General features: G+C 48.0%; 7 protein-coding genes and 2 long non-coding RNA genes across 43 annotated transcripts; 6 read left to right on the top strand and 3 right to left on the bottom strand.

Moving 5' to 3' along the window:
* Positions 1-22,116: 22,116 nt before the first annotated feature.
* RND1 (Rho family GTPase 1) lies at positions 22,117-29,504 on the top strand. Its single transcript, XM_003481567.5, has 5 exons — positions 22,117-22,340; positions 23,119-23,206; positions 25,836-25,945; positions 26,830-26,964; positions 28,399-29,504. Exons 1-5 carry the CDS (start codon positions 22,221-22,223, stop codon positions 28,642-28,644), a joined length of 699 nt encoding a protein of 232 aa, XP_003481615.1. The 5' UTR covers positions 22,117-22,220; the 3' UTR covers positions 28,645-29,504.
* Positions 29,505-34,469: 4,965 nt separating this feature from the next.
* On the top strand, positions 34,470-55,205 carry DDX23 (DEAD-box helicase 23). Its single transcript, XM_021091587.2, has 17 exons — positions 34,470-34,554; positions 44,985-45,193; positions 45,833-45,943; positions 47,497-47,590; positions 47,703-47,768; positions 48,312-48,450; positions 48,720-48,853; positions 48,974-49,086; positions 49,319-49,462; positions 49,558-49,783; positions 50,017-50,162; positions 50,983-51,160; positions 51,876-52,118; positions 52,550-52,701; positions 52,890-52,998; positions 53,681-53,855; positions 54,288-55,205. Exons 2-17 carry the CDS (start codon positions 44,985-44,987, stop codon positions 54,509-54,511), a joined length of 2,463 nt encoding a protein of 820 aa, XP_020947246.1. The 5' UTR covers positions 34,470-34,554; the 3' UTR covers positions 54,512-55,205.
* A 728-nt stretch (positions 55,206-55,933) lies between these two features.
* On the bottom strand, positions 55,934-69,667 carry CACNB3 (calcium voltage-gated channel auxiliary subunit beta 3). 10 transcript variants are annotated; one of them, XM_084955519.1, is made up of 13 exons: positions 69,647-69,667; positions 61,039-61,161; positions 60,732-60,854; positions 60,135-60,250; positions 59,791-59,855; positions 59,573-59,592; positions 59,296-59,376; positions 59,088-59,146; positions 58,821-58,930; positions 58,352-58,503; positions 58,042-58,137; positions 57,750-57,899; positions 55,934-57,299 (listed from the first exon to the last, which is right to left on the bottom strand). In XM_084955519.1, exons 1-13 carry the CDS (start codon positions 69,650-69,652, stop codon positions 56,985-56,987), a joined length of 1,416 nt encoding a protein of 471 aa, XP_084811645.1. In that variant the 5' UTR covers positions 69,653-69,667; the 3' UTR covers positions 55,934-56,984. The 10 variants fall into 10 exon arrangements, with proteins under 10 accessions (XP_084811645.1, XP_084811646.1, XP_084811650.1 ...); XM_084955520.1 differs by lacking the exons at positions 59,573-59,592; positions 69,647-69,667 and adding exons at positions 64,998-66,178; positions 68,420-68,604 and having other exon boundaries at positions 59,296-59,389; XM_084955524.1 differs by lacking the exons at positions 59,573-59,592; positions 69,647-69,667 and adding exons at positions 66,044-66,178; positions 68,420-68,604 and having other exon boundaries at positions 59,296-59,389.
* Positions 69,668-88,316: 18,649 nt separating this feature from the next.
* Positions 88,317-109,804, top strand: ADCY6 (adenylate cyclase 6). Of its 19 annotated transcripts, none has more exons than XM_084955506.1 (23): positions 88,317-88,347; positions 93,038-93,124; positions 93,487-94,345; positions 98,254-98,403; positions 98,797-98,918; positions 99,026-99,137; positions 99,307-99,434; positions 99,907-100,065; positions 100,162-100,303; positions 100,405-100,533; positions 100,810-100,835; positions 101,065-101,212; positions 101,434-101,531; positions 101,715-101,802; positions 101,942-102,058; positions 102,325-102,483; positions 102,780-102,958; positions 104,088-104,123; positions 104,206-104,335; positions 104,650-104,913; positions 105,708-105,912; positions 106,957-107,081; positions 107,303-109,804. In XM_084955506.1, exons 3-23 carry the CDS (start codon positions 93,488-93,490, stop codon positions 107,426-107,428), a joined length of 3,501 nt encoding a protein of 1,166 aa, XP_084811632.1. In that variant the 5' UTR covers positions 88,317-88,347; positions 93,038-93,124; position 93,487; the 3' UTR covers positions 107,429-109,804. The 19 variants fall into 19 exon arrangements, 14 of the variants coding, with proteins under 14 accessions (XP_084811632.1, XP_084811630.1, XP_084811628.1 ...); XM_084955504.1 differs by lacking the exon at positions 88,317-88,347 and adding an exon at positions 88,350-88,478; XM_084955508.1 differs by lacking the exon at positions 88,317-88,347 and adding an exon at positions 88,854-89,036.
* A 444-nt stretch (positions 109,805-110,248) lies between these two features.
* On the bottom strand, positions 110,249-131,984 carry SPMIP11 (sperm microtubule inner protein 11). 3 transcript variants are annotated; one of them, XM_084955530.1, is made up of 5 exons: positions 123,865-123,933; position 123,789; positions 114,704-114,826; positions 111,279-111,423; positions 110,256-110,426 (listed from the first exon to the last, which is right to left on the bottom strand). In XM_084955530.1, exons 1-5 carry the CDS (start codon positions 123,916-123,918, stop codon positions 110,378-110,380), a joined length of 372 nt encoding a protein of 123 aa, XP_084811656.1. In that variant the 5' UTR covers positions 123,919-123,933; the 3' UTR covers positions 110,256-110,377. The 3 variants fall into 3 exon arrangements, with proteins under 3 accessions (XP_084811654.1, XP_084811655.1, XP_084811656.1); XM_084955528.1 differs by lacking the exons at position 123,789; positions 123,865-123,933 and adding an exon at positions 131,859-131,984 and having other exon boundaries at positions 110,249-110,426; XM_084955529.1 differs by lacking the exons at position 123,789; positions 123,865-123,933 and adding an exon at positions 121,214-121,317 and having other exon boundaries at positions 110,249-110,426.
* On the top strand, positions 127,687-135,729 carry LOC146403166 (uncharacterized). Its single transcript, XR_014803167.1, has 2 exons — positions 127,687-127,824; positions 135,219-135,729. It is a non-coding gene; the product is annotated as an uncharacterized LOC146403166 (long non-coding RNA).
* A 1,650-nt stretch (positions 135,730-137,379) lies between these two features.
* CCNT1 (cyclin T1) lies at positions 137,380-175,760 on the top strand. 5 transcript variants are annotated; one of them, XM_084955515.1, is made up of 10 exons: positions 137,380-137,583; positions 141,715-141,796; positions 145,417-145,553; positions 149,298-149,426; positions 152,784-152,844; positions 155,015-155,077; positions 156,268-156,313; positions 158,065-158,228; positions 158,391-158,461; positions 169,740-175,760. In XM_084955515.1, exons 7-10 carry the CDS (start codon positions 156,300-156,302, stop codon positions 171,147-171,149), a joined length of 1,659 nt encoding a protein of 552 aa, XP_084811641.1. In that variant the 5' UTR covers positions 137,380-137,583; positions 141,715-141,796; positions 145,417-145,553; positions 149,298-149,426; positions 152,784-152,844; positions 155,015-155,077; positions 156,268-156,299; the 3' UTR covers positions 171,150-175,760. The 5 variants fall into 5 exon arrangements, with proteins under 5 accessions (XP_084811641.1, XP_084811643.1, XP_003481609.3 ...); XM_084955517.1 differs by having other exon boundaries at positions 137,380-137,777; XM_003481561.5 differs by lacking the exon at positions 145,417-145,553.
* A 12,222-nt stretch (positions 175,761-187,982) lies between these two features.
* Positions 187,983-226,174, top strand: C5H12orf75 (chromosome 5 C12orf75 homolog). Of its 2 annotated transcripts, XM_084955527.1 has the most exons (7): positions 188,270-188,479; positions 188,723-188,817; positions 202,588-202,612; positions 219,757-219,792; positions 220,585-220,664; positions 221,538-221,572; positions 225,361-226,174. In XM_084955527.1, exons 1-6 carry the CDS (start codon positions 188,415-188,417, stop codon positions 221,540-221,542), a joined length of 306 nt encoding a protein of 101 aa, XP_084811653.1. In that variant the 5' UTR covers positions 188,270-188,414; the 3' UTR covers positions 221,543-221,572; positions 225,361-226,174. The 2 variants fall into 2 exon arrangements, with proteins under 2 accessions (XP_084811652.1, XP_084811653.1); XM_084955526.1 differs by lacking the exon at positions 202,588-202,612 and having other exon boundaries at positions 187,983-188,472.
* LOC110260654 (uncharacterized) lies at positions 226,100-248,551 on the bottom strand. The gene is made up of 5 exons (XR_014803168.1): positions 245,011-248,551; positions 243,975-244,043; positions 241,848-242,036; positions 234,181-234,232; positions 226,100-226,709 (listed from the first exon to the last, which is right to left on the bottom strand). It is a non-coding gene; the product is annotated as an uncharacterized LOC110260654 (long non-coding RNA).
* Between the last annotated feature and the right edge of the window lie 20,713 nt (positions 248,552-269,264).

Here is a 269,264-nt window from a genome sequence, read left to right as displayed (position 1 = left end):
AAGTTCCTGTTGTGGCTCAGCAGATTACAAACCCAACTAGTATCCATGAGGATGCAGGTTCCATCCCTGGCTTGCTCAGTGGGTTAAGGATCCCACATTGCTGTGAGCTGTGGTGTAGGTCACAGATGCTGCTCAGCTCTGGCCTTGCTGTGGCTGTAGTGTAGGCCAGTAGCTGTAGCTCCGATTTGACCCCTAACCTGGGATTGTCCATATGCCACAGGTGGGGCCCTAAAAAAGACAAAAACAAAATAAAATAAGAACTTCATTGAGATATAATTCACACACCAGACATTTATCCACTTAAAATATACAATTCAGTGGTGTTTGTTACATTCACAGAGTTGTGCAACCATCACTGCAATCAGTTTTAGAACACGGAGTTCCCGTTGTGGTGCAAGGGGATTGGTGGAGTCTCTGGGGTGCTGGGACACAGGTTCAATCCCCCATCCCATCCTAGCACAGCGGGTTAGGAATCCAGCATTAATGTGGCTTAGGTCACAACTGTGGCTCAGATCTGATCCCTGGCCTGGAACCCCATATGCGGAGGGGTGGCCAAAAAAGAAAAAAAAAAAAATTTGTTGGGAGGAAACACTTTCATCACTTCAAAAAGAAACCCCAGGAGTTCTCTCGTGGCACAGCAGGATAAGAATCCGGCTTGGGTCTACTGTTGTAGTGAAGGTTTGATTCTCGGCCCAAAGGGAAAAAAAAAAAAAAAAGAAAAAGAAAAAGAAACCCAAACCATTAGCAGTCACTTCCCTTTTGTGGCAATGTGTTAAATTACAAATTCAATTAAGAGTTTAATGCTTCCTTCCTGTTTAAACCCAATGCCCACACTTCAAGACTAGCTTTTCCTGGAGACTCCTACTCCAGGATCAATGTCAGCAAACAATGAGGCATTGACCATCCGTGGCACTGTGTCGGAATGCAAAAAGGAGATGAGCAAACAGGGCAATGAACCCAGGCTCTACAGAGGCCTGAACCAGGTTAGCGCTGAGCCTGAACAAGCTTAAATCCTGAATCTAAATCTTTGTCTGTCAAGTGGGGAGAGTAATCCCCTCTCGTTTTTTCAGGATTGTGGTGGGACAAATATGTGTAAAAGCACTTTTAAAATTGTAAAGTAGGAATTCCTGTTGTGGCTCAGAGGTAACGAACCCAACTAGTATCCATGAGGATGCGGGTTCAATTGCTGTGAGCTTCGGTGTAGGTTGCAGACACAGCTTGGATCCTGCACTGCTCTGGCTGTGGCGTAGGCCGGCAGCTACAGCTCTGATTCAGCCCCTAGCCTGGGAACCTACCTATGCCAGAGGTGCAGCCCTAAAAAAAATAAAAGACCAAAAAAAAAAAAAAAAAAGAAAAGAAAGTTGTAAAGTCTTCAAATATTACTGAAGGGCTGGCAATTTAGCTAAGGAGACACAAATACTAAGTATGTAAGCATGTGCAACAATACATTTTGGAGCACTCACTGTGTGCTAAGCACTATATTAAGTGCCACATGTGCATTACCTCACTGGAGTCTTACAATAACCCTGTGAAGTAAGTGCTGCTATTATTTTTATTTTACAGGTGAGAAAAGTGATGCTTAGAGCTATTAAATAACTCACTCAAGGTTATGCGGCTACAAAGGACAGCCTGTAGGGGGCGGTTGGTCTGTTTGAACTGACCTGTAGCCCAGGAGAGGACTGCCCTTATGATCTGTCAAGGAAGAGGCCCCTCTTCACAGGGTACGAGTTATTCCAGTAACCCTTATAAAACAGCCCCTCCTCTACCCTAACGTCTCTCTTCCCCTCTCCCCATCACTTGTGTGAACGTTTTCTCTTTGCCCTTCCTATGCACCCCACCCGGAAATTCAGATTCTTCTCATAGCTTCACAAATCAGTTCTGGGATGGATGCAGAGGCTCCTGTTTCCATGGTGATGTGGGGAGGCTGGTACACCACACGCCAAGTGTAGGCGATGCAGAGAATTGGCTCAGGATCCAAAGGTGTCGGCAGTAGCCAAGCTCCAGGAAAAGAGATCGATGAGAAAGCCAAGTCTGAGTGACTGGACCTCCCTTAAATTCCAGAAGGACTTCCACCCCCACCACACCCCCTGCCCTCCTCAAACTCCTAATTCGGGAATACACCGTAGGAGCCCTGGAAAGGGAAGCGGTGGGGGCTTCAAAGCAGAGTTATAGCCGCTCTCTGGTTTGAAGACAAAGCCTAATCTTGATGGGAGAGACTACCCCGTTGCGAGAGCCGCCCCCTGCCCTGGACCCTCTGCCTCGTCCCGCTGTCTTCTTCCCTGTTCTGACCTCATTCTTTGAGCCATGGCTGGGTCGCTGAAGGGGAGCAGGGCAGCCAGCAGGGGGCAGAGTCTCCCTCCGTCAAAGCTTCTGTAGGACTCCTGCCTCTCCACTGCTGCCACCCCTGTTCTCACCAAGATTATTTTCAGCTGACAGGCTGCAAATGCACAGTAGGTGGATTTCAGGACAGGAGATGGGATCTGGCAGGGGCTGTGAGCCTCTAAAGCTTTGAGTCTCAGGCTCTGAGCTCCCTTGGGGAGAGAGGTATTTAGGGCCACAGAGTCAGGGGCTGAAGCAAGGGCATTTTAACTTTTACCTGCAAAGGTTTCTGCGGTTTTTCTTAATCTGTTGAAAACATTAAAAAACACCCTAACCCTGAGGAGGAAGCTTAGTCATCCATTCGATAACCGTTTTCTGAGTATCAATGAGTATATTCAAGGATAGACGCACCCAATCAGAAACAAATGTTTACAGAATGCCTGCATGGTGGTTCTTAACCTTTTTGAGAGGGGAGGGCTGTTACATATTCTTGGAGATTATGATTATATTTATAGTGCATTCTTTCTCTCTCCCAGAAAGAATCTACTGTAAATCTATAAACATTGTTATGATTTGGGGAACCTCCTGAACACTTGGGAGCTCCTCCATGGGTCCCAAGTCTTCAATTCCCAGTCTCTTATGGGTCCTAGGCCACTGAGGATACAATACAAATTAGATAAACATGGAGTTCCCTCGTGGCCTAGCAAGGTAAGAATCTGCCATGTCACTGCTGTGGCTCGGGTTGCTGCTGTAGCTTGCGTTTGATCCTTGGCCCTGGGAAATTCCATATGCCACGGACATGGCCCAAAAAAAGCCACAACATCAACAAACAAATTAGATAAACATGGCCTCCACCCTGCCTGGGCTTTATAGGCTAGTGGGAGACACATGATAAAATAAATTTTCACATGTTGAGGTATGAGGAAGTCATTCTGGCCTATGTATAAGTTGACTTGAATGTTATGCTAATTAGAACAGTCGGTTTATAGTGATCAAACATACATTGTACATCTGCTTTAATTATTAAGGAAAAGGGCACATTGACCAGAAGTAAAGAATGTCCATGTTAAAAATAAAGATTAAATGCCTCCCTTTCTGGGACGCCAGTGCTGCTGCTCTTTCTATTCTATGATAAGACTCTTCCCAGGTGCCAAGGCCAGACTGACTTACTGAGTACATGCTAATCTTTTTTTTTTTTTTTTAATTTTAATCTAGAAGGAATGTATCCCTGACATGTTTGATGTTCTTTGTTCTGATAAGACATAAAATGGGGTGCTGAAAACCATAATAGTCCCTCAATAATCTAAGAGGCTGTCTTCTGGGTTATAGTCCTCACTCTGGTTCAAATAAAACTTTTTTCTATTGTTATTATAGATTGTTTATTGGTTATTCTTGTCAACACAGGTAAGTAAAGAAATGCTCAGCATTCCCGCTGTGGCACACAGGATCAGTGGCATCTCTGCAGTGCCAGAACATGGGTTCGATTCCCCCGCCCAGCACAGCAGGTTAAAGGATCTGGCACAGCAGCAGCAGCAACATAGGTCACAACCGCAGCTTGGATATGATCCCTGGCATGGGAATTCCATATGCCACAGGATAGCCAAGAAAGAAAGAGAGAGGGAGTTCCCATTTTGGCTCAGTGGTTAACGACCCCAACTAGTAGCCATAAGGACTCAGGTTCCATCTCTGGCCCACTCAGTGGGTTAAGGATCCTGCATTGCTGGGAGCTGTGGAGTAGGGCCCAGATGTGGCTCGGATCCCACATTGCTGTGGCTGTGGCATAGGCTGGTGGCTACAGCTCCGATTAGACCCCGAGCCTGGGAATGTCCATTTGCCAGGGATGCAGTCCTAAAAAGACAATAAATAAATAAATAAATAAATAAATAAAGAGGGGGAGAGAGAGCAAGAAAGAAATGCCTAAAATACAGTGAAGAGAAATTCAGGTGCTGGGAGTCCCACCAGGATCTAGACCAAGGCCTTTACAGAAAGCTTCCTGGAGGAAGCGACAGGTAAGCTGAGAGCTGAAGAAGTATCTGGAGCTGGCCAGGCAAAGACCTGAGGAACAACTTTTTTTTTTGCTTTTTAGGGCAGCACCCACAGCATATGGAAGTTCCCAGGCTAGGGGTCGAATTGGAACTGTAGCCACTGGCCTACACCACAGCCACAAAAATGCCCGATCCGAGCCGCGTCTATGACCTACACCACAGCTGATGGCAATGCCAGATCCTTAACCCACTGATCGAGGCCAGGGGTCGCACCTGCGTCCTCATGGGTACTAGTCAGATTCGTTTCCGCTGCGCCATGATGGGAACTCCGGAAGAACATATCAGCAGGGTGAAAAGTCCATATAAAGGCCCTGAGGAGAGAAAACAGCAAACCTGAGACGCAGACAGGCCTGTGGTTGGCTCGGAAATGCCAGGCAGAGAACTCATGAGAAATGGGGCTAGAGGCATAAGTGCCACATATAGGCCCTGGGGTGCAACAGAAAGCAGCGAGACAGCTGCTGCCCTCAAGGACACAGACAAGAAAGCTGGTGGTTGTGATGTGACGTGTAAGTTCAACACGGGAGTGGGCGGTGTGGGAGCATATGGGAGGAGCTTTAGTCTCAGTCTCGGGGATCAGGCCCAGGGCCCAAGCTGTGAGGCTCGGTGATACATTCAGTGTAAAGCAGGATACCCTCTGCTTCTGAAAACAGCTGGAGGACAAAAGGAAAGCGAGGAATCACAAGTGTCCCTTGGTTTGGAGTTCCCATCGTGGCGCAGGGGAAACGAATCTGACTAGGAACCATGAGGTTGCGGGTTCGATTCCTGGCCTTCCTCAGTGGGTTAAGGATCCAAGGCATTGCCGTGAGCTGTGGTGTAGGTCACAGGCGTGGCTCAGATCTGGCGTTGCTATGGCTGTAGCAAAGGCCAGCAGCTGTAGCTCTGATTCGACCCCTACCTAGCCTGGGAACCACCATATGCCTCGGGGGTGGGTGTAAAAAGACAAAAAGACAAGAAAAGAAAAGCAGGTGAGCAGCGACAGTGGAAAGCTTGGCCCCTGGCTCCCTGCTGCAGGCTTAGGTGCTGAACTGGAAGAACGGGGGGATGAGACAAGGACGCAGATGTTGTAATGATTTATTGCCAGTAACTTATTTTATTCAACAAACACTCATAGAGTACTTAGTACATGCCAGGTCCTGTCCTAAACACTTTTAACAAATTTTAGGGAGTTCCCATTGTGGCGCAGCAGAAATGAATCTGACTAGGAACCATGAGGTTGCAGGTTTGATCCCTAGCCTTGCTCAGTGGGTTAAGGATCCTGAGTTGCTGTGGCTGTGGTGTAGGACGGCGGCTACAACTCCAATCAGACCCCTAGCCTGGGAACCTCCATATGCCACAGATGTGGCCCTAAAAAGCAAAAAAAAAAAAAAAAAAAAGAATTGAACCTGGGCCTCCCACATAAGACAGGCAAGGATTCTCCCATTCCAGTTCCTGGGACACTGTTAGAGCACAAGAAAGCCTGCTCCCTGGGAGGTTCCAGGATAATGGGAGGAGCCAGTCACTCACAACATTTTAGTCAAACTCTTCTTTCTTTTCTTTTCTTTTCATTTCATTTTGTTTTTTAGGGCCATACTCATGTCATATGGAAGTCCCCAGGCTAGGGGTTGAATCAGAGCTACAGCCATCCTGCCCAGACCTGCCAGTCTCAAACCTTCTTTCAGCTTTGGAAGGCTTGGTTTCTTTCTTTCTTTCTTTCTTTCTTTCTTCCTTTTTTTTTTTTTTTTTTTTGTCTTTTTGCTATTTCTTGGGCCACTCCCGCGGCATATGGAGGTTCCCAGGCTAGGGGTCGAATCGGAGCTGTAGCCACCGGCCTACGCCAGAGCCACAGCAACGCGGGATCTGAGCCGCGTCTGCAACCTACACCACAGCTCACGGCAACGCCAGATCATTAACCCACTGAGCAAGGGCAGGGATGGAACCCGCAACCTCATGGTTCCTAGTCGGATTCCTTAACCACTGCGCCATGACGGGAACTCCAAGGTTTGGTTTCTTAATGCTTCTTCACCCTGGGCCCCTTTCTCCAGAAACATCCCCTTTGGTCAGCACTCAGAATGTAGCCTGATTTATGAATTATCACCTCCCCTCCTCAGCCACTTCAGTGACTAGGATATGGGTCCCGCAGGATGATGGAGGAGAAAGTGAGAAAAGAACGCTACTTCTTTCCCCCCAGTATAACTGGGGATATGTTTCTCCAGGAACAACACTTTAAATGACAGCTGGGGCCTCAGGCTAGTCCTGAACCAGTTGTACCATTGTCAGCTGCATTCTGGGTCAAGTGGCCTTTCTAGAGCCATTTAATACCTTTTCTCTGGGGAAAAAAAAAATGTTTGGGTTCCAAACAACCAAGTTATATATAAACTCTTTAGAAAACTAGCTTGCAGATTGGGAGCTGCTTCTAAGAAGTATTTAGGTAACACCGAGTGGGAGAGTGAAGGGACAAGAACAGAGTGGGCTTGTTCAGAAAAGTTTCCAAGAGTTTTTTTTTTTTTTTTTTTTTCAGAGCCGTATCCGCAGCATATGCAAGTTCCCAGGCTAGGGGAGCTACAGCTGCTGGCCTACACCACAGCCACAGCAACGCGGGATCGAGCCAGGTCTATGACCTGCGCCACAGCTCACGGCAGCACAACACAACTCTAGATGATCCCTAACCCACTGAGCAAGGCCAGGGATCGAGGCCTTGTCTTCAGAGATACTAGTTGGATTCGTTTCCGCTGCGCAACATCAGGAACTCCTCCAGGAGGTTTTTGAAGCAAAGGCGTCTAAAGTGGGAAGCCAGGAGTTTCCGCTGTGGCTCAGTGGTAAAGAACCCGATTAGTGTCCATGAGGATGTAGGTTCCATCCCAGGCCTCACTCGGTGGGTCGGGCATCCACTGCTCAGATCTGGCGTGGCTGTGGCTGTGACATAGGGCAGTAGCTGCAGCTCCGATTTGACCCCTAGCCTGGGAACTTCCATATGCCATGGGTGCGGCCCTAAAACAAAGACAAAAACAAAAATGAAGAAGTAAATAAATAAAATAAAATGGGAAGGCACACAGGCTTTAGAACCAGACAAACATGGGTTCAGATCCCAGTCTGGGAGTTCCCCTCGTGGCTCAGTGGTTAATGAACCCGACTAGGAACAATGAGGTTGTGGATTCCATCCCTGGCCTTGCTCAGTGGGTTAAGGATCCGACGTTGCTGTGAGCTGGGTGTAGATCGCAGATGCGGCTTGGATCCCGCGTTGCTGCGGCTGTGGTGTAGGCCAGCAGCTGTAGCTTGAATTCAACCCCTAGCCTGGGAACCTCCGTATGCTGCAGGTGCAGCCCTAAAAAGACAAAAAATAAAATAAAATTCCCAGCCTGGCCACTTCCTGACTGTGAAGCTTCTGGCTTTTCCTAACTTCCCCTCAGGTTCATCTCTCTGGGAAAGGAAGACAGTCACTTCTCCCTGCAGAGCTGCCTGGCACCATGAGCAGTGAGGAAGGTAGGGATTGTAACGTTTTCAAAATGTGGGTCTTTCCCCTGGGCCAGATTCACGACCTTTGAAGCTCCTGACCCCAATATGCAGCTCCCCACCCATGCGGGAGCCCGAGCAGATTCCAGAGCCCGGTCCCCTACCTTCCCTGAAGACACAGCCCAAAGGCTGGAGGTGAAAAGGTGGCTCCAGAGGGGAGCTAGGGGACCATGGCTTGGCGGGGCTGAGTGTCCCCAAAGACAGGTGCCCCAGTGCATACTTTTCTGTAGAGGGGAGTGTCTGTGGCTCTGCTGACTGTGACAATATATGCCCCCGTTCTGCCTGTCAGTGAGACACAGGAGATCCCCCTCGGTCTCTCAGGCTCCATTACTCAGCTCTGCGCAGTCCCTTATCGCTTCGCTGTCTGCCCTCTGGCCTCTTCTCTTTGTTTACCAACTTGGCTGGCTTTCTCCTCTGGGAACAAAGGAGGTGTTCAGTTCTGGGCCGTGCCTGGCTCCAGCTACCCGCCCCCACTCCCTTCCTCTCTCCGGGAGCGATGCCCCCCTGTCTTGGGCAAGACCCCTTGGTTCTGAGAGGCCCCTTCCCACAGTTCCAGGGAGAGGGGAGGCTGAACTTCTTGATTGGCACCCCCTTTTTCTCACCCTCTGGCCCCCACTCCAGCCCCTGCGAGGCCCCTGAAGCTTCACTGGTCTAGGCTGGAGGCTGCTCCTCTCCCCATTGTCTGGCCAGGATTTGGAAGCTCTGGTTTCCATAGCAACCCCTGGGCATTTAATTAAGGGAGGAGGCCTTCATCTCTTCTAGTCTGGGCAGTTCCAAATCTCTCCCCGAAAAAGGATACCCTGAGGGGGTGAGGGAAAAGCATTGTCCTTTAATAGAGCACAATTCGGGCTTCTCCACAGAGCCCATTATAGCTTTCCCGGCCCATCCCCTCACACCTGCCAGCCCTCTCCCCACCTCACACCCGAGCAGGCTGGGGAGACCTCTCAAACCAGCCAGGACAAAGCTCAGGTCCCAGAATAGCAGGGGTTCGGGGTGGGGAACAGGCAATCCGTGGAAACCATCTCCTTCCCCATATATTCTTTGCTTTGCTTACTGGACTGTTGGATTGGAGGTGGGGGAGGGGGGACGTAATTCAACACTGGCCCTACTATCCAATTGCTTTATCAAGAATGGGACTAGGGGCTCTTCAACCCCCCTGAAATTGAGTGTAAGATGTATATAAGCTCATTACAAGCCTTTTTCCTGGCCGCTTGGCTTTCACCAGATCTGCAAAAAGGCTTTGCGAGCTCAAAAAAAGGTCCCTAGATCTGCCACTTGCCAGCTGTAGAATTTAGGCAAATTCCTTAACCTCTCTGTGCAGAAGTCCTCATCTGTAAAGCAAGGATTATAATTTTTTTTTTTTTTTTTTTTGTCTTTTTAGGGCCGCACCCACGGCATATGGAAGTTCCCAGGCTAAGGGTCGAATTGGAGCTACAGCTGCCGTCCTACGCCACAGCCACAGCAATGCCAGATCCGAGCTGTGTCTGTGACCTACACCACAGCTCACGGCAACGCCGGATCCTTGACCCACTGAGCGAGGCCAGGGATCGAATCCTCAACCTCATGGTTCCCAGTCAGATTCATTTCCGCTGCACCACAACGGGAACTCCGCAAGGATTATAATTCTTATTTTGCAAGATTGTTGCTATCTGCTGAGCACTTGGTGAGGGCTTATTTTTACTCTGAGAGGGGGCTGACTGGAGGACCCTACCGCTTTTTCATTCCACACCCACAGCCTCTCAAGGTGACAGGTCCGCCCTCTCGGTAGGAGGCTTTCCCCGCCTCCTCCCTCCTTCCCCTCCGCCCCACCCCAGGCTGCTGGAAAGCGCTCCAGACTCTGATCGGAAGCCGGCAGCTTTCAAGAACCTCGTCATGAGGTGGAATTTCCAAGCTCCGGTCACCGAGTTATCCCAGTTCCTGAAATTCCTGACTCGGATTTCTCAACTGTTGCCATGACCACTTTTTCCCATTTCTGGTTAGGCTGGTTTGTGTGTGTGTATGTTTCCTTTTCACTGTATTTTTAGACTTCGGAAAAAATAAACACAGTTCACACACCGGCACCTTCCTGATCTTGCGGTTCTTCCCAGGAATGGGGGTGGCGCATTTCTTTCCGTGACCTTTCTTCTGCCCCCCACCCCCCATCCTAGACTTATCCCACCCGTCTCTCATCACTGCCTCTCCTGGTCCCCCTGCCCGGAGATACTGTGATGCAATTTTGAATTGCATGCGTCTCAGGGTCTTTCATCCTTTTAATACTTTTTTCTTGTTTCCCTCCTGGAAACTTCCCCTACTGTGGCATTTTTTCCCCCTCCCGTCGGAAGAGGCTACTCTAGAAGTTCCCATCGTGGCTCAGTGGTACTAGTCAGATACTAGTCTGATACTAGTCAGAACCCCACTAGTATCCATGAGGATGTGGGTTTGATCCCTGGCCTCGCTCTGTGTGTTTAGGATCCAACGTTGCCTGGAGCTGTGGTGTAGGTCCCAGACTCGGCTTGGATCCTGCATTGCTGTGGCTGTGGTGTAGGCCAGCAGCTCTAGCTTGGATTCAACCCCTAGCTTGGGAACTTCCAAAGGCTGTGGGTGCAGCCCTAAAGAGACAAGAGAAAAAAAAAAGTCACTCTATGTCTGCAGTTCTTGGCTTGTCCCACTGTGAGAGCACCCTGACCCAAAGGAGGATCTGGAAAGTCAGATAAACCTAGGAACCTGCACCAATTATGTTTAGGCTTCATCATCAATAAAATAGCATTTACCTAATAGAGTTGTAGAGAGGCTAAATGACATCATGCAGGGGAAGCACTGGGCACAGGGCCTTGCAGGTGGTAAGGGCCTGGGTAATGGAGCTGTTAGTCACTGGACCTGAGGGTCCTCCCGGACATAGGGCTATTTCTCAGCCCTCTTCCGTTCAGCTCCATCTACATACCAGAGTCCTGGAGCTGGACTTGGACTGCCAGTGTCTAAAGACACAAGTGATAAAGGGAGCCAGCAAAGGAGAGATGTGGGAAGGGCTGAGAAATAGAAATTTTTTTTTTTTTTGTCTTTTTAGGGCCACACCTGCAGCATATGGAAGTTTCCAGGCTAGGGGTCAAATCAGAGCTGCAAATGCCAACCTACACCAGAGCTACAGCTGCGCCAGATCTGAGCTATGTCTGTGACCTACACCACAGCTCACGGCAACACCGGATCTGCAACCCACTGAGCGAGGCCAGGGATCAAACCCGCAACCTCATGGTTCCTAGTCAGATTTGTTTCTAATGTTTCTAATGTGCCATGGTGGGAGCTCCACCCTCTTGCCCTTCTTGATTGTACCCACTGGCACCTTTTCATCCCTTAGTGTCATCTGCCTGGAGAGATCACCTCGAATGAAGTAGCCACTTGACTGCTCCCTTTCGTGTTCTCTGACATTTGTCAGTATGATATTTTTCTGGCTAATTTTTTTTTGGGGGGGGTCTTTTTAGGGCCACATCCGCAGCCTATGGAGGTTCCCAGGCTAGGGGTCAAATCAGAGCTGTGGCTGCTGACTACACCACAGCCACAGCCACAGCAGCACTAGATCTGAGTGGCATCTGTGAACTACACCACTGTTCACTGCAATGCCGGATCCTTTACCCACTGAGCCAGGCGAGGGATCGAACCTGCCTCCTCATGGATGCTAGTCAGATTTGTTTCCTCTGAGCCACGGTGGGAACTCCTGGCTAGTGTTTTTTTGTTTACCTGTTGGTTGTTGTTGTTGTTGATGGCCTTTCTCTTCCACTCTGATAAGGTGGACTCGGGGTCTTTTAGGTACTGTTCCCTGCCTTATCCTCAGTACCTAGAATGGTGCCTGGAGCGTGGGAAGCGCTCAGTAAATGTTGACAGACCACAGAAACAACCCCAATCCAGAACCCCCTCTCTCTCTCTTTGGGCCCCAGCATCCTCTTCTACAAGATGTGAGAGCCCTTCCTGCTTACCTCCAGTCCAATCTCCCAGGGCGTGCCAGAGGATGCCAGAGTCTGGCAGGGGGTGGGACAAAGACGGCCAGGCAGTCACCTGCTTACTTGTAGTCCTGTCTACCCGCTGAGGACAGAAACTGAGGAAGGACCTTGCTTCCAGGTTGCCGAAGGTTAAGGGTATACACCCAGGCACAGAGCAAATAACGGAAAGACAGATGTAATGAGAACAAGCCTATTGGCGCACTTCCTACGTGCTGGGCCCTACCTGCATGGCCACACTGAGCTCTCCCCGCATCGCCACACCCCCGAGGGCGGATGAGGTGATACAGAACTTCACTGGCATTCCCGCCCAGGAGTCAGCCCCACCAAACCTGCCAAGGCTGCCCAGGTGGAGAGCCCAGGCTCAAGCCACATGGCCCAGGATTGAATCCTGGTTCTGGCAGCTACTAGGTACATGACCCTGAGTAAAATGACTAAATCTTTCAACGAGCTTTCTTAGGTTTCCAGTGGGGATGGCAGTCATTGCAGTACCTTGTGATCTTCCCAGCCCTTCCTGGGAATTGTGAATCTTAAGCAAACCCGGAGTCCCCACCGGGCTTGCCATCCCATCTGACCCCCTTGGGGTCCTGGCCGCTGGCTACAACCTGCTGGAGGAAAGCCTTGGCTCCACGCCCAGCACTAACTACCTTGTGACCTTTAGACGTCCTCTGTGAGCCTCTGTTTCCGTGGCAGGATTGTGGATTTCCAGAGCCAGGGTTTCACCACAGCTGGAACATTCTTCTGATTACCAGCCTTAGCCTCTCCAACCCCGACACTTCCTCTTCCCTGAGGGAGAGAAAACAGAAATTGGCCCCGAAAGCCCTGAAGTCTGTTACGATTAAGAGTTTGACCTTCTCTCTTCCGGTTTGCTCCCGATTGAATAATCAACATCCCTTTTTCGTGCCTTCACGAATCTCATTTTCAGGAGCTTCTATTGTGGCTCAGCAGTCATGAACCCAACTAGTACCCATGAGGATGCAGGTTCGATCCCCGGCCACGCTCAGTGGGTTAAGGGTCTGGCATTGCTGTGGCGTAGGCTGGCAGCTGCAGCTCTGATTTGACCCCTAGCTTGGGAACCTCCATATGCCTCGGGTGCAGCCCTAAAAAAAAAAAAAGATGGGCAAGAGGGAAAGCAGCAAAAGGCCCCCAGGGTACAGCCAGAGTATGTTACACTTAGGTGAATGTTTTGGGAAACTGATTTCCCTATGAATGTGTGTGTGCTATAAATAAATATATATGTAAACATATATGGATGTAAGGTTCGAGGGGGTGTATATTTTGGGTTGTGATGTGACATGGATTATTACTATGCTTGGTGACAGAAAAGCCTGATAGCCATGACTGGAGGAAGTAGAGGTTGGGCAGGGCCGGAGCACAGTGGGAGAGAGAGGATGGAGGCGGTAAGCACTGCTGGGGCCGGGCAGATCGTGTAGCGCTTTAAAAGGCATTGGATTTTATTCAAAGTGGACTTGATCCCACAGGAAGACCTAAGGAGAGGATGAATATGATCTGCGTAGTGTGTTGGGTTTTTTTCTGGGGGGGGTTGTTGTTTTTTTTTTGTTTTTACAGCCCTACCTGCAGCAAATAGAAGTTCCCAGGCTATGGGTGGAAGTGGAGCTGCAGCTGCTGGCCTACACCACAGCCACAGCATCCCTGGATCCGAGCCACATCTTCGACCTACACTGCGGCTATGCCAGGTTCTTAACCTGCTGGGCCACAAAGGGAACTCCCATCTTGGTTTTGTTTTTAATCTAGCCATTTTTTTTTTTTTTTTTTTTGGTCACAGCCACAGCATGTGGAAGTTCCAGGGCCAGGAACCCCCATCACTGCAGTGACAATGCTGGACTCTTAAGCTGCTGAGCCACTAGGGAACTCCTAATCTAGCCATTGAAAGGTAAAGGAATTGAGTCTCCTTACAGTCATTTTCTCACTAAAAGAGGTTTGCTTCGCTTTTGCAAGGCAAGAAAGTTGAGGGCAGGCAGAGGAAAGGTATATTTCTGTCCATCTTTGCAGATCAAGAAGGACCTCCTGAAGGGGGCCAGGAGGGTGGACACACAAGGCCCCCCAGGGGGGCTGTCAGGAAGGGTGAGCAGAGGAGGCCCAGAGCGGGGAGGGAAGGGTGAGGGAGCTGCTACTCGAAGGGGGAGGATGAGGAAGTGTCTGGACCTGGGAAACTGGAGAGGGCGGCTGTCTAGCTCAGGGACTGCATCATTTCCCAGCTCACTCGCATGGTCCTAAGGTCCTCCCCTCCCTAGAATTCCCTCTAGCGGGAGGGGCTTCCTACCTCTCATCCCGCAGGTGGCCACCTTGGTCTTGACCAAGCCCTGCTGGTGGCAATAGAAGGCAGGAAGCCCTACATGCTGTGGTCTCCCCAGGGTTCTGTGCCCCAAGTGCCTGTACCGTGGATGGCAGCTGCACTCTGGCCACATTCTGATCCTCTGTTCCCCACCCCCACCCAACTCTGCACAAATAGCACAGAACACAGGCTTCTTCAGGATCGCTGTCTTTTTTTTTGCTTTTTAGGGCCGCACCCGCAGCATATGGAAGTTCCCAGGCTGGGGGTCGAATTGGAGCTGCAGCTGCCGGGGATCGAACGTGCATCCTCGTGGATACTAGTTGTATTCATTTCCCCTGTACCACAACGGGAACTCCAGGATCACTGTCTTTACCACGGCCCTGTTTCCCCTCCTGCCCCATCCTCAGCCATCTTTTTCCTCCTAATTCTTAGTCTAGTTCAGAGAGCTTTTTTTTTTCTTTCTTCTTCTTCTTCTTCTTTTTTTTTTTTTTTTTTTAATGTATGCCCCCCTTTTAAAATTTCATGGCCATACCTGTGGCATATGGAAGTTCCCTGGGCCAGGGATTGAATCCAAGCCACAGATGCAACCTGTGCCATAGCTGCAGCAACACTGGATCCTTTAACCCACTGTGCCAGGACAAGAATCAAACCTACACCTCTGAAGCAACCCAAGCCACTGTAGTCGGCGTCTTAATCCACTGCGCCACAGTGGAAGCTCTTATATATGCCTTTGTAAACACACACACAGATTCACTAGTCTTTTTCCTATGCCTCCATCTCTTGCTTCCATCCCATCCCATTCCTCTAGAACATTCCCTATACCTTGGTCCACCTCTCTATCCCCCCCTTTTTTTTTTTTTTTGGTTTGCTGCATATGGAAGTTCCCGGGTCAGGGAACAAACCCACACCACAGCAGCAACCCGAGTCGTGCAGTGACAAGGCTGGATCATTAAGCCAGTGCGTCACAAGAGAACTCAGCATCCTATTCTCGTTTGACATTACAGCTCATTGCTATTTCCTCCAGGAAGTTTTCCTGGAAAACTCTCCTCTTTTCTTTCGTTTCTCCTTCTGGTCTCTCACCAGACTCATATCACAACACCCAACACCCAGGAAGAGGAGTAGAAAAGCCCAAGAAAGAGAAAAGCCCCAGGAATGGGCCTGGCCCTTATAGCTTAGGCTTTGGTTTTCTGCTATGGAACATAACTTCATGGAACACCAACATCAGGCAAGGCAACCCTATGACCATGCTAGGTCAAGGACAAGGCCACTCTGTAGTCACATGCAAACACAGACAAAAACATGAACATTGTCCAAGCCACAAAAATGAACAAAACATCCCCCTGTCCTCGCGAATACGAGTGGCTGCTGCTTCTCTACCAGGCACAGTGTTAGCCCTGCTTCATTCTTTCCACCTTCTGGAAAAGATTTATTAAGGCACTCGATTGTAGAACCCTCTAGCTTCCTGCGAGCCTATAACCCAGAGCAACCTTGCTCCTCTGACCTCTCCCCAAATCTGCAAAGATAAGTCCAGATCCCAAGTCCTTGTCCTGGATGCCTCACAGTTCCACCTCTGTGTGTTTGTGCTCTTTGCTGAAATGAACTCTATTTTGTTTGGCTACAGGGGTCTGCTGGTGGACTTTTTTTTCTTGTTATGCTGCACCTGCGGCATATGGAGGTTCCTAGGCTAGGGGTCTAAATCGGAGCTGCAGCTGCCAGCCTACGCCACAGCTCACAGGAACGCTGGATCCTTAACTCACTGAGTGAGGTCAGGGATTGAACCCACATCTTCATGGATACTAGTCGGGTTCTTAATCCACTCTGCCACACCGGGAGCCCCCTGTTAGAGGTTTTTGTCTGGAGGGCGTTGACAATCAAGAACAATATATAGGGGGATTTCCTCTTGTGGTTCAGGGGTAATGAATCTGACTAGTATCCATGAGAATGTGGTTTGATCTCTGGCCCCGCTCAGTGGTGTAGGTTGCAGATGAGCCTCGGATCCTGTAGTGCTGTGGCTGTGGCTGTGGCTGTAGCCGGCAGCTGCAGCTCTGATTCGACCCCTAGTCTGGGAACTTCTATATGCCGCAGGTATGGCCATTAAAAAAAAAAAAAAGAATCCCCCTGCAGTGGCTCAGCTTGCTGTGGAGGCTTGGGTTTGATCCCTGGCCTGGTGCAGTGGTTAAAGGATTGGTATTTCTTGCTGCAGCTGTGGCATAGTTCGCTCCAGCTCAGATTCCATCCCTGGCCCAGGAGTTTACATATACTGTGGATTTGGCCATAAAAATCTTTTTCTTTTTCTTTTTTTTTTTTTTTTTTTTGGTCTTTTTGCCATTTCTAGGGCCGCTCCTGAGGCATATGGAGGTTCCCAGGCTAGGGGTCCCATCGGAGCTGTAGCCGCTGGCCTACGCCAGAGCCACAGCAACTTGGGATCCGAGCCGCCTCTGCAACCTACACCACAGCTCACGGCAACAATGGGTCCTTAACCCACTGAGCAAGGCCAGGGATCGAACCTGCAGCCTCATGGTTCCTAGTCGGATTCGTTAACCACTGCACCATAAAAATCTTAAGAAAGGAAGGAAGGAGGGAGGGAGGAAAGGAAGGAAGAAAGAAAGAAGAAAAGAAAAAAATCCCAGTCAAAAGGTTAGGTGTTCCCAAGACCAGGGGGCCAGAGAACCTTGCTGTCATGAGAAGTTATGGTCTAGAACTGAGAAATGGAGCACCTGAGTCATATGAGGGGTGGGTGCGTGGGGGAGGAGAATGGGCCCTGCCCTGCTAAATTCCTGGGGGGACGCATGTGGCAGGGTGCCCGGAAGCTCTTTGTAAGGCTCTCTAGAGAGGAGAAAGTACTGGGTTTCTGTACCTTCTGGTAAAAGTCAGAGTGAGTTTGAATTTGCTCTCATTCTCACCACCTTTGTGTATTACGTCACTGTCTCAGACAAGGACCTTATCAGAGTAATCAGAGCCAAAAAAAGATAGATAGGGCAGCCCTGAGCTTTGGACATGTGGCGCACGCACACACGCACACTCACACTCTCACACACACACACACACACACACACGCTGTCCAGGCTGGTAGTTTTTAAACTGTGTTCCCTGGAGTTTTGTCCCTTAGAGTTACCCCAGGAGGGGAGAGGAGGCTGAGTGAGCCCCACCCCAAGTCCCCTATTGGGACTCAACCAGAGCAGTTTTTTTGGTTTTCATCGCTTTAGCATTTGGGGGATTCTGCATAAGATTTAATTTGTGAAGGAGTTTACTACATGTTAACAACACCCTGGAGATGCAATCAACAAAATCCAGAATATGAAAGACACTGTAGACTAAACAGTCTGGTTTCTTCATCAAATATATCGTAAGAAAAAAAAAAAAAACAAGGTGAGACCTGTGAAATAAAGGACACTTAAGAGTCCTATCAACCAAATTCAGTGAGTGGACCTTGTTTAGATTCTGATTCGACTAAATCAATATATGATGCAATTGGGGAAATGTTAACACTGGATATCTCGTGATATTAAGGAGTCATTTATTTTTAGTTGTAATAATGGTATTTTGACTTTTTTTTTGTATTTTCTAGGGCCACATTGTGGCATATGGAGGTTCCCAAGCTAGGGGTCGAATCAGAGCTGTAGCTGCCGGCCTTTGCCACAGCTACAGCAACACGGGATCCAAGCCATGTCTGCAACTTATACCACAGCTCGTGGCAACGCCAGATCCTTAACCCACTGAGCGAGGCCAGGGAACGAACCCAAAACCTTAAGGTTCCTAGTTGGATTCGTTAACCACTGAGCCACACTGGGAACTCCAATAATGGTATTTTGATTATATCAACAAAGAATTCTTTTCTTTTACAGGTGAGTACTGAAATCTCTATGGATTAAATGATGATGCCTTAAATTTGTTTTAAAATCAGAAAAAAATTTTTGGAATTATAAATTTTTTTTAAAGTAAAAGCTTTGGAGTTCCCTGGTGGCTCAGTGGGTTAAGGATCAGCATTGTCACTGCTGTGGCACGGGTTTGAGCTCTGGCCTGGGGAATTCTACATGCTATGGGCATAGCCAAAATAAATAAAGAAGGAAAGAAAGAGAAAAGAAAGAAACAGCTTTGGAGTTCCCGTTGTGGCTCAGTGGTTAACGAATCCAACTAGGAACCATGAGGTTTCGGGTTCGATCCCCGGCCTCGCTCAGTGGGTTAAGGATCCAGCATTGCCGTGAGCTGCAGTGTAAGTTGAAGACATAGCTCAGATCCCGAGTTGCTGTGGCTCTGGCTTAGGCCGGTGGCTACAGCTCTGATTAGACCCCTAGCCTGGGAACCTCCATATGCCGCAGGAGTGGCCCTAAAAAAGACAAAAAAAAAAAAAAAAAGAAAAGAAAGAAAGAAAGGAAGAAACAGCTTTATCAAAATATAATTCACATACCATTTACCAATTTAAACTGTACAATTTAGTGGTTTTTAGTATATTCACAGAATTGTACAACCATCACCACACATTTAGAAGAGTTTCATCACCCCAAAAAGAAACCCCACATCCATTAGCAGTCACTCTCTGTTCCTCCAACCCCTGCAGCCCTATACAACCACTAATGTACTTTCTGTTTCTTTGGATTTGTTCTGGACATTTCATACAAATGAAATCATATAGTATGTGTTTTTTTGGTGACTAACTTCTTTCACCTTAGGATAACTTTTTCAAATATAACCTTGTTTTAAACTTTCCTGATCTTGACAGGAAATTTTGTAACTTTGTACATGTATTACTCTGGCTATGGAGTTAAAAAAAAAAAAAAAAAGACACTGGGAAGAGGTTTACACAGACTTGCTGGAGGGAGTCTAACTGCTAAAAAACAAAAGGTTAAAAACCCCTTTAGTCCAACCCCTCACATTACATTCAAGGAAACGGGGGAGTTCCCATCGTGGCGCAGTGGTTAACGAATCCGACTAGGAACCATGAGGTTGTGGGTTTGGTCCCTGGCCTTGCTCAGTGGGTTAAGGATCTGGCGTTGCTGTGAGCTGTGGTGTAGGTTGCAGACGCGGCTTGGACCCCTCATTGCTGTGGCTCTGGCGTAGACCGGTGGCTACAGCTCTGATTCGACCCCTAGCCTGGGAACCTCCACATGCTGCGGGAGCGGCCCAAGAAATAGCAAAAAAAAAAAAAAGGAAACAGGGGCCCAGAGGGAGAAGTTACTCTCCTAAGTGTACATAGGTTGTTAAGGGCAGAGCTGGTCCAACATCCAGACCTCTTGAGTTTTGGTTCCATCCTTCTTTCTTTTCTTTTTTTTTCCTGTTTACGGCCGCACATGCTGGATATGGAAGTTCCCAGGCTAGGGGCTGAATCAAAGATGTAGCTGCCAATTTAGGCCATAGCCACAGCAAAGGGGGATCCAAGCTGTGTGTCTGTGACCTAAGCTGCAGCTTGTGGCAATACAGGGTCTTTAACCCTTTGAGCGAGGCCAGGGATCCAACACTCATCCTCATGGAAATTATGTCGGGGTGGGGGTTGTTTTTTTTTTGTTTGTTTGGCCTTTTTAGATTCCTAGGCTAGGGGTCAAATTGGACCTGTAGCTGCTGGCCTACACCACAGGCATAGCAACGCCGGATCTGAGCCACATCTGTGACCTACACCACAGCTCATGGCAACTCCAGATCCTTAACCCACTGAGCAAGGCCAGGGATTAAACCTGCATCCTCCTGGATACTAGTCAGATTTGTTTCTGCTGAGCCATTCAGGATTCCCTATGTCAGATTCTTAACCCACTGAGCCACAGCGGGAACTCCCCATCCTCCTTTCATGTTTCCACACTTCCTTCCAGCCTCTTTCTCTGTCTCTCTGTCTCTCTCTCTCATACACACAACGCATAAGCATGTGACCCACAAAATATCTTCAGAGACAAGCTTGAAACTCAGTCATGATGGGGGCTGCTCCATCTCCTGGCTCAGGCTTCAGGCTGCCCTCCCCTGGAATTCAGCCACAAGGAAGAATCAGTGATAGCCTAGTTCCCAGAATTTCTATCTGGGTGGAGCTCAGGAACGGCAGTCTTACTAGAAGCCAGAAGAAGCTGTTTGCCTAGCAAGAACAGTTTTTACTTATTTGAATATTTATTTGGGGTGGCTCAGGGAGGGGGCGTGTGTAGGGGGAGGCTGGTAGAGAACGTGGGGGAGAGAGAGGGCTAAACCCTTTGGGGCTGGATTGGAGGGAACCCTGTAAAGGGTTAAGAGGATGTATGGGAACCCCACTGATGCCTCCAGACCTGAGTCCAGATGGGACTGAGGGTGGGAGACAAGAGGAAGAGCTCAGGCTGAGGGAGAGGACTCCAGGTTGAGGCAGGCTGTGATCTTATCGCTGTTCCTGGAACTCTCCCAAACCATACTTACGGGCAGCTCAGAGAGGTTGCCAGGCTGCTGGAAAAGGGTAAGCAGAGGACAAATTTTATAGACAGAACATGATCCGAGGGCTGAGGATGAGGCCTTGGGAAAGGTAGCAGGAAGAAACTTCCAGAGAGCCTGAGAGAAGAGGGTAACCAGCCAGGGGTAGCGCCCAGATAACTGTCTTTCTACCCTGGAGTTTCCCTGGGGTGATTTCTGATTCCTAGAGGGGGAGCCTTAGGAGATGGGCAGAGGGCAGTGCAGACCTTAGCCCCAGAGACCTCAGCCAAGCAGCTTGGACTTGGATGCCACAGGCTTTGACGGGAACACACTGGTTAGGTTACAATCTCCAAATACCCTCCATTCCCTTGTCTGTAGTGGGCATCGGCCATCTTACCCTTAGAGATCTGTCCCTTTGGGTCCAGGGAAGACTTTTAAGCATCTTTATACCAGGGAAGATACCCCTGGGTGGGGCAGTGATGAAGGTGAATAAAGCTCAGTTGGAAGGGGACTCTGTGCTCCAGAGGTGCTGGGCTTGACAAGGTGAAGGGACCCAAAGATGAAGCCCTCAGGGCTCTCACTTTTGCCCAAGGTCAGTCTTACTTCAACCCCTGGTCCCCAGGAGGCCTCCTTGCAGGCTGTCTTGGTTCCTGAATAATCAATGTGTTACCCAAGCTGCCTACATACATCCCATGGTTCTGGCCAGTGGTGGTGAGATGAAGGGCTGTGAGGGCCTCATCTTGCCCTCTAGCTTCCTAGTCCCAAAGTCCCAGGCCCTGGACTTCCAGTCTGGACTTCAACCAGGTGACACACTCAGTTCATTAGAATCAGTAGTTGTCAACCTGAAACTGGACCTGTGCCTGATTCATTCAGGAAGCTGAACCCAAGCAGCAGAACAAATACCCCTAAAGCAGATCCTGCCAGGCCTGAGGTGAGAGGTTGTCTGGCCAAACAGACAGTGACTTTGTTTTCTGTGTATTCTTCTCTCTTAACCCCCCTTGCCAGACTCTCTCATTGCTTTCTTTTTGCCCATCTCTGGGTCAGGAGCTCTGTGGGTTTTTTCCAGGTGACGCAAGAAGGCGTTTTTATTTTTTGGTGAAGGTGATTTCTGAGGAAGAGACTTGGGCATTGAAAGGGGTCCAGCAGGAGCTGAAAAAGGGGTCCCTGCGCAGGAACTTCTGTGAAGGGAAGCCAGAAGTGAGAACTGGTTTGGGTGGGCATTGGATGGAACAAAGGGGTCAGAGATTTCTGGGACCACCCGTTCCCCAAGGGGTGCCACATGTCCACAGTTTAGCGAAGTCTTTCTCTTCTGGGACGACTCCACTTGACCTCACTTTCTGCATTCTTGGCTTGTTTACTGTTTTTGGCACTCATTGGCGGACACTCAAGACCATTCAGTTTTACTTTGTGTCCCTTCCCCCCCCAATACAAATGCAAAACAACGTGGGAATCCCCTTTCAGAAAGATGAAGCAATGGTGCAGCTTTAAGAAAAAGGAAAGGGAGGACGGGGGCTCTGACTCAGATCCTCCTGCCATTGGCTGCTGGAGGGGATCCCACCTCAGGGATTGGCTGTGACAGAGTCCGCCTCTTCTTATGATTGGCTCATCCAGGGAGATATAAACTGGCTGTGCCGGCCTCTTTCTCAGTTGGAGAGAGGCAGGGAATCGGACTGGGTGGTGTGCGGAGACGCACCTGGCGCAACCCTCTCCTCTCTGAATCCGAGTCCAGATCCCGCGGAGGCTGCAGCCATGAAGGAGAGACGGACCCCTCAGCCAGTAGTGGCCAGATGTAAGCTCGTTCTGGTGGGGGACGTGCAGTGTGGGAAGACAGCAATGTTACAGGTGTTGGCGAAGGATTGCTATCCCGAGGTGAGTGGCTCGCCCGCCCGCTGGCCAGCTTTTCTCCTTGCCTGCCTGCCTTCCTGCCTGCGAGGGGTAGGTTCCCACCTGCCCAGAGGAGCTGTCTCACCCCACCCCACCCCACTCCATCTTCAGCCGCGTTCTGGCTGGAGAACAGCCCTGCTTTAGCCTCCCCTGAGACCTGTTCCACTTCTGCCGCCCCGCTGGCTCCTCCTCACCCCTTCACCCATAGGTCCCCGATCAAATACCCTCCTACCTCCCTTCATCCTGGAGTTTTCTCTTGGGAGAGGAAACTGGAGGCTTTTGAGAGTCTGGGGTTTCTTTTTGATGAATTACCTGCGCGGGTGCCTCCACCCACCCTCAAAGGGTCCATGCGCTTGTCCCCAGACAGGCTTCTGCTGTTCTTTTCTGCTGCCCTGATGGTCCAAGGGGCTTGTGAGGAGATGATAAAGAACTAGAATTGCCTTGTGGCTCTGAAATTGGGAGACAGACCAATCTGGGGACAAAAGGAATCTGAGCATGTGTCGCCCTGACCATCTAGGATATGAGGGCTTGTCACTGGCAGGAAGTCATTCACATTTCTTTCCTCGATGGAGCAAGTGCCTCTGTATCTACACTCCTCTCCCTCCTGCTCCATGTGGTCCTGCTCCAGGTATCCCCTCCTCTCCCCATCCCCTGCCACTTGAGTGGCTCACTAGGGTGAGTGGCTTCTTAGGGAGCCAGCACTCACTGGAGGGTTACCAGGGTAGGGGCACCTAAGGTGTGACGAGTTTCCCTCTTTTCACAGACGTATGTGCCCACTGTGTTTGAGAATTACACAGCCTGCCTAGAAACAGAGGACCAGAGGGTGGAGCTCAGTCTCTGGGACACCTCAGGTAAGACTGCTGGCCTCACATGCCCCCTTCCCACCTGCACTGCTCTGCCGCAGCCGCTGCCTCTTAGAAATTGTTTCCCTCTTGGATGGGAAGGAGTGTGGTGCTCACCAGGAAACGGAAAGAAGGGGACCTGAAAATTCTTGGGTTGGTGTCGGGGAGGGTTTGGCCAACTCAGGTGGTGGGTTCAGGGGTGCAGAGTGGATGAACCCCAGAAGCTCCTCACTTCTCTGGGTCTAGCTCCATCCTTCAGAGGGCTGGGATGATGAGGTGAGCGGACCCCAGAATGCTACTGGGGAGGCAGTCAGGGCTTCTCCGTTTCTACTCCCTGCCACCCATCACACGCACACACAGCCTTCACCGCCCCGGAGCAAAGCTAAATAAGAGGCAGGATGCCGTGCCGCTGGAGGCAGTTGTGGTTGAGGCAGGGAGACACGTCTGCTTTGGGGAAAATATTGCTCCCAACTCAGTTTTCTCTCCCGCATTCCATCTCGGGCCACTGCTGCCTGCAGGCCTGCCGCAGCTCAGCCCCACTGTCATACCTCTGCGGCTTAGGGATGAAGCCATGCATCATCCATGCCTTGGAGGGTGGGGGCTTGATATGGGGCACGGTCACATCGTAGGTAGAGGGAGGGCAATGTTGGCTCTGACCATCCCCCCTCCCCAGGGCCGGGCTCCGTCTTTCTGGGACATAGAAAGCAATATGTTTGAAGCTTCTCATCCCTCAATCTTCAGTGCTAGGCTCGCCTTGGCTTTGATTCTGACTCCTTCCCATTATCTCTTTACGCCAGTGCTTTTTTAATAGACTGAGCTCAGAGTCATAATTAAGGAATAAAAGCCAGGAATAGGAGAAAGGAAATAAAATCCTCTCCTCTCCAAAAATGCATATTCAGGCTGAGTTTTAAGAGGAACTATAAATCACTAGGGGTTTCCAGTTACATACAAATATGCCATCCTACTCCTCCCAAGAGCTGTTGTTCCCATGATCCAATTTTGAGGTCTCCAAAGATTGGAGATAGGCAGGGGTAATCATTCCCCTTACTCTCCACTCCCCCAAACAAACCAGAAATTCCTCAACCTGGTGTGCTCTGCTCCGTGGCAGTTCCAGGGCTTGGAACTGGTTATCCCGGGCTGTGCTATGCTGGCTGGGCTGGACCGGAATGCAGCTTGGCTGCATGATGTATGGCTTTTCGTCTGCTCGTACTCTGTCCACCTCTCCGTCTTCCCAAGATCTTACCGCAGCTCATCTCTTTTCACTACCAAGGCCCCAAAGAGCCCCTCCCCCCTCCTCCCACAGTCAGACGGCAGCCCTTGAATCCCAATCCAGATAACCGAAAATCAGCAAGGTGGTCTCTGTTCCCTGTGTTGCATCCCCACACCGCCCAAGTTCCAAAAGGATGCAGCCTATCAGTCAGCCTCAAACTCCCTTTTTCCCCTTTTCAAACGAGGTGCCCACAAGGAAGGAAGCGTGGCAGGGGTGTGTGGGACGGGGCCCCCCAGCACTGGGGCCAGGGTTGAAGCAGTCCCCATTATTCACTTGCTGGTCCCAGGGGAGGGGGATCGCTTGGAGCCAGAATGGAGGCCTCCTCCCCTCCCCCTTCCCTGGTGCTGCAGTGCTCCTTTCGCTCAGTGCTGCCTGCTGGGGTAAGACCCCACCTCAGAGACGGATGGGGAATGGCTGCTGAAGGAGTGGGCAGCGCTCCCGACTCCCCTTTACTCCTTTTTTTTTTTTTTTTTTTTTTTTTAACAACCAACCCCCTGCCTCAGCTTGGATTCCCCCCAGTTTCCATGGCGATTGCGGTGCAGGGAGAGGGGCTGCTTGCTATTCTGAGCACGGATTGTCTGTTCCAAATCTGCTACTGTTCCTTCCCCAGGGTGGAGGGGGGCAGGCTCGAGCCCTAGCTTTCTCCCATCTCGGACCCCCTGGGTCTGCCCTGCCTTCTCCCCTCCCCGCAAAGGACCCTTGTTTCAAGACTCTAAATCCTAGCTATTGGTGCTGTTGTCTCTGAGGCTGTCTCCTTGAGATCCTGGGATGGGGGCTACTGCTTTCCTTGTGCCCTTTGCAGTGTAAGCCGATTTGGGTGGGAGGAAGAGTGGGACTGAATTCTTCATGCCCTCCCTCCCCGGCCAGCCTCCTGGAGTTCTGATCCCATGGCAAAGACACAGGGCGGCCAGTTATATAACAGGCGGATTTCTTTCTTCACTGGGGGGGACCCTGGAGCAGAAGAAATGAGCAGAGGTCGTGCAGCAGGCAGACTCTAGAAAAGAGACTTTAGGCAAGCCCTGGTCTCTCTGCAGGGCTGGGGGCGGCTCCCTCGGGGACTCAGAAAACTGTGGACTTTTAATTAAGCCCACTGTGGGAGACCCAGACAGGGCCAAATTCGATGCCACCCCCCTTTTCGTTTGCCCCTTCCGCTTGTTCAGGAGCAAGGAAGGTGATATTCTTGCATTGGCTTCTGGCAGGTGGTCAGGTCCCAAGCTTCCCGCTGCAGCACGTTCCCCTGGGGAGCTGGGTGGGGCCATCTAACCTCAGGGACCAAGCATGGTGTGTTCCCTGGGCTCTTTGGGTTTCGGCCTGTAGGGGCCGGGACATGGCCTTGGCTCACCGTCAGCGCTTTCTCCCCTCTCCCAGGATCTCCCTACTACGACAACGTCCGTCCACTCTGCTATAGTGACTCGGATGCAGTGTTGCTATGCTTTGACATCAGCCGTCCCGAGACAGTGGACAGTGCCCTTAAGAAGGTGAGGCGGGATAAACTCTACCATCGCTAGCTCAGCCTGAGATCACAGGGGAGGCTTGGGCACCTTGTCATCTACTCCCCTTCCTGCATAAGGGGAAGAAACTGAGGCCGGGGGAAGAAGGGATGTGCCCGAGGCCACACCATTAGCTGTAGCTCTGGGACTGGAACCCAGTTCTCCCATCCCCTCTGCATCCTGCCTTTGCTCCAGTCCTACCCTGCTCTGCCAGAGGCCCAGCAAGGGCAGGTGGTGGGGGAGACTCAGGAAGCAAGGGACTGAGGGTAGAGAACCTTTCTGTGATGTGATGTGAGGCTCAGGGAAGGGACCTTTTAGTGGCACCTTTTATAGACCTCAATCCCAGGCCTACTAGGACTAGGCAAGCCAGGCAGGCCTGAGTGGCACTGCTGGTAGCACATGCCTTGGTCTGGGCGGCAAGGTCTGCCCATACCGAGGATCTAGGATACCCTGTGGAACCAGCCTAGTTTCCCAGAAGACTCAGGGATTCTCTCCTTCCCTCGGAAAGAGACGGGGTTGGCTTCTTCCTGACTTTCTGGACTTGTGAAGCCCTTTGACTGGGTTGAGCAGGAAGACCCCTGCCCCTTATGCTTGGCAGAGAGGGAGAGATCAGGCCCTGTGCTCTCTCTCTGGTGGCTGGGGTGTTGAACTGGGGGACAGGCTATCAGGTCAACACTCCTGCGGCCCCAAAGGCCTCACGGGCAGGAAGGTGATGTCATTAGTGCAGTGGTGATGCTGTGACTCAGAAGGAGGGCTGGGCTAGAGGGAAGCTGGACAGCGTGTGTGATGCGGCCAGCTGGGCTTGTCTGGGTGGCCATCAGCCACTGACTCTTCTTCCTTCCTCCTTCGCATCTTCTTATGCGGCTCTTCAGTGGAGGACAGAAATTCTGGATTATTGTCCCAGCACCCGTGTCTTGCTTATTGGCTGTAAAACAGACCTGCGAACAGATCTGAGCACTCTGATGGAGCTGTCCCACCAGAAGCAGGCACCCATCTCTTATGAGCAGGTGTGTGTGTGTATGTGTGTGTGTGTGTGTGTCTTGGAGGTACAATGGGGAAGGCTGCAGGAGAGGGCTTGAAACATGGCCCTTGCTCAAACTCTCTCACTACGGCAAGAGGGAACTGGTATTCTGGGGAGCCTGTAGTCAGCAAACTGGTCACCTGGATAGAGGTGGTGGGTAACCAGTTTACTCAGATTTATGCTGTAGTTTGGCAGGAGAGCCATTCCTGGGTGTGCCAGCGTTTCACAGGTGGTTTTCTTTTTGTGGACCACCTGCGTTAGAATCCCTAGAGGTGCTTGTTAGAATTCCTGACTCCTTACCTCCAGAGTCACTCTGGGAGAAAGTTTTGGGAATTGCATTTTAATGAAATTAAATTAAATCCCTAGGGAGTTCCCATCGTGGCTCAGTGGTGGTGAACCCAGCTAGTGTCCATGAGGGCTCGAGTTCAATCCCTGGGCTCGTTCAGTAGGTTAAGGATCCGGTGTTGCTATGGCTTCGGTGTAGGCCAGCAGCTATAGCTCTCATTTGACCCCTAGCCTGGGGACCTCCATGTGCTGCGGGTGTGGCCCTACAGAGAGAAAAGAAAAAACAAACAAACAAACAAACAAAAACCCCAAATAAATTAAATCCCTGGATAATTCCTTATGCACATGGGAGTGTAAGGATCATTTGTTTTATTATTATTATTTTAAAAAAATTTTTTTTATTTTTGTCTTTTTAGGGCTGCACCCACAGCATATGGAGGTTCCCAGGCTAGTTGTCTAATCGGAGCTGTAGTTGCTTGCCTACACCACAGCCACAGCAACACCAGATCTGAGCCGTCTCTGTGACCTACATCACAGCTCATGGCCATGCCGGATCCTTGACCCACTAAGCAAGGTCAAGGATTGAACCCGCAACCTCATGGTCCCTAGTCAGATTTGTTTCCACTGCGCCACGATGGGAACTCCAGGATCATTTGTTTTAAAACAATGTTCACATTACAGTTGCCTGGAGAGCTCTTAAAAATACTATTGTCTAGACCTACCCACAGAAATTCCAATTTATTTGGTTTGGCAACAGTGTGGTTTTAAAAGTATTCCCAATGACTCTATCACTTTCAGAAAATAATCAGCAGAGGAGTTCCCTGGTGGCTCAGTGGGTTAAGGATCCAGCGTTGTTACTGCTGTGGCTTGGGTCACTGCTGAGGTTCAGGTTGCTGATGTGGCTCGAGTTTAATCCCTGTCCTGGGAACTTCATATGCTGTGGGTGCTGTGGCCAAAAAATAAGACAGAATTTTAAAAAGAAAAAAGGAAAATAATCAGCAGAGGGGGGTGGTGGGAGACTGGCAGTTGGGCCCATCAGCATAGCTGCGGGGAGGACCGCTAACCTCGGAAGGCAGAAGGTGGTGTTTCAGAGCCGTCTTGGATCCCTGCCCTGATGACCTCACTTCCCCTCCAGGGCTGTGCAATAGCCAAACAGCTGGGTGCGGAAATCTACTTGGAAGGCTCGGCTTTCACCTCCGAGAAGAGCATCCATAGCATCTTCCGGACGGCGTCCATGGTGTGTCTGAACAAGCCCAGCCCCGTGCCCCCGAAGAGCCCTGTCCGAAGCCTCTCCAAGCGGCTGCTCCACCTCCCCAGTCGTTCCGAACTCATCTCTTCCACCTTCAAGAAGGAAAAGGCCAAAAGCTGTTCCATTATGTGAAGTTGGGGGTTCGAGAGGGGAGCCAACCTCCCACTTCCTCCCTGGGGTTGCAGAGGCACGGGGAGAGGGAGGAGGAGACATTTTAGGACACTGGACACGAGTTTTTCAGACGGCCACGGTGAGGGCTTGGAAGGAGACAGGAACGGGACAAGGAAAGAGCCAGGCCCGGCTTGAGGACCTGACACTGAGAAAGAACCATCACACCCCAAGCCAGGCACTAGGTGGTAGAGGGGGCGGCTGTCCCCGTGCCCTCCGCTCCAGAGGAAGGACAGGTGTGGGGGCCTGGGGGGCATGCTGGCCTCATGGCTTCGGTTGGGGGCCTCCGGGAGCCTCACCTTCAGCATCATGCCTCTTCCACACAGCGTTTCCATGCGGGCCAGGGGATGGGAGGGGTGCCTGAGCCCTTCCCTTCCCCTCCAAGGAGGCTGCGGATGAGTGGAGAGCGGGGGGAAGCCAAGAGGCAGCTCCTCTGGGAGCCGAGCCCGGGTGCTTCATAACTGAAATCAGAAGGGCAGGAGCTGGTCAGAGCCAATGCGAAGGAAACCTCATCTTTGCGTAGCCCATGCCTCCTGGAGAGGTGACATCATGCATTCTCATGCTTCTCACCTAAGTCCCCAGGGTCCAAGGGAGAAGCCCCAGACCCCCTTCTCTTGCAGTGTGGGGGTGGTGGTGCTGCAGGGGGCAGGGCTGGGTGGGGGTCACCAGACTTTCTCTGCCCTTGGGGCAGTATAGCTGGCATTTGTTTTATAGACTCTCGTCTTTGGAATTGGGGGGAGGGGGGAGTGTTTCAATCTGTTATATGTTCTGTGTTTAAAGAAGAAAACCTATTTATTAATGAAAAATATAACACATATAAAGAAGCTGGCTCCAGTGTTCTTAGTTTCTTTGTTTCCTTTGGGTGTTTTGTTTTGTTTTGGCCACACCCTTGGCAGGTGGAAACTCCCAGGCTGAGCAAACTGCAGTTGCAGCCCGCACCACGGCTGCAGCAGCGCTGGAGCCTTAACCTGCTGCGCCACAACGGAACCTCCTCCTTTGGTCTTTGATAATGAGGAAAAGCTGTCCTGAGGTCCTTTCTGTGGGTTGCACAGTGGCTGCCAGCCCCGTTCCCTGGCACCTCTAACAAGGATCCCCTCCCCCCGCATCGCCCCGACCCCCACCTCCCACCTCATCTCCTTCCCCGCCCCAGTCCTGCCGAGGCAAATGAGATCTCTTTAGCACTAGAGCAGGATTTCCCAACCTCAGACCAAATGACATCTTGGATTAGATAATGCTTTGTTGTGAGGTTGTCTTGTGCACTCGAGGATGCTTAGCCTTCCTGGCCTCTGCGTGCTGGGTATGAGTAGCACCCCTGAGTTGTCAAAACCAAAAATGTCTCCAGATATTGTTAAGTGTCCCGTGGGGCAAAATCACTCATGGTTGAGAATCTTGTTGCCCTAGAGACCTACAGAGACAAGGTTCAGTGAGATCATCAGAAGGGGATCCAAGCCGCTGAGATCCCAACCCCTGCAGAGGGTGGACAGACAGAAGCCAAGGTTGGGATGCTGCAGGGGTTTTGATCTCTGAGTTCAAGGAGAGGTGATGCCCACCGCTCTGTTGACCTTCGATTCCATGGCCTGTCGATGGCAGCTCAGGAGCCTTAACACCCCTTCTCTTCAGCTGCTTATAGCTCTTTGTTTTCTTTCTTTTTTTTTTTTTTTTTTTTTTTTGCTTTTTAGGGCCACTCCCCTCGGCATATGGAGATTCCCAGGCTAGGGGTCAAATCAGAGCTGTAGCTGCCGGCCTACACCACAGGCACAGCAATGCCAGATCCTTAACCCACTGAGCAAGGCCAGGGATCAAACCTGCGTCCTCATGGATACTAGTCAGATTCGTTTCCACTGAGCCAAGAGAGGAACTCCAGCTTAAAGCTCTTTTGTTCCCAAGTTTCAGTGTGCTAGAGATACAAAGTTACCGTGTATTGAGTACTTACTCTGTGCTAAGTGATGAGCTGAGTGCTTTACTTGTATTATCGCATTTAATCTTGAAAAGAGCTAACATTTATTAAATGTCTACTACGGGTCAGGGGTGCTTATCAATTCTTTATATGTTACCTATTCCTGTGATGACCCTGTGGGGTACTACCAACCTCATTTTACAGACAAGAAAACTGAAGTTCAGAGAGATGGATGTACCTAAGGTCACACAGCTAGAAAGTGACAGTAACAAAGTGATACAAATCCAGGCAACCTGGCTCCAGAACATGCACTTTTCACTGCCTCACAATCCTATCCTGTGAGATAAATGGTATTAGTATCCTATTTTATTTTATTTTTTATTTATTTTTAGTCTTTTTTTTTTTTTTTTTTGTCTTTTCACGGCTGCACCCGTGGCATATGGAGGTTCCCAGGCTAGGGGTTGAACTGGAGCTGTAGCGTCGGCCTACGCCAGAGCCACAGCAACGCCAGATCCGAGCCGCATCTGCAACCTACACCACAACTCACGGCAACACCAGATCCTTAACCCACTGAGCGAGGTCAGGGATCGACCCCGAAACCTCATGGTTCCTAGTCGGATTCGTTTCTGCTGCGCCATGACAGGAACTCCTGGTATTCTATTTTATAAAGGAGGAAATAGAAAAGCGAGAGATGCCATATAACTTGCATAAGACCTTACTCTGGTAAGTAGTGGAGTCAGGATTCAAACCCAGTCTCCATGTTAACTATAGTTCCCTGGGCTCCTTACTGCTAGTCATGTTGTACTTAAATAACAGACTACCAGGAGTTCCCGTGGTGACCCAGCGGAAACGAATCCAACTAGTAACCATGAGGTTGCAGGTTTGATTCCTGGCCTCGCTCAGTGGGTGAAGGATCCAGCGTTGCCGTGAGCTATGGTGTAGGTCGCAGACGTGGCTCAGATCCTGCATTGCTGTGGCTATGGCTGTGGCTGGCAGCTGCAGCTCCAATTCAACCTCTAGCCGTGGGAACCACCATCTCCCACAAGTGCGGCCTTAAAAAGCCAAAAAAAAAAAAAAAAAAAAGAGAGAGAGACCTAGACTACCAGTGGTCCTTACTAGAATGTCAGAGTCCCTCTGTCTCCCTCTCTGGAGATGCATATTTTAGAAAGAACTAGCAGGGTAGGACAAACCATGCAAGCATTCTTTAAGCTCAATATTTTACGTGTGTCTTACATGTGCTCAAGTACTAGGGGACACTAAGTTTTGCCACTATGAACTTGGGCAAGCCTAATTGCCTTTCTGGCTCTCAAATTACTCATCTTTAAAGATGACGGAGGAGTTCCTGTGGTGGCTCAGCAGAAATGAACCCAACTAGTATCCATGAGGATACAGATTCGATCCCTGGCCTCGCTCAGTAGGTTAAGGAGCCAGCATTGCTGTGAGCTGTGGTGTAGGTCACAGACGCAGCTCGGATCCCGCGTTGCTGTTGCTGTGGTGTAGGCTGGCAACTGCAGCTCCAATTGATTCCTAGCCTGGAAACTTTCATATGCCGCAGGTGCGGCCCTAAAAATCAAAATAAATAAATAAATTTGAGTGGCTGCTGTGGCCTGGGTCACTGCTGTGGCACAAGTTCAATCCAGGGAACTTCCACATGCCACAGACATGGCCAAAACATAAAAAATAAAGCTAAATGGGGATTTCCCATCGTGGTGTAGCAAAAACAAATCCGACTGGTATCAATGAGGATGCAGGTTCAATCCCTGACCTCCCTCAGTGGGTTAAGGATCCATCCAGTGTTGCCATAAGCTGTGGTGTGGGTCACAGACACAGCTCGGGTCTAGCATTGCTGTGGCTGTGGCACAGGCCGGCAGCTGTAGCTCCGATTCAACCCCTAGCCTGGGAACTTCCATATGCCATGGGTGAGGCCCTAAAATAATAAAAAATAAAAAATAAGTAAAGCTAATTGAACCTGGAATTGAACACTGGCTCCTTTTTTTTTTTTTTTCTGGCTGCGCCTGCAGTATGTTGAAATTTCCAGGCCAGGGATTGAGCCCGAGCCACAGCAGCCACCCAAGCTGCTGCAGTAACAACCCCAGATCCTTAATCCATGGGATCCTTAACTTGCTGCACCACAAGGGAACTTCTGGCTCTGTTAAACGATGTGGTTTTGGAAGGCGTAATTAATCTTTCTGGGTCACAATCTGCTTATCGGTAAAAGGGAGGTAAAGCCCATCTCATACTGTTTATGAGAAGAAGTAAAATGAATAACGTAAGTTATGCGTCCAACACAGAGGTGGGCACTTAAGAGAGTCTCAGTAACTAGGAGCTGCAGTGCTTAAAGATTCCAGTCTACACCTTTGGTCTGATTGTTAGTTCCATTCTGTAGGTGGAGAGCCCTCCAGTGTTCACTGGGTGAATTACACCTAGCAGATCTCAGACACCTTTTCCCTCAGTTGTCTCTCTGGGGTGCAAGTGAGCAGCTCTAAGGCTACAGAGCTCTAAGAGCAGAAGCGTGCCTCTCCCAGGATTACTTTGGGACCTTGTGTGTGAGGATTACTTGGGCCTACCCCAAAGCTTTGCTTCAGTAGAACTGAACACATATTCGGAGAGAAAAACTAGATGTGAGAAGTTCCCCTGTGGCAGAGAAGATTGAAGATCCTGCGTTACTGCAGCTATGACTCAGGTTGCAGCTGTGGTGCTAGTTCCACCCCTGGCCTGGGAACTTCCACATGCCCTGAGTGCGGCCAAAATCAAAACAAACAGACAAAGAACAATAACAAAAATACACAAAAAAAGACCTAGAGCCATGTGGGATTGAAACCAAAAAGCTAATGAGGGGAAAAAGGAAGGAAGGAGGCAGCATTAGTTACTTCCTGGTGTCTATCTAAACTTTTCTAGAAGTTGGAAAGATTTTTGTTTTTGTTGGCGGGGAGAAGGGGCTGAACTATGAAGCATAAGATTACAGAGAAACAAAGTGAAAGTACAATTTGGGGTAAAAACAAAACAAAAAAACCTCAAAACACCTCATTGGAGGGCTGAAGATAGGGAAGGAGGAAGAAGAAAGAAGAAAAATTACGGGAGTTCCCATTGTGGCGCGGCAGGTTAAAAACCAAAGTGTCTGTGAGGATGTGGGTTGGATCCCTGGCCTCTCTCAGTGGGTTAAGGATCAAAAACTGGCCAGATTCCAAAGAGCAAGAAAGTGAGGAAGGCAGGTCCTATCTGCAATGTTGAGAAAACCAGGTGCCACAGTCCCAGAGCTACCATCCTTCCAGGCGGTCTTTGTAACCCCTGTGTGGGCTCACTTTGAGTTGTCATAATAACTAGGGCGTTACCACGGGGCTAGGATCACTAAAATGTCCTCCTACACCTGGGACAGTCTTCCACAATGAACTGTCCCTCCCTCCCTGGAAATAGTAGCCTGCTCCTGTAACTTAACTTTTGGTTTGTCTACCTGTAAAATGGGGGTAGTCACCTATCTCACAGATTTTTGGTAAAAATGCTTTCCCACAAACAGTAAAGTATTTGATGTTGTTACTATAGTTGCTACTACAATTACGTGCTATTGATATCTAAGGAAGGCCTTAAGTTCCTCCGTTGTAAGCCACAAGCCATGATAATCCTTAAAGGCAGCTGCTAGGAAAGCCAGCCTATTCTAATAGGACTGCGCCCACGGAGAGAACAATTTTCTGAGGAGAGCCGACCCAGGAAAAACTCTTCCTCCCTTCCTCCCGCAGACTCAAGTGTTTCGAGAACCACATTGCCCAGAGGCCCCGGTGGTCCAGGGCCGGCTCTCGCGCCGTGCACTCTGGGATTGGTAGTTCTCTGGCCTCGTTGTCAGCCGGCGCACCCCAGCACCAGGAACTCGTCTTCCCAGCTTGCCGCGCGGCCGGGCGAGCAGCCTGGCGACCAGGAAACGGGAAAGATGGCGGCTGTTCGGCGACGTTGAGGCCGCGTTGGGCGGTTCGAACTGAAGAGTGGTAAGTCTCGGGCGGTGGAAGCGATTCCCACGAGCTTGCACAGAGGGCGAGGGTGAGGGCACGGCAGTGGCCCCTGCCTCCGGGGCGAGGCGGGGAAGAACGCCTCAGGGAAGGGGCATGAGGTTGGAAAGCTCTGCCGAGGGGGAGCGGAGGGGCGCGGGCCCCAGGGGGAGTGTTGGTTCCTGGGGGCACAGGGCAGCTTCCTGGACGTGGTTACGCCCGGACCTTTGCCGGTGGGCACAACCCTGTGGTACCCCCAGCCCGACCTTATTCCTTCATGTTTCGAGTAGCCCTTGCTCCAACCAAATTGGAACTCTGGCTTTTCTCCCAGAACCAGTCATGCTTTCCCGCCTCTGCGCCTCCTGTGTTATTTCTTTTGCCGGGAAGGGCTTCTTTCCGGCACCTTCAATTACACATCTTCAAATTCTACCTATATTTAAATGCTCGAGCCACTTCCTCTAGAGATCTTTCCAAATTTCCCACTTACAAATGAAAGGAAACTTCTTTGAACTCCTGTAATAATTCATCTGAGCCTTCATCTTGGTATGTGGCTCATACCTTCTGTTGTTCTGTAAGCTTCTCGTGGACAGGATCTTCCTGATTTCCTTTCGTAACTCACACAGTGCCTAGCACGGTGCCTGGCATATAGTGGATGTTTGGTAAGTACACACTTCATTGACTGGGAAAAAAAAGACTCTGCCCCTGCCCTGCAAGAGTAGAGGAACTCAAAGATCTGGAGGTTAGCGGTACCTGTAATAAAACTTGCCTGCGTTTCTTGTCTTCTTATTCTCACTTCTAACTCTTCTAAACTCACTCCACTCAGGCTTCTACTCCCTCCATGCCACCGAAACAGCTCTTGTCAAAGGTCACCAACCATCTCTGCTTTTCTAAATGTAAGGGTCACTCCTTCATCTCTTAGTCTTTCTCCACTTGATGCAGATAACCACTCCCTCACTGAAACACACTTTTGGCTTCTGTGACGCCATACTTTACTAATTTTTCTTTTTCTCATTAGTTGTTGTTTCTGTTTTTTTAAATTTTAATTCTTATTTTTTTTTGTCTTTTTGCCTTTTCTAGGGCTGCTCCTGCAGCATATGGAGGTTCCCAGGCTAGGGATCTAATCGGAGCTGTAGCTGCCCACCTACACCACAGCCACAGCAACACGGGATCCGAGCCACATCTGTGACCTACACCACAGCTCACGGCAGCGCTGGATCCTTAACCCACTGGGCAAGGCCAGGAATCAAACCCGCAACCTCATGGTTCCTAGTCGGATTCGTTAACCACTGCGCCACGACGGAAACTCCTATTAGTTGTTGTTTCTTAACAGTTTTTTTCCTCTGGCTCCTCCTGTGCCTGGCCTCTAAATGTAGTGTTCCAGAGCTTGATTCTGGGTCCTCTTCTATAACTAGAATGCTTACTTAGGTCATGTTATTTAGCGTCCAATGGTTTTAAACGCCATCTATGTATTGATAACTCAAATCATTGTCTCCACACTGCCTCCTGAGTTCCAGAACTGCATTTTCACCTGCTTTCCTGGAATCTCCACTTGGTTTTCTTACTGACATCTTACAGTCAACATGGTCAAAATGAAACTTTTGACTTCTTCCTAAATCTTTTTTTTCCCCCCAGTCTGCTCTGGTCACTAATGGCACCGCAAACCACTTATGTTAGTCAAACCACATATTTAGGAGCTCTCTTTTTGTGTCCTCGCTTCATCAGTAAGTCCTGTCAGCTCTGCCTTCAAAATATGCCCTGAAGCAGTCTCCTTCTTTTCATTTCCATTGCCACTTTTCTAGAACAAGCTGCTGTCATCTCCTGTCTGTGCTACTATAATAACATTCTCAGTTGTTCTGTGTCTTCGCATGCCTCTCTACTGTATATTTTCTCGTAAGGCACCAAAGTAGTGGTGAAAGTATTCAAAGTAATCAAAATGAAAAATAAGTTCATACCACCTCCTGTTTGACAACTTTCTAAGTTTCCCACTGCAGTAAGATTAAAATCCAAGTTCCCTTATTCTGGCCCAGAACACACTTCCAGGATCTGACTCCTGCCTACCTCCCTGAACTTATCTTGAATCGTTCTTCCCCCAAGTTACTGCCTCACTGCCCCTGAGCCGCACAAGTCTACTTTTTTTTTTTTTCCTTTTTACAGCTACACCTGCAGCATATGGAAGTTCCCAGGCCCGAAGTCAAATCAGAGCTGCAGCTGCAGGCCTGTGCTACAGCCACAGCAACACTGGATCCAAGCCACATCTGCGACCTTTGTCACAGCTTGCAGCAATGCCAGATCCTTAACCCACTGAACAAAGCCAGCGCTCAAACCCACATCCTCACAGAGACAATGTTGGGTTCTTAACCCACTGAGACACAATAGGAACTCCCCTTAGGCAATTTTGGGGTAAAATGGGTTGTCTTCACCTTTTGAAAGTGCTACTTGTTAATTTTTCTTTTCTTTACCTACTCTACCTTCTTAAAGATATATGGCAGGGATCACATGGGAATTGTAAGCTAAAGTTTAGGGAACTGATATTTCATCTGAACCATTTGGACATAAAATAAGTTCGTTTTTTAAAAAATTTTATTGAGGAGTTCCCTTTGCGGCTCAATGGAAATGAGCCTGCCTAGTATCCATGAGGATGCAGGTTCGATCCCTGACCTCGCTCTGTAGGTTAGGTATCCAGCATTGCTGTAGGTCACAGATGTGATTCTGATCTCAAGTTGCTGTGGCTGTGGTGCAGGCTGGTAGCTGCAGCTTCCATTCGATCCCTAGCCTGGGGTTTTCCATATGCCACACCTGCAGCCCTAAAAAAAAAAAAAGAAAAACATTAAAAATAATTTTATTGAAATATAGTTGATTTACAATGTGTTAATTTCTGCTATACTGCAAAATGACTCAGTTATACATATATATTTATATTCTTTTTCATGTTCTTTTCCATTATGGTTTATTACCGGAATATATAGTAGGACTTTTTTGTTTATTCATTTATTTATTCATGCATCTGCTAATCTCAAACTCCCAATCCATCACTCCCTCTGTTCCCTTTCCACTTTTTTTTTTTTTTTTTGGTCTTTTTGTCTTTTCCAGGGCTGCACCCACGGAATATGGAGGCTCCCAGGCTAGGGGTCTAATCAGAGCTGTAGCTGCTGGCCTATGCCAGAGCCACAGCAATGCCAGATCCAAGCTGCATCTGCAACCTACACCACATCTCATGGCAACACTGGATCCTTAACCCACTGAGCAAGGCCAGGGATCAGACCCGCAACCTCATGGTTCCTAGTCGGATTCGTTAACCACTGCGCCACGACGGGAACTCCAATTTTATTTTATTATTATTATTATTATTACTTTTTAGGGCCACACCAGCATATAGAAGTTCACAGGCTAGGGGTTGAATCTGAGCTGTGGCTCCTGGCCTGTGCCATAGCCACAGCAACATGGGATCTCAGCCTCATCTGCAACCTCCACCACAGCTCATGGCAGTGCTGGATCCTTAACCCACAGAGTGAGGCCAGGGATTGAACCTGTGTCCTTATGGATACTAGTCAGGTTCGCTTCCACTGAGCCACAACAGGAACTCCTTACTTTATTATTTTTTAATTTTATGGCCACACCCATGGCATACAGAAGTTCCTGGGCCAGGGATTAAATCTGAGCCACAGCTGCTATTACCTACACCACAGTTGGAACGTCGGATCCTTCAACTCACTGTGCTGGGCAGGGGATAGAAGCTGCACTCCTGCAGTGACCTGAGCCACTGCAGTTGGTTTCCTAATCCACTGCACCGCAGCAGGAACTCCATGAATTTTAGATTCTACCTATAAGTGATATGTATCATGTGGTATTTGTCTTTCTCTTTCTGCCTTCACTTAGTATGATAATCTCTAGGTCTGTCCATGTTGTGCAAATGGCATTTTTTCATTCTTTTTTATGGCTGAATAATATTCCTGTGTGTGTGTATGTGTACATGGAGGTACACCACATCTTTTTGTTTTTGTCTTTTTAGGGCCCCACCTGTGGCATATGCTGGTTCCCAGGCTAGAGGTTGAATTGGAGCTGTAGCCGCTGGCCTATGCCACAGCAATGCCAGATCCGAGCCACGTCTTCAACCTACACCATAGCTCACAGCAGTGCTAGACCATTAACCCACTGAGAGAGGAGGCCAGGGATTGAACTTTTGGCTCCCATTCTGACCATCATTAAATGGTACCTCATTGTAGTTTTGATTTGCATTTCTCTAATAATTAGCAATAACGAGCATTTTTTCATGTGCTTATTGGCCATCTGTATGTCTTCTTTGGCAAAATGTCTGTTTAGGTCTTCTGCCCATTTTTCAATTGGGTTCTTTGTTTTTTTGTTATTGAGTTGTATGAGCCGTTTGTGTATTTTGGAAATTAAGCCCTTGTCGGTTGCATTATTTGCAAATATTTCCTCCCAGTCTTTTGTCCTTATAGGGCTGCACCTGAGGCATATGGAGGTTCCTAGGATAGGGGTCTAACTGGAACTGTTGGAACTGTTGCTGCTGGCCTATGCCAGAGCCACAACAACGCCAAATCCGAGCCAGGTCTGCGACCTACGCCACAGCTCACAGCAACACCGGATCCTTAAGCCACTGAGTGAGGCCAGGGATCAAATCCACAACCTCACGGTTCCTAGTCAGATTCATTTCTGCTGCGCCACAATGGGAACTCCTGTCTTCATTTTGTTTATGGTTTCCTTTGCTGTGCAAAAGCTTGTAGGTTTGATTAGGTCTCATTTGTTTATTTTTGCTTTTATTTCTGTGGCCTTGGGAGACTGACCTAAGAAAACATCGGTATGATTTATGTCAGAGCATGTTTTGCCTATGTTCTCTTCTAGGAGTTTTATGGTGTTATGTCTTATAATCAAGTCTTTAAGCCATTTTGAGGTTATTTTTGTGTATCGTGCGAGGGTATATTCTGACTTCATTGATTTACCTGCGGCTGTCCAACTTTCCCATCACCACTTGCTGAAGAGACTGTCTTTTCCCCATTGTATATTCTTGCCTCCTTTGTCGAAGATAAATTGTCCATAGGTGGGTGTGTGGGTTTATTTCTGGGCTCTCTATTCTGTTGCATTGATCCATATATGTCTGTTTTGTGCCAGTACTATACTGTTTTGATTACTGTAGCTTTTTGTTTGTTTGTTTGTGTTTTGGGTCTTTTTTGCCTTTTCTAGGGCCGCTCCTATGGCATATGGAGGTTCCCAGGCTAGGGGTCGAATTGGAGCTGTAGCTACCAGCCTACTCCAGAGCCACAGCAATGCGTGATTACTATAGCTTTGTAGTAAATATGAAGTCTAGGAGGGTTATGCCTCCTGCTTTGTTATTTTTCCTAAGGTTTGCTTTGGCGATTCTAGGTCTTTTATGGTTCCTTATAAATTTTAGGATTATTTGTTCCAGTTCTGTGAAAAATCTCATGGGTAATTTGATAAGGATTGCATTAAATCTCTAGATTGCTTTGAGTAGTATGGCCATTTTAACAATGTTAATTCTTCTAGCCCAAGAGAATGGGCTGGCTTTTCATTTCTTTGCATCATCTTCAGTTCCCTTTATTAATGTTTTGTAGTTCTCAGCACATATAAGCCTTTTACCTCCTTGGTGAGGTTGATTCCTAAATTTTGTGGGTTTTTTGTTTTTGTTTTTGGCATGATTTTAAATGTGTGGTTTTTTTTTTAAAAGTAAGTTGTAAAGTTTAATCATAAAGAATAATAATTAAAATCATGTCAGTGGCACTTACAATTTAAAAGATTAATGAAAACAATTTTGTTCTAATTAGTGTACTACTTTTGGGACAAATTTTACTTAATAATCTTAGCAATTTTTGCTATAAAAACTGGGATAGAAAGTAAATGGTTGAAAATCATGTGGTTATTAAGTGAAGCCAGTATTTGTATCCAGAACTGTTCTTCTCCAAATCCCTTTACATAAAAATACAGTATATTATGTCCTAATAAAATAATAAGGTGGGAGGGAGTTCCCTTTGTGGCTCAGTGGGTTACGAACCTTAACTAGTACCCATGAGGATATGGGTTTAATCCCTGGCCTTGCTCAGTGGGTTAAGGATCTGACATTGCTGTGAGCCATGGTATAGGTCACAGATGCAGCTCGGATGTCACGTTGCTGTGGTTGTGGCTGTGGCATAGGCTGGTAGCTGCAGTTGCCGCTGCAACTCTGATTCGACCCCTCGCCTGGGAAATTTGATGCAGATGCAGCCTTGAAAAGCAAAAACAAAAAATAAGTGGGTTTAAAGATACACGTATTCTTTTTTTCCTTTTAGGCTTTTTTTTTTTTTTTTGTCTTTTCCCCTTTTCTAGGGCCGCTCCTGCAGCATATGGAGGTTCCCAGGCTAGGGGTCGAATTGGAGCTGTAGCCACCGGCCTACGCCAGAGCCACAGCAACGCAGGATCCGAGCCATGTCTGTGACCCACACCACAGCTCAGGGCAACGCCAGATCCTTAACCCACTGAGCAAGGCCAGGGATCGAACCCGCAACCTCATGGTTCCTAGTCGGATTCGTTAACCACTGAGCCATGACGGGAACTCCTCTTTCTGCACCTACGACATATGGAAGTTCCCAGGGTAGGGGTCTAATTGGAGCTGCGGCTGGCGGCCACAGCCACAACCACAGCAACTCAGGAGCCAAGCTGAGTCTGTGACCTACACCAAAGCTCGAGGCAGTGCCAAATTCTTAACTCACTGAGTGAGGCCAGGGATTGAACCTGCATCTTCATGTTTACTAGTCAGATTCATTTCTACTGAGCCACAACAGGAACTCCTGATATTTCATTGTTAGTGTAAAGAAATGCAACTTATTTCTCTATGTTAATCTTGTATCCTGCTGAAATCATTTATCAGTTCTAGTAGTTTTTGAGTGGAGTCTTCAGGATTTTCTAAGTATGGTGTCATATCATCTACATATAATATAATGACAGTTTTACCTCTTCCTTACCAATTTGAATAGCTTTTTTTTTTTTTTTTTTTTCTTGTCTGATTGCTGTGGCTAGGACTTTCAGTACTATATTGAAGTGAAGTGGTGAGAATTGGCATCCTTGTCTTGTTCCAGATTTTAGTGGGAAGCCTTTCCTTTCAGCTTTTCAGCACTGAGTATTATATTGGCTGTGGGTTTATTGTAAATAGCTTTTATTATGTTGAGATATGTTTCCTCTGTACACATTTTGGTAAGAGTTTTTGTCATGAATGGATGTTGAATTTTATTGAATGCTTTTCCTTCATCTGTTGAGGTGATCATGTGGTTGTCTTGTCTTTTGTTGATGTGGTGTATCACATTGATTAATTTGTGTATGTTGAACGAACCATCTTTGTGACCTTGGGATGGATCCAACTTGGTTGTGGTATATGAGCTTTTTTGGGGGGCTGCCTGGCAGCAATGGAGTTCCCGGGCCAGGGATCAGATCCTAGCTGCTGTTGCGACCTAAGCTGCAACTGCGGCAACGCCAGATCCTTAACCCACTTTGTTGGGCTGAGGACTAAACCTGCATCTCAGTGCTCCAAGACACTGCCAGTCCCATTGAGCCACAGTGGGAACTCCTGTACATGATCTTTTTCATATGTTGTTTGATTCAGTTTGTTAATATTTTGTTGATAATTTTTGCATCTGTGTTCATCAAAGATATTGGCCTGTAATTTTCTTTTTTGGTAGTGTCTTTGTCTATTTTTGGTATGAGGGTGATGGTGGCTTCATAGCATGTCTCTGGGAGTTTCTTCCTCTTCAAGCTTTTGGAAGAGTTTGAGAAGGATCAGTATAAGTTCTTCTTTGTGTGTTTGTTAGAGGCAGAATTCACCTGTGAAGCCATCTGGCCTTGGACTTTTGTTTGTAGGGAGTTTTTAAAAATTAAAAAAAAAATTTTTTTTTCTTTTTAGGGCCAAACCTGTGGCATATGGAGGTTCCCAGGCTAGGGGTTGAATCGGCGCTATAGCCGCTGGCCTACACCACAGCCATAGCAACGTGGGATCTGAGCTGTGTCTTCGACCTACACCATAGTTCACGGCATTGCCAGATCCTTAACCCACTGAGTGAGACCAGGGATCAAACCTGCAACCTCATGGTTCCTAGTCAGATTCATTTCCACTGCGCCACGATGGGAACTCCGTTTTTTTGTTTTGTTTTGTTTTTTTTAATTACAGATTCTGTTTCACTTCTGGTGATTGGTCTATTCAAGTTATCTATTTCTTTTTGATTCAGATTTGGTGGGCTGTATGTTTCTAGAAATATACTAAGTTTTGAAATATATCCTTAGGTTTATGGATGATGGTGGTGGTGGTGGTGATAGTGGAATCGAGATAGATTGAGATTTGCTGTCATTTTAGCACCTGGCTGAAGTAGATTTTGTAGTTGACCGTGTGGCAAACAGTGTTCACTGTCCCCCAGGCAGGAAGGGGACAGAACTAATTCTTGCTCAAACTTTTCATGTGTCTGGATCATGATCGAGGCTGTACAAATCTGAATAGGGAACGTCAGTCAGAACATCTGTGACCTATAGTTTTTTGGATACTAGTTGGGTTCTTAACCCACTGAGCTACAGCGGGAACTCTGACCTCTAGTTTTTGAAACACTTCTTCCTCCTTTCCTCCTTCCTTCCTTTATTTTTAATTCTAAAATAATTACAGGTTCACAGGAAGTTGAATAACCAAAGTGCATGGAGGTCCTGTGTACCCTCCACCAAGTTTTCGCCTTTGTGTAACTAGGAGAACATTTTTTTTAATCTGAATAGAAGTGAATTTCTCTATTTGGAAAACAGCTATGCTCACCGCTGTACCACCAATGCCACTATGAATTTCTCTATTTGAATTTAGGTTTTCCTTGAGGTGCTGATTATAATCCCAAATCTCAAATTCGAGCTTTTTTTTTTTTTCTTTTTAGGGCCACACCCTTGGCTTATGTAATTTCCCGGGCTAGGGGTTGAATTGGAGCCGCAGTCACTGGCCTACACCACAGCCACAGCAATACCAAATCTGAGCAGCATCTGCAACCTTCAGGGAAACTTTTGGCAACACCGGATCCTTAACCCACCGAGCAAGGCCAGGGATTGAACCTGAATCCTCATGGACACTAGTTGGATTTTTAACCCACTGCACCACAATGGAAACTCCTCAGATTTTAAGTTTTATTTTTTCTTTTGAGTGTTCTTTATTGGTTCAAGAAAACTTATCTCCCTTAGATGTGTATGTATTGACTGAACCTGGTGAGCAGGCAGACCTAATAGACCCCCAAGATAAGCAATGCAGGATGTTTCTAGAGATAGCTAGCACACTATTCATTCACTAGCATTTCTTTTATTTTTTTTTTGTCTTTTTTTTTTGTTGTTGTTGCTATTTCTTGGGCCGCTCCCTCGGCATTATTGTTGTTGTTGTTGTTGTTGCCATTTCTTGGGCCGCTCCCGCGGCATATGGAGGTTCCCAGGCTAGGGGTCCAATTGGAGCTGTAGCCACCGGCCTACGCCAGAGCCACAGCAACGCGGGATCCAAGCCGCGTCTGCAACCTACACCACAGCTCACGGCAACGCCGGATCGTTAACCCACTGAGCAAGGGCAGGGACCGAACCCGCAACCTCATGGTTCCTAGTCGGATTCGTTAACCACTGCGCCACGACGGGAACTCCAGCATTTCTTTTAATACTCTTGCTGTGTAATTATAAAAATAAGGTATGGTCATTGTATACTTTTAGAAAATAAATATATACAAAAAGGAATTCCAGAGAGACAGTCTAATATTAATAAATAAGAATGGGCCTCTAGGAGTTCCCTGATGGCTTAGTGGTTGGGGGTTTGGCCTTGTCACTACTGTGGTTCAGGTTCAATCCTTGACCTGGGAATGCAGCTGTGGGCACAGCCAAAAAAAAAAAAAAAAAAAAAATTAAAATTGAAGGAAAGTAGAGTTCCCATTGTGGTGCAGCAGAAATGAATCCAGCTAGTATCTATGAGGATATGGGTTCGATCCCTGGCCTCGCTCAGTGGGTTTAGGATCCGTTGTTGCCATGAGCTGTGGTGTAGGTCGCAGATGTGACTGAGATTCCGAGTTGGCAGTGGCTGTGGTGTAGGCCGGCAGCTGTATCTCCAATTTGAGCCCTAGCCTAGGAACCACAGTATGCTGCAGGTGTGGCCCCAAAAAGCAAAAAAAAAAAAAAAAAAAATTGAAGAAAAGAAAGAAAATACTTTAAAAAAAAAAAAGAAGCAGCAGCAGTGTGGAGCCAGACTGCCTGAAACGCTTACATTTAACACCCATGTGTCCTTAGGCAAATTCGTTTATATATCTGAGCTTCAGTTTCTTCATTTATAAAGCAGGCATACCAATATATCTACCTCAGAGGGTTTGAGATTAAGTAAATTATATGTAAAAAGTTTAGAGCAGTACCTCATACATAATAAATACCGCTCTTACCCATGATAGATGGCAGGAGAGCTGGCTGATAAGAAGGACCGTGATGCATCACCTTCCAAGGACGAAAGGAAGCGATCTCGGACTCCTGACCGAGAACGGGATAGAGACCGGGACCGGAAGTCTTCCCCATCTAAAGATAGGAAACGGCATCGGTCAAGGGATAGGCGGCGAGGAGGCAGCCGCTCTCGTTCCCGGTCCCGGTCCAAGTCTACGGAAAGGTAAAGGAGCCTTGTGTTTGTTACCCGGCAAAGGAGTGGACATTTCAAGCTTCTTTCTTGGTTCCTCTGATGCCTCCACTTTTAGGACAGTAGTCTTTCATACATTTCTGTACACGGAGTGAGCCAGTAACTCTTAAATTTAAGAGGGAGGAGTTCCCATTGACAGAGTGGAAACGAATCCTACTAGTAACCATGAGGATGCAGCTTCCATCCCTGGCCTCGCTCAGGGGGTCTGGGGTCTGGTGTTGCTATGAGCTCTGGTGTAGGTCACAGACATGGCTGGGATCCTGCTTTGCTGTGGCCAGCAGCTGTAGCTCTGATTCAGCCCCTAGCCTGGGTGAGGGTGTGGCCCTAAAAATCAAAAAAAAAAAAAAAAAAAAAAAGTTAAGAGGAAACTTGTAAAATAGAGATCCAGCTGATTAGGGAAGGTAGTTCACCTATTCACTTAGTGACCTGTCATTGCTGTTAATACTTAGCAGAGCAACTATGAGCTCGAAGAAATTCTTCAAATTCCCTCATAGCTTCTTGGGAAAGACATTTTCCAATTTGTAAAATATTACTCTGGGGAGAAAAGAGCCTGAAAACCTCCTTAGGGCTGCAGTGAAGCATCCCATGATTTCTTAAATGTGCTGTCTTCAGAGACCGCAGGCACAAAGAACGAGAGCGAGATAAGGAGCGAGATCGGAATAAGAAGGACCGAGATCGGGATAAGGATGGACACAGACGGGACAAGGACCGCAAGCGATCCAGGTACCTGAGGGAGTGGGAGGGGGCTTTAGGGCAACGCTGTCGTCTCTTCCTCTTTGCATCTCAGCTGGCTCAGCTTCGTGGGAAAGTAAATTTTCCATAGCAAATCCTATTGGTAGTTACTGCAGAGCTATCTTTTATAGAAAGCACACATCTTTAGAAGGTGTCACCAGTTAGTGAAGTCACCTCCTCTTGAGAATCAGCTGGCTCTTAGAATTTAGAAATTAATTTGAAAAGGTTACCAGCCAACAGAACATTCCTTTAGCTCCATCAGACCATTCAGTTTTCTATCCAGAATGTGCAACGTGTATTTATTAGGATAGCATAATGCAGCTGTGTCTTGGTCTCTTTGTTCTGGAAACTTGCTGTACAGAGTTTTATTAGACCCTGAATGTATAGGTTAGAATTCAGGACAAAGGATAGAATTCTCATAGCAAACTCAGTGGAAGTTTGATAGCCCTTGTAGATTCAGCTTATAGCAGGTGTGGGGGAAAGCTTAGTGGGCCTGGTAGGAAGAGGAACTGAGGAGAGGACATACGTAGCATTGTCTGTGAAGGGTGTATGTGGGTGGCCCCGTCGGCTACATTCATCGTGTATTATAAAGTAATGCAAGATTTTTTATTTTTTCTGACATGCATATGCTGTTTGGAGGAAACAAACTTTTTTTTTTTTTGGCTGCCCTGCGATACATGGAGTTCCCAGCCAGGGATCACATCCGAGCCACAGTTGCGACCTATGCCACAGTTGTGGCAACACCGGATCCTTTAACCCACTATGCCGAGCAGGGGATTGAACCTGCATTCTGGTCTCTGCAGTGCTGCAGAGACACTGCTGATCCCCTTGTGCCACAGCAGGAACTCCTAATTTTTTTTCCAATTCTTTTCCATCGTAGGTTATTAAAAGATATTGAATATAGTTGCCTGCGCTCCACAGTAAATCCTTGCTATTTATTTTATATACAGTAGTGTGTATCTGTTAGTCCCATATTCTTAATTTATCCCTCCCACCCTCCCTTCCCCCCTGGCAACCATAAGTTTGTTTTCTATGTCTGTGAGTCTGTTTCTGTTTTGTAAGTAATTCATTTGTATTATTTTTTAGATTCCACATATAAGTGATAGCATGTAATATTTGTCTTTGCCTAACTTCACCTAGAAGTCACCTATGATAATCGTAGGCACCTATGATATCACCTATGATAATCTCTAGGTCTATTCATGTTGCTACAAATGGCAGTATTTCATTCTTTTTCTATAGCTGAGTAATATTTGGAGGAAATATTTTTGCTGTCAGTAGTGAAGACCCACTTCTCAGAAATTAGTCTCAGAAAAGGAGATCCAGGTAGAATGGGGCCAAGACAAGGCCATCATTAGGTTTCAGAGGAGGCAGAGGGACCAGGCCTGCAAACAGAGCTTCAGACTTGTTGGATGACTGTGAACCATTCTTGTTAAGTTGTGGCAAAACTTTTATCCCGTTTTGGGGGCGCAGTCTGAACCTCATCCAGAGGCCGGAATAAGAGTGATAGTGACATGGACCTTTCCTGTTCCTTTGCTTTAAAGCTTATCTCCTGGCCGAGGAAAAGATTTTAAGTCTCGGAAAGACAGAGACTTCAAGAAGGATGAAGAGGATGAACATGGCGATAAGAAGCCTAAGGTAAGAAGAGGAAGGATTTTTTTCCCCTCATCTTCCTCTTCAGTTCAAGGCCGATTTGTTGTTCTTCAAAGGAAGAGAGCCTCTGGACTGAAGTCCTGTGTTTTATCTTCAGGCGCAGCCATTATCCCTGGAGGAACTCCTGGCCAAGAAAAAGGCTGAGGAAGAGGCTGAGGCTAAGGTAAGAGCTCGAGGGTCTGTATTAGTTGGCTGCTGTAACAGAACACCACAGGCTGCGTGACTTAAACAGTGGAACTTTATTTTATCGGTTCTGGGGGCTAGAAGCCCGAGATCAGATGGGACTGTTTCTTCTGAGGCTTCTCTCCTTGGCTTGTTGGTGGATATCCTTTCCATTCTCCCATGATCTTCCTCTGGGTGTGCATGCCTCTGCTGCCTCTGCTGGCCAGACTTTCTCTTCTTAATAGGACACAGCCAGATTGTTTAGGGCCCACTCTTGGAGCCTCATTTTACCTTAATCTCCTTAAAGGCTCTGTCTCCAAATACAGTCACCTTCTGCGGTACTAGCGGTTAAGGCTTCAACATCTGAATTGAGGGGGGAGAGGACACAGGTTAACCCATAACAGGGGCCTAGGCCTATTTCTGTTTTCCTTAACAGGTTTAATGCCTGGGCAGATATTTTTGGGCCTCCTGCCATTTTGCCATCAGTGATATGATTATATTCTGTTCCCAGATCCTTTGTTTACAGTCATATTCTATTCTGTAGCCCAAGTTCCTCTCCAAAGCAGAACGAGAGGCTGAGGCCCTAAAGCGACGGCAGCAGGAGGTGGAAGAGCGGCAGAGGATGCTTGAAGAAGAGAGGAAGAAAAGGAAACAGTTCCAAGACTTGGGCAGGAAAATGTTAGGTTCGTCTTCTTGCTCTGTACCCCTGGATGGGGTAGGAAAGGGTGGGATGGGATTGTGGTGTCACCCAGGAGAGCTAGAACCTTGTCAGCCCTGAGTTTAGAAGAGGGAAGGCTGGGGCAGGTTTTTGAGAGAAATGTCTCCATTTTCCCTGTATCTTAACCCCCCCTTTTTTTTTACCCACTTGATGTGTATTGTCTGGATCTTCTCCGTGACTTCCACTCTTTTCTCTTCCACTGAGTTCTGCAGCTTTGCTTTCTTTGGTCTGCAGAAGACCCTCAGGAACGGGAACGGAGGGAACGGCGGGAGAGGATGGAGCGAGAGACCAATGGAAATGAGGACGAGGAGGGGCGGCAGAAGATCCGGGAGGAGAAGGATAAGAGCAAGGAGCTGCATGCCATTAAGGTGCAGGCCTCGGCTCTGTCTTCCCTGCCCTCCACCACAAGTGAGGATTGCCCGTTCTGATCTCTGTCTGTGAGATCTGGGCCTCCTGCTTGATGGGCTTTGTGTTCTGTCCCTGGGCAGGAGCGTTACCTAGGTGGCATCAAGAAGCGGCGCCGGACAAGGCATCTCAACGACCGCAAGTTTGTCTTTGAGTGGGACGCCTCTGAGGACACGTCCATCGACTACAACCCACTGTGAGTGGCTTCGGGCCTCAGTACCTGGTCTTTTAAACTAGGCAGTTAGAGAACTAGTGACTGCAGAGGTAGAAGTAAGATATACTGGGATGGGGACATAGGTAAACTCGTAGTTAGCCAGCCCTCTGGGCAAGGAAAGACCCGGCTGGAAGGGGGACTGGTCCATGTTGGTAGTCTGCCTTCCCATCCTTGTGCTCAGCAGCCCCTTCCCTCTTCCTCCATCTCAACCCAGGTACAAAGAACGGCACCAGGTGCAGTTGTTGGGGCGAGGCTTCATTGCAGGCATTGACCTAAAGCAGCAGAAACGAGAGCAGTCTCGCTTCTATGGAGACCTAATGGAGAAGAGGCGGACCCTGGAAGAAAAGGAGCAGGAGGAGTGAGTGGTCAGGGCTAGGGGTGGATGGGCAGAGCTGAGTCTGCGAGAAGGAGGTGGAGGATCAGACCCCACCAACCCCCCATGTCCTGCTCCAGGGCAAGACTCCGCAAACTTCGTAAGAAGGAAGCCAAGCAACGTTGGGATGACCGGCATTGGTCCCAGAAGAAGTTGGATGAGATGACAGACAGGGACTGGCGGATCTTCCGTGAGGACTACAGCATCACCACCAAAGGTGGCAAGATCCCCAATCCCATCCGATCCTGGAAAGACTCTTCTCTGCCCCCACACATCTTGGAGGTCATCGATAAGTGTGGCTACAAGGTACGAAGGAGCAGATTGGCCCAGAACACCCGTGGTGTCTTCTCTGCCAGTGGGCACCAAGGTGATGCCGTCTCTTGCTTTCTGCTAGGGGTATTGTTTGTTGATTGTGTTTCTTCTTGGACCCCATTCCTGTGAACTGTCCTCTCATTGTGCTAGACTGGCTGCCCACTCTGTCAGCAGTAGCCCAGGTAATATAATTCAGCTGGTACCTGTTACTCTCTGGGTCACTGCAGGAACCAACACCTATCCAGCGCCAGGCAATCCCCATTGGGCTACAGAATCGTGACATCATTGGAGTGGCTGAGACTGGCAGCGGCAAGACAGCAGCATTCCTCATCCCGTTGCTGGTCTGGATTACCACCCTCCCCAAAATTGACAGGTGAGCTCATCCGACACCGGTTAGACTGGGTTTGACTGAGTTTGACCGGGTAGGAATGGTGAAAGTGGCAAATGAGAGTTTGGTTTCTTTTTAAGTCTTCTTTAGTCTGGATCAGATATCCGGGAATAATCATGTTGTCAAAGAAGTGTATAATTTTATTGCCTGCAAGGACCACTCCCAAGAGAGGTCGGATATCCTAGAGTCTAATTTTTTTATGTGTTTATTTTTTATGGCCGCACCCATGGCATACATGAGCTCCCAAGCCAGGGATTGCATCTGGGCTGCAGCTGCAGCCTGTGCCACAGCTGTGGCGATGCTGGATCTGTAATCCACTGTGCCTGGCTGGGGATCCAACCAGCACCTCTGCAGCAACCCAAGCCACTGCAGTTGGATTCTTTTTTTTTTTTTTTTGTCTTTTTAGGGCTGTATGGCATACAGAAATTCCCAGGCTAGGGGTCGAATCAGAGCTCTAGCTGCCAGCCACAGCAATATCATATCTGCAGCTTGCACCACAGCTCACAGCAATGCCGGATCCTTAACCCACCGAGTGAGGCCAGGGATCAAACCCATGTCATCATGGATACTAGTTGGGTTTGCTACTGCTGAGCTGCAGCAGGGACTCCCTGCAGTGGGATTCTTAACCCACTGTGCCACAGCAGGAACTCCCTGGTGTCTAATTTTTAAGGGCAATTGTTGCATTTTTTTTCCACCACCCTCCCCATTCCCTCAGCTGCCCTTAAGAGTGATTTTGTCTTGCTCCTGTTTGTGGTTGGATGAGAACCAAAGCTCATGAAACTGCGGGATGCCCCATTTACCACAGGATCGAAGAGTCAGACCAGGGCCCTTATGCCATCATCCTGGCCCCCACTCGTGAGCTGGCTCAGCAGATTGAGGAAGAGACCATCAAGTTTGGGAAGCCGCTAGGCATCCGCACTGTGGCTGTCATTGGTGGCATCTCCAGAGAAGACCAGGGCTTCAGGCTGCGCATGGGTTGTGAGGTTTGTTCACCTAGCCAGCAGCCAGCTGGCCATTTGGGAAGGCTCTCTCTTTTGGGACTCTTTCTATTTCTGCCGTAGATGTACAGCAATGAAGGAAAGGGCTGGTTTATAAATGTGTGCTGTTATTTATGGAGGACTTAGGCATTAATTCCCACAATCACTGTATGAGAATAGATAATGGTATCTCCATTTTGCAGATGAAGCTGAGGCTCAGGTTAATAACTGGCCCAAAGTCACAGCTGGCGGTGTGCAGAGCTGAGATTCATATGTGAAGGCTGGGCCCATGATGTACTCTGCCCGAACCACGTCCTGGGTTTCGTGTGTTGCTTTCTTCTTCGAGTAGGGGAGGAGGGTGTTTTACAAGAAGTCTGCTGTAGGAATTGGATCTTCTGCAGGCTTCCTAGTGTAATCCCTGTATTCAGCCCCCTCCACAGTATCTCTTAGTCTCTTCCATCTGAGAAAGTTCCTATTGATTTTGCCTCTCCTGTCTGACCCCTGGGCCTTACTGAGACCCCGTTCACTCCTGAAAAACTCCAAGGTAGCAACAAGTGATTTCATGCCAGTTCAAGGAACGGTCGCTGTCAAACATAACTGGAGGTGGGGGTCCAAGGTCCTTAGCGTTGGGGATCTTGTGCACAAGCGGGTGGATAGTTCACAGGAGGGAGAAGAAAGGGTATCTGCTGGGGCTGCACGTGATTCCACTGTACCCCCCCAGATAGTGATCGCTACCCCAGGACGTCTGATTGATGTGCTGGAGAACCGCTACCTGGTGCTGAGCCGCTGTACCTATGTGGTTCTGGATGAGGCGGACAGGATGATTGACATGGGCTTTGAGCCAGACGTCCAGAAGATCCTGGAGCACATGCCCGTCAGCAACCAGAAGCCGGACACGGACGAGGCCGAGGACCCTGAGAAGATGTTGGCCAACTTCGAGTCTGGAAAACATAAGTACCGCCAAGTAAGGCTGTTCCCCTGAGCTGGGGAAAGTTGGGCAAGTTGCCAGACGTGCTCCAGGGCGCGTCTCGCCCAAGGGCGGGCCCAGAGTACATGTTTCCAGAATGGTGAGGGTGGCTCGGTACAGTCCTCACAGTCCTAGCGGTGCAGCCCCTTAGCCCTGGAGGAGGGGTGGATCCCAAGGAGTCATGCCACCACCCACCACGGGTACTGGCACATGCTCTCAGCCCATCCTGTCCTCATAGGGTGTAAAGCGCCGAACAGGCCCTGAGGAAAGATGTGGGAAGCCCAGGACAGTTGCCTGCGGCATCGCTTCCTGTCGGAACCCACACACGGCTCATTCCGATTCTTTAGCTCAGGCTGCGCTACCTGTTCTGGTGGTAGCACATGTGATGTGTCTGCCTGGGCCCAGGGCTTAACTTGCTTTTTTCACAGACAGTCATGTTCACGGCCACCATGCCCCCAGCGGTGGAGCGTCTGGCCCGGAGCTACCTTCGGCGACCTGCTGTGGTGTACATTGGCTCTGCAGGCAAGCCCCACGAACGAGTGGAACAGAAGGTCTTCCTCATGTCAGAGTCAGAAAAGAGGTATGCAAACACCTGAGCCGGGGCCCGTGGTGGAGCAGGGGCTTGTTTGGTGTGAGCGGTGGCTGGATAGCGACTGATCTGCCGTGTGAGCGAGCTTCTGTTTTCTTGTTCAGAATGCCACAGGTTGGGCATTTCACTTGGTGTGGAAGCTAGCATGCTTCTCAGTTTTCTCTTCCTCTTCTCCCCAGGAAAAAGCTGCTGGCAATCTTGGAGCAAGGCTTTGATCCACCCATCATCATTTTTGTCAACCAGAAGAAAGGCTGTGATGTTTTGGCCAAATCCCTGGAGAAGATGGGGGTGTGTCTGGCAGGGGAGGGTGAAGCCTGGCCTCTTGGGTGCTGCCTTCTGGAACTAGACGGGCCCCTGGGCTCCTGCTCTCAGTGCCCCCCCCGCCCCGTTCTTGAACCTCTCCAGTATTGAACAAGGGAGAAGGGTGGTTGGTGGGTCACACCTGCCTTGGGCCTCCTTCCCAGTGGGCTGGGCCAGGGAGAGGTTTTGAGCCATATCTCCGGGCAGGGTCTGAGGGATGTGGCAGAGTGTGTTTATGGATGTTTGGGGGAGGGGATGGTGTGGCCAGGAGGGGGTGGCAGTCATCAGTGTCCTGTACTCCTGACGCTGATGTTGCTGGGGGGGGGGTTGTCCTCTCCACTCAGCGCTTAAACTCCTTCAAGTTCTTGGTCCCTGCTTTCCACCCTCATCGCTCACCCTCATGCTCTGTCACATTACCTCTCATCTGTCCGGCTCTGCATCTCACCCCTGATGGCTTTGACCTTTGACCTTGCCCTGTCTGTCCACCCCTCCCATCCCCACCCGCCTCCTGTCTCTCCCATCCCTTTCTTCAGCTCATCCGTCCTCTCCTCCCTCCTCCCCCTCGCCTTCTCCCCTGCTGCTCTGTGCATCACCCTCCCTGTCCCGCTCCCTCTGCTGTGTCCTTCCACGAGCCCATTGCTCTTTCTTCACCTCCCCATTCTTCCAACAGTACAATGCTTGTACGCTGCATGGTGGAAAAGGCCAGGAGCAGCGAGAGTTTGCCCTCTCCAACCTCAAGGCTGGGGCCAAGGATATCTTGGTGGCTACAGACGTGGCGGGTCGTGGTATCGACATCCAAGACGTGTCTATGGTTGTCAACTACGATATGGCCAAAAACATTGAAGGTGAGTGCAGGGGAAGGCAGCTTCAGTCCAGGCCGAGGGAGGCTCCTTGCCCCTCTCTCCTAGAGGCTGGGGCGCTGCACCAGGAGGACCTAGCTGCCCACTCACAGCTCCGAGCCTAGGGTTGCTGATCTCAGTGAGAAGCGCTCCTGCCCTTTATCTCACCTGGGGGTGCGTCCCAGCACCCGGGGCAGCACTCTGCCTCCAGGGTGTGGAGAAGGACGGAGCTGGGCTGCTCGCTCTGGGTGTGATCGGCTGACCACCCTCGGCAGTGCCGGCGGGGAGAGCCCTGTGGGCTCTGCCGTATTTACTGCTCTTGGAGCTGTGGTGGGGAGGATGGTCGGGAGGACGGTGCCTTTAGACGTGGAGGCTTCAGACACTACTTACTGGGGCGACCGGCCTGGCGCCCCAAGTGACATCCCTCCCACTCCTCAGATTATATCCACCGCATTGGCCGCACAGGACGAGCAGGCAAGAGTGGTGTGGCCATCACCTTCCTCACCAAGGAGGACTCTGCCGTGTTCTATGAGCTGAAGCAAGCCATCCTGGAGAGCCCGGTGTCCTCCTGCCCCCCAGAGCTGGCCAACCACCCGGATGCCCAGCACAAGCCAGGCACCATCCTTACGAAGAAGCGTCGGGAAGAGACCATCTTTGCCTGACCCAGTTCTCTTCCCAGGGTTCAAGGCCATGCTCTGGAGCCTGTTCTTCAGGACCTTCATGTCTCTTTCCAGCTCCTCAGACTTCTGGGGGCTTAGGAAGCAGTCAGACTCCCTCTGGCCCAGACCCTTAGGTCTGAAGGCCTGAGCCCGGGGCTGTGAAAGGAGAGGACGCTGCTGCTGGAGGAGGCAGAGAGAACAGATTACCATAGATGCTGGCCCCGCCCCGCCCCTCTGGCAGGCTTTGGGATTGCATTGGGCCATTGGCTCTTGCCAGTTACGGGGGCAGCCAATTGGCATTGCCTCCCAGACTGAACAAAAACCTGGCTGCCAGGCTGGGATTTCTTGGGCACAGACTTGACTGCGTAAGCTGCCGCAGCGCCATCATTGCCCTGGATGACCCAGGGGAGCTGGCGCTGAGAATTATGGACCTTGGACTCCTACTGTCTTTTTGACAGCTGTTTGCCCTTTTGGATTATAAAACAAGTTGAGAGCCTTGTTTAGAGCTGTGTGTGCACAGCCCCCGTGCCAGGGGGTGCTGTGCACTCTAGGCATATCTCACCCAGGGAATTTTTTTAGTAGATTTGGGGACAGGGTGAGCTGGCTGAGTCCATCTTGAAGTCAGAGTGAAATTTCTGTTTTCTATTCTCTGAAAAGATGAGTTTGTATGTTCTGAGAATAAATACACGAATATTAAGCCTGTGTCTAGTTCTGGCTAAACTCATGTCCCAGGTCCTTCCTGATACAGCAGGAGGACAGCAGTGGGTCGACTTGGGAGATGCAAGACGGCCACATCCAGAGAAGAACCTTGGCCCAGACCATCCAGGAGCCTGACTGTCTGTAGCAGGCACTTGAGGGGAGATGGAAAAGCCACTGACAGCAGGATCACGATGCCTCTTCCCTCCCCGGTGCGGTGTGCTTGTCACCAGTCTTCAGTCCCTTTGCTTGGGGCTCCCTAATCGCTGAGTCCACTGCTCACAGGAGGGTGCAGAGACAGGTATGGAGGTACTAGGAAGTGCTGAGCTGGGCCTGGCTGGCTTTAGGTCGTGGGGACAGGGCTAGAGGGCTGCAAGGCCAGGGTCCTCCCCTCGTACTTTTACTTTCATGCTCTTCCTTCCCCTACAAGAGCTGGGCAAATACATGGAGTTCAAGGTGCAACTACCTGAGGACCTTTCTGGCCTGAGGCAGGAACAGCGTAAAGCTGTGACTAAGCCTCTTCTCCACCCCCCAAGACAAGTCCCTTCTGTGTTGCTGCTGAAAGTTTCCCTTCAGGCCCCGGCATGAGGGGCGGGTGAAGGGCTGCCTCCCCCAGCTCCGACCGCTCCCTTTCCCGCTCTGCCAGGGGAAGGAGGCCAGGAGACCCCGTTACCTCCTCCGTGCTGTGAGAACTTAGCTCCTGGAGCCAGCAGACAACAGGAGCCGAGGGACTGTGCATGGTGTTTATTAGTGATGACAGTGAGGTGGGGCAGGGTCTCGTGGAGCATGCTCTGTAGATCACACACTAGAGCCGAAGGCAGGGGTCGCCGGGGAGGCAGGGCCTCTGGGGGCTGTCCTCTGGGTCCTCTCCCCCCTGCCCCCCGTAACCCCAACTTAACAAGCAGCAGCTATGAATCAGGGAATAAAGTCTGAGGCCCACAGCCCCCAGGAGGCATGAGGGCCAGGAACAGAAATGACAGGATGCAAGAGCAAAAGAATGAGGGGGGCAAGGAGGCCCCGACGCTATCCATACGCTCTCCGCGACACTCGCCCTCCCTTCCCAAACCCCGATCCAGGCGGGCTCCCAGCTGCCCTTGGGCTGCACTGTGTTCCTGGTCCCTGGTCCTTTCAGATGTTAAGCTCCCTGGCAGGGGAGCGAGCCCTTCCCTGTGAGGCCTTGGCCCCAGCCTAGCCTGCCCGCGCCCCAGCCTTGTGTGTGGATGCCCCGCCCCAGCGGATGGATGGGAGTGCCACCCTGTTGGGCTTTGATTGTCTCATTTCTCTTGTGTGGCAGTGAGGTGAGTGGAGGCTCTCAGACCCCAAAACACAACCCCTGAGTCCCTCGGCTGTGAGGATCGTACCTGCTCCGGGACCTTGTTTCTCCCTCATGCCATGCTGACCACACCTCCACGCCCTTGTCACTTTGAGGGGGCATCCCTTCCCTGAGTCTGGTGGGAAGGCCCCTGCTAAGGGGATCCTGGCCTGAGGGCACTGCCCAGTGAGGCAGTTTCTTGTGCAGGAGGAGAAGGTGCCGGGGGTGCAGCACAACAGCTAGTACCTGGAATGGGAGCCTAGGGGAGTCACTGTGCCCAGGAGGTGACGGGGGCTCCCTGCTGCCCCCCGAACCTCAGGACTGCGGGCAGCCCTGGAGCTGGGGCTGGGCAGGGGGTTTCGGGGGCTGAGCCTAGTGCCAGCCTAATGCCAGTCTAACTCCAACTGCCTGGAGTGGGCGCCCCAGCTGGCTGTGCCCACGCCTGCAGGGTAGAGCAGCAGAAGGCTGTCAGTAGCTATCCTTAGGCCAGGGCCGGTTGCGCTGCCAGTTCCGGTCATTGTGGTTGTGCTCCGAGTCCTGGGCCAGGAGCCGGTCTTGGGGGTCATGCCCGTTAGCACTAGGCAACCCCGAGGTGTGTTGGCGGTGAGGCTGGTACAGGTCTTGGTAGGTGTCTGCATAGTCCTCCTCCAGGTGGCGGGAGCTGCGCTGCGAAGATCCTGTCCAGGCTTGACGGGAGCTCTCGCTGGCCTCATCCGAGGGCATCAGGCTGTCCCGCTCCAGGGGTGAGTGCTCCTCGCCACGCTCCCCGAGCAGCTGCTGGTTCTGGGGGCAACACAACCACTCTAAGTGAGGCGATGTGGCCCTCGCCTCGGCCTCCCTCCCACGTCTAGAAGGGTGGGGGTTCTTCCCCCTCAACTCTTGGTCCTGGGTACAGAACAGTGCAAGGAAGCAGAAGTATAATGGAATGTTCTTCCATTTCAGGCTGGGAAAACTTTTGACTCCTGCCCAGTTCAGGCTCTGCCTTCAAGACAGACCAGGAGAAGGGTTTGGAGAGTGGGTTTCTTTTGAGTCCTAGAAAAAGCAGCCCCCCGGGGTTACCCATCACACCACTCTCCCCGCTCTCATCAGGAAGTGCCTTCACCCACAGGCCCTACCTCTGCTCTCCTGTCCTTCGGCCTTCCAACTGGAGGCCAAGGATGACACTCTGGGCAGGGAGGGGGCGCTGCTTGGGCTGGCCTCACCCAAGCGTCTGTGCCCACTGGGAACAGTTACCTGAAGTCCAGGTATGGCACTGGGAGGGCCCAGAAGTCCGGGGCCGGGGGCTGGGTGGTGGGTGGCCCTCCAGTAAACCTCCAGGTACTCGGCCAGGTGCTCGCAGGCATCCTCCAGCTGGTTCTCATCCAGAATCACATCAAATGACTCCTGGAGGGAAGGGAAAAGGGGGAATGTTGGCTTCTCAGCAGCAGCAGCAGCAGCAGCACCCCCCCCCCCGTCTCTGCCATTCCCCCAGCCCTGGAAAAGCAGGGGGGGAGTGGGCACAGGAGAAGCTGCCCCAGCCACTCACTGGCGGGCACTGAACCAGCTTGTCATACGCCATCATCTGTACAGTCAGGTGCTTCATCTGTGACTTCCCCCGGGAGCGGATGAGACGCTGGAGAACCTGGGGGAAAAGGGCAGAGCTGGGGCTAGAGAACGGGGCATGTGCCTGACGTGTCATACGGCACGAGGAGCAGGCGAGGATGACTCAGAAATCTGTGCAGGGGCAGCAGGCAAAGGGAATTCAGGAGCGCTTGGGCCGGGAGCGGGCAGAGCTCTACCGCGTTCTCGGCGGGCAGCCCCGTGGGCCTCCTCCTCCACCACCGCTGCCCACTTACCTTCGGTGAGGAAACTTTGACAAAGACGATGATGGGGGCCAGTGAGGTCTTGGCCAGCTGTGCTGGGTGGTTGATGGTGTCCGCATCCAACACGACCAGCTGCAGGGACTTGGCCAGCTCGAAGATGCGCTCAATCTCACTCTGCACTTCAGCTGGGGAGGGAGCCCACGAGCAGCGAAGCTCGCCACTGGGTCCACCCACTTCTTACTCCAGCGGGGCTTTGGGGGGGCTCCCGAATGGGGAAAGGGAAGGCACTGGAGGGGAAGGATGTTCACCAAGGCCTGGGCAGGCAGGCAGAGGGACAGGGAACTGAGGAGACGGGGAGGGGGTGGTTCTTGCCAACCCCGGGGCAGGAAGAGAAGTGGCCTGGGCAGGAACCCCAAGCACGTCGCCGGGGAAGAGACTGGTAGGAGGAGGGGTCTCACTAAGGCTCAGGTGGACGGAGAAGCAGAGGATGGGGACTTCTCACCAATGCTGGAGCGGGCAGAGGACCGCTCAATGATGGTCCTCTTGCCGGGATTGTTGAGCACAGATCGCTTTGCCAGCGAGAGGTCCGCTGTGACTCGGGTGATGGAGATCCTGGGGTTCGGGGAGAGGAGCACAGGCCGCCTCTAAATTTCAAACCTTACCCAGGTCCCACCAACTCTGACTTTAGAGAAGACCATGCTACAGGCATCTGGAAGAAGGCAATGGCTTCTCTCTGGTTCTCACGCCTCCCCAGGCCGAGGCGGCTTACCTGCCATCAAACCTGTGTTTGAGAAAGTCGAAGAGAGCCTTCTGCATCATGTCTGTGACCTGGGCGGGAGGAAGGAAGGGAAAGGCATGGAACTGAACGGAGGGCCTTTTTGGAGAGGGGCAGCATCTCCAGGCAGGACCATGGAGCCCACCCGCTCCACACACAGGCTCTGGGGGATGAGCAGGGGGGAAGTATGCCCTCCTCTCACCTCATAACCTTTCAGAGAGGGTCCCACCAGCACCACTGGCCGCATGGAGGGCACCACATCATATGGGGGGACATGTTCCGCCTGCAGAATTGACCTGAGGTCAGGCAAGGTCATGGCTGTGCGGTCTGCCCTTCGCCTGACCGGGGTGGGACAGACTCAGAAGTCCTGGGCCCCCTCCCCTCTGTCCTCGGGCCCCTCCAACAATGACTGCCCAGGAACCTGTCCCCACAGCCAGAAGCCATGAGCCCCCCAAGCCCAGGCCCCTTCCTTGACTCACCTGCTTTTGCTTCTGCTTGGCTTTTTGGAAAAGGAAATAAAAGATTAAAGTTGGTGGAGGGGGAAAGGCCCTGGGGGCACAGTATTCCCGTTCCCAGGGGAGACCCTGGCCTTCTCCCAGCTCCGACCCCTCCCCACACTGTTCACCTGGGCGAATCTCCCTTCCCCTGTGTCTGAGTTGCCCACCTACCCAAGACAGGCGGGTAGAGGGGAGGCTACCTAGAGATGGAGGAGGGGAGCGTCGGTTGCCAATGTCACTCAGGCTGGAGGGGTTCCCAGATCTCCTGCGAGCAGAAAGGGAGGTCAGTAGGGGTCTTTGTGCATCTACCCCACGTGTTACTGAAGAGCCGCATACATGTCCTTATGTTTTAGCCAGTGCCGGATGTGCATGCGACACGTGAGCTTTTGTGTGTGTGCCTTTGCACCTGTGTGGTGTGAAAGTAGACGCTAGCTCTGAGTGTGTGCATTTGTGGGGGGATACGTGTGCCCGTGTGGTGCTGTGGACTGGAGAGGAAAGTGCACCCCCTGGGGGGGGTTTGATTGAGTCACAGCCCTGCTCTCACCTGGCCTTCTGCTCCTGCTTGAGCCGGATGCTCTCGAGGCGCTGGGGGCTGGGGATGAAGGCGATGTCCCCGCCCTCTTTCACTAGCCGCCCGATCCACCAGTCGTTGCTGTACTTCTGGGGGTGGGGGTGGGGGGGCGGAAGGGGCAGTGAGAAGCAGCGGCCCAGGTCTCTATCCTGGCTCTTCAGCATGAAGGAGCCAAGGGAGGTTCCCATTCCCCGAGCTGTTCTGAGAAAGGCGGGCCCATGGGGAGGAGGGCAGGAGAAGGTGCCAGAGGGAAGGGCAGCCAGATTTGAGACCCCCAAGATTTTGGCGTGAGACATCACAGCTGTCACACGGAACCTAAGGGGCACATCATTTAACTGCTCGTATTTACAGATGCAGAGACTGAGGCCTAAGCCAGGTCTTCGGAAGAGACCCTGGGGTTTAGGCCTCTGCTATGAGGGGTATATGGGGGTCGGGTGGGGGGTTGTTAAGGATAAGGGTTGAGGAATTTGGGGACTTGTTGATCAATGAGGACTAGAGCAAGAGGCCTGGGAGCCAGGGCAAGAGCAGAGAGAAATTAGGTGCCTTCTATTTGGAGGAGGGGTTGGTCACCTCTTTAATGTGCAGAAAATCTTTGGCCTCAAAGTTGACTCCAGAGCCCTGGACGGGGCACTCCTCGTCCAGGACGCCACAGTAGCTGACATTGGTCCTCACAGCAAAGGCCACGGGTTTGTGCTGGAGAATTTGATCGGTCGGGGCAAATGAGGGGCGCCCCGGAGGACCCCTCCCAGTCTCAGTGCCCCATGAGTCCACCCATCACACACACACACATCCTGCCCATTGACCCCTCGAGACTTAGGACCTAGCACAAGTCTCCCCCGAGCCCGGCCTGGCCTGCCCGCACCCAGCAAGGTGATACCTTGGCCCTTTCAAGCTGCTGCTGAGCCTGGCTCTCTACTTCACGCCGGGCACTCTCCCGGTCCTCCTCCAGGGAGACGTCCGAGTCCAGAGACGGGCGGCTGGTGTAGGAGTCGGCTGAACCCTGGCGATGGGGAGAGGCTGTGACCCCTGGGCTCAGGTGTGAGGGGTACAGAGGCACCTCCGGCCCCTACGGTAGGGCCTCCACTGTCCCCAGCCTCTCCAGCTCCACGGGGGTGGCTGGCCTCGCCAGTTCCTCCCGTTTCTCAGAGAAGGGCCACAAGCTGAGGTCTAGGGCACAGATGTGGCTGGGATCTGGCGTTGCTGTGGCTGTGGGGTAGGCCAGCAGCTGCAGCTCCGATTCGACCCCTAGCCTGGGAACCTCCATATGCCGCACCTGCGGCCGTAAAATAAATAAATTAATTACTTAAAATGCTTGGCAGGAGTACAGCCAGCTGGGAACAGTCAAGAGACACCGGTTGGCATGGCACTGGTCCTGAGTGCCAGGCTGTAGCCAGCCACCCCCAAAGAACGCATCTCCCCCCAGGACCTACCCTGCCAGGGTGAAGAGGAGGACACAGCACTTCCAACTCCTGAAAGCTACCTCCCCTCTACACTCCCCACCCCCACTTCCTTTCCTTTCACACCTGCTGGGACAACCTGGCCAGGTGTGGGCAGCAAACAAGACAGACTGAGAAGGCAACACACAGCTAGCTCCCTGGGCCCAGGCGAAGCTGGCCACGCCTACCACCGGGCCCTTGGGGCCTACACAGCCCCACCCCTGCCCCCAGAGGGATATTAGCCCTGGAGGAAGGCAGCACGGGTACCAGGCAACCAGTCAGGAGCAGCCCTGGGGCTGTGGGGCGGTGGGGTGGGGTCTCTGGAAAGCTAAGCCAGGAGAGTGTCTTGAGTCCTGCAGGGCCTCTGGACAATGAGGGTGCATTTGGAGGGATGCAGAGCTCACCTTCAAGACCCTGAGGGAGACAGACAACTGAACAAGGGAAGCTGGATCTTAGGGCAGGAGGACAGAAGTCAGGGTGTCTGAGTGTCTTCCTCAGTCTAAGGAAAAGGGTCTTTTTTTTTTTTTTTTTTTTTCCCCTGCTGCATTTCCCCCTCTTTATGCACAGAATTCTACTTGCATTTTTTTTTTTCTTTTAAATGGCCGTAGCTGCGGCGTATGGAAGTTCCCGAGCTAGGGGTCAGATCAGAGCTACAGCTGCTGGTCTATGCCACAGCCACAGCCCTGCCAGATCCAAGCCACCTCTGCAACCCATGATCCCACAGGTTGTAGCAATGCCAGATCCTTAACCCACTGAGCCGGGCCAGGGATCCTGTGGATGCTAGTCGGGTTCGTAACCCGCTGAGCCACAACGGGAACTCGGAATTATACCTCCATCAGTTCATCAATTCTGATGTGCAAGTGGCAGAGCTAAGGCAGGAGCCTAGCTGGCGTCTGCGTGGGAATGCACACGTGCGTGCGTCTAGTAGGAATGTTTTCAGGCGGAGGAACATTCCTGCAAGCCCACTGTGCACGATCACCTACAGAAGGCAGCAGAAGGGAAAGACAAACGCACACACCTGCCCAGGCCCCACCCACCACGGGCAAGCGGGCTGGTCAGCCTGCGGTCAGCCAGGTCCCAGAGCGCAAGCTAAAGACAATGTCTGAGGCAGACGCAAGGCCTGCAGAGAGCAAGCACAGGGGGTCCGGCCTTCATCTTACAGAGACTGTTCCCCATGGCTCTTGAGAACTAAGGGAGGCTGGCTTGGCAGCAGAATAAAGAGCAGCTGAGCCCCAGGAAGAAACGCTGCACTGTCAGGGGAGCGGGGGACCGCCTTCCAGGAGCCCTGGGCACAGCAGACGCTTCTGTGGGAAAGGGCTGTTTGCAGTGGACAGGGGCCAACTGGCCGGGAGCAGGAGGCGAGGCAGGACGACCACTCGCTGTGACAGGCTTCTTCCTAGATGCCTACACCTGCGCTGGGAGAGGAGTCTGGCCTGTATTCGCTGTTCTCCAGGCTCTCAGTGCAGTTTAGTCATCTTCGTGTCCCTGCCTGGGGCACCTGGGTTATCTGGCCTCTCACCCTCGGAAGGGGGACAGACAGGATCTCTTCCTAAATGTCTGACGGGTCGAGTGCTCAGAATGGAACCCCCCCTCTCTGTTACTCCCAAGTCCCTGGGGCTCACCCATCGCTCATGCTCCAGTATCACTCAGGGAGGTCGGGGCTGCCAAGGGTACTCTGGGTTCTTGCCTCCCCCACCCCCTGTGATGCCAAAACAGCCAGAGGCTTGGTACTTTGAAGCTGCCAGGAGTTGGCACGGTGCCCTGGTGGTGCCCCCCTTGCCTGGGGAGTGTGTGGGCAGGCTGCAGCTCCACTCTTGCCTGGCACGGGGGAAGGAGAGGAGGGAGATGAGCCGTTGGATTTATTTAGAGCCTGATTTCCCTCCTACTGCTTCAGAGGGGGCCTCGGGGAGAGCAAGAAGCCAGGCAGGAGAAAGAGGAGTGGGGGAGGGTAACCCAGGAGCCAGGGAGGGATGAGAAGCCTGCGCCGAAGGGGGAGCGGGCTGCCCCCAACTCCACCTACATGTCAGTCTTCACCTTGCAGCAGTGCTAGCCAACTCGGGAAGGCAAGAACCTTCTAGGGCCCTCCAGCCCCACACAAAGGTGCATTCTCAAGCTCACCTTGGCACCCTGGGCCATGCCATCTGTCCCTTCAACTGTCAGAAAGAGGTGTCCACCAGAGCCTTGAAATTCATCTGCTCTAGCCGCAATGCAATTAGCCCCAGAGGCCCTACGGGAACTGGGCCCAGCAGGAGCCCAGTCCTGGAAAAGGATTGATAGCTGTCTATTCTGAGCCCTAGAACTCACCTACCCTGGGCTTGGCCTCGGGAGAGATGGGAGAAGGAAGACCCACAACAGGCCCCTTGCGAGCCTGGAGTGCGCTAGCCTCCACACCTGTGAGGGACCCCTTCCACGCCATCTAGCTGCTCTCATAAGGGCGCCTCTGGTAGGGTGTTTGAGGGAAGGCACTGAGATGCGGCTGCCCTCCCGTGCCCCATCTTTCCAGGCACTGTCCCTGCTCTCTGAGCTCCGGGAATCACTGCCTAATGAGCTGATTTGTCTCAGCAGGTCAGGAGATAAAAGCAAAGAGGAGAATTAAATATTTATCAGTTGCCTGGTTCTCTGAGCAAAGAGCTTCCTCTCTATCCCCAGGCCCTCAGCATCTCTGGCCTCCCCTCCAGGCCCTCCATGCTGAGCCCCCCACTGCTCTGAGGCTGCCTCAGCAGGAGGAGTCGAATGGATGGGGCTCGGTCAGCTGGCCCACTCGTGTGCTGGCTGCCCAGTTTTCAGCCTGGGAGAGAAGCTGGGTGTGAGGCAGGGTGAGAAGATAAGGCCACGCTCAGGGATGGACAGCGCAGGGGGACAATGGAGTCCTCAAGTTTCAGGATCCTCCTGTCTGAAGAGGCTGGTGTCGGATTCTCTGCTGTCCTAGAGGCTCCCTAATTTGTCCTTTACTTGAGGCACAGGAGGTCTGGAGGGTCCCCCTCTGCAAGAGCCCCAGTTTCTCCTGTGGCTGTTATGTTCAGACCCCACAAATCACCCCTTGGGAACTCCAGACATTGCAGTGAGGCCTCTCTAAAGCCTCTGGGCCCTCTGCCTCCAGCCCCTCCTCCCTCTACCCTTCTATCCTGGGCTGTGGAGCCACCTGCTCTGAGCCCCCCCCCCCAACTAGCCCCTCTCTGCACACACCCGACGCCCCTTGCTCTAGGACAGGAGCACTGGGAGCCTCTGGCATGAAAACCCATCTCCCCACTTTCCTGGAGCGCCCCCCCCCACGCCCTGCCCCGCCACAGAAGCGGGTTTTTTTTTTTTTTTTCCCAAAGTCCTGAACTGGGGGAAGGGTCCAAGAGAGAGAAGGTGTCACCCCAACTTCCCCACCCCCACCCTCCCCGTAGGCACTCACCGCCTCCGAGTCCTCAAACCCGGGCACGTAGGAGTCGTCATACATGGGGGAGTCCGGATGGGGGGGGAAGGAGCGGCGCCGGGGGCGGGAGCGGCCCGGAGGCAGGGGTGAGGACAGCGGGCCGCGCCCGGGAGATGCCACCGAGCCCCGCAGCCCTGCGGGCGGCGGCGGAGGAGAGCGGGAGCACGCAGGAGGGAGCGAGCCGCGAAGACCAGCTGCTCCGAGCTCAAATCACCGCTTCCCCCCACCCCACCCCCCCCAAACCCTGCCGATCCCACCCCGAGCGCCGCCGAGGAATCTGGCGCCGGCTCCTACAACAATAGTGCCCGCCCACCTGACCCCCCCTCCCTGGGAGCGGGCGGGGGTGGCGGCGGGGGGCGCCGGCCACTGGGGAGCCCGAGAGCCGGCGGGCAGAGGGTTGCCCGCAGGAGCTGGCCAGAAGGTGGGTCCCCTAGCACTTGCGGGGCAGAGGGGCGGCAGGGAGGAAGGGGAGGAGAGACTGCGGGCGGGGCGGATCCAGCCTTGCAGGAGGCGGGGCGAGGAGAGATGCGGAGACAGAGACGCTCGGCAACCCAGGAAATACTCCGCCGGGAAACAAAGGGCTGGGGCGGGGGAGGGGAGGCTGCGCCGAGACGGCAGGGAAGCCGAGACCCCGGCGAGAAAGGAGAGGGCGCCGGCTACCGGGCGGTGGGAAACGGAGAAGGGAGGAGGAGAGGCACAGGGAGGAAGTGGGGAGGCAGGAGCCTGGGGAGACGGAGGGAGACGGAGGGAGACGGAGGAGGCGGGGCGGGGGCGGGCGGCGGGCGGGGGAGGGGCGGCAGGTGAGAGGGCGGTGTGTCTGGGCCCTGGCGGCCCGGGAGACTCCAAAAGCAAACCCAGCAGTGGCACCGGGAAGGAATGGGCTTAGCGACCCCAGGCCGTGGCCAAGAAAGTAGCCTTTCCCCACCCCAGGCGCTCGGCCCTCTCCGTGTTGGGACTTTGGCAGCAAAGGGCCTCGATGCCCAAGCGGTGCGAAGGGGGAGGTTTGGGGTCCCGCCGCCCCACACCTGTTGCGCGGGCAGATCTCATCCTCGTCTGGCCAGGATGGGGGTTCCCTTCCTCACTTCCCTGCCAAGGGCTGTGCGGGGCGTTGCCAAGGCATCCGTGGGAACTGGGGTAGGGAGGGGCTGTTTTAGGCGAGCCTAAAGGGAGAGGGAAGAAACCTGAGAGCAGAGGTAAGGGGATGGCTGGGGCTGGGGCGGAAGGTGGGGTCCGGGGCACGTTTCCCCCTTCAGAGTCACTAGTGTGAGGCCAGATCCCCTCCTTGGCAAGAGGATGGAGGTGGGGTGGGATGGCCAGTATCCTGCTTGGAGCCGCTTAACCAGGCAGTCGCCTTCAAAAGGGCACTAAGATTTGAGGTTAGAGACTGAGCAGCAGTCCTTATCTTCAGGAAACTTCCTCAAAGTTCCACCCATTTGAGTTCCTTCCTGGTTTTTTTTTTTTTTTTTATCTCCTGAACAAAATTATCCCCTTGAATTTTGATTGCCTACCTACTCTCCTCCACCCCATCCTCACCCCCAGGGATGCGCCAGGGAAGATTACTAGAAAGCTTCAGAAGCTCAGTCCTTCTCCTTTTCCACTGTCTCACACCCAGGGGGGTGAATCAGAAATCTGCTCACGCCTTCACCTTCCTGGGCTACCGGGGAATTAGAAAACCAAAACTCTGACAGGGGTTGATGAGACCCATGATGGGAAGCATTGTGCCTTCGCGAGAGAGGAAGACCCCGCCCCCCAAAAAAAGAAGCCCCAACTGGCTTCTCACTATGTCACTTGTTCACGTTCCCTTAGCAAGAAAAAGAGGAGCCTCATCTTAAGACATCTTTAGTCTGCTTTAGTCTGTCCACACCCTGTAAGTGGTGCAGTCCAGCCCTGCCCAGCATCTTCCTCCTGCTGGATTTGGCAAACAACTTTGTTAGAGCCCCTATGGCTCCCTGTTGGGGGGAGGGGGGCAGTCTGCTTTCCCAGGTCCTTCTCCTGAGTCCAGCACCATTTGGGGGCTGGTTTTCTGTTGGATTCTTCCCAGACACTGTCTTCTCACTTTGTGCCCTCTCCCAGTTCCTTGGTATTTATCTCCTCTTTTATTCTGTCTCTTCAATCCCTTCTGTCCTTCCAGAGGGGCAAAGGGAGGCATGAAATGTAAAAGAGTAAGACCCTCAAGGTGCTCTCTCCTGGGAGATGACTCCGATGAAGAAGACAGCTTCTCGGGCATCCGCTTCTCTCCCCAGCCCTGAGTGTACTCTCCTAGCCTCTCCTTTTGGGACTCTCCCCACCACCAGAGTGTCCTCGGGACCGTAGGTAACAGTGGATCTACCATCAACCTCCCTCCTTCCTCCCACACCTTGTTGTCTCCATCCTCATCTGGGACAGTGGTGTCGAAGTCTGCCCACAAAGAAGCAGGAATTGCCATGCCAACCACCCCCAGGAGATGTGTTCACGTTCCTCATACCTGCGTCCAATCCCCTGGGTCCTACGGGGAGCTTCAGAGCCTCTCTCCCTGTTCCCTTCTCTCTGATTTGCTACTCACTGCCCCCTTCCAGTTCATACCTCACCGACACCTGCCTGCTCTAGTTCTCATGCCAGCCTAGTGACTCCTGTCCTGTAACAAGACATATGCCTGTCTCTTATCCATGTGGTCCCTAACCCCTTTTCTTTTCCCTGGCTGAGCACAGAGAGAGAGAGAGAGAGAGAGAGAGAGAGAGAGAGAGAGAGAGAGAGAGAAAGCACGAGCGAGCTGAGGTGAGGGGGTAAAAAGTATTCAAGGAGCGGATTTCTTCTGTCCTCTTTCTTTGAGAGTCCTTAGACTGGCAGCAGGCAGGTACCCAGGCATGGAAGCAGGACATGGGGGTGGGAGAGCCCGAACAACCAGGTTTGGGAGTTGGAATTCTTGAGAGCCTCTAGAATACATTCTAGTTTCTCCTATAAGCACACCAGGAAGCTGGGCAGATCCCAATCCCTGAACACTGAATGGGGAAACTGAGGCAGGATCTAGGGCCCCTTGGAAGTCCTCCCCAGCAGTCTTTAAGATCTGGACAAAGCCAAAGCCTCTAGCATTCTAGCTGCTGGCTGCTCCAGGGAACCCAGGGAGGGGCACCAGGGGAGCTTGCAGCAGAGGCACCCCACCCCCGCCCCCATCCTCATATCTAGCCCCTTTTCTGGCTCCCCAGGCAGTCCACCCATCCCATCCCAGTCCCAGTGGTTAGAAGCTGCCAGCTCTGGCCCTGGCGGATCCCTCCTTTCCTGCTCCCTCCTTCTACCCTTAGCCTCACCTACTGGCCCTCCCTCCCTCCCCACCATCCCTGCAGTCTCCCCCTCGTGCGGGCCCTCTTCCTAGCTGGGAGTGGGGCTCTCCTGCTACCCACTGGGGTCGGGGCCCCCGCGTTTACCTCATTCAGCAGGAAGGTTGCACTGGAGTCAGAAAAAGACATAGACCGGGCTGGCGGCCTCTCCCCCTCCCCCGGGCCAGGGGCTCCGAGGCGGGAGCAGGACCCGGCCGCTGCTCTGCACACTGGCTCCCGCCTGCACGCTGGCCTCGCCCCACGCCCGCCCGGCTCCAACGCCTGCTCTCTTCCCTCTCTCCAGGTTCCCTCCCCTTTCCCTCCTCCCTCCTTCCCACCCTCCCTCCCTCCCTCCCTCTCTCCTCCTTTCTCGCCGCCTCTGTCACTCCCTCCCCTGTCGCCTTTCGGTCCTTCTCTCTCCATTTCCGTCTCTTCCTCCTTCTACAGTCTCTGTTCTGTTTATCTGGGTGCCTCCCACTGTCCTTCCATCCGATATCTCGCCGTCCTTCTCCGACACCCCCACCCCGGCTTCTTCCTCAAACCCCTCCCCAGAAAAGGTAGGGACTCGGGAGCTCCTACAGCCGCAGGCAGAAGGGCGGGAGCAGCTAAACGGCTGCGGGGACTCCGGAGCCGAGGCGGAGGTTCCGCTCCCTCCCGGCCCCTGCTCCCTGCGCCCGGAGCCCATCCTCCAGCGCCGGAGGAAGAAAGGCGCCGCGGTCCCAGCGACGGCTTCGACGCATCCTCAGCAGAGGCATGGATCGACAAGGATGGATGCTCGTGCATAGCTCGCTTGCCCCGGTGTCCAGCGCCCCCTCTGGGTCCTGGGGGAGCCACGTCCGTCCACCCGTCCCAGGCCCAGACCCGGTGGCTCCTTCAGGATTGAATTGGGATGCCCCCGGCGCCTGGGGACTGTCTACTGTCACTCCCCTCTCCAGGGTCCTGGGGCCGCGGGGCTCGGCCTGCAGAGGCCACGGGCGAGACGAGGCCCGCCGAGGCAAGGTGCTCCTCCTCCCCGACCCGCCGCAGCGCCCCCTGGGCTCACTCGCTGGCGGCCGCACCAACCCTCCCGTTGGCGGCCCCTGTCCCGGGGTCCCATTTGTTGCCCGGCAGGGGTCTGGCCCTGCCAGCAGGAGGCGCTGCCCTGGCCAGAGCGGAGGCGACGCAACTCGGAGCCAGACCTCCGCCGAAGCCTAGGACGAACCCCTCTCCCACTCCTCTTTCCAGGACCTTCGCTCCCACCTCCAGGCCCCCTGCACTCCAGGCTGCACTTGATTCCCATCCCCGTGGGGTTCCTTTAAGATCTTTGGCCCTTCGGGGGCCCTAGACCCCTCCTACCTCCATCCTCGGCTCCAGGGGCGCCCCGCTGAGCCTGACACCGTCCCGGCCGGGCCTGGGTAGCAGGGAGTACAGAGTCGCGGGACCGTTCCTCGGGTCAGTACCCCCTCCCGCCCCCTTCGGCGGGCACGTCAAATAGGACAAGCCCAAGTTCTGACGGGGGAAGGGGTGTAGCCCCAGCCAGCCCTCTGCCTGCACCCTTCTGAGCGGATCAGCTTCTCATTGGTCCCTCCACACCCCAAACACCTCCAGGCTGGGACTCTTCTCCATACCAAAGACCGCGGCTGGAGCGAGGATCAGCCGACCCCCTTGCGGAGACAGGCTCACCCTGAAACGAAATGACGGGTCCCCAACATCCCCCTCGGCATCAGAACTCTTCCCTTTCAGACCGGGGGCGTCCCACTGTCCTCCCTGGCCCTTCTTTTAACTCCTTTCCCCTAGGGGTTCCCGGAACACCCCCCCCAACCCTCCCATCCCCTGGGCATCCTGGAAGGCTTCCCTCCCTCCGTTCAGCGGACCCTGCCCTTGCCCCTTTTCCAGAGGGAGCTAAGTCGATGCTCACTCCACCCGCCCGCGCCCACCCCGCCCCGCGCAACTCCTCCTCGGGCTTCCCCTGGCAAGTGCTTTGGGAGGGCACCTTCTCCTCTGTCTCTGTGCTCTAACCCAGCGAGTCCGCGGATCCCCCACCACCCACCTACCCTCAAATTACTCAGCTTCAGCTCTGCAGAGGAGATAAAGCCCTCGTGTGTGTGTTATAAACATGCGCAGGGAGGTTTTTATTTGTTGTTTCATTTGGGCTCTAATAGAGCGAACAGAAGCTTTGCCTTTCAATTGGCACAAGGACCTGGAGGCAGAAAGGCCCCTCCCTACACCCCCGCTGACCACCGCTAATGGACTAGCTCCTTCGGGCCTTGGGGCAGCTTAAATTTCCATAGGAGAAGTGGGGGGTGGGGGTGCCGGCCAGGGCAAGGAATTGTCCCCGGCTTCCCTCTCCCCCCTCCCTCCCTCCCTTCCCTCTCCCTCCCCCCTCCCCCCCTTCAAGAATCGACAGCCTAGAACACCGTCTTTTCTCCCCTCTTTAAAATGGAAATAGCAATGACTTCTCTCTGAGCCTAGCAGAGGGAAGCTGGGTGCAGAGGGGCAGCTCTGCCTCCTTCCTTTTTCTCATTTCCACTCCAGCTGCTGGAGCACACACCCCTCTCTCTTCTGCCCCAGAGAGAAGGTAGGAACCTCAGAGCTGGAGCCGGGAGCCCAGCCCCCAAGGCCCCAGAGCTGTCCTCTCTGAGCCCCCTCCGCATGAAACAACTGGCAGGAAATATTCTTCTCTGGACCCACATGGGGCCTCACTTTACCTCCCCCCCCTCGGTCCCCCCATCTCTGGCCCTGACTTCACAGTACCGGGCACCCTGCTAAGGGGAATCTTGAACCTGGATGTCCTCCTGTGAGCCACGCCTTAGCTCCAGCATACTGTCCCAGTGGCCATCGTCCCTGTCCCTTCTCCCTGGGGTCAGCTCACCTCTTCTCTGACCTCCCAGGTTGTCAGGACCTCAGGCTATTTGGCAGGGCCTCTGCTCACCCTTCTTTGTGCAGACACAGCTCTGCACAGAAGGTTGCCCTACTGATCTGGAGTTGGATTTCAGTTCCCACTTGCCCTCCTCAGCAAGGCATAACCCACACAACTGTACTTAGTGGCCCTGGCATTTGAAGCATCTGTGTACCACAAAGGACAGGGAACAGAGATGGCCACGTCCATCCTTTTGTATCAGCTCTCCTGAGGGCTTCTGAGAAAGCTCTGTGGAAGTAGTTTCCACAGGGAATCCCCATGGCCAACCCCAGATATTATTCTGGGGAAGTTCCTCTAACATCAAACCTCAGTCCCTCCTGCTGCAGTCTCTGTCTTCTTTTCCTAGGCTCCGCCTCTGAGCCCATGGTGATATTTGATGCTTTCAGGCCCTTTCAGGTTCCATCCTCTGACGCAGCACTTGCTATAAATGTCTAGTTTCTTGCTGACAGGGCCCAGCATGACAGCACCTGCCTTCCCACACCAGACCGCTCTAGAGGGACTGGGCTCTCAGCTAGGACTCTAAGACCTAACTTTTGTCCGGTCCACTCTGGGGCAAGCAGTGTGACTGCTCTGTGGATTTGGGGGGGGGGGTCCTCTTTTTCATACCTGGGAAGGAAGGAAGGTGAGAGGGCTGAGGCACTTGGATCTCATTCTCTTGCCACCTACGGTCTGGCTCAGCCTAGCACATAGCAGGCACTTGGCATATGTTTTTGTTTGTTTGTTGCTTTTTTCTTTCTTTCTTTTTTTAAGCGCCTCATCAGCGGCATGTAGAAGTTCCCGGGCTAGGGGTCAAATCAAACAGAGCTGCAGCTGCCGGCCTACGCCCCAGCCACAGCAACGTGGGATCCAACCACACAGCTCACGAGCAATGCTGGATCCTTAACCCCCTGAGCAGGGCCAAGGACTGAACCCGCATCCTTATGGATACTTGTGGGGTTCATAACCTGCTAAGCCACAGCGGAAACTCAGACACATGTTTATTTTAGTTTTCAATCTTGGCTTCCATTGCGTGTAATTGGTGATTCCAGTTCCACAAAATGGATTGGAGAGGGGAGCATGATTGGGACATGCCCTGAACCCTAGGGCTGCCCCCAGTGGAGGAAGGGTGGCAAGGGGCACCAGCCCTAGTGTAGCCTGGGGCAGGCGGGGGCTGGCCTAGGCCTTACCTCTTTCTCTTTTGCCCTGCTCTTAACACTTTAGGACTCTGAGTCACAGCACTGCCCAAGGGGCCAGTTCAGGTCCTTCCTCTGCTGCCACATATTTAGAAGCTTTGTAAACATCAGAGGTTAGCCAGGGAAGCTGGGGTTGAAAAGAGATGGGGTGGGGATGGGGACTCCCTGGGAGGGGTTCTAAGACTCAGAGTACAGGCCTAAAGGGGGGCGGGGAGGCAGAGCTGCCCAAGGCGGGGCAGCGGAAGCATCCCAGGGCTTCCAAAAGCTAGGACAGAGGGGACTTGGGCATCCTTTAGGAAGGTGGGGTTGCTAATAAGTGGCTGAGAGTGGCCTCAGCAGCGGGGATAAGGCTGAGCCTGAGGAGCAACTGGAGTGGGTGGGATGAGGCCCTGGGTTTGTGTCCTTCCTCTCTGCCCCTCTGGCTCACCGCAGTTCCTGGGCTCCTGGATTTCTCATGGGACCCCTGACCTCTGCCCAGATCAAGCCCTTCTCTAGCCAGGAGTAGGGGGAGAGGTGCCAGGGGACGTGTCAGAGACTGAGTACCCTTCTACTCTCTTGCTCTAGCCTGCCGGCCTCCTCCCCTCTCAGTTTAAGGATCTGAGCCAGCTCCAGCTCAAAATGAGGATGCAGTGCCTGCAGCCTCCCCAGGAATTAATTATTGAAGAGAACATCATGCTGGCTGCTTATGGTGGCGGCCCCTTGGGCCCCCCCTGGCCTCTCCCTCTGCTTCTCACTGCTTCTTCCCCAGCTGCCAGGGGGTGAGGGAGGGGGCCTTTGAGGGGAGAAGCCTTAGGACTGGAGGGTGAAGGAGGAGCTGGAACTGGGTAGGTGGGAGGGCTTTGGGGAGCAGCCTCCTGGGGAGGCGGGAGGAGGGAGGAGGGCTGGGGAAGAGGTGCGGCCCCTCATCATGGACCAGGGGGACGAGGGGGCTGGCAGCCACCCTGGAGGGGGCTTTGGAATGACCCTGGAAGGCCCTTGACTGGAGGGGTTGCCCAGTGTTGGAGGCGTGGATCCCTACGTGCCTCTGGAGTAACAGAGCCAGAAGGAGTCGGATCCTTTTTTTTTTTCCTTTTTACGGCCACTCCTATGGCATATGGAAGTACACCTCACCCACAGCAACGCCGGATCAGAGCCCCATCGGCAACCTACACCACAGCTCACGACAATGTCGGATCCTTAACCCACTGAGCGAGGCCAGGGATCGAACCTGCATCCTCATGGATGCTACTTGGGTTCATTTCTGCTGAGCCATGACGGAAACTCGATCCTTCTTTGAGTCAGCCCCAGTGAGGGCACTGGGTCATTCGGGGATGTTTTGTACGGAGCTCTCTGTCCTTCCCTGGGAAATAAGACCCTGCAGAGAATGCAGGAGAACTGCAGAGCAGATATGGGCTGGGGGTGGGGGGGGGAAGAGTTGGGGGGGAGGTGAGGAAAAGGGGGGAGGAGGGGGGTTGTATAGTTAAATGTCAAGGTTCTAGGTAGGCATCAGACACGGTGGAAAGAACACAGGATTGTAGGTCCTAATTCTATCACTGACTAGTCACAGGCAAGTCACTTAGAAACACTTTTTTAACGTTTAAAAAGGGAAAAGAGGAGTTCCCGTCATGGCGTAGTGGTTAACAAATCCGACTGGGAACCATGAGGTTTCGGGTTCGATCCCTGCCCTGGCTCAGTGGGTTAGGGATCCGGTGTTGCCATGAGCTGTGGTGTGGGTCAGAGGTGGCTCGGATCCCGCGTTGCTGTGGCTCTGGTGTAGGCTGGCAGCTGCAGCTCCAATTCGACTTTTTTAGCCTGGGAACCTCTGTATGCTGCGGGAGTGGCTCAAGAAAAGGCAAAAAAAAAAAAAAAAAAAAAAAAAAGGGAAAGAATGTAGCTTGCTCAAGTGGTTCTGTGACTTCAACAGGAATATTTGTGTTTCATCAAATGTAAATTCCTAGGTAAAAGTTCATTGTTGTTATAAACAGGGAAGCAGCCCAGATGGAGAGAACCTCGCTGGAGCGGTGATCTGGGTTCAGTCCCTGCCCTGTGACTGACCCTTCATCCTTCCCCTTCTGTGATCAAATGGCTTTTCAAAGGCCACAGTCAATGGCTGGATCTGGATTCAGACCCAGATTTTCAGTTTCTCCCTCCTGGGTTCTTTCCATTTTACAGTGTGGGCCACATCTTGGGTCCACTCTGAGCTTCCGCCCTACACTCAGCTCTGGGGACTTCCCCTGAAAAGTCCCCCACACCCAGATGCCACATGGATCTGTACTTCATTCCTTTTCTTATGCGTGGCCACACCCCTCTCGCCTTCAGGAATAACACAGCAAGTATGTTTCTTGATTTTCCCCTGAGGCAGCATAAATGATATTATCAAGTATTTGGAATGCAGTTTAAAAATAACTTTTTATTATAACAGAAGCTTATGTATTGTAGAAAATTAGGAAATACAGACAGGCAACAAGACAAAACAAATCAAAACATAGTATTCTCGGAGTTCTTCTTGTGACTCAGGGGGTTATGCATTCGACTAGTATCCATGAGGATGCAAGTTCGATCCCTGGCCTTGCTCAGTGGGTTAAAGATCCAGTGTTGCCATGAGCTGTGATGTAGGTCGCAGGCTCGAATCTGGCATGGCTGTGGCTGTGGCCGGCAGCGGTAGCTCCGATTCAGCCCCTAGCCTGGGAACTTCCATATGCCACAGGTTCATCCCTAAAAAAGCAACAACAAAAAACGCCAAATAAAAAACCCTCAAAGCTCCCCCCAAAGCCAAAAAAATATATTGTATTCCCACCACCCAGAAGTTATCACTGTTAATGCTTTTGGTGTAATCCTTCTGGATTTTGTTTCTTTTTTTCTTTTTTCTTTTTTTTTTTTTTTTTTTTTTGCTTTTTAGGGCTGCACATGCAGCACTGGTGACTCAGTGGGTTAAGGACCTGGCATTGCCACTTCTGCAGCTCAGGTTGCTGCTGTGGCTCAGGTTTGGTCCCTGACCCAGGAATTTACACATGCTGTAGGTGTGGTCAAAAATTTAAAAAAAAAAAAATTGGGATGTATCTCAATTGTATAAAGTGCACACATTTTAAATGTACCATCGGATAATTTTTTCCATATATATATATATATATATATATATATATATATATAATCTGCGTAACCACATCTAATCAATGTCTATGACATTATTCTCACTTCAAAATTTTTCTCATGTCCTTTCATGATCAGCATCCAGCCTCTTGTGGTCATGGCGATTTGGGCTCTTATCACCAGAGATTAGATTTGCCTGTTCTTGAACTTCATATAAAAAGGATCGTATGGTGTGTACTTTTTGTATCTGGCATCTTTCCCACAGGACTGCATTTTTGAGATTCATCCTTATTGCTTTCATCAGCAGTTTGCTCTTTTGAATTGCTGTGTAGTATTCCTTTGTTAGAAAACACCATAATATATTTATCTATTCTCTGCTGAAGACAAATACTCCTCTGTCCATTTTATGGATGAGAAACCTGAGCCTCAGGGAGAGCTTCTCTTTTTCATTTAAAGTAGGGCCCCTCCAGTACCTTTTATTACACATTGATTTCCCACAACACGCCTGAAAAAATTGACTGATTTTTAGAGCAATCTGAAGTTCACAGCAAAAGGGAATTAGAAAGTCAGTGGTTAACGAACCCGACTAGTATCCATGACGATGTGAGTTCAATCCCCAGCCTTGGTCAGTGGGTTAAGGATCTGGCGTTGCCATGAGCTGTGGTGGAGGTTGCTGACGCGGCTCGGATCTAGAGTTGCTGTGGCTGTGGTGTAGGTGGGTGGCTAGAATTCCAGTTTGGCCCCTAACCTGGAAACCTCCATATGCCTCGGGTGCAGCCCTAAAAAATAAAATAAAATAAAATAGTGAGCAGAAAGCAGATTTCCCATATACCCTCTGCCCTGGTACATGCACAGCTTCACCCACTATGAGCACCCCCAGCAGAGCAGTACATTTGTTAAAATCAGTAGAGTCTGATTTCGATGCCTCATTGTCACCCAAATTCCATTGTTTCCATGTGGGTTTACTCCTGGTGTCGTACATTCTATGGGTTTTGACAAATGTATAATGGCCTATGCCAACCTTGATCGTACCCTACAGAATAATTTCACTGTCCTAAAAATCCTCTGTGGGAGTTCCCTCGTGGCTCAGCAGGTTAAGGATCCAGTGTTGTCACTGCCGTGGCTCTGGTCACTGCTATGGCGTGGGTTCGATCCCTGGCCTGGGAAATTTCACATGCTGTGGGCGCAGCCAAAAAAAAAAAAAAAACAAAAAATCCTCTGTGCTCTGTTTTTTCCTCTCTCCCCAACCCTTGACAACCACTGTCTCCAAAGTTTTACCTTTTCCAGAATGTCCTATGGTTGGAGTCATACAATATGTAGCTAGATACTTCCATACACTTTCCATGATACATAATTTTCTTATTCATTTGCCCCTTTTTTTATTATCTGCCTCCTTGGACTTGAATGCAAGTTGCATGAGGGCAGGAGCCTTGTCTGTCATCTTTTTTTTTTCTTTTTTTAACTCCTTTTTCTGCCACACCTGCAGCATACGGAAGTTCCTAGGCCAGGGACTGAGCGAGTCCAAGCCTTTGCTGAGACCTGCGCCCCAGCTGCAGTTGGTAATGAACCAACTAGTATCAATTAGCTGCAGCAATGCAGGATCCTTAACCCACTGTGCCTGGGATTGAACCCACGCCTCCTTGGAGACAACACTGGATCCTTAACCCACTTGGCTACAGCAGGAATGCTTTGTCTGTCTTCTTGACTCACCACTGTCTGTATCCCAGCGCCTGGAATGGTTCCTGCTACCTAGGAGGCATTAGTGAATATTGGTGGAAAAAGGAAGAAGCTGTTTTGAGGTTTGTCTAAGTCACATCTGACTTAGCTTGGCTGGAACTGCTCAGTACCCCACACTGGGAAGAAAAAAAGGTGATGGTGGGACGGGAAGGGCAGAAGGGGTGAAGGCAAGAAACGAGGAGGGCAGGGGGTAAATAGCTTTTCTACAGGCATGCTTAGCCAAGCGGGCAGCTCCTGAAGGCTCTCGTTTCTCCTGAGGGCACTGTCCCGGCAAGAACCCTGGTCCCAGTTCTTGCTGATTGATAGAGGCTCACATTGGCTTTAAGCAAATAAAAAACTTTACCTAATATTAAGGAAGAACAAAACGCAAACAGTGAAGACACGTGAACAGCAATATAGTCCAGGAGAGCCTGAAATAGAAAGCTTCCATTCTTGGAGTTCCTGTTTATGGCAGCGGAAATGAATCCGACTGGTATCCATGAGGTTGAGGGTTCAATTCCTGGCCTTGCTCAGTAGGTCGGGGATCCCAAGTTGCCGTGGCTGCGGTGTTCAACCCCCAAACGATTCGACTGCAAACAATTTAAGAAGTTTGACAAAATTCTGAACATTTCCATAACAAACTTGATGTCTAGAGGAAAATGTCAAATATCAAATTATTTCCAAATAAATATTTTTCAGTGCCCCTGTTTGGCTGACACCGAGCACTCAGTGTGCCTATTGAGCAAATAGACGCTGTTATACCCACGAGAGCCCCCCTCCAGGGGGAAATATGAAATTTAGGGGAACCACAGTACCTTGTCACTTTCCCTATTGGGGATATTTTCCTGTTGGCATTAGCTCAGCGGTAATAAACTTCCTGGTATCCATTTGCTCCCTGGCCCCACTCAGTGGGTTAGGGATGTGCCATGGCTGTGAACTGTGGCGTAGGTGGCCAGTTCAGCTCAGATCTGCTCTTGCTGTGGCTGTGGCTGTGGCTGTGGTGTAGGCCAGCAGCTGCAGCTCCGATTCAACCCCTAGCCTGAGAACTTCTATATGCCACAAGTGTGGCCCTAAAAAGCCAACAAAACAAAATAAAAAACCCAAACAACCAAAAAAAAAAAAAAAAAACAAAAAAAAAACAAAACCCTGAATTGGCATTTCCCTAAAATTTTATCTTAAAAAAAATTCTACACATTTTCTTTCTTTTCTTTTTTCTTTTCTTTTCTTTCTTTTTTTTTGGTGCCCAAGGCATGGGGAAGTTCCTGGGCCAGGGATCAAACCCAAGCCACAGCAGTCCCCAAACTGCTGCAGCAACAAGGCCAGCTCCTTAACCCAATGTGCCACAAGGGAACTCTAAATTCTACACCTCTGTATATTTAAAGTTGCAAGAACAAAACAACTGTGTATACCTCTTGCCTAGATTCATTGGTTGTTAATGGTTCCTTGCATTTGCTGTGTAGATGTGCGTTTTTTGCTGAACTGTCTAAGAGTTCCAGACATCAACTTCATTCCTCAATACTACATCATATATTGACCAAGAGCAGAGGTATTTCTACATAACCACAAAACATTATCACACCCGGGAAATTTAACATTGTTATAATATTATCTAACATATAGTCTGTTGCAAATTTTCCCAATTGTCCCAACAGTGTCCTTATGGCAAAAAATAGAAAAAAAAAATCCGGGATCCAATAAGCATCATGCATTTTATATCTCTCTAGTTTCCTTAAAACTATAACATTTTCCCAGCTCTTTTTTCCTTCCTTCTATAACACTGATTTTTTCTTTCTTTTCCTTCTTTTTTTTATGGCCATACGCACTGCATATGGAAGTTCCCAGGCCAGGAATTGAATCTGAGCTGCAGCTGCAAGCTATGCTGCAGCCGTGGCAATGCTGGATCCTTAACCTCCTGTGCCCCAGTGGGAACTCCAGTTTGTCCCATTTTGGTGATGTTAAATTGGGTCACCTGGTTAAGGTGGCGTTCATGGCATTTTTCTTAATCAAGGAGGATATTATCTCAGAGAAGAGGAGAGAAATGAGTAGAGCTGGAGGGAAGCGTGAGGAGACCAAAGAGAAGAGGCCCAGAAAAGAAGAGCCATAGTGGGTCATCATTTTTCCTGGGGCCAAGGCTGCCCAAAGTGACTAGGTGCTTTCTGCTGCTTGCTGCAGAGACTTGGGGCCACCTGAGCTAAGCTAGAAGGGGACTGAAGTAGCGTTCTCCCCTCCCTTCCTCTTCATCAAAGCCCAGGTCCTGAACTTAGGGTTGAGATCCACCTGGATCAAAACCAAGTTAAAAGAGAATCCTTGGAGTTCCCCGGTGGCTCAGCCGGTTAAGGATCTGGCATTGTCACCGCTGTGGTTCGGGTCGCTGTTGTGGTGCATGTTTGATCTCTGGCCCTGGAAGTTCTGCATGCTGAGTACGCGGCCAAAAAAGGAAAAAGAGGACACTTGTCTTGATTGTCTGCCCCCTATATCTGTATAATGGCGCTGACAACGAGCAGAGAGAACTGATTCCTGGGAGCTGGTCCTCCGCCTTGGGCTTTCTCTAGTCTTCTTTCTCTTGATCTTGATCTGATCTGAAGAATCAAGCACAATATAGAAAGGGAAATGCCATGTGCCAAACACTCCTCCGTATTTTTCTTGGCCATGGCCAGGGAACACGGAAGTCCTGGAGCCAGGGATCTGACCAAAGCCACAGCAGCGACAATGCCAGATCCGTAACCTACTGAGCCACCAGGGAACTCCTAAACACAACTTTTTAAAATTAATGACAAGATCAATAAGTCAATGACAACCATCTTCACCCCAGATCATTTTTTATTTTTTTAAGGGACACACCCATGGCATATGGAGGTTCCCAGGCTAGGGGTTGACCTGGAGCTGCAGCTGCTGGTTTATGCCATAGCCACAGCAACACTGGATGCAAGTGGCATCTTCGGCCTACACCACAGCTCACAGCAATGCCAGATCCTAAACCCACTGAGCATGACCAGGGATCGAACTCACATCCTCATGGATCCTAGTCACGTTCGTTTCCGCTGAGCCACAATGGGAACTCCTCCACGCCATATCCTTCTGTTCAGAGCTGATGGAATTATTTTAATGAATATATATATCTCCCTAAAATGGGAGCCCCCTGAGGTTGATGAGATGAGGAAGTTTGATATTTATTAAATATTATTCCTTTTAGTTCCTCTCACTTTTTATTCACATATATAAAGCTGGCTTCCTAGACTGTTTCAGGCAAGAGCAAAAGCAAATTTTTCCATGGCAACTCTTAGCCAGGGAGATAGGGGAACAGAGGGAGAATGGCCTTGTGACTCTGTCTTTACTAAAGTATTTTCATAAGAAAAATGCGAGAGTCATGATATTCTACAAAAACTTTGGTAGTATTTCTCAAAATAACTTTTTTTTTGGGCCATGCCTGCAGTATGTGGACATTCCTGGGCCAGGGATCGAACCTGCCCTGCAGCAGTGACCTGAGCTGCTACAATGACAATACCGGATCTTTAACCCTCTGTACCACAAGGGAACTCCAAAAAGAACAAATTTCCTATTGTACTGAAACAACATTATCCCCCCAACACAAAAAGTCCATCTCATAGCCGGTACGTCAAGCTTCCTCATTTGTAAGAAGGGTTGATTTTGTGAAGCTTGGGTGGAGGGGGGCCTTGAAAAGCCCTTAGGCAGGAAATGGGATTCTGCACAAGGCCTGGAGTGATAACTAACAGCTACCTCATTGGGGTAGGCTGATTCCAAGCTGGACCCAAACGATCCCTGTCTTCTGGTATCCAAGCCCTTGGGACATCTGCTCCTCAGGGATATGCCCTGGTGACTTGCTTCTAGTTCAGAGAACACAGCAAAAGTGATGAGATGGCACGTCTGTGACTCAGGACGGGAGCCTGTGACTTCCATCTTGCTAGCAGACTCTCCCCAGGGCTTGGATGAAACAAGCTGTCTTGTTGGAGAGATCCACATCCCAAACCTGCAGGAACTGAATCCTGTCAACCACCCCTGGAACCTGGAGTTGGATTCTTCCTCCTTCAAGCAGCAGATGAGACTGGAGCCCTGGCTCACACCTTGATTGCAGCTCAGAGCACCCAGCCAAGCCATGTCCAGAGTCCTGATCTACAGAAACTACGAGGTAATAAATGTGTGCTGTTTTAAGATGTTAAATATGCAGTAGTTTGCTATGCTGCAATAGATAAACAACACACTCATTTAATGAAACACTCTTGCATATGGAATTCATTAATATCCTTTTTTACTGAAGAGAAGCTAGAGCTCAGAAAGTCTTGGTCAACTAACTGTCTGATGGAGCAGTCGTCTTTTTTTCTCTCTTTCTCTTTTTATGGCCACATCTGAGGCATAAGGGAGTTCCCAGCTTACAAGTTGAATCGGAGCTGCAGCTGCTGGCTTACGTCAGTCATGGCAACCCCGGATCTGAGCTGCATCTGCAACCCACGCTGCAGCTTGGGGCAAGGCCAGAGCCTTAACACACTGAGCAAGGCCAAGGATTGAACCCGCATGCTCAGGGAGACAACATCAGGTCTTTAACCCACTGAACCACAATGGGAACTCCAACTAGTCCTTTTCTTGGTTGCAAAAGTAGAAATGGACTCCAACCAAGGTAAGCAGAAGAGACATTTATTGGGAGGATAGGAAATAACTTGCTCATAGGATTAATGGATAGTCCAGAATACCAGGCTTAAAATACAGGCAGGAACAAAGGAAAATTAGGCAGTAGAAACTGTGGAAGAGTCTGCCGCTGTCACTGGATGCATTGCTGCTGACCGCGGAATGAATTCTCAAGTGCTCTTGCTTCTTCTCATTACCAGCTCCAGTCTCAAAGCCCTTGGAGGGAGCTCCCGATCATCTGAGCTTGGGTCAGCTCTGCACATGTTGGGGCTGAGGATAAGCTCACAAAAGGTATTCAAAAATAGTTTTTCCAGTCTTGGATGATAAAACTGTAGCCCACCGGGCCCTTGGGGCACAGCTTCCTTGCCTGCCCGCTTGCATCTCTTACAAGCGTCCTATCCTGGTAAATCTGTTTCTCGCCTCTCAAAAAATAAATAAGTAAATTAAAAAAAATAGTCTATCCAACTCACAAACAAAAGATGAATCTGGCAATAGACAGAGGGCTAGCTCGTGTCTTTCAGGCTCAGGAATTGAGGTGGCCCTTTACTATAATGCAATGAAATTCCCACCCCTTCCCAGGATTTTTGAATTTTTCATACCCCCCCGACCCCTGCCCCCGAATCCAACCTACCTAACAGTGGGGTATGGATTGCATTGTGAAAAGCTGGGCAGAGTATCTATGGGCTGCAGTGTCAGAAATACGCCACAAGAGGGCAGGGGAGTCTCAGAAATCTCAGCCTTAGGTTATTAGGGCCACAGCACTGGGGAGCAGAGAAGGCTGAGCAAGTCCAGCTAGACGCTGGCTCTGGTAGCTTTGGCTCTGGGGACTCAAAAGGACCAACAGTGGTGCGGGTACCAACAGATTTCTCTTGTCAGCATGGCCCTGGCTGCACCCTCTCCCCATTGTTGGGGCTTTGGGCTCCTCTGGTCTTTGCTCTGAGATCCCTGGAGGACTTTGGACCCTTTTTTTATGGCATCAATTCTCCAACTGTAAACATCCCCCCTACAGCCCCATCAACCCCAGCTCAGCATTGGAGGCGAGTGCAGGGGTGGGGTGAGGGGGTGTGCCTCTGGCCCTGAAAACGGGGCAAGGTTAGGGATGGGCAGCAGCTTCCCCAGCCTAGAGCATGCTACGGCAATAGGGCAGGAGGAGGTGGGTTTGTCTTCTCTGGAAGAGTGCCTAGCACAGTGGCTGGCATATAGTCGCTACTTGATAGAGCTTTGTCAGTTTTCCATGGTTATTTGATACGGATAAGCCATGCAGAGGGAAACAAGGTACGTTATTAGAGTGCTCCAACTCCGAAACCCTGTTACCCTCCTCATCTAAGTAAGGCACTGTTCTTTTCCACCTGAACCCACTATAATAGCTTCCTAAGTGGTTTCCCTTGCATCTCTTTGATCCCGCGATTTATTCTCCACCCAGCAGCCAACAGGATCTTTTAAAACCATCAATCAGATCATGCCGCTTCCTCGCTTAACCTCTTCCAACAGCGTCTCATTACACTTTGAAAGAAGTCCAAACTCCTCAGCCTGGCCTCTGAGCCTTTCCACGAGCTAGGGCATGCCTCTCTCTCTCTGACCTCATCTTTCCTCTCTTTTGCCAACACACGGGGCTGAAGCCTCCCTGCCTTTCTGTTGCCCTTGCCTTAGGAGCTTTGCATTCGTTGTCCCCTCTGCTTAGAGGCTCTTGACTCGGATTCTTTGCATGCTGATTCCTTGTGATTTGGGTCTCTTGGCAAACGTCACTTCCTCAGGGAGGAAGTTGCTGGGTTTCTATTCCTGTTTCTAATGGTTATCATCACCCTTATCACCATCAACTCGCTTCTCATTTCTTCATTTGTTCCTTGTCAATGCGTGGGAGAAGAAAAACTCCATGAGAATAGAGACCCAGTCTGCTGAGACTGTATCCCCAGCACCTATGAATAGAACAGTACTGGCCATAGTAAGTCTGATAAATATTTGTGGGAAGAATGAATGAATGAGTGAACGGCAAGGAGGTAAGGAATGAGGAAGGGAGGTTTGTATCCCTCTGGAGTTTGCAACCATTTCGTGCCTATGCGTGACAGCGGTTGTGGGACTGACTGTAGCCAAAGCCTCTTCCGACCTGGGACCCAGAGGAAGCCAAGGGTCTCTGGGGTGGCGGTAGTAGCAGCAGCAGTGTTAGGGTGGTGAAGTGGACAGGATGTGTATGAAGGTGGTGGTGGGGTGTCTTTACACATCTTTCTCATTTTCCAAAAGTGAACTGCACAGAAACCTAATCTTTAGGACAGAAAAGTCAGGAAATGGTTATTGGCGCTGTGAAAGGAATCCTTGCCTCGTAAAAGGGGTTAGGCGGAGGCTCCCTTCGCTGTTTCCCAAACAATCCAGGAAAGGCTCAGGGGACTCAAGCCCATCCATTAGCTATGTTCCAGGGTGCTTTCGACACTGGCTATTTATAGAGCTGTCCAGATGCTCTTCAGCTATATAGAATTTGCTTGTACATAGAATGCACTTTCCTCATAGGAATTTCCTCTTTCCGAAAATGAGGGGTTGCAAATACATCGCTCTGTGACTTTGGTCTCTATTAGAAAAACCACAGTCATTGAGAACAAGCTAGACTTGGAGCAATAGAAACAATTCCTGCTAGCTGCCTCTCTCTCTCTCTTTTCTTCTCTTTGTCAGGGTGTAAACCTTCCAACGGATCCTGACTTGCTGTGTGTTTCCCACCCGGGGATAAAGAGGTCCTTTCTGAATATTTCACTTATTATAATGGTTCTCAAACCAGGCTCAGTAGGGCTGGTGTTCCATAGGCTGGACCAAGGTGTTCTGCCGTGAAAATTGAGCAAGAGCCATCTTGTTCTGGTTCAAAGAAAAACAATTAATAGAATTCTCTCAATTTTAAAGTTTTTCCAATTTTTTTTTCCCCTAAAATATTGGTGCCTGTGATTTTTGACTCTGTTAGATCTGGCATAGCCCAACATTATATATTTCGCGCTTTTGATATATTACTGTTTCATCATGTTCTGCTCAGAGTGCCACTTCTTCTCGGGGCCCTGGGGAAGGCTGAGATATTTCCTACCACGCTCGTCACTTGCAAGCTCCTTGAACCAGCCTTGGTGAATTTCAGAGACAGGTGATTTGACTGAAATATGTCCCACGTGCCAGCTTTTCTCACCGAGGGGCTGGTGGAAGACCCAGACTCTAACCAGCTGGTCTGCCTCAGAATCCCTGCTCCTCTACGATTGGTCACCGACAGCAGTTCTCACTCTTTTTGGGGTCTTGAAGCTAGAGATCAAGAGCCCACTGTCCCCATCCCTCAATGCACTTCCCCACAGCCAAAGGGGGACAAAGCCCATCGGCCAGCAGAAGGATGCCTTGTGTCCCTGAGGGAACATCAGGGAAGCACACAACTCACGTCTGTGATACGATACATGCAGACAGAGTCCTAGTGAAGCAGGGGAAAGAGAAGTGAATCGGAGTCAGTAGCTCTGAGTCCTGGTCCTCTTTCTGTCACCAGTAGTTGTGTGATCATGAGCAAGGCACTTTGTGGGAATGTCACTTCAAGTCACTTCAGGGGCATGACTGTCCATAGGCAGTAAAGCACAGTGGTTACAATCACAGGCTCTGAAGCCAGATGGCTGGTGTTCAGAATCTGGACCTATCACTTTCTTTTTTTGAACCGACCCTTCCCTTTCTACCACACCCATGGCATGCAAAAGTTCCCAGGTGAGGGATCAAACCTGTGCCACAGCAGGTGACCCTAGCTGCAGCAGTGACAATGCCAGATCCTTAGCACTAGGCCACCAGGGAATGCTCACGTTTCCTATCTTTAAAACAAGGGATTGGAGGAGTTCTCATTGTGGCTCAGCGGAAACGAACCGGACTGGTATCCACGAGGATGCAGGTTCCATCCCTGGCCTCGCTCAGTGGGTCGAGGGTCCTGCATTGCCGTGCGCTGTGGTGTTGGTCGCAGGTGCAGCTTAGATCCCACGTGGCTATGGCTGTGGCTGTAGGGAACTTCCATATGCCCCAAGTGGGGCCCTAAAAAGACAGAAGAAAAGGGGGGGGGACCGGAATCATTGTTAAGCCTGCAATCGTCTATAGTGCTAGAAACAGGACTTCTGTGTAAGGTGCTAATAGAGGGGACCAAAGAAAGGTACTGATTCCAGGAACCGGAATTCAGGAGGTCAGACTAACACACCAGCCACACACCAGGGTAGACAGAGGAGGTCAGTGTGACAAACTCCCAGAGACGGATACCTAGCATATTTCTTCAGCTAACTTGGGTGGCTTCCAAATAGTTTTTCATTCCAAAATAAAATGAAGGACAAAGCCTTCTGTTCCAAGATATACAATTTCATAATGCACACATTTCTTTTTCTCAGTTGTCTTTTGCATTTTCCCCTACAGCCCATAAACATATTAAGAGATAAATGGCAGATACTGGATTCAGATTGGAGAGGAATTTTTGTTTGTTTGTTTGTTTGCTTTTTAGGGCTGCACCCATGGCATATGGAGGTTCCCAGGCTAGGGGTTGAATCAGAGCCACAGCCACAGCAATGCAGGATCCGAGCTGCATCTGCCACAGCTCACCGCAACGCTGAATCCTTAACCCACTGAGCAAGACCAGGGATCTAACCCGCAACCTCATGGTTACTAGTTGAATTCATTTCTGCTGCACCACAACAGGAACTCCAGGAATTTTTTTTTTTTGAATGTTATTTATTTTCTTTTTACAGGTGCACCTGCGGCATATGGAAGTTCCCAGTCTAGGGGTCAAATCAGAGCTGCAGCTGCCAGTCTACACCACAGCCACAGCACACTGGATCCCAGCCACATCTGTGACCTATGCCACAGCTCACGGCAGTGCCAGGTCCTTAACTCACTGAGCAGGCCAGGGACCGAAACCCGAATCCTCAGGGACACTGTGTTGGGTTTTTAACCTGCTGAGCCACAGTGGGAACTCCTAGAGAAGAAATTTTGATATTGCTGAGAACCCTGGCTACTCAAAGGGAGAAGTCGGGCAAAGAGGCCCCGAAGGTCAAATTACAGGCCAGGCCTGTACAACTGAGAATCACATATGGCAGGATAAAGTATCCCTTTTTCATTTTTTTCTTCTTCTTTTCCTCCTCCTTTTTTTTTTTTTTTTTTTGCTTTTTAGGGCTGCCCTTGTAGCATACGGAAGTTCCCAGGCTAGAGGTCAAGCTGGAGCTACAGCTGCCGGCCTACACCACAGCCACAGCAACACAGGATCCTAGCTGAACCTGTGACCTACACCACAGCTCACGGCAACACCGGATCCTTAACCCACTGAGTAAGGCCAGGCATCGAACCCACATTCTCATGGGTACTAGTCGGGTTTGTAACCCATTGAGCCACAAGGGGAACTCCTCCCTTTTTCATTTTCATTTTCCATTTTCAAACATTTTCAGCAGCGTTTTTCTAGCTGATCTTCAGAATCCTGTAAGAAAGACAAGGCAGGTCATTTTATCCCCATTTCATGGATGAGGCTTCAAGGGCATACGTGAGTTCTCTTGTGGCACAGCAGGATAAGGATCAGGTGCTGTCACTGCCGTGGCCTGGTCTGATGCCTGGCCCAGGAACTTGTAAGTGCTGCAGGTGTGGCCAAAAAGCAAAAACAAAACAAACAAAACAAAACCAGAGTAAGTGATGATTTATCCAAGGTGTAGTGTTGCCACTATATACGCCTGGTAAGTGATGTCGATGAACAGAACTCTTCCCCTCTCGTAATTCTTGCCTCAAGCTCTGCCCTGGGCTTAGGAATCCCCGCAGGGATTTGGCATGGACAGGAGCTGGGCCTTGGAGGACAAGAATATGGAGAGGCCTGGGTCTGAGGAGGGAGCAGCTTCTCACATCTAGGTGGTGGGACCCTGGGTGGGGAAGGGGCTTTGGCAGGAAGGAAGAGCTACAGGTCTGGCTGAGGCAACCAGGAGCCCACCTGAGAGGGAAGCCAGACCAGCTGCCCTCTCCCAAGCTCTGGAGGGCTGGCAGCCGCTCTTAGGTCAGAATCACCTGCATCCTGGGTGAGTTAATTAACCCTCTTCCCTTTTCTGGCCACACCATCTTCCTAACTCTCAAAGGGTTAAAGGAGTTGCCATGTGATTTTCCCATCACCCAGGTAACCTGGGCTGCAGCTCCCCAGCTCAAAAACCTGGGACATAAATACAAGTTCCAGACAATTTCTCAGTGCTTGAACCTGGCAATGCACCCCCTCTCCACCCCCACCCCACCCCACCCCACTCCACAGGGAAGCTCAAGCCTTTGGGGAAAAGGTGCCAGGGGGAGGGGCTCCTCAGAATTAGTGGGGCCTCTGGGCAGCGTGGAGAGTGGCCCTTCCCTCAGTCCCCCCTTCTGGGCTCAGGGTGCAGGGGCTTCGCGTCGGGGGCCCCATGCCTGGGAGGGTTGGAGGAGGAGGGAAAAGGTGGTGTGCGGGGAAGCAGGCCGCACACACCTGGCGCCTTGTGGAATGAAATCTTAATTAATTATTAAACTGAGTTCCCTCGGGAGGGAGCAGGGCCTTGGCAGGCGGGGCGGGAACGGTAGGGTGGGGGCTGGGGGGGACGGAGGAAGGGTGAGGAGTGGGTGCTGGGCACCGGGGAGACCCCGACAGGAAGGAAGCCAACCCTCCCCTAGCGGGGCGAGGGGCGGGAGGGATACTCGCGGCTCCAGGGTGGGTTTGTCGGTGCGTTTGGGGACCCCCGGGGTGAGGGAGGGAAGGGAATGCTGGAGGATGCAGCCCGGGGGTGGAGGGAAGGGGGAGCGGGCTGAACGGCCCGCTCCTCCCCGGGGTCTTGATCCCAGAACAGAAGCCGCTTGTTTTCCCAAGGCTGGGGGAGGGAGCGGCCGGGGTGGGGGGGGAGGAGGGGGCGCGCGGAGGGAGGGGTCCCGTTCTTGGGTGTCCCCCATCCCTAGCGGGTTCCTCCCGCGCGGAGCCGGCCACCCGGCCCGGCGTCCGGGGAGGGGGAGGGGGTGCCCAGACAAAAGGCGCTTGTGCCTTTAAGGCGGGGAGTCCGGGAGCCGGCGGGGAGGGGACTTCTGGATCCGGGGTAGAGGGCGGCTGCGCTGGACAACAAGGGAGGGGGCGAGGGCCGGGAGGACGGCGGACGGCGGGAGGGACGGCCGGGACGCGCGGACACGGAGCAGAACCGCGGGACGGCCGGCCGGCCGGCCGGAGCCCGCGGGGGCGGCGGGGCGGGGGCCCGGGGGAGGCGCCCACCCCGGGCGGCAGGTGAGCCCGCGCGGAGCGGTGTCGGGGGAGGCGGCGCCGGGCGCTCGGGTCCCCGCGCGGCGCCCGGGAGTTTGGTGGTCCCGGCGCGGACGCCGGGGCGGGGGAGCCCGAAGCCGTCGGGGCTGGCAGAGGGCAGGCCGGGAGGAGATGGGGGATTGGGAGCTCCTAGGTCCGGGGCTCGAGACTCGCACCCGCCTTGCCTGCCTTAGGCGTCCCTTCCTCCCCCCACCCGGAGCGAGTTCCCGGCTCGCTGGGAAGAGGGGGAGAGGCGTGTGCTGGGGGAGGGGCCGGCCTGAGGTTTTGGCAGCGGGGCTGTGGGTGAGCCTCGGAGTTTGAGGTAGAGGGTGATTGTGCTTTAGGGGAAAGGCAGGCATGCCTGCCTGGGCGCAGGGAGGGTCGCCTTGGGTCTGCAGGAGTCCTGCTCCCCTCACCCCAGACCTTGGGAATGAAAGGGCTGGTGTCAAGGCCTGCTGCGGGGTGGGCGGGGAGGGGGGAGTGCAGACTTTATTCAGAACAGGCTCTGGGGCCTGACCGAAGAGCTAGAGGTGGAAGCAGGCAGTGGACTCTTGCCATCGCCTTCGCGTGCTGAACTCCCCCTGCGACTTGGAGGACTCTGCTGGGGGTTGGTGGAGGCGGGAGCTTAACGTATTTAGGGAGACTCCGGGCTAGGGAAGGGAGGGGAGGGTTCCTGGACCTCCAGATACCGGCCCTGGGGAAGCTCCCCTACCAATGGACAGGCCTGGAGTCGAGGCCCACCTCCCAGCGTGGTGGGTGGTGCTGGCACTGAAGTGCCCTGCCTGGGCAGCGCCTTGCGCCTTCAGCCGGTGAACTTTCTGAAGTCATTTTAAATCCTCAGGAGCCTCCTTTTGCCAAAGAGGGCAGGGGCAGAGGGCCTCTGAGGACAGGATGGATGGGAGGTGGCCAGGAAGAGGGTTTGGGCAAAGCAGTGGGCAAAGCGGTCCTTGGGGCTGGGCCTTGGCCTGTTTCAGACTCTGGGTCTCAGGCTGGAGGATCCAGCTTCGGGAGGGACTTGGGGTCTGGGAGGCACTGGGCTTCCTTCTGCCCGGCTGAATGGACGTGGCTCTGGCTGGGGGAGCTGGTGGTGCCTCAAGTGGCAGATTTGTGTGAGAGCAAAGAGCCCAGGACCTGGGGAGGAGGGTGGTGGTCTGTGGTTCACAGCGATGGGTTCCGGGAAGAGGAGTGTTGGGGACCCATATAGGGAAATTTTGTGGCTTTGAACACTGCCCTCCCCTGTTCCCTGCCATAGCAGCCTGGCTTGGGGTACCAGGAGTGACTTCTCCAAGATGGCCAGTGCCTGGAGTGGAGCCCGGGGTGGGCTGGTTGCAGCTGGTTGGACAATTACAGATCTCTGAAGCTATTCCCTTGTGAAGTCAGAGTGTTCTTGCGAGGGTCATGGGTTCCCCCGGACAGTGCCTGCTCCTTCCTCTGTGGCCATGAGCCAGATGCTAGGATGTGCTTCTAGGGGGCTGGGGACGTGGCCAGAAATAGGTCCTTTGGGAACAGAGGTCTGGCCTGTGGGGGTGGGGAGGGAAGGACAGGTCAGGGGACTGGTGAGTGGGAAGAATCTGCCGCCAGTGTCGGGGGTGGGGCGGGGCACCTGCTCACCCTGGGCTCTGTCTCACGCACCTCTGGGCACTGACAGCTGAGGACACAGGGGCTGAGAGAACCCAGCGTCCGACGGGCCGGGGAGATGTGGGTTTTTGCTTATGCCTTTCCTGTCTTTCCATCTCTCGGACTTTGGCAGAGTTTTGGGTTCACAGCGGTGTAAGGTGGGGAGAAGAATTGATGTTTGTTGCGTGTGTGTTACGTGACAGGTGCCGTTAGCGTCTTTGCTTACAACTCTTGTTATTCCCATTTTACAGATGAAGAAACTGTTACAGGGAGGTTAGGTTACTTGTCCAAGGCTGTGAAGCTAGCAAATAGTCACAGTAGGGTTCGAAACCTGGTCTCACTCCAAAGATCATGTTTCTGATGAAGTGTGTTGAAGAGCCAGGCTTTCTTTGGTGACCTTTTCTAAATGCCAGCCTGACCAAAAGCCGTGGGATTTTTGATCCATCCCTCCAGCTGGTGCTGTCGGTGATGTTGAGGGGTTCAAGAGCCTGCGGGTCTGTGGGATATAGGTGAAGGGAGGGCGAGAGAACTTGGCAGAGGGCGAACCAAGGATGGGGGTTTCCAGCATGCAGAGAGGTCCCCCGTCTTCCTTCTGCTTTCTGGGCCCCTAGGTGTCTGCTTGGAGCACCGCTTCTGTGGCTTGAGCATCTGGTCCTGGGGCCACCTGAGGCAAGCGCTGGGTACCCTGCCCCTTGCCCCCTAGTGAGTACAAATGTCAGTGCTGCTAGCTCTGCAGGGTTAAGTACGAAGAGCCCCTCAGGGTGCTCTGTGGCCGTGGAGGAGTGTGGCCCTGCTGGGGACACGGGCATCCATGGATGACCGTACTCTCACCCTCACCTTCTGAGCCTGGGGTTGGCCGGGAGACAGACTGAAGGTGCTGTCGTGGAGCCCTCCCACCCCAGGTCAGGACACCTCCCTGCTGGAGATGTGAGATCTGGACCTGACTTGGTGACTCGTGATCTCTAGAGCTTGGGCCAGCCCTGTGCACTGTCACGGACGTTATTTCTTTTGCTTCCTTGCTTTTTTTGGCTGCGGCGTGCAGCAGCTTGATGTGGGCTCTCAGTTCCCAGACCAGGGATTGAACCCAGGCTGCAGCAGTGAAAGTGCTGAATCATAACCACTAGACCACCAGCGAACTCCGCTCCCCACCTCCTTTCTTTTCCTTTCCTTTGCTTTCCTTTTTTTCCTGTCACATCCATCCTGTGCCTCAGGTGGCCACAGGATCAGTTTCACAGAGTTTTGGTGAAGATCAGAGGGACTTAGGTGTGTGAAAAGACCTTGAAGACTTTAAAGCAGAGAGAAAGTGCATGGGAGTGTTTGTTAGCCAGCCAGCCACCCAACGAACATTTATTCCTCTGTGGCTATGAGCCAGATGCTAGGATGTGCTTCCAGGGGGCTGGGGAAGCCCCTGCTAGGTGTTGCAGATGTAACAGGAGTAGGACAGGGCCAAATCCTTGCCCTCGAGAAGTTGGCATTCCAGTTAGGAGAGACAGACAAAGAATAAGAAAAATATATAGAATGGCAGTTGCTGATAAGAGCGGTGGAGAAAAATAAAGCATAAAGCTCGGAAGAGAGATTAGGGAGCTCCAGGAAAGGGGTTGCTATTTTAATAGAGCGGTCAGGGAAGCTCACTGATAAGGGGACATTTGAGCTGTGACCTGGAGGCGCTCTTGTTCCAGGCAGAGGGAACAGCAGGCACCAGGGTCCCAGGCTGGCCTGTGTGTGGCGTGTTAGGGAACAGCAAGGAGGCTGAGGGTACCGGAGAGCAGGGAGGAAGATGAAGCATCAGAGGATTATCGTGACTGGTTGTTAGTTCTTGTTAGCCACTCTGTACCAGTGCCCTGGAGCATGCGCTCTGTCTTTTCAGGATATCAATGTATTGAGTCCCTGCTGTGAGCCACACTCAGGGCTTGGGGTGCTCGGGGCGGGGAATAAAGTGCCAAGCAAAACTGAAGGCATCCCTTATCGTCAGAGGGGCGAAGTCACACATTAAACAAGGGGTGACTTAATTATCACTGTGGTAAGTACAAGGCGGAAAATGTACAGCAAGTGCACAGGGGCCCAAACTTCGTCTGATGGGCGAGCTGGGACACGGTCCCGGAGGAGGTTACATTGAAGCTGTAACCTGAAGGAGAAGTTGGATTTAACGAGGCGAAGAGCGCGCGGTGTGTGAGTGTGATGGGGAAGGGGCTAGAAAGAGATCCCCTGTTGGACAGAGGTTCTGGACTGGCAGCTCACAGGCTGAATTCATTCCATAGATGTGATTTATTTGGCTTTGCAGGGTTGAAAAAAATGTGAATTACTTGCCAACATTTAAAAAATCAGGAGATGTTGCTTTAAAGTCTCTCTCTCTCTTTTTTTTTTTCCAGCTTCTGTCAAAAAATCAGATCAGGCTCCCCTAGGACACCAGTGGCCACAATCTCCCAGGGCAGGGTGGTGCCTGCCACCTGCTTGGGGTGCGTCCTCTGCCTCCTGAACGGGGCGGCTTTTCTCATTGACATGGGCACTTGAGTCTGTAACCACCAAGAAATCAGTGCCTTTTAGGGAAGAGGTCAATGTTTAAGTGAGTTGCTTTGGAGGCAGGCAGATCTGGGTTAGAATCTTGCTTCTCACACTTGTGTGGCCGCCTGACCTGGGGCAGATGCCTTCAGGTCCCTCTGCTCCCGTTTCCTTCCCCAGTTGGATGGGGCTGCCCTGGTGGTCCTGAGTCCTTGGAGGAGGCGGAGGAGGTGTCCGCAGCGCTCAGCTTGGCAGCCGGAAGTGCTCCGTTAATGGTGGTGGTGGTCTCACCCCCCTCTCATTCGTTTCCTCCCAGCAGCATGTCGTGGTTTAGTGGCCTCCTGGTCCCCAAAGTGGATGAACGGAAAACAGCCTGGGGCGAGCGCAATGGGCAGAAGCGTCCGCGCCGGGGGACTCGCACCAGTGGCTTCTGCACACCCCGTTATATGAGCTGCCTCCAGGAGGCACAGCCGCCCAGCCCGACCCCTGCCGCTGCCCCTCGGTGCCCCTGGCAGGAGGAGGCCTTCATCCGGAGGGGCGGCCCAGGCAAGGGCGTGGAGCTGGGGCTGCGGGCGGTGGCCCTGGGCTTCGAGGACCCGGAGGCGACCGTGGCCGGCGGGGCGGCCGAGGTGGCCCCTGATGTGGCCCCCAGGAGCGGGCGAGCCTGCTGGCGCCGGCTGGTGCAGGTGTTCCAGTCGAAGCAGTTCCGCTCGGCTAAGCTGGAGCGCCTGTACCAGCGGTACTTCTTTCAGATGAACCAGAGCAGCCTGACGCTGCTGATGGCGGTGCTGCTGCTGCTCACGGCGGTGCTGCTGGCCTTCCACGCTGCGCCCGCCCGCCCCCAGCCTGCCTACGTGGCCCTGCTGGCCTGCGCCGCCGCCCTCTTCGTGGCGCTCATGGTCGTGTGCAACCGACACAGCTTCCGCCAGGACTCCATGTGGGTGGTGAGCTACGTGGTGCTGGGCATCCTGGCGGCTGTGCAGGTCGGGGGCGCCCTGGCGGCGCACCCCCACAGCCCTTCCGCTGGCCTCTGGTGCCCCGTCTTCTTTGTCTACATCACCTACACGCTCCTCCCCATCCGCATGCGGGCAGCCGTCTTCAGCGGCCTGGGCCTCTCCACCCTGCACTTGATCTTGGCCTGGCAACTCAACCGTGGTGATGCCTTCCTCTGGAAGCAGGTGGGTGGTCCGAGAGGTAGGCATGGGGGCGCCAGGCCCCGAATGAGAAGGGGTCTGGGAAAGGGAGGGTGGGTGAGCCAGGGGTGGACGGGGCGGCTGAGGGCTATCTGGCTGTGTCTGGGAGGAGGGGCAGGTGTGGGGAGGCTACGTTGCAGGGTGAGTCTCTCTCTTTGGGATCTGGGGCAGAAGGCACTGCAGCAGGGAGGGAAGGCTCCAGGACCCGAGCCTTCCTGTGCTCTGTCCCCACAGGCCCGTCTCCAGCTCTTTAGCCTGAGGCCCTTGAGAGAGTGCAGCCTGCAGAGGCACCGTGTAGGCTGCAGGTGGGAGTGTGGTGGTTAGTCGAAGTGTGGGCCAGGGCTAAGAGGGCAGGGCAGGCGACACCAGAGCTTGGCATCACTGGCCTGAGGTGATACCTGAGACCCAGGCCCTGGCGCCTTCCCTGCAAGGCAGCTCCAGGCGGGGATGCGGAGGGATGCAGGAGGTTTTGGATGGAGGAAGAGTGAGCAAGGAGTTGCCTCTCTCCTGGACCGAGGCCAGCTCAGAGAGGACAGGGAAGGTGATGAGTGGGTTGCTTCTCTCTTGGGCCGGGAGTGGTTTGGGGACCGACTGTGGACAAGGGGGCCCTTAGGCTCTGGCCTCACTTCTGCCCTCTCCCCACCGGGCACCGGCAGCCCACCTGAGGCTCTTTCCCCGCCCGCTGCTGCCTCTGGGTTCTGAGTGGTGTGTGCGGTGAGGTTGTCGTAAGGGCTGGGCTGCAGGTACACGTGGTTATCCAGTGGGCTGCGTTTTTGTGAAATCATGAACACTAACTCGGCCTCTCCCAGCCTTCGTTTCCCAGCCTGTAACACTGGGGTAAAAGCAGTGTCTACCTCACCATGTTGCTGCCAGGGCTCCACCCTCTCCCAGGGGCAGCTTTCTCACCCGGAGGTAGGGAGGTGTGGGGAAACTGGAGGGGAGGGGGCCCAGCCAAGGGGCTTCCAGAATGTCCCCCTTGCAGAGAGACATGCGCTGGTCGAGTTGGCTGTCTCATGTCACCCTCCTGACCAGGGACCAGGCGGTCTTGTCCAGCTGATCCTTCAGGGGCTGCTGGAGGCACAGCCCCCCGACCAACACACCTTGCGAGCCCTCCCTTGGCACCCTGATCTGGACGGTGGTGTCCTCTGTCTGGCTCAAGGTTCGAGGGAGCCAGCCTCTGCCTTGCCCAGGGCTTATGGCCTGTAGCCCACCCTAGCCCCACCCACAAAGAGGAAGGTGCCCGGGGCTCCCGGGCTGAGAAGCTGGGTGCTCTGGCTTGGTGCCCTTCCCTGCCCAGCCTGTGCTCTGGAACAGAACGTACCTTTTTTTAAGAGTAACCTTATAGCCGGTTTGTTTGTGGAGCGCGTACCCACAGGGCACCGGCTGATCTCTTAAAGGGCCAGGGTCCTTCCGCCGCTGCACCCCCCTCCTCTCCAGGGTAGCGGACACCCTGGGCTTTGGAGTGTTGGACTGCCCTCTTGGGGAAGGAGGAGCTTGGAGGTGGTGCCTCCCTCCCCCCACCCTCTTGGCTGGCCAGGGGTGGGTGGGTGTCTCTTCCCTGCTCTCAGCTGGCCTGGTGCCCAGAGCCCGGCCCAGGGCCTGACTGGGAGGCACAGCCCCATGGAGGCCAGGACTGTGCCAGCCTCCTGCCTCCGCCACCCCGCCCCTCGCCCCGGGGCGCCCAGTGGCAGCCTCACCCAGTGGGGCTTGGCAGGCCCATTCTCGGGGCAAGTAGAGAAAGCTGCCCCCTTTGCCAGTCCTGGGGCCAGGGCTGCCCACACGCCTCCTCTGAGCGCCCCGCTGGCCTGTGGGTTTCTGGATGCGAGGGGCGGCGGCCTCCTCTCCTGGCTCCTCGGGCAGCCCCTTCTGATGCAGCTCCTCACCCTCCTTGGAGCTCCCCACTCAGACACGCTGAGCGGTCACCCGGGACCCGGCCCAGCCTGCAGTCACGACGGTGGCCTGGCATCCATTTTTTCTCAGAGGCGGACAGGGGGCTGTGTACGGATCTATTTCAGTCTCTTGTCCCCCTTCCCCTTCCCTCCACCGTGACTCACATTTTCCTCCTGGGCTCCTAGGGCCAGGAAGGGAAGTCGCCTGGTTTGCCCCCCTCTCCTTCTCCCCCACTGGGGGCTATTCTTAGAAACCCTCGAGGGAGATAGTGTGCCCCCCTGTTCACCCCTGTGGCCGGGAGGGGGCCCTTGTGAGCCGGACTGAGAAGGGAAGCTGGGAGGCCAGTCCTCGAGGTGGGAGCTGGAAGCGGCTCCGGGGTTTGGCCGGACCCCCCCCGCCCCCCGCCCCGTCCATCTCACCCAAGCAAAATGAAACCTAGGTCCCAGCGCCTGAGCCACATGCCCAAGTTTGCAGGACTAGTTCTGGTTCCAGAACTCCTGGCTTCCCGTGGGTGCCCTTGCCCTCCCTTCTCCCCAAACCAGAGCCCTGCCCCAGCCAACTCTGGGGTGGAGCCACAAGTGCCAGGTTAACCCCTCAATTTCCAGAAACCTTGAGGCCAGCTTCCCTGAGCTTTGCTCTCCAGGCAAAGCTGCTGCCGATTGGAGTCCTAGGGTGTGGGGCGTGGTGGGGCCAAGTGGTAGGGGTGGCTGGGCATGGCGGCCTCCCATCCAGTTAGGAAGGGTTCTTCGTGTCGGTAGAATTGATGACTCCCAAGCCTGGGTTCTGAGGCTGGGCCTCAAGAGCCTGGGCGAATGGAATGAATAGGAATCTTAGGAACCCGGAATGTATTATACAGCATGGGTGGGACACAGCTTTGGAGTCTGACTGTCCTGGACTCAAGCCCCACACCAGCTACTTCCAGCTGTGTGATCTTGGGCAAGTTACATGGCTTCTCTGTGCCCGAGTCCCTCACCTTTAAAATGAGGTAGTGTTACAAAGAACTCTTTCAGGGTTCCCTTGTGGTTCAGCGGGTTAAGGATCTAGCGTTGTTACAGCTGTAGCGTGGGTTCAGTTCCTGGCCTGGGAACTTCCACATGCTGTGGACGCAGCCAAAAAAAAAAAAAAAAAAAAAAAGTGTCACCAAGTTCCTAAAGCTATAAGAAATACATTTGGTGGAGTTCCTATTGTGGTGCGATGGAAATGAATCCGACTAGTATCCATGAAGATGCGGGTCTGATCCCTGGCCTTGCTCAGGTGTGAGCTGTGGTGTAGGTTGCAGATGCAGCTTGGATCCTGTGTTGCTGTGGCTGTGATGTAGGCCAGCAGCTGCAGCTCTGATTCCACCCCTAGCCTAGGAACTTCCATATGCCACAGGTGCGGCCCTAAAAAGCAAAAAGCCAAAAAAAAAAAAAGAAAAAAAAAAAAAAAAGAAAAAAGAAATACATTTGTTAACATATACAGGACACCTGTGGAACCTAGGCATGTTGTAGGCAGCCAACATATTGGCTCCAATAATGATGATAATACTCACGTCATGGCAGGAAGAGACCTTAGAGATCTTATTTTCCTCTTCCGGTTCTAGATGAGCAAACAGAGGCCCAGAGAGATGGGGCGACCTGTCCTGGGCACTCACAGGAGGATGTAGAGCTCAGGTCTCCTGGGCGTCGGACTATAAGGAGAACCATGCACAGAAGGAGCATCTGTCTTTTGTGCCGGTTGTCTGTGGGGCAGGAAGTCACGGTGGGCTGGGCCCAGGCCTGGTGACCTACCTGGCCCTGGTTGGTACTTCTGTTCCCGGGAGCTGTGAGGAGATCACATTTCTAGGCAGGGAACTGGAGTCCAGTGGGGAAGGGGGAGGCGTATTGCAGGGGTGGGGACAGCCTGGGGAAGACAGAGCACAGGTCCCTGGCTTCTTCCCCGGAGCAGTGCATCCAGAGAGCCTAGCTAGTTGCACCTGTGCCTGTTGGCAGTGGTCACCATCTGTCTCGGCCACCCTCCCGCAGCTCGGTGCCAACATGCTGCTGTTCCTCTGCACCAATGTCATCGGCATCTGCACACACTACCCGGCTGAGGTGTCGCAGCGCCAGGCCTTTCAGGAGACCCGTGGTTACATCCAGGCCCGGCTGCACCTGCAACACGAGAATCGGCAGCAGGTGGGGCTGCTCTCCCTGGTCACGGCCTCCCTCCAGCCTCACCTGCACGTAACTCGCAGATCGGATCCACTGCCTCGTGCAGCTCCACGGAACACGTGTGAATGATTGCCCCTGATTGTGCATCACCGAGGCCCTTGGCCCCTGGGTTCTTGTCCTGTCCGAGGGTGGGAGGGAGTAGCTGGAGTACATCTGAGAGGTGGAGTGGGGTAGTCCGAGAAGGCTGAGATGCATGTCTGCCAAGGGCTCTGATGGGGGAGGCCCAGACCATGGTCCAGAAGGGAAGCTCAGGTCTCCAGGGAGGTCTAGGAGGGTTCTGGGGATGTGGAGCGACCATGAGGGGTTAAAATGTGAGGCCAAGGAGATAATGATGCCCTGTTGAAACCGTTGGCCTAGGAGCGGCTGCTGCTGTCCGTGTTGCCCCAGCATGTTGCCATGGAGATGAAAGAAGACATCAACACAAAGAAAGAAGACATGATGTTTCACAAGATCTACATCCAGAAGCATGACAACGTCAGGTAGGGTGGGGGTGGGAGGGTACCAGGAGTCGGGGTGGGGGTGGGGGCAGATCTGGGAGTCTCTGAGGGTCACGTGGCCCTTCTCTCCTGCCGTCATCTGTCTACAGCATCCTGTTTGCCGACATTGAAGGCTTCACCAGTCTGGCATCCCAGTGCACCGCACAGGAGCTGGTCATGACCCTGAACGAGCTCTTTGCCCGGTTTGACAAGTTGGCTGCGGTGAGGGTGCTGGGGCTTGGGGGTGAGGCTGACCCTGGGGTGGGGGGCTGCAGGGAGCAAGCCTCCCTGGCAGCAGCTTTGCGGGGTGGGCGCCGAGGGAGTCTGCAGTAAGGGTGGTGGGCCAGGCAGGTGATGCAGAATAAAGGTGATGCTCTCCCAACTCCTTTAGGAAAATCACTGCCTGAGGATCAAGATCTTAGGGGACTGTTACTACTGTGTGTCAGGGCTGCCCGAGGCCCGTGCAGACCACGCCCACTGCTGCGTGGAGATGGGCGTGGACATGATCGAGGCCATCTCGTAAGCACGCCTCCCCCCAGGCTTCCTTCGGCTGAGGGTGCCCAAGCCTGCTCCTGCCTTCGCTGTGTCCTCAGGGTTGTTGCTCAGTCTTGCCCGTGTCTCTGTCTTGGAGATCTGTCACTGGGGAGGGGGCTGGATCTTTCTTCAGCGGGCCCCCTGTGCCCCTGAGACCCCAGCTGGCTGGGATGGGCTCAGGGGGCTTGGGCTGGAGAGAGTGCCAACTGTGTAGGCCTGAAGGGAGGGGAGTGGGCCTTCTCTCCTGGCTCAGTTCCGTAAGATGCTGCTGGGCCCCTGCTGGTGAACAGGGTTCTCGAACATTTGCCCTCAAACCCCATGCAGCCTCCTGCCCAAGCCCGCTGAGGCCGATCTCCTGTGCCTGGGTCTGTCCTTGCCCACTGGGCCCCAAGGGGAACTCAGGGCCTGGGAGTGGGGAGGACCGTGCTGGGAGCTAAACCACGCCGCCTCCTCCCAGGCTGGTGCGCGAGGTGACGGGCGTGAACGTGAACATGCGCGTGGGCATCCACAGCGGGCGTGTGCACTGCGGCGTCCTCGGCCTGCGGAAGTGGCAGTTTGACGTGTGGTCCAATGACGTGACTCTGGCCAACCACATGGAGGCGGGGGGCCGGGCCGGGTGAGTGTGGGTCCAGGCGGCCGGGGTTGGGGGGTGGAGAGGGGGGTGGCAGCCAGGCCGGCGGGAAGCTGGGGTCTCACTGTCCTGTGCCCGCAGCCGCATCCACATCACTCGGGCCACGCTGCAGTACCTGAACGGCGACTACGAGGTGGAGCCGGGCCGGGGCGGGGAGCGCAACGCCTACCTCAAGGAGCAGCACATCGAGACCTTCCTGATCCTGGGCGCCAGCCAGAAACGGGTCAGGGCCAGGGCGAGGCGGGCAGACGGGCCAATGGGGGGAGCCGGCAGAGCCCGCCTCTGGGCCCCTCTTCCGAGCCTGCGCCCGTGCTGCCCACACAGAAGGAGGAGAAGGCCGTGCTGGCCAAGCTGCAGCGGACCAGGGCCAACTCCATGGAAGGGCTGATGCCACGCTGGGTGCCCGACCGCACCTTCTCCCGGACCAAGGACTCCAAGGCTTTCCGCCAGATGGTGAGGGGCCCCACAGCACCAGGACCTGCCGCCTCACTGTCTTGTCTCCCTCACCGTTCTCTGCCCCTGCCCTCCTCTGCCTTCCTCGTCCCTGCTGTCATCTCCATGTCGCCTTCCTGGTATCGGGGGTCGGGGCTGATTTCATCCCAGGGGGTCCCAAGCCTCCCAGAGTCTATGGGGAGACCCCTCGGCACAGTGTTGGGGGTGGAGAAGGGATTGTAGCGGGGAAGGTGGCCCGCCCCTCATCTCACTCACACGCTCTGTCCCCTTCTCCAGGGCATTGATGACTCCAGCAAAGACAAGTAAGTCGGGTGCTTGAGGAGGGGGAAGGGGAGGGCGAAGGTGCTGGCACCTGGGATGCAGCTGAGGAGCCTGGGTCCTTGCCCAGGACCTGAGAGGTGCCGTGTGGGAGCAGGTGCCACACACACGGCTGGCACTCCTCCTTTGAGGGCTGCCCGTGCCCTCCACTTCTCCTTGACTGTCACATGGCACTGCTCATGCACTCGGTGAAGCTGTGTCCCCTGCCCTCAGCCGAGGTGCCCAGGACGCCCTCAACCCTGAGGATGAGGTGGACGAGTTCCTGGGCCGAGCCATCGATGCCCGCAGCATCGATCAGCTGCGCAAGGACCATGTGCGCCGGTTCCTGCTCACCTTCCAGAGGGAGGATCTTGAAAAGAAGGTTTGGGGGATGCGAGGGCAGAGGGTGAGGCCTGGGGGAGGAGGGGGCGGACCAGCAGGGAAGTCTCAGCACAGGGGAGGGAACAGGAGAGGTTCCTGGGGAACGGGGAGGGGGGAGACCACCACAGGGCACAGCGGGGATTCCTGTCAGCTGGGCCAACTGGCAGTGCCCTGCCTCCCCCAGGGCAGAGCCAGCGCCCAGCTCAGTCTCCTCTCCCTCAGTACTCGCGGAAGGTGGACCCCCGCTTCGGCGCCTACGTGGCCTGTGCCCTGTTGGTCTTCTGCTTCATCTGCTTCATCCAGCTCCTCGTCTTCCCACAGTGAGAGCCCCGCCCCTCCCCCCTTGGTTTCTCTTCCCTCCACCACGCCCCAGAACCTTCCTAGACACCCATGAAAGCACACAGTGCCTGGGGCCCGCACCCTGCCCGCCTGGGGGGTGGGAGTGGGACGAGGATGCCCAGATCTCCCTAAGTAATGCCTTCCCTGGCCCTCTTGTGCCCCAGCTCAGCCCTGGTGCTTGGGATCTATGCCGGGATCTTCCTCCTGCTGCTGGTCACCGTGTTGGCCTGTGCCGTGTACTCCTGTGGCTCTGTACGTGGGGGCCTTCCAGGGCTGTGGGGAGGCCAGGCCAGGGGTGGCGAGGGAGGAGAGGGCCACGCCTCTGCCATCAGGCCCACCCCTGGGCGGCCTTACCCCTTGGCTAATGTGGCCTCCGATTCTCTCCCGGCAGCTGTTCCCTGAGGCCCTGCGGCGTCTGTCGCGCAGCATCGTCCGCTCTCGGGCACACAGCACTGCGGTTGGCATCTTTTCGGTCCTGCTTGTGTTCACTTCCGCCATTGCCAACATGGTAAAGATCCAGTGGGAATTCTTCTGCCCCTTCTCTGTGCCGGGCACTGTTCTGGGTGCTAGGGGTGCAGAGGGGAAGGAGTCACGATTTCCTGCCCAAAGCAGGGGTGAGGTTCACCCCAGTCCTCCCCCCCTTGCTGTCCCTACCTCTTGTCATCCCTCAGTGGGAGTGTGGGCCCCTGGGGTATGAGGGCCCCCCCCCCCCCGGCATGGCCCTGGACCTGTCCCCTCCTTGGTTACTCTGATACGCCTCCCTCACCTTTGCAGTTCACCTGTAACCACACCCCCATACGGACTTGCGCAGCCCGGATGCTGAATCTGACACCTGCTGACGTCACCCCCTGCCACCTACAGCAGCTCAATTACTCTCTGGGCCTGGATGCTCCCCTGTGTGAGGGCACCGCACCCACCTGCAGCTTCCCTGAGGTGTCCAAGCAGCGCTCAGGCGGGGTGGGGGCGGGGTCCTGATCAGAACCAGTTATTGAGTGCTCTGTGCCAGGCCTGGCGATGGGCACTGGGGACCCAGGACCTTACCAGAGTCCCCAGCTCCAGGAGCAGCCGGGGGCCCCGGTGTTCTGTAGGGGTGTGTGGAGGGTGAAGGAGGTTCGGGGTTTGGGGTTGTGGAGGGGAGCCTGGGGTTGGCAGGGACATGGGGCTCTCCCTGCTTAGGGGCGCCGTGTCCCCTGCCTTCCCCCAACACTGCCTCTGCCGTGGCCCCCCAGTACTTCGTCGGGAACGCGCTGCTGAGTCTCTTGGCCAGCTCTGTCTTCCTGCACATCAGTAGCATCGGGAAGCTGGCCATGATCCTTGTCCTCGGGCTCATCTATTTGGTGCTGCTCCTGCTGGGTCCCCCGGCCACCATCTTTGACAACTACGACCTACTGCTTGGCGTCCATGGCTTGTGAGTTTATCCTCAGCCCCTTTAATCCCCCAGGAGCCTCTACCACCCGCCACCCCCAGGTCACTGTGAGCCTCTCTGGTGCAGTGTGCTACCACTCACCCCTCACGTAGGGGGAAAGGAGGCAGCATGTGGCCCCCAACAGTCACTTCAGGGAAACCCCAGTCCTGGGAAATCCCTTCATATTTAGGCCGGATAGCAAGAAAGGCGCCCTTCTCGCATTTGCATGTTGCTTTCATATCCACTCTTAACTGCCTGTGGGTCACACAGCTGCTTGGTGGTAGAGCCCTGGCAGGAACCAAAACTCCGACTCCTGCTTGAGGGCCTTGCTTGGGCCAGCACATTGGCTTTTCCTCTACAAACCCCACCCTTCATGGTTCTTGGCCATAGCTTGATGTGGTAGAAAAAGCCTCTGGAGTCCGTTGGGTTTGAATCCTTTCCCTGCCACTCATTAGCTGTGTGACCTTGGACAGGTGAGTTAATGTCTCTGAGCCACTATTGCCTCAGCTATTAAATGGCAGTGCTGAAGTTCCCTTTGTGGCTCAGCAGGTTAAGAACCTGACTAGTATCCCCGAGGACACGGGTTCAATACCTGGCCTCGCTCGGTGGGTTAAGAATCTGGTGTTGCTGTGAGCTGCAGTATAGGTCGTTTGGATCTGGCATGGCTGTGACTGTGGCTGGCAGCTACAGCTCCCATTCGACCTCCAGCCTGGGAACTTCCATATGCCACAGGTTCGGCCCTAAAAAAAAAAGTAAATAAATAAAACGGCAGTGCCATCTGCATCACCGGGTAGTTGTAAAGATTACAGTAACCAGTGTTTATCGAAGGCTGGCCGATGCCAGGCACTGTGTTCAATGAGCCTCTTGCCTGCTTTATTGAAATCAGATCACTCCTGTATTGATGAGGAAATGGAGGCTTAGAGAGTTAAGCAAGCTGTCCCCAGTTACGTAGCTGGTGAGTGGAGGAGCCAGGAGGGGAACCTCTGCTCTTAGTGAGTGAATGTCAGCAAAAGCCTTGGCCCGGTGCCTGGTTTATGGTGCTCAGTAAACGCAGTTTCTGTCTCCCCTTCCATGCCCGGACCTAGCAACCCAGGAAGAACCGATGACTTTGTCTCTTGTGTCTTCCTGCCAGGGCTTCGTCCAACGAGACCTTCGATGGGCTGCACTGGTGAGTGAGGGCTCTAGGGCAGTGAAGGGTGGGCCTGCCGGATGCCTCCTTCAGACCCTGAGCCCGCCTCTGCTTCCCTCAGCCCAGCTGCAGGCAGGGTGGCACTCAAATACATGACCCCGGTGATTCTGCTGGTCTTTGCACTGGCGCTCTATCTGCATGCCCAGCAGGTGGAATCGACTGCCCGCCTGGACTTCCTCTGGAAACTGCAGGTGACTGGCCGGGCCTCTGGGGGAGGGGCAGGGTCCTGGGGGCAGAGCCTGGGCTGTGCCGGGCATCTCCTGGCTGGCCAAGGCTCAGGCCGCCCCGAGCCCACCCTGGCTCCATGCCTTCTCTGTGCCCACTCCTGGTCCCTGGCCTCATCCTGTCCCTGCCCCCTTTACCCCCTTGCCTGTTCTTTAGACCTCACCTGCCCGTCCCTTTCTTCTTCCACGTGGTTCCCTCTTGATGCCCATCTCCAGGCGCTGGCCGCGGCACCCACCCCTTGTGAATGTTGGGCAGTGGGTGATGGGTGTGGTGTCCACAGGCAACAGGGGAGAAGGAGGAGATGGAGGAGCTGCAGGCATACAACCGGCGGCTGCTCCATAACATTCTGCCCAAGGATGTAGCGGCCCACTTCCTGGCCCGGGAGCGCCGGAACGACGAGCTCTACTATCAGTCGTGCGAGTGTGTGGCCGTCATGTTCGCCTCCATTGCCAACTTCTCCGAGTTTTACGTGGAGCTGGAGGCAAACAACGAGGGTGTCGAGTGCCTGCGGCTGCTCAACGAGATCATCGCGGACTTTGACGAGGTGCTTGTCCAAGCGGCAGGTGCCAGCAGAGGGTGGCGGGACCTGGGGACCAGAGGGTGGGGGGAATGTTGGAGAAGAAGGCAGGGGTTGGAGGGGCTGGTTGGGACTGGGAGGAGGAGGGGGGCTCGGACGGGACCCACGGGTGGGGAAGGGGCCAGGTGGTTCAGTGACGTCAGGGAGAGCCGCTCACGAGAGTACGGCAGGCAGTGAGGAGCTCAGCCCCGGTGGGACAGGGTCGTCATTGCTGGGGAGCAAAGGACAGGAAGATCCGTGGGGGGGATGGTATAGGTACCAGGTGGGTGTCATTGACGATCCCAGTAGTCTGTGGACTGTGGCCCCATGAGGCCAAGAAAGCAGGACAGCAGGACGGTCCCCAGAATAGACAAAATGGGAGCAAAATACGAAGACGTGTCCTGACAGCCCAGGCCCGGAACAGCCTGTTCCCTGTTCTGGAGGGAAGGCGCTTTCTCCGTCTGGGGCTCAGTTTCCCCAAAGGCGAGGGTGGTGATCGGCCATGCCTGCCATCCCTCCCGTGGCTCTGGGTTCTCTGAGGGAGCGGTTGACCCGGAGCTGTGTGCTCACGCCCCGGCCCAGGTTCGGATGGCTGCCCGGTGAGGGGGACTCTTTGCCTGGCCCCTTAGTCCTGCACCGAGAGCAGCAGCTGGTAGGGGGAGCCCTGCTGATTCAAAGGAGGGGGCCTGTGGAGGCAGGGAAGGGCGCGGCAAGGCCTGAGCCCGGGCCAGGGCTGGGCTGGGCCTCTCCGCCTCCACAGCCAGGCCCCCTGTGCCGTGCAGATCATCAGCGAGGAGCGCTTCCGGCAGCTGGAGAAGATCAAGACCATTGGGAGCACGTACATGGCTGCCTCCGGGCTGAACGCCAGCACCTACGATCAGGTGGGCCGCTCCCACATCACCGCCCTGGCCGACTACGCCATGCGGCTCATGGAGCAGATGAAGCACATCAACGAGCACTCCTTCAACAATTTCCAGATGAAGATCGGTGAGAGGGCCCGGGCCACGGCAGCTTTTCCCGGGGCCGGTTCTGGGGGACGCGGAGGGCGTCTCACTCCGCATCGGGAGTCCTGGGGGGCTTTCCTTTCCTCCCGCCTCCTTCCTCACCTGATGTTAAGAGTAGGGAGCGTGGAGGTCCTGTCCTGGAGCAACGGAGACGAATCTGACTAGTGTCCATGAGGATGCGGGTTCGATCCCTGGCCCCGCTCAGTGGGTGGGGGATCTGGCGTTGCTGTGAGCTGCGGTGTAGGTCGCAGACATGGCTTGGATCTGGTGTTTCTGTGGCTCTGGCGTAGGCTGGCAGCTTTAGCTCCGAACCTCCATATGCCGTGAGTGTGGCCCTCAAAAAAAAGGAATAGAGATCCTCTATTGAGGGCCTACTCTGTGCTGAGCACTATTCTGGGCTTTTTTTTTAAGCACATTTTACTCTTCACGCTACTATCCCCTCTTCCAGATAAAGAAAACTGGAGTCTCAGAGAGATTCAATAACTCAGCCAAGGTTATTCAACAAGTAAATGACTGACCTGGGACTCAAGACCAGGTTTATCTAAACTCCAGGACCTGTGTCCTTGTCTGTGGCCCCTCTGACACGAGGCACTTCCTCTCAGATGAACTGCTGAACGGCAGTGGTTCATAGCGAGGGCTCCGGAGCCCGACTGTCTGGCTTGAATTCTGGCTGTTGCCCTTAGCTGGCATATTTAGCAAGTCACCTAACTTCTCTAAGTCTCAGTTACCTTTTGTGTAAAATGGGGATGATGATACTACCCTTTAGGGCTGTCGAGAGGGTGACAGAGTGCCCAGTTCTCCCCGAGTGGGTGGCCGGGAGAACGCTGGCAGAGCACAGCTGTCTTGACTCAGGGGAGCGCCTCAGCTGACCTGCCTGCGTCTTCCGTTCTTTACACTTGGGAGACGTGTCTCTTTTCCACTCTCTCCTCTGGGTCCTTCTAAAGGTGCCGGGGGTGGGTGCCTCCCTGGGCTGACCGTGGAACATCCACACCTCTCACTTTCTCACTGCTTTCCCCACCCGCCCCAGGGCTGAACATGGGTCCGGTGGTGGCAGGCGTCATCGGGGCCCGGAAGCCGCAGTATGACATCTGGGGGAACACAGTGAATGTCTCTAGCCGTATGGACAGCACCGGGGTCCCTGACCGAATCCAGGTGAGGGGGATGTGAGCAGAGGCTGGGAGGGATCAGGGTCCAGGGAGGTTCCTCGGAGCCCTCTCTGCAGCCAGCTAGAGCAGGGGTAGGGTGGGGGGGGGCAGTGTTCTGTGGGGGCTTGGGGAGCGGGGCTAGCGTGACCAGAGAGCCCCTGGGCCCCTGCAAATGTAGCAGGAAGGATCCCGGGCTAAGCGGGTTCCCCTCCCACCTCCCCCCCCCAGGTGACCACGGACCTGTACCAGGTTCTAGCGGCCAAGGGCTACCAGCTGGAGTGTCGCGGGGTGGTCAAGGTGAAGGGCAAGGGGGAAATGACCACCTACTTCCTCAATGGGGGACCCAGCAGTTAGCAGGGCCCAGCTACAAATTGAGCTGAAAGGACCAAGGTGGGCATTTGAGTGGCCTCTGTGTTCGCTGGGTGAAGCTGTGGCGGGGTGCGCTGAGCCTCCGGAGCCTGCTGACCACAACAGGGGAGACCCCAGCAGGCTGTGCTTGGACCACACTCGCCTGCCCTCAGGCTGGTGAATGAGGGGATACCCAGAGGATTGTGCAAGTGACTTTTATTTGTTTTAACTGGGGGTAGGGCTGTTCTCTCTCCCTTCTTCCAGCTGTTGGGAGCAGGGGCGGGGGGAGGGGCAGCTGCAGAGGCAGGGGGGGAGCCCTCCTGCTGGAGAGATTTAAATTGGCAGCTGGCCACGCCTACCCTTTCCCCATCTGGGCTGGGCCCTTCCTTTCCCGCTTTTTTCTGGGACTATTTTGTACAAAGGCTGGGGCAGGCTTGAAGAGTGCCTATTCCATGCTTGCCTTTGCTGTGCCTGTATCCCCAGCACCGGTCCTGGGCACCCCCCTACCCCAGCCAGGTCTCTCTCTTAGACACAGGGCACTGGGGGCAGATGCTCTGGGCACCCAGCCCTGCCCCTGTTTCAGGGGAATGTTTCCATTTGCCAAATCCTAGTCCCATGATCTGTCCCCAAAGGGGAACAAAGGGACTTCTGACAGCTCAGATTAGCCCCAGTTCCTACACACCTCCAGGGAAAAGGGCGTCTGGTCTCACTGGTACTGTGAAAATGCCCGGCCAGGGCCTGGGTGTGGGAACATCAGAAGATCAGGAGCTGGATGTTCACCTGCAGGTGCCAAAGAGAACAGGCCCGCTGGGACAAGGGGCTGCCCGACTCTGATCTGAGGGTCGGGATCCCGGGATTCCGCCACTGCCCCAGCGCTCTCTTGCTGGTTGCCGGCAAGGGGGCATGGAGCCTCTCTACCCCTTCTGTTGCCAAATAGCAAAGGGCCGGGCATAGAGGAAGATGACCCTGATCCAAGCCTGCCCGCCCGGGCCTCTGGCGTGTGTGTCTGTGTACCCGTGTGTGCATGGCGGTCTGTGCGTGCGTGTCTGTGTCCTGGGGCTGTGTGTCCTTGCGCTCCTGCTCCTCAGCTCTCCACCCTGGGTTGCCTCTTTCCTGTGGGCCTCTGTCTTCTGGGAGTTAGGCAGGCTTTCTGATCCCAAGGGATGTAGAGGGGTCCCCAGGTTGCACAGGCACAGGATGGGGTTTGGTAGCCAGAGAGGGGTGGCCCTGGGGAGAGGAGTCCTTTTTGTGCCAAATCCCTAAGTGCCATTTGGGGGCCACGTGTGCAGCACGACCATCTCCCAGCCTGGGGCAGGGATCCAGGCATCTGCTTGAGCCCCAGTGCACCTTGCACTTGAACTATCTGGGGTTTGGTGGGCAGAGGCTCAAGAGTTTCCTGAGTTCCCCAGCTGGTGTCCTGTGACATGGTCTGCCTCAGGGCGGGGGTAGCATGGGGTCCCTCTGAGGACCCAGATTCTGGTACTAGGGGGTGGGGAGGGGAACCTGGACCTCGGCCTTCCCCAGCCTTCGGCCTGAGCCCGGCATGCTCCAGGCTCCCCGGTCCCCATGAAGCCTGCAGGGGCTGCAGGAGGGTTAGGAGGGCTGGACCCTAGACTCCCTTCCTATCCCTGCCTGCCTTTTCCCCTCTTCCTTGCAAGCTCCTTGCCTCTGGTCTGAATTAGTTGGTGCCTTGGTTTCTTCTCTGTACCTGTTTAAGCCAGGGGCATTAGCTAGAATTTTGCTTGAAGATCACTTTGTTGTGAGGTGTTAGGCAGAGGAGAAGAGGGTCCCAGAGCTGCTGGGTTTGGGGAGCAGAAGGGCCAGGTGGCTCTCCTGCCCTTCCTTATGCCCTTTTGGACTCTAGCTCTTTGCAGAGGCCTGGTTTCTGGCTTGTACTGACTGCTCTGGGGGATCTTCAAACATCAACCAAATGGGCCATCGGTCACTTCATTAGCTAAGGCAGGAGAAGGGGGAAAGACCAGTTGGTCCAGATGGAAAGTCAGCTCCCCTCCCTTCAGCCGTATCCCTAGACAGGAAGGGATGCATGGGCTCCTGGCGTGGTGGTGGTGGGGAGATGAGGCTGTAAGGAGACCAGAGTGGGAGGACAGCAGTCTTAGGTGACTTGGGTGACTTGTCTCTGCTTCTTGCCAGGTGGGAGGGGCCTGTCCACACCTGCTCCCCGTACCGCAGTGCCAGCCATGCGCTCCCCCTGGGCTGCCGTTGCCCCCTCCCTCGCCATCCGGTGAGGGAGTCAGTGGATGGGAGGCCCATGGACTTTGGTTTTATAATGTAACCACTGTGGGAGGGGGGGGGGTGTACCATGTATTTCAGTGAAATATTTAATATATTTAAGTATCAATAAAAATCAAAGTCTTTGTAAAATCCTCTGTTCTCTGCAGCTATTCTGGGCCCTGGGTTGGGTCAGAGGCGGCAGAGCCTGGTGTAGGAGGCAGGCCCCTGCCGGGGGCTCTGCGGAGCCCGCTCACCTGCGGTCAGAGGGCTTCCTTGGGTTTTCTCCCTGCCAAGGTGAAGCCGCAGCATCTTCAGAGAGCACGACTGCTCTAAGGCCCTTCCGCATCACGAGGACCAGTGTGCCTTCCGAGATGTGTTACTCTGACCCCTGCCGCCGTGCATGAGGTCAGGACCCCCCCACGCCACCCCCCCGGCCCCCCGTGGTGGTCTTTCCAGTACCTTGGCCCCTCCCAAACCAAACACCAAGTTCTGGCTCCTTCGGGAATCTCGGTCCAGCTCTCACAGGAATGTGGGTATCGGAATAATTTCCCTCCCCGTCACTTCCAGCGCACACAAATGACGTCTCGTCCAGTCTGTTTGTTCTGTTTTCTCTATTCCCCTCCTCCTTTTAGTCCGCCGCCGCCGGAACCAGGACACCTCCCTCTCTCCCCTTCCGTGCCCTGCGCCCACAGTCTGTCTGGTCCTTCGGCGAATGCATCCTGCTCAGTACAGACTGACGTTTCTGTCATTGAGAACAGAGTGATCCATAAACCTGGAAAAGAGAGAGAGGGTCTCAGATGCAGCCAGGTTAGGCTGGACTGGGGTGTGGAGGGCTTAATCCTAGTCCCCGAGACTGCCTCAGGGCTGAAGAGCAGGGGTGCTGATGCAGGGGGGCTACTGCCAAGGTGCGGTGGTTAGAAGGGTTGGGGACAGCAGTGAAGGGAGCAGAGACAGCCCGGCCTCCCACGGGAATGCTGCAGATACCTGTGTCTGTTCAGAAGTCATACCCATAAGGCAAAACACAAAGACTCAGACAAGGAGTTCTCTTGTGGTGCTGTGGGTTAAGGACCTGGTGGTGTCACTGCAGTGGCTTGGGCCACGGCTGTGGCACGATTTGATCCCTGGCCTGGGAACTCCCACAGGCCGAAGGTGCAGCAGAACAAAACAAAACGAAACAAACAAAAAAAACAGGAGTTCCTGTTGTGGCGCAGCAGAAACGAAACCAACTAGGAACTGTGAGGTTGCGGGTTTGATCCCTGGCCTTGCTCGGTGGGTTAAGGATCCAGCGTTGTCGTGAGCTGTGATGTAGGCTGGCAGCTGTAGCTCTGATTTGTCTCCTAGCCTGGGAACCTCCATATGCTGTGGGTGTGGCCCTCAAACCCCCCCCCCCCAAAAAAAAGAGGAAAGAAAAACAAACCAAAAGAACCCCAAACCAGACAAATCTTTAGCTCTGTTGAATGCTATCAGTGCCCAGATGCCAGGGCCAGTTTCCCCGGCAGCACTAAAACCTCCTGTTCCATCCTCTGACTCTGACGAGGAAGGCAAGGGTCTCCAAGGATTTCAGCGAGGGGAGGGGAAGGAGTCGTACTTTCCTTGACTTCCCACTCCACCCGTCCAGCCTAACCTGGTCATTGGACTTTTAATGAGGCAGTGGCGGGGGCTCCGGATCCACGGCGTGGTTTCCTCTGGGCGTGCTCCCGGACTGTGGGACCGCCAGAAGCTGAAGTTCTGAGCATCAGTCAGGGGGACTCTGAAGACCTGATTGGGGACTGAGTGGTTGGAGGAAGGGCAGGTTATCGAATTACTTAGAGGTCTCTGCTCCTTTTTGTGCCTCAGGGCATCACAAGCCCAGCCTAGCAACTGGGCCTGACCAGGTGCTGAGAAGTCCTGGACCTGTGGTCACCACACCCAGTTCCTCTTCCGGATTCCAGCATCTCACAGCCTTCATGGTCAGTGGAATCAGTCTCGGTTCTTTCTGCTTCTACTCTAAGCCCGTCTCCAAGAGTTTTCTCAGGGGCCAAGGTGGTAGAAAAACAAGTGCCCCCCCCCCCCACTTGCAAAATGTGCGAAGATGGGTCTGCTGGTTCTTATTTTCCCCCTTTTGCTCATTCCAAGTAATTCTCTGAAATTTAGCAATGATGCTACTTCATGTTTAGATATTGCTAATAGATATCATTTATTAAGCACCTGTTATGCTCTAAACGTTGTATTAAGTATTTTTAAAATTTTGAAATAAGGGAGTTCTCGTCGTGGCTCAGTGGTTGATGAATCTGAGTAGGAACCATGAGGCTGCAGGTTCGATCCCTGGCTTTGCTCAGTGGGTTAAGGATCCGGCATTGCTGTGAGCTGTGGTGTAGGCCGCAGACGCAGCTCGGATCCCGCGTTGCTCTGGCTCTGGTGTAGGCCGGTGGCTACAGCTCCGATTCGACCCCTAGTCTGGGAACCTCCATATGCCATGGGAGCGGCCCTAGAAAAGGCAAAAAGACAAAATAAAATAAAATAAAATTTTGAAGTAATATCAGCCTTACCTAGATTTTTCTTTGTTTAGAGTTTCACCCTTTATTTGGACTAATCTAATTATACCAACATAGAAAATTTGTAATTTTTTTTTTTTTTTGTCTTTTTAGGGCTGCACCCTTATGGGGGCTTATGGAGGTTCCCAGGCTAGGGGTTGAATTGGAACCATAGCTACTGGCCTACGCCACACAGCCACAGCAATACCAGATCCAAGCTGCATCCACCACAGCTTGGGGCAACGTCAGATCCTTTAACCCACTAAGGGATCAAACCCACATCCTCCTGGATACTAGCTGGGTTCCTAACCCACTGAGCCACCACAGGAACTCCTAAAATCTGTATCTTTCTTTCTTTTTTTTTTTTTTGCTTTTTAGGACTGCACCTATGCCATATGGAAGTTCTTAGGCTAGGGGTCGAATTGGAGCCGTATCCGCTGGGCCTACACCACAGCCACAGCAATGCCAGATCCAAGCTGCGTCTGCAACCTACACCACAGATCATGGCAACACTGGATCCCTGACCCGGAGCGAGGCCAGGGATCAATCCCACATCATCATGGATACTAGTCGGATTCGTTTCTGCTGCGCCACAACAGGAACTCTCTTGTATGTATTTTAAACTTAGAATTAAAGCCTAATCTTCTGGCTATCTTTATAATAGTTATTTTTAAAAATCCCTGATATGTTATTGAGTAGACGATACATTTTTGACTTAGTTGTTTTCCTGTTGATTGATAATAAGCTTTTTAAAAGTTTTGCTATTAGAGGAGTTACTTTGTGGTGCAGTGGGTTAAGGATCTGGCATTGTCACTGCAGCGGCTCAGGTCTCTGCTGTGGTTCAGGTTTGATCCCTGGCCTGGGAACTTCCACATGCCACAGGCGTGACCCCCCAAAAGTTTTTCTATCAGAAATAACAGATACTCATTTGTATCTTTTAAAATTTCTGAAAGGATTTTAGTTTTTTAAACTTTAATTTTGAGATGGTTGTAGATTCACATACCGTTGTAAGAAATGATACAGAGATCCTGTGTACCCTTTATGTACCCTTACCCATGTCCCCCGAGCCTACACCAAGGTAACATCTTGCAAAATGACAACTCTGGGGAGTTGTCTTTTTATACCTACATCCTCCTCTCTTCACCCCTTAGTAATCAATAAATATTATTCATTTCTATAATTTTGCCGTTTTAAAGAGTGTTATGTAAATGGCATCATACAACATGTGACCTTTTGGGGACTGGCATTTTTTCTTTTTTTTGCCATTTCTAGGGCCGCTCCCACGGTATATGGAGGTTCCCAGGCCAGGGGTCAAATTGGAGCCGTAGCCACCAGCCTACGCCAGAGCCACAGCAACGCGGGATCCAAGCCGCGTCTGCAGCCTACATCACAGCTCATGGCAACGCCGGATCTTTAACCCACTGAGAAAGGCCAGGGATCCAGCCTGCACCTCATGGTTCCATGACGGGAACTCCGGGACTGGCTTTCTTTACATAGCATAACTCCCTGGAGATTCCTATACCTATTTGCATGTATCAGTAGGTTGTCCTAGATGCTTTTTGAAAATGTATTTTCTCTAACTTTCACAACAATGTTAGAGTATTATCCCAATTTTCAGACGGTCCAGAGAGGTTAAGTGGTTAAAGGAATTTGCTGAAGGTCACAGCTTGTTTGGAGTTTAAACTCAGTTCAAATTCCAAAGGTTTGATCCTCACAACAATTCTGTAAGATCAGTAGAAAGGCATTTTCTGGGTTTTTTTTGCCTTTTAGGGCCACACCTGCGGCATATGGAGGTTCCCAGGCTAGGGGTTCAATTGGAGCTATAGCCAGTGGCCCACACCACAGCCAGAGCAACGCCAGATCCAAGCCACATCTGCAGTGTACGCCACAGCTCATGGCAACGCCGGATCCTTAACCCACTGAGCGCAACCTCATGGTTCCTAGTTGGATTCATTTCTGCTGTGCCGCAATGGGAACTCCATGTTTTGTTTTGTTTTTTAATGAACGAGGAAGCAGATTAACAAAGGGTAAGTGAGTACCCAGGTGAGACACTTAAAAGCAGCAGAACTAAGGAGTTCCTGCTCAGCGATAACGAATCTGATTAGTATCCCTGCCCCGCTCAGTGGGTTAGGGATCCGGTGTTGCTGTGAGCTGTGGTGTAGGTCTCAGACTCAGTTCAGATCCTGCATTGGTGCCATAGGCTGGCAGCTACAGCTCCGATTCGACTGACCCCTAGCCTGGGAACTTCATATGCCGAGGGTGTGGTCCTAAAAAGCAGAAAAAAAAAAAAAAAAAAAAAAAAAAGGCAAAACTAGAACTCACAGCTGGATCTTCGGCTTCCAAGTCTGATTCAATTTTTATTCTATCGTGCTTACCCCACCATTCACGTCTACTTTCTCCCTCTTCTCCGTCTCTTCTTGGCTCTCCCCCACCCGCCCTGCCCTGTAACGATGCCCCCCCCACGTCCTAGGCATGCTTGAGGAACTCAGACACATCTTTTCCGCCCCGAGCATGGTGCCTACTCCAAGATACGTACATGTCTTTAACAACACCTTCCGCACGGCTTCGTGGTACCTTGTGTGGCTGTTCTGGTGTACGCGGTAATTCCCATCTTCTGCGATAATCGGAGGAAGCCTAGTGGGTACTGGTTCCTTCTGGTCTGAAACGAGAGCAGACGTGCTCTAAGTACTTAGCAAATGGGGTCATTTGATTTTCCGAGTCTCTGGTCTCCATGCCAACCAGGTGCAGGGCAGGGATCTCTCCAAGCCACTGGCATTGATTCTCAGGATCTCAGGAGTCAAGTCAAAATGGCTGTGACAGAGGGGACGGAGGGAAAACCCAGCGATCAGAAGATTCCTCTCGCCACTTGCTCTTCCCTGACCCCTCGGTTTTGAGTGGCCTCCTGCTGGAAGCAGGATATTGACCAATACTTAGGGTTAGTGCAGGTGGAAAAGGCCACTTATCTGGACGGATATTCCTTTCCTGGGATTGGCGTATTTCAGAGTTTCAATTGATCTAACCAGGGAAATTATTTTTAAGCTAAATGTTGGAGGATCAGAAAGAATTTGTGGGACATAGTATCAGAACACTTCAGGTGGCAGGATATCAAGTGTGTTAGAACCGTTAGAGAGGTCGCTGCGTGCTATCGATTTAGAGCTGGTCTCGTGCTGGTGCAGTGGAGAGGGCTGCGTCTGGGTAGGTAGTGTAGAGCAAGGTCGTGTAGACTTAGCATTCTCATGGGGGTTTGGGAGTTTCCTCTGAGGCAAAATCTGTATCTCATTCTAGAGGCTGCAAAGACCAGCTCTTCCTTACCCAGTTCTATGGTCCGAATGTTTGCATCCACCCCCAAATTCACATGTTGAAAACCTAATGCTGGAGTTCCCATCGTGGCTCAGTGGAAATGAATTCGACGAGTAACCATGAGGATGTGGATTCGATCCCTGGCCTCACTCTGTGGGTTGGGGATCTGGCGTTGCCGTGAGCTGTGGTGTAGGTCTCAGATGTGGCTTGGATCCTGCGTTGCTGTGGCTGTGGCGTAGGCCAGCAGCTACAGCTCTGATTCAACCTCTAGCCTGGGAACCTCCATATGCCACCAGTGTGGTCCTAGAAAGCAAAAAAAAAAAAAGGCAAAAACCTAATGCCCAGGGTGATGGTATTGGAAGGTGGGGCTTTGGGAGGTGATTAGGTCATGAGGGCACAGCCCTTATGAGTGCGTTAATGGCCCTTTAAAAGAGGCCTTAAAGAGACGTCTCTGCCCCTCTGCCATGTGGGGACACAACAAGAATTCTGCAGCCTGGAAGAGGGCCCACACTTGGCACCCTGAGCCTGGACTTCCAGCCTCCAGGACTGTGAGAAATAAGTTTCTATTGTTTATAAGTTATCCAATCTACAGTATTTTGTTATAGCACCCTGAGCAGACTACGATACCCAGCCTGTTTCATAGCTAAGCCCTTGGCAAAGAATTTCAGCTAGGCCAAGCAATACATCTTCTTGAGGTTTTGAATCCAAGGTGAGGTTGCAAAGAAACAGGGACCATGTAAAGTCTTTTTCTATTGGAAGTTGGGGCAGTAAGGCTGTATCTTGTTTCGAGCATCAGTATCTGGACCCAGCATCCTTCGTGCCAGCAGTGCCTACCACAGCAGTTGAGTGCAGCGGTATCTGTGCCCAACTAGGTCTGCAGCCTGTTCTGAACAATGGTTTTGGTTACTCTCTGCCAAACTTGGTTCTCTGTCTCTTCTACAGTTTTTATGTGCTTCCCAATATACCTTTTTTGAAAACTACTTTATTGTGGAGTTCCATTGGGGCTTAGACGGTTAGGGACCTGACTGGTATCCACGAGGATGTGGGTTTGATCCCTGGCCTTGCTGACTGGGTTAAGGATCCCATGTTGCTGTGGCTGTGGTGTAGGCCTCAACTGCAGCTCTGATTGACCCCTAGCCTGGGAATGTCCATAGGCTGCAGGTGTGGCCCTAAAAAGAAAAAGAAAAAACAAAAAACTACTTTATACATATGTACATACATAAACTGACATACAAAAAGTTGTGCTTATTTAACATACAACTTAAGGAGTTTGGAGATCAGTATATACCTATGAAACCATTGCCATAATCCATGCCGCAGACATACCCATTCCAAAAATCTCCTCCCTCCCTCTCGGTTTATTGTTATTATTTTGTGATAAGAGCATTTAACATGAGCTCTACCCTCCTAGGGCATTTTAAAGTATACAATACTCATACGGTTCTATGCTGCACGGTGGATCTCTAGGAATTAGTCACCTTGCTTGCGTAACTGAAACTGTAGCCTTTGCTGCTCCCTCCCTGTTTCTTCCTCCCCCCAGCCTCTGGCAACTCCCATTCTATTCTCTGTTTCTATGAGTTTGATTATTTTTATATTCCTCATATAAGTGGTATCATGTAGTATTTGTCCTTCTGTGTCTGACTTATTTCACTCAGCATAGTGTCTTCAAGGTTCAGCCATGTTGCTGCAAATGGCAGGATTCCCCCCCCCCCTTTTAAAGGCTGAGTAATATTCCATTGTTATGTAGATGCCACCTTAAAACAAGCCACTCATGCACTGATGAACATTTAGGTTACTTCTGTGTCTTGGTGATTGTGAATAATGCTGCAGTTAATTTGAGAGTGCGGATACCTCTTTGAGATCATGATTTCAATTTCTTTGGGGAGATATATATATATATATATATTTTTTTTTCCCTTTGGATATATATGTGTGTGTGGATATTGGAAGTGGGTTTGCTGGATCATATGGTAGTTCTGTTTTAATTTTTTGAGAAATTGCCGTATTGTTTTCTGTAGTGGCTATACCCATTTAAATCCCTACCAAAAGTGCACACAGGTTCCCTTTTCTCCTTACCAATGCTTGTTATCATTTTCTTTCTTTTTTTTTTTAAATAATGGCCACTTTAACAGGTGAAAGGTGATGTCTCATTGTGGTTTTTTTTTTTTTTTAATTTGCATTTCCCTGATGGTTAGTGACATCGAGCATCTTTTCACATACCTGTTGGCCATTTGTGTGTCTTCTTTGGAAAAATGTCTGTTCTCATCCTCTGTCCATTTTTAAATTAGATTTTTGTTTTTTTGTTATTGGGTTATAAGACTTCCTTATATATTTTGGATATCAGCCCTTTATCAGTTATATGGTTTGCAAATTTTTCTTCCCCAAACTGTAGGTCGCCTTTTCATTTTATTGATTGTTTCCTTTGCTATGCAGAAACTTTTCAGTTTTAATTTAATCCCACCAATATTCTTTTAATTAATTCATATTCTGCTTAAATAGGCTAGATTTGGCCTGTATCTCAGAATCTTGAGCTTGTTGGGAACTGGATGAAAGTTTGCCATTCTCTTTGGAAATTGTTTGTTGAGATTGAGATTGCTGACTCGCCTCTGGGGGATGGTAGGGACGCCCCCTCAGTTCTGGAGTTCTTTCCCAGCTCCTGCATTTCCCTTTCATCCTGTCTTGGCCCCACACATTCGTCAACTCTGTTTCCCCCCCCCCCCCCCCCCGCCGCCTGCTTTTGCACTCTAATGGAAATCTTCTTGAACATTCTCTGAGACCATGATACCACCAGAGTGGGATGCTGTTTGAATCGCCTCCCTTGACAGTTAAGAATTGGAGAGGGGGAAGCCTGGACTGAACCAGGGGTTGAATTCGTACTTCATCACAGGTTACAGCAGTGAGGGACCAGTTTCTAGAATCGGTGTCATTGGAGTTTGGTCGTTTGACTTTAGGCTAAGTGGGGGGTGGCAGAAGGTCCACGGTCAAGTGAATGTAGACCAAAGAGAAAGAGCAAGAGCATATTCCTAGTAGGCAGTGGGACCTGGACTGCAAGTGGTCACTGCTCTGGGTGCAGCTGACGAAGGAGCTCTTTCGCTGGTCCTGAGGCCTCAGACTGATTGTTCTTCAGGGTACAGCCAGATGATGCTCTGTTATCTCAGTTTCCAAGTAGTAGCTCCCAGCATCCCACGTGGGTTACTGTGTGCTAGGAGGTATGCTGGAGAGTTCCACCCACTTGGATGCCTTCCTCTTGAATCAAGCACCAGTTGGCTTACTCCGTGGATAAGCTTTTGGCAAGCTGGAAGATATTTTGGTAACCCATACCTTCCCCCAGCTGCCAAGTTTTAGAAGCCACCTTGGGTGAAGGGTAGTAGGGGGTAGGTAAGAATCATGCCACCGCTGCTGTGAAAGGGCATGTTCTGGGTAGAGTGATACAGTGAACTCTTTGTACGCCAGCCCCACTGCGACAAGGTAGGTGAATCTGTCATTTGGTTGGTAGCTGGTAAAACAGAGGTTCTTCATCCACCCAGGTAACACTATGTGCCAAATGGTTTTTGTGGTAAACAGATATGAAGGGCCCTGCCAGATTCTTCTAGAATCAGGCCGTAAATTCAGAGTTGCCATACAGCAGATTTAACGCTTTGAATGGAAGGTTGAGCGGAAGTACTGGTTGTCTTCTCTACGTATGCAAATTAACGCTGCAGATTTCTCCATATGCTAAGCTTCCCAGGGCCATTGGGATGGTCACACAATCTTAGTTTTCCACTGCTTTGCCCATTGCCTCTGTTAGTTGGAACTGGGGCTGACTGGCCACAGTGTTTTCAGGGTGAAGGGTTTTTAGAATGGGTCTGCCTCAGTGGCTCCCAGAATTCCAACTTTCTGATTGGAGTTATTTGCCCGTCTGTTCCAGATTCTTCGTATGTAGCAGTGGTAATATCTAACAGATGTTACTTGTAGTTGTTTTAAAGTCTGTGTCACTGCATGCAGAGTTATCCCACTCTGACCAGAAATTCACACACGATCTGTGTGAGAGGAGTTCCCGTCGTGGCGCAGTGGAAATGAATCTGACTAGGAACCATGAGGTTGCAGGTTCGATCTCTGGCCCCGCTCGGTGGGTTAAGGATCCGGTGTTGCCAGGAGCTGTGGTGTAGGTCACAGACGCAGTTAGGATCTGGCATTGTTGCTGTGGCTGTGGTGTAGGCCAGCAGCTGTAGCTCTGATTAGACCTCTAGCCTGGGAACTTCCATATGCTGTGGGTATGGCTCTAAAAAGAAAAAAAAAAAAATCAGTATGAGAGAAAAGGTTGTGATATTATTTGTAAAATATGATTCCCCAAAAGGTCACATCAGGTGTGGGGTATTAACCCCTTGAAGTTGCTTGGATTGAAATTGGGGGCTGAGGTCTATTTGGAAGGCTAGCTTGCACTTACTCTCTTTCCTGATACAAGGAAGTTGTCAGTGCTTTGGGAGGAGGTGGACAGGAGCCTGAAGCCAGGGAATCAGACCAGTCCCCAGGGCACAATTTACAGAGGAGGGCAGTTCCTTTGTCTCCATGTCCAAAAATATCTTCCTCAAAGTGGTGCCCTTCCACCATACAGAAGTTCCATATGCTGCAGGTGTGGCTATAAAAAGAAAAAAATAAATCCCAAGAGATTGGATTTGTAGTATGCATCTTTAATGTACCAAGTGATGTTATACTACTTTTTATGTATTACAGGGGCCTTACAACAGTATACGTCCAAATCAGCCCTCTAACCTTTGTGCTACTGTTGTATATGTAACTTCTAAACCTCACAGTATATGGTTACTATTTTTGCCTAAGCAGTCAATGATCTTCTAATGTGATTTAAAGGACGAAAAAGTTTTTTTATTTATCCATACAACGACTGTTTCTGATGTTGTTCATTCCTTTGAATACATCCAGTTTTCCATCTGGTATCATTGTCAAAAAAAAAAAAAAAAGAAAGAATCGGTGCCCTTGTTCAAGATTCTGAACACAAGGGAAGCAGATGGGGCATGAGATAACAGAGAGGCTTAGTGTGGGTTGCAGACCCCTTGGTATAAAAGGGATTACATGAATCTTCTAGAGATAACAACAATAAAAAGAGCGAATACCCAGTGAATGTGCTCAGCACAATTATAAAAGGTAGGCACTAATATTATCGTATTTTATAAATGGAGAAACAAAGACCCAGAGATGTTCAGTAATTTGCCCGAGGTCACATGACGAACATATGGCAGAGACTTGAGTTTAACTCAAGTAGTTTGGCTCCAGAGCCCATGCTCTTAACCAGCCCATTCTACTGTCTCTTGAAATCATCTAACTCGGGCTTCCAGAAAAGATCAAGGAAAGCATGAATTGATAGAACTATCCTCTTTGGAGTTCCCATCATGGCTCAGTGGAAACGAATCCGACTAGGAGCCCTGAGGTTTCGGGTTCAATCCCTGGCCTCACTCAGTGGGTTAAGGATCTGATGTTGCCGTGAGCTGTGGTGTAGGTTGCAGACGTGGCTCAGATCCTGCATTGCTGTGGCTGTGGTTTAGGCTGGCAGATGTAGCTTGGATTAGACCCCTAGCCTGGGAACTTCGCAGGTGTCGCAGGTGCGGCCCTAGAAATCAAAAACAAACAAACAAACCCCAAAAATCTCCTGAAGAACTAGGTTCTTAATGGGCTCCCCGATGTACAGCTTAATGGGTGTCTGCTCCCCCTGGAGAAGGCGTGAGTTGGGTAAGGGATGTGATAATATTACCTTGTCCAGAGGCATATCCCTGCCTGAAATGGGGAATATCATTTCCTATGGCCAGCATCCGGGGAGCAGAAGAAGATGGGAACCTGGTGGGCTGATGGATTGTGCCAGTCCTAGCAGGGAAAACAGAGGGGAAAGACCAGGCCCTCATGGGAAAAGTGGCTTATCTACTGTAGTACAGATAAAGTCTCCCACCTGGGAGGTGCCCACTCCCTAGGCTTTGAGAGATTGTAGCTATGAGTAGCTTGAGTCCCTGCTCCCCTCAAATTTCAGGTGAATGGGGATACTGAGACATGTTTCCAAAATACAGTTCTGAAACTTTGGTAGGTTTGCCCATCTAGAAAGGCAGAGGGGCTCAGAAGTTTGGCCAATTCACTCTCAGCTGAATTGTACCAGTCAGGCTCCTGTTTGCAAAGCCAGAACTACAGTGCCCTCTGCTGGAGTCAAAGAATGGCATCTCCAGCTGTCTCCTGACAGGCAGGTCACCAGAACTGGGAGATGGAGCAGAGGACCTTCCAGTCAGGGTAGGAAACCACTTATGGTATCCCTCTGACAGGACTCAGAGATTGAGAATACAAGTGACAAATGCTCAGCTTTTACCCAAGCTTTGCGATTGGAGATGTACTTGTTCTTGGAAGAGATTCATTTGGAAGTAAGAGCAGGCTGGAAGACGCATTAGTGCCCTCCTCTGGGAAGACAGATGATAAAGGCAGCAGTGGAGGAAGAGGAAGGGAGGTCCTTTGCATGTGCGGAGTTTGGAAGTCACCGAGTTTGTGGCTGGAGGGCAGTCGCTAGAGAGTCTGGCAGGGTGAGAGCATTTGTTTCAAGTCAAGAATAAATGCAAGCCCTCTTTACCCCCCCACCCCAACCCTGTTGAGTTGCTTCTGAGACTCCTGTTGGTGGGCAGTGTCTTGAGGGTAAATTTGTCTTAGGATGATGACTAGCTTGCAGATGGGAAGGGTCAGAGTTGGAAAAACTGATGCAATAGAGTGTGAAGACTATGAAAGCCGTGTCCTTGACTAGGCAAAAAAAAGGAGCACTGATGTACAGGTGGAGGGGTTGGTCTTAATAGGTATGCAGACCATTCATTCATTATAAAAAGACATTTACGGGCTCAGATGAGGTTAGATGGATCGATACGGTTTGTGAGAGGTTGTAGAAACCTTCCAGTTTCTTCTGTTTTCACTGTGAAAGGCAAGTCACCATCTGAGAGTGAGGACAGGAGAGGAGGTGTTAGAGGTTTGAGGAAGGAGAAGGTGTGAAGAAGCCTCCAGGAGAGTGAGAGAATGCGCAGAACAAGGAAATACAGCCTGACTTCTTAGCAGCCATACAAGTCCACTTGAGTTTAGTGACCACGGATTTTAAGTGAGGCCAATCAGGAGTTCCTGTCGTGGTGCAGCAGAAACGAATCCAACTAGGAACCCTGAGGTTGCAGGTTCAATCCCTGTTCTTGCACCATGGGTTAAGGATCTTGGCATTGTCATGAGCTGCGGTGTAGGTCGCAGACACGGTTCGGATCCTGCATTGCTGTGGTTGTGGTGTAGGCCGGCAGCTGTAGCTCCAATTGGATCCCTAGCCTGGGAGCCTCCATATGCCTCGAGCATGGCCCTAAAAAGCATTAAAAAAAAATAAACGAAGCGAGGCCAATCAGTGTGGTTTTCTCTTGTTGATGAGTCTGATTTTTCCAGGAGTTTTGGTATAATCTCAAGGGGTTGAGAAGGGGGAGAGGTTGCTGGGGAAGGAAATGGGGACAGCAGCGTGATGTGACCTTATGGTCAAGAGAGAGTTTTTTTTTCCCCCAGATGGAAGAGATTACAGCACATTTGTATACTTAAATGATCTGGGAGGAAGAAAAAAACAGGGAGATGGGGATAATTTCAGGAGCAACATCTTTGCGGTGAGAAGGGGTGTGATCCCGTCCACAAATGGAGACCGTTCATTCATTCCTTGTACCAGAGGGAAGGTATAGATGCAGGGGAATGTTGGATGTGACGATGGAAAGTATTGCTTCTAGTTTCTTTTCTTTTCTTTATCTTTTTTTGTCTTTTCTGGGGCCGCACCCACAGCATATGGAGGTTCCCAGGCTAGGGGTCTAATCAGAGCTACAGCTGCTGGCCTACACCAGAGCCACAGCAATGCCAGATTCAAGCTGTGTCTGAGACCTACACCACAGCTCACGGCAACACCGGATCTTTAACCCACTGAGCGAGGCCAGGGATCGAACCCACAGTCTCATGGTTCCTAGTCGGATTCGTTTCCCCTGCACTGCAAGGGGAACTCCTTCTTTTTTAAAAAATTCATTTTTTTTTTTTGGTTTTTTTTTTTGGGCCACCCTGCAGCATATGGTGTTCCCGGACCAGGGATCAGACCCGAGCTACAGTTGCAGCCTATGCTACATGTGCAATGACAGATCCTTAACCACTGAGCCATGACAGGAACTCCTGCTTCCATTTTCTTAAAAAAGGAGCAAAGAAGTTATCCGCTCAGAGTGAGAATGAGAGGGGATTTGAAAGATTTGAGGAAAGAGGGCATGTGAAATGATTGCCTTAATAGGATTGTCAGAAAGTCCCAAGTGCACCCTTGAGACGTGTGATTATGGTACTAATCATTCTAGAAAGACAAAAGCCCTAGGAGGAGAGCCAAATACACGGAACTTTGTCTTGATAGGTTTCTCTGGGGCTTAACACTCCAACTCCCTGAAGTTTCATACCCTTTTTTTTTGATCCTCACCAGAAGTGATGCTGAGCTTCTTGAGTCAGCCTGTGTGCCCCAGAGCTTGGCCATGTGGGCCCAGACTTCAGCTCTGGGGCAGCTCAAGTGGCTTCAAGGGAAGACCAGCAATAGAATCTAAGTACTAGTGGGTGGGATTTTCAGGTGGAAGTCAGAAGGGCATACTGTAGCCAGACTTGGCAGAGGGTAGCCAAGTCCCCCGAACATCTTCGCAGAAAAGGTGGTAGTACCAGAAATAGAGTTGACATAGTTGGTTTCACTTGGGTGATATTTCACCACAAGGAATTCTAAGCATCTAAATTGTGTCTGGAAGGGGATCTCACATTTATTCCTCCCCTGCATCCTAACCCACAAATTGAATTTGGCAAACAGTCAGGAATCTCCAACTTGGTCCAGGACAAGGTCATCTAAGTTTTTATTGGTAATTCTGTAGGATGTCCTAGTTTCTTGTTATATTTTAGAATATTAAATGTGAATAGCTCCACATTATCTAGAGTAGAAGCTCTTTTTTCTTTTTCTTTTCTTTTCTTTTTTTTTTTTTTTTTTTTTTTTTTTTTTGCTTTTCAGGGCTGTACCTGAGGCATATGGAGGTTCCCCAGGCTAGGGGTTGAATTGGAGCTACAGTTGCTGACCTATGCCAGAACCACAGCAATGCCAGATCAAAGCCGTGTCTGCAACCTATACCACAGCTTACGGCAATGCCCAATCCTTAACCCCCTGAGGCAGGCCAGGGATCGAACCCACAACCTCATGGTTCCTAGTTGGATTCGTTTCCACTGTGCCACAATGGGAACTCCTAGAAGAAGCTTGCTAGCTTAATGTTCTCTGTGTCCTCTGAAAAACATATTAAAAGATGCCTGCAACACTCCAGCTGCACCCAAGAGCTGCTCTCTAGCATACCTGGATACTTCTGCTCCAACAAGTTAAATCGTATGCATGCTATAAGTCAACTGTGGTTTTCTCCCCCCAATAATTTTTATGCCAGTTTTACTTTGTGATTGAGGTATTTTAGTTTAATGAAATATTATTGAAACTAATGGAATTTTTATTTTATGGTTTGTGTGTGTGTGTCTTTTTAGGGCCGCACCCACAGCATATTGTCGTTCCAAGGCTAGGGGTCAAATTGGAGCTGCATCTGCTGGCCTATGCCACAGCCACAGCAACATCAGATCCTTCACCCACTGAGCAAGGCCAGGGATTGAACCCGCATCCTCAAGGATACTAGTCGGGTTTGTTACCGCTGAGCCACAATGGGACTTCCTTTAAAAAAGAGCAATGGTTTGTGTAAAAACTAAGTTGAAAGATTCAGACCAGCTCAATAAAACTTTAAAAATTACACTTTGAGTTAAAATCAATATGAGTTTCTTACCGTTTTGTGGAGTTTCCTTGTGGCTCAGTGGGTTAAGGAGTCAGTGTTGTCACTGCAGTGGCTTGAGTTGCTGTGGCACCGGTTCGACTCCTGACCCAGGAACTTCCACATGCTGTGGGTGTCACCGAAAAAAAAAAAATTAGGTCTCAGAACAGAAAGGTGGTCACAACTCATGTTTTGTCTACAACATATGTTGCACAACCAGGCAAACCACCATGCCCCGATGAGGCTTGCTTCTGTCCAGCAAGCCCACTCATGGCTATATATCTAAAGGAAATGAAAACAGGATCTTGAAGGGACATCTTCACTCTTGTGTTTGCTGCAGCATTATTGACAATAGCCAAGGTATGGAAACCTATTTGCATTATCTGCCAATGGATGAATGGAGAGAGAAGATGTGGTGTATACACACACAATGGAGTGTTATTCACTCATGAGAACGAAGGAAATCCTGCCCTGTGCTTCAACTTTGGATGAAATTGAGGCCATTATGCGAATGAAATAAGTCAGAAAAAGACAAATCGAGGGCATCATGTGGAGTAAAATAAGTCAGACAGAAAAAGACAAATAGGGAGTTCCTGTCATGTCTCAGCAGTAATGGACCCGACTAGTATACATGAGGATGCAGGTTCAATCCCTGGCCTCGCTCAGTGGGTTAAGGATCCAGCGTTGCCGTGAGCTGTGGTGTAGGCTGCAGATGTGGCTCAGATCTGGTGTGGCTGTGGTGGTGGCGTAAGCCAGAAGTCGCAGCTCGATTGGAGCCCTAGCCTGGGAACGTCCATTGTACCACAAGTACAGCCCTGAGAGAAAGAAAGAGAAGAAGGAAGACAGAGACCAATGCTATATGATCTTCCTTATATGTAACATCTAAAGAAGTGAAACCCAGGAACGGAGTAGAATGGTAGTCTCCAGGAGCTGGGGGGTAGGAGGGGGTGAGATTTTGGCCAAAGGATTCAAACTGCCAGATGTCAGATGAATAAGTTCTGGGAATCCGCTGCACAGCGTGGTGATTATAGCTAATTATGTTGTATTACATTCCTGAAAGGTACTGAAAGCAGATCTTAAATGTTCTTACCACAAGAAAGAAACAGCAATTATGTGATGTGATGGAGGTGTTGGAGATAATGCTATGGTGGTTATCATTTTGCAGTGTCTAAGTGTATCAAATCAACATATCATATGTCTTAATATTATATGTCGATTATATCGCAATAAAACTGGGGGGGGGTAGATTTCTTCAGACCAACTGAATCTAGGAGGCACTGCACTCGCGGACAGGTTTTACTGTGGAGGATGGCATATGGTGCAGGACTGAAAATATGATTAAGTGAAAATCGAGATTCTCGAAAGTAAGACTCTCAATACTCCCATCTCCTGTCTTGGTCCCAGGATCCTAGCAGACAAGCATATAACTAATCCCCAGAGAAAGAAGCAATTACAGGGTTCCTCTCTGGAGCAAGTGTAGAGATCCAGAGGAGAGCTCCCTATAAAGCCCACAGTGGGTAACTACCCACCACCACCCCCTAGGCTTCTATTCAGTCCTATAGTTCCTCACTTTTTTTTTTTTTTTTTTTTTTTTTTTGGTCTTCTTAGGGCCACACTCGCAGCTTATGGAAGTTCCCAGGCTAGGGATTGAATTGGAGCTACAGCTGCCAGCCTGCACCACAGTCACAGCAGTGTGGAATCTGAGCCAAGTCTTCGACCTACACCACAGCTCACAGCAACGCCGGATCCTTAACCCACTGAGCGAGGCCAGGGATCGAACCCAAAACCTCATGCATACTTACTAGTAGGGCTCGTTAATGCTGAGCCACAACGGGAACTCCCTAGTTCCTCACTCTTAAAGTAAAATAGAGCCAAGGATCACCCGTTATTTGACAGTAGTTATCAATGAGTAAAACAGAGACCAATACAAGCTCAAAGGAAAAAGGGCCCAGAGGAAACACAGCTAATACAGGGAACAGAAAAGCATTTCAAATAAAATATGAGATCCCTGAAGGGAAAAAAAAAAGATATGGAAAAGGAAAAGCAGAGGACCAAAAATGGCCCTTGGAAATTAAAAATATAGCAAGCAAAATAAAATATCCTGATACAAAAGTGTGGTGATTTTCCCAAGTGTCTACAGTCTTATTACCCCTCCCCTTGCGTGTGGGCTGGATTCAGCGACTCTCTTCTAACAGAGAGAATAAGGTGGAAATGATAGTTCTGAGACTAGGTCATAAAAAGGCACCGTGGCTTCCTTCCTCCTTCCTCTCTCCCCTTCTCCCTCTCTCTCTCATCACCTCCTCTGCCAGGGGAAAGTTAACTGCCACGTGAAGCTCTCCAGCAGCGTATGGGGAGGCCCATGTGATGAGAAACTGTGGTGTCTTGTCAACAGCCAGAGAGAAACCGAAGCCTGCAGCCATGAGATGACTGCAGCCCTGCTGACATCCTGTCTGCAACCACATGAAGAACCCTGGGCCAGAACCACCTAGCTAAAACTGCGTCTGGAGTCCCGATTCACAGAAACAGTAAGGTAATGAGTGTTTGTTGTTTTAAATCTCTGTCGTTTAGGGTACACAGCAAAAGATAATTAACACAGAAGGTTGCAAGGTAAAATTGAGGAAACCTCCCAAAGAGGTTTAAAAATTTTTAAATTTATTTTTATTTTTTTAGTTCTTTAGGCCCACACCTGCGCCATATGGAGGCTCCCAGGCTAGGGGTCGAGTCAGAGCCACAGCTGCCGGCTTACACCACAGCCACAGGTGCAGCAACTGGGGATTGGAGTCACGTCTGCAACCTACACCACAGCTCATGGCAATGCCGGATCCATAACCCACTGAGCGAGGCCAGGGATGGAACCTGCATCCTCTCGGACACTAGTCGGGATCATTTCCACTGAGCCACAATGGGAACTCCCCAAAAGAGTAAATTTTTTTTAAAAAATCCAAAGGAAATACAGAGGGTGAGTTCAGGAGGTTTTAGAGCTGACAACTCGAAGTTCCAAAAAGAAGAGCGGAAATAGAGAACAAATTCATAAAGAAATAATAAAGGAAAAGTTGTCAGAAATGAAGGGCACGCGTTTCCAGATTGTCAAGGAATGTCTATCACAGTGAATGAAAAAAGACCTACAGCAGCTTCCAACATTATGAAATTTCAGAACACTGGGGAACCAAAAGAAAATGAAAAGCTTCAGAAGAGAAATATAGCATCCGGAGTTCTTATTGTGGTGCAGCAGAAACGAATCCGACTAGGAGCCATGAGGTTGCGGGTTCCATCCCTGGCCTCGCTCAGTGGGTTAAGGATCCAGTGTTGCCGCGAGCTGTGGTGTAGGCCACAGACGCGGCTCGGATCTGGTATGGCTGTGGCTATGGTGGAGGCCAGTAGCTGTAGCTTGGATTCGACCCCTAGCCTGGGAACCTCCATATGCCGCAAGTGCCCTAAAAAGACAAAAGACAACAACAATAACAACAAAAAGAAAGAAATATAGCATGCATGAGTCCAACTGGAAGTTAGAGGGTAACAAACGTGTACCTTCAAAGTTCTCTGAAAATGATTTTCAACCTAGAATTCCTTATCTGCAAGAGCAAGTGTGAGGGTAGAATAGAACTATTCTGCACTCAGAAATATACCTCCTACACATTCCTAGAAAGCTACTCAAGATATACTCCAGGAAAGGGAGAGAGTAAACTGAGAAAGAAAATGTGGGATCCAGAGGTCCTGTTGTGCTTCAGTCCTGAGTTGCTGTGGCTGTGGCGCAGGCCAGCAGGTGCAGCTCCGATCCGACCCCTAGCCTGGGAACTTACACATGACATGGGCCCGGTTAAAAATAAATACATAAATACATACATACATAAATAAATAAATGAAAATGTGGGATTCAGGAAAGAGAGAATAAAACCTTGGCGAGAGGCAAAAGCAAGTTTTAGAACAAGAGCGATGCACCTGGAGTGGGAGAAGGTAAGAGTAGGAATAGGGCATTCCCGTCATGGCTCAGTGGTTAATGAATCTGACTAGGAACCATGAGGTTGCAGGTTCAATCCCTGGCCTCGCTCAGTGGGTTAAGGATCCGGCATTGCGGTGAGCTGTGGTGTAGGTTGGGGACGCCGCTCGGATCCCACATTGCTGTGGTTCTGGCGCAGGCCAGCGGCTACAGCTCTGATTAGACCCCTAGCCTGGGAACCTTCATATGCTGTGGGAGTGGCCCTAGAAAAGGCAAAAAGACAAAAAAAAAAAAAAAAAAAAAAAAAAAAGAGAGGAAGTTTGGGAGAAGAGGAATTGATTGTTGTGTTTTGAATGCTTGGAAAAAATACATTGGGCCTTTGACAGGTTGAAATAATTTGGGGAAAAAAGTAGCAGTAGTTACATGGAGAACCAGACAAATGAAAAAATGGGGGGAAGGCATTCCCTTTGTGGTGTAGTGGAAATGAATCTGACTAGTAACCATGAGGTTTCATGTTCGATCCCTGGCCCTGCTCAGTGGGCTGGGGCTCTGATGTGCCATGAGCTGTGGTGTAGGCTGGTAGATGTAGCTCTGATTCCACCCCTAGCCTGGGAACCTCCATATGATGCAAGCGCGGCCCTAAAATGCAAAAAACAAAACAAAACAAAACAACCAACCCACCAAAAAACCCCCAAAAAACGGTGGCAATTCTTACCTCCAGGGATAAACAAAAAGTTGAACAAAAAAAGTAATTATAGTGACATTATTTGGCTTAGCAGTGGCCAATTTTTAGATATTTGCAAGACTACAAGACTACGGATTTAACCTTTATGAGGGTTCTATTGCTGTATCCCAAATGGCTTGAAATGATATCTACTTATTATCTCACAGTTTTATAAGTCAGAAGTCTGGCAATCTCTGCTTAGTCTCACAAGGTTGAAATCAAGGCGTTGGCTGGGCTGGAGTCTTATCTGGAGGCTTTAGAGAGGAATCTATTTCCAGGCTCATTCAGGTTATTCACAGAATTTCAGTTTTTCTGCGGTTACAGGACTGAGGGTCAGCTGGGACACTCTGAGCCCCTAAATGCCACCACATTCCTTGGCATGCTGCCCGCCCCACTCCATCTCCAAAACCAGCAGTGATGTGTCAGATCCTGCTCGTGCTTCCAGTCCTCTTGGACTCCTCTTTTGCTGCTGGCTGGAAAATACACTCTGCTTTTAGGGCTTATGTGATAAGATTAGGCTCACTCACATAATCTCCTTTTTTCTATATAAAGTAACCATCACCAGAGCGTTATCCATCACATTCAGAGACATAACTACACTGAAAAAGCCAGGATGGGGAAGGGGAAGCACAAGGGGTAGTCTCAGAGGGTTACATTGTCAACTGTCCTAACAGGAGGGCAATCTATATTTTTTTATTTTTATTTTTTTAATCTTTTTAGGGCCACACCCACGGCAGATAGAGCTTCCTAGGCTAGGGGTCGAATCAGAGCTATAGCCGCAAGCCTATACCACAGCCACAGCCATGCAGGATCCGAGCTACATCTTCGACCTACACCACAGCTCACGGCAACACAGGATCCTTAAGCCATGGAGAGAGATCAGGGATCAAACCTGCGTCCTCATGGATGCCAGGCAGATTCGTTTCCGCTGAGCCACAATGGGAACTCCACGGAGGGCAATATGTAATAACCCAAAATGGAACAAGGGACATTTGTGGGTTGGACTAAGTGTGTTTCTCTGGGAGAGGGTGAGGAACTCAGCATCCACATGGTAATGCCAGGACTGGTGGGGCAGGTGCAGGCAAGGGAGGGCCGGGGTAGGGCTATTAAGGGATTTCTAGGCTTCATTAATGGAATTCTTGGTACAAATCTTAGCTCAAAGCTGAATATGTGAAACAGAGCTTCTCTGATGAAATTAGAAAGAGAACAAGAGCCCTCAGGAGAGGCCTGTGCAAGATCAGTCCTTCTCAGTCTTAACTTTGTGCTTTATCCTTTCCCAGTTATCCCCTCCCTCTACCCCAAAGGCAACTTTTGCTTCAGTACCTGCCCGCCCTAATTCCCTTCACAGGCTTCTCCATTCTGCCTGGAATACCCTTTCTCCTTTCCTGTGTGCATGCAAGCAGGTCATCTCTTAAGACCTTAATCTTGGAGTTTCCATCATAGTGCAGTGGAAATGGATCTGACTAGGAACCATGAGGTTGAGGATTTGATCCCTGGCCTTGCTCAGTGGGTTAAGGATCTGGCGTTGCCATGAGCTGTGGTGTAGGTTGCAGACGCGGCTCGGATCCCGCGTTGCTGTGGCTCTGGCGTAGGCCGGCGGCTACAGCTCCGATTCAACCCCTAGCCTGGGAACCTCCATATGCCGCAGGAGCGGCCCAAGAAATGGCAAAAAAGACAAAAAAAAAAAAAAAAAAAAAAGAATACATTTATTCAGTTGGATAAACTGAGTGTCTTAATAAGGCTATCAAATAATAAGAGAGGGAAGGTGAATGGATACCTTCCCTACTCCATAATTTTAACTAGTGTAATTGTTGATCTTGGGGGGATAAAACTCTAACCCATGGTGGGAAAAGAAATGTCTAAGAAGCGGCCCTTCTTACCCTCTATTCTGTATTCCCCTTACTTGTTTTTTCAGTTGTGTCCCTTTTCTTGTTCCGAAAGGGATTTTGATATCCCAACTGATACAAGTTGAAGAAGGCCATCTCCGGTCTTCCCCATCCTCTTCTGGAATGTTCGGGCTGGTGCACTGGACTCTGTTTGGTAACCATGGCAATGTCCTGAAGAACTACTATGACTGACACTCCCTTTGTCTAAGGAGGCATAGAATCTATGGGTTCACAGTGGAGCTGGATTTATGGGAATGGGCTAAATAACTTCCGAAAAATGAAGGAAACTATTGCCAGTTACCCGTTTTCTTTTTTTTTTTTTCAGGGCCGCAGCCACGGCACATGGAGGTTCCCAGGCTAGGGGTCAAATCAGAACTGTAGCTGCTGGCCTACGCCACAGCCACAGCAACACCAGATCCAAGCTCCGTCTGCGACCTACACCACAGCTCATGGCAGCTCCCTACTTAACCCACTGAGCAAGGCTAGGGATTGAACCTGCGTCCTCATAGATACTAGTCAGATTTGCTTCTGCTGAGCCGTGTCTGGAACTCCCAGTTACCCTTTTTCTTGCTCCAGTCTTATACTGTAAGCTTCAGAAAGCGGTGAGCAGAAAGAGCGATGACCTGGGCTCAAATGTTGGTTTTGCCTTATTCTACGTGTCTGACTTTGAATTGATTAAGCTTCGGGTTTGTTATTTTTTTTTCTTTTTTGGCTGCATCCATAGCATATGGAAGTTCTTGGGCCAGTGATCAAATCCGAGTTAAAAGTGGCAACCTATACCACAGTTGCGGCAACTCGGGATTCCTAACCTGCTGCTCCAGTGGAAACTCTCAAGCTTCAGGGGTTTTTTTTGGTTTTTGTTTGGTTTGGTTTTGGTTTTGGTGGCACCCAGGGCTCGCATAAGTTTCTGAGCAAGGGATTGAACCCACGCCACAGCATTGACAATGCTGGGTCCTTAGTCTGCTGCACCACAAGGAACGCCTAAGCTTCTGTTTTTTTAATTTTAAAAAAAGGCCATAAGAGTTCCCTGGTGGCCTAATGGTTAAGGATCCAGTGTTGTTATTGCCGTAGCTCAGGTTTGATCCTGGTCTGGGGAACTTGTGCATGTGGCAGACACAAGCCAAAAAGAAAAAAAAAAAGGCCATGATATCTATTTCATAATATTATGCGAATTAAATGGATAATGTATGCAAATTTCCTCAGCATAGTGTTCTGCATATAAAGGAACCTTAGCAAACACAATTTTTTTTATTTTTTTCTTTTTAGGGCTGCACCCACAGCTTAAGGAGATTCCCAGGCTAGGGGTCTAACTGGAGCTACAGCTGCTGGCCTACACTACAGCCACAGCAGTGTGGGATCTGAGCGGTGTCTGTGACCTACACCACAGCTCACGGCAACGCCAGATCCTTAACCCACTGAGCGAGGCCAGGGATCGAACCTGCAACCTCATGGATGCTAACTGGGTTTGTTAACCACTGAGCCACAATGGGAACTCCGAGAAATTATTTTTAAAGTAGTAAATGGGGAGTTCCCGTCATGGCTCAGCAGTTAGCGAACCCAACTAGCATCCATGAGGACACTGGTTCCATCCCTGGCCTCGCTCAGTGGGTTAAGGGTCTGGCGTTGCCTTGAGCTGTGGTGTAGGTCTGGGATGCAGCTCGGATCCCATGTTGCTGTGGCTGGAGCGTAGGCTGGCAGCTGCAGCTCCGATTAGATCCCTAGCCTGGGAACCTCCATATGCTGTAGGTGTGGCCCTAAAAGACCAAAAAATGAAAAGTACTAAATGGTAATAATGTGCGACACAACTGAAATGTCATATTCATAAGCGCAACACAAAATAAGATCAAACCATGAACTATAGTATAATCTTGTACCTAGAAAGAGTAGTCTGGTAAGTCTGGCTATAAGAGGAAAGAGAGTCCTATATTGTTGCAGAAACTGCAGAAACCATGGCAGTGGAAGGAGACAAACGGCACTGGGAGATGTGGTAAGCAAGGTTTATTCAGCACCGGTTCGGGTTCAGAGGAGTCACTTCCAGAGTCTGAGTGCCAGGTCTTTGTTCTCAGCAGCTTTCATACCATACAGGGTCTTGTTTTTCCCATGTAAGCAGCCCGAGACCTCCCCCTTCCCAGAGCAGACAGTGTTCCTGCCTAAGAAACCGGGCAAGCAAGGTCACAGAAGCGAAACTGATAAGCAATGCTTGGCGCACCATCAGCAGGGCTGCTGGCTGGGACATAGGGCATGTAGTTGCTACATAATTACAAGAAGGATTCTAAGAGGCCAGCAGAGCTGAAAATGCAGGCAGCTGCTTTTGCAGACAAGGGGGGTTATGTCTCTGAGTTAAATCTCCCACTTCAATATAAATTTAAAAAAAAGAGAGGAGGAGTTCCCGTCGTGGCTCAGTGGTTAACGAATCCGACTAGGAACCATGAGGTTGCGGGTTCGGTCCCTGCCCTTGCTCGGTGGGTTAAGGATCCGGCGTTGCCGTGAGCTGTGGTGTAGGTTGCAGACGCGGCTTGGATCCTGCGTTGCTGTGGCTCTGGCGTAGGCCGGTGGCTACAGCTTCGATTCGACCCCTAGCCTGGGAACCTCCATATGCCGCAGGAGCGGCCCAAGAAATAACAACAAAAAGACAAAAGACCAAAAAAAAAAAAAAAAAAAAAAAAAAGAGAGGAAAATTCCTGTGTTCTTTAAGGGCAGTGTATTTGAAGGCTATCATTATTTTCACATTATTTTGTATTGAAGACCTACCAGGTGCCATATAGTGTTCTGTTCAGGATGACATTTACCATCACACAGCTAGTAGTTCTCTTGTGGCGCAGGGGGTTAAGGATCTGGCCTTGTCACTGAAGCAGCTTGGCCTGGGAACTTCCATATGCCTCAGGTGCCGCCAAAACGCTCGCACGCACGTGCGGGCGCAGAGAATCACACAATTAGTTAAAAGAATAACTGGGAATTTTTAGGACATTACACTAAGAGAAATAATACAGTCACAGAAAGACAAATACTGTATGATTCCGCATATATTAAATGTCTATAAAGTAGTCAAACTCCAAGAAATAAAAAGTAGAATGGGAGAATGGGAGGTGTCAGGCTGGGGGAAATGGGGAGTTGTTCAATGGGTATAGAGTTTCAGTTTTGCAAAAAAAATAAAAAGCTGTAGATACCTGTTGCATAACACTGTGAATATAGTTGACACTACTGAACTGTACTGAACTGTACACGCGAAAATGGTTAAGATAGTTTAAAAAAAAAGAATAGTGGGGATTTGAAACAAGGCATGGTCAAAAATTCATGTTTGGCAATTATGTTATCCCTGCTACCTACTTTCAAATCATTTTAAGTCAAAGAATATTTCTTTTCTCTGATTTACACAGGTGCCCCTCTTCTGTACTGGAGGGTAGCAAGCCATTGGCTAGCAGTTGCATTGCGTGAAGCCTGATAGTTTCTAGGTCTTTTTCTCAGAAGACTGGTACACAGTCACGACAGCATCAAAATGGAGTCATCAATCTAAGAAATTTAGTGGAGAACCAAACACAGGTCAGAAAAATAGGTGAGGGGAATCTGGGAGAAATAATTTTGGCTATTAAGAAGACAACATAGGAGGAGTTCCCATCGTGGCTCAGTGGTTAACGAATCTGACTAGGAACCATGAGATTTTGGGTTTGGTCCCTGGTCTTGCTCAGTGGGTTAAGGATCTGGCATTGCTGTGAGCTGTGGTGTAGACTGCAGAGGTGGCTCGGATCCCGTGTTGCTGTGGCTCTGGTGAAGGCTGGCAGCTACAGCTCCGATTAGACCCCTAGCCTGGGAACCTCCATCTGCCGCGGGAGCAGCCTCAGAAAAGGCAAAAAGACAAAAAATGAAATAAAAGATGACATAACTAAAAAAGTGCTTATTCAATTAAAAAAAAAGCATGCAACGGAACAAGTTTGAAATCATAATTTTTGAAAATATTGTAACTTCAAGTATTTTTTTCCTCAATTTTTCCAGAATAAAATGGAGCAAATGCTAATTGTAGGCAGTGTATGGCAGAGGAGGGCCTAGAATGGAAGAAAATACTTCTGAGAATGAATTAGAATCAAATTGAGTGGGAGCAGCCTTGTCTAGAAATGACAGAACTCAAAATATTTATTATAAAAGACAAAAGATTTTAATATTACCCAAATTTAATCAAGGTGAGTGTTCCCGAAAAGCAGGAGTACACTCGGCTAGAATGGAGAGAACAATGGAATTAGACTTGATTTTAAAATCTACACTTATAAATGGTGTAGTGTAGGACAAACCACTTAATCTCTCCAAGCTTCAGAGAGATTTATTTTTTATTTTTTATTTTTTTATTGTTAGTTGTTTTGAGCATTTGTTTGACAAACATTTATTGACCACTGGGGCCAGAACTGTACTAGGGAGGTGATAGATGGATACAAAAATGAAAATGGGTTGTTGTTTTTTTTAAAAGGCTGGTATGGTCCTTGCCCTCAGTTTCAATATGCTATAATAAATATTATAAAATCTACTGAATTTTTTTATGTGCCAGGTACTGCTCCAGGTACTTTTAACTCAAATCTTCATTTAATCCTTTTCAGAATCTAAAACGTATATACAGTTGCCATTTACATTTATACAAGGGGCACAGACAAGTATCTTGTCTACGAAGGAACAACCCTCAAGCGTTGGAGCCGGATACATCTTGATAGAGGGCAGAAATTTACAAATTTGTGCATGCGCAGAGTGGTAGTGGAAGCTTTCCAGAAGGAAGGAGCAGTTTAAATTCACCCGATCGCAAAACATAGATTAAAATATTTGGCGCTGTGCCGGTTAAACTAAACAGTATATTTGAGTCATTCACTACTGTGGTTAGTACTAAATTATTACTACTAATTCCATCTTATTCCCTTAAATTGGCTCACCGCGTCGAAGCTTTAGGAGTTTCAAGGCATTAGTTACATATTGTAAAGCGGCTTCTCCAATGGGTAATTTACATTGTTATCAACAATGCAATAGCTTTCCCGTTGCTTTATGGTACGATAGACGATAGGGCTACTCTCTGATTATTTTTTTCAGCTTTTGACAGTCTCACTTATTTCATCTGTCAAGTTGCGGATGTGCCCCATCTTAAGCGGTCACCTTCGCCACGAGCGAAGTTCACCGCGGAACCGCCGAGCGGCGCGTGGGCGGGCACCTCACCCAGCCAAAGCCGTTGCCCCGCCCCCTCGCTCAGGGCGCGAAGGCTCAACCCAGTTCTCGCGGGAGGAGACGTGTTTTTTTTTTTTTTTGAACGAGAACTCCTAACCCCACCTCGTGCCTCAAGGGTCACGTGATTGGCGCCTGCGTCCTAGGCCCAAGGTTTTTCCGGTCTCCTGCTGGCTGTTAACTCGGCTACAGGCCGACTCGAGGCGCTTTCCGGAAGTGGATCCTTTAACTAGCACCCACCCACCCGACGGAAGCGTGTCACAACCTAGCCGTCCGCCCTAGCGGAAGTTCGTCACGTCGCAGTAGCCCCCGCACAGCGGATGTGTGTCGCCGAGAAGGTGACGCTGGGAAGTGCTTGCAGCCTCCGCCGCTGCCTTCTGGTTGAAGCACTATGGAGGGAGAGAGAAAGAACAACAATAAACGGTGGTATTTTACTCGAGAACAGCTGGAAAATAGCCCATCCCGTCGTTTTGGCCTGGACCCAGATGAAGAACTTTCTTGTCGCCAGCAGGCGGCCAATCTGCTCCAGGACATGGGCCAGCGTCTTAACGTGTATCCTTGCGGCCTAGGCCTTCGGCCTTGGTGTAAGTCCCGCCCTGCCCCGGCGTCCAGGCCTCAGGGTCTGTCAGACCGAAGGGAAGCGGGTGGGCCGGGAGAGCCTGAAATTAAGAGTTCCGCGGGAGGGAAGCGAGGCGAAGTTAATTTCCCGCTTGTTCACCCGAGCCACCAACTTTGCTGGGAATTGCGTATCCTTCCCGCTTTGTGTTTCAACGAGCTCTTACTAGTCGTTAGTCTCTTGTCGGTGTGTTCTAATCGCCTACTCTGCTTTTCTGCTATGCCCTAGGGATCTCGTGGAAGTTTCACGCTTGATGATGCTTCCTGAACTTAGTGTGTCATAAGAGTTTTGAGAAAGTTCACTCTCTGAAGGTCTTTTAAAATGGTTGGTCTAGAATGAATGCTCCAGATTTGGCTCCACATCCGTTCCTCCCACTTACTAGTTGTTTAAGAAACCTGTCAAATTCTTGGTTTTCTTGTCTGTGAAGTAGGGTGATACCTGTTGAATTTGATTTCCATGCCTAACTAACACAGTGCTTACTGCTCAGATGTTCAAAAAGTAGCTAGTGCTAGAGTCTTACAGCCTTTCAGAGGAAGGGAGGATTTCAGTTTAGATTTGTAGGGATGAAGACCTACAGACGTAATGTTTTAAACCGTTTATGGGATACTGGGCTTTTAAAGTTACTCAGGATACTAATGTATATTCATTTTTGCCCTAATTCAAAGATTTAGTGATTTTTTTCCCCCTTCAAGTGTTTTTGTCAGAAAACCACATATGGTAGTGGAGAATGCTAATATAGTTTTAAAATTTATTTCCATTCTGGAAGTGACAAGTTATTCTTAGATGCAGCTTCCATTTAAATGTGTGCCAGCTGTGTGTTTGTTTCTTAAGATTGCTCTCACTTCAGAAGAGGTGTCCTCGTTAGTGCTGGTATCTAATTTGTTTCCTAATAAGCCAGTCGGTATTGAGTGAAACCTTTTTTCAAAAAATTCTATTAAAGTGCATCCTAGCACTTTCCTTTTTACACGTATGTTATTAAGGTTGTTGCCATCGTGGTATTGTCTCACATTGTGTTCCAAAGTCTTTAGAAGGCATTAAAATTTTTTCTTTTCAAGGGAACTCTTGAATACTATTGGTGGGAGTATAAATTGGTGCAGCCGCTGTGGAAAGCGGTATGGAGGTTACTCAAAAAGCTAAAAAGAGAATTACCGTATGTCCCAGCATTCCAGTCCTAGATGTGTCCAGAAAACAAAACAAAACAGAAACACTAATTTGGAAAGGTATTTTATTTACAATAGCCAAGACATGGAAGCGTCCTAAATGTCCATTTCCAGATGAATGGATAAAGAAGAGGTGTATATATACAACGGACTGTTACTCAGCCATAAGATAGAATGAAATAATGCTCTTTGAGGCAACATCAATGGACCTGGAGATTACCATGTTAAATGAAGTAAGTCAGAGAAAGGCAAATGATAAATAATATCACCTATATGTGGAATCTTAAAAAATACAACAAACTAGTGAATGAAATAAAAAAGCAGGAGTTCCTGCTGTGGCACAATGGGCCTGGTGCTGCCTCTGCAGCACCAGGATGCAGGTTTGATCCCAGGCCCTGCATAGTGGGTTAAAAGATCTGGCATTGCCACAGCTGCTGCATGGGTTCTGCAGCTGTGGCTTAGATCTGATTAATGGCCCAGGAACTCCATATGCTGCACGGTGTGGCCAAAAATGAAGGAAAAAAAACAAAAACAAAAAAAGCAAACTCAAGTATAGAGAACAAACTGGTGGTTACCAGTGGGGAGGGGAGAGAGGGGTGCTATGAGTGGGGGAGTGGGAGGTACAGACTACTGGATGTAAGTAAGGTAGGCTATCTTTGTACAGTACAAGAATATAGCAGGCACTTTGTAAATGGAATGTAATCTTTAAACATTGTTTAAAAATAAAACATTCCCATCATGGCTTAGTGGTTAACAAACCTGACTAGCATCCACAGGGACGTGGGTTCAATCCCTGGCCTTGGTCAGTGGATTACAGATCTGGCCTTGCTGTGACCTGTGGTGTAGGCCGCAGACGCAGCTCAGATCCTGAGCTGCTCTGGCTCTGGCGCAAGCTGGCAGCTACAGCTCCAGTTTGACCCCTAGCTTGGGAAAAAATCGGGAAAAAGAGTTTTTATTTTCAGTGACTATCAAATCACTGGATGAATATCAAGTCCTGGTGTTTCTGGCCCTAGGGATCACTTTATGAGAAGGTTTGGTTGCCAGAGAGGTAGAATTGCAAAGTTAATTGCCAGGGGCTTAGATGGTGAGATCAGCGGGGACACACCTAGGGGGCAGATCAGGGAGGGTGTTTAGGGAGGTGAAGAGATAGCCTGTACTAGTGGGTTACCTTGGTAAGATTTTCAGTAGGCAAGTGACGGGTTTAGATTACAGTTTTGTTTATATTCCTTTTTTTTGGGGGGGGGATCTTTTTAGGGCCACATGTGCGGCACATGGAGGTTCCCAGGCTATGGGTCTAATGGGAGCTGTAGCCGCCGGCCTTCGCCACAGCCACGGCAACGTGGGATCCCAGCCACGTCTGCGACCTACGCCACAGCTCACGGCAAGGATCCTTAACACAGGGAGCAGCGAGGCCAGGGATCAAACCGGCAGCCTCATGGTTCCTAGTCAGGTTTGTTTCCGCTGTGCCACAAGGGGAACTCCTTATAGTCCTCCTTGATCCACACATATTGAGAAGTTGGCTTGTTTATTAATTCAGCAACTTTACGGTGAACACCTGTTATGTATTGTGCTAAGTGTCCGTTGGAGGTTAGTGATTTGATGAAAGAACAAATTTGCCTTTTAATTCTGAGAGGTAAGTATGATTTTCTTTTTTCTTTTAAATGGAACTATAGTTGGTTTACAGTGTTGTCTTAGTTTCTGGTGTATAGCAGAGTGGCCTAGTTGTAGATACGCCTTTCCATTATGTTTTTTTATTATAGGGTACTGAATATACGTCCCTGTGCTATACAATAGGACCTTGTTTATTTTATATAGTAGTTTGTATCTCCTAATCCCAAACTCCTACTTTATCCCTCCCCACCACCTTTCCCCTTTGGTAACCATAAGTCTGTTTTCTATGTCTTTGAGTCTGTTTCTTTTTCATAGATACGTTCATTTGTATTTGTGTCTTATTTTATTTTTATTTTTTAATGTATTTATTTATTTATTTATTTTGGCCTCGCCTGTAGCATGTGGAATTCCCAGGCCAAGTATTGAATCTGAGCCACAGCAGTGACCCAAGCCACTGCATTGTGAATGCTGCATCCTTAACCTGCTGTGCCACAGAGGAATTCCTGTGTCATATTTAGATTCCACATATGAGGAATATTGTATAGTACTTGTCTTTCTCTTTCTTTCTTTTTTTTTTTTTTTGTCTTTTCTAGGGCCGCTCCTGTGGCATATGGAGGTTCCCGGGCTAGGGACTGAATCGGAGCTGTAGCCACCAGCCTATGCCAGAGCCACAGCAACGCAGGATCTGAGCCTTGTCTGCAACACCACAGCTCACGGCAATGCCGGAACCTTAACCCACTGAGCAAGGCCAGGGATCGAACTCGCAACCTCATGGTTCCTAGTTGGATTCGTTAACCACTGAGCCACGACGGGAACTCCTTGTCTTTCTCTTTCTGACTTACTTCGCTTAGTGTGATAATCTCTAGGTCCATCTGTGTTGCTGCAAATGATATTTCATCCTTTTTTATGGCTGAGTAATATTCCATTGTGTGTGTCGTTTTTACTCATTCATCTCTTGATGGACTTTTAGATTGTTTCCATGTCTTGGCTATTGTAAATATTGCTGCCATGAACATTGGGATGTGTGTATCTTTTTGGATTATAGTTTTGCGCAGGAGTTAGGTTGCTGGATCTCTTTTTAGTTTTTTGAGGAACCTCCATCCTGTAACTAACTGCTTACATTCCCACCAAGTATAGGAGAGTTCTTTTTTTTTCTCTACACCTCTGAGAGGTAAGTATGATTTTCATTTAGGAGCATCTGTTGTGCTTGGCTGCATGGTCCTTTGGGGAGGATATAGAAGTTATATTTTTGGGAATTGTACTACCTGTTTTGTGGCCTTAACATGAACATTTTAGCTCACAATTGACTATCAACACTGCTATAGTATACATGCATCGATTCTACATGATTCAGTCTTTTACACAGTTCCATCAAAATGTAAGTATAACTTTTTTATGTGGTATAATCCTTTTGTGATTAATTCCGACTTCGTATTTCTTTTCTGTTTGATACTTGCTGCGAACTGGGATTTGAAGTTTAGAATTTAAGATTGATCACTTTCATTAGGTGTCACACCGCTGTTCTGAATCCAGCCGTCCAGATTTCCTGTGAAGTGTCTAACTAGTTCTTTGGTAGGTTTAGTGCATCCTTAGAGTAGCTGGATTCTCTATTAAAATAGATTATTGAATACTTAATCTTAACATTTTTTTGGTTGGGAGAGTAGCATTAAAGGGCAAACTATGCTTAATTTAAGCGTTATTTTGGAATTAGCTAATAACAGTATGGGTATAGGAAAACAAGTGAATGTATGTTATTTAGATTTTCTAAAAATCTTTGATAAAATTCCAGTCAATGACCAGTTGGAAGGGGTGGATACATTATGTAACGACTGGGGTGTGACTTTTAAGACACGAAAAAGAAAATAATAGTAATAAAGGGATTTTTTTTTCTGGACAGAATTGTAAATAATACTATTTTCAGTTTTGCTACCTGAAATGGTCCTATTTATCATTATTGTAAATGACTTGGAAGCAAGTGCATAGTGATATCCCAGTTGCAGGTAAGACTATGTTTGTTTAATAAAATCCCAAGGTAGTAGGATTAACTTGATAAACACTTCATATGAATTTGTGAGTCAAATTTTTTTTTTTTTGTTTTGTTTTTTCCCCCTCCCAGCTGACCTGCAGCATATGGAAGTTTCCAGGCCAGGGACTGAACCCGTGCCAAGCTGCTGCAGTGGCAATGCTGGATCCCTCCCCGCTTTTTTTTTTTTTTAAGAAAAAGTTATGTTTTGAGGAAAGATGTTTCAGACTTATCCTTAGGATGATAGGTTTTGCAGTCCTTTTTTTTTTTTATGTCATAGGAATAAAAACTGTAAAGCTAGATACTGCTCTTGTAAGATATTGATAGACTCAGTTTGGAGAGTAAATGGACAGGAAACCCTTTAGATTTGTGGATAGAGTATTCCCAGTTTTTTCTGACTTTCCAGTCTACTTGGCTATCTCTTACTCTTAACCTCCCTACCTCTAGCCATGCCCTACTCCAATTTCGAGGAACTGACTTTTTCTTTTTTTGGCTACACCCTGGGCATATGGACATTCCTGGGCCAGGGATTGAATCTGAGCCATAGCAGCAACCTGAGCTGCTGCAGTGACAGCACCAGATCCTTAACCTGCCATACCACATGGGGACTCCAGAACACTCTTATTAAGGAAGAGAGACGCATTTCATGAGGCTGTCTGATAGCTCTGGAATAGAAAGTAATGAATAAAGAACAGAATTTGAAGAGGAAGTCCATAGCTGTCTTGCCGATTCTAAAGTTTTCTACATTTTTTTTATTATGGTAAAGCTTTGAAATCCAGGGTGAACTACGTCACAGATTAGTTTCTCCACTCTGCATGTGTATATGTGTGTCTATATATTTCTTATATACCATATATATTACTTTTATCTTTATGTTATTTTCTGCATGTTAATCTTTGCAAGGACAGAGAGTCACTTTTCTGTGTATCCTCTAAAGCACCTTCAGTAAACTTGATGAATAAATGAATGATCTGGTAATTAATCCAATATTCAGAGATTCTTTTGGATTTTATGACTTTTTCCAAAATCCAGTGAGTCTTTTAATTTAATTTGGGGGTATTTAACCTCTTTAGCAAAATTGATTTAAGGCACATTCTGGAATTAACAGATGAAAAGTGTCACTCCTTTAGTAGGTTAATTCTAAGAATTTAGCTGTAATGAATCCAAATTCATGTTGGAGGGGACTTAATACATTGTTGTGATATGTATTATGTCCTGTGAAGCACTCATACATTTTCCTTGTTATTTTTTTCTTACTGCAAGGGTAATAAATGCTCATAGTAAAAATTAATATGGAAGTGTATAATGTTGCCTTTTCTTGAGCCTCTCCCGTGGCATACGGAGGTTCCCAGGCTAGGGGTCAAATCGCAGCTGTAGCCGCCGGCCTACGCCAGAGCCACAGCGACGCAGGATCCGAGCTGCGTCTGCAGCCTACACCACAGCTCATGGCAACACTGAGCAAGGCCAGGGATCGAACCCACAATCTCATGGTTCCTAGTCAGATTCGTTAACCACTGCGCCATGTTGGGAACTCCTAGAAATAATTTTTAATGAATACTTTAGCTTATAATATCTCAGACTTTTTTTTTTTTTGTCTTTTTAGGGGTGTACCTGCACCATATGGAAGTTCCCAAGCTAGGGGTCGAATTGGAGCTGCAGCTGCCAGCCTATGCCATAGCCACAGCAACGTCAGATCTGAGCTACATCTGCAAGCTATACCACAACTCACGGCAATGCTGGATCTTAACCCATTGAGTGGGGTCAGACATTTTTCTTTGCATATAGTACCAGCATTTATGTTTTTCTATAAAAATCACTTCTTACTATACTGCTCTCACACAGTTGCCTTCATCACTTAACAATATGTATTTATTGGATATTTTTTTAATTGGTTTCTCATTATTTTAAATGGCCACATAGTATTTATTTGAGTAGTTACCATAATTTATTTTACTAGATCCCTCTTGGGTTGTTTCTGGTTTATTATATTATAAACAATGTTATAGAAAATAGTCTGGCACATGTATCATGCACTAACATGACTGTTTTATAAATTCCTCTAGGTGGCATTGCTCTGTCCAAGGATATGCATTTAAAAGATTTTTGTTGTGTCAGTTTGCTCTACTGAAATATTATATCAACATACATTGTTTCCAGCACTGTAGGAGAGGGTTCTTTTCTTTGCTCCTCACTAACAACAAATATTCTTTTTTTTTTTTTTTTGTCTTTTCTAGGTCTGCACCCACGGCATGTGGAGGTTCCCAGGCTAGGGGTCCAATCGGATATGTAGCCGCCAGCCTACGCCACAGCCACAGCAACACGGGATCCGTGCCGTGTTTGCGACTTACACCACAGCTCATGGCAGTGCTGGATCCTTAACCCACTGGTTGAGGCCAGGAATCGAACCTGAAACCTCATGGTTCCTAGTTGGATTTGTTAACCACTGAGCCACTATGGGAACTCCAGCAACAAGTATTCTTTACTTCAGGAAATACTAAGTTCTGCTTGTCAAGCACTTAGGGAGAGTGTGGTGAACAAGATGGAGTCCTAAATAATTTTCTTAATTTAAAGTTATTCAGTTAGTGAAGTTGAACTTCCTGTGTCTTTTGGTCATTGTTTTTGTGAAATTGAGGAATTGACTTAAAAATTGACTTTGATTCTCTTTGTCCCTATTTTATTGTTTTGGTTGTCTTATTTATTTATTTATGTATTTGGGCCACACTCATGGCATGTGGATGTTCCCAGGCTAGGGGTTGAATCAGAGCCACGGCTGCCAGCCTACGCCACAGCCACAGCAACAGGGGATTGGAGCCACGTCTGTGACCTACACCACAGCTCATGCAATGCTGGATCCTTAACCCATTGAGAGAGGCCAGGGATCAAACCTGCATCCTAGTGGTTACTAGTCAGATTTGTTTACGATGAGCCATGATGGGAACTCCTGTTTTATTTTATTTTATGTTTTTTCTTTCTAGGGCCGCATCTGTGGCATATGAAGTTACTGGGCTAGGGGTCGAATTGGAGCTGCATCTGCTGGCCTATACCACAACTGGACCCAAGTCTCATCTATGACCTGTGCTGCAGCTTGAGGCAATGCCAGATCCCTAAACCAGTGAGTAAGACCAGGGATTGAACCTGCATCCTCTCAGAGATTGTGTCGGGTTCTTAACCTGCTGAGCCACAGTGGGAATTCCATGTTATTCTCTTAAAATGCAGAAAATCTTGTATTCTTACCTAGTGTAAGAATTCCTCTTAGAGACTGCCTTTAATGGGAAAATAATTTGATAAGCTAGCTTGGTATATGATTCCATGAGGAACAATGAATATTTTTATGATTGATTGCACAAAGATTAGATTTAAACTTTATTTCTTGCAGTCTTTCACTTAACTGAGATGCTATTTTGCTTTGTTAACTATTATTTGCATGTCATATTTTAGTTAGATTATCTCCAGTATAGTTTTAGCTCCTTGAAGGCAAAATCGTAGGCTTAAAATCTTACTGTTTTTGAGTTGTCCTTTTCCTTTTCCCCTTTTGTCTAATCAGTTATAAAGTCCAGGGTTTTTTTTTTGTTTGTTGTCCTCCAGCCTTTTTCTAGGGCCGCACCCACAGCATATGGAGGTTCCCAGGCTAGGGGTCCAATCGGAGCTGTAGCCACTGGCCTACGCCAGAGCCACAGCAACGCGGGATCCGAGCTGCATCTGCAACCTACACCACAGCTCACGGCAACGCCAGATCGTTAACCCACTGAGCAAGGGCAGGGACCGAACCCGCAACCTCATGGTTCCTAGTCGGATTTGTTAACCACTGCGCCACGACGGAAACTCCCTAAAGTCCAGTTTTTAAGGTGGTACTGTTTTTTCTCTCCCTATGAATGTATATTATGAAATTAAATGAAGGCGGGTGTTTTGTGGTTGCTCAGTGGGTTAAGGATCCACTGTCACTGCTGTGGCTTGGGTCACTTGTGGTACAGGTTCAGTCCCTGGCCTGAGAACTTCTGCAGGCCATAGGCGTGGCCAAAAAAAAAAATAATAAAAAATAAAAAAAAATAAAGGAGAAAAATGATTTCCTTGTAAGCTGGTGTTCAGTGATATTACTCTTAACATTTTGGCATATATTCCATTATAATTTTCTTCTTTGCATGCAAATACACATGTGTGTGGGTGTTTGTGTATATATATAAAATTCTTTTTCCATGGTGAAAACTGAATTTCTTTTTCCCTTTATTGCTAGTGCCTACTCTAAACTTTATTTCCTAATGCCTGTATGAAAATTTTCCATTTAAGAAAATTAACTTTTGGAGTTCCTGCTGTGGCACAATGGGATCAGCAGTGTCTTTGGAGCGCTGGGACGCAGATTCAGTACCCGGCCCAGCGTAGTGGGTTACGGATCCTGCAGCAGCATGGGTCATGGCTGCAGCTGGGATTTGGTCCCTGGCCTGGAAACTCCATATGCTATGGAGCAGCCAAATAAGAAAAAAGAAATGAACTTTTAATGTATCTTATCTTTTTCTCTTACTCCATCTACCACTGGATTAATCTTTCTAAATACTACATTTTCACCCAAAATCTTTAGTGTCACTCTCTCAATCTTTTGTGTCTCACATCCCTTTATTTATGTCCTTTAACTGCTTAGTTTAGTGTTCACAATGTGCTTCATGCCCTGATTCCCACACCCTTGTTCATGCCCATTCACCTTTGGTTTTTCTTTGCTTATCCTAAGGTCTAGTAGAATATGTGTAGGAAGTTCTATATACAGTTGCCACAGATACGAAGGAAGAGACTTGTTGATTATGAATTGAATATGTGGAGAAAAATCTGTTCTAGCAAAGTGGAACATAACTGCAGGGATACAAATAAATATTAAAATGCTTGTTAGTTCTACTCAGTAATTGAAACAACTGTTTCACTTTTATAAAATTATTTATTGCATTTCTTTGATTCTAGTTCATGCCATTGCCATTTTTAATTGACTGAAATATTCTTGTTAAGATTCTAGGAGTTCCCGTCGTGGCGCAGTGGTTAACGAATCCGACTAGGAACCATGAGGTCGCGGGTTCGGTCCCTGCCCTTGCTCAGTGGGTTAACGATCCGGCGTTGCCGTGAGCTGTGGTGTAGGTTGCAGACGCGGCTCGGATCCCGCGTTGCTGTGGCTCTGGCGTAGGCTGGTGGCTACAGCTCCGATTCAACCCCTAGCCTGGGAACCTCCATATGCCGCGGGAGCGGCCCAAGAGATAGCAACAACAACAATAACAAAAGACCAAAAAAAAAAAAAAATTAAAAAAAAAAAAAGAAAGATTCTAGAGAGGGAGTTCCTATTGTGGTTCAGCGGGTTAAGAACCCAGCTATTAATCCATGAGGTTGCAAGTTCACTCCCTGGCCACGCTCGGTGGATTGAGGATCTGGTGTTCCTGTAAACTTTGGCTTGGATCTGGCATTACTGTGGCTGTGGTGTAAGCCAGCAGCTGTAGCTCCAATTAGACCCCTAGCTTGGGAACTTCCATGTGCCGCAGGTGCAGCCCTGAGATAAAGAAAAAAAAAATATTCTAGAGAAGTTGTACTTCCTGAGGTTTCCCAGATCATCCATCTACATTTATGTCCTATCACTCTAATTTCTTGCTGAGTGTCTTGAGTTTTCTGTCTCCTTGTACATATTGGCTTGACTTTTTCTTCCCTCTAAATACCTTCTATGTATAACCTGTTGAATATAGCACTACACTTTGAATTCTTTTTTAAGAATTTTTACTCCTCCCCATATATAAGCATTGAATACAGTAAAATTCCTTTTCTAGTGTACAGTTCGCTGGTTCGTAGTATATTAAGAGCTGGGCAACCTTCACCATGATCTAATTTCAGGACATTTACATCACCCCAGAAAGAAACCAGTCATGCTTTAGCAATCATTCCCATTCGTCTCTTGTCTCAGCTCCTTGCCACCACTGGTCTACTTTTGTCTCCGGATTTGCTGCTTCTAGACATTTTGATTTACTCCTTTAAAAAAAAAAAAAAAAAAGTATATAGAGTGATTTTACAAAAAGCTTAATAATCTCATTTTAAGTAGAAAGCTGTCTGTTTACATCAAGTGGCTTCTCCATAGTGTTTTTTGTTTTTGCTTTTTAGGGCCGCACTTATGACATATGGAGGTTCCCAGGCTAAAGGTCCAATTGGAGCTGTAGCTGCCAGTCCACACTACAGCCACATCAACACCAGATCCGAGCCGTGTCTGTGACCTACACCACAGCTCATGGCAATGCCTGATCCTTAACCCACTGAGTGAGGCCAGGGATTGAACCCACAATCTCATGGTTTTACTAGTTAGGTTCATTACTGCTGTGCCACAGTGAGAACTCCTGCTAAATTTTTTTTTTTTTTTTTTTTTTTTGTCTTTTTGCCTTTTCTAGGGCCGCTTCCCGCGGCATATGGAGGTGTTCCCAGGCTAGGGGTCCAATCGGAGCTGTAGCCACTGGCCTACGTCAGAGCCACAGCAACACTGGATCCGAGCCGCGTCTGCGACCTACACCACAGCTCAGGGCAATGCCGGATCCTTAACCCACTGAGCAAGGCCAGGGATCAAACTTGCAACCTCATGGTTCCTAGTCAAATTCGTTAACCACTGCGCCACGACGGCAACTCCATGCGTAGGTAGTTTTTAGTGAGAGTTTGTTGAGGGATTGTTGAAGGTTTTAGGAAATGGACGTGGATTAACGGAGAGAAGATATTTTAAGTAGAGGAGAAAACAAATAAGGTAACAAAGTTGAGGTAAGCAAAGAAGTTGCTTTAATACTTAGTTCTTATTTAGATCTACCTTGCTGTAGAAATTAACAAATAATAAATGTGATTTATTTTTCTCTTCATCCAGTCCGTGGCTCCAGCAGCTTTATTTTTAGCAGCCAAAGTAGAAGAGCAGCCCAAAAAATTGGAACATGTCATCAAGGTAGCACATGCTTGTCTCCATCCGCAGGAATCACTTCCTGATACTAGGAGTGAGGTAGGGGGTTAATTAATTACATCTTTTTTCTTAATTTATTCTGATTATATCTTAGTTTTATAGCTTTGATTTACTCAAGTCTGAATGGGGGCTATTAAAGGAACTTTTTTTTTGCTTTTTAGGGCTGCACCTGCAGCATATGGAGGTTCCCAGGCTAGGGGTCAAATCAGAGCTGTAGCTGCTGGCCTACACCACAGCCATAGCAGCCTGGATCTGAGCCGTGTCTGTGACCTACACCACAGCTTAGGGCAACATCATGTCCTTAACTAACCCACTGAGCAAGACCAGGGATTGAACCTGTGTCCTCATGGATGCTAGTCAGATTTATTAACTGCTGAGCCATGACAGGAACTCCAAAGAAACTTTTAGTGTTTGTTTTTTCCTTAACAAAAACAGAAATTTTATGGAAAATTTGATTGTATTCACTCTGGTAAAATTGGAAAATACAGAAAAAAATATTAATATATATCATATATATATTGATATACCTAGATGTAATTTGGACCACAGATATGTAAGTGAACCATTATTCCAGCCCCCCCACTTTGGCCATGGACATAGTGTATGGAATTTCCTGGGGCAGGGATTGAATCCGCATTACAGCAGCAGGCTGAGCCTCTACAGTGACAACACCAGATCCTTAACCCTCTGTGTCACCAGGGAACTGCAGGTTCTTTTCTATGAGTAGCTATTAGTGTATATATTTCCTATGTGTTTTTTCACTCAGTATATGGCTAATGTTTTCCCCTCAATTCTCCACCGAGATAGGAGAGTTCCTTGGTGGCTCAATGAGTTAAGCATCTGACATTGTCACTGCTGTGGTGTGGGTTTGATCCTTGCCTGGGAATTTTTGTATGTCATGGGCACAACCCCCCCCCCCCAAAAAAAAATTGAGATGGTATTTCATTATATACATATATATATTATTATTATATTTTATCCATTTTCTGTTAAGATAATTTCCAGTTTCTCACCACTATAATATCACTATGAAGACCATTCTTTTAGATAAATTTTTGTTAATGGATTTTTAAAAAATATCCTGCTATGTGTATGTGTGTATTTAACTTTGAAAGAAATTACAAGTTATATATGCTTATTATAAAATAACTCAAATGGTTAAAAACCATTTAAAGTAAAAGTTAAGAGGTCATCTCCCCCCCTTCCCCTAAGAAGATGCCAATTACAGATATATGCTTCTACATCTTTATCCCATGTGTCTATGTATAGCTTTTTATCCCCCTTCCGTCCTTCTTTGATGTTCTTTAAGGGAAATTCTCCTGGCTTTAGAGGTCAGTGACTGGGGAGTGATAAGTTCGGAGAAAAATTATGGATTTCTGCTACTAGATATTTGTCTCTTACAATGAATGCAGGAGTCATCCTATATTGAATAAGTGGAATTATGTGTTCTTCTGATCATATTAGAAAAGTTGGGAGGGATTTTTGTTTTGTTTTGATAATGGCTGCTAATTACATGAATTACATACGTGTTTGCATAGCAGTGTCTTGACTTCTTTCATTTTCTCTTTGGGCTGCACCAGTAGTTTTTGTTGAAGGGTTGAGGTCTGGACTGTTATTATTTATGTTTGAGACTACTAAATGCCATTGGATAGAATTGACCAAATAACAAAATTTTATTTATTTAGTTTTTTTTAAATTTTTTTATTGTAGTTGATTTACTGTGAACAAAATTTTTAGTGTTTTTTTTTTTTTTTTTTCCCCTCTCCATGTAAACCTAGCAGTTTAATTTTTTTTTTTTTTTGTCTTTTTTTGTTGTTGTTGTTGTTGTTGTTGCTATTTCTTGGGCCGCTCCCGCGGCATATGGAGGTTCCCAGGCTAGGGGTCCAATCGGAGCTGTAGCCTCCAGCCTACGCCAGAGCCACAGCAACGAGGGATCCGAGCCGCGCCTGCAACCTACGCCACAGCTCAGGGCAACGCCGGATCGTTAACCCACTAAGCAAGGGCAGGGACTGAACCCGCAACCTCATGGTTCCTAGTCGGATTCATTAACCACTGCGCCACGACGGGAACTCCTGTGAACAAAATTTTAACAAAATAAACCAAAAAATAAAATGCCCACTCTTTTCCCTTCTTTCAAGTATATTTACATGAACTTCTCACCCTCTTAGGAGGTGAGTAGGAGAAGATACTTTATATGGAAAGGAGAGCTAGCATAGTTTTAAGTCCTTATTGGACTTATTCCTTTTTCTTTTTTCTTTTTTTAATGATTTTTATTTTTTCCATTATAGCTTTTCCATTTGGTTTACAGTGTTGTCAGTTTCTACTGTACAGCAAAGTGACCCAGTCACACGTGTATATATATATACATTCTTTTTCTCACATTATCCTCCGTCATGTTCCATAGCAAGTGATTAGATATAGTTCCCTGTGCTGTACAGCAGGATCTCATTGCTTATCCACTCCAAAGGCAATAGTTTGCATCTACTAACCCCGGACTCCCTCCCTCTCCCCCTTGGCAACCACGGGTCTGCCAGGACTTATTTCAAGATCATGAAGTTCAGTGGAAAGTGAAAAGCAACATAAGTTCTCTTAACTCCTGGCTCAAGTCCATTCTCCTAGAGTTCTAGACCAGTGCTGTCCAACAGAAATATAAGAGAAGTCATAGATGTAATTAAAAAAATTTAAACTTTCATTAAGCTTTATTTAAAATCTTTATTTAAAAAATTGAAATTAGTGTTCTGTTATATTTAACATAATAATAGTGTGTTTAACCCCAAAATAGTGTCATTTCAGCATATGATCAATTTTAACATTAATGAAGTGGTTTACATTATTTTTTGAACTAACTCTTCAAAATTCACTCAGCACATTTCAGTTGCTTGATAGCCATGTGTTAATAGCTATAGCAATGGCCGGTACAAATCTGAAATCTGAAATGGTTTTTTTTTTTTTTTGGTTCCTTTTTCCTTTGAACTCTTCTGTGAGTTTTAAAAATCTAGCATTACTCTAGAAGGAAGGTTTAACAGGAGTCAAATATTTGAGATTGCCTGCAGTACTGTAGGAGGGCTCTGCATTGTATTTTAATGATACTGAATAAAAGATATATTTTAAATTTTCTTATGTCTACATCGTATGAACTTTAAAACCTAAAATGTCAGTCTGAAAATTAACCAAATCTCTGGTGCTTTTACTGTAGCTGGTTTTTTTTTTTTTTTTTTTTTTTTTAAGGAGGATCTGTACTGATAGGGATAAGGATTCATTTCAGTTCCTACTCTCCCTTATAACTCTACTTTTGCCTTTTGTAGCTTTGATTTCCCTTGGAGGTTGTTAAAATTGTTTACTTTATAATATATTCTCTCTTTTGGGGGAATAATTTATGTATCTTCTCACCTGCAGGCTTACCTGCAACAAGTTCAAGATCTGGTGATATTAGAAAGCATAATTCTGCAGACCTTAGGTAAGTTTCTTTTCCTTTAAGACATTAAAGAAGTATATGTGTAATATAACAGTTTCTAAATTTGCAAAATAAGAAACAGGAAGAGGGAGTTCCCGATATGGCGCAGTGGTTAACGAATCCGACTAGGGATCATGAGGTTGTGGGTTCGATCCCTGGCCTTCCTCAGCAGGTTAAGGATCTGGCATTGCTGTGAGCTGTGGTGCAGGTTACAGACTCGGCTTGGATCCAGCGTTGCTGTGGCTATGGTGTAGGCCGTTGGCTATAGCTCCAATTAGGTCCCTAGCCTGGGAACCTCCATATGCCGCAGAAGCAGCCCTAGAAATGGCAAAATGACAAAAATAAAATAAAATGAAGAAATAAAAAAGTTTCTAAAAAAAAAAAAAAGAAACAGGAAGAGAATCTCTTGGGAAGGTTTTTGCACCTTTTAGAGGTTGTGAGCTCAGAGTTTAACTTTGACCTATACCGCAGAGAAATACAGACATAGCTGACATTTGAAATAGCATTTAGCAGGGTTTTTTGTTTGTTTGTTTTTTTGTTCTAGGACTCATGATTTGCTTTTTAAGATGTGGCAGTGTTTAACTTTCTGATAAATAATGGTAGAAACTATCATTATTTTCATCAGAGACTGCCTTTGGAGTTCCCGTTGTGGCTCAGCAGGTTAAGAACCTGACATCTCCGTGAGGATGCAGGTTCGATCCCTGGTCTTGCTCAGTGGGTTAAGCATTGCTGCAAGCTTCAGTGTGGGTCACAGATGGGGCTAAAATCCAGCATGGCTGTGATGTAGTAGGCCAGCAGCTTAGCTCTGATTGGACCCCTAGCCCAGGAACTTCTATATATGTTGCAGGTGTGGCTGTAAAAAAAAAAAAAAAAGATTTTCTTGTTCTTGGGTCTATATTTTTCTCTTTAGGTAGGGGATGATTTCATGAGTTGCATTGCAAAGTTACTGGTAGGGCTATATTTTTTTACATATGCACACATAGACACAATGAATTTTCTAAATTAGTTTCTGCTAATTTATTTTAATTATCTGAAAAGTAACTGTATTTTAGGGGACTGTGATATTTTTCTTATGGAATACTTTTTTTTTTTTAATAGCCACACCTGCAGCATATGAAAGTTTCCCGAATATGGGTCAAATTGGAGCTGCAGCTGCTGGCCTATACCACAGCAACACCAGATCCAGGCCATATCTGTGACCCATGCTGCAGCTTGCAGCAACCTCGAATCCTTAACCCAGTGAGCAAGGCCAGGGATTGAACCTGCATCTTCATGGACACTGTGTTGGGTTCTTAACCCACTGAGCCACAATATTATTAATACTTTAATGTGGAAACCTGTGAGAGCTAATTAGTAAGAATCAATTATATTTTAGAATAATTTACATCATGTACATTTCACAGTAGAATTTCTTTACTTTTTTTTTTCCTTACGGCTGCACAGGCGACATATGGAGGTTCCCAGGCTAGGGGTCAGATCAGAGCTACAGCTGCGGGCCTACACCACAGCTCACGGCAATGCCAGATCCTCAACCCCCTGAGCGAGGCTAGGATTGAACCCGAATTCTCATGGATACTAGTTACATTTGTTAACCAATGAGCCACAATGGGAACTCCATAGAATTTCTTTGCTTGTATCTAGAAAATTTTATTTACTTACGCAAACAAACCTCACTGAAAATTCTTATGGATATACTGATCTTCCTTAAGTAACTTTGGTGAAGATCATTTGGAGTTGGATAAAATGATCAGTATTATAATTATGATGATGAAAAGGAATAAAACTCAGGTAAGAGAGGACTAGGTTGTAAAATGTTTTCTCAAGATTAAGCTTTTGAAGCTAATCATCACTTGAGTGACTGCTTCTTCCAACCATATACTACATTTCTGTTGTTCCCCAAAAATGTTTTTTGTTTAGAGGTTATGAGTAGCTCAGGGATCTTGAGACTTCGTTTTTTTGTCTGAGTGGTGCCTCCTAGCTCAGTATATGAGCACCTTAGGAGATAATGTATCTTACAGAAGCGCATGCCTCATACTTTGTGCGCCTCTCTTAGCCTCTGAGCAGGCAGTTTTGGGACGGGAAGGTGAGGGGAGGCCTTGAGTGGTAACTCAGATGAAAGAAGTATAAAGTATTTTGGGTATCTTTAGCTTTTTAACCAGTTACTTTTTTGTAGGCTTCGAACTAACAATTGATCATCCACACACACATGTGGTAAAGTGCACTCAACTTGTTCGAGGTAAGGACTCCTAACTTGAGACACCGTCTTAAATTGTTTTAAATTTTAGAAGCTAAGGTTTGCTGTGGACAAATACATCACGCAGGTGCTTTGGCCAAAATTTAAATTAAAAAACTTACCTGGTTTAAATCAAAATGAGTGGGTGGCATTCTTCTGTTAGGTTCTTGTACTATTTTGAGGTGATCTCCAGATAAAGAGAGCTTCTTGAGGATATTTTTCAAAGCTGGGGGCAGATTTTGAAAATTCACTAAAACATAAGAATCTAACAGCAATTTTAAGGATGTCTTGGGAGTAGGTGATCTTGATTTGGGGGTTGATTGTCCTAGGCACTCTTAAAGGCTACCCAGGGGTCATCTAGAAGTTATTTGAACTTGCTTTCATTGTTGGTAAGCTCTTGGCAGGACTTGCTTATTATTCTGATTTAACTTTGGTAGCTGTAATTGCACGAAACCTGGTTCCTCTTATTTATTTAAATAGTAGTATCACTGTGTAGACACCATTGTGCATTTTAGTTTTGTAGACTTAATTGATAGCACTTATTGGTAGCCTTTATTGTGTGTTTTATCTGAAAACTCCTCAGAGTTTTCCCTGAGTTCTTTACATTTTAAAAGCATTAAAAAGTTTATGTTGAGCAAGGATAGGGTTAAACAGAGATGGATAAATGCTAATATTTAGGGAAGATTAAAAATTGTTTTGTCCCCTGGATCAGGTTTTTGGGGGTTTTTTAATTGTAATATATTTAAATAATTTTTGTTACTTGCTGGTTTTTCTAAAATCTATCAAGGTTCTCTGGATTCTAATCTTGCCTCCAAATTAGTTCTTCACCTACCTCAGAATTTCTCAGTGAATTCTTATTTCAGGATCTCTGGGTTACTTGTTAAAAATGCTAATTACATCCAAACCTTTTGAGCTAAACTCTAGGGAGGAAATGCATTTTAAACATGTACCCCTGATTCCCTGGTGTGCAGAAAAAAAAATTTAAATCTGGAGTAGCGTAATTATTATAATTGGACATTGCTTAATCTGTCTCCTTTGATAGTAGAATGTAAACATCAGGTGGTCAGGGACCATATCTCCCTCATTCACCACTATGCTCTCTGCCTTGGAAATAGTAAATGCTTGTTGAATAATTGTTGAACATGAATGGAACTAATAACTTTCTCCCCCCCCCCTTTTGTTTTTTGTTTCAGCAAGCAAGGACCTGGCACAGACTTCTTACTTCATGGCGACCAACAGGTTTATATTTTAACATTTTCCTCTTCTATTTTTGGTATAAGCCTTTTACTTGCGTTAGAATCGTTGCTTTTTGTTGGGTCTGTGGAAACACGACAGGTCTGGCACTTAGTAAACGAGAAGCCAAAGACCTAGGCAAAGATCTTTGATATGATGTGTCATAGACAATTCTCTGGTAGATGTTGATTTTTCTGTAGTTTTCATGCTATACCTTAAAATTTCCATGCTGCTTTTTTTTTTTTTTTTAATTTGTAAGGTGGTAGAATTATTTATTGCTGATTGCTTGATAGCTTACTTAATTCTGTATTTTGTTACTTTGCTTTAAAATACCAAGAGTATAGTTCTAAAAGTTTGTTTAAACTTGGGGTTCATTGACAGTGACTAAAAATCTAATTTGGGGAGTTCCCATCATGGCTCAGTGGTTAACGAACCCAACTAGGAACTATGAGGTTGTGGGTTCGATCCCTGGCCTTGCTCAGTGGGTTAACGATCCGGCGTTGCCATGAGCTGTGGTGTAGGTTGCAGACGCGGCTCAGATCCCGCGTTACTGTGGCTCTGGTGTAGGCCGGTGGCTACAGCTCCAGTTGGACCCCTAACCTGGGAACCTCCATATGCCGCGGGAGTGGCTCAAGAAAAGGCAAAAAGATGACAAAAAAAAAACCAAAAAACTAATTTGGGGGATCCTGCTATAATTATGATATTTTAAATGACTCTTCTTCACCTGCTCGTAGATAAATGGGCATGTATATGTGTAAAGAGTTGTGAGACTTTTTCTTTCTCCTCTTTTTATTTATTTATTTATTTATTTTTTAATTTTAATTTTTTTTGTCTTTTTTTTTTTTGCCATTTTCTTTGGGCCGCTCCTGCGGCATATGGAGGTTCCCAGGCTAGGGGTCGAATCAGAGCTGTAGCTACTGGCCTACACCAGAGCCACAGCAACATGAGATCCGAGCCGCGTCTGCAACCTACACTACAGCTCACGGCAACGCCGGATCCTTAACCCACCGAGCAAGGGCAGGGACCGAAACCGCAACCTCATGGTTCCTAGTCGGATTTGTTAACCACTGCACCACGACGGGAACTCCCGTCTCCTCTTTTTAAAGAAAATATATAACTTGGGTTACAAAACGACTTGTTCATTCTCATCTCCAGTTTATTGGTTGTTCATGGAAAAAGATGCTCCTAATGACTGTCAGGGCTAAGAAGTTCATTTTTTTAGCCTGATGGGAGAAATTTTTAAACTGTCAACTCCATACTTGAGAAAGTGATTGTCTCTTTATTATCTTAAATAGATCAAACTGATGGTTGGCAAGAGACAAGATAATTTTTAGGGTATTTCTAAAGACTTAAGGAAAATTTATAAAATTTTTGATATACATAATTGGTAAGTTTTGAGCTTATTCTCAGGATAATTGATCCTTCACTTTAAAAAACTGAGTACCTATTCATTTATTTTTGTTTTGATTTTTTTTATTTTTTTGGTCCTTCATCAGTTTGTAGATTAAATGATGTGTGGTTAAACCAACAAACAGAAAAGTTGTTACCTGAGCAGGTGAGTTAATGGAGAAATCTGTTGAGTGCTGGATTAGAGCACTGGATATTTTTTTGCCTTTCTTGCTCTCCAGTGGTTTTTTTTTTTAATTTTTAAATTTTTTTTTAGTTTTCTCTCTTTTTTTAAATAATGGAGAGTTTTAACTTTGGGTTGAGAATTGAGAGCTCATGACACTCTCTTGTTTCCTTCCCTCTGATGTCAGCCTGCATTTGACCACATTTAGCCTGCAGTACACACCTCCTGTGGTAGCCTGTGTCTGCATTCATCTGGCTTGCAAGTGGTCCAACTGGGAGATCCCAGTCTCAACTGATGGGAAGCACTGGTGGGAGTATGTTGACGCCACTGTGACCTTGGAACTTTTAGATGGTAAGTTTTAGAGTAAGGGACCTTGAAAAGCACTTGCTCTCGATCTGTCACATATCTGCCCAAAGGTGACTTCATTTCAGATGAAAATAGTTAGTTGAGGTTGTTCTCATTTCATTATTCCTGCCTCTGAATTTTTCTTAAATGTTCTAATTTCATTTGTAGAACTGACACATGAATTTCTACAGATTCTGGAGAAAACTCCCAGCAGGCTCAAAGGAATTCGGAATTGGAGGGTAAGAATTACTGCTTTCAGCTTGTGGAATAAACCGTTTTTTCCTTTTTTTCCTCCCTTTTCTTCTTTTGACTGCACCAGTGAATATACCAGAAGTGGATATGTACCCTGGATTAGGAATTCCCCTTTTTGTAGTTACGCAATAGTCATTATTTCAGCTTAACAGCTTGGGTCCTGGCCCAGACGTCAGTTGCTGTAGGTGACAGCGGGATTTATTTTGTGTTTTGCAATTCTTGTGATACAGTCATTTGGTCACATTGGTTGAGTACTTTTTGTGTGGAGACTCTTCACGGGAAAAATTTGGCTTTTCTGAGTCACAGAATATTTGGCCTCTGGTAGAGAAAAGACAGAGTTAGGAGGTTAGAGCTGGTATCATAATTTTGTCTTTGACATTGTTTTTAAATGGATTTTAGAATTTTTAGTATAGATTGCAGTCTAAAGTTATTTTTCAGAGTCTTATGAATAGTGGAATTATCCACCCCCCCCTTTTTTTTCCAGTGTTGGGGAGTTTAAAAATATTCCTTGTATTTCTCAGAAATCTGGACTGATAGGATTAATCTCATTCTCCTGAGTTGAATAAGTATATAATACTACATTTGACCTTGGCCAAGAAGTGATTACATGTACAATATTGTTTTTTAACTCTAGATACTGTTGACTAAAAAAAAAAAAATACAACCTCAAAGTTGAGAGTTAAAGTTTTATTTGGGGTGAAATCAGGACTTGAGCCTCAGGCTGTGGGGAGGTAGTGCTAGGATATTTGAGTTTTGCAACAAAGGGAAAGTAGTAGGAACGAAAGATTTACAGATAACCAGATTTACAGAAAACCAGTTTATGGGAAGATAAAGGTCTAGGCTTACTGGAATCACTCCTTTGATATGCACCTCAGCTGTGGGCCAGTCTAAGTTCCCTCAGGGCTCCCTGGCCTACCCTTGGGAGTGGCTGTTCTCACATATGTCTGTGACATCATTTGTTTTGTCCACTAACTACAGCCGTGGAGGCAGTATTTCAGAGCTGAGATTCTGCCCCGAAGAGGGAAGGAGGATGAGCAAGATGTAAGTCCTAAAGGTGAAGGGGGAGGTGCGTGCAGCCAGGCACACAGTTTACAGAAGTTTGCTGCTGGTCCCCTGAAGGTTGCTGCTAGTCACAGATATCAGTTATCACTGATGGATGTGCTTTTCTAGATATGAGGAGATGCTGCAAGAGTTGGACTCATGAGATCTTCTCCTAAAAATAACTAACTTTCTGAAGACCTGTTTTTCCAGTTTGCCCAGAGCACAGAGTGCCTCACTTCTGGTCTCCACCCTGAGCTCCGCTCAGTGGGTGCTGGGAGTTGGCAGCTGCAGCGGCTCATGTTTTACTCCATGTAGAGGCTGCTGGCACGTGCCAAACTCCAGTTCACAATACTGTGCTGTACGGAAGATCTCTGGGACATAGTCATCTGCGTAACTGAAACTTCGTACCCTTTGACTAATGTCCTTGTTCCCCCTTCCCTCAGTCTTTGATTACCACTGTTCCACTCTCTGCCTCGATGAGTGACTATTTTAGATTCCTCATGTAAGTAAGATCATGCAGTAATTTGTCTTTCTGTGTCTAGCTTCTTTTACTTAGTAAAAAGTCCTCCAGGTTCATCTTTGTTGTTGCAAATGACAGGATTTCCCACCTTTTTTTTTTTTTTTTAAGTTGCAGGAAAATAATTTACTATCTTAGCCATTTTTAAGTGTACAGTTCAGTGGTATTACATACATTTATACTGTTGTGCAACCATTATTACCATCTATACCCATAATTTTTCATCTTAGAAAACTGAAACTTTGTAACTATTAAACGATAACTGTCTATTCCTCCTGACTCCAGCCGCTAGCAACACTATTATACTTTCTGTCTTCATGACTTAGACTACTCTGTTAGTACCTACATACCTCATGTAGTGGAATCACACATTGTCTTTTTGTGGCTAACCTATTTCAATTAGTATAATTTCCTCAAGGTTCACCCATGTTGTAGCATACTGTAAAATTTCATTCCTTTTAAAGGCTGAATAATAATATTATGTGTATATACCACAGTTTATATATTCTTCCATTGCTAAATATTTGGTTTGTGCCTGTGTTTTAGCTATCGCGAATAGTGCTGCTATGAACATTGGTATACAATATCTCTGAGACCCTGTTTTCTGTTCTTCTGGATGTATACCCAGAAGTGAAATTGCTGAGTCATATGTGAGTTCTATTTTTAATTTGTTGAGGAACCACTATACTGTTTTCCATAGTGGCTGTGCTGTTTTTCATTCCCACCAAACAGTACACAAGAGTTCTATTTTCTGAGGTCCCTCACCAACACTTGCTTTTTTTTTTTTTTTTTAAAGCTTTTTAAGGCTGCACCTGTGTCATATGGACCCTCCCAGGGTAGGGGTTGAATCAGAACTGCAGCTGCCAGCCTATGCCAGAGCCATAGCAATGCCAGATCTGAGCCACATATTCGACCTGTGCTGAAGCTTGCAGCAATGCTGGATCCTTAACCCGCTGAGACACAACGGGAACTCCAACACTTGCTATTATTTTTTTGTTTGTTTTTTGGCCGCACCCTTGGCATATGGAAGTTCCTGGGCCAGGGACCAAATCAAGCTGCATCTGCAAGCGATGCCAGATCCATAACCATTGCACTGGGCTGGGGGTCAAACCAGCAGTACCACAGAGACAAGCCAGATCATTAACCCTCTGTGCTACAGTGGGAACTCTGCCGGCGGTAGCTATCCTAAGGGGTGTGAAGTGGTCTTTCACTGTAGTTTTGATTTGCATTTTCCTAGGGATTAACTCATGATGTTAAGCATATTTTGTATTCTTATTGGCCATTTGTGTATCTTCGGAGAAATGTCTGTTCAAGTCCTGTGCCCCCTTTTTTTTTTTTTTCCACTTTTTGTCTTTTGGGGGGTTTTTTCTTTTTTTTTTCCTTTTTATTTATTTTAATTTTTTATTGTTGTGTGTGCCCATTTTCGAATTGGGTTCTTTCTCCATTGAGTTTTAGGAGTTCTGCATATTAATCCCTTACCAGATACATAATTTAAAAATATTTTCTCCCACTATATGGGTTTCCTTTTACTCTGGGTAGTGTCTTTTTTTTTTACCCCAAGCTTTTTAGGGCTGTACCCATGGCATATAAAAGCCAGGGATTGAACCCACGTCCTCATGGATACTAGTTGGGTCCTTTACCACTGAGCCACAATGGAAACTCCTGGGTAGTGTCTTTTGATGCACACAATTTTAAATTTTTCATGAAGTCTTTTTTGGTTACCTGTGCCTTTGGTGTCATGTCTAAGAAATGATTACTAAATACATTGTCATAAAGCTTTTGTCTGTTTTCTTCTAAGAGTTTTATTGCTTTGGATCTCAGATTTAGGTGCTTTATTCACGTTGAGTTAATTTTTGTGTATGGTGTTAGGTTGCAGCCTCATTATTTTGCATGTGGATGTGCAATATTCTCAGCATCATTTGTTGGAAAGACTGTCTTTTTCCCATTGAAATGGTCTTGACACCCTTGTCAAAAATGATTTGACCATATGTGGGAGAGTTTATTTCTGGACTTTTCTATTCTGTCCCATTCATCAGTATGTCTGTCTTTATATCAGTACCACATTGTTTTGATTACTGTGGTTTTTTAGTAAGTTTTGGAATCAGCAAGTGTGAGTCTTCCTGTTCTTCGTTTTCAAGATTGTTTTACTTTTTATTTTTTTTTTAGGGCCACAGGTGTGGTGTATAGAAGCTCCCAGGTGAGGGGTTGAATCAGAAAGACAGCTGCTGGCCCATGCCATAGCTGTAGCAAGGCCAGATCCGAGCCACGTCTGCGACATTCACAAGCTTGTGCCAATGATAGATCCTTAACCTACTGAGCGGGGCCAGGGATTGAACCTGCATCCTCATTCCTCACAGATACCATTTTCCTTTCCGCTGAGCCATAACAGGAACTCCAAATCAATTAAGTAATTTCTTTTTAGGGCGTTTTCAAGATTGTTTTGACAATTCAGGGTCCTTTGAGATTCCATATGGTTGTTTTTTTGTTTTTTGTTTTTGTTTTTTGGGGGCCACACTGAGGCAATATGGACGTTCCCAGGCCGCACCTGAGGCATATGAAAGTTCCTAGGGATTGAGCTAGGCCACAACTGTGAGGTGATCCATAGCAGTGATAATGCCAGATCCTTAACCCCCTACACCACCACAGATGAATTTTTTATTTCTGCAAAAAAATTTCATTGGGATTTTGGTAGGGATTGCATTGAATCTATAGACGTCTTTGGGTATTCACATTTTAATATTCATGTTTGAATTAATGTTCAGGTCCAGAAATGGGATGAATTTCCAGTTATATTTTATTTCTTTCAGCAGTGTTTTGCAGTTTTCATTGTATAAGTGTTTCACTTTCTTGGTTAATGCCTATTTTATTCTTTTTGATACTGTTGTAAATTAATTATTTTCACAATTTCCTTTGAAGATTGTTTATTGTTTGTGTAGAAAGATGCAACTGAATTTTATTTGTTGAATTTGTATCCTGCTACTTTGCCAAACTCATTTATATTAATTCTAATAAAATTAGGATTTTTTTTTTTTTTTTGGTAGAATCTTAGAGTTTTTCTCACATATAAGCTCGTGTTATCTACAAACAGATAACCTTACTTCTTATCCAGTTTGGATGCTTTTTATTTCTTTTTCTTGCCTGATTGCTGTGCCTAGGACTTCCTGTGCTATGTTGATTAGAAGTGGTGAAAGTGGGCATCCTTTCCTTATTTCTGATCTTAAAGAAAGCTTTCAGTCTTTTACCGTTAAATATGATGTTCAACTGTGAGTTTTTTTTATATAGCTTTTATTATTATGTTGAGGTAGTTACCTTATATTCCTAGTTTGTTGAGTGTTTTTATCCTCAAAGTGTGTCGAATTTTGTCAGATGCTTTTTCTGCATGACTTGAGATGATCATTTAATTTTTTTTCATTCATTCTATCCATGTGGCATTCCATGTGTTGAACCATCCTTATACTCCAGGAATAAATCCTACTTGGTCGTGATACATAATTTTTTAATGTGTTGCTGAATTCATTTTGCTAGTATTTTGTGAGGAGGTTTTTTAATCAGTGGTTATAAGGGTTATTGGTCTGTAGTTTTCCTTTCTTATGGTGTTTTTGTCTGGCTTTGGTATCAGGGTAATGTTGGCCTCAGAGAATAAGTTGAGAAAAGTGTTCCCCTCTCTTCAAATTTTTGAATTTTTCTTTCTTTCTTTCTTTCTTTTTTTTTTTTTTTTGGTGCCACACTCACAACATGTGTGTGGAAGTTCCCAGGCCAGGGATCAAGCTGGTGCCACAGCAGAGACCTGAACCACTGAATGACAACACCAGATCCTTAATCCACTGAGCCGCAAGAGAGCTCCTCCACTTTTATTTCTGATTTTAGTAGTTTCAGTCTTCACCTTTTCTTTTCTTTTGGCCACATCCATGGCATGGGGAAGGTCTGGGGCCAGTGATCAAACCCATGCCATAGCAGTGACAACACCGATTCTGTGCCGCAAGAGAACTCCTTTTGCTCTTTTATTCTCAGATTTGTCGATTTCGTTGACCATCTCAAAAAACCAATTTTTGTTTCGATTTTTAAATTTTTTCTATTTTATCTCTGCTTTAATCTTGATTATATCTTTTCTTCTGTTAGCATTGGGTTTAGTTCTTTATCTAGTCCTTAAGTTAGTTTATTATTTTGAGGTATTTCTTTTTTTTTTTTTTGGCACCCTTTGGCATAGGAAGTTCCCAGACCAGGGATGAGATCCGAGCCACAATTGCGACCTGCACCACAGCTAGGCAACACCGGATCCTTTAACTCTCTCTGCTGGGATCAAACCTGCATCATGGTGCTATGAGACGCCACCAATCCACTTGCACTACAGTAGGAATGCCTTATTTTTTAATGTAGTGTTTTGTAGCTATAAATTTCTCCCTTGGCACCGCTTTTGCTGCATCCCTTAAGTTTTTATTTTCTTTTTTAAGAAATTTTTTTAAGTAAAAAAATCTTTTGTTAAAATATAGTTGATTTACAGTATTGTGCCAATTTCTGCTGTACAGCAAAGTGACCCAGTCATACATTCGTATACATTGTTTTTTTTAATGCTATTTTCCCTCATGGTATATCCCAGGAAATTGGATATAGTTCTGTGTTCTCTACAGTAGGACCTTGTTTATCCATTCTAAATGTTGTAGTTTGCATCAAACTCCTAGTCTAGTCCATCTCTCCCTTCTCCCCCTTGGCAACCACAAGTCTGTTCTCTATATGAGTCTGTTTCTATTTTGTAGATAGGTTCATTTGGGCTCTATTTTAGAGTCCACATGTTAGAGATATCATCGGGTATTTGTCTTTCTCTTTCCGACTTTACTTAGTATGAGAATGTCTAGTTGCGTTCGCTTTGCTGCAAATGGCATTATTTATTTTTCATGGCTGAATAGTATTGCATTGTATTTATGTACCACATCTTCTTCATCCATTCTTCTGTCCATGGACATTTAAGTTGTTTCCCTGTCTTGGCTATTTTGAGTAGTGCTGCTATGAACATTTGGGTGCATGTGTATTTTTGAAATATAGTTTTGTCTGTCCGGATGTATGCCCAGGGGTGGGATTCCTGCATCCCTTGGTTTGCAGCCTAACATATGGTCTATCCTGGAAAATGTCCCATATGTGCTTGAGAAGAATGTGTGCACTGCTGTTTTGGGGCAAAACGTTATTAAGTCCTATTTCCTTATCTTCTGTCTGGTCTATTTTTGTGAGTGCGTTATTGGAAGTCTCCAACTATTAGTGTAAAACTGTTTTCTTTTTTGCTTTTTAGGGCTGTACCTGCACATATGGAGGTTCCCAGGCTAGGATTGAATCAGGGCGACAGCTGCCGGCCTGCACCATGGCCACAGCAACTCAGGATCCAAGCCACATCTGCGACCTACACGACAGCAAGGCCAGATCCCCAACCGAGCAAGGCCAGGGATCAAACCTGAGTCCTCATGAATACTAGTCCGATTTGTTTCCACTTCACCACAATGGGAACTCCCTGTCTATTTCTTTTTAATTCTCTTAGTTTTTGACTTTGTAAATTTTGATGATCTGTCATTAGGTATGTAAGTGTTTATAATTGTTATGTCTTATTTCTGTAGCTAGCCTTTTAAAATGTATACTGTCCTCTTTGTTGAAACATTTTTTGATTTAGAATCTATTTTGTCTGCTATTAGTATAGTTATGTCTGCTCTCTTTTGGTTATGGTTTACATGGTATATCTTTTTACATTTTTTCATTTTCAGTATGTTTGGGTCTTTGGATCTGTTGCTTGTCGATAGCATATAGTTGGAGCATATGTTTTTATTCATTCTATAAGTATGTCTTTTCCTTAAGAGTAAGTAATTACAAATAAGAAAGGCAGTTCCCGTCGTAGCTCAGTGGACATGAATCTGACTAGTATCCATGAAGACATAGGTTTGATCCCTGGCCTCACTCAGTGGGTTAAGGATCTGGTGTTGCCATGAGCTGTGGTGTCGGTTGCAGGTGTGGCTCAGATCTGGTGTTGCTGTGGCTGGCAGCTGTAGCTCCAGTTTGACCCCTAGCCTGGGAACCTCACATTTTGGTAATTCTCGCAATATTTTAAAGTTTTTCTGTTGTTGTATTTGTTATGGTTATCTGTGATCAGGAGTTTTTAATATTACTGCTAGGACTCTCTGAAAGCTCAAATGATGGTTAGCATTTTTTAGCAGTAAGACATTTTTAATTAAGGTATGTACTTTTTTTTACATAATGCTGTTGCGCATTTAATAGACTATTAGTGTAAACAATCCATGGTTTTTTATGTATTGGAAAATGGAGAATATTGTGTCTCACTTTATTGTGGTATTTGCTTTAATATAAATTACATGGGTCTGGAACTGAACTCACGTATCTCCAAGGTATGCCTGTATGCCATATAGCTTTTTCGTTCCTCATTTTCTGCATTACTGTTGTCTTTTCTCCTTCCTTTTTTGTATTCTAGGCTATTTTCTTTGTATTTACCATGGGGCTTATATTTAACATCCTGAAGTTAAAATACTCTAATTTGAAATTTACACTAGTTTAACTCCCGCTGACATGCAAAACTTCTTTATAACTGAATCCTCACCTCTTTTGGTTGTTGATGTTATAAAATTAAATATTTATACATTGTGTGCCCCCAAAACAAACTAATAATTCCTCTAGATGCATAAGGTTCTTACTCTATATGAAAAATAGTGTTTGGAATTATAAACCAAAGTTACAGTAATATTAGCTTTTACACTATTTTTTCTTTCCTTAGAATGCATTAGTCTCCTAAATCATGTAGAAAGAAAAAAAAATTAAAAACCGTTGTTACAATACTAGCTTTTATAGTTGCCCATACTTTTACTGAGATCTTTATTTCTCCGTATGGCTAGTTACTGTCTTGGAGGACTCCCTTGGGCCTTTCTTGTATGCCTGGTCTAGTAATCACAAGCTCCCTCAGCTTTTGTTTATCTGAAGATATCGTAATTTCTCCCTCACTTTTTGTAAGGAAATTCTTTCTGGATAAAGGATTCTTGGCTGATGGTTTTTTCTTTTAGCATTTGGAATGTATCAGCTCACTCTGTTCTGGCTTCCAAAGTTTCTGGTGAGAAATCTCACAATCTCGAGGATCCCTTGTGACAATTTGCTTCTCACTGCTTTCAAAATTCTCTGGCTTTGGCTTTTGAAAGTTGGAGTATGCTATGTCTTGGTGTGAGTCTCTTCGAGTTCATCTGATTAGAGTTCATTGAGCTTCTTTTAGGTCTCTGTTCATGCTTTTCATCAAATTTGGAAAGTTTTTAGCTACTGTTTCTTCAAATATTCTCCCTGCCCTTTTTCTTTTCTTTCTTTGGAATTCCCACAATATATATGCTGCATATGCTGGTCTACTTGATGGTGTCCCATAGGTCCCTTGGGCTCTGTTTGCTTGCTTCAGTCTTATCTTTCTAGTCCTTAGACTTGATAATTTTCATAGTCTTGTCTTCAGGTTTGCCCATTCTTTTCTGCCTGTGGAGATCTGGTCGAATCCCTCCAGTGTATTTTTCAGCTCCAGGATTTCTTTTTGGTTTCTTTTTAAGTTTTCTATTTATTTACTGATATTGTCATTTTTCTTTCTTTTTTTTTTTTTTTGTCTGTTTTAGGGCTGAACCTGTGGCATATGGAGGTTCCCAGGCTAGGGGTGGAATTGGAGCTGCAGCCAATGGCCTACGGCACAGCCACACCAGATCCAAGCCACCACTGCAACATTAACGTACTGAGCGAGGCCAGGGATCAAACCCGCATCCTCATGGATCCCAGTCAGACTCATTTCTGCTGCACCACAACGGGAACGCCTCATTTTTCTTTCACATGTTGTTTTTTTGACTTTGACATCTTCCTATTTATTTGAGGTGTTTTTCTTTTGTTTCTTTGGCTGGGCCTGTGGCATGCAGAAGTTCCTTGCCCAGGGATGGAACTCTAGCCACTACAGTGACAACACTGAATCTTTAACCAGGCCCCAGGGAACTCCTTTTAATATCTTTAAGGGGGTTATTTCAATGTCTTTGTCTAGTAGATCTGCCCTGGGGTCTCTTTCAGGGATAATTGGTTTTTTGTTTTTTTTTCCTTTGGGCAGTACTTTCCCTTTCTTTATATGTTTTGTGATTGTTGTTGAAGACTAGACATTTGAATCTAATAACTGGTAACTCTGGAATCTGATTCTCTTCCCCTTCCCCTGAGTTTGCTGGTTTTTTTTTTTTTTTTTTTTAATTGTTTTTGTATAGTTGGGGTGGGTTTGGGTTGGGGGGTTGATTTTGAAAGTCTCTGCTGAGAATCAACCTGATGTGTAAACTTCAGGTCTTCGCAATCCTTGTCTGAGTATTTCCCTGTACATTCCTGTATATGTGGTTGGTTTTGAATGTCCTACTCTAATATCTATTTCCCAAAGCGGGGGAGAAACCAAAAAATGAAGTTAAGAGGAAGGGTATTAGCCTTTTATATCTGGGGAAGTTCTGTCAACCACAGGGGGAGGGGATTGCTCAGTAGTGGAGGTAACAAAAAACAGTGGCTCTCTGCCTCTTTGTACCTCTGGTCAAAAGCAGCAATGAGCAGTCACATCATAGATCTCCAATATTTGGGAAGTAGAGCCCTTTTTGCTGAACCTAGCTTCCCCAAGCTGTATGCAAGCCATTCTAAGAACATGTGCACAGTTGGCTGGGGCTGGGAGGTGAAATTGAAGGAAATTAACCCCGATTTACTGTCCAAGTCTTACTCTGGAAGTTAAAAGCCTTCAGCAGACTGCAGCGTTCCAAAATAGTTATATCTGATAGAATCTGCCTGTGCAGTTATTGTCTAGGTGGGAGACAGATTCCTGGTTGTTTCCTACTCTGCCATCTTCACATTCTTCACAGAATCTTCCTTCTCTTTTAAGGCTAAATGATAATTCATTCTATTTATAGACCACTTTTTTGTTTGTTCATTTTGCTTTTTAGGGCTGCACCCACGGCATATGGAGGTTCCCAGGCTAGCGGTCCAATTGGAGTTACAGCTGCCAGCCTACACCAGAGCCACAGCAACATCAGATCTGAGTTGCGTCTGCAACCTACACCACAGTTCACGGCAACACCGGATCCTTAACCCACTGAGTGAAGCCAGAGATCGAACCCACAATCTCACAGTTCCTAGTTGGACTTGTTTCCACTGCACCACGACAGCAACTCCCAAGAACTCTTTTATTTATTTATTTTTTAAATGGCTGCATCCACAGCACATGGATGTTTCAGGGCCAGGAATTGAATCCAAGCTGCACCTGTGACCTTCACTGTAGCTGCAGCAATGCAGGATCCGTAACCAACCACTCCAGGCCTGGGATCGAATCCGAGCCTCCATAGCAACCCAAGTTGCTGCAGTTGGATTCTCAACCCACTGTGCCACAGCGGGCGCTCCTAGACCACATTTTAAAAATCCATTCATTCATTGATGCACGCTTGGGTTGCTTTCATATTTGGGTATCATGAGTAGTTCTACAGTGAACATGGGAGTTCAGGTACCTCTTTGGGATCTTATGACCCTTGATTGTAGGTTTAAAAAAAGCTGATGGTCATCTCATCGTGTTAGAGCCACCTCCTGGTTATGGGTCATCTCAGACTTGCAGTGTCACAGCAAACAGTGTACTCATTTCAGTGTTTTTTTCCATTTAATAAATTACCTGAGGTGAAAAGATGTCATTTGCTTCCTTCTAGGCGTGCCAGGCTGCCAGGAAGACGAAACCAGATGACCGAGGGCCAGATGGGAACACCTCAGAGCAGACCATCCTCAACATGATTTCCCAGAGCTCTTCAGATACGACTATCGCAGGCTTAATGAGCATGTCGGCTGCTTCTACCGCAAGCGCAGTGCCTTCCCTTCCAGCAACTGAAGCATCTACCAGCAACTTAAGCAGTGTGAAGATGTTGCCAGGCGAGCGTTGGCTGTCCTCCCACCCTCCTTTTAAAGTAGAACCTGCTCACGGCCACCGGACTAGTGAGAATGCAGCACTTATGGGAGTCGATCATTCCTTGCAACAGGATGGTTCAAATGCATTTATTTCTCAGAGGCAGACCAGCAAGAGTGTGCCGTCAGCTAAAGTGTCACTGAAAGAATACCGTGCAAAGCATGCAGAAGAGTTGGCTGCCCAGAAGAGGCAGCTGGAGAACATGGAAGCCAATGTGAAGTCCCAGTACGCATATGCTGCCCAGAATCTCCTGTCGCACCATGACAGCCATTCTTCGGTCATTCTGAAAAAGCCCCTAGAGGGCTCCGAAAACCCTGAGCGGCCTTTTCTGGAAAAGACTGACAAAACCGCTCTCAAAATGAGAATCCCAATGACAAGCGGAGATAAAACTGCCTCCTCCAAACCAGAGGAGATCAAAATGCGCATCAAAGTTCACGCTGCGGCTGACAAGCACAATTCTGTAGACGACAGTGTCGCAAAGAGCCGAGAGCACAAAGAAAAGCACAAGACTCACCCCTCTAATCATCATCATCATCATCATAATCACCACTCACACAAGCACTCTCATCCACAGCTTCCGCCTGGTCCTGGGAACAAGCGCCCAGGTGACCCCAAACATGGTAGCCAGACCAGCAGCTCGGCACACAAGCCCTATAGCTTGTCTGGCTCCTCGTCCTCTTCCAGTTCTTCTCGTAAAAGGCCCCTCCCCGAAGAGATGGCGGGCGCAGGATATGATCATGCAGCCAAGACTGCCAAGAGTACAAAATCCTCTTCCATCAATTTCTCCTTCCCTCCTCTCCCTCCGGTGGCCCAGTTGCCTGGGCATAGCTCAGACGCAAGTGGCCTTCCCTTTTCTCAGCCGAGCTGTAAAAGTCGAGTTCCTCACATGAAATCGGATAAAGGCTCCTCTGGAGCCAACGGTCACAATGCAACCCAGACCATAGACTATCAAGATACTGTGAATATGCTTCACTCCCTTCTCAGTGCCCAGGGTGTTCAGCCCACTCAGCCCCCTGCATTTGAGTTTGTTCATTCTTACGGAGAGTATCTGAATCCACGAGCTGGTGGAATGTCCTCCAGACCTGGCAATGCAGACAAACCCCGGCTCCCACCTCTACCATCAGAACCTCCTCCACCACTACCACCCCTTCCCAAGTAAAAAGGAAGAAGGAGGAAAAAAACTTCTTTAAAAACGTATTTTTTTTATTATTATTTTTAAACTACTGATTCTGGACTAAGAAAGTTACTTCCCTTATGAAATATATCACCCATCCTGGACTAGGGGATAAATTAATATGGAGACATAGGCGGGAGGGTGGTCGAGGACCTTGCTTCTCTCTCCTGCCTCAGAAATTTAACTATGTTATTATAGTTTTTACAGGTATTAGAGAGGTGAGAATGTGTTAAAGCTGTGAAGGATTCAGAATACTTTCTCTGTTCTTGGCCTCTCCACCTCCTAATTAGGTTGATTAGAATTGGTATCTTCCCTCTTCTTGCCAGGACTGAAATATGGAGGGTTTGTTTTATCAAACAGTTGTGGATCCTTTTGGTGTTTAATATATCAGAAGAGAGGAAGTATTTAAATGTCAAAATCTTTTAAGAGACTTTTAAAAAATAATTTAAAGAAAGTAAGTTATCTGTTTAGTTTTTTATATAATTGGGGAGGGGTTAGGGGCTTGGCTGTGTGTAAGAGATACATGGCAGTGAGTCCCGGGGTGGGGGTGGAGGGTGTGGGGGTGTGTGTGTGTAGAGGGATGGGAGGATAGGATTTGGGCCGTGAGGTCAGAAATAGGCTCCGACCCCTTGAAGTGTTGCGACCTTTAAGTATGTATGTTAGTGTGGGTATGTGTGTTTTTAAGCGTGTGTGTTTAAAAATCATGTTTTATCTTCCCCTCCCTGTCCTTCACCCTTTCCACTTCCCAACAGTCTACTAGAGAGAACACAGTGTGGCCTTTAGAACATAAAGGAGGGAAGAGGCATGTATTCGACATGGTATTTTGCCCTTTCTTTGTGTTGTAATTGAGGGTAGCCTTCTAAATTTGGTTTGGCAGGTGCAGCCAGTGGTCCGACTCTGGACTCCATTATAGAAACTTCCTTTTCACCCCGTCTTCTTTCTGATGTAGAACAAAGGTGGGTTGAGGAAGAAAGTTGGAGAGCTAGGCTGGCTTCCGTCCTGCAGAATTGGGTGTGTCTTTTTTCACGTTGGACTTTGGGAAGGTGCTCAAGTGAGAGCAGTCTCAGGGTCTCTGAAGGGAAGGGTCATGTGCTGTCCTTCCTGTGAAAGCCCAGAGCATTTGTGAGAATGGTTCTGGGAGAAGCCATGGAGCTAGAGGATACTGAAAACAATGAAATTGTGATTGGGGATTTTTAGGACATTATATTTTAAATTATATTATGAATGTAAGACTTGCTTTTTTATCTGTATATCTGAAGGAAACAGCTGCATCCGCAATTTCTGCAGCCTATATGACTTCAGAGATTGGAGCTTATGGATTTAACAGTACTGGTGCCATGAGGGTGAGCAGGCGAGCCTGCAGATACTGTTATGTTTAGATTGGCCCTCTTTGGTGGCTTTAGCTTCTCGGCAGAAGTTCTTTGGGAGATCTCCAAGCTTGCTTTAGAAAAATGGATCAGGAGCCCTGTTCTTATGAGTGCTGGATTATCCCAAACTATAGGAGTGAACATTTTTGTTGAGAAAGGAAATCTTTCTAAGCCAAGTTGTCCAGCTGAAAAATGCCAAATAGCTACGGATCATTTAATGTGATGTTCTTTGGTCTTTATGGCATTTTTTTTTGCCACGGAAAAGGTGATGCAATTTGAATTTGTTTTCTTGTTTTTAATGCAGCTTCCTTCACACTAAATAGTCTTTATGGATAAATTAAAGTTGTGTCATTGGAAGTCACAGGGAGGGAGGAGTTGTGCCTGTGCGCTGCTGCTTGCCAGGACCAGGTTGGGGGAAAAACTGAGGCAGTTGGAACTGACGATGCACTTGCCTAATATGGGAAGGAATTTGTACAATTCAACGTTAACTGAAGGTGAATTAGTGTCCTGCATCTCCGCGTATTTGAAGTGTTTAGAGTGCCTGCCATTGCTGTGTGAAAGGAGCTCTCTGATCTGTATGTACAGTAGTAATACTTTTCTTGAAATGTCGCTTTTATGGATGACATTTTCCTCTTTCTCCTTGATGTTTTTCTGTGTCGTGCTAGGTAATTGGTAGATGTATGGTGTGTTTACTAAATTTAGGCTTCCTCTTTGTTTTGATTTTGTTCGGTGGAGTCGGCTTTCCTTCCTGACCTTCCACAAAAGTTATTTAGTTTGCATCTATATCTTTGTGGATTTGATGATCCCTGATTTGATTATGAAAGTGTCATTTGCAGCTTTCAGGTTTTCTCATCAAAGGTCACATATTTTCTAATCGCATTTACTCCCCCACCAGAGAGATACACACATCCACTCGGCCTCAGCAGTTTTCTGTGGCAGTCTGTAGTTAGTTCCTTAGAACTTTGTCAGGAGTGACTTTGAACAAAGTGCTTACTAGAGCCTAAAAGCTGCTTTATGCTGCATAGTCTGGCCTTTGCACTAGCAGATCATTGCTGGTCTAGGTCAGTTTAGAGACTTTTTCTATATTAATGCCTCCTGATAATGTTGTAAGATACTTACAGTGTCTACTTTTAAGATCTGTGCATCTGTCATGAACCTCCTTCTGGGCTTTGCATGAAGTTGCTTGGTACCTTGTCTTTGGGTTAGCAGATGTGCCTGTCAGCTAGCGTGCATGTTATCCAAACTCCATAGACTTAGGCTTCAGAATGTTGTGTGGTTTCTAAACTCTGTGTCTTCTCTACCCTTAACCACTTCAAAGGGTGAGAAACGGGACTTACACACCCAAAGTTAGTCTAGTGAACATTTCCTCCCTCCTTTTAACCTAGACTATCCAGGATGAGTGGTGGTAAGCAGGCCTGGAGCCTCAAGTTCTGTAAATCTCATTCCTCAAACTGCTTGAATTTCATGTTGGCAAAAACAATTACCTGTGAATTGTCCTTACGGCTTTTAATCAGATACCTGTGTTGCTGTTAGCTGAACTAGTGAAGCATTAATCTAAAGCTACATTGGTCTGAAATATCAGTTATGCTTTTTGGACTTAGAAAATACATGGGAATTAGTCTAGTCTTTTCACTCATGAATCAGTGTGTTTCCATATCTGAGACCCTCAACTTCCTTTTTTTTTTTTATATTTTAGTGTTTTGATTTAATGGATCCTTTTACTTAGTCCTCTGTTGTTGGCTTCACCAGTATTAATAGAAAAATTTAAATCTCCAGTTGGAAACAGCAATGGATTAGGATATAGAAATAAAATCATGGTAACATCAGTGCTGGATTTCCTTAAGCCTCTGCTATGTAATTCTCCGTATTGAAAATCCGTACCCCTTAAACCCTGTGTCTTGACAAAGGCAATGAAAGGGGTCTTAATTCCAGTAGGGTTGGATTTTATACATATCTGTGTTTCCCACAGAAACCTAGGACTGTGGGAAACTTGGGAACTGATTAAATTTTAAAGGTTTGTTTTGTTCATTGTTTTGATACTAATGCTAGGAAAAGGGATCTAGAACATCTTGAAGTCAGAATACAAATATTATTCCCTTGGGTTTGGGAGAATTTAAGCAGTCTCTGCAATCCTTCACATGGTGAGAATATAAGCCTTCTGTAGTCCCACTAAACTTTCAGTGACTTTGCTGCCTCCCCCAATTTCTCATGTTGCTGCTTGTTAACACCCAGCTTGTAACTGAGTGTTTGTTCCTGGTGGTTTAAAAAGGGTTCATGTTGTATCAAACTGTCAATTTCTATCTTCTTATCCCTCTGCGGATGTGAACTTAAAACAAGCATGGTACTGTAACCCTGCCTGTTGGAGTGGTCTGGAAGGAGAATCCTTTTTTAAGTGGGAGACCTTTCCATTTTATTGTGTCTAAAGTTTTTAGTATGAACTTGGCGTTGGAAAAGGGACGGGAGCAGGGCGAAAAGAATGTTTCCTAAAAGCCAGTGTCTACTCTTCCCCTTTATGAGTGTGTATTCATAGTGGATGAAAAGAAGAGAGAGACTTGGGTTTGTTGCCATGTTCAGCATGAAGAGGGATGCTTGACAGCATGGTAGCTGGAGCCAGAGCACACATGTCTCCATCAGGAACACGGCTGTTGAAAGCTGAGGGCTTAACTGATGAGTGGGTGATCACAATTGGAATTGGTTACAAGGTGGAAGTGCTGGCTGGGTTAAGTACCCCAAGAAAAGAATGCAGCAGACTAACAGTGTTAACCTACATTCTGGTTTTGAACTGATCTCCTCACCCTGCTCCATACACCTAAAATTGTCTGTTTTCTTATCTGACCAAAGAGCAAAGAAGGAAAAAAGTAAAACACTTTACCAATCTATGTCACTCAGGTACAATTTTGTGGTAATATTGTTATCTGTTTTTTCTTTGTATTGCCCTTAAGAGTCCTTTCTCGGCGTATTATCCTGCTCTTGCCTCTGTCCCCCTTGGGGCACCTCGGTTCTGGATGCTACCCCTGGGATCTCTACTGCTGTTATGTGAATGATAAGATGTAAGTGACCATTATAGTAAGGGCTCTTTGTAAAAAATTAAAATTTTTTTTAAAAATTTTAAAAAAGGATGTTGTATACATTTTATAGTCTGGCTGTCAGTTTGATATCTTGCTGTCAAGTATGTTTCTCGATCTGTATTTATCCATCCCATCAATAAATGTTAATGATAAAACACTCATCTCGTTTCTGTATACTGAGTCTTCAAGTGAGTCTTGATGAATTTATTGATACGATTATAGTTTTTTAGTTTTGGTAATATAGTATGTATTTTCTTACTGAACAAGGTCCTGTGGGAATTTTTAGGTTAATTGAGAAGCCCCAAGATATGATCATCGCTGTGAACCTGATAGATAAAGTGTGATAGAGGCAGAGGGGAAAAGCAACGCTCATTCTGCATTGTTGCACAGATACCTGGAAGGGTAACTTGTATGCATGAAAATATAGCTCACAGGTGACAGCACATGGACTGCTTATCTAGCAAGGGTAGGGACAGCCAGCAGTGGGTGACTATAGAAGGAAATCAACCTTTCCCTCTCTTGAGAAACTGTTTTAGGCAGGAAGAAGCATTTGAGAAGCAGTGCGAAGCAGAATACAGATATCCCTAACGTCCAATGCCCAGGAGCTGTTGAACAAGGTGCACATTTAACCAGAAAAGTCTTTGGGGAGGAGTCGAGCTACCCTACCCGTTAGATGGGGGCATGAGAACCGTTTGGGTTACACAGGCGTGCACCCCCCATCCTAGTGCTTTTGTAAGATCACTCTCAATAGAGGAATGTGATCTTTCGCCAACCTGGAACTGTATACGAGGACTTCCTGTATTTTCCACTCAGTGGAGATTCAGTGCATTTCTCTGGCAGAGTGTAGAGTCTAGACCCTAAACTGGAGAGAACCCTCTGGATTAAAGCCTCTGCTACATACAGGGCAGGGAGCTTTTGCTTTCTCTCTGATCTCCACTCTCACCTGTCTCCCTCTTTCTCTCGCTCTGTCTCTCTCAATCTCAATAGCAGTCAGATTGTCTGTGCCCTTGTTTTCCCTCGACGAGATTCCCTAACTGGGCTGATACATGAGCACCCCTGTGCTGGAGCCGATGCTCCCCAGGTGTTCCCCACAGACAGTCATTCACGTAGCTTGTTGGGTCTGCCGTGTAAACCCGAGATTCTCCTTTTATGTGAACCAGAGAGTCTCTGAGTTTGCATGGTTGTGCGTATCTATCAGAGCCTATTTTCAGCACAGGCTGAGGCTGTAGAAATTCTTTGCAGCAGCAGAGTCATTTCAGAAGTGTTCTGCTTATGGTAGTTGATTGAATTGGTGGGTTGTTTTTCTCCCTGAGATATGTAACTGGCAGCTATCTGATCATAACTTTGTGGGCAGTTTATTATTAGAATGTTTCTGTAACAGTTCTTCTGTTATTTATGTAATAATAGTCTGAGGAGGCAGGGAAGAGGAATCAGTTATTTATCCTTTTACCAGCGTACTAGGGGAGCTACCATAATTCTTTGGGGTCCAATTACTTAGGTTATCTCCTTATCCTCAATTAGATAATCGCATTCTCTTCTTTTGATGTAGCTGACTATGGTCCAGCCTTAAGCTACATTTCTAAATGGTTTGGTACTATGGAAGTTCTGCCAATGGGGGGCAGTCAGTGAAGCGAGAGGGGTGTTGGCGAGTGATGGAGGCAGCGAGGTCAGGGACCCCCTGGAAGCCAGCGGGGCCGAGGATGGGCTACATGTGAGGGAGGAAGGAGGAGGGAGACGTCAGAAATGGACCCAAGCTGTTCAAGCCTAGGGGACTAAAGGAGATGCTGCTTCCGCTGCAGGGAAGGCGGGAGGATGCAGGTGATCCACGTTGTCTTGGCTGTAGCACGTTTGCCGTGCTGTTGTTGACTGCAGGTGTGGAAACACCTCTGCTCAGACAGTTCTCAGGGATGCCACAGCATCGGGAGGTGCACTCGTTCCAGCTCCCCAGAACTGCTGGTGCGTGAATGGTTTGCAGAGGCGACCCGTGTGAATTATTCAGTTCTGCCATGAGCCACTGGGCAGACATGGCTCAGTATAGACATGGCTTAAATGAGAGCAGCTAAATGTCAATGGCTACCTTATGTCTACTTCTGTGCCTGCTTTTGTGTGTGAATTTTTATCTGCTGACAGCATAGCTACTCCACAGGGACAACCTGTCAACAGAGAGATTTTCTGTAAGTGCGTCCACGTTCCTTAAGGGAATTTTATTTGGGACAGCATGGATTGGACCTAGCAGATATTTGGCTCGGTGGAATACGTGGTCCCACAGAGCAAGACAGAGACTGTGTGTTACCCCTTCTATTCAGAATCTGAAAGATGAAACAAACGAATGGCTGTAACAAGACAGAAACAGACCCACAGAAACAGAGAAGAAACTGGCGGTTGCCAAGGGGTGTGGGTGGGGGTTGTGGGTGAAAGAGATGAAGGGGATGAGGAGGTACAAGCTACCAACTCTAAGATAAGTAAGAAACGGGGACGTAAAGTACAGCACGAGGAATAGAAGTCAATAATAACTTTGGTGCCTAACCTATGAAAATACTGAGTCCTATGTTATAAGTTTCTAAGTGGTCTTAATTTTAGGTGTATATTTCTAGGACACATTAACCTGAATTTTTCCTCCATTATTGGAGAAATGACTTATGAATTGATATCTCTGATTATCTAAAGCAATGTTTATTTTTCAATAAGCTAAACTAAAGAGCTGTTTTTCTGCTTATTTTGGCCAAATCGTGACTATGCCAGAGTTGTAGATCATTGGTCAGAGGAGGGACATAGCAAGCTGTCAATAGTACTGGGAATTTTGTTTATTTTTCTGTAGTTATGTTTATACAGTTCTCAGAGGCATGTTTTTCCTTTATAACCCAAATAAAAAGGAAACCGTTCCTGCGTACTTTTATTATTTCCCATAAGAGCCATAATCGTTTCTATTTCTAATCACTTATTGCTGAAAGAGGAGTGATTTGTCAATCTTTAGTACCTTGTAGAAATTCATGTACATAATTTTGGTTTTGGTGTGTGTGTGTTTAAGTTATCACGACTCAGTCTGAACAAAGAGATACAATTTAAAATGTAATTTAGGAATTCGCTTAGTTGTGGATAGTTCCAGTATGTTACATAAACTCTGTAGAGTTGCATAGAGAAAACAGTGATGAAAAGGCATTCTTAGACTTTTTTTCAAATGTAACAATATATGTGATCTTCCTTTTGAAAGAGGTAAATATTTCCTATATATTAGAATTTGGAATGTGTGAGGAAACTCATAACAATAAATATATGCCTCTAAACAATTTTGAAAACACGCCAGGCAGTACAGCTCAATCTTTTTAACATCTGAGACTGATTAGATCGCAAAGAAACATCTGTCTATAGGAACCATGGTGTTCTAAGTACCTACTCAGTATTGGTGAACCGATGTAGGATCTTGCAGCTGGCTTGCTTTTATCATGCACTGGGAAGGAACATTTGTCTGTAGAATGTATGCTGTGTCATGTTAGATGCGTTCTCCGTAGCTGTTCATTCGGCTCTGTATTTCTTTTCAAAAGGGAACGCCTGTGTTTGGGAGGGTGGGGGAGGGCCAGGGCGGAGAAAGTGTGTTGGGTTGAACAGTGACCTGTGCAGAGATGGGTTCGCATCCTAATCCCTGAAGGGTGTGAATGTTCTCTTGTTTGGCAAAGGGGTCTTTGCAGATAGAACGCAGAGAAGGGTTTTGAGGTGAGGAAAAGGTCCTTGCTTATCTGGGTAGGCCCTAAACCCAATGCTCAGTGTCCTTACAAGAGACAGATGCGGAAAAGACGGATACCAAGAGGAGGTCGTGTGAGCACAGAGAGCCCGAGCCTGCCAAGGGCGGCTGGGTGTCCGCAGATGCTGAGAGAGGCTGGGCTAGATGCTTCCCCAGAGCCTCGGTAGGGAGTGTGGACCTACTGACACCTTGATTTTGTACGTCTGGGCTCCAGAAGCCTGAGAGCACACATTTCTGGAGTTTTAAGCCACTTGGCTTGTGATGATTTGGTACAGCAGTCCTACGAAGCTAATAGAGTAGGTCCACACTCCCTACGTCTAAGACGATTAGATCGCAAAGAAACATCTGTCTATAGGAACCGAGATGTTATAAATATCTGCTTACTATCTTTGAACTGATGTAGTGTCTTGCAGCTAGCGGCTTGCTTTTATCAGGCACTGGGAGTAAATTGTGGAATGTTTGATATGTCCTGTTAGATTGAATTCACTGCAGATACTAATTTTGCTATATATTCCTTTTCAAAGGTATTTTCTGGTTTTTGGAGGGTGGAAGAGGTCAGGGACGAGAAAGTGTATTGGGTTGAATGGTGACCTGTAAAAAAGATGGGTTCACGTCACAGCCCCGGTCCTGAAGCTCTCTGGGGTTCTGGCACGAGTCCCCTCATTAGGACGAAAGAGATTTCTCACCCCTATCACTCAGGAAATTCCAAGGGTTTTAGAAGCTCTGTGCCAGGAGTGGGGAATAAACACCAAATGCCTTTCTGTGAATCCTCACCATCTGATTAATGTTTGAATCAGTTCGGGGTGCCATGCACTTTGACGTGACTGAGACTTTGACTTTGGGACTCATCAATCAACTTTTAAAATTTTTTGACCAAAGCAAAAGGCCCTCCTATTAATGCACCTCGGCTCTGTTTAAACAGTCGGGAGTCATTTGGGCAGGAGATGAAGTGGTATGAACAGGGATAAATGCCCTGTTTCAGGGGCCTAAGAAAGAAGTAGATCCATCACTGTAACTATCTGCTTCATAAATGATGAATCACATGAACCATAGACACGGCATAAAGCAAACGGGGTTTTGCCGTTATCCCAATCATTCTAGTGCACGTATCTTTTGCGGAAAAGATCTCGAGTAGATCTCGCCATCTGGTTAATTATCATCAATACCGATTACGGGTGTCACGTGATTGAAATGTTGCGGTGAGGGTAGTCATGATTTTTCTATTTTTTTTTTTTTTCTGATAGGTAAGAAACAGATGTATTAGGCTAGGACGCTTGTGAGAGATGCAAGCGGGAAGGCAAGGAAGCTCTGCCTCTCCTATTTCTAATCATCTTACGATTTTATACTTTTGTAGGACAAGGTATTTCATGTTCATATACCTAGATATTGAGATAGATTTGCTGAGGGTTTCAACAGTTACAGAATGTTTTTGTTTTTCTCTGAGTAGCTGTGAGTTGGGGAGCTGTGTTCTGCCTGCCCTGGTGATAAGCTTGTCATTTATCCCACGTTTCCTCGCTTCTAAGAGGCATATTTTCTTCCCTTAAAAACGGAGCGCATGTTCCAATCACATGTATGTACTTGATGTCAAGTGTTGGATTTCTTGGCCCAGTTCTCACCATCGCAGGTTCTCAGCAGCAGGTGCGCTTTAAACGAGGGACATTAGCGAACAGAGGCAATGATGTGCTGACTCCCCTCTGGAAGGTGACACCAGGCATCTGCCTTGGGCCTGCTGGGGTGTTAGGTGGTGAAGCCAGCAGGCAAGGGGCCCTGAGGGGGTCCAGGGCCTGGTGCCATCAAGGTGAAGAGGATGCAGGCTTCCTGGGGGCTGGTTAAAATAAGTACCAAGGAGACAAGGCGGGCCTGTTGTGAAACCACTTTGACGCACATGTCCGGTGCTTGGTCTTTGTCAGCCGCCTTTGAGGAGCTGAAGCAGAGGCATCTAGTGGCTTTAGACTTGGGGTGGAATTTCCTTGGGTCCTCTGCTTTCCCTGCCACCCTGCCGCCGTGCTGTCCCTGAGCTGCAGTGGGCTGGCTTCTGTCTGCTCGGCCTTCCCAATGGCTTGTGCTAGATGGCCCTTCGTCTCCAGAGGCCCCGCAGCGGCGGCCCTCGCATTGTCATCAGTTCTTCTCTCTGATGTCACCGAATCCGTTCTCAAGACCTCCGGGCCTCCCCTCCTTTCCCCCTCCCCTCCCCTGTACACAGCAAACCCCCAAGCCTCCCCCATCCTTTTCCATGCAGATACGAAAATGAGGATATTTATTTTCTTTCTAGACTTTCTTCCAGATTCTCATGCTTGTTTTAACTCTGCAATAAAACATTCATTTTTATGGGTTTTTTTGGCAGTAATCCTTTATTTATTTTTTCCTGTCAAAAACACCCTACTGTTATTATCTTAAGTTTTTTTGTTTTTGTTTTAGGGCTGCACCCACGGCAAATGGAGGTTTCCAAGCTAGGGGTCGAATCGGGAGCTGTAGCCACTGGCCTACACCACAGCCACAAGCAATGCGGGATCTGAGCCTCCCCTGCGACCTACAGCACAGCTCAGGGCAACGCCAGAATCTTAACCCATTGAGTGAGGCCAGGGACTGAACCTGTGTCCTCACGGATACTAGCCAGACTTGTTTCTGCTGAGCCACGAAAGGAACTCCTAAGATTATTTTTAAATTTTAGAATTTTTTTTTTTTGCTTTTATGATCTCAGATTTCAAAGCAGTTTTTATTTCTATAACTGTAATGGTAGTTGTAGAACAGAAATGTTTCTCTTCCCTGAGTAAAGATTAAGTTTGTTACAACGTGCAGGTTTGGTCAACATCTAAAAGAATTTGAGACACCGTCTTGATTACTTTCTGATCCGTTTTGAATGTGCAGTATTCCAGATCTTCAGTGAATATCACTAGGGTAGAGTTCCTACAATTTTGGCCATTCCTTTTCCCGCAGACTTAGTTGCTTATTTCATAGCACATTTTCCTTTATCTTCACAGCTCTGTGACTGGCGCACAAGTTAAATCCCATTTCATAGATAGGGAAAGTGAGACGGTAAGGAAAATGTAACTGCTAATAATACTAACTTAGCTATTTTTATGTGCCAGATTTTGCTGTTTGTATCTTTTCATCACCTTTACCATTTATTAAAAATTTTTTTTACTAAAATATAACTGACATGTGATGTTGGTTTCAGGTCTACAACATAATTCTATCTCTAGTGACATGATCACCACAGTGCGTCTAGTTACCGCCTGTCCCCATATGCAGGTGACTTTTAGGATTTGCTGTCTTGGCATCTTTTAAGTATGCTCTGCAGTGTTGCTGACTAGAGACCCTGGGCTCTACATGGCATCCTCATGGCCTATTTACTGTAGAACTGGAAGTTTCTACCTCTGGGCCACCTGCACTTGTTCTGCCCATTCCCTAAACCCCTGTCCCTCTGGCAACCACCACTTCTTCCTCTGTATCTATGATTTTTGTTTTATGTTTTCATTTGTTTTGTTTTTCAGATTCCACATACGGATGAAACCACACCACTCGGTGTTTGTCTTTCTCTGACTTATTTTACTTAGCATCATTCTCCCAAGGTCCATCCATGTTGTTGCCAACGGCAAGATTTCATTTTTTTTCTTTTTCCTTTTGGCCACACTGGCATCATATGGAAGTTCCTGGGCCAGGGATGGAATCTGAGCTGCAGCTGTGCTCTATGCCACAGATCTGGCAAAGTGAGATCCCCTAACCTACTGCTCCGGCTGGGGATTGAACCTGAGCCTCCATGGTGACTGGAGCCACAGTTGCTGGATCCTTAACCCACTGCACCATAGAGGGAACACCTCATTCTTTTATTATCTATTCTATCTTCTTATATATACCAATCTATATATATACCTCATCTTCATCCATTCATCCATTGATAGACACTTAGGTTGTTGACAATTTTGGCTATTGTGAATAATGCTACAGTGAACATAGGGGTGTATGTATCTTTTTGAATTAGTTTTTTTGTTTTCTTTGGATAAATACCCAGGAGTGGAATTGCTAGATCATGTGGTAGTTCTATTTTTACTTTTCTGAGGAACCTCTATACTGTTTTCCCTAGTAGCTGCAGAAAGATTAGCAAGAAAGTAATAAAGGCTGGAAATAAATGAAGTGTAAACGAAACAAAAATAAATGGTAAAAAAGTGAATTCTGAAACACCAATAAAATGGACAAATCTGCAGAAAGACTAAACAAGAAAAGAAAAATTGCAGATAAACACTGTGGGACAGCAAAAGGCGACACACCCACGGATATAAACGAGATCAAAATCACCACAAAAAAATACTGTGGTCAGTTTTATGCCAATACATTTGAAAAATGTATATTGTATTAAACACAGGTTTGGTTGCTGCATCTGTGTTAATGATATGTTGTGAAATGCTATGCTGATTTGGTATGATGTGGTATGTTATGATATACCCGTTGGTATATTATGACAACCCTCACATCTCAGTGGCTTAAATACAACAGAATTTTTTTTCTTGCTCATGCTGCAGGCTCAGTGTGGGTGTGGATCTGCCTGATGCAGTGATTTAGGGATCCAGGCTGATGCAGGACGCAACTCCTGCACACAAGCTTCCAGGGCTCTGGCAGCTGGAGAATCTAACAGTTGCAGTCGAGAACTTCTGTGCCACAGGCTTGGAAATGTGCTGTTCCGATTTCCCTTCGAGAGAGAACCTGCTGTGAGGGAGTGAGCGACAGTCCCCCGCTCTTGGCACCTCTGGGATCTGCTGCTGTGGTCAAGCTGAGGTCGAGACCTCTCTGGGCAGCTTACTAGTACCTGGCCCTCTCTGCCCAGCATGGGGCTACCTTTACAAGCAATCTGCTTGTGAAGCTCTGTTGGTGCTGGCTCAGACTTTCTCAGAGCTGCATCACAGCCTGAGCTGCTTCCTAACCCGGTGCTGCTTATAGATCCGTCTTCTTACTTTCCACATGGGGGTCACACCTGCAATGGAGCCTGAAGAGCTCTCCCTGCCTGCTTCTGATTCCTCTCCCCTGTATCTTTCAGACTTTGCCTGTTATAAGTTTCTTGTACCTCTCCCAGGAACTGAGAGTGCCTCTAAGTCATATTTCACTTTTACTCACATTTCATTGGCCAAACCTAGTCGAATGTCAGTGTGCCCCTCTTCAAGGGGGTGGGACACCTAATCCAGGAGACAACTAGATACTAGAGCCCATTTGTAATACCTGTCGCAGTTACTGATCAAGCAGCTCTTAGACCCCTCTTTTCTTTGCCAGCAGAGCCCCAGTTCTGTTCAGGTGTCTATTCTGTGACTCAGGGCAAACTGTAACTTACCAGAGCCAATTATAACCATCCTATTCACCTTCCCAGTATTTGGATCAGGAAGTGGCACATGACCTTGTTCTGGCCAATGAAATGGGAACGGGAAGGGTTTTGGGTGCCTCCTGGTTTTAAAAAGGGACACAAAAGGGGGGAAAAGCCTGCTCTGAGTTCCTGAGAATGGTCATGTGTGGTTGAGCTACTTAGAGCTGAGGCAGCCGTCGTGCAGCTTGTCAAAAGGAAAAAGAGGAAGACCAAAGTCAGACCCAGGCTGTCCAGTTTTGTGGAAGGTCCTTTACGGAAGACAAACCATGAAAACCGAGACGGACTGCGCTGCGTTCGCTTGCATGTGGCTTTCTTTTTCTTGTCAGATGTGTTTCAGTCACACACGTCTTCTCCCACCTTCACACCGCATGATTTCTTGTTTAAAGAGTGGCGAAACAACAGCTAACTGGTGTGATTTAAACTGGCACAGAGAGGGGGATGGGGAAGGAATGGGATGGATGGGGTGTCTGGGGTTAATAGATGCAAACTATTGCCTTTGGAGTGGATAAGCAGTGAGATCCCGCTGTGTGCCACAGGAAACCATATCTTGTCACTTGTGATGCAACATGATGGAGGATAGGGTGAGAAGTATATATGACTGGGTCACTCTGGTATACAGCACAAATTGACACAACATTGTAAATCAACTATAACGGCAAACTAAAAATCTTAAAAAAATGAATTGGCACAGAGAAAGAAAAAATTGACGAGCCAGGAAAAGAGGCACGCATTGATGATTTTCTTTGGACTCATTGTTTTTTGAAAGCATCCAAATGCAGTTAGCCATTGTCTATAAATTAAATTCCTAAAAAGGAGACACTAGACTCACTGTCCATCTGCATGAGGGAGAGGACTGACATTTAAGCAGCACTTACTGTATGCCTGACATTTTATTTGGAACTTTTCATAGTCTGTGTCATCAGATGGTTTTGCACTGCCCTTTGAATAGCATTTCAACTTCTTTCAAAGCTCACCCTACTCAGTGTGATTTGGTTACCTCCTCCGTTATCTCCCTCCATCTCTGCTCTAGTCTGGCCATCCTAGCGGGTTTTTTTTTTTTTTTTTTTTTTTTTTTCTTTTTCTTTTTTTTGTGAGGCACACCCAGCATGTTCCCGCCCCAGACTCTTTGTACTTCCCATTCCCTCTGCCTGGAATGATCTCTCTTGTTCTCGCATCTCTGATTTCTTCTTGTCAGACCTCAGTCAAATAGCCTTTCCTCAGAGGGGTCTTCCTTCACCATCCAGCGTGACATAGCACCTCAGCCTCTCGCCTTAGGCACCTATTGCAGTGCCCTGCTTTGTATTTTTCCCATTGCACTTCAAGTACCTGAAATTATCTTTGATTTGATTTGGATCTGTCTCCTTTCATTAGATTTTCCCTCTGTGCCTTGTTTGCTGCTGTATCTCAAGCATTAGCAAAGTGGATGGCACAAACCAGACACTTGATAGTGTTTGCTGCAAGAATAGACATAGCACGTCCTGGAACCTCATAAGGCAGAGTACATATTATTTACAAGGTTCGATGTCCTCCAGGCAAAGACCACCAGAAGCATCCCAGGAGGTGAACAGTTGGGTTTATTGCTCATTGCAGTGACAGAGAATGCACACCAAGGGGAACTATAAGGCATCTCAGTAACAGTGTTTTGGAAAGGACTAAAGATCTGGGTTCAAGTTAGGTAATTTTGATTGGGGTTTAAGGAAGCAGAATTTTTTTTTTTTTTTTTCTGGATTGGATGTGGTCAGAAAGCCCAATTCTATGATGGGATATTCTTAATGAATCTCACCTACAAGGCAGGAATTCTGGAATGATGCTAAAACTATAACTGATAATACAAAAAATTGCAACCATTCATCTTGGTCAGGATTGGATGATGTTTGGTGTTTTTGTGGTTTGTCAGGGACTTTGTTTTTGTCATATTCACACAAGACGACGGCGTGGGGTCTTATTTTTGGCCTTCCTCCCACATAGCTATTGAGGGGCTGTCTCTGTATTGATATTCTGTGAAACTGTCTTTAACAGGAGAACATAAAGACCTGCCTGTGAGGGTTAGGCCATTTTCTGGATGCCAGGGTCTGGTTTTCTTTTTCTTCCGAGGGCCCTAGGGCTGGAGTCCAGTGTCACACAGTGAAGAAAAGCAAGAGTGTTTCTTTTCGGCTGTTTGATAGTTTCCCCCTTTTTTCCATCACCAGTTCTGTATTTGTATGGAGGTAGCCAATGAACCAAGGTGGTAGAGGCCAAGGTAGAAAAGCAGGGCTTCTAGAAGCGAAACTAAAACACACTATACTTGCTCAAGAGTTAATTACCATCTCAGCATGTGCCCAAGTATACCTAATTTTCAAATGGGGTCTAGGGTATCTTTTGTATTCTGAGTGATAGGACTACCCGATCCTCACCATTGCCTCAAAGATCAAGTTCAGTCATGCAGGGCCTTGGTTCTGGTTCAAGGTTTTCTCCAAACACATTTGTACAGTTTTAGTAAAGTCTTTTAACCAGTATCCCAGCACCCTCTGGGCTCCCTCTATCCCTCTGGTAGCATCCTTGCTCTATTGTGATTCACTTGCTTATAATCTGTCTGCCTGGTTAGACTGTATCCCACATGTTTGAATCCCTAGAGCTTTATTTCTTTTTCGTTTTTTGCTTTTTAGGGCCACACCTGTGACGAATGGAAGTTCCCAGGCTAGGGGTCAAATCAGAGTTATGCTGCCGGCCTATGCCACAGCCACACCAGATGCAAGCCGCATCTGTGACCTAAACCACAGCTCACGGCAATGCTGGATCCTTGACCCACTGACTGAGGCCAGGGATTGAACCCACATCCTCACGGATACGAGTCGGAATCGTTTCCCCTGCGCCACAACAGGAACTCCTGGAACTTAATTTTAACAAAGGGCTTGGCACAGGCCAGGCTCTCTATAAATGGTAAATGAATTTAAAATGGAGATTTAATTCCTGGCTAGAATTCATCTCACACAGCATTTATGGAGTCTGTCCCATGAGCCAGGAGGACATTTTGACAAATCAGATAGTCCTTCCCTTCAGGGAATTAACACTTACTCCTGACAGATTTAAGAAAAAGAAGAGCTGCCATTTATTTAGGGTCAGGCATTATGTTAGGTGCCTTGCATGTGTCTGAGTTATTGCCGTTTTATAAGTATAACAACTACACTGTGGGTTAAGTACTTTTGCTGAGATCACACAGCTATTAAGGCGGCAGAGCAAGGATTTTACTTCACACAGTCTGACTCCAGTAATAGTTGTCTAACCATTAGGCTGAAAGGTGCCATGTAAGTTCACAGTTCTGTCATTAAATCAGTGTTCAGACTTTGGATCCAGGTCATCCAATTACGGCAGATATTTAAAGTGAAAGAGGTTAGTATGACCAACCCGGGAAGATTTTATGTTGGTTCCTAGCCAGTTTGGATGGGGGGACAGAGCTGCCTTGGCTTTCAGTTACAGCAGAAATGGATTTCAGTGTTGGCTTCCGTCTACAACATTTATTGGGCGCCCATTGAACTCAAAACAGGTGTTCCCTGCCACTTCCTCCCCCCCCACCCCCACATCCTGGAGCGGGGAGGGGAAGTGGGGAAAGAAGAAAAGGCAGAGAGGATGTGGAGGGCGGGCAGGTGGGCATCCTCTGCCACCCTGGCTCACCCTCCACCCTGCGTCGGCCACGCCCCTCGGCCCCCAAACCCTCTTTAAACTCCCGCCCCCTCTTAACGACGACCAATGCTCAGCCAGGGAGATCTCAGAAGGCTGCGGATTGGCCGGCGCCGCGGTTGCCGAGGTGACGGGTGGGTCTGGTGGGGTCTGGTAGGGTCCAGAACCCGGGAGCAGAGCTGGGCGGGCGGGGCGAGGTGGGGCAGGGGCGAGGGGTGCCCAGCGGTTTCCGCCCGGCCCCGCCCTGTTTGGCCCTGCCCAGGTATCCCCAGGTCTGCGGCGGGAGGGGGCGGTCCCCGTGCGTCCCGGGCCCCACACGCCCCTCGCCGGCCTCGCGCTCCAGGCGCGCCACCCTCCGCCTCCGTCTCCGCCCCCAGGATCTGCGGCTGCCAGCTCCAGAGAGCAGCTTCCCTGGCCGGAGGCGCGATGGGCTGCGGGAACTCCACTGCCACCAGCGCGGGCGCGAGCCAAGGTGAGAGAGGCGGGCGGGTGGCTGGGGCCCCGGGACAGCGACGGTGGGGCGGTGGGGAGCCCTGCAGGGCGGGCCGTTCCTGCGGGAGAGGCCAGGAGAGAGGAGGCTGGAAGGAAAGGTGCAGGGACCCGGGGCAGGGAGAGTATCCAGCCCCCTCGCTTCGTCCCTCTTTTCGGGACAGGAGCCGACCGCCTGGTTTTGCAAAGACCTAAAGGTTGGCATTTCCCTCCGTGTGGGGGCGATCACGGCCCGGATGGGAATGCCCGCAGGGCGATCCTGCTGAGGGAGGGAAGGAGGGAGGGAGTGCGGGGAGCCCTGGCGGCGGGGCTCCCCGGCAGCGGGTAAACCCGGCACTCCCCTGGAAGAGAGGATTCCTAGTCGTGGCCTGTGTCCTCTCCCTCCCTCCCACACTCGCTCCCCCAGGCCTCGCCCCCAGCTCCTCAGAACCCAGAGGCTGTACCTGGAAAAGTGCAGCAGAGCTTTCAGGACTTTTTTTTTTTGGTGGGGAGGCTTGCTAGTGGGGTTGAAGAGAAATGCAAACAGAGCTCTAAAAATTCATTGAGTCTGTCTTGATGTTGGGCTGCTTGTAGGGTTTCCCTGAGAAGCTGCAGTGTTGAGGCTGCTTTAGAATAATACGTGTGACAGAGCTTTTTAATATTAGCAATGATCTGTTGCTGTATTTTTCGTTTAAAAAATATTGAAACTTCTTTTTATACCACTTCATTTTGATGATTGGCACGGGAAGTCCTCCAGATTCCCCCAGTCAGCCATGCTTGGTATCAGATGACTTATAACAAAACTCAAGCCTTCTCTTTCACCCAGCCAGTGTCTACTGATTTGAGAGTTTGGATCTGTTTTGAGTAGTATCTGCTGACCTATTTTGGTCTTTTGGATAAAGAGCTGTATCTCCATATCTCCTCCAATTGAGATCAATCAGATGCCACCTCCTATTCCAGCCGGCAAATGGGAACAGTGCTCTGATGCTGCAGTATTTCCCAGGCGGGTGTGGATGCCCTGCCAAGGACTTTGTGACCTTGGGCCTGTCACTTCCCTTAACCCAGACCTCGTGGAAGAAGATGTAGCTTAAAACTCAAGCCTTTTTCATTTATTTTAAAGTTTATTTTGATGGTCACCTATGGGATCAGGTATAGAACTCTGCTGTCACTGGCCAAGTTGGTCATTCCTCTTTGGCCGTCAGTGACTGTGCAAACGGAGTATTTGAAGAGAGGGCACTTTCTGGGGGATTCTAGTCCTAGAGCAGGGAATGAACTCAGGTCATGATTCATTGAAAGGTTCATCTCTTACAGGTAATCTTTACCATCTCGAATTAAACTCTCGTCCTTGTGATAGGCAGAGAGCCACTGGGCAACACAGCTTTTCAATTCCTGTAACAGTGACACAGAGGTTAGTTAGCTTAGTGTCTTAGAGCAAGGACAGGGTTCTGACTTGAGAGTGTCCACAGGGCTCAGCATGAGACCTGGAACAATGTCAAGGCCACATCCTGCACCAGGGGAACAACACGAGTGTGAACTGCTCGGGTCCACTTATACACGGATTTTTTTCCCCCCCATAGTAAATGCTATAGTACTATCCAGTCTCCAGTCATTTGAATCCCAGGGTGTGGAACTGCAGATGTGGAGGGCTGACCCTAAGTTAGACTCCAAGGGTTGGTGCCCTTAACTCTCGCGCTGTTCAAGGGTCAGGTATATCTCTCCCAATCTCACGTGCACCGTGGTCCTCTGCCTTCCGCTGCCCGTGCACCCTACCTTTAAAAAGGTTCAGAACAATGAGCCTCCTTACAGAAAACATCGGAGGAAGGATTTGTAACAGATTTCTTTCACCGCAGAGCTAATTCAGCTCGTGGACATTTTTATTGATGAATGAACTGCTTGTCAGGTTTGGGGATAGAGGAAGGAGTACCATTGCTAAACCAGAATGATGCCAAGATCGCGTTAGGAATGATGCATTGGTCCTGTAAGGAAAGGCGAAAATACGATTCTCTTTACAAACATTTGGTTGACCTTCCTCGCCTCCACCGCCCGGCACATCCCTTATTATATAAAGGGAGGTGCAGTTGTACAGCAAGAACCACGCTGAGTGCATGTTTTCCTGATGAGTAGCCTCGCTTTTGTTCCTGAAGGGCAGCTTCTCTCAGAGCGTGCTGTTCCCTCCCCAAGCTCGCGCTTTGCTAAAAATTACTTTTGTGTTCAGAGAAGAGTGAGAGAGCAAGTGCAGACTGTAAAACACGAAGGCATTATTGCCTCACCTCTTTGATGGCTCTGCCCTTGTCTGAGAAGTCACTCCCCAAACATTTTTCTGCTGGTGGGTGAGTCCAGCTGGCCTAGTTGGGGGTTTGGGTCGTTGTTATTTTGAAATTTTCCAGCAGCCGGTGGTGGGACTGCAGTTTCAGAAAGGAAATGCATGGGGAGGAGAGATGGGGTTAAGAACACTGAGCCCCAGTGCAAAGGTACTTAAATACCTTTCCGTCGTGACCTTTGGCAGCAGCATCAACTACACCGTTGCCCAAGCTGCAGACGTGTGTTAACTGAGCCCAAGAGGAATGAAATGGATTACAGAGATGTTGTCCCCATCCTCCGGGTAATTATCATGACCGACTTCCCAAATGTCCCACGAGTCCTACCATTCAACAGTCATGTTTACGTTTTTCGGCAGAGACAATGTATAGAGAAAGATGGCAGGTGGGGTGCTGAGCTTGAGCCTGGAGAGGGAGGCTCAAGCTTGACATTGGCACCATGTTGGTTGCGTTATTGTGGGCATCTCATTTCACTTATTTGAGCTACAGGGTGAAAGCACTCTGTATTATCATTATGTATCGTAATGGAATATTACCATGTAGAGGTTGTTCCCTGATTCTTTTTCTATACGAACACAGCAAATCTACTCTCAAAGGATGCATTAGCATCTTATAATAATGACCCCCCAATGTATACGCTCCATTAGACACCCTGTTTTACTCCCTAAGTCATTTAGCTAAAACCACATAATTATTTCTCTTTTTTCCTGAGCTCCCTGGACAGCTGCCTTTCTTGGCTTTTGCCTGGTGAAATTAGTTTATACGACAAATGGATATTTAGTAGTGTACTTGAGTAAATTTGATTCTGTATGTCCACTGTGGGGAGAAACTGAAATGCAGCAGAATGGTCAAACAGCCAGAAGGAATCAGATCACTCAGATCCTGGGTAACGCAGGTTCAGTTTCCCGTATCGTAGATTTCTACCTGGCAGCTTGTACACAGTCCCCCTCTGTGTGCCAAGCTGTGTCCCCTCTCAGGAGGTTTCCGGGCAAGGGTAAGGACAGCCAGCAGTGGGTGACTGTAGAAGAAAATCAACCTTTCCCTCTCTTGAGAAGCTAACTGTTTAGGCAGGAAGAAGAAGCATTTGAGAAGCAGTGCGAAGCAGAATACAATATATCCCTAACATCCAATGCCCAGGAGCTGTTGAACAAGGTGCACATTTAACCAGAAAAGTCTTTGGGGAGGAGTCGAGCTACCCTACCCGTTAGATGGGGGCATGAGAACCGTTTGGGTTACACAGGCGTGCACCCCCCATCCTAGTGCTTTTGTAAGATCACTCTCAATAGAGGAATGTGATCTTTCGCCAACCTGGAACTGTATACGAGGACTTCCTGTATTTTCCACTCAGTGGAGATTCAGTGCATTTCTCTGGCAGAGTGTAGAGTCTAGACCCTAAACTGGAGAGAACCCTCTGGATTAAAGCCTCTGCTACATACAGGGCAGGGAGCTTTTGCTTTCTCTCTCTCTGATCTCCACTCTCACCTGTCTCCCTCTTTCTCTCGCTGTCTCTGTCTCTCTCAATCTCAATAGCAGTCAGATTGTCTGTGCCCTTGTTTTCCCTCGACGAGATTCCCTAACTGGGCTGATACATGAGCACCCCTGTGCTGGAGCCGATGCTCCCCAGGTGTTCCCCACAGACAGTCATTCACGTAGCTTGTTGGGTCTGCCGTGTAAACCCGAGATTCTCCTTTTATGTGAACCAGAGAGTCTCTGAGTTTGCATGGTTGTGCGTATCTATCAGAGCCTATTTTCAGCACAGGCTGAGGCTGTAGAAATTCTTTGCAGCAGCAGAGTCATTTCAGAAGTGTTCTGCTTATGGTAGTTGATTGAATTGGTGGGTTGTTTTTCTCCCTGAGATATGTAACTGGCAGCTATCTGATCATAACTTTGTGGGCAGTTTATTATTAGAATGTTTCTGTAACAGTTCTTCTGTTATTTATGTAATAATAGTCTGAGGAGGCAGGGAAGAGGAATCAAACAGTTATTTATCCTTTTACCAGCGTACTAAGGGAGCTACCATAATTCTTTGGGGTCCAATTACTTAGGTTATCTCCTTATCCTCAATTAGATAATCGCATGCTCTTCTTTTGATGTAGCTGACTATGGTCCAGCCTTAAGCTACATTTCTAAATGGTTTGGTACTATGGAAGTTCTGCCAATGGGGGGCGGTCAGTGAAGCGAGAGGGGTGTTGGCGAGTGATGGAGGCACCGAGGTCAGGGACCCCCTGGAAGCCAGCGGGGCCGAGGATGGGCTACATGTGAGGGAGGAAGGAGGAGGGAGACGTCAGAAATGGACCCAAGCTGTTCAAGCCTGGGGGACTAAAGGAGATGCTGCTTCCGCTGCAGGGAAGGCGGGAGGATGCAGGTGATCCACGTTGTCTTGGCTGTAGCATGTTTGCCGTGCTGTTGTTGACTGCAGGTGTGGAAACACCTCTGCTCAGACAGTTCTCAGGGATGCCACAGCATCGGGAGGTGCACTCGTTCCAGCTCCCCAGAACTGCTGGTGCGTGAATGGTTTGCAGAGGCGACCCGCGTGAATTATTCAGTTCTGCCATGAGCCACTGGGCAGACATGGCTCAGTATAGACATGGCTTAAATGAGAGCAGCTAAATGTCAATGGCTACCTTATGTCTACTTCTGTGCCTGCTTTTGTGTGTGAATTTTTATCTGCTGACAGCATAGCTACTCCACAGGGACAACCTGTCAACAGAGAGATTTTCTGTAAGTGCGTCCACGTTCCTTAAAGGAATTTTATTTGGGACAGCATGGATTGGACCTAGCAGATATTTGGCTCGGTGGAATACGTGGTCCCACAGAGCAAGACAGAGACTGTGTGTTACCCCTTCTATTCAGAATCTGAAAGATGAAACAAACGAATGGCTGTAACAAGACAGAAACAGACCCACAGAAACAGAGAAGAAACTGGCGGTTGCCAAGGGGTGTGGGTGGGGGTTGTGGGTGAAAGAGATGAAGGGGATGAGGAGGTACAAGCTACCAACTCTAAGTAAGAAACGGGGACGTAAAGTACAGCACGAGGAATAGAAGTCAATGATAACTTTGGTGCCTAATCTATGAAAATACTGAGTCCTATGTTATAAGTTTCTAAGTGGTCTTAATTTCAGGTGTATATTTCTAGGACACATTAAGCTGAATTTTTCCTCCATTATTGGAGAAATGACTTATGAATTGATATCTCTGATTAGCTTATTGAAAAATAAACATTGCTTTAGATAAAGAGCTGTTTTTCTGCTTATTTTGGCCAAATCGTGACTATGCCAGAGTTGTAGATCATTGGTCAGAGGAGGGACATAGCAGGCTGTCAATAGTACAGGGAATTTTGTTTATTTTTCTGTAGTTATGTTTATACAGTTCTCAGAGGCATGTTTTTCCTTTATAACCCAAATAAAAAGGAAACCGTTCCTGCGTACTTTTATTATTTCCCATAAGAGCCATAATCGTTTCTATTTCTAATCACTTATTGCTGAAAGAGGAGTGATTTGTCAATCTTTAGTACCTTGTAGAAATTCATGTACATAATTTTGGTTTTGGTGTGTGTGTGTTTAAGTTATCACGACTCAGTCTGAACAAAGAGATACAATTTAAAATGTAATTTAGGAATTCGCTTAGTTGTGGATAGTTCCAGTATATTACATAAACTCTGTAGAGTGCATAGAGAAAACAGTGATGAAAAGGCATTCTTAGACTTTTTTTCAAATGTAACAATATATGTGATCTTCCTTTTGAAAGAGGAAAATATTTCCTTTATATTAGAATTTGGAATGTGTGAGGAAACTCATAACAATAAATATATGACTCTAAACAATTTTGAAAACACGCCAGGCAGTACAGCTCAATCTTTTTAACATCTGAGACTGATTAGATCGCAAAGAAATATCTGTCTATAGGAACCACGGTGTTCTAAGTACCTACTCAGTATTGGTGAACCGATGTAGGATCTTGCAGCTGGCTTGCTTTTATCATGCATTGGGAAGGAACATTTGTCTGTAGAATGTATGCTGTGTCATGTTAGATGCGTTCTCCGTAGCTGTTCATTCGGCTCTGTATTTCTTTTCAAAAGGGAACGCCTGTGTTTGGGAGGGTGGGGGAGGGCCAGGGCGGAGAAAGTGTGTTGGGTTGAACAGTGACCTGTGCAGAGATGGGTTCGCATCCTAATCCCTGAAGGGTGTGAATGTTCTCTTGTTTGGCAAAGGGGTCTTTGCAGATAGAACGCAGAGAAGGGTTTTGAGGTGAGGAAAAGGTCCTTGCTTATCTGGGTAGGCCCTAAACCCAATGCTCAGTGTCCTTACAAGAGACAGATGCGGAAAAGACGGATACCAAGAGGAGGTGATGTGAGCACAGAGAGCCCGAGCCTGCCAAGGGCGGCTGGGTGTCCGCAGATGCTGAGAGAGGCTGGGCTAGATGCTTCCCCAGAGCCTCGGTAGGGAGTGTGGACCTATTGACACCTGGATTTTGTACGTCTGGGCTCCAGAAGCCTGAGAGCACATATTTCTGGAGTTTTAAGCCACTTGGCTTGTGATGATTTGGTACAGCAGTCCTACGAAGCTAATACAGAGGCCTTCCTGTACTTGTTCTGGGGATGGGGTAAAATTAGAACATCGGAAAATGTAGTTTAAAAAGTATCCCTGGAGTATAAATAATTATTTGCTGAACAGATAACAACACAGTTTAATCTTGGTGTGATTCAGAAGACATTTCAAGGTGCTTCAGAACCTCAGTTACTTACTAGGCTACCCAATTTTTATAAAACGGCAAGACTGTCTGAGATGTTTTTCCTTTCCTTCTGGTACCATTTGGTTCTCTAATTCTCCCAGAGCAACTGGGCTCTCCTACAGCCCAGTTCGGTTCGGAGTTAGTGTCAGTCCCCCGTGGGCTTCAGGGCTTCGTCCCCAGGGATGGTCAGATGCCAGTTACAAGTCTCCAGGTTACTTGCATTTCTTGCTGACTTGGCAGCACATGTGGGGGTTCCCACAGGCCCGACCCCTTCAGATTTGATTATTTGCTAGAATGGCTCACAGAATTCAGGAAGGCCCTTCCCTTACTTGTTTAAGGACCAGTAATTATTATGAAGGACCCATAATAAGCTGGAGAGGTCCAAGGGCCTGCTCAGTGTCTAAGCACTAGAGTCTCTGCTCCCCAGGGAGTTGGGGTACACACCCCTCCTGCCACAAGGATGTGTTCCCTAACTCGGAAGTTCTGAATCCTGTCCTTTGAGGGTTTTTATGGAGGTTTCATTGCATAGGAGGACAGGGAATGGAGCTGAAAGTTCCCAGCTCCTAATCCAGGCTTGGCCTTTCCAGCGACTAGCCCCAGTCCTGAAGCCCTCTGGGGTCTTGGCAAGAGTCCCCTCATTAGGACAAAAGAGGCTCCTATTATCCTTATCACTCAGGACATTCCAAGGGCTTTAGAAACTCTGTGCCCCGGGTGGGGAATAAAGACCAGATGTCTTTCTGTGAGTCCTCACTATCAGATTAAGTGTTTTAAATGTTTGACGCTGTTGGGTTTGCTGTGCATTTCAGTGACCGAGACTTTTGACTTTGGGACTCGTGAATCAACTTTTAAAGTCTTTTGATCCAAGTCAAAGGTATAAATAATCCTGGTGAAATGAAGTGGTGTTGTGAACAGCAGCAGTCTTTGAGTGTTGGAGACGACGGTGACATTCAGAAGGAAATGTTCCTTACATACCCAAGCCGTGTTCAGTGTGTCACTGGAACTGTGTATGATCCCTTTTCTGAGAGCAGACCTCTCCCCCGCCCTCCCTTCTCTTTTTCAGGGAGAAATTGAAAATTATGTTTATCACTGTACAATGTTGGGAAATAGTCATGAAATATTTTGAGCTGCAGAAATTCCAATGGTCTATATATTTTGCGGTGCTTTTATCCCATCAGAACCATTGTTACTTTCTCTCCAGCTCAGTTTCTCCTGAGGCCCTCCTATTAGTGCACCTCGGCTCTGTTTAAACAGTCGGGAGTCATCCTGGCAGGAAATGATGTGGTACAAACAGGGATAAATGCCCTGTTTCGGGGGCCTAAGAAAGAAGTAGATCCATCACTGTAACTATCTGCTTCATAAATGATGAATCACATGAACCATAGACACGGCATAAAGCAAACGGGGTTTTGCCGTTATCCCAATCATTCTAGTGCACGTATCTTTTGCGGAAAAGATCTCGAGTAGATCTCGCCATCTGGTTAATTATCAATACCGATTACGGGTGTCACGTGATTGAAATGTTGCGGTGAGGGTAGTCATGATTTTTCTATTTTTTTTTTTTTTTTTTCTGATAGGTAAGAAACAGATGTATTAGGCTAGGACGCTTGTGAGAGATGCAAGCGGGCAGGCAAGGAAGCTCTGCCTCTCCTATTTCTAATCATCTTACGATTTTATACTTTTGCAGGACAAGGTATTTCATGTTCATATACCTAGATATTGAGATAGATTTGCTGAGGGTTTCAACAATTACAGAATTTTTTTGTTTTTCTCTGAGTAGCTGTGAGTTGGGGAGCTGTGTTCTGCCTGCCCTGGTGATAAGCTTATCATTAATCCCACGTTTCCTCGCTTCTAAGAGGCATATTTTCTTCCCTTAAAAATGGAGCGCTTGGAGTTCCCGTCGTGGCGCAGTGGTTAACGAATCCGACTAGGAACCATGAGGTTGCGGGTTCGATCCCTGCCCCTGCTCAGTGGGTTAACGATCCAGCGTTGCCGTGAGCTGTGGTGTAGGTTGCAGACGCGGCTCGGATCCCGCATCCCGCGTTGCTGTGGCTCTGGCGTAGGTCAGTGGCTACAGCTCCGATTCGACCCCTAGCCTGGGAACCTCCATATGCCGCTGGAGCGGCCCAAAGAAATAGCAAAAAGACAAAAAAACAAAACAAAACAAAACAAAAAAAACGGAGCGCATGTTCCAATCACATGTATGTACTTGATGTCAAGTGTTGGATTTCTTGGCCCAGTTCTCACCATCGCAGGTTCTCAGCAGCAGGTGCCCTTTAAACGAGGGACATTAGCGGACAGAGGCAATGATGTGCTGACTCCCCTCTGGAAGGTGACACCAGGCATCTGCCTTGGGCCTGCTGGGGTGTTAGGTGGTGAAGCCAGCAGGCAAGGGGCCCTGAGGGGGTCCAGGGCCTGGTGCCATCAAGGTGAAGAGGAGGCAGGCTTCCTGGGGGCTGGTTAAAATAAGTACCAAGGAGACAAGGCGGGCCTGTTGTGAAACCACTTTGACGCACATGTCCGGTGCTTGGTCTTTGTCAGCCGCCTTTGAGGAGCTGAAGCAGAGGCATCTAGTGGCTTTAGACTTGGGGTGGAATTTCCTTGGGTCCTCTGCTTTCCCTGCCACCCTGCCGCCGTGCTGTCCCTGAGCTGCAGTGGGCTGGCTTCTGTCTGCTCGGCCTTCCCAATGGCTTGTGCTAGATGGCCCTTCGTCTCCAGAGGCCCTACAGTGGCGGCCCTCGCATTATCATCAGTTCTTCTCTCTGATGTCACCGAATCCGTTCTCAAGACCTCCGGCCCTCCCCTCCTTTCCCCCTCCCCTCCCCTGCACACAGCAAACCCCCAAGCCTTCCCCGTCCTTTTCCATGCAGATACGAAAATGAGGATATTTATTTTCTTTCTAGACTTTCTTCTAGATTCTCATGCTTGTTTTAACTCACAATAAAACATTCATTTTTGTGGGGTTTTGGTGGTACTAATCTTTTATTGTTTCCTGTCAAGACACTCCACTATTATGTTGATTTTAAATTTTAGGTTTTTTTTTTTGCTTTCATGATCTCAGATTATAGAAATAAAAAGTGCTTTGAAATTTTAACGGTAGTGTAGAACAGAAATATTACTCTTCCCTGAGTAAAGACTCTTAACGTTTGTTACAAAGTTCAGGTTTGATCAACATCTTATAGGAATTTGAGACATAGTTTTGATTATTTTATGCTCTTTTGAGTGTGCAGTATTCCAGATCCTAAGTGAATATCCCTAGGGTATAGTTCTTAACCCTAAACCGTAGTTCTTATAGGGTAAGTTTTGGCCATTCTTTTTCCTGCAGACTTAGTTGCTTATTTCATAGCACATTTTCCTTTATCTTCACAGCTCTGTGACTGGTGCAGAAGTTAAATCCCATTTCATAGATAGGGAAAGTGAGACGTTAAGGAAAACGTAACTGCTAATACTAACTTAGCTATTTTTATGTGCCAGATTTTGCTGTTTGTATCTTTTCATCACCTTTACCATTTATTAAAATTTTTGTTTACTAAAATATAACTGACAGGTGATGTTGGTTTCAGGTCTACAACATAATTCTATCTCTAGTGACATGATCACCACAGTGCGTCTAGTTACCGTCTGTCCCCATATGCAGGTGACTTTTAGGATTTGCTGTCTTGGCATCTTTTAAGTGTGCTCTACAGTGTTGCCGACTAGAGACCCTGGGCTCTACATGGCATCCTCATGGCTTATTTACTGTAGAATTGGAAGTTTCTACCTCTGGGCCACCTGCACTTGTTCTGCCCATTCCCTAAACCCCTGTCCCTCTGGCAACCACCACTTCTTTCTCTGTTATCTATGCTTTTTATGTTTTCATTCGTTTTGTTTTTCAGATTCCACATATGCATGAAACCACACCACTCGGTGTTTGTCTTTCTCTGTCTGACTTATTTTACTTAGCATCATTCTCCCAAGGTCCATCCATGTTGTCGCCAATGGCACAATGTTCCTTCCTTCTTTTGGTTGCACCCACCAGCAGCCTATGGACAGTGCCTGGTCCAGGGATGGAACCCAAGCTGCAGCTGTGATCTGTGTCACAGCTCTGGCAAAGCCAGATCCTTGACCCACTGCTCTGGGCCAGGGATTGAACCTGTTTCTCTGCAGCAACCCAAGCCACAGTAGTTGTATCCTTAACCCACTGCACCACAGCGGGAACTCCTCATTCTTTTTTTTTTTTTGCTATTTCTTGGGCCACTCCCTATTTCTTGGGCCACTCCCACGGCATATGGAAGTTCCCAGGCTAGGGGTCGAATCGGAGCTTGTAGCCACCGGCCTACGCCAGAGCCACAGCAACGCGGGATCCGAGCTGCGTCTGCAACCTACACCACAGCTCACGGCAACGCCGGATCATTAACCCACTGAGCAAGGGCAGGGACCGAACCCGCAACCTCATGGTTCCTAGTCGGATTCGTTAACCACTGCACCACGACGAGAACTCCTCCTCATTCTTTTTTAATGGCTGAGGAGAATTCTATTATTCTGTGCTCTTAGATATCTGTGTGTAACTCCCATCTTCTTTATCGATTCATTGAGTGACTTAGGTTGTTGACAGTTTTGGCTATTGTGAATAATGCTGCAGTGACATAGGGATGTATATATCTTTTTGAATTAGTTTTTTTCTTTTCTTTGGATAAATACCCAGGAATGGAATTTCTGGATCATGAGGTAGTTCTATTTTTAATTTTTTGAGGAATCTTCATACTGTGCTCCATAATAGCTTCCCCAATTTGCATTCCCACTAACAGTGTGCCCTCGTGTCCCCGTTTATCCATGTCACTTGCCAGCACCTCTTATTTATTGCCTTTAATAATAACCATTCTAACAGGTATGAGCTGATTTTATGGTTTTGTCTTACGTTTCTCTGATGATTAGTGCTGTTGTGCCTTTGGCCATATGTAGGTCTTTGGAAAAAAGGTTTATTCGGATCCTTTGCCCATTTGAAAATCAGATTTCTTTCTTCCTTTCCCTATGGAGTCTGATTTCTTTATATGTTTAGGATGGATATTAACCCCTCATCAAATATATGATTTAAGAATATTTTCTCCCACTCAATAGATTTGTCTTTTCACTTTTTGATGGTTTTCTTTGCTGTGCAGAAGGGTTTTTTTTTTTATGTATTCCCTCTGCCTTTTTTTCCCCTTTTGCAATCAGATGCAAACTTTTAATTACCAAGACTGATGTCAGATATTTAATACCTATGTTTTCCTTCTAGGAGTTTTATGGTCTTGGGTCTTACATTCAAGACTTTAATCCACTTTGAGTTAATTTATGTTTGTGGTATAAGATGGTTCAGTTACTTTTTTTTTTTTTTGTCTTTTTGCCTTTTCCACGGCACATGGAGGTTCCCAGGCTAAGGGTTGGATCGGAGCTGTAGCCACTGGCTTACACCAGGGCCACAGCAATGCGGGATCCGAGCCATGTCTGTGACCTACACCACAGCTCACGGCAACGCCAGATCCTTAACCCACTGAGCAAGGCCAGGGGTCGAAGCCGCAACCTCATGGTTCCTAGTCAGATTCGTTAACCACTGTGCCACGATGAGACCTCCCAGTTTCATTCTTTTTCATGTGGCTGTTCAGCTTTCCCAACACTATATATTGAAGAGACTGCCCATTCCCCATTGTATAGTCTTGCCTCCTTTGTTGTAAATTAATTGACCATATATGCGTGGGTTTATTCTTCTGTATTCTGTTTCATTGATCTTGTCTTTTTTTTTGCACCAGTAATATACTGTTTTGATTACTATAGCTTTGTCATATAGTTTGAAATCAAGGAGCATGGTGTTTCCAGGTTTGTTTCTCAAGATTGCTTTGGTGATGCAGGGTCTACTGTGGATCCAGAGAAATTTTAGGATTATTTAGGATTAGTCCATTTCTTTGAAACATGTCATTGCTATTTTGATATCTTTAAAAAAACTTAATAAAAACCTTAGTAACCTTTGAGAAAGTACTGTTATATTCCTCATTTGACACAAGAGGGAAGTGAGGTTTTAAGAGGTGAAAGGATATTTAATATCATGTTGCTTGTAAAGTTGGAACCAAGGTCTGTGTTGTTCCAGAAAGGCTACTAGGGGGAGGAAGTAGAGATGGAACTGTGTTGTGGGCAGTGAATCTGTGATAAGTGATGGAAATGGGCTCCACAAGAGATGGGTTTTTGGCATGTGAGTGGGAAGCAGCAATGAGAGGGCTCAGTGGCAAGCAGGAACAGAGTTAGAAATGTCTGTTATTCTTTTTGGAGCTGCGCCTGCATCCTGGCGACTTCCTAATTCACTTAGGACACCACATTTTGTCTTGTGACTTGCTTCCCTTTGTGATTAGTATGTAGTGGACTTGTAACAATTCCATGGAGATAGCAGCTTAGTTTCTTGTCTAAGCCATGAACCTCCTATTTCTCAAATCTGTCAATTTCCCTTAACTATAAAATGAGGAGATGAGATTAGACTGTCTGTAAAATCCCCTTCAGAATCAACACCTTATAATTGATAGGAATTGTTAAAAATGGGCAGAATGAATTCTACACTTGGATTTTTAAAATTTTCCTGCTTTTTTTTTTGCAATGAGCTTTAAAAAAAAAAAAATCACTCAACCCATCCCTTCTAGAATATTATTTTAGTTGGGTATTGATTGGGCTTAAGATTTTTGTAGCAGTACTATCAAGATAATAGAAAACTTTTTCTTTCTTTCTAGGCCCTGCAGGAGCAGCTAAAGATGTGTAAGTACTTAATATTATGATTTTCTAAACTCTTTCTGAGGGAGACATGCTTTTCATGGTTATGACCCGTAGATATGTAGGTTTGGCGGAAAAGACATCGAAGTACTTTTTGCACTGAGCACAAATCAAGATTATTATTGGGTTTATAACTAAAGTGCTTTTTGAAGAATGGAATTATTTGTGACTTTTCATTTAGCCTTTCAGTTGCCCTCTCATGTTCAGAACTTTGAGAGGGAAATGTGTAATTGTGCTTCCATCCCAACTTGTGTAGACATTTCTTCTAGTTGCAAGCAAATGATTATGGGAGGATTAAGCAGCTGTTTCCTGTGGCTGTGCAGCCTGAGAGTTGGCCTTGGGGGGAGGAGCCTGGAGCCAGGCATTTACCAAATGCACATTGAATCGTTTTAAAGTTGATATTTGAGTGAATGTATATGACCATTCAAGGTAGTCAGTATTGAGTTGAACTTGAGACCACAGGACTCTTTCGGTGTTTCCATCATGCCCCTTTTTTGCATCTTCCTACCTCCAATCTGGGTACAGTAAGGAGGCAGCAATTCTCTATTTAAAGGTGTTTGTGTGATACAGGCAACTATGTTCAATATCCTATAGTAAACCGTAATAGAAAAGAATATGAAAAAGAATATACATACATGTATGTGTATATATATATATATATATATAAACTGAATTACTTTGCTATACACCAGAAACTAACAAAACATTGTAAATCAACTATACTTCAATTTCAAAAAGCAAGAGTTCTGAAAAAAAGAAAAATAAAGTGCCACTAGAAAGCTGGGGTATAGAACCCCAAGGATAACAGAAAGGGTGTTTGTGGTCACTCCACAGAGAATGGAATTAGCGTCTGCCATCGCCCACCCCTGTGGGCTTGGATGTCAGGACTGATGGTGCCACATATACCCCGAGAGGGTAGGAAAAGATTTATTTCCTCGTATAATGAGGTTTTCTGGGGAGAGCAGGGTGGGCTTCCCAGAGGGTCCATTCAGTTTGAGTGAAGGAAGGGATGAGTGGCTATGGTTTTTATCGTGGTCGGGCTGCAGGTGGGGGTGCTGGGATGAGGGCTTCTGGCGCATGCGCAGAGGAATGCCTGGCTCTGTCTTCCCCGTCAGCACAAATGCAGGAGTTCCTCATCTTCAAGTCCTGCACAGGAGTGGGGCCAAAGGAGTGGTGGGGCTTGAAAGTTGTTGTCAAAAACAGTCCACCTTTTTTTTTCAAAATCATTATTGCCAAAAGGAATCCAGAGAAGACTAGAACAGGGTTGTCAAGTTTGGGGAAAATTAACTAAGCATTTCATATGGGACTTTGGGTGCAAAGGAAGCCGTTTACATTGCTTCCATCTCCTGGTTAACAGTGGTCGGGTTTATTACAGAAGCATTTAGCACCAACGAGTTCGCCATCCCTAACTCTTCCTGTTACTGCAGCATCTCTGACTTTCCTTCACTCTCCCGCTCCATTTCTATATGTTGTTGCCAGATGACTCCCCTGCCCTTTTAGGACCGCTGCTCCAAACTTTTGCTTAGTCTCCATTGCCCAGAATCCTTCGGGAAAAGGAGGGCCCTTCATGTTTCAGCCGTTAGCCGAGTGACTGTGCATGAGGTAGAAGGAAACAGTGCAGGCAGGGCGTGAAAGCGGTCCTGGACTGAGAGGTGAGCTGGAGTCCTGCTCTGGGCCAACTCTCAGGGGCTCACACTGACCTCGTGTTTCCTGTCCCGGCTCCTCGTTTTTGTTGTTTGTTCTTTGCTTTGCTCCCTGCTTGCGAGGGCATTTCCCCCACTTCTGTCTATTCTTCTGGGCTTATGTTTTATCCTTTACAGGAAGAACTTCCTGGATCTCTACCGGGTATAGTGTCTTTCCCTTCTAAACTTGTGCAGCAGTTTGGCCCTCTCTTGTGCTACATCATATTGGGCTTATGTTGTAGTCATTTATCTTCTTGTCTTTTCTCCCTCGGGCATTAAGAGACGTCCCCTCTAGTTAATAGTATGTCCCAGAGGCATGCTGTTTAGCGAATGAATTCTGTCATTTCTTCTTAAGGAGAGCTGGATTTCCTAACTTGGTCTTTTAGAGGCATGGAAATTTCTGCGACAATTTAGTAGTGATGCCTCTGTGGACATTTTGTCGACAGCATTAATGACTCCAGGAAGTGAGATGCACTTTAGCTACTTTTAAAAATCCTGAATTCTCTAAGCTTTCAGTGACTATGTATACCTTGTAGGATCTATAACCAAAAAGATGTAATTTTACTCCTAAATGACCCTTGAAAAATAAATACAGTAAATTCAGTTATAAAAAAGTTATTATACTTTTATTTTTGCCTGCACAGAAGGTATGTTCAAAGACTTTATTTTTTATTTTTATTTTTAGTGAGGCAATTGTTTATTTCAAGAGAGAGGAGATAGGTGCGGAGAAAATATGGGCACGGACAGGCAGGGTGGGAGCAGGGCCTGTGGCGGTGGGTAGAGAAAGAGCAAGAGAGGAAGAGAGCAAAGACTTTTTTTTTTTAAAAAGCAGAAGCTGTAGAGTTATAAACCTTGGCCATAACATTAGGTGGTGCCATGAATGAAGAGGAGCTCTGAAATTAAGGCAATTTAAATTTTCATTATCAAGATTTAAAATTCTTGTTTTTGTTTTTAATCTAAAGAGACCGAGTCCAAATCAAAAGAAGTGGCCAAACTCATGTCACGGATAAAAAGTCAGAGCTTCAAATAGGGCAACCAATGTACTACACACACCACATAGAAGTCTTTTAGCGGGGAATTATGGTTGTTTTAGACTCAGAAATACTATTAATTACTCCATTAATATATAAGAAAAATCAGTTCTCTAGGGAAGGTTTGGGATTTTTATTATATCTCCCCTTTCCTATTTATTTGCCTGTTTTCTGTAGACAAGAAGCCAGGATATAAGAATGAATAAAATGATATTTCTGCCCTAAAGTTGGTCACTGTCTGCTGGGGACCAAAATACAGGGTGATGCTAAGTGCTTGTTATTAAAGTGGTCAGGAAGTTCCCTGGTGCCTTGGAGGTTAAGGATCTGGTGTTGATAATGCTGTGGCACAGGTTTGATCCTGGCCTGGGAACTTCCACATGCTTTTTTGGGTGTGGCCAAAAAACAGTCAAAATGTGATGCTAGTCCGGGTCCTGAAGCATGAGCAAGAGCGTGCATGGGAAGGGGAAGAATGGCAGCAGGGGCAGGGGCAAGAGCGTGACGAGGGGCACACGGGTGCAAGAGAGCCTCTGCTGGGAAGTCAGCCAGTTTGCCCAGAGCCTGAGGTACAGACTCGACAGAGGTGGAAGAGGAGGCTGATGGGCTGGAACCGGCTTGGGAAGGGCTTTTGGTGCCGGGCCAGCCAGCAATTGTACTTGATCTTTACATCGCATTTGAGAGCCATTAGAACTTTTAAGGTGGAGAGTTACATGACTGTGTTGGAGCTTTAGGGCTTTGGCTCCCAGACAGAGGCATATGAGGTGGGGGAAGGGTGGAGGTGCAGAGGATAAGGGGGCTGAGGCCACGCGAGGGCCAGACAGCAGACAGGGTGCAGGAAAGGAGAGGAGCTGATGCATTCAAGGGCCACTTGGAAGCGTCGTCAGTGAGACGTGTTGAATGACTGAATGGGGAAAGAAAGGAAGGGGAAATCTGAGGTGAGGACAACCCTGTGGTTTCAAACTTGAGCCAAGGGAAGAGATGGCTGATGGTTCCAAGAGGTCCCTTGATCTCAAGGGAGAAGAGAAGCCATTGGATGTGGTGTGATGGCCACTGTGGTCACTGGGGGACAGTGTTTCAGCTGAGGGGTGCGAGTACCAGTGGACTCAGAGCGGAAACACACTACGAGTCAGAAGGTGATGCTCCATCTTTTGTTTCAGTGTTTGGCAGTAAGGGATGGAAAGATGTTGGTCGCTTAAAGAGGATGGGTGATTTGGTGAAGTCTTTTTCTTTTCTCTGTTCATTTTTAATGGAGGAGACATAGGTGAACCCATAGATAGAAGCGGGGGGAACCAGTAGGGTTAGAAAAGCAGAGGGTGGTTTGGGGAGGGGTTATCTGTGTGAGCCAGAAAATAACTGATGGATGTAGAACCTTGAACATGCAAGAAGGATTAAAAACAGAAGGCTCACCCTCAAAACTTGAGAGAAAGAGGCAAGTGTGGGTGAAGATAGAGAAATTTAATCATTTTAAGACAGACCCTCATGTATATTAGGGAATGAGACTTTTTCTCTCTTTTTTCTTTTCCTCCAAGTTAAACCACAGTATAATGACAAGCAGAGCAAAACAATTTAACTCAATGTGATGATATTTGGCTGTTTTCACAAACCAAAATTTTATTTCAGGGAGTTAGCTTTTTGGCACAAATAGGTTTTGTTGGGATATTTTTGGTTGGAAATGGCAGAAGCCCAGCTTTAACTGGCCTAAACAAACAAACATAAAGGAATTTATTGGCATGTATAACAGAAAAGCTCCAGGGGTTTGGCCTTCATCACAGCTGGATCCAGGTGCTCCGATGACAGGAAGAAACTCACTCATTTCTGCTTTCCTGTTTTTGGCCCCATTCTTAGACATTTTCCCCCAAGTGGTGATGGAGATGGCCTCTTATCAGCTTATTAGTGGCTGTGGACAAAAGAGTTTCTTTTTCCCTGTAGTTTGATCAAAAGTCCTAGGGCTAAGCTCTCCCTGGCCGTGATGAGGGGTCAGGTGCCTCTCTCTGAACCATTCAGTGGGCCAGGGGGAACATGGGCTTCTCATTGGCCAGACCTGGGTCACGTGCCCACTGCTGGAGCCAATCATAATTGTTCTTCTCACCTAACTGTACAGCTAAACAGTGGGAGAGCAGTGGTTCCCTCACTAAAGAGAAATGGGGATACTCCTACCCAAACAGGGAGCAATTATAACTGGGCCGGCAGAAACAAAGTAGGTTCTCTATGTAGGTCAGCTTTCATGTTCCCAAAAAACTTTTGATTTAAAATTTAAGAAAAGATATGTACAAGGCATATGTGGATGTATGTGAATTGTACAAAAATACTTCAAGTAAGAAACAGTGTTAAACAAGTTGACGCAAATGTAATGTTTGCTGTTGCAAATAAAAGATCATGGCCACTTAATTTAAACACGATGGTTCATATACTTCTTTCACTTAAAACTTGTTTATGATATCACAAAGATTTTTTTCTGGACCATTGTTATGCAAGGTGACAGCTCTAGAGAAAAATACCTTGGAACGAGTTCCCATAAAACATGTTGAAGTGCTGTCTTTTATTTTTTTTTATTTATTTTTGTCTTTTTTTTTTTTTTTTTTGGTCTTTTTGCCATTTCTTGGGCCACTCCCGCGGCATATGGAGGTTCCCAGGCTAGGGGTCCAATCAGAGCTGCAGCCACCGGCCCACGCCAGAGCCACAGCAACGCAAGATCCGAGCTGCATCTGCAACCTACACCGCAGCTCACGGCAACGCCGGATCATTAACCCACTGAGCAAGGGCAGGGACCGAGCCCGCAACCTCATGGTTCCTAGTTGGATTCATTAACCACTGCGCCACAACGGGAACTCCTGAGCCCTGTTCTAATTACAGACCTGAGGGTGTCAGGTGGCCTCCTTTCTTCCCTGTGAGGTGGCAGGCAAGGGTGTCTCCTGCGCGTGGTGAGGAGGATGGGGTGGAAATAGCATTGAAAAAGCACGCGCTTTGGAAGCAGAGAGACCTGTGTTCAAACGGCCCTTCCTCCTTTGCTAGCTGTGTGATCTTGTGCCCTTAAATGTTACTTGTAAAATTGGGATGATACTAACCATTGAGAGTTACCATCTTCATTATCATCCTCAATTTTTATAGCTCCTTTTGATTGAGAGCTGCATAGATAGCTAGTGATTTCAGCACGTTATCTCATTCAGTACCTCTGATGGGGACAGTCGTGCTGTTCCATTTTACAAATGAGGCGCTGGGACACGGAGAGGTTAAGTAACTGCTTGAGGGTTATGATGGGTTTTGGTACAGTGTACTCAGTATCCTAAAGTAATACTTGCTGCCCCGCTCGTAAATGGTAGCTAGGATTTTTCAGTGATTTAAAGGTTGTTGAAGAGATTCAGCAGTGCCTCGTCCTGAATCCCTGATGGCCGAAGACCCAGAGCATTTCTAACCATCTCTCTGTGGTTAGAAACCTTACATTCCCATTGGCTGCCCATCAATACATGGTTCGATTTATTTCCCTGGTGGGACCCAGCAGAGTGGGAACAGGCAGAGAAGCAATTAGGTGGCTTCATTCAGGGGTAGAGAGGGATTGGTGGTGACCAGCAAGTATTGCTGAAATGCTTGACTGCAAGGCACACACTAGAGAGGGGGGTGGGGAAGCCCTAAGGGGCTGATGAAGGGGGACTGTACTGGAGGCTTCTTGGGAATTGGGATGGGAGTGGGGGAGATGGAAGGAAGATTTCCACCCCCCCTCCCCAGGGAGTGGGATTGACCAAAATATCAGAAGTGAACTAGTTCCAGGAACTAATAAGCTCCATGGAGCACCCATGGGAGTCAATGATCAGAATAGCAATAAAAGCTGTTGGGATAGAGGAAGTCAGCAAAATGTGAAGCAAGAGGTCGATCGGGTGATTTTCATGGGATTTAAAATTGTCCAAGATGATGATGGTTAGAAGAAAGCCTTTGAAGTCAGGGCCAAAATCTTTGGTGCATCCAGGGAGGGTATGGCAGGGTTCTGACATCGAAGGGGAGAGTCTTTGAGTGAAGGCGAAGTTGGCCCCATCTGAGAGAGCTTATTGGGGATGTTGGGAGCACTCCGGCTCCGTCTCTGACGGGAGACACTGGGACATGGAAAAACAAGCTGTATAGTCTTGAGGTTTTGAGAAAAGTGATACATCAGAGAAAAACAAGGTTTCTTAATGAGGTGGAGAGAACACTTCTGCCTGTCTTATAGCAAAGGATGCTTCTACAGCCCGTGTTGAAATAATCCAACACTGTGTTCTTCTTAGAAGGAGAGCAGTAGATGGATAGGAAAATTGCAGTTTAATTCTTGACCCCTTACCCCATACAAAGAGCAGATGTTACTCGTGTTCTCCAGGAATACATTCTGGGAGAAAGGAGCCAGTATTGGCCGAGGGGCCCATCCAGCGAGGGAGGCTGAAAGCTGACTGTCCAAAGAGATTTCAAAATTGTGAAGAAATGAGGAAATGCATGAGATTGCATATAGGCCCAAGCAGTCAATGGTAAGACAGTTCTGTCCAAAATCCTGTGTAGTTAAATGCTCGGTAGAATTGATTGGAACCTCCCTGAGAAGCAGGAGCCATCATAAAAAATTAAAAAGAAAATTAAATGATTATTGTTTATTGGGAGGACTGTAGTGTTGGTGGAAGTAAACACTGTTGATTAATAAACCTATTCCAAAAGATCATGAATGGTAACTAAATATAGATAATTGGAGCTACACACAGGATCCCCTGAGGTTTCCATATTGAATTTGTACCATTTACAAATCATAATAAGTGTGGCCTCTTATTGGCACTGCTCACATGGAAAAAGAAAAGACTGCAGCTGCTTCTTAGATCACTCATAAGAATAGCTCTGTATTTAGAACATTTTTCTTGATGACTAAGTAAAAAAATAAATCATTTCTTTGCCACAGAACTCTGTCATTATGGAAGGCTAGGAAAGGGAGAACCTTCTGAATTTCAAGGCAAAGTGGAGCCACGATGAGTTAGGGGATGTTGAGTGGAGTGGCTGCCTGCTGCCTGATATTTATCATCTGTGTTTGTTGTGCAGTGTGTACATAACGTATCTGTGCCATGGTTCCATTTGTTTACCTTTGAAACCTTTTTGTAGGTCATTTGGGACAGCTATTTTATTACAACCTAGAAACTAAGCAAATATAGTGACGGAAATATTTTGATTCCCCTGTGCTGCTGAGGAAGAAAAAAGTAGAGGTGTGTGTTTGATGTAGTACCTCTGAATGAGGCTTCTCTTTATTGAGGGGATCATCATTGATAAGGTGAAAGTTTAGGTCGTCTCTGTGGATACTGGGTTTTAAATAGGAATATACACAAAATAGGTGAATGAAAAAAAGACAGACGGAGGAAAGCCAGCAGGTCCCAGAGAGCAACCACAGACTTATCTAGCTGGTTTGGAGACAGCTCACCTTCTGGAAGCTGGACTTAAAACAAGTCACAGCTTGTTTATGATTGGAGGAAATTCAGTCTCTCTGCTTCATCTAGGAAAGGTCTGCAAAGCTAGGAGAAGTCGTTGAGTGTGCGTTACCTAGACAATGTGGATCAGCAAACATACTCAATCTGAGAAGGGCAAAGAGAGTGCCATGCTGATTTCACAGGAAGTAGGCTAGAAGCATGGGGCGGAAATAGATATAAAAAAGCAGTTTTGAAACCAATGGGTGCTTCCCCCCCCCCCCCTTATTCTAACAAGCCTGTGGGAGGGCCACTTCGGGCCAACTTTGGTAAGAGAGATCACCGAACAGTATACCACCCTGCAAGGATTAAAACTATCATTGGAGATCTTTTCAACAATCCCTAAACGGGGGCGGGGGGGGGGGGGAAGATGATGGACCGGTGGTCACACCTCAATTAACACTTGGTTCTGCAAAACGTTTTTATGGCTGAAGTGGCCAACAGTCTGAGCCAGGGCATGGGAACCTGTGATCTTGCTTCAGGAGATGATCATGAGGCTCAGTGGGTGGCTTTAACCTTGACATTCTTTCTCCTCGAACATCCATTCTTTGATAAAAGGAGCTAACAAAAAGGGACCCAGTGATACTGAAATGCAGAGAATGTTTAAAACTTGGTCCAAAATTGTTAACACATGTTCCACAGGTCTTAGGAAATGTACTTGTGGTTTAATTTTTTTTTCCCTAAGATGAGACGTGAGCTTTAATGAAAAAAAATCTCACTACTCAAACATTTTTTCCAAATATGACATCGCTTTCCACAAATTTTCAGATGCTGTATGTGCTCAGAAATAAAACACTGACTTGATACTAGAGAAAGCAATTTACCAAGAGGCTTTCAGTCATGCTCCCTCTGGAAAAAAACAAGTGCATCACACAAGTTTACTCTGTAGAAACTTGAGAAAATGGAGTAACCACTTGCTTAACTTTAAATTCCATAGTCCTGCTTTGCCCCCTTTACTCTTTGGACTCAGAAATAAGTCTTTCTTCTGTGATTGGTCCTGGACACACCCATGAAACAGACCATGTTTCTACCCAAACCCCAGCTCTGAGAGCTCTAGCTCCTCTCCAGGGACCCTGTCATCCTCTCTCCTATGCTTCTCCCTTCACTGACACTGAGCTACCCATGACCAATCATGGAGAACTTGAATTTGCAAGTTGAGCCAACAGGTAAAATTAAACTATATTTAAATCGGCCTTTCTAGACCCTTGAAATTATTCAAATAGGTAGTGCTTCCACCACTGAAAAGGAAAAGCCAACCTACTTGCCTCTTTACACCTTTCTTCCCTCCCCCACCCCCCACCTGCTTCCTCTTCACTTAGTTGGGGAGGCCAGAAATCAGGGTGGTCTATGTGGCCTTTGTCATATCAGGGCATGAAAACTGTTCAGTGGCAGGGCTTTCTCTGTTAGCTGTTTTCTATTCAGTTCCACATTGCGGAGAGTATTTTGTGTCCGTTTAGTCCCTGGTTAGAGAGAGCTGTTGTAGCCTCATCTTGTTCCCATTTCATCTCTCAAGCACACCAGGCTGGCCTAAATTTGAACTGGGGTGAAGCTAATGATGAAGCGCTGACTTTCTCTCCCCACCTTTGCCAGCCGGAAACTTTCTCTTTTCCTGGCAGTGCCATTGAGAAAGGGCTAGACCAGTTGGGAGGGGAGGCTTGGAATTAGGTCCCCTTGCTTGGGTGGTTGCCACATTAGGGGGTGCTTGTCCTCAGGACCCACTGTGAACACCCCTTATTGCTGATGGATCCATAGTCAGCTCTCAGGATGCTCCCCCAGGACAAGCACCAAGACTGACCTGGGCAGGAAGGGCTTATATCCTTATACTTGGCAGGATTTTCTAGTTTCTTTGGCCAGAATTCTCAGGAATGTGTGTGGAAATGGACTCTAGGGGTGTGAGGCCAAGGAGAAAGGAGTGTCTACTGAGTGAGACTGGATTTATTGATATGGTTATATTTAACAGAGATTCCAGATTTAATTGTTTAAGTGCATGGCTGGGACTCTTTAATGGTTTAGTCTATTTGGTTGATGAAACTTAACCAAATGAGCCTACGTTCTCAGCAGGGGAAGAATGTACCCGATTCCCTGGTGGGCTGGAGAGGGAGGAATCCAAAGACGTGAGGTGATAGGAATGTTGGTGTGAATTTCTCAAGTTGAGCTGCTCCCCACCACAGGCACTGAGAAAACAGAAACAGGCGGTGAAGGGAATCTGCAGGGTGATGGTTCTCTGGAAGGCAGCCTTTAACAGCAGGAGATGATGCCACCCAGATGGGTTGCTTCCTTGGCCATGATGGGATCCCAGAGAAGCAAAGGCCAAGAACTTAACCACCCAAGCAAGATAGGCACACTCCTCTTAATGGACAGCAGGGATGAAGAGGTAGAGTGTTTCATCCTGGGAGGAATTTTGATGATAGCGAGTTGATCATTCTCCCAAGGGATAAATCAGAAGGATGGTCTTCTTGAGGTTCACTCTCTCCCTCTATGTATTTTATAAGCAGAAGATGCCTGGTCTGAGTCAGAGACCTGAGCTGAGCCATCACAGGGGAAAGGCACAGCTTTTTAATACAGCTTCTAGACCCAAGTCAGACTCAGAGTGATTAAGGCCATGTTCCCTTGAGGGAATCATAAACACTGCCACATGCATGTCTGGTAGATGTTCTTTCGGGTCTTCCCCCAGAGAGGCTTGTGTTCACTTACTAAGCAGCTGTGTCCAAAACAGAAGGAAGCACCTGGGCCTTTTAGAGATTTCTAGGCACTAGCTCTGAGTTGATGTTAATATCTGAGGACCCAAGATGCCACTCTGGTCCATCGGTCCATGTGGGTCCATGTGTGGGCTTATAGCGGTCAGGTAAAAAATGGAATTCTGGCTGATCTAAAAATGGCAGTGGTTCCAGGAGTCTACAGACTCATGCTCGGGTTACTTGCTTCATCAGGGGAGATGTATTTGACAACTGACAGAATCTCCACATTGGCTCTCTGACTTGTGAGGGAAGAGCTATCAGTGGTGGGAAGGGTCAAGTGGAAGTCCATGGAAATTTCCCTTCTATACCAGAATAGCAGAAAGGAAAACTGCATTCCTGGTGGAGTTGCAGAGATGAATGCTCCCAACAAAGACTTGAAGAAATGAAGATAGCAAGTTGCTTCTCATATCTCCTTCCACCTTGGCTGTTTGGTCCATGCAGAAGGCAGATTTATTTTAGAGAGTGACTTTGGAGTCGTGTAAGCTTAAGGAAATGCTGATTCCAATTTCAGCTGCTATTGAAGGTGTGGTATCTTTATTGCAAACTATCAATACAGCCCCTACCTCCCCTTATGCAACCTTTGGCAAATACTTTGTCTCTGAACCAGATGGCAGAAGCAGTTTGCTTTTACCTGGCAAGGCTAACAATATACTGTCACAGTCTTGACTCGCATCCTCGATTTTGCACTATGATGTCCCACGGCACCCTGTACTGGTCCAGGACATTTATGACATTATAGTGATTGGACCTGATACACAGGAAATAAGTCCTTTAGATGCCTTAGTGAGACACAGTCAGACCAGGGGGTGGCAGATAAACCCCATTCTTACTACCAATTCATGTATTGGTTTGTGTCCAGTTAGGGGAGCAGAAACCACATTAACTCTTTAAGCAGAGAGAATTTACTATTATTAGGGATTGGTTGAGCAGGTCATGGAGGATGGAGGGTGTAGGAAAGGAAGGCTGAGATTGGCAGGGAGAGTGGTAGCAGGAAGTGGCTACTGCTCCTGGGGCCCACTTCTAGGGCAGGAGTGACAAAGGAAAGAGGTTGGGTTATCAAAATCCAGGAGCTGGGAAGAGGGGTGCTTCTGTGGGGCTGTGACCCAGACATTTGGGGAGAGGGTGCTACTGCCAGGTCTGAACTTTGTATTCTATTAGTAACCACAGCTCGAGGCTACACAGTAGCCACTAGCCGCGGGCTTGAACTGTAGTGACCAGGAAAGGAGTGTTAATCGGGCCTGTTCTAGAAGCTGCGGGGGTGCTGTCTTTTGCATTTTGTGTCTCTCGAGCATCCCCTTCAGTGGAACCTAACAGGGAGCCAGGAGGCAAGGGAGGGTGTTCTCAGAGCCCTTGCCCCCGTCCCTGCATCACAGAGTGGGGAGGGGAAGGGGCCAGGGGCCAGCTCAGCTTCCCTGGCTGGAGCAGATTTTGTCCAGAGAGGCCATGTGCTTGTTTCCAGGTCACTTTTGACCCCTTGGTAATTTGTGCTAGTTTTCCTTCCCCTCATTGACCTTAGCCTCCTTGGTGGTGAATTTGGAGCTGGGGCTGGGGCAAGGGGAGGGAAACTGGTACAAAGTTGCCTTTCACTTTTTTGTTTTTAGGTGATTTGGTTTATGGTACCTGGTCCCTTACCTCCTAAAACCCTGTGGTTTGGTTCTCTTGGTAGACCTTCATCTCAAGTTTCCTCCCCATTTATGCAAGATTCCAAGGGTGTTTTTCTCCCTGAATCCCTTCTCTCTCGTTCCTTTTCACAGCCTCTGCTTGCAGTGCCCCGAGCTGTGTTTTAGAACTATTATCTAGAAGCAGATTAGAGGAGATTTAAGATGATAGGAGGTGTCTCCTGCTTGATGTAAGTCCCCCCTGCTCCTTCCCTAAAGCAGCAAGATTATGGGGGGGGGCCGAATTTGTGAACCAATGAACTCCCCAGCGGTGTTCTCAAGAGCCCAGAGCAGTTTGGCCTCTTCCAGCTCATCTACTGTGAATTGGCCTCATTTTCACTTTGCTTGTCATTTCCAGCATGGAATAATTTTATCTCCAGTCTGTTTTCTAAGGGAACACTCAAGGGTGAAGTCCTCTCATTCTCTGCCTTTGGAACTGGCAGAAAACAGGGCCATGAATGTCCATGACCCTGCGACTTCTAGACGCTGTCAGTGGCTGCTCTTCTCCCTAAGCCAGGGACTGTGTGCCTTTCTCTCCTGCTCTCAGTGGTTTGGGGAACAAATCTCACGATCCATCGTCAGTCATAGCTGCAGGCTACACAACAGCCATTGCCCTTCCACTAACACTGTAGGGACCAGAGAAAAGCAAAGAAGTCCTTTGTGCCAAACAGAGGTCATGAAGCTCATCCAAGAGCTTCATGGTGGCGGTGGTGGTGCTGGAACTCCGGCCCAAGCCTGGTTCCCAGCCCGATGCTCTGATTCAGCGGGGTTGAAGGTCTACAGGCTGTTTTCATTTCTTCAGAAACTGAACAGAAATCTGCACGTCCCCACAGTGAGGCTTTATGTTACCCATGTGTAGATTTACTGTTGATTCAAATTTATAAAATTTCTGTGGGAACCATGCCACGCGCATCAGGAGCACCCACCCTTTGGCACTTGTTTGTCGGGGAAGATATCAGCAAATAATGATTAAGGCCAGTGGAGAAGAAATCCTTTTGTGAAGGGAAACAGTTATCAAGTGATTCCTGAAAATGGTGCCTAGGTGGGGCAGCCCAGGCATGATTCATCACTTGAGTGTCTCCCTAGGATGAGAATCCTAAAGACTTCAGCTTCCTGCTGAGTTGCCTGGCAGTCAGATACATTTACTGCCCTAAGGTAATTGCTACTTTTTATCAACAAGAAATGCCCTTTCAGAGAAGTTAGGCCCCACATCAGAAGATAAAGATTTTTCAGAGGTCCACTTGGAGTGACTAGTAACCATGAAACAATTCCACTAGTTTTGCAGGGTCTGTGGCTTAACATCTCAGAGTCTTCCTCATACAGGAAATTTTACTACTGCTTGATGCACCATTTCTTCTGAATGCTCCAGCCTGTGCAGCCAGGGCAGGACCACGGCACCCCAGCTGGATGGGTGCGGTCCTTGTGGACCGGCAGGGCAGCACTTGGCTTTCAGGCAGCTACACAGAGTGGCTTGAATCTCTGTCCACAAGGAGATTTGGTTTGGACCAACCGCCATTTTTTGATTTAACCTCAATTTGAATCTGGTTGTCCAGACAAATAGATTCTAATGTAACTGCTGATCAGGGGAGGTATTCTTAATGGGATAAAAATGAATTACATAGCCATTGGACAAGTTCTACAAAGATTGATTGTCCCTGGCATCTGTTAAAAGCTCTCTCCAGTGTTCATGAATTGTTGACCAAGACCTTCTGCCATCTTGGCTCCTTCTCTCCTTAGGTGGGATGAGAAAAATCAAGGAGCCCCAGCTTGGGAGATGGGGGTGTTTGTCTGATACAGATTAGCCCGAGCTCGCAGTTCATGAAGCAGGAGCTGGAGCTATAGAACCTTGGTTTGCATTCGAGCTCTCTTCCCTGGTCATGTAACCTTGGTCATGCTACCCAATCTTTGAGTCTCAGTTTTTCATTGTTCACTGTGGTGAATCTTGCAATGATTGTGATGAGGATTAAAGGAAATAGTGGAAGAGCGTGAGCAATGTAGCACGAGCAATGTGCCTGTCCTGCTTCCACAAGCAGGCTGTGAGACAGGGGTGAAGTTCAGAGCTTTTCCAAGAGAGGTCGGAGGCCACAGCCACTCTAGGGGGAGCCACCTAGAAGAGTTTTTGACTTTTACATCTTATCTGAGCGGCATAAGAGTGGTGGATTAGCACATGGAGCGTGGCTTTGGTGTCAGATGGATGGGATTTCAGTGTTGGTCTTGCTTATTGGACTTGCATATGTATTAATTACCTGGCTTTCCGAACCCATTTCCTCAGCTCTCAGCGCTATTGCGAGGAACAGCACTGATGCATATGGAGTGACCAGTGCTATGTCTGACTCCCAGGAAGGATTCATTGATGATGCTGTTTTTACCACATAGTCTTTAACCCCGAGTCTTCTATTGTAGAATACTGATGGAAGGAAGGGGTGAAGCAGCGGCTCAGATATGCACGCGTATAGGCAAAGGCAGGCCTTATAACTTACTTCAACCTTTAAAAGAACGGAAGTCTGATGAGCCTTCATAAATAGTATTTTTAAAGATTTTGTAATTAGATGTGTAAGGTGGTTAATTCCTTGTATCATAGAGAACATGTATTGGCCTTTAGGGTATTGAGTAACTCAAGAGAATAGATTACAAATAATTTACTCTTACATCAGGGGATGTTAAATATGTTTTAAAACCTTGAATATATCCTTCAGCCAAATTAGCTGAGAGGGGCAAGAGTGAAGATAAACAGATATGTCACTGGATGTAAAGAGAATAACCGTGGCAAAATATGAGACATTCTGTGTGTCCAAATCTGGTTAGAGAGAGCTTCAAAAACAGTTTCATGATAACCTTGGCCATTCAGGACCAAAGTAAACAGTTCTGATCATCTTTTTATTTTTTTTAATTGAAATAGTTGATTTACAATATGGTGTTAATTTCTGCTGTACAGCAAAGTGATTCCTACGTATCTTTTTATGTACTTTGTAGTATACGTTTCCATTAGGGTTTCTCTCAGGAGATGGAATATAGTTCCCTGTGCTCCACAGTAGCACCTTGTTGATCCATTCTGCAGGTCATGGTTGGCATTGTTCTGATAATCTTCAACAAACCTGTCACCGTCATTTGCCTACTATCTGTACTCACAGGTTATAAATCCATTTTAATTAAAAGTGGTAAAAGCAACACCTGACAGTGTTAACATCTGTTCACCAAGTGCAGCACCAGTTCTCATACAGTATGACGTCGACACCTTTGAACTGAGAAATGATCCAGCTTTAGCAAGTGATAAATGAAGTTGATAATTGTCTGGTGAATTTAGGTTATGGGCTCGATTTGGACAAATCAGAATGCAGGATGGGTTTTGCCCTCTGTTGGGAGGGCTTGCTGAGGGTGCATGGCCGATGTTCAGATAATTTCCAAGTCTCTGCTTCCCTTCGCTATAGACTTGGGATTTACTGGCTGTTGAAATGATCCCACATCTCATGGGCATGTACCTTCACAACTCTTAAGTGGGTGAAACCAAGGTTAGGCAGTCCCTAGAGTTGAAAGATTCCATGAAACTCTTGAGATGCTTTCAGTCCACTTTCTTCTTGACCGAAGCCCCTTAGAATTCCATGTTGAGTTCAACCAGATACACTTGAGTCTTTTCTCTTTCAGAAAAATAACTCATTTATACTAAACTAGTGCTTCAAGAAAATCTTCCTGATCCTCCTAAAAATATGCCAAGTAATTTTAGGAGGAAATGGATTCCTCTTCAAGGAAAAGAGGCCGTGCATTTTAGACTAGGAATTCCCTCCAAAAACTTTTTGAACATTTCCTCCTCCTCTGTGTAATAGGTCATATGTAAAATGTTTTTTTTTTTTTCCTTTGGCTGTACCCTCGGCATGTGGAAGTTCCTGGGCCAGGAATCAAATCCAAGGCAGAGCTTCCACCTATAGCGTAGCTGCAGCAATGCTGGATCTTCACACTCTACGCTGGGCCGGGGATGGAACTGCACCTCCACAGAGACAAGCTGGATCACTAACCCACTGTGCCATAGCGGGAACTCCCTAAAATGTTTTTTTTTTTTTTTAAAGGTTAAATTGATTTTAACCCTTTCTGCACCAGATAAATCTTTCATAACTAAAGTTGTGCCACTGAGCTGACATGAGACACTGAATCATCGTGTGTTAAGACTAGAAGGGACCTTGAGTCATCTGGTCGACCCCCTTATTTTACAGATTGGATATCGGCAGACAATTTGCCCACAGCCTGTCCATCACACAGGAGGCAGGTGGCACAGCCAAGACAAAACCCAGGCTTCGTGATGCCTAATGGTGCTCTTTCTAATCTTGGCTGCCCTCAAGTTTTTCATTTTGTTTAGCAGTTGGGCTTGTTGGCACTTGCACTTTTCGGTAAGTAGAACATTGCCAGTTTTTTAGTGTATGGATGATTGAGGTAGAGTCAGAATACTGTTGTTACCAAAATACTGGGTGGAAGAACTTGAACAAAATTGCCTTTAACTCATCAGTTCCCTTCTTCTCAGAGCCAAAAATGAAGTCTTTGTAACCAGACGGCTCATAAAATGTTTTTGACCTTTCAGAACAGAAGACTCGATAGCAGAAGATGACAAGAGGAGGTATGTTTGGTATTGAGGCTGCTTTAAATTTGAATAATTTTGGCCACACCTGATGGATTTAATGTAACATGAATTCGTTTAACTCATGGGTTTAATCAACCGCTCTAGCCCATTGCCAATAATACAGATCCTACCAAGAAAACTTTTGGCACAGAGAGTAACAGGTAGGAGCATGTGATCTGATCAAGAACTCACCCAGGGTTCCTAATCATGGGCTTCTTTCGAGCACGCTTGGGTTGTCCTGTGCACACGGCCTGGGCTAGTTTCCACCCTGTGGCCTCTGGCTGTGCTCCCAAATTGGAGGACCTCCCTTCATTCCCGCTGCCTTCTCTGTCCTCCCATCCTCTGAGCCACTGCACTCCACTCTCACTCTCTCCTCACTTTGTATCTACCTGTAGGTAAAATGACCCTGTCCGTAACACCTGTTCCCGAGTTGACCACTCTGAATTCTTCATAACTGTTGACTGATCAACTGTAACATGTCACCGTACTGATACTCCTTACTCTACAAAAATCGTAACAATCCCACCTTCTTCTTTCCCACTGCAGGCAAAATATCTAAAAAATTCTACTATACAGCTTTTTTAAATATATAGCTTTTTTTGAGCACAGAAAAAGTTCTGTCTCCAAGGACAATAATATTCTTAATTCGACTTTTGAAAAGTCATGAGTTATTTTAAAAGTTCCGTCATTGTTCGAAGGACTCCATGCTTTCATGCATTCATAATTTTCTACAGGTGGATAGTACACCATGTAGTTTGGCCTGATTTTTCTCTGCTTCTTTTCCTTAAGAAACTACGGAGGGGTGTATGTTGGTCTACCATCTGAAGCCGTCAATATGGTATCCAGCCAAACAAAGACGGTACGAAAAAGTAAGTAAAACCATATGATTTTTTTTTTGTTTTGTGAAAAAAAGTAAAATTGTTATTTCAGCTTTCCTGCTCCCCCTACATAGCACCGAGTCACAGTGGGCCGTGTTTAAGAGCTGTATTTGCTCATTGTGATCATTGTCAAAATCGCCACCCACATGATGCAAGTAATTCCAGAGCAAAATTGAACAACTCACTGTTCATGGTTATGTTCCGTGGATCCCCAGGGAAGACTCTTGAGAAATGAATGACTAGTTATACAAGAAGAGCAAGAGGGGAAGTGGGGGAAGGGGAGGGGACTGGAGGGGCGAGAAAAGGCCATAGGAACAGCTCCCCAAGGTGGACAGGACAGAGCAGGCGATCCCTGTCCTGCACAGATTGTTCCTTTCAGTGATGATCTGTGTGGAAACGAAAGCACACGTTTTTTTAAGTTTAGGCAATTGTGGTAGAACAGAGGTAAACTCCTGCCATAGATGATAAATGGGACTGATAAGTCATCTGGTAAATAGAATAACTGCTTATTGGGTAATGAAATGACGTAAGGCTCCTTTCTGGGTTTTATTAGTAATTATGAAGTCCTTTTGAAATAAGTACGATTGCAACCTTCTTGCTTGAATAAAAGTTTTTAAGTGTGGCTCGTGGTAAAAGAATGCCGATTTACTCATCACTGTACACTGATACATAGCTTTCAAGAGCTGTTAATGTTTAATTTGTACACAAGCCTTGTATTATTTTAACATATTATTTTTCCTCATTCTCTTTTTCTGGTTGATGATTTAGACTCGCAAGGACATCCATGTCACAACTATTTGTAGCTTTATGGGAAACTAGAATTAGGTTCTTTATAACTGAACTTTTCTTCATTTTCTCTTTAAGATTAGAAGAAAATATCATGACTCAATCAGCAAGAGGTACTGTATGTTTTTGTAAATAATTCTATGTATTTAGCCTTGATGAATGAATTGTAGCTATTACAATGCTCCGTATTTCTAAGAAATTTTGAGCCTCAAGATTAACAAGGGGTCTTATCTTCTTAAATCTGTGGAACCCGACATGTTTTATTGTAAAGAGCTCTTTATGATTAAATCAGTTTTCTTTGCAGCTTTTTTTCCCCCCAGCTCCCCGCCCCCATGCAACTTAATTCATTTGGTAAGAACAAGCTAAGCGTTTGACTAAAATACTAAGCTTTCAGAGTTCCCTGGTGGCCTAGCAGTTAAGGGCTCAGTGTTGTCATTGCCGTGGCTTGGGTTCTATCCCTGGCCCTTTTACATGCCATGGGCACGGCCCATAAATAATGAATAACCAAGGTTTCATTCTTCCTTGTCAAAATCTTTGTGGGGTTAGGACCTTGGAAGTGACAGATAAGCAGACTAGAGAGGCTGGGAATTAGATTAGGATCGATATTAAATGTTTGGCAGTAGCCAGGGGGTAGTTAATATACAGAGGAAAAAAATGTCAGTACCAAAGCTGCAGTGGAGCCGAGTGGTCCATGTGCAGAGATGCAGTTCTGCAGAAACGAATCAAGTCATAGACCGAATTTCCAGGTTAAGGTGTTATAAAACATGTTCATCATGGACAAAAGAACCCACTGCCCAAAAGATGAAGCACTGTGAACCTCAGGAAGATCTTAGAAGTAACTCCGAGAGAACAAGAACCAGGACAGAAGAAAAGATAGCTTCCATTTATTAACTACCCTCTGGGTACCAGTCTCTAAAGGTTGCTGACCTGCATTTCCATACAGGCAAAGAGTTTGAGTTCACCTGGTCCAAAATTACACATGGTGCTTGGGTCCCCACTGTCTTTCAATCTTGCTGAATGACAGCCCACCTCTTTGGAATACTCCGTGATCAGGAATGCTCTGTCCTCTGGCATAGCCTGTTCTCTCTGGGAAGCAGACCACCTTGGATTGAATTGAGACTGGTTTTTACTTCCTAGCTGGGCAAATTACTTCCTCTTCGTAGCCTTCATTTTGTAATCTGTAAAATGGAACTCATGCTTATCTTGAGGGGTTCTTGTTAGGGTTAAATATGAAGTGAATGGTAGCTCCTGCTAGAATAGTCAGGGCCACCATCAGCATCACTGTCATCCTGAGGATCCAGCCCCTGGTAGACCAGAGGCAAGACTGATTTGGTAACGAACCAACTTCTTGCTCAGGGCCAGTAATGGTGCTGGCTTTGGGGGTGGGATGGGTTGCAGGATAAGCTCACAGGTGGCAACAAATGAGCTTTCCTACCTGGGGAAAGGGACCTGGAAGTCGTAACTGGTTTCTGCCCGACTAGAAAGACAACAATCTTGGGCATCCACTTCTTCCAAGACTCTCTCTACAAGGCAACAACATGATGGAGCTTCCCTGGTGCTCAGAGGCACATGAGGGTGGGGGAATTTCTCTTTAGGGATTTGTTGGAGATTTTCTATTTCTGGGATTTTTGGTAGAGTTCTCATTCTCCTTTAGATTTCTAAGTTCCCTGCTAGCTTTCCCTTATGCAGCAGCATTTTTGTCATTTGCATTAAACTGATGAAAGATCTCTTTGAAAGCAAGCATACATGACTGTGCACCCTCCTGAAAACAGGGTGTATTTCAGAAAGCATCTGAGGACAGTGGGATGAAGCGCATGTAGATGGCGAATAGGACAGTTGGTAGCGATGCTGGAGCACAAGACCCTAGATCTGTTACCTTCTTCCAGTTTTCACGTAAGAGACAAGATTGTTGTTCAACTTTGCATGTGGATCTAAGATTTCCTAAGAACAGCTGAGCAACGCTGTTGGCGAGTCAGTCCAGATAATGCTAGATGGCTGGCTAGAAGACTGCTCATGGCTATCAATATAAAAATAAACATTTTATTGCCATCCTTCTCTCTTCTCAGTTATCACTGTGACTCAGTTATAAACATATACATTTTTAAAATCATCTTTTCCATTATGGTTTAATCCAAGGATACCGAATATAGTTTCCTATGCTATCCAGTAGGACCTTGTTGTTATCCATTTTATAGGTAATCATCTGTATCTGCCAACCTCAAAGTCCCACTCCATCCCTCTCCTACCCACCCTCCTCCTTGGCAACCATAAGTCTGTCCTCTGAGTGTTTCTGTTCTGTGGATAGGTTCATTTGAGCCACATTTTAGATTCCACATGTAAGTGATATCAGATGGTATTTGTCTTTCTCTGACTTATTTTCCTTAGAGTATAATAATCTCTGGGTGCATCTGTGTTGCTGCAAATGACATTATTTCATTCTTTTTTATAGCTGAGTAATATTCCATTGCGTATATGTACCACTTCTTTATCCATTCTTCTGTCAATGGACATTTAGGTTCTTTCCATGTCTTGGCTATTGTGAATAGTGTTGCTATGAACACAGGGGTGCATGTATCTTTTTGAATTACGGTTTTGTCTAGATATATGTCCAGGAATAGGATTGCTAGATCATATGGTAATTCTGTTTTTAGTTTTCTACCTCCATACTGGTTTCCATAGTGGCTGCACCAACTTATATTCCCACTTACAGTGCACAAGGAGTCCCTTTTCTCCGTACCCTCTCCAGCATTTGTTATAGACTTCCTATTTGTTACTTGCAGATTCCTATTTTTTTGTCTTTTTAGGGCCCCACCCGTGGCATGTGGAGGCTCCCAGGCTAGAGGTTGAATTGGAGCTGTAACCACTGGCCTAAAACAGCCACAGCAATGCCAGATCTGAGCCCTGTCCATGACCTACCCCACAGCTCACACCAACACTGACCGGATCCTTACTTAACCCACTGATCAAGGCCAGAGATTGAACCTGCATCCTCGTGGTTACTAGTCAGATTCATTTCCACTGAGCCATGGTGGGAACTCCTTTGTAGACTTTTTTTTTTTTTGGTCTTTGTTGTTATTGTTGTTGCTATTTCTTGGGCCGCTCCCGCGGCATATGGAGGTTCCCAGGCTAGGGGTCGAATCGGAGCTGTAGCCACCGGTCTACGCCAGAGCCATAGCAACGCGGGATCCGAGCTGCGTCTGCAACCTACACCACAGCTCACGGCAACGCCGGATCGTTAACCCACTGAGCAAGGGCAGGGACCGAACCCGCAACCTCATGGTTCCTAGTCGGATTCGTTAACCACTGCGCCACAACAGGAACTCCTCCTTTGTAGACTTTTTAATGATGGCCAGAGGAATGCTTTTAGAGTCTCTTAAAATTATGTATATCATGATACGGATGGGTAGTTTCTTCCACTGATGAACCAAGGCTGAAGAGTTTTGCCCATTTGGATGTACAGAGTGCTGCTAGCACAGTGGTGCTTCTCAGAGGCTATTGGCTGTGCTCACTGCATCAGATCCCTGGTGGGGTGGGGGTTGAGACCCCAGGAGGGTCTGACCAGCAGCGAAGGACTGGGTTATGACTGAGCAGCCTCTGTCTTTGCAATATTGACAGTTGGCTAGGTTGGGGCATCATGTTGTTGTATTTTCACTCTAAGTTTCAGAACTCTTTCTCCAGCCTATCTTGTCTCATGGGTCAGCGGTGGTTTAACACTGCCCTGGCCACCTATTATTAAGTCTCAAGATATTGAACAGATATTGAGCATGTGTGTTGCCGAAAAGAAAAGTGAGTAGATCATTTGCAGGCCTAAGGCTTTTTTTTTTTTCTTTTTAAATCCAAGTGGTGCCTTTTTGTGTTTACGAATAACTCTTTCCCCCTTTTCTGTTTGTTGCCTCCATAGCTTGCTCATCAAGATCTGGATGGGATTTCGGCGTCGTGGGACATTGTGACGTGCACAGACATTTCCAAGGAAATTCCCAGTTTATAGTTAATGCCATGGGTACACATTGAATGTTACAGGACTAGAAAGGAATGGGTTGAACAGTACACTCATACCTGGCACTTGCCATGGTTCACCTGTGCAAGACGAGCTCACAAGCGGTTCTTGACCAGCTGGCCGCTGGCTCCTAGCGGTCATCACAGCTCGTGAAGATCATGTCTTTTTCATTGATACTTTTTGGATCGTTTTTATATAACAAAATCCTTCATCTATTTATAACTTAAAATAAGGCACGGTAAATGAATTACCCAAAGTAATATATTTGTTCTCTTTCACTATTTCTATTTCATGTTAATTGTCAGCTGTCAAAGTGATTCTAATGGTTCGCTCTTTTTTTACTATTTGTTTTTCAGCTTTATTTAAATGTCAGACGATTTTCTTTATTAAGGATGGTGTTATTACATTGTAACACTTAAACTGCTGAGATTTGCATGCTATACCTACCATTTGATTTACTTCCTATTTTCTTTAGTCAAAGGCTTATTATGTAACTGCGAATACTTCATAGCCACGAGGCTCCCATTTCTACTTGTGTGTGATCAGAGCATTTCATCATGTTAATTCTATACTGTTTTCAAGAACTTGTCACTGATGGTTAGTGGGATATTTGGGAATTTCTTACTTTGATAGTGAACATGCATCCACTTCGTACTGCACTGTAAATCACTTAATGTGCCAATGTATTTCAATAATTAAAACTTTTTACCCCCCTTTACCTGGATTTCTTAATTCTTTTTTGAAAGAACACTTTCAAATAAGTCACCCATTGTGACGTAGAGATATAACATATTGGCATGAAAAAATCATCATGTATCGATTACCATGAAAAACCAGAATTATGCACAAGATGAAAAGCATTCTCAGATATTTTGGTCCATACAGCTGTCATAGGGGCGTCAAGTTGATTTTTAAAAACCCGAAAGTTAGAATCACTGAGAAATGATTACAATACACATCCTCCCGTCTCATGTCCACACGCACATGGTGGCCTTTAACTGGAAGCTCAGCAGTTTATTCCATTGAGATTAATAGATGGATTAACTTTTTGAAAACATTTTGAATTACCTAGGTTTTCATCCATAAACTTAGTATGTTTGTCCAAACTGAGATTAACCACGACCACTTGGATGGGGCATCTGTCAGTTGTCTCCACTGTAAGGTTTCTTTTTTTTTTGTCTCCATCCTGTTTCTTCTAAACGAGTCATAAGTTTAGACCACACTCAAAGGAGAAGGGAATTAAGCTCCACCTCCTGGAGGAAAGAGTATCAAGGAATTTTTAGAATTTATGAAAAGCCTTATATACCTATAGTGAAATAGTAGCCATAAAAAGGAGTGAAATCTTGCCATTTGTGAATGTAAATGGACTTAGCGGATATTGTATTAAGTGAAACATGTCAGAGAAAGACACACACTGTGTGATTTCACATTTACGTGGAATCTAAAAACCAAACATAACAGAAACAGAGTCATAGATTTAAACAGGTGTTTGCCAGAGGGAAGGGAATTGGCAGGTGTGTGAAAGGGGTGAAGGTGATTTTAGAGGTGCAAACTTGCAGTTACAAAAAATGAGTCATGGGGATTATCGTCAGTCATAAGGAAGGTAGTGTCTTTGTATAGTGACAGGTGGTAATGAGACTTACAGGGTGATCATTTTGAAATGTATAGAAATAAGTGAGTCACTACGCTGGGTACCAGGAACGAACGAAGTGGTGTCAGTCAGTCATACCTCAATGTAAAAACCAAGTGAAAAGAAAAACAGGAAAAAAAAAAAAAAAAAAAACAAGTCCCACACTGATTAGTAAGTATTTTACAGAAGGTACTGTGCGACTCTGCACATGTCCTGTTTCTCCTTAGAGCTGCCCGCTGATTTTAACATTCATCCTTGGACCTTGCCTGCAATGTTTACTGCAGGATACCAATGCCGGTTTTCTACTTCCCTCGTTCATTCCTTCATGGGGATTACTTGAGATTCTTCTCTAAGGAGTATTTGAATTAAAAAAAAAAATAAATGGGGAGAGGAACCAATCATTTCTTTATATGCATGTGGTCTCATAGCTATCAATTTCTAGGTTATAATCCCATCCTTTCACTAGGTTATTGCTCAAGTTGTTCAAGCTTTGCCCATTGGTAGTTTTTTCATGTTGGTTCTTTTCATTTTTCCCCTTAGGTTGACTTTTAATAGCAAGCAGAATAAAAATCCAACTCAAAAATCAGTTAAAACACACTCCTAGAACTTCAAAATTATAAATGAATGGAGTTTTCCATATTATGGCAGGTCTTAATGTTTTCCTTCAACTCGACATTTAAATTTAGAACTTGTGATTCTTCCATGTTAATATCACCCACTTACCTAAGTCTTAAGGCTAATTATTTTTTATTAAGTATTGCAAGGATCCCCAGTGAAAGTCTTAAAGATTAATTAGTAACATTAAGAACTTTCAAAAGACAAGTTGAGAGATTGGAGAAGCCTTTGAAATGCCTGAAATTTAAGCATTAAAAGCTTTCCCAAACAATGTATTCTGGTTCTTTGTAAGATTGTTGCTAAAATATCCTAGAGAGAGAAGAGTTTCAAAGAACTTCTGATTAATGAAATTGTTGATTAGAGAAGGTTTTCTTAAACCTTCTAAGCTAGGAGACATTTATGCCTCGACTTGGTTAAAGGAGACGGCTAGAATTTAATTTTGGAAGAACTGTTTAGATCTCTGGAATGTAGAGATCTGGTTTTGGCAAGTACAACTAACTTCTGGGGTTTTATTGAAGAGTATCTGGCCTGGCAAACCGAGTTCTCAAAAGTGATCTGGAGTAGGCTCTGGGGCGAAGCAGAGAACAAGAGAAGGGTCTTAGAGGCACAGAGACGTTACCCCTCTGGGCTTTTGAATTGGGAAGGGCTTGGAGAGGAAGAGAAAACAGGTTCCATTGTGCAAAGGGGAGCTTTGTGTGGCTGTGTTGTATCTGTGCCCAGAGTTGTGAAGAGCTTCAGGGCTGCAGAGTTATGCGAGGAACTCAGTCGCTGGAGAGTTTACATTTCATTTGCTTAGACTTCATGCACTTGCTAAGTCCAAGTAGAACAAAATGCTGTGCTTTTCCATAGGCTGGGTTCTGACACCTCATTTTTTCGAGTCATTTATTGACCCTCACCCGCCGAGGTCTTGCTCTGCCCCAGGGGAACACTAGTTCCTGAGGGTCCTGCTGGAAGACCCAACCTCTGCACGCGGAGCTCTTTCGAATAGTGGGGGTACCCTGGGGAACCTGTCACACACAGAGCAGTATGGGCCCAGGGGAGCAGGACGACTTTGGGAGCACAGCCCACAGGCCCCTATGTCAAGACTCGTGGCTTAGGAAAGACTTCCTGGAGAGCAGGCCCCTCAGAGCCATGAGTTAGCCAATTAGAGGCAGCAGAAAGTTGGGGCAGAGAACCACAGGCGCAGTGGCACAGAGTCCTCAAGCCCCTTGCGTGTCCTGGGCAAAGTTGGGAGTTCCTCCTGGCTGGGGTGGGGGTGGGGGGCAAAGTCAGCTGTGGGGAGCTTCTCCTGAGGTCTGTAGGAGACCCCTGGAGAGGGAAGCAATTGTGGGGGTTATTTGCTGGGTCCCCCCCATTCACCTGTCCCCTGGGGGCCATCAGAAGTCTTGGTCTTCTGGTCTCTTCCACCTCCTGCTATGTGAGTCTCTCTAAGAGGCACAGCTGACACTTGCTCTATTTTAAGGTGGGCCTTTCCCATTTCACCAGTAATACAGATGATAGTGCGATTTGTGGAATGGTTCGAGAGACAACTGAAGGCAAGGGGCAGCTGGCCTGTGAGGTTCCTCTTCTTCCGGAGACACCCCTTCAAGGCCTGGCTGTTTAATCCAAGGCATTGAAACCAACACAGAGTCAAGGACAATGACGAAACAAACGTGTCCAAACAAAACATTCCTCCAAGAAGGTCAGAACACCACTCTGGGGCTGGGCTAGGCCTTTCCCAGCACCAGGTGTCATCGAGGGCCTGGTGATTGGGTTTGATAATGTTGAGGCCGGTCCCAGGCTTCCCATTCTCTCTCGCACTTTGCTCTCCACTAAAGCAATTCAGTAAATGACACAATCCTTTCTCCATCAGGGGAGTCTGAACGTACCCATAACTTAGCACTCCATTACATATCTTGCTTATTTATTCAATATTAAAACACCGCAGACTCCTTAGAAGGCAGGCACCTCATATATTCTCTTCCATTTTTCTTAGAATTGGGTCCCAGGGACCTACTAGGGAGAAATGGCCTTGGGTTGGGATGAAAGCAAGAGAACTTGTGACTCTCAGCGACAGACTGGTGGCTTCTCTAGAGCACTAGGGTCTCGGGGACAGATTTAAGGCCTCTGCTAAATCGTGTGGCTTTTCTGTGCCTGGGACATCTTCAATGAATGGCACAAAATCTACTCTTCATTTTCTGCTACGACGGTTAGCAGAATTCGTTGATGGATTGATTGATCCAGAGTTATTTCCCGAGGGTCTATTCTAGGCCTGGCTCTGTTTAGGCAGCAGAGATGCCGAAGTGAGCCCATCAGACAGACGTCCTTGATGTGGGGTTTACAGAGCGGAGATGCACTAGGTGAATGCACGTTGTATTTGTAGTTGTCAGAGTGACAGCTTCTGTGGGGAAAACGACCCCAGGAGAGGGAACAGAGCCAGGTGGGTACCACAGTTTTAAGGACACATCAGGGAATTACTCGCCGAAAAGACATGCAAGGGCAGAGAACTGAAGGCGATGTGGCTGCCCACGTGGGTTTCAGCAGAAGGATATTTTTAGGAGAAGGGCTGAGTTAAAATGCCCCATGCCAGGAACGTGTCTAGAATAGGTGAAAAGAGCAAAGAGCTCAGTGGGGCTGGAAAAAGATGGCAAATGGGAGTCACAGAAGTTAGAGGCTGCTGAGGAGCAGGGGGGTTTGGGAGGCAGATCAGCCCTATTCTAGACCAGTGGCTTTAAAATTTTTTTTTATATAGTTTTTTATTTTCCCACTGTACAGCAAGGGGGTCAGGTTATCCTTACATGTATACATTACAATTACATTTTTTCCCCCACCCTTTCTTCTGTTGCAACATGAGTATCTAGACAAAGTTCTCAATGCTATTCAGCAGGATCTCCTTGTACATCTATTCTAAGTTGTGTCTGATAAGCCCAAGCTCCCGATCCCTCCCACTCCTTCCCCCCCTCCCATCAGGCAGCCACAAGTCTTTTCTCCAAGTCCATGATTTTCTTTTCTGAGGAGATGTTCATTTGTGCTGGATATTAGATTCCAGCTATAAGTGAAATCATATGGGATTTGTCTTTGTCTTTCTGGCTCATTTCACTCCGTATGAGATTCTCTAGTTCCATCCATGTTGCTGCAAATGGCATGATGTCATTCTTTTTTATGGCTGAGTAGTATTCCATTGTGTATATATACCACATCTTCCGAATCCAATCATCTGTCGATGGACATTTGGGTTGTTTCCATGTCCTGGCTATTGTGAATAGTGCTGCAATGAACATGCGGGTGCACGTGTCTCTTTTAAGTAGAGTTTTGTCCGGATAGATGCCCAAGAGTGGGATTGCAGGGTCATATGGAAGTTCTATGTATAGATTTCTAAGGTATCTCCAAACTGTTCTCCATAGTGGCTGTACCAGTTTACATTCCCACCAACAGTGCAGGAGGGTTCCCTTTTCTCCACAGCCCCTCCAGCACTTGTTATTTGTGGATTTATTAATGATGGCCATTCTGACTGGTGTGAGGTGGTATCTCATGGTGGTTTTGATTTGCATTTCTCTTATAATCAGCCATGTTGAGCATTTTTTCATGTGTTTGCTGGCCATCTGTATATCTTCTTTGGAGAAATGTCTATTCAGGTCTTTTGCCCATTTTTCCATTGATTGATTGGCTTTTTTTTGCTGTTGGGTTGTATAAGTTGTTTATATAAAGTTGTTTATATATTCTAGAGATTAAGCCCTTGTCGGTTGCATCATTTGAAACTATTTTCTCCCATTCTGAAAGTTGCCTTTTTGTTTTCTTTTTGGTTTCCTTTGCTGTGCAAAAGCTTTTCAGTTTGATGAGGTCCCATGGGTTTATTTTTGCTCTAATTTCTATTGCTTTGGGAGACTGACCTGAGAAAATATTCATGATGTTGATGTCAGAGTGTTTTGCCTATGTTTTCTTCTAGGAGTTTGATGGTGTCCTGTCGTATATTTAAGTCTTTCAGCCATTTTGAGTTTATTTTTGTGCATGGTGTGAGTGTGTGTTCTAGTTTCATTGCTTTGCATGCAGCTGTCCAGGTTTCCCAGCAATGGTTGCTGAATAGACTTTATTTTTCCCATTTTATGTTCTTGCCTCCCTTGTCAAAGATTAATTGACCATAGGTGTCAGGGTTTATTTCTGGGTTCTCTATTCTGTTCCATTCGTCTGTCTGTCTGTTTTGATACCAGCACCACACTGTTTTGATGACTGTGGCTTTGTAGTATTTCTTGAAGTCTGGGAGAGTTATGCTTTTTTTTTTCTAGGGCCGCTCCCACAGCATATGGAGGTTCCCAGGCTAGGGGTCTAACAAGAGCAGTAGCCGCTGGCCTATGCTACAGCCACAGCAGTGCACAACCTGAGCCTCATCTGCCACCTACACCACAGCTTGTGGCAACACCAGATCCTTAACTCACTGAGCGAGGCCAGGGATCAAACCCGCAACCTTGTGGTTCCTAGTCAGATTCGTTAACGACTGAGCCATGAGGGGAACTCCCACAAATGGCAGAATGTCTTTTTTAGAGGTGATTAATATATTTTTTTGGCCACACTGGAGGCATGAGAAAGTTCCTGGGCCAGCGATTCAACCTGTACCTCAGCAGTAACCAGGGGCACAGCAGTAATAATGCTGGATCCTTAACCTACTGTGCCAGCTGATAATATTCCATTGTGTATATATATATCCATATTCTTTATCCATTCACCTGTCAGTTGTGTCCAGGTCTTAGCTATTGTGACTACTACTGCAGTGAACACGGGGGCACAGATCTCTTTGAGACTGATTTCATTTCCTTCAGGAAGAAGGACTCCTGGATCCTATGGGAGCTGTATTTTGCAATTTGAGGAACCTCTGTATTGTTTTCCATAGTTACCACACCAATTTACATTCCCACCGACAGAGTACAAGGGTTCCACATCCCTTCTCGCACTTAGCACTCTTTTTGATGATAGCCTTTTTTCTTTTGTCTTTTTAGGGCCACATCTGAGGCACGTGGAAGTTTTCAGGCCAGGGGTTGAATCAGACTTGCAGCTGCCTGCCTGGACCCACAGCCACAGCCAACTCCGGATCCGAGCTGCATCTGCAACTTACACCACAGCTCACGACAACGCCAGATCCTAAACCCACTGAGTGAGGCCAGGGATCGAACCTACATCCTCATGGATACTAGTCGGGTTCATTAACCATTGAGCCACGACGGCACTCCTGATGACAGCCATTCTAACAGGTGTGAAGTCGTAGTTCATTGTGGTTTTTTTTTTTTTTTTTTTTTTTGGTCTTTTGTCTTTTTTTGTTGTTATTGTTGCTATTTCTTGGGCCGCTCCCGCGGCATATGGAGGTTCCCAGGCTAGGGGTTGAATCGGAGCTGTAGCCACCGGCCTACGCCAGAGCCACAGCAACGCGGGATCCGAGCCGCGTCTGCAACCTACACCACAGCTCACGGCAACGCCGGATCGTCAACCCACTGAGCAAGGGCAGGGACCGAACCCGCAACCTCATGGTTCCTAGTCGGATTTGTTAACCACTGCGCCACGACGGGAACTCCCATTGTGGTTTTGATTTGCATTTTCCTGATGATTAGTCAGATTGAACACATTCTCGTACCTGTTGGCCATTAGAATGTCTTCTTTTGAGAAGGGTCTTTTCAGGTTCTTTGCTCATTTTTAAATTGGGTTATTTCCTTGCTATCGAGTTCCTTATATTTTGTGGCTATTAAACCCCTTATCAGAAAGATTAAGATTCGGTTTGCAAATATTTTTTCACCCGTAAGTTTCTCTTCACCTTGTTGATTGTTTCCTTTGCGGTGTTTGACGATAAAGGAATACTTTCAAATTGTGAGTCTGCTATGTAGGAATATTATATAGTCATAAAAGTCATGCTTTTGAAGTCTATGTAGTTTAGTGAGAAAATGTACGCAGTCTAGTTCAGAAATCAAAAATAAAAATTACATGCAAAATTATCCCAGATACGTGTGTATGTATGCACACAGAAAATGGGTGGGTGGGTTGTCAGGTCCTTGTCCCTCGATGTTCAGTGACCTTCATGCCTGATGCCCCCTGACCTCTAGCACTAATGCCGTGTTAGGCTCACAGGAGGAACGATGGTTTAGTGAACCCTGATGTCTGAAGAAGTCCTTTTTATTGGTTTACCGGACACTTTTAACTATATTGTATTTATCTCAGAAATCTTCACTTTAATAGGAAAATAGTTTCATTTCTTCCTTAACAATTGACATAAGATCTGTGATACCCTCGTGTTGAACCTCTTAAAAAGCCAAGCTCTGCCGGCTAGGGTCATGCCTATATAACATGCATCTACTGCCCTCTGGTGGAATCAACTTCTAACAGCAGCTTTATTTCTTCCCCTTTCTTGTTAAAGGTGGGAGTAGTTCATAGCTAACTTTCCTTAACATAGTCATAGATTTGAGGATTCAGCAGTTTCTTCCTAATAGCAGAGAGATCATATCCTGGCTTTTGCCACTTACTAGCTGTGTATCTTGGGCAATTTGCTTAACTTCTGTGTCTCAGTTTCCTCATCTGTAACATGGAGACAAATAATGATAAAATATTAAAGATATGTACCAAATACTTCCTACATGCCTTGCATTAATTCACTGAATTTCTACAATAATCTTATGATACTGGAACAAATGTTATTTCGATTTTACAAACAAGGAAACCAAGGGCCCGGAGATAAATCGTTGCTACTTCTCAGCCAAGTGTGAGAATCAAATGAGTTAATGATACATGTAAGGGGGTTCAAAGATGACCTGACTGAACACTCCAAGTCAGGCATCTGTCATCACCTTTTTGAGTTATTACAAGACTGGGTCTGTGCTAACGACATTGCTCTGGACCACATGGATCTTTACTTATGTGTGGGTTACTCCCATTTGTAACCCAGGCCATTTACTTGCATAATGAGACATAACTGTGTCAAATAGTAAAACGTGATTATTTATACCTATTTTTCTAGACACTTTTAATTTCTCCAGGGGCTGATGTGAGGTCAGCCTATTTCACTCATGACTGTCCTGGCAAATTCCAAGGAGGGGACAAAGGATTAAAGGGCAGATTTAGTATGTCTATTAATTTGCTGTTGTCTGTAGGTAGATGGGATCTCTACATATTTTCCCAGTCTGGGTTCGGGGAGCAGCGTGCAGGGAACCAGGGTGGTGCCCAGAACTATTTGTGTAGCGCCTTGCTCTGCCCATTGCTTTATTCACCTACTCAAAAATTATGTATGAGCCCCTCTATCTTGTACTGTTCTAAGCACTGGCCTCTCCATCAATGCGCCCTTATAAAATTCATCATGCTGCTGACACCAACAGAAATTAAAGAGTCAGGGACACAGATTAAGTTGGGAACATAGCCAACAGATGGACTTCCTCAGACAATTTTTTTTCATATTACATCTTATAAAGAAAAAAGTATAGTCAAGAAATTCAATACGGGTATTGTGGACATTTGAACTTTCAACAACTGGCGTTCTATTTGATTCTTGATCGAGGGGCAAATTATGCAAAATTAAAAACCGAACTTACAATTTAAATGATCAAGTCCAATAGTCATGGAGAATGGAGGCAAGTTATTGGGGGTGGGAGGGCATGCACTTTGGAACTTGTTTTTTAAGTAGAGCCCTAGAGGACGGCACATAGAAAGCTGAGCGAGTATTAAGAGTCACCAGGAAGTGACCAGCACACAGGGTGCTCCACAGGAAGATGGGCTTGATGCCAAGTTCAGTTTGAAGATGAGTGGTGTCATAACAGCACCGGCTGCTTCATGGGAAGCAGGCAGCTGCCCTGCCATGCCCTTAACTTAAAAGGCGCCTAGTCTCACCAATACAGTTGCTGTGAAAGTACGTTCTGAATGCAGTAGATGTTATTAGACAATTTGTTGCCATCCAGCTGTCTAGTGGAAGTCTTATCCAAGGTCTTTTAACCTGAAGACTTTAGAATCTAGGTCCCTCCCTCCCCTCCTTCTCTCCCTTCCTTTTGTTGCAAGGTTTTTTTTTGTTTTTATTGTTACTGTCTTTCTGCCTTTTCTTGAGCCACTCCTGCGGCATATGGAGGCTCCCAGGCTAGGGGTTGAATCGGAGCTGTAGCCGCCGGTCTACGCCAGAGCCACGGCAATGCCAGATCCAAGCCGCGTCTGCAACCTACACCACAGCTCACGGCAACGATGGGTCCTTAACCCACTGAGCAAGGCCAGGGATCGAACCCGCAACCTCATGGTTCCTAGTCGGATTCGTAAACTGCTGAGCCACGACGGGAACTCCCCAAGGATGTGTACTTTTTGGAGAGGAACCAAGAAGTGGAGACCGTGACCCATTCTACACCCACTGTCCTTGAATTCCTCATGCCCGTCATTGTTCAGGACAGGGGCCACATGTCTTCAGTCACCCCCCCCCCCCCTTTAAGATTTACTTTTCAAGGATGCTTTGTTTCCAGAGATCTCAGGTGATCATTTAATTGCTGGATTTACCCACCAAATGCCCTGTCCTACCAGCATCCCATCTTCCACTTTAGCTGTCATCTCCTGACTTCAGACCCAGTCAAGCCAGAAATCCATCCTGAGTCCTGCGTGTCTTTGAGTGTCTGTGGCCGAGGATCTCCTCCGACACGAATTTCTAGAACATTCAGGGCTTTGGTTGAAGCTGCAGAGTCTGCTTTAATTTTAGAAAAAGAACTTAGCAAAGGCCATTAGGAGGGCAGGATTCTGGGGTGGGGGAGTCCAAGGGAAGCAGAGAGGGTCAGGCTCTGAGGCTGTTTCAGCCAGAAGCAGCACCCAGACCATCCCCCGAGGGCTGCCCCAGTGAAGACCCCGCTGTGGCTGCTGCTGCTCTATGCAGACCCTGATGGTGATGGGACTGGACGCCTGAGGTACCCCTCCTACACACACTGCCATCTTCAGCTACCTCTTCCAGGAAGCTACGAATACCGTGCCTCCCTCCACTTGGTCCCTTCCCTGACACCAGCTTTTATGTCGCTGTGGCTTTCATTGACACCGTGGGAAGCACTGCACAACTCCACCTTCAGCAGAACTGCCCGTCCCCCCATCCCCCCAGGCTTCCTCCCCTTTCCGCCCCAGGTGCTTGCTCATACTTTTTGCTCTTCCCTCAGACTCTGGAGCTGCAGAGATTTCTACTTTTCTCTTGCATGCCTCCGTGGAGAGGGGCCCAGAAGCTTTGTAGTTGGAAAAGCTCGAGGCGAGGGTCGGTGTGTGGGAGGGCGGGGGGGCCAGGTGGGGGGCGAGGGGCTGCAGGAACCAGCTCCTGGTGTTAAGGCTCAGCTTTGAAAGTCTCTAGGGCTGCTGCTCTGCCTATTGTGGTGAACTATGGTGGGTTCTCTTTACTCCCAGAATAATTCACGCAACAATGTTCTTGCTCCCTTGATTCTGCTCTCGCAGGACTATTTATTCTGCGGTGCAACATTGTTCATCCAGCACAGCGGGGCTCTCTGATGGTTATGATCACTTCCGTGTTTCTGATGAGGAAGCCGAGATACAGGAGAGCAGAGCCCTTGCTTCCAAGCCTCCCGTCCGACAGCAGATTCTGTCCATACATTTACTGGTCACACATGAGGGGTCAGGCCCCGAGGGCTGGTAAGTGGCAGCGTGGGTCTTGAATCCAGGTTTTCACGATCTCAAAGCCTTTTGACTACAGCGTGGCAGTATTTTTCAGAGGCTCGGTTCCCCAAAGAGTGGTTACAAAGCAAAAAAGAGATAAGAGAAAATGACAGGGAAGAAGAGAAAAAAGTATGCAAGAGAGAAGTGGCCTCATTATGGTGTATTTTCGAGGTTGCAAACAGCCAGCATTCGTGTTACCTGTGGCTGCTGGACTTTTAGGAAGTAAAGAAGCAACAGCCTTTTTCGTCCTCTGTCCATTGGAGCCAAGGTAGAGATAGACACAGGAAATCAGATGGAGATTAAAAGGTCACTCTTAAAAAACCCCCCAAATTCATGTCCTCTCCGAACCTCAGAATGTGACCTGGTTTGGAAATAGGATCTTTGCCGACGTGATTAAGATGAGGTCATATGGGATCAAACGGGCCCTACATCCACCGAGGTCTCTTAGAAGAAGGGAAAACAGAGCCACAGAGTCACACAGGGAGAAGTCCCGTGAAGACGGAGGCAGAGATGAGAATGATGCAGTTGGAAGCCATGGAATGCCAAGGGTTGCCAGGAGCCACCAGAAGCTGGAAGGGGCAAGAGAGAGGCTTCTTCCCTACAACCTGCAGCAGAAGTCTGGCTCTGCTGACACCCCGATTTTGGACACCTAGCTTCCAGAACTGTGAGCGAATACAGTTTTGTTTGAAGCCACCCAGTATGTGGTACTGCAGCCCCAGGAAACTCCCACCGATGAAAGTCTGGAACACATGGGTTTCTGCTTGCAAGCAAGTGGGTTTGGAGTGTCCTATCCTTGACTAGATGAACGCTGTCCCCCCCGCCCCCTGCCTTTCTTTGAAGCTTTTCCCAAGGGCACGCTGGGCTCCGCAGAAGGATGGAGATTGGCTGAGCAAGCCCGGTTCCTTCCAGGAACCTCAGAGGGGAAGGATGGGAGCTCGGGAAACACGAGTGGGGAATAAGAGCTCCCGGCTAGCCGTGGGCTGTAAATGCTAGTTTTTCCGCCTGCGCCATGTTTTTGTAAAAATATTTAAATCCATTCCCAATGTTCAAAAGTTGAAACCTGGCTTTTCTATGAAGAGTCTCAAGCTTTTTCAGAAAAATGGAAAATCTGGCCACACTGGGCCGCAATTCCCATGGGAGTAGGACTGGCTGTTGCTGCAAAGTGGTAGCCTCTCCAGATGGGGGCAGGCCCTCTGGCTGCCCATTCTGCCCACCTTTCCCCTCGTCTTAACCGCCGCCCCCGCCTCTCTTCCCTCCTGGCCCTTTAGACATTTCCGCTTAGGAGTCTGAGCTGTGGTTGAGAGCTCAGGGGCCAGGCAGACAAGTCCTGGGTTCAGATCTGTGCTCGGGTTAGCTCCTTGGGCAGTTTACCGCCTCGAGCCTCAGTTTCCTCACTGGTGTGATGGGAAAAATAGAACTGACCAGAGTTCCACTTGTGGCTCCGTGGCAGTGAACCCACTAGTATGCATGAGGACATGAGGACGTGGGTTCGATCCCTGGCCTCGCTCAGTGGCTTAAGGCTCCAGCGTTGCCATGAGCTGTGGTGTAGGTGGCAGATGAGGCTGGGATCTAGCGTGGCTCTGGGGTAGGTTGGCAGGTACAGCTCTGATGTCTACTCCTGGCCTGGGAACTTCCATATACTGAACATTTGCGTGCCCCCCTGCCCCCACCCCAACAACAAAAAGAACAACCACCACCCTGACCTTATGGGACCATGCAGAGAATTGAATCATTTCACCATGCTAGTCTTACACATACAAACCACATCCTAAGTGCCCAATAGATGGGAGCTATTGCTGTTTAAAAAAAGCAAAACCCGACCATGTAAGAGGAACCCTGGAAGGAGAAAGCCTCTGGCGAGAAGTCTGCTTTGTCTGGTTTTAGGGCCGCCCTCCATCTCACCAGTGTTCAGACAAATATTTTAATAAGCCAGCTTCCAAGGAGCCCCTTTCTGTAGCAAGGAGTCCAAGGGCAATTTGGGGAATTGCAGCGCCAGTGAAGGTAGTTTTTCTTCCTCCTCAACAGTTTGATTCTCTTCTGGAAGGAGGAGGTTGCAGGGAGGCAGGAAACCCTGGATCCCATCCAAATACTTTGATGTCTGGGTTTTAAAATACTTGCGATCGTAGCTGGCTTTGCCGACTTCCTAGTGATCCTCCAAGGAGCATTTCTGTTCTGACTGATCACTTCTCCTGGGAAGCCCCGAAGGAAATGATCGGCCTCAAATAGCCTATTTCCACGTGGAGGCGAGGAGCCAGGTGGAAACAGGCAGGAGGGAGGGTGACAGAGGGGAATTTTTTTTAAAATGAAGGACCTATCAACGTCTCACTGGGAGAAGACCAGCCTTGTGAGGAGGCCACCAGCCTCTGAAATCATTGCAAGCTACAGAAGCCACCTCGAGCCAGTCCTTGTAAAACAGAGTAAATTTAGAGGAGTAACAGAGCCATAGACCCCAACGACGGTGAAGCCTCCCCAAGGGCTAGAGCCGGGAACGAGAGTGAACAGGTAGCAGGTGCAAAAGGATTGGTACAACTTAGTGGTGGATACAAGAGAAGCTATCTGGTTGCTTCAAGCATCATGGATTGAGTCATCCAGCCTTTCTCCGTTGATTAGAAAGGGCACCTTTTTCACATTCTAATTTTCTGGTGTGTGTGTGTTTGGGTCCATTTCTGGTAAAATTCTACTTCCCCTGCTCTCCCTGGTTGGTATGGGTTGAATTGTGTATCCCACAGAAGAAGTAGGTAAGGAGTTCTCCCTGTGGTGCAGTGGGGTCCGCGGTGTCTCTGCAGTGCCAGAATGCAGGTGCAATCCCTGGCCTGGCAAGTGGGTTACAGGATCCAGCATTGCCATAGCTGCAGCATAGGTCACAACTGGGGCCCAGATGGGATCCCTGGCCCAGATCTCCATATGCCCTGGGGGGGTGGCCAAAAAAAGGAAAAAGATAGGTTGGAGTGTTAACCCCCTAGTCCCTCAGAATGTGGCTTTATTGGGAGAGTAGGTCTTTAAAGAGGTTATCACATTAACATGAACTCACTAGGGGGGGGTGGAGCCTTAATCCAATATAGTTTTTGTCCCTACAAAGGGGGAATTTGGACCAAGAGCTAGAGGTGCACAGAGGGAAGGATGGTAGCCATACATAGAAGAATCAGTGTGATGGATCTCTAAGCTGAGGAATGCCAGAGACTACTGGGAACCACCAGAAGCCAGGAAGAGGTGGGGGATCCTTCCCCAAAAGGTTTCAGAGGGAGCCTGGCCCTGCCGCCACCTCGGATTTTAAGCCTCCAGGACTGTGAGACAATGTATTTCTCCAGATTGTGGTACTTCATTAGAGCAGCTCTAGCAAGCAGACAGTGCCCCAATGTAGCTACCTCTTTTTAAGTGTTATAGCTTTAGAACCTTTAAAAATACTCGGTCATGTTAATCCCAGCGATCTTAAGATGGGAAAGGTTAGATCTGATGTAAATGCTAAAGACTATAACCCAGAATACAGTTAGAAAGTTTTTAGGAGGTCCCATTGTGGTGCATTGGAAACACATCTGATTAGGAACCATGAGGTTCTGGGTTCCATCTCTGGCCTCACTCAGTGGGTTAAGGATCTGGCGTTGCTGTGAGCTGTACGTGTAGGTCACAGATGCTGCTTGGATCCTGCATTGCTGTGGCTGAGGTGTAGGCCAGTAGCTACAGCTCCGATTTGATCCCTAGCCCGGGAACCTCTATTGCCGCGGGTGTGGGGGGAAAAACATTAAGTCATTTAGAAAACCCCTTAAGATGTACTCTTGAAAGGGGTACTTTTTGTCTTTTTAGGGCCACACCTGCAGCACATGGAGGTTCCCAAGCTAAGAGTCAAATAGGAGCTGTAGCCGCTGGCCTACATCGCAGCCACAGCAACGTGGGATCCAAGCCTCATCTGCGACCTGCACCACAGCTCATGGCAACGCTGGATCCTTAACCCACTGAGCAGGGCCAGAGATTGAACCTGTGTCCTCATGGAGGCTAGTCAGATTCGTTTCTGCTGAGCCACGATGGGAATTCTGAAATGTGTCCATTTTGTTGCATGTTAACTATACCCCAGTAAAATTAAATGGTTAGACTTGTATGTATTATGTACCTCAGTGCAGCAAGTGGGGGTCGCCGCTATCTTGCTTTTTCATATGTTGCATGGATTGTGCAAACTTTGGACAAAGCTCTGTACATACATAAAATTCTGGTGGAGCTCTCATGGACCGGCGGGACTGGAGTTCTAGACTCACATTTAGAAACAATTTAGGCCAGCACTCATCCACTTGCCCCAAACTGTGCACGTGGATTAATTCTTCTAACACACGTACAGACCATGCTCAAAATACAGGCTGGGTGAGGCTCTGTCATAGCTCAATAGATCAGCTGAGTAGTAAGAGCAGATCTTAAAACATGATGACGACTTGTGACCATCTCATGTCTTAGATCATTTCCGTATTTAAGTTCTTGCTGCAGTTCTGACTCGAATAGGCCACATGGTTTCAGTAGAGCGAGGCACGACTCACGTTACCTTGGCTACAGGAGCTGTGAAATCTTCATTCCTGTCATTGAAAGATTCATTTTGTTCTGAATGTTGAGTCCACAATTGAAATCAGGTATTTTTAGAGTATTCTGCAAATATCCGACAGAAGGGGGATGGGGACTTCCAGTAATTAAAAATGTTGTCATCAAATGTTTCAAGACATAGTCCAGAAGGGTCCTGGTTTTTCAAAACAAGGAAAACGTAAATGGATGGAAGACCTTGATCATTAAAGCCCTCTGCAGACAAGATTCGGTAATTAAGGAATGTGAATAATTGTGTGAGTGAGTGATTGTTGGGTCAGCAATTCCTACTCTCAGGCTCTGGGTCTGTGCTATGAAAGTGAGATTGGAAGGTGAGCCTGAAAGCTTTTCCATGTTCGGCTACTTATGTAAATTAAGGGAGCTGTGCTAGTTATGGGTTTTGTCTGCTTAGCACCCTTCCCTTTTCCCCTCCTCCCTGTGGGAAACCCATTCCTTGTGGATGGGAGGGGCTGACCTCACAACCTCCCTGCCACCACGATGGCAATGGGGGCCCTAATCTGGTCTGTAAGGGGTCCCTTATTTTCATTTCCTATAGTTGTTCCTTCTGAGAAGAGCAGTGACCCAGGAATGCCTGATTAGCATCTGCCCTGAGATTTTCTCCAAACCTTTAAGGGGGGAAAAAATATCCCCCTCCCACCCCCCGCCCAAGATCATGACCTTGAACTAGAATGTAAGCCTACAGCTCCTGGGGCCATCTTTCCTTCCAGTACGGGGAGGCTGTCTTGAGAATAAAGCCAACTTGAGGGGGGAGCAGGGCCGAGAGGTGGAGAGAGGGGGAGGTGGAGAGATTGCCAGGGCTGAAGCTCTTTAAGCCCTTGACTCTTTCTCATAGGAGCCAGACAATGCCCCCTTCTACCTTTTCTTTATCCAAGTTGAATGGAGTTTCTCTCACATGCGACATTAACAATTCCTGGCAAATTGTAATTACGGTTACTAGCAAATTGCCCAATTCTTAAAAAAAAAAAAAAAAATCAAGATCCTCTTGGAACTGTGCAACAGCAACGACAAAAATTAGGTGCCGAAGCTGATCCGGAACAGAATTCTTCTCCATTATGCAGAATCCCACCATATAATTTGTTGTATTCATCTAAAAGAACCTCAAACTCAATGACAAGTGATGTCTTTAACAACGTGATACATGTAATTCACACCACTGTATGTTCTATGTGGAAGTTGAGAGCAAATCCTCAGTACTTTGTCCCAAGGAAAAAGCTTTCCTGTTCTTTCAATTTTGTATCTATAGGAGATGATGGATAGATCACTACATGTACTATGGTGCTCATTTCATGATGTATTAAGTCATTACACTGTGCCCCTTAAACTTTTAGAATAAAATGACACGTTTGTATGAAATATATTACTTTACTCATTTTCCGCACCAGGGTTTTGGATACAATTTCATTGTATGAAAGTGTTCTCCTAAAATGATTTTTTTTTTTGTCTTTTGTCTTTTTGTCTTTTGTTGTTGCTGTTGTTGCTATTTCTTGGGCCGCTCCCGCGGCATATGGAGGTTCCCAGGCTAGGGGTTGAATCGGAGCTGTAGCCACCTGCCTACACCAGAGGCACAGCAACGCAGGATCCAAGCCGCGTCTGCAACCTACACCACAGCTCACGGCAATGCCGGATCGTTAACCCAATGAGCAAGGCCAGGGATCGAACCCGCAACCTCATGGTTCCTAGTCGGATTCGTTAACCACTGCGCCATGACGGGAACTCCCTAAAATGATTTTAAAGCAACTAAATTGGATCATCCTTCCCTGCTCTCCCAGCTTTGAGATTGTGAAGTTCAAATATCCTTCTCTTCTTTGGGGGAAGAGAAAGAAAAATATCATGAAGGAATGTTGGCCTAATTTATTTTGGTGTTAACGGGTCTGCTCTGGTCCTCAACTGATCTGCGCAGGCAAGGAAGGCCCCCCAACCCCCCTTCAGGGGAATCCGTCGATTCATTAGGAAAAGAGGCAAGGATGAATCCTCAGGGAAAATGGCAGAAGAACTTTGGGAAGGATGTGATGGAGATCGAGATGCTCCTTTTTCTGTTATTGCTCATCCAAGTTGCTCAAAGCAGCCTTCTTACCAAGAGTTGTTTGGGTGCAGACAAGTGGAGGTCTGATCACTTGTTCAGCACTAGTTTTCCTTCCTTTTCCTAAAGGATAAAGAGGAACGAACTGGTTACCTCTCATGAGCAATAGCAGGGTATTCCTGAAGTCTTCCTTTATTGGCTCCATTTAAACACCTGGAGGCTTTTCCTACCCTGGCCCCTCACGCTCTCTGGAGAGGTTTCCCACTTTGCTGGTTCTGAGATAGAATGAACCACTCCCCAAAGTTGGAAAGGTCCTATGGAGCAGGAAACGGCATCTGTACTCTGGTCAACCCCGCAAGGCTGACCTCTCCCTTGGTTGAGTAACAGAAGTAGTGACCAAATACAGAGAGCCCTGGCCATGTGCCAGGCACTCCCCAGGCTCTCATTCCATTTTAATCGTCACAAGAATCTAGGAGGTAAATGCAACCATTGCTCATGACCTCTCCAGGCCAAAATTCCTCCCTCCTATGCTCTTTGATGTCCTGTAACTTTCCTCAGAGCGCTTACCTCTATTTCTTGGGTTATCAACTAGGATTATTTAAGTCTCCCCCGTGGGAATGTCATCTTAACCATCACGGGAACTAGGTCTATTAACTACGGATGACCAGCCCTAACGCAGTGCCTGACATGTAGCAGGCACTCAGGAAACATTGTGGAATAAAGACATCCTCATGCAATGTGGAGACAGTAAAAGCTCAGAGAGGTTAAGTATCTTGCTCAAGACTGCGAAATATAACAAGCAGTGCAGCCAGTACTGGAATTCGTGTTCTCATTTTTTGCACACACCCCCCGCCCGCCGCCGGAAACAAGCCTGCTTTCCAGGCTGCCTCTGTTGATGCCTACTTAGAGAAGCAACCGAAGAGGTTAAGTGTAGTCAAAGCAATGTTGTGCTATTTGAGTAACTATGGTGAGAACCCTCTACCAGTTGATAGGAATCTGTCCACCAGTTGATAGGTGTCTGTAGGACTAGAGTGGATGAAGTGGACTTAGTATCACTGTGAAGGAGAGGAGGTTGGCTTTCAGAACTCACCCATGGCCAGTCCCTGATGTTTGACTTAGGTTGTTTCTGCTTGATCATCACCCAATGTGTCATTTTCCCTGGAAGTTCTTGAGTTGTAATAGGGGGACAAATATTTCAACCCCAGGAGTGTCTGGCTCTCTTGAATCGGGGTCTCTAACTTATTAACCGATTGCTAAATCACACTTTGGTAGAGGTACCATAGCCCCTTCCCCCAACTGATGGCTATTGAATAGTCTTGCCAGAGAGGCTGGAGGATGCGAGTACATCCACAGGCTCTTTTCTCTAGAACTTACTCAATGATGCTCAAGTTGTGTTAGATCACCATGGCTACTGGGCTATTCTACACAACTCCACACTTTTTCTCTCAAGTCACTGTGTTATTACCAAGAGGGAATTGTGTTGGTTTCCAAAGCTATTCAGCCAATTATATTTAATGCAATTACCAAGGAAATATTTTAATGTTAAAAATTGCTGAAATAGTGTAGAAAAAAAGGGCTGTTGAATTTCCAAAGATAAAAACAAGATGCTTAGAAAAACCCATTAAAATAGTTAAGAGGTGAAAAAAATTTACCAAAAATTTAGAGATTCTGAAGCTCACTAGCATCTTTAAGCTCGTATTCCATTTTCAAGAAACAAATAGGCTATCTTAGCTAATGCACAATGGATGAGATTTATACAAGAAAAAGTGGGAACTCCCATCAGCCCATCCACATTCAAAGAAAAATCCTTGCCCCAAACATCACGTGTTTGCACTAGTTTTCTGCCCGCCTTTCTCTCCAACAACAAACCCCCCCAAAACTGATTTCTTTCAGTAGCAAAAGCAGAATGTTTCAGGAATTTGTTTTATTTTAAAAATAAAATACAACATTTGTATGTATTATTTAAAAAAAGTGTTTTCCCCTGCTTTAGCCATCTTTCCTGATTAACAATCTCTGGAGTCATTCAGGTCACAGGGTCTTTAGATGTAAAGTTCTATTAGATATTTCCAGCTCCTTCCAAAATGGTGAATGGCTCAGGCATCAAATTTTATATAAACCCAACCCCCAACCAATTCTGGAGAGGTTTTAAAGGAAAGCCATGTGGAATACAGGAAATAAAGAACCAAAACAGAACGATAGCAACCAACCAACCAGACAAGCACCCAAGTTCTGTGAGGAAGTTCTTGGGAGATGGGACAGCTGCTGGCAAGTGTGGGCTTGGGGCTAGGGTGGGGCTGGGGCGGGGGTGGGAGTGCCTGCAGCCTGGGATGGAGGAAGGACCACGTGTGCTCCCATCAATTAGAACTTCCCCCACTAAGGCGCCCCAGACTTCCTGATCCATGGAACCTGCGAGATAAGTATTTGTGATTGCCTTAGGCTGCTAAGTGTTGGGGTAATTTATTATGCGGCAATAGATGTAAACACACTGTCCCACTTCCTTGTTGAAATCCCAAGTTCTTTCCCCGACCTTGGTCTTTGTGTGGCCCTCCGTGTGGGCGTGTCCTTTCCATATCTGCACCTTCATCGAGCCCCCTTCTTTCTGCCATTGCCTCTCTCAGGGAAGGATTCAGTAGGAAAAGGGCTTTTTAAAAGGAGTGCTTCACTCTCTTCCCAAGCTGCAGCACAGGGAGTGTTACTGACAGTTAAAGGGGACCTGGGAGCCCATCCCTGGGAGGGTGGCCCTGAATGGGACCCAGGGGTGTTGTCTTGCTCAATCTTGCCCCGTGAATGGAAGCCGCTGATTTTGCCTTTGAGGTTAGGGTACTTTCACTAATTGGGGGAAGGAAGAGTGGGGAGGCTTTGGCTGTAGAAAGGAGATGCTTCTCTGCTGACCATAGAAAGTGACTCTTTCCTGGTCAGAGCCTTCTCAGATGGCTTTGAAATGGGTTTCTTCCAACTAAGGTCGGGTGGTCGAGGGTCAAGCGGTTGGAAGAGGCTTTTGGCAGAGGACACGCCGAGGAACGTATGTCCTTCTTCCTGAGTTTTCCACGACCCCCTGTTGGGTTCTGTCCCAGAAGTGTTTGCCCCAGTTGTCCCCTATGGATGGTTGGGGATCAGCACTTCGTCTCAACCCTAGCCTCCACATCTGGAGCTTTTTAAAAGAATGAGTGGAGCGTGGGTTCTCACCTCTGCCTGATTTTCAATCAACTGCTTTTGATTTCTTGTTTTCGGGGGCTGTGCTGGGCTTGATTTGTGCCAAAATGCTCTCCTGTCTCCCCATAAACCTAAGAGCTGCCCTTTTCATAGAGCTCACTCTGGGTCAGGTACTATATTCTGTGGTGTATCTGGATTCTCTTGCCAAACCCTCCCCAAACCTGTAAGGCAAGGCCCACCACTGCTATGTTGCAGATGGGGTGGCTGAGGCTCTCGCAGGTGAGGTGATTTGTCCTTGACCGTGGAATTAGTGCATAGAGGAGAATCGACCCCAGGCTAGTGGGATTCCAAAGCTGCTTTGTTTGAGGCAGCCCCAGGAGGCTACCCCTGTGTGAAGTGCCGAGAGTGATGAAGAGGCTACCTGCTGCCCCCCCCCCCCACCCCAGGAGGTTTGGGACTTTTAGTTGAGGTCACCCACCACGGAGTTATTTTCCCACCTGGAAGAACTTAAGCCCTGATCACTATGCCCACGACTCTGACAACAACAAAGTTCCTTCAGTAAATTCTATCTTTCTCCAAGGAGTCCACAGTGAGGAAGCTTGACACACTGCATCTTCTCGGGGCAGTGCCAACTGTGTCCTTTTGTGTGTCTAGGTGTGAGGGTGCATATGTGAAGCCTTGCCCTAAATACCCCCGCGACCGCTCCTGCTCTCCCAGCCCGGCCCCTGGCTCATCCCAAGTACCATAATTTCCACCTGCTGTAGTGCTCTTCAGCCCCGTCCATTGGCCACTCCTGTTGGCTATTGCTAAAACCTTCCCTCCACCCCACAACACAGGCCATTCCCCTTCAAGGCTTTGAGGGGGACCCCCTATATACACCTCTGCCAAGTTCCCCTAGTTGTTACCTAGTCTTTTGGGAGAGAGAACACCCCTCTTCCAGAGCCAGGAGGGTGTGGTGCTCAGTTAGGGGCTATGGCTGCCTGCCTGCAGTTGTTCTTGTGGCCTGGCTCCCTTCTCCCTGTGTGCCCTCAGGCACGTTGCCTAACCTCTCTGAACTTTAGCTTTCCCATCTATGAAAAGATCAGAGGACCCACCCCCTTGAAAGCAGCGAAGAGTAGTTGACACCCCTTGAAAGCAGTGAAGAGTAGCTGACACCAGGCACTTTAGCACTAGTGGACAGAATCACCTAGAAAACGAAGATCTTTTTAGCTTTTCCTTCCTTAACTCAAACTTTTTCTCTAGCAGGTCTTGAAGTCTGAGGGAGTATGTTCTAGCAGCTTAGACTTCTTGGGGCTTTTGGTTTTCCTGACTGTGGACAGGCTGGGGCTTCAGTTGAACCTGGGCGTTACACTGCCTAACACGCAGAGAAGCCAATATCATGGCACCGGCTTTTGAGAAAGAAAAGGAAGAAAGAAAAAGAGCTGAATCATGAGACTGACTGGCAAGGAGACAGGAAGCAAAGCTTGCAACCCTGTCTCCCGGATCCAGGGACTAGGGTGAAATTTAAAGGGTTCGGGGAATTTCCAACTTGGAAGCTGATTGGCTGGTCTCTCATCAGGACATATTAGGTACGCGGGCTGCCGGAAGCCAGATTTTCCTTCTTGAAGCACATCTTGCTCCATCAAGGGCTGTGGTGGCAACATTTCTATCCGAGTTCTGTAGATTGGAGATTCTTGGTTCCAGGTCATCCTGGAGACCCAGGTTCCTGTCTAGCACGTGTGCTGTGCTGTAACCCCAACCCTAACATAATTCAAGGTTTGACCAGTCAATCCACCAAACCCTGTTTAGGGTGGTCAGTGGTTTCCGTGAAGTTTCACAGGTCCCTCTCTCTCTGGGTTTCTCCTTCTCCACGGGTTTCGGGGTCTGACTCAGCTTTGAGGCCTCTACGTGCTCGACATTGGCCTTCATCCTCTCAAGGAGCCCCCTGCCCCTCCCTGCTCGGCTCCCAGCCTCCCAAGCCCAGTGTGTGATGTCACATGACCCCTTGTGGGACGCCTGTGTTGTGCTGGAGACATTATCATCTTCCATTCAGTCTCACTTGTAATGAACCCGAGAGACAAAACCCTGCTTGGGAACTGGCCCAGGGGGACACATAACTGCCCGTCTCCTCTCTTGGCTGGGAAGTGGTGATCTTGGCTGAAAGACATGTTCACACTTCGGAGAACCGTGGAATGTGAGTGCTGCAGAGGCTTGCAGGGCAAAGTCCATTTTACAGACCAGGACGCTGAGGCCAGGAGAAGGGAGAAGGCTGCGTGTTACAGGAAGACAGGGTAGGGTGCTCAGGAAGCTGACTCAGGTTCAAATTTGGATTCCTTCACGTACTCGTTCTGTGGCCCTGAACAAGTCACGGGCTGTCTCTAAATCTCGGCTTCTTCTGTACAATGAGAATGATAGCAGTGCCTCCTCGTGGTGGAGTTATGGAGAGGGTTAAATGAGGCGGCCTGGGGGTGTGTGTGGGGGGTGTGCCTGGCACCAAGGCAGTGCTCCACCAGGACTGTGACTTGCCCGTTCACCCTAATTCTCCTTCACTTTTCTTCTTTTCTGAGCCCCTGCCGTGGAGTGTGCCTACCGCCCTCAAGGCAGCTGTAGCTGAAGCCTCCCTTCTTACTCACTGTGATGCCCATGATTCTGGAATCTGAAGACCTGGGAATTGCCCTCATTTTGTCTTGTAGGTTTCCTATATGCTGTAGTTTTTTAAAAAAATGGCTTCTTAAAAACATGTGAGAGTTGGGGAGTTCCCATCGTGGCGCAGCAGAAATGAATCCAACTGGGAACCGTGAAGTTGCGGGTTCGATCCCTGGCTCAGTGGGTTAAGGACCTGGCATTGCTGTGAGCTGTGGTGTAGGTCACAGACACGGCTCGGATCCCACGTTGCTGTGGCCCTGGTGTAGGCTGGCGGCAACAGCTCCAGTTAGACCCCTAGCCTGGGAACCTCCACATGCCGCGGGTGCGGCCCTCAAAAGGACAAACGACAAAAAAGAAAAGAAAAAAAAAATGTGAGGGTTGGAGGTGATGGGTGGAAAAACAGGCAGGGTAAAGGAGAAAGTCTTTATTTTTGAGTCTGGGCTCAGTTAAAGAGCTCTTTTACACTGTCCTCAATGTGCTCGGCTTTTCCATTTTTCTCCTGTTAGTGGTTTTGCCCTGTCTCTGTTTATTTTGTGACTTGTGCCTGTAGGGATGTTCTCAAAAGAGAATCCTCCACCCTACATCTTGTTTTGGCCATGTGTTGCCCATTCTCCCTCGGTCAAGGCCCTTTTTGTGCGGGGGGAGGGGAGGGCTTATTCTGGTTAACGGGGATGCCATATGGGGTGACGTTTTGCTGGGGGAGGGACAGGCGGAGGGTCCCCTCGTCGAAGGTCAAACCAGACATGTGTTCTTCCTGGCCCCAGCACCACTTAAGGGGTGGATACGTGCCCAAGGGTCTGCTGTGGGTGACTGGAATGCATCAAGGTTTCTGTGATTTTAGTCACAAGGAGGAACAGAAAATTTTGCTCAAGGAGAGGGGCTCACTCAAGGGCTATGACTGATGTTTCCCTGGAAAACAAAGATGTTTTGGGCCCCACAGGACTTTACAGCCATAAGTCACCCTCTCTGGCTTTCAGACGGTGCAGGGGTCCCCCCCTCCCCTGTTTTCTTGGGCTGTGTGGTCTCCTTTGAGCCTGTTTCCTCATCTGCATAACAGTCCTAGACTGGTCAGGGGCCTAGGCTCAGGGAGCAGAAGCTGGTTGTTCATCCCAGCCTGTTGCCACCTCCCAAACTTTGGGCAAATCTGTGTGTGTGTCTGTTTCCTCACTGGTGAAATGAGCCCCGTCAGATTCCCACTGGCTGAGAGGTTTCAGTAGGTTAATACTTGGCAAGTACTTAGCACAGTACCTGTGCTGGGTGGTGCTCAGCTTGGGTTGGTGTGGTTGTCTCTTGTGACTGGCTTCCTTTGCTTGCACATGGCCAAGCAGAGCCACAGCCAAGGGTACCATTAACCCTGCTAGTTCTTTTTCCTTTACTTTCTTTTTTTTTTTTTTTGCTTTTAGGGCCGCACTAGCGGCATATGAAGGTTCCCAGGCTAGGTGTTGAATTGGAGCTGCAGCTGCCGGCCTGCACCACAGCCATAGCAATGCAGGATCTGAGCCACGTCTGCGACCTACACCACAGCTCACAGCAATGCCGGCTACTTAACCCACTGAGCGAGGCCAGGGATCGAACCTCTGTCCTCGTGGATCCTAGTTGGGTTCATTACCTCAAGTTCCTGGGGAGAAATGTGATGGGCTTAACTCAGTCCATGGCCATTTTCCTCCTTGGGTTAGGTGTGCATCCTTGGATCAGTCGGCTGTGGCCAGAGGGGTGGGGTCATGTGGTTTCAACATGGTGGATTAAACCACACAGAGGCTGAGAACTTTTCCCAGAAAGGGATGGTAGGCAATCTGACCCTCCTATTCTGCCCTTCCATTCAATTCTAAAATTGTCTTGGCATTGTCTTCCGAGGCACTGCAGGTATTATTGCCTGCCTTCCTCCTGCTGAGCTAGGCTGTAGGCATGGGAACCTCCACTGGCAAGCCCAGCCTGCCCAGCCTGCCCAGCCCTGAAATCAATCTACACAAAGTCAGCAGGACATAGAGGATCCTGTGTCTGCCAGTAGGTGGGGTCAGGAAATTAATCTGGCAGCCACCTGGGGCAAGTGTCTGAATGTCACCTTGCTGGTCTCCCTCCACCTCTCACTAGGCCTTTCTGATGACATTCCTGCCTGGTTCTTGGGATGGTACCCCAGTTTTTTTAAATTTATTTTTAATTTTTTTTGTTGTCTTTTTGCCATTTCTTGGGCTGCTCCCATGGCATATGGAGGTTCCCAGGCTAGGGGTCGAGTCAGCTGTAGCCGCCGGCCTATGCCAGAGCCATAGCAACACAGGATCCAAGCTGCGTCGTTGACCTACACCACAGCTCACGGCAACGCCGGATCCTTAACCCAATGAGCAAGGCCAGGGATCGAACCCACAACCTCATGGTTCCTAGTTGGATTCGTTAACCACTGAGCCACGACGGGAACTCTGGTACCCCAGTTTTAATGATGCTGTTAGAGCCCTTCAGTAACCTAGATCGTTTGCCCACCACTTCCTCCCCACCTCCTGGGGCCCTAACCTCTGGCCGAGGTCCTACCCTAATTAAATCTAAGGTTCTGAAGCACAAGCTCCTTGTGCCACCACCCACCCACCCACCAGCTGACTGTTGGGGAACCTCTGAAGCTGGGGTGACCCTTCAGACTTGTCTCAAGTTTGGGCAAAAGGGGCTAAGCCTTTTAATCCTGTGGAGACAAGTTACCCCTGCAGGGTCCCCTGAGAAGGGGGACCATCCTTGAGCGAGGCCGCTCTTCAGGAGAAAGGAGCAGTTTCTCAAAGGGCTGATGAGGAGGGAGCTCAGCCAACAAAACTCCCAGCAGCCGAGCGAAGACGAAAAAAGAAATGGCCACAATATTTTATTTATTTATTTATTTATTTATGTCTTTTTAGGGCTGCACCTGCAGCATTAGGAGCTTCCCAGGCTAGGAGTCAAATTGGAGCTACAGCTGCCCTTAATCCCCTGAGCGAGGCCAGGGATTGAACCCATGTCCTCATGGATCCTAGTTGGATTCGTTAACTGCTGAGCCATGATGGGAACTCTAGCCTGAATGTTTTAATCGATCCAGTCATTAAGAAGTGGTGTCTGTTTCTCCTGCCCCTTGGCTTTGGCTTGGCCTCATGACAGGCTGGCCAATGAGACAAGCAGCACACCTGATACAAGCCGTTTTTTTTTTTTTTGTCTTTTTCTAGGGCCACACCCATGGCTTCTGGAATTTCCCAGGCTAGGGGTCTAATTGGAACTGTAGCTGCTGGCCTATGCCAGAGCCATAGCAACTCAGGATCCGAGCCTCGTCTGCGACCTACACCACAGCTCATAGCAACGTTGGATCCTTAACCCACTGAGGGAGGCCAGGGATCGAACCCGCAACCTCATGGATGCTAGTCGGATTTGTTAACCACTGTGCCACGATGGGAACTCCCGTGATGCAAGTCTCGAATAGGGCTTGTCCACTGGGCTGGCTTCTTCTCTTGCTGCCGAGAGCCCTTCCTCTGGCATGTGGAGAGGCCCAGGCTGACCTCCCGAGAGGACAGATGCTCCACTCAGCCCAGGTAAGTCCCAGACCCGTGACTGCAGCATCCGAGCCCATCCAGACCTGGCCAGAGGCCCAGATGAACCACCTCGCCGACCCACGGGATCAGGGTAAATAATAAGAACTCCTGATTTTCAGTCACTAAGTTTTAGGGGTCATTTGTTACACAGCAAACATTTGCTGTGGAGAAGGCCAGCATGAACCTGACACTTGGTCTGTGCAAATGGGGAAAATGTTTTGGGATTTGGAAAATGTACATGGTTTTCTCTCTCTCTCTCCCAGGTTTCTAGATTTCGAATAAAACTCTAGCCAAACCCATGTGTATTTCAGGGCCTTTACAAAGCACTCTTTTAGTTACCTTCCCCAGCTCAGAAAAGGGAATAAAAAGGCCTTTACCGTTCATGCTTGCTAAAGAAAAATAACATGCTTTTGGAGCTACCAGTCTGAATGAACAGAAAACACAATTATGACTGGAAAAAACCAAGGGCTATTATTTGATCATAAATGTTCTGAAGATAGCAGTCTGCTGATTCTTGGTTGAACTAAGTTTTTAGAGGAGGCTTTCAGAACCTGACACTGTGAATTAAGTGGAAATGTGCTAAAATGAAAAAGAAAGATCAAATCAAAAGAAAACTCTAATCAAGCACTTTCCAGTTGCTTACGGGAAAAATGTTTTCATAGTACGTATTTCTTGGCACTTGTGGATGTTTGTTGAATGAATAAATGAATACATGAATGGCAGGAGGATGTGCTACTGTGTTTGAGAAGTATGCTCTCCTGCTGCCCTGGCTTTGAGATCTTGGAGGGATCAAGTTGGCATGAAAATAGAGGAGTTGGATTCAGTAATCTTCAGAATTTCTCTTCCCCGACCCCATAAATTTCCACTCAAATTCTAGGGCCACAACTTCCGTAGGCGTGTCTATCCCCTCTCTGGTCCTCGATTCTTTCTGAAAACAAAGGTTGGGTCTTCTAGAAAGCCTAGATTTTGGGATTCTCCGTGGGGTAGTGGAATGCACAGGATAAAAACTGATCTGGGCTTTCTGTCCTTACTCAGCCTCTCACCAGCTGTGTGCAAGACGGGGGCAAATTATTCAAACACCATAAAACAAATGATTCCAACACTCAGTGCCTCCGTTTCCAAAACTGTATAATGGGTCAATGACACTACTTGTAGGGTTGTTGGGAGAATGAGGGATAATATATGCACAGTGTCTGGAGCGTACGTGCTAAAGAGCTGGACATTATTTTTCAAGGGGTACGTTCTAGAATAGGCAGAATAAAATTTGTATATTCTAATGGAATTTGTGAAATCTGGGGTTTCGGATTTTATGCATGATTGTCATGTATGGGGGAAACCCCTCGGTGCCATTTGGGGTTAGAACTCTTAAGGTTTTCCTTCCGACTTGTCCCCCCTCCAACCCCCTTGGGGAAAGTCGCAATTCTCAAGCTGCTCCTCCGAATGGCAGTTGCTTCTTATTCCATATGTTTCTCATTCCAAAATCTTGTTTTGAATATTTGCAGCTACCAAGCACAAACTCTGGTCGACTAGGTTTGGCCTTATAATTTTTTTTTTTCTCTTTTGCACATTTCAGATGCCTGCCTTTGGGTTTTGCATTATTCTGTGGTTTCCCAGTCTTTCGCCCCACCCTTTAATTGCTCCACCAGCACTTAGTCTCAGCTGCCTGCCAAGGCTGTCTCCCCCCGCCCACCCCCCAATGCTTTTCCTAATATTCCCCCCCACCACCCCGGTTCTCCCCAAGGGCCGGTCCTTAATCCAACAAGCTCTCCAATGCTTTGCAAAATTGAAAGTCCTCTGTTTATGCTGCCCCCTCCCCTCGACGTTCGAGGCAGTTATCTCACGCGGGCTCCCATTTCCTGCTCTTATTCTTGGCTCCCTGCCAGCCATCACACAGGCGCATGAAATCCTGCCTTTCCTCGCAGAAGGGAAAGGCTGTTTCCATTCATGGAATGCTCATTGCCCACAAGGATGCTACGCCCTCGCCACGGGCAGGGTGTCTCGGGCTTCCTGACGTGCTCAGGGCAAGGCTGGAGGGCTGTGGTCCCAAGAATTATTGACCATGATCTGGGCAAGTTGGGCTAAAGAGAACAGTGTGGGTTTTGTGGAGAGCAGGAGAGAGCGTGGACTGTCAGTTCTCACTGACCTGGATTTTGGTCCATGCGCCAGGACGGAGCCTCCGCGTGTTCCCCTGTGAAAGGGGAATCATAATTACACCCACCTCATAGCCTTCTCGTGAGGGTCATGAATACAAAGAGTTCGGCTCAGGCCCTGGAACATGGTGTTTGCTCCATAAGGATTTTATTTTCTCCCCCTCTTGTTGGTGCCTAAGCTCTTGAGGTCCGAGTCCCAGTGAGGAAGAGAGTGTCCCCTCAAAGGGGCTTATTGATGAGTGCAGCAAAGGGGATAGTATCGATTTAGGGAGGTGTGGGAGGGGGATGAGCAATGCCCTGGGGTCAGCAAGAGCCAGAAGCCGTTCCCCTTGCTGAAGGGCAAGTCAAGGGCATGAAAGCTGTGGCCAGGGTACAGGGTTAAGGCAGACTGGCACTTGGAAAGCGTGCTGGGGTCTTAGCAAACTTCCCTCATGTCCTCCCCCCTTCTCAGGATCCTAGATTTCTAATAAATCATGGGAAAATCCAAGTGGGTTTTTTTTGGCAGTGCCTGTGGTTTATGGAAGTTCCCTGGCTAGGGATCGAACTGTGCTGCAACGGCGACCCTGGACGCTGCAGTGACAACAGATCCTTAACCCATCGTGCCATGAGAGAACCCCCTTCAAGTGTCTTGTTTGTTTGTTTTGTTTTGTTTTGTTTAGGGTTGCAGCTGAGGCATATGGAGGTTCCCAGGCTAGGGGTCTAATCAGAGCTACAGCTACCTGCCTACACAACAGCCACAGCAAGGCCAGATCCGAGCCACATCTTCGACCTACACCACAGCTCACGGCAACACCGGATCCTTAACCCACTGAATGAAGCCAGGGATAGAACTCGAGTCCTTATGGATGTTCTTCGAGTTCATTACCACTGAGCCACAATGGGAACTCCCTCCTCCAAGTGCTTTTTTTTTTTTTTTTTTTTTAAATTAAAGTGTTTGGATAGGAGCTGTGTCTCAGGTAGAGGAATGCAGCCTTTGCTAAAATTTTAGCCCCCGATTCAGCAAGCATTGCTGGGAAACCTGGACAGCTGCATGTAAATCAATGAAACTAGAACACACCCTCACAACATGCATGAAAGTAAACTCAAAATGGCTGAAAGACTTAAATATAAGACAAGACACCATCAAACTCCTGGAAGAGAACATAGGCAAAACATTCTCTGACATCAACCTTGTGAATATTTTTTCAGGTCAGTCTTCCAAAGCAACAGAAATAAGAGCAAAAATAGGAGTACCTGTCGTGGCTCAGTGGTTAACAAATCCAACTAGGAACCATGAGGTTGTGGGTTCGATCCCTGGCCTCACTCAGTGGGTTAAGGATCTGGCGTTGCCGTGAGCTGTGGTGTGGGCTGCAGATGGGGCTTGGATCCTGAGTTGCTGAGGCTGTGGCGTAGGCTGGTGGCTACAGCTCCAATTAGACCCCTAGCCTGGCAACCTCCATATGCTGCGGGTGTGGCCCTAAAATGACAAAAAAAAAAAAAAAAAAAAAAAAAAAGCAAAAATAAACCAATGGGACCCAATCAAATTGACAAGCTTTTGCACAGCAAAGGAAATAAAAGAGAAAACAAAAAGACAATTTATAGAATGGGAGAAAATAGTTTCAAATGAGGCAACTGACAAGGGCTTAATCTCTAGAATATAAAAACAATTTATACAACTCAACAGCAAAAAAGCCAACAACCCAATGGAAAAATGGGCAAAAGACCTGAATAGACATTTTTCCAAGGAAGATGTGTAGATGGCCAACAAGCACATGAAAAAATGCTCAACATCGCTGATTATAAGAGAAATGCAAATCAAAACTACCACGAGATGCCACCTCACACCAGTGAGAATGGCCATCATTAATAAGTCCACAAATAACATGCTGGAGGGGGTGTGGAGAAAGGGCTCCTGCACTGTTGGTGGGAATGTAAGCTGGTACAACCACTATGGAGATCATTATGGAGATACCTTAGAAATCTATACATAGGAGTTCCTGTCGTGGCGCAGTGGTTAACGAATCCGACTAGGAACCATGAGGTTGTGGGTTCGATCCCTGCCCTTGCTCAGTGGGTTAACGATCTGGCATTGCCGTGAGCTGTGGTGTAGGTCCCAGACGTGGCTCGGATCCCACAGTGCTGTGGCTCTGGCGTAGGCTGGCAGCTACAGCTCCGATTGGACCCCTAGCCTGGGAACATCCATATGCTGCAGGAACTGCCCTAGAAATGGCAAAAAGACAAAAAAAACCCCAAAAAAACCCAGAAATCTATACATAGAACTACCATGTGACCCAGCAACCCCACTCTTGGGCATATATCCAGACAAAACTTTTCTTAAAAAAGACACATGCACCCGCATGTTCATTGCAGCACTATTCACAATAGCCAAGACATGGAAACAACCCAAATGTCCATTGACAGATGATTGGATTAGGAAGATGTAGAATATATACACAATGGAATACTACTCAGCCATAAAAAAGAACGAAATAATGCCATTTGCGGCAACATAGATGGCACTAGAGACTCTCACACTGAGTAAAGTCAGAAAGAGAAAGACAAATACCATATGTTATCACTTATATCTGGAATCTAATATAAGGCACAAATGAACCTTTTCACAGAAGAGAAAATCAGGGGCTTGCAGAGTAGACTCATGGTTGCCAAGGGGGAAGGGGAGGGAGTGGGGTGGTTGGGGAGCTTGGGGTTAATAGATACAAACTATTGCCTTTGGAATAGATTAGCAATGAGATCCTGCTGTGTAGCACTTGGAACTATGTCTAGTCACTTATGATGGAGCATGACAATGTGTGAAAATAGAATGTATACATGTATGTGTAACTGGGTCACCACACTGTACAGTAGAAAAAAAAATGATATTGGGGAAATAACTATTAAAAAAAAAGAAATAAAAAAAATAAAAGGTTAAAAAAATTATAGTCCCTGAGAGAGAGAGAGCGGGGGCCTCACTGAGACCCCCTCTTTTTTTCTTTTTTTGCTTTTTAGGGCCACACCTGTGGCATATGGAGGTTCCCAGGCCAGGGGTCGAATAGGAGCTACAGTTGCCGGCCTACACCACAGCCACAGCAATGCCAGATCCAAGCTGTATCTGCAACCTACACCACAGGTCATGGTAATGCTGGATCCTTCACCCACTGATTGAGGCCAGGGATCAAACCTGCAACCTCATGGTTCCTAGTCGGATTCATTTCTGTTGCACCACAATGGGAACTCCGACCCCTGCTTTCTCTCCTGCTGCCCATGCCATCTATTGGCTGACCCCAACTGGAAACCAGAGGGTGAGATGACTGGGTGATGAAGTCCAGTCATCTTGGCCTCCTAGTTGCAGAGAAAGGCAGAGAAAGATGGAGAACGGGCCTGGAGGAGCAGAGACTCTTCTTGCCACTGGTCACTGACCAGCCAGTCACTTTGTGCAAAGAGCCCATGTTTCCTATGAGGCGGGCATAAAACTAACCTGCTATAACCCGGGGGCTATAATGAAGATCAAGTGAAAACAGGGTGCTCATTTACTGCGCAGTGAGGCCTCTCCTTCACTGGTCGCCTTTCTCTCACTCAATCCCTACAACAGAGGAGCTTTGCAATGCGGGACCAGGCTGGCCGTTGTGGCGCAGCCCATCTTTCTGTGGAGCAAGCAACTAACTCTCTGAGCCTCGGCTTCCGTTACATCGGGTTCCCCACCAGCAGATCCTGAGATGAGTGTTGGAGTGAAGTTCTTTCTTGGAGAGCTGATTCCAGGATGCATAGAGGGGCCCTTGGGAGTGAGGCCGGGAAAGGGGGTCTGGATGGACCCGGAGACTGTGTGGGACACATCCCTGGACTGTTCTCCTGCCGGGGGTGGGGCAGGGGTGAGGAGGGTACCGGGTTGTTTATCTAGCAACCCTCACTGCTCAGTGGCCGAGGTTGCTCCTGGGATTCTAATGCCCTGGCCCTTCCCAGCTGCCTGTATTTGGGCAGAGGAGACTCAAGTAGCCAGAGGGACCCAGGAGGCGACACTGGTGCCCTCTGATGAGCCAGGAAGAAATGACTGGGGGACCCGCTGCATCTGCTTTGGTTTCCTAAGTTATAGGATAAGAATGATGCCTAAATCATGGGGTGGCTGTGAAGATTAAATGATTAATGATGAAATGATGAAATGTCTGCCAAGAGCCTGGCCCAATACATAGGAAGCATTCCTAAGAAGGTGGGTAAATATTATCCCTGCCTTACAGATTGTGGCAAATGGGACTCAAAGAAGTTAGGCCATTTTTCCTAAGTCCCACAGGCAGTACTAATGTGGCCGAGTCAGGCCTGACCTCCGCCCTGCCACAGCCACCTCCGTTAATGGACTTTATGATGCTTTTGCATCATGAAGCGTGTGAAGCTCCATAAAGATAAGCGTCTCTAGCCCCAGACGTGCCACTCAGATACGGCGTAAATGGACTTGGAATCGCTTTCCTCTGAACCCTGGTTCTCAAAAGCTCAAATATGTATTTTCTTTGTCTCCTGGGGTTTTCCTGTGCCCCATCCATCCCCAGCCCCTCATTAGGGATGCCGAGGTGTCCCCACATATTTCAAGGGGTGCCAGAAAGTCTCCAGACAAAATAAAAAATGCCATAAAACGCCAAGGGCATAAAAATTCTAGACACCTTGTTCTCCATGCAATGTGTCTGTCCTTTTAAAAGCAAACATTTTGAAACGCCCTCTTTCCTCTTCTGCTGATACATGCATTAAAAACCAATAAAATGCATGTCTTTTTTTACATATATATATATTATTTTTTAATAAAATGCATATCTTTTAAAAAATTGTAGTAAAACACCCATAAGAGAATTTACCATTTGAAACCATTTTTAAATGTTGCGTGACCATCGCCACCATCCAGCTCCAGAACTCTTTCCACCTCCTACAGCTGAAACTCTGTACTCACTAAACAGTAACTCTTCATCCCCCCCACTCCCCCCCAGCAAGCACCTACCTTCTGTCTCTATGAATCTGACCACTCTAGGTACCTCTTGTAAGTGGAATCGTACCGTGTTTGTTCTTTGGTCACTGGCGTATCTCCTGTAGCAGAAAGTCTTCAGGTTTCTCCCATGTTGTAGCATCATCATTTCCTTCCCGATTAAGGCTAAATGATCTCCCATTGGATGTTTATGTCACATTGAGTTTCTCCATTCATCCACCCCGTGACACTTGGGTTGCTTCCGCTTTTGGCTATTGTGAACAATACTGCAATGAACGTGGATATACAGATATCTGACTCCTCATTTTCTTTTCTTTCTTTTTTTTTTTTTTTTTTTTTTGTCTTTCAGTCTTTTTAGGCCCGCACCTGTGGCATATGGACGTTCCCAAGCTAGGGGTCGAATCGGAGCTGTAGCCGCTGGCCGACGCCAGAGCCACAGCCACACCAGATCTGAGCTGCATCTGCAACCTACACCACAGCTCACGGCAACGCCAGATCCTTTAACCCACTGAGCAAGGCCAGGGATCAAACCTGAAACTTTATGGTTCCTCATTGGATTGTTTCCGCTGCAGCACAACGGGAACTCCTGACTCATTTTCAGTTCTTTTGGGCTATGTACCTAGAAGTGGGACTGTGGAATCATTGGTAATTCCGTATTGACCAATTTGAGGACCCTGCATACCATTTTACATTTCCACCTGCAGATCTGTTTTACCAAGGAGAAACACAGGAAAGTAACTCGTAATTGAACACTTCGTTGTGTCTCAGAATGTCCACGCTGGGGCTGGGCTGTGTGGCAACACAACACAATGACAGCATGTCTACCCCATTCCCACAAGCGCAGACCGATGTGCAGGTGTGATGCAGCCTGTGTGGTTCCTTGAGTGCACTGAATTCCAAAAAACAATAAACAAACACAGTGCCATCTCCAGTGGACTTGTTGCATTCCTTGGCTACAGTATACATTGAGGGTGTATCAGAAATGTGCAAAAAAGCACCTTGGTATTTCTATGTAAAACAAAATTGCAGTCAGACGATCATGAACCTGCTTGTTATCTACGTGCCTTTCCAGCAGGACATTTGAAAGTTGCGTGGGATGGGGATGATTTTGTATTGGGCAAAACTGTCCTCTGCTTCATCTGCTAATTTCCAACAGCAAATTCCCCCCTCCCCCACTTTGTGACCCCCCCCCAAATGCTCCTACAGATTCCCCAAATGCATCCTAGGGAGTGAGATAGAATCCCCATTTGGAAATGATCTCTCGGAGTTCCCGTTGTTGCTCAGTGGTGAACAAATCCGACTAGGAACCATGAGGTTGCGGGTTCGATCCCTGGCCTTGCTCAGTGGGTTAAGGATCCGGCGTTGCCGTGAGCTGTGGTGTAGGTTGCAGATGCGGCTCGGATCCTGCATTGCTGTGGCTTTGGTATAGGCTGGCGGCTACAGCATTGATTCGACCCCTAGCTTGGGAACCTCCATATGCTGCGGGAGCAGCCTGAGAAATGGCAAAAAGACAAAAAAAAAAAAAAAAAAAAAAAAAAGCTCTATCGAGCCCACCTAGTGTCTCAAATGTGGTAAATAAGTGATGTTTTGGTTCCTTGACAGTAGGAGAAGAGCATTTAGAAGAGCATTTAAAAGAGCATTTAAAAATATCCAAAGAAGTCAAGCTTTTGGTCACAGAACTCAGCACCTAGAATTTCTTCCACGGTTCCTTCCATCCTACAAGAGCTCTGTTGTTCTCAAAATCTGGTTTCGGTGTCCAGTCTGCGGACGAGCAGGGGCCCAGGCAGGAGCACACATAGTTTGGGTAGGACAGGGCAGAAGGAGGGCAGACTTGGGAGACGTGGTCGAGGCTGACTTTCTAAGACTGAAAGGATTAGATGTGAGGAGTGAGGCAGAGAGGACGTAGGAGGTGGCCGGGTATCTTTGCCTTCGCCTGGGTCGTGGAAAACCGACACGCCACTAACATGGACAGGGTGGGAGCATGTCATGCTTAGAGGTGGCCCCAGCGTTTGGTTGATGAAGGGCTGCCTGTGACTCTCCGCTGTGAAAGGGGGCCTGAGGGCATGATCTGGATGGAGAGGATGGCACTAAGAGACAGCTGGCTATGAATGGTTCTGAGATGTAGAGAAAGAGCACAAGGCATGGATGCAACTAGAGAGTCTCCTCCTAAGTGAAGTCAGAAAGAGGACAAATACCATATGATATCACTTATATGTGGAATCTAAAATATGGCACAAATGAACCTATCTACAAAACAGACTCCCAGACGTAGAGAACAGGCTTGTGGTTGCCAAGGGAGAGGGGAGAGGGAGTGGGATAGGCGGGGAGTTTGGGGTTAGTAGATGCAAACTGTTACACTTAGAATGGATAAGCAATGTGGCAACTACAGCCAATCGCCTGGGATAGACCTTGATAGGAAATAATATATATACATAAAAAGAATATATATATATATATATGTATGACTGAGTCACTTTGCTGTACAGCAGAAATTGGCACAACATTGTAAATCAACTACACTTTAATAATAATAGTAAAAAAAAGAGCACAAGGCATTTTGGAGAAGGAAGACTGAGACTTAGGTTTCTGTTCCACCATCCATAAGATGTGAGATTTGGGACACATCGCTGACAAGTGTCAGTTTCCCCATTTGTAAAATGGGACTAATTCCAGCTCCACCCTGCCTTCCAGGGAACTTGTGTGAGAGCATCGTATTTGTGGCTTCACTCCTTTATCCATCATCTGCTGCTCTGCTCACCTCACACCTGAAGTGTTAATAATTACCCTGTGTATCAGACAGAGTTCCCCGGAGAAGGAGAACCAATAGAATATATGTCTGCGGACACTGAGAGAGTTATTTTAGGGAATTTGGTCATGTGATTGTCGAGGCTGGCAAACCCAAAATCTGTAGGGCAGGCTAGAAACTCAGGCAGGAATTAGTGTTGCAGTTTTGAGTCTGAAACCTGTAGGGCAGCTTGGCAGGCTGAAAGCTCTGGCGGGATTTCTGCATTACAGGCTTGAGGCAGGATTTCTTTTTCGGAAAACCTCATTTTTGGTTCTTAAGCCTTCACCTGATTAGATGAGGCCCACCTTCGTTCTTAAAGGCACTTTTCTTAAAGTCCATTGATGGTAGATGTTAATCACAGCTACAAAATACCTTCGCAGCAACATCTGGACAAGTGTTGGACTAAACGATTGGGGGCCGGAGCCTGGCCGACTTGACACACATAATTTAACCCTCATGTTTTGGACACATGTGGACCCCAGACAGGAGAGGGGTAAAATCCACAACCAGGAATTGAACCCTTGGGCTCCACTCCACTTGTCCCCTAACCAAGAACATACCCCTGGCTTGCTTTGGGCCTCATATCCTTCTTTGGAAAACTATCAGCGCTCAGTCCTTCCAAAGCTCAGGAAAGAACTTTCCACGTGAAAGTTCCCCTGCCAGAACAAGTAGGGCTCAGCATCTCCTGAGCTAAGTGGGGTCCCAGTGCGGTCTCTAGTGTGTAGGATCCCGTTAAGTGGGTAGAGGTAGAGGGGCTGCCCAGAGGTGCCCTTCCTCATTGCCAAGCTCTCTGCATTTCCCTGACATCATTGCTGGGGTCTTGCCTCTCTAGACTGAAAGGTACCTGCCATTTCCCCAGAGGGTGGGGCCCTCTGCCAGCAGCTGAGCCCATGGAAAAGGCCATCTGTCAGCTGCCAGGTGGTTCCTTTTCCTCCTAGGGCCTTGGGCACCTGCTCCTTGGGACGACTTGTTTTGGCCTTTCTAGGTCAGATGCAGAGAAACTAAGGGGCCAGTGGAGAGTGTGGCTTTCCTGAAAGATGGGTCCCAGAGAGCCTGGGCCCCCTGACCTCTGTGAGCTTGCAGTTTAATTGGCCGCCCCTAGCCCCGCCCCCAACTTCCCATCCTTGCCCCAGCCACCTCCACTATCTGGGAAAATAGGCAGCTGTTATCAAGATTTTCCCCAGTTTTGAAGACATAAACTCTTGGGGCTTGCATCCAAATTTGGTCTCTGCTTCTACCTCTTGTTGCCCCAAGGAGGCTAAACATACCCCCCTCTCTGGCTTTCATAACAGTCCCTCCCACCAAATTTCAGTAGAATTTCCCCAAGACCTGGTCATGATAAGGTGGTTGAAGTGCACTTCCTGACCAGCTGAAAGCAGAGATATTTTTCATTGATTTCTTTTTTCTTTTTGTCTTTTCTAGGGCCGCACCTGCGGCATATGGAGGTTCCCAGGCTAGGGGTCTCATCGGAGCCATAGGCACTGGCCTAACGCGGGAACAGCAACGCGGTATCCGAGCCGCGTCTGTGACCTACACCACAGCTCATGGCCACGCCAGATCCTTAACCCACTGAGCAAGGCCAGGGATCGAACCCGCAATCTCATGGCTCCTAGTTGGATTCGTTAACCACTGCGCCACGATGGGAACTGCTTTCTTTGATTTCTTCATGGGCTTCTTTATTCATTTATCCCGCATGTGAAAACCTTCCAGTACAAAGCTTGCTCCAGAAAGAGCCAGCGGAAGAGGGAGTGAGGCGGTGACATGCATTTATTTGTAAGTGGCGTTTATTTGTATGTGGCGCAGTCAGGAGTATGGAGTTATGTAGGGGGGGTGAAAAAATCTGACTGTGGGCTCTGCACAAACCTGCCCTTCCCTATGGCCCCCCTGGTGGGACCCTAGGGTCGGGGACAGGTCACCTTTAAATCTCTCCCAGCCGCACAGTCAGCGTGAGCCCTACCCAGGCTGGGGGGACCGCAGTCTTTGAGGCTCACCTCTGCTGGTGCGTTGGAGGGTCTGGCAGGGGCGATGTAAATGCAAAGAGCTGCCTGGCTGGGACTCTGTGCCTCGCGGGCTTTGACTGTCTCCGCCTGGGTCACTGCCTTCTCTCTCGTCTGATGCAGTCTTCTCTTGATTCCCCTGTCTCTGGGCCAGTGATTTTGGAGCCCTAGTAGCCCCACGACCACTCTCTCCTCCTTCCCATAGTGGTTTTTTGTTTTGTTTGTTTTTTAAAGATCGCACCCATGACATATGGAGGTTCCCAGGCTAGGGGTCTCATCGGAGCTACAGCTGCCAGCCTACACCACAGCCACAGCAACGCGGGATCCGAGTCATGTCTGTGACCTACACCACAGCTCACGGCAACGGTGGATCCTTGATTCACTGAGGGAGGCCAGGGATGGAACCCACATCCTCATGGATACTAGTTCATTTTGTTTCTGAGGAGCCACAATGGGAACTCCCCCATAGTATCTTGGATGCTATTTCACTGCGAGGACTTTTCCCCTGATCAGCTCCTTGGAAGCTGCAGAGGCCCAAGCTATCTGAGGCACCTGCCTGGCCTCCTCCACACTTTCCACTCATTAACGCTTTTTCCTGGCTTCTTTTCTTTGACTCTTTTGTCCTCAGTCATAAAGGCCCCAAGGGAATGGGCTCCAGGCAGATTCCCAAGCAAGCCAGGTGTTTTCTTGCCTTTGCAGGTCCCCGCACCTGGCCTGCCCTCCCCTCTGCCTCTGCTGTCCAAAGCCCAGCGCTTCTCTCCCTGGTTGAGCTAAGCCCCCTTCTTGGAATTCCAGACCCCTTCGCTCCAGCTCCTCTATGGCATTTATAACAACAGCAACAACCAACCTCTGTCTGGCGTATACCCTATAAACCACTTCCCCATAAAGGAGTTTTTTCTTCTAACCAAGAGCTTTTGGGGATTAGCTGCCATGTATCACATATTCATATGAATGGATTTTTTGCATACATACCCCACTTAATAGTAACGCCACAAGATATGTGTTAGTCTGCCCATTATTCAGATGGAGGAACTGAGGCTCAAAGATGCCAGACCCCTTGCTCAGGTTTATCCAACCAGGAGTCAAACCCGGATCTGCCTGACCTCAAAGCTTCCTTTTTTTTTTTTTTGTCTTTTTGCCTTTTTCTAGGGCTGCTTCCTAGGGCACATGGAAGTTCCCAGGCCAGGGGTCAAATAGGAGCTGTAGTCACCAGCCTACGCCAGAGCCACAGCAACGTGGGATCTGAGCCGTGTCTGCAACCTACACCACAGCTCAAGGCAAAGCTGGATCCTCAACCCACTGAGCAAGGCCAGGGATCGAACCCGCAACCTCATGGCTCCTAGTCAGATTCGTTAACCACTGCGCCATGAAGGGAACTCCTGACCTCAAAGCTTCCTTATCCACCACAGCATATGGCCCGTGGTTGAGGGCACACTGCTCTCTGTATCTCTGTTTATAGACTTGGCAATGAGGCTGGGTGAGGAGGGGGAAATTGCTCAAGAAGACAGATATAGGACTCCGGTCCAGGTCCTCTGATTCCAAGTCCCAGACATCTCCCTGTACACTGCTGCTACTCCCGGCTCGTTATCCTGCTGGATAGTCACTGATGCTCACGACTAACCTCCTCCTCTTGATGCAAGCAACGTGGGGGTGAGATCAGTGTTGGATTCACCCGGGTGGATTCCCACGTTGCCAAAACCAGTCGCTGACATCGGGGCACCTGATCCATGTTATGTGGGCAGTTGAGTGGAAGATGTAAGATCCACTGGTGGGAAGGGATGGGAATGGAGGTGAGAATATCCTGGAGGATAAATTCCTGTGCCAGGTGGACCAACCTACTTGGGATTCCATGCTTGGAAATGCTCAGGACAGACCTGCGTAAGGAACTGGGCTCTTCTTGGTGCAGACAGATTGGGAAAGCAAACCTTGTTCTCTTCATGGCTTTGCCAGGACATCTCATGGGAGATGGTGGGCGATGGGCAAGAATCCTAGAGCCTGGGACCTTCACCCTCAAGAGTGGTGCAGGGGGGGCTCCCTGGGCCCCTCACTAGCTCCTGGGGTACACACTGAGAGATCCAGCCTTTGCTTGGAACTTGGATGTTTTCTTTTCGTGGTACTGTGTTCGTTCCGTGTATCCAGGAATTAAGAATAATACGTACTGATGGTTCCACTGAAGGAGAAAAGGGCCCTTGGATGATGGGAGCTGCAAATGGGGTCAGTTCAGATTCTCTGAGAAACAAACATGAGATGTACAAGGACTTAACAGGGAGTAATAGCTACATGGGACAAAAGATGAGGGAGCAAGCGTGTGTGGGGCCTGCAGACTACATTGTGGGTCTGACACCTGCGACCCAAGGGCAGGAAGGAAGGAGGGCTGGGGAGGAAGAGCCTCAGATGGCAGTGCAGGCTGATGGGGCGTGACCAGCAGAGTTGGCCTTGGAGGAGTCCTGCAGTGGGCAGGCATGGCCGGGCTCCTGGGCACCCCTTGTGCTCAGTCACTGGTGGGGTGAACTCTGGAAAGGGCATGGCTTCAGTGCACACGCCGCAGTCACGACAGCTGGAAGCTGTCAGTCTGCTGTGCTCCCTGCCAGGGGCACCTGTACGAGTGACTCAGACATGAGGCCAATGCTTTGGACCTGGAAAGATACACCTTTCTGGTTATGTGGCCACAGGGAAGCAAATGAGTTTTTTTAGGTTCGTTTATTTACCTTTGGCTGAAAGATGGATGAAATGAGGTAATGTATGTAAGAGGCCGGTCATGTTTCAGTTACTCAAAAACTGTTATCTTTCCTTCAGGGAGGCAGTATAAAATAACAGTTAACAGGGTGGCTACCCCTGGATTCAAATACTGTTTCTGCTACTTGTTAGCTGTGTGATCTTGGACAAGTTACCTAACTCCTCTGGGATTCAGTTATCGCCTCTGAAAAGCAGGTTGTTGGGGTTATGAATTTTTCAGTGTAAAGGAAGCAGATCATAATAGCGGTTATTATTTGCCTGAACCCTGGCGTCAGGCATCACTCGTAAAGGGCTATTCGTGGCAATGGCCTGCAGAGGGCAGCATTCCCGCACCAATGTCTCCGCTCTGGGCTGATATAATTCTGCCTTTCCCGTTGAGGGCAGGAAAAATCAAGGTCCACAAAGAGCAGCGGAGTGACCCAATGACAGAATGGACCAGAAAAGATGCAGGGGCCCAGGAGAGTGGGCAGAACTTAAAAAATATTATTTATTGGTGAAAGGCTGCAGTGAAAGAGAATGGAATAACACCAAGACCTGAACATTAAAAGCTCATGCGCAATTTCAGGTGAGCACGCAAAACAAAAGCATCCTATTGAAAACGACATTTCTGCTGTCCTTGAATGTACCTCGGGGCCCCTGGAGTCTGGTGACCTGGGTTCTAGTTTGTGTGTATCACTTGTGCCAGAGATCAAGACACTCTTTGAAAACGTTGGGAATGCAACTTAAGAATCAATGATCCAGAGTTGACTGTGTTGAAAGCCTAGCAGCTTTGGATGAACAGGACATCTGCTATCTGATGCCATCTCAGTTCCTAAGTAGCTGGGTGGCTTGAAGCACCACTGGGACATCTATCTATCATCACATCTTCTGAACAGTCAGGAGCAAAGGGCTGGGCCGGGGATTGTCATCAGTCCACGTTCCCTGTCACATCCTGGGCAAAGTCCATCTTGATTTGCCCCGTGTTATCCTACAGGGCCTTCTTCTAGTTTCTCTAGCATCTTGGTTAACGGGGGACAACTTCCTGCCCCTCCCAGCGTGCCTGACTGATGGTAACCATTACTATCTGGCCTCTTAGACGTCTCTGAAACCATTACTAACTATCATTAAACACAGAATGGAGCCTTGCTCCATGTACAAAAACAACGTTTTGTTTTATGTTGTTTTCAACCTAAATGCTTAAATCCCTCCTCATCCTGTGCAAAGCATCCCACGCTTTGCCCTTTTCGCTTAACCCCACACCTTCGAGAATTTCCTACGCAGTGCATAAAAACTGACCTTGTTTTTATAAGGACCCGATGGTAATCCAGTGTATGGATGTGCCAGAGTTAATTACAGAAATCTCCGCCGGATGGACATTTAGACTCTTTTTAGTTTCCCCCTTTCGAAAGCAGTCATGCAAGATCATCCTGTGTGTTTCATCCATATC

The sequence above is a fragment of the Sus scrofa genome, chromosome 5 (assembly GCF_054392235.1).
Source record: "Sus scrofa isolate SSC_HxYL_T2T_F1_AM1 chromosome 5, Sscrofa_HxYL_maternal_Yorkshire_Landrace_v2.0, whole genome shotgun sequence".
Lineage (NCBI taxonomy): Eukaryota > Metazoa > Chordata > Mammalia > Artiodactyla > Suidae > Sus > Sus scrofa.
Note: the sequence above shows the minus strand (reverse complement) of the source record. Positions and strands in the feature narration are given on the sequence as shown.

What these genes read in the sequence shown, in the direction of transcription:
- RND1 (XM_003481567.5), top strand. Translation starts at nt 22,221, where the DNA reads ATGAAGGAGAGACGGACCCCTCAGCCAGTAGTGGCCAGATGTAAGCTC. An exon ending in CGAAGGATTGCTATCCCGAG is followed by an intron (nt 22,341 to 23,118) that starts GTGAGTGGCTCG and finishes CTCTTTTCACAG; the next exon opens with ACGTATGTGCCCACTGTGTT. An exon ending in CACCCATCTCTTATGAGCAG is followed by an intron (nt 26,965 to 28,398) that starts GTGTGTGTGTGT and finishes CTTCCCCTCCAG; the next exon opens with GGCTGTGCAATAGCCAAACA.
- DDX23 (XM_021091587.2), top strand. Translation starts at nt 44,985, where the DNA reads ATGGCAGGAGAGCTGGCTGATAAGAAGGACCGTGATGCATCACCTTCC. An exon ending in GAAGAAAAGGAGCAGGAGGA is followed by an intron (nt 49,463 to 49,557) that starts GTGAGTGGTCAG and finishes GTCCTGCTCCAG; the next exon opens with GGCAAGACTCCGCAAACTTC. An exon ending in ACCCTCCCCAAAATTGACAG is followed by an intron (nt 50,163 to 50,982) that starts GTGAGCTCATCC and finishes CATTTACCACAG; the next exon opens with GATCGAAGAGTCAGACCAGG.
- CACNB3 (XM_021091588.2), bottom strand. Translation starts at nt 65,042, where the DNA reads ATGTATGACGACTCCTACGTGCCCGGGTTTGAGGACTCGGAGGCG. An exon ending in AAGCAGGAGCAGAAGGCCAG is followed by an intron (nt 59,856 to 60,134) that starts GTGAGAGCAGGG and finishes TTCTGCTCGCAG; the next exon opens with GAGATCTGGGAACCCCTCCA. An exon ending in CCAAGCAGAAGCAAAAGCAG is followed by an intron (nt 59,377 to 59,572) that starts GTGAGTCAAGGA and finishes TCAATTCTGCAG; the next exon opens with GCGGAACATGTCCCCCCATA.
- ADCY6 (XM_084955501.1), top strand. Translation starts at nt 93,440, where the DNA reads ATGGTGGTGGTGGTCTCACCCCCCTCTCATTCGTTTCCTCCCAGCAGC. An exon ending in GGTTTGACAAGTTGGCTGCG is followed by an intron (nt 99,138 to 99,306) that starts GTGAGGGTGCTG and finishes CAACTCCTTTAG; the next exon opens with GAAAATCACTGCCTGAGGAT. An exon ending in CTGCTTGGCGTCCATGGCTT is followed by an intron (nt 102,959 to 104,087) that starts GTGAGTTTATCC and finishes TCTTCCTGCCAG; the next exon opens with GGCTTCGTCCAACGAGACCT.
- SPMIP11 (XM_084955528.1), bottom strand. Translation starts at nt 131,937, where the DNA reads ATGGCCTTCTTCAACTTGTATCAGTTGGGATATCAAAATCCCTTTCGG. An exon ending in GAAGGTGTTGTTAAAGACAT is followed by an intron (nt 111,424 to 114,703) that starts GTACGTATCTTG and finishes CCAACCACTCAG; the next exon opens with TCCCCAATCAGGTCTTCAGA. An exon ending in ATTAAAAGTCCAATGACCAG is followed by an intron (nt 110,427 to 111,278) that starts GTTAGGCTGGAC and finishes TCTCTTTTCCAG; the next exon opens with GTTTATGGATCACTCTGTTC.
- CCNT1 (XM_003481561.5), top strand. Translation starts at nt 137,423, where the DNA reads ATGGAGGGAGAGAGAAAGAACAACAATAAACGGTGGTATTTTACTCGA. An exon ending in CATAATTCTGCAGACCTTAG is followed by an intron (nt 152,845 to 155,014) that starts GTAAGTTTCTTT and finishes ACTTTTTTGTAG; the next exon opens with GCTTCGAACTAACAATTGAT. An exon ending in GTGCACTCAACTTGTTCGAG is followed by an intron (nt 155,078 to 156,267) that starts GTAAGGACTCCT and finishes TTTTTGTTTCAG; the next exon opens with CAAGCAAGGACCTGGCACAG.
- C5H12orf75 (XM_084955526.1), top strand. Translation starts at nt 188,086, where the DNA reads ATGTTGGTTCCTAGCCAGTTTGGATGGGGGGACAGAGCTGCCTTGGCT. An exon ending in CCGGCGCCGCGGTTGCCGAG is followed by an intron (nt 188,473 to 188,722) that starts GTGACGGGTGGG and finishes CTCCGCCCCCAG; the next exon opens with GATCTGCGGCTGCCAGCTCC. An exon ending in GCAGAAGATGACAAGAGGAG is followed by an intron (nt 219,793 to 220,584) that starts GTATGTTTGGTA and finishes CTTTTCCTTAAG; the next exon opens with AAACTACGGAGGGGTGTATG.